A 288,358-nucleotide genomic window follows, 5' to 3' on the forward strand; every position below is an offset into this window, starting at 1 on the left:
CGAATGTCATGCCTAAGGCTGGAATGCAGGGTATGAAGCAAGAGCAACAGGAACAGAGATCTAGAGTCAGAGAGTAGTTTCCAGTGGAGGAGCAAGGGCCTGGAAGCAGCTGTTATATAACTCCAGGAGTCAATGTCACTTGATTAAGGAAGTTGCTGCCCTCTCATTCAAGGAGATCTGATCACTTTTGCTGAGCCCTTTGTAGCTGTTGGCACAAGCTTCTGGGCCAGAATCTGGCCCCTCATTACCTGAATCAGGTCTCACTTTTTCAGACACATTGTCCCCTGGACCAATGACACGTGTGTAATTGCCTTCAGGTAGCTGCTCTGTCAGGTCTCCATTTCAGCCTCTGACTTAAAAGATTGAGATGAGAATATCTCCTCCTCCTCCTCCTCCTCCTCCTCCTCCTCCTCCTCCTCCTCCTCCTCCTCCTCCTCCTCCTCCTCCTCCTCCTCCTCCTCCCCGGAATCTTTTCATTTCATTGGCATATGACCTAAAGCTTTCTCTTGGAATTTTTTTTTATTTGATTAATATTCTCATGCAAATTAAATCATGCAGTTAGTGTTTACTCTATCACACTTGACTGTGGAATGGACTGCAACCATGTTTAACTGAATATAATCACAAATCCTTTTTCGATCTTCTGATTTAGTGCTGGAAATGGAAGAGTTGGAGACAGTACATGGCTCCCCATGTCCCTCACAAGATGAAACTTAAATGCTAGATAGTAACCTTAAAAAAAAAAGAAATAATACAGTTTGCAGAATGAAAAATAATTCTGATGAAAAGTTTAACTTAAAATAATATGTTTCATGACAAGGGAGCACGTTCACAATCCTGGCACTGTCAAAAACTCTCTGGGTTGACTTCAGCTTGCTGAAGAAGGATACACATGTCTATAAACTGAACAATTTAAATACACTGTTTCGAATTAATTCTATGTTTTTATTAGGGTTATTGTGTAAGGTTGTTACTTGTCTTAAGTATATAATTTAGTTTACACCTAATGAAACAACAACAATCCCAAAATATTGAGTATGAATAGTTCTATGTGTGTGGGGGTTTTTTTGGATGTCTGTGAGATTTAAGTTCTCAGGATATGAGATCTGTACACAGTACTCAAGACTAATATAACCAGCATTTTGAGATGGAAAATACTAAATTTCGGTTTCTGAAGCTGACAGATGCCTATAATTGTATGATACTAATAAATTTTATAGCTATGTAAACAAGATATGGGCAATTAAAATTCATGCTTCAAGGGACCTTTAGGGATCCATACAAGAGGGCTTTCAATCTTCCTTCCCCTAAATAGGTGGATATTCAAAAATAAATGGATATTTCAACCCTAATCACATGTGCAATAAATTCAGTAGCAGAGAGAGAAAGAGAGAGGAAGGAAGGAAGGTAGGTAGATAGACAGAGGAGACAATGCTGTAGAGGTTGCATTGGGATAAATTCAATATGCCTAAAAAGGAATTGAAAGAGGAAGAGGGCACCATTTAACAACAACAATAATAATATTAGAAGCTTAGAAAGAAGTTGACTGAATTGAGAAAACAAAGCTCAGTTAATTAATAAATATTAGATCTTCAGAAAAGGAAAATTCAAGCAAATTAAGGGGAGGATATGAAACATTACATATTTACATGTACATTTACATTAAAAAGAATCATATCCCACCCTCATCTTACTTGGTTGGGCATATTTGCCTAGTTGATAGGTACATTCTGAATTGAAAGGAACTTGTCCATCATTAAAATCCAGCCAATACTCTTTCTCTTTCTTTTCTCCCAACCAGTTCTTCAGAAAAGGTAGCTTGTCTAAGTGTGCAGTTGTGACACACCAAAGCTCCAGAGATAGAGTTCAGAACAAGAGTTTTATGAAGGTCGAGATAAGGATTGGGAATCCGTGGCTTCCATCACCTTGAGACTAGGATTCATCCTATAAATGTATGTCTGCAAAATGGCTGAATTCAGGTGGCATGATTTAAAAAAAAAGGGGGGGGGAAGCAATGACAGCTCATTCCTATTTTTATCTTTAATATAATTTCAAAGTCCTTATACAAATCAAAATCATGACGCTGAAATTTGGCAGCAATATAGCCAAATTTCAGCAATGCAATTTTTTTCTTTCTTTCTCCCTACCCCCCCCCCCCATAATAAAGGTGGGAATTGGAATCTTAAAGCCCATCTTAAAACTGAATACCAGGAATAAAACCAAAAGAATAGAACAAATCCCCACATTTTTAGCCCTATCATATGACACATGATGGCTTCCTGCAGGTCTCTAGAAGGTCAAGAGGTCAAATTGTGGCCAATGATTCTTTAGAAGTTGCCAACCCCACTCTTGGTCCAGATTGGACTGGCCCTGCTTTACCCCATGGGCCAGAAAGATCTGTCTTTCCATCTGCCTTTAGAATCTGTCCAAATGCATTTTCTATACCAGATATAAAGGCAGAAATAAATCAATGGATAAAAATATATTTTAAAGCTCAGACAAAACTCAAAGTGCAGCAGTTTAGGATGAACATCATGGATTCTTATTACCTATATTTGAGGACAGCTACTGTGGCTGGAAACAGATGCTTCTTATTTATACTCATCCTTTAAACAAAGTACAATTACTAAGGAAACCCTAAGGGCTATTTTGCACATATATTACAAATATATACTAATTTGCCTTGAAATATAAAATATAACTATGGTAAATATATTTATAAAGTCAGTTATGTTCCTTAGGGAGCTCTAAACCTTTCTTGATTTAGAGTGAGCATCATTTATGCTTGGGGGCATGTTTTCCAGGGAATAACCTGCAGATCGATGTTGGGTTGGGATTAAACAATGAGAACAGCCAGAGCCAAATGTGTATGCACAAGGACCCATTCTCTCTTTTTCAGGCACCCTCATTTCTGTCTTTATCTGCTTCCCCAGAATACTACAGATATTTTTTTCCTGTAAATGTGAATTGGTGATTTGTGGAAGGCTTTGGAAATTAGGCTTCAACTAAGAACTCATTCGCCCACCCCTGCCAATGAGTTCAGTTAAAACTCAGTTAAAAACTGTATCTTAATATCTATAATAATTTACACATATACTATACCTAAAACTTGATGTCTAATAGTAAGTGTGGAATGACCATGTTTTTTTCTCTCTCCAAAGACTGCTTTATGCTGTGTGCTGCTACTAGAAGAAAGCGTGCTTTGAAATGATAAAAACATTTTAAAAATATATACTGTTTTAGTGATTAAATTTTAGGGGTAAATTGATCTCAGTGTGTTGGCAGACTGATGAAATGAATTGGAATAAGCTGTGATGGCAAGTGCATAAATAAAATGGTTTTCACCTAGGAATAGATAATTTTCATATTTTCTCCATAATATAAATTTTTAATGTGAGATTATTTTTGTCCCATTCATGAAGAAATTTGCAGATTTTTGGAAAAAAATCTTATTAAAAGGAAATGAAACAAAATTCCAGTCTGTCCATACTGATCAAAGGTGTGATCACTTTCTCCACAGTTCCTGGCTATTTCTAGCCTGTTTTCAAAGCTAATCTTTCTTTGATTAGCTTTTCCTACCACTTAAAATTTGGTCCCATTCTATTCTGTCTTCAGACAGTTATCTGAACTGATGGACACAGATGAATGGTCAAAGTTCTGAGCCAGTTTACATCATTTTTTTCCAACTTCCCATTGGATTGGAAAGAACAGAAAGAGATGATGCTGTAAGTAAATATCATAAACTTAATTGAATCTACAGGAATTCAGTGTCATCCTTTCAAGAACTAAATTTTCAAAGCCCTGGCTAGACAGTTCTTGATGGATGGTATTTCTGCTTGAGGATAAAAGTAGTGAATATTTGTAAGCATTGTACATGTTACTCTAACTGAATTTTATTTCTTTAATGGTTTTTCTTTAAGAAAGATAAAACACCATCAGAAAATGAACCAGGGGCCTTACTATGTGCAAGGCATATGCTACATTCATTTAGAGTAATTTGTATACATATTCTTTCTGCCACTTATCCTGTTTCTGTGCCACTCCTCTGTTTCCGCTGTTGCCTTGCTATTTGTAATACATCGTTTCTACAAGAGTAGCACAGTCAGTCTTTGGAATAAAAACAAAAACAACGGCTGTAGCACCTTAAAGCACCAGCAGGTTTATTATGATATGCTTTTTTGCAGACAGCTGTCTACATTCAGTGCACAATGTAGTTGTTCTATGTGATATTTCAGAACAGAATGGAACATCTGCTCCTCAGAATATTGTTTTCCCAGACTCCATGAATCAGCCACCTTAGATTCTTCTATCATTTTGCTTAGCGGATAAAATTTCAATTAACTTAATGGAACAAAAAGTGGAATAAAGCCAGGAGACAATTCTGGGACTAGATCCCATTGATCTTAACAGTTCATCCTTCAAACAGAAGTGCTTAGGGTACTAAATAGAACAGATTTCCTTGACTCCAGACAGGGCTACAATGGCAAACTCTTCTATCTAGAACAGTGTTTCTCAACCTTGGCAAGTTTAAGATGTCAGGGCTTCAACTTCCAGAATTCCCCAGCCAGCATGCTGGTTGAGGAATTCTGGGAGTTGAAGTCCAGACATCTTAAAGTTGCTAAGGTTCAGAAACACTGGTCTAGAATATTGATTTATCCTAGCTATATATTCTGTAATAACAACAACAATAGTAATTCCTAATAGTGGACATTTTAAGACTTACATCGTATTTTTAAAATTGGAGAAATACCAGTCAAAACATGATGACTGGCAGAAGGATCCTTCTTTATCCTCCACTGAAGACATCACAAAATATTATGCTGTAAATCCCCCAAACCAGTTGGCCCAATTCTGCCCATATAAGATTTAACCTGGTAGATATTAATAAAATAGTAATGCTTAAGTGTTTATTAGAAAAAGCAAATGAACACACTTTAGTTCTTGCAGTGGGAGTTCCATGTTAGATTAATCAGAAGTCTTGCTGAATCCAGTAGAACTTCCTACAAGGGAAATGGTATGGAATTTCAGCTTTAAGTATTTTTTTTTTAAAGGAAGGTATTGATTAGAAGAGGGCACATGCTTCTCTTTGTGACAGTTGCAATACATAGCATGAATATCAATGTTGCTTGTAGTGAAAGACAACCTTTCTTTTCCCCTTGAAGACTCTCTTTAGAGGATCATCTTGTGTACTGATCTACAAGGCTGCAGAGGGAGAGTCTTGTGCAGGAGGCGAGATTCCTCCTTCCCCCATCAAAATTTTGGGTGATTTCTTCACCTCTCTGCAGCCCATAAGCACAGCAATTCTTCAAGCGCTTTGGAGAGGGAAGAGAGAGGAAAGGTCTATTGTGCAAACTTGCCTTTTGCTTACCCAGTACTGAAATTCACACATTACCATACATATAAACACTTGACCTTGAAAGAAGGTTATAGATTTTTTAATAGTTATAAGCATATAACTGCTATCTCATTTCAGTCTTTCAAGCACCACCTGGAAATATTGCAGTCTCAGATATGCTGGCCAGAGATTTATTTCAGATGTAGAGAAAACATGATGATGATGGTGATGATGATTTTATTCCTTAGGAAATATGTGTTCATGCTTGGATGTTGTATGTGAAACTGGATGGTATTATAGTTAAATCTTCTTGTCCAGTTTTTTTTTAGCCCCCAATAGCTAAAAACAACAACTGGGGAGGGCTGTAGCACTGCTGAGCTCCATAAAAGCAACACATCTCCCTTGTTTATGGCTATTCATGCCAGGAAAGAGAAGCCTATTTTCAATTCATTGCAACAGAGCACATAACCTTTCCTTCTTTAGAATGGCTTGGCAAGACTGTTTTCACCATTCCCATCACAATTAGCTACATTATCACCATCTGTCCCCCCTTTCAGTTACAAATGAGAGCAAAAACCCATTCACAAATTGATTGAAAGATCTTGTACTTTCTTTCTTTCATAGAGTCTCACATGATTGTTTGGTTCTCTTGTGACTCATGCCTGAATTTGGAGAACAGGAGAGAGGGCAGAAGTTCAGTATTCTCCCTGGAAATTCCCTGATAAAACCATTGTATTTTGCAGGAAGGATGGCATTTGCTGTGTACAGGAATACATTCTTTACGACTACTTTCTCTGACAGCAACAAGCCTGCTTCCATCTGTGCTTTAGTCTCCTTTCTGTGCTTGCTTCTCCACTAAATCACAGAACTCACTTTTGAGAAATATGTTCCTAATATAAAAATACCCCATAGGTGTACTGTGATATATTTGCCCAACCAGCTCTAATGGTATGAAATTGCCCTAAAGAATGTAAAATGAGTAATGCTTGATGCACCTTGCTGAGAGGTAAAGATAAATCTCATCTGTTTTTAGGGCCCAGCTTCCCTTGGAGACTTCATTTGAAGATGCAGGTGAAGTAAGACCTCAGCCGATATGCCAAGAAGCCACTCCATCTGAGCCAGCATTCCCATGAATCATTAGACTGGCAATTTCAGCCTTTCTCCAGCTCTCAGAGTTGCTTTCATAATGAGGTCACAGGTTCCCCTTTGTTTTCAGCCTGAAACAATGTGATATCCACTTCTGGCCTATTGCAGCTGGTATGGAAGAAGCTAAGGTTAAGGCGCACAGCCATTTCATTTACTCAGTTGTCAATATTCCTCTACAAATTTGTCAGCCAACTAATGCTGTTTGGTCAGCTGACAACAATTCAACAAAATAAATGTGTCTGTTGCAAAACTCTTATCTGTTTTGATTTCCTCAGTATGGGCAAGAAAACATTATTATTACTTTTAGCTTTATTTCCTTAATTCCCCATCCCTTTTACTGTTCCTTTTGTTTCCAAAGTTAGGTTATGCTTTTTCTGAATTGGATAGGAACTTGTTTATAAGAGCACAATATTTTATTTCAGCCCAGTATGGCTAATGACCAGGCCCCATATGTTATAAAGCTTCGGTATGAAGTAGTAGCCAACCCAGACTCACAAGAAATACAGCCAGCCCTGGAAAGGATGCCAAGGAAGGGAATTTAAGTTCGGCCAGTAAATCTGAATTGCTTTTCTACCTATAATGGCAGGTCCATTTGGGCAATGTTGCAAACATATTGGTGGAACTTGTTCTGTTTGTGGCAGGCTGTGTCTGAGATGTCAGCTGTATATTTTTATTGAGACTGCTTGTCATCTTTCTAGCAAGTGAAAGCATTTTAGAAAGATAGTTTCAGAAATGATCTTTCTGCTTATAAGGTTTATTCCTGTTTATAATGCATGTAGTGTCTTGAAAACCTTGCAGAAAAATCCATCTTCACATTGAATTATGGCATCATTCAAAGTACTGAGGGTGGTCAGCTGGTGAGTCATGACTACATCCAGTAGCCAAAGTAATTTTAAATGTACTCCGAGACCTACCAAAAATTAATCAAAGATTGAACAAAAAGTCTCCTCCCAACTTTACATGGAAAAATTGTAGTTCTTTGAGAAGGAAAGTTCACTCTTTTAGGGGCATCTGTGCATGGTAGAGGGAGCCAAGATGAAGCACTGCCCTTTTGTTACTATTTCATGCATGTACAAAAAGTATGGGGCTTCAACTGCATGGCCATGTCTGCTATTTTGGTTTCTTGCCCCCCTCCCTCCCCCAAAACACTCTAATATTACCATTTCTGGGTGGATTTTGTACACCATATTTGAATGATTGGCTTATACAATTGTGAAGCCCTGGATATTAAACTGGTTAAATTGATTATAAATCACTATACTTTGTTTTGTCTTCAGATCATATACACCTTTCACTTTTTAACTTTTATAAATTCTTACTCATTAGGATTTCAGACTGGATGACAACCCCCCCCCCCCCATATATGGTTCTTGGCCACTACTTTGACTAAGCACACCTATTGTGGAAGACTGAACTATGGGGGGAAAAAAAAGATTTCTGGGTGGTAACCATGATATAATAAATGGTCCATTCTGGATGAAGCCAAATAATCAAAACTGTTCTATGCGGTCAGTGTGAAGATGCTGTGATATAACTGAAGTAAAAGATTAACATCAGCTCCACAAGAGGAAATAACACTTGCTCTCAGATGCGAATATGCTTGGCTTCTGAAAATAGCGTAAGGATTGGTTCACAGAAAGATAAGGGATGCACCAAGAAATATTTCTGTTTACACCTTTCTATTACTTATCTACAAAAGTGGCTAATCAGCTGGTCTCTTGCGAGCATTATACAATGTAGCCCAGCCCCTGAATCAATGTAATTTTTCAATAAAACATGGATAAAAATTCTATATTGGATTCAACAGCATCAATAGATCAGCTGAGGCTACAATCTTGTGCTCATTTACCTGAGATCTTTCTTCTAAATAATCAGGCATAAGGCTGCAGTGTAAAAAACCCAATAACATGCCTGCAAGTATTAACACTGAAAGATCTTCTGAAGCAGATCAACTGGTCTGACACATTTCCGCAAGAAATGCACTATGCACTCTAGACAGTATTGCAAAGTACAACCTCTGAAATCAGTGCTAATTTTTAGGCCAATGTATATGGAAGAAGACGGTGAATAAGTGATCCTGATCGAAGACTCTTAAATTTTATAACAGTATAAAATGCACAGCTGTCATGAGAGCCCTTTGCAAGTAGGTTTAAATAAAATATAATAATAAAATAAAAAGTAATCTAGAGAGTAGAGCTGGTAGAGATGATGATTTGAGATGGCACCTTCTTTTATGCAGTGGAGATATAGATAGATATGTATGTGTGTATATGTATGTGTACATGCACAAGTATGTATATGTATATACATACAATCGTTGTATATGCAAGTACTATAATAACATTTTCAAGGTACCACTAAACCAAAAGGGCTAGAATTCCATGAGATCGCCAAAATCCATGTTGCAAAATCCTGTAATATATCACCTCCAAGATCTTGTGAGATTTCATGGAAGAATGACAAAAACTTACTTAATCTCACACAAGCATGCCCAAATTTTGTGACATTTTGATATTGTTGAGAGATCTCTTGTGAGAACATTGAAATCTTTTAAGATCAGCAGAATTCTGTGGAATCCAGTCTAAATGCTTTGATGCTCACCAGTGCCACATTGCTAGAGTTTGATAGCAAATGTCTGGTGGACTATTGTGGGGAGAAAATTCAGAAAGAGGTATTTTGGTTTATTTTATATTTTGGATACAGCTTTGATATCAGCACCATCATTACAACATTAACATTGACTTTCATACACAATACATTAAATCCACCACAAAGCATTCCTTTCTAGAAAACTATACTCAATGGCGTGGGGGTGGGGAGACTTTATAGCTATCTCTTTCCACAATTGAAAAGGCATATCTTCAATTATTACATGTGTCAACTTAATGTTTTTAATAATCAGAGAAGTATATTTGGACTGAAGTAAGACTGCATGCATTTGGATCCTGAGATGATCAGATTTTAAAAGGTTAAAATGAACTGTCAGAAAGAAATTGGCAGCTGTGACATGGGAAAAGATATCTGCTGTAGATCAATCAATCAAACATTTGAGGTGATCCTTTTAGTATTCAATAAATGAACATCAAAACAAAAATGTTCAGAATTGTTTAAGAAAGCTGCATTCTTAGTTTGGTTTTGAAGATAAGAAACTTTAGATCATAGTTAATGTCTTGGTTATAAAATCATACAGGAACAATGAAATACGTGAAAACTGCATAATATTGTTCTTATTCTAGGGTTTTGTTAGGCATGTTAAACATGGTCTATAAATGACCCCAGACTTCCTAGTACAACAAACAGTAAGGGGGGAAAAAAAACCTTCTCATACAAGGGAAATTAATTACGGACCTGGTTGTTAAAGTTTTGTCTTGATTCAATGGAGCCATCTATCAATTTGGGTGCACAGCAGTCCTCCTTTGACCTTTCTGAAATAATGTTGCCTTCTGGAGGGAGACTCCAAAGTTTAGTGACAAATGAGGAGGAAGTGGGAGGGAATCTTCCGAGGAAATGGTCTGGTTAAAAATAGACTTTAAATCAAAGCAATAATATAACAACTCTACAGATATCAAGTTGCAAAGTCCCTAGAATGAACTGGGGAAACTTTCAAGCACTAACTGCCTATTAAACACAGTCTTGCCAAGATTAGGTTGTCAAAATTTAGCAGTTCATTTTGGGGCATTTTTTTAGAGAACGAAGAAGCAAAATAATCCTTGGTAGGTTGAATATGAAATCTAAAAATGCCAGCTTTACTTCTTTCAGATATGTCCTGTGGTCCTTGGGGGTTTGTTTATTGACTTATTTGTTTGTTTTAAAAAGGGCAACCTCTAACTGCTAAAGTTGCTCAGCTATGTAGTAATAAATTATTAGATGGGTTGTATGAATAAGCATGACTTTGAATGTCTATGCACTAGATCATGCAAGAAACTATATTCTCTGATTTTAACTTGGTGGATGAAGACTTGGAGTGAAACCAAGTGAAACCAGTGAAAATGTTGCTTTTGAGGTATTGTTATTGGAAATGTGGTTTCCACAGCACTGGCTCTTCAGCACCTCGCAACTTACTGCCCCTCAAGGGCAGTGTGATATACATAGTTAAGGATTTACTCTGAGTCCCCTTATGTGCTTCACTCTGCCTGTTCCTAGTCTGTGAGTCTGCTGATCTCAGGGGCTTTCACCCGCCTCTTGTTCTGCAACATACACGCACCAAACACTTGTTCTCTGTCTCTGCCTCATGGGATGTATCTAGCTAAGAGCTAGGCTTTAACAATCTCCAGCATGTATTTCTTTAAATAAACTTTTCTTTCTGTTAAAGTTACAAATCTCCTTCATTAATCCTTGCTCAAGTTAAATTCCTGCTTTCAAGAATGCTATCTCCCTCTCGTATAAATCATGCTACCCTCAACTCATGTGAGGTGATCTAAAAAACCCTATCTGTTATGTTCAATCTCTGAAGGTTTATCCACACATGGAAGCCTCTTTTTACTATGGTGATAGCCATTCTGTGATGGATGTCTCTATTAGTACAGGCCAGATGCCAGATACATTAAAAATTATTCACTTAATGTTGCAATTTGGTCCATTTTTCACCCTTCCTTGTTTTAAAAGATTGAAAACATTAGTTTACCACTGGTGAAAAAATAGACAAAAACTGCTTATCTCAGGATCATGGAATTGCTGCTAGATTACATATTTCAAAAAGAGGGATAGCAAAAGCACATGAATTGATGCACTTGAGCTAGAAGATCTTATTCAACTGCCTCTAATGTTCTCCTATTTACTTTGTTTTAAATCAGCACACTCCATCTATCTAAGAAATTATTTACAACATTCCCACTAATCTGCTACTAAATTTGTAATTTGGAAAATTAAAAAAAAAACTCATAATGTGACTCACATCTGTCCTACAACATTAAAACACATTTCTAAAGAATGTGGGTTATGTATCCCTAGGATTTAGTTCTGGATCTCATCAGAACCTCCACATATGTAGCTGTACATGCAAAAGCTTCTCTGCAGTGGAAATCTATCATAGTCTTTACATCAGATTAATGCCATTGGGGTGGACCTATGTTTTCACATGTTGAAGTGAACCACTCTGAATTTGTGAAAACAGTGTCTGTAATTTATACATCTTGTTTTCAGGTAAATCCTTTCAGATTTTTTTGAAACTAAACATATGGTTCCTCATTAAGCATAGTAATATTTGGAGAATACTTTAAAAAAATGGATTGGAGTGAGTTATAAATACTGTTAATAAACAAACAAGCACCACTGTTCTACTAGCATCAGAATCCTCTCCCAGACCTAAACCCCTCTAGCAGAACTGGGCTACTATGATGGGAATTTGCTATTATGGAAAGCTGAGGCTGGACATTGGAAGGGAACTAAGCTTGACACAGGAAGCTAAATGGGAAAGGCATTCCACAGATGTGATGTCATTTGTCTGATTATGATAAAGCGTCCTCAAAGGAAAATTTTCACTAATGAGTGTAAGGGATAGGAAAGCTTGTGTGGAAGTGATTGGATCCTGATGCCACTTTAGATGACATAGCAGGCAGCTCTAGCATATCTATGTCATAGTCAAGTGTCATCTTGGGCCTGGAATGAGATGAGCACCTATTGGTTACTTAGACTATCTTATTGGTTTGGATTTGCTACTTCTTCTGATCTCTGGGTATTGACCTCCAAAGCCATTCTGTCTAGGGCAGTGGGAGAATCCAGAACTTTCAAACCAGCCTACCTCCATATTAGTAAGGATAGCCCACTTTTAAAACCAGGTCAGAGACCAACCAGGGTTAGGCCCTGGGGAACAGCATGGTAGAGAGAATTAGGCAACCCTTCCCTTTTCAGTCAGGACTCAGGCCAGGTTATGATACCAAAATGGCATTGGTTGCAGTTGTGGATGAACTCAGGAAGGCTCAGGATGGAAGTGGTGTGTCCATCCTAGCCCTCTTGGATGGTATCCTTCTTGAAAAACTGCAGGAGTTAGGAGGGGCCACTGTTTTCCAGTTGTTCTCCTCCTTCCTCTGTGGTTGGTTCTAGTTGATATTGGTAAGGGAGGAGAGGTCCAGGTCTAGGGTTGGATCTCTTGCCTTTCCCATTTAACATCTACATAAAGCCACTGGGTGAGGTCATTCATTGGCATGTAGTGCTGTATCATCAGTGTGTGGACAATGCTCAGCTATACATCTCTACCCCATGTTGGGCAAGTGATGCCATTCAGGTGCTTATCCAGTGCTTGGAGTTTGTGAGGGTCTGGATGGGAGGAACCAGCTGCAACTCAAACCTAGCAAGATGGAGTAAGTTGGGGGGGTTGGCCCCCTGGGGCCCAATGAGTTGCCATCCTTGACTCTGGACAGCATGCACTTCCCTGGACACAGTTGGTGCACAATTTGGGGAATAGGTGGCAGCCATGGTGCTTGTCATTTCCAAGAAACTTATAAATGGGTCCATGTAGGGTGGCTTTGCTGTACCTTAAGGAGGCATTTCATATCACAGTGAAATGAGACAGCTTATATTGCCTTGAAGTCTCAGGAAGCAATTCTATGCATGTTTCACATACATGCAGAACCTCTTCTGCTTATTGGAATTGCTGGAAGAGGCCTACAAGTGAACAAATACAGTGGTACCTCAGGTCACGAACTTAATACGTTCTGCGACTCTGGTCGCGACCCAAATTGGTCACGACCCGAATCAAATTTTCCCATAAGGTTCAATGTAAATACGATTAATCCGTTCTGATCCCTACAAATTTGGTCGCCAACCGATTTTGGTCGCCAGCCAAATCAAATTTTCCCATAAGGTTCGATGTAAATATGGTTAATCCGTTCTGAACCATATGTATTTTTTTTTAAAACCACAAAATATGAAACAGAGTACAGTACAGTACAGTACAGTACGAGGAGAGAGAACACTAACCTTGCTTGAGGCGACTTCTGGCGTGGAGGACAGGAAGGCGGGTGGGGAGGCGGTTACTGTTTGGAGGGAGAGTCCACCTCCCTACAGGAAGCCACGACCACATGTCACAGCAGGGAAAATGGCCGTGGATCCTGTTCGTCACCCAATGCGGAGTTCGCGAACAGAAGCAAAATTTTGCAAATGGTGCTGTTCGTGAACTGAATTGTTCGTGAACAGAAGCATTCGTGACCCGAGGTACCACTGTATAGCTATTACCTAGTGCCATCCAGCCCAAAGGTAGGGCTATATTTTTTCTGGACTGGAAAAAGATAGAAGACCAGTAGAGGGAGCCAGTCTGGTGTGGAGGTTAAGGCACCAGGCTAGAAACCAGGGGACTATAGGTTCTAGTGTTAGGCATGAAGCCAACTGGGTGACTTAGGGCCAATCACTCCCTCTCAGCTCTAGGAAGCAGGCAATGGCAAGCTACTTCTGAAATCTTGCCAAGAAAACTGCAGGAACTTGTCCAGGCAGTCACCAGGAGTCAAGACCAACTTGAAGGCACACATACACAGAGGGCAGCAAAGAGAAAATGGAAACAAATGAAAATTATTTGCTGCCATTTAGGGGTTGTTTTGATTTTCGTGGGTCAAATATGGTAGCCCTACAAAAGGCAAGTCTCAATTTTTCCTCCCTGGAATATAGACTTGCGCTGCTAGAGGAGAGATAATAGAGCTGCCACAGAGTATTTTAAGCCTTTTATTTCTGTATTCTGAATCCCAGATTGTAACTATGTTTCTCATTAATTCTCTTGGCTAGGCTATAGCTCAACCTTTCCAAACTGCAATTGTTCATATACTTAAAAAAAGAAAAGAAAAACATAGTACTGCAGTTTCTTGCTCTCGCCAACAATTTTTTCCCCCTCTGATTACAGGTAGGTTATATACTAATATTTTTATATATAATTATAAACCAAAATACATTAGAATGTTCTTTACTGAAAGGCTGTTAGCAACAACTACAACAATAATCTATTTTCAGACTCTAAAACTAAGTGCATCAAGAAGGCTAAGAAAGAAAGTGGAGAGTGCTCCTTTGCTTGTTCTGTCCAGTGTTCATTTGTGATTCTCCATTATGAAATGCTGATGCCTTCTGAAACATAAATTAAGGTTATTTGCTGAAAGCATCTACCATGTTGTTCATTCATATAGTAATAGTACTGCTCATCTGTAAAAATAAGAATACAGATAAATAATGGAGAAATCTGGCTATAGATGAATGTGTTTACACAGGATTAGCTAGATACAGCATATCAGAAATTCAAAGGTAGACTTCTGGGGGAGTAATGGTGGATTGAGGATGACTCCATTTTCATGGAGCTGATGACTGCAGTGGTTAAGAGGAGACAGCAAAAAGTCCGGCTCTTCGGAACCATCTCTGGACAAAGGAGATGACTGGATCACCCACAAGCACTCCTTACAGAGGCTCCCTGTGAAGAGAATTTGACCTCCAGTGGGTTGAGCACTCTGGGAGTCATGGGAAACATTGAGCCCAAGCTGCAGTTCGGAGCCTGTAAAGAGACACTAGATTTGCTCTCCCTTCCTTTTTTAATTAACATCAGAAATTACTTATTAGCAATTTACTTGGAAATTAAAAACCTTCTCAAAGACAAGTTGCTGCACACTGGGATAATTTCCTTCTATCCTGGGAGAAAGAAGATTTAAGTAAGTTTAAAGATTAAAAAGAAAAAAATTAACTTTTGGAAAACAGTGAAAGGGAGTTAAGAATGTCGGCTGTGGACATTCTTAAGGGGCCAGATGGATCTGAAAGAATAGTTTTTTTTTATGGACTGTTTTAAATTTTATAAAAATACAACAGATGATTTGGAATTAACTGTAAGAAAACTTATTATGGAAAAGTTTTGGCTCTGAAAATAACAAAAGATAAGATTGGGCTTTGAAGGTTAACTAGAGGGAACCAGAGAGCAATTAAAGAAAAAGTTACTTCCTAGCATAACAAAGGAACATTGTTTTACTATAGAAGAATTAAATTTGTTTGGGAACAATGTGTTCAGGACTTATTTTTAAAATTGCATCTAACAGAGGGTATAGAAGAAGAAAAGATTCTACTAGATAAAACAGAAACTGAGGATGATTTGAATAGGGATTTTAAAATGGACTGTAGAGAATTGCCAGACTATAAAAGAGACATGAAAGATATGGAAAAGGATGTTTTGGATCTGAAATGGACTTAAAAATATTTACCACAAGAGTGACATGGAGAAAGAAATTATAATGGATATACAAACTATACTGACTGATGTTTTAACAATTAAAAGGGATATGCTGATTATAAATTAGAAGAGTGACTTGGAGAGTTATCTTATTTTGGATCCACAGAAGGGAGGTACTAAATCTCTGAAGTTGCTACTGAAAACAGACAGGGAAAAAATGGTAAGAAATCATTATGTGAGACTTTAGTTGGAGAAGCGACTGAAGAAAAAGGAGTTCAAAGTGGACTTATATGACCAGGGTTAAATTGTATACATTTTGATTTTGGGTTGTTATTATTGAAATCTTTTGTTGTTGTTGTTGTTTGTTTTAACCAGGATTACAAGATGATGTAAATATTTTTTCATATGGGGATAAATCTTTTACCTCCCACTTGTTAGAGAAAGTTATGGGTTAGAATGTAAAAGGAACCTATTGGATCTAGTTTAAAATATACAGTATACAGTATGTTACTATTACTGATATTCTTTATACCTATGAGGATAAACCTTTTATGTCTTACATTAGAGAAAGTTATAAGTCAAAATGCAAGACAGATTTATTTGTCTAAGCTTAAAACATATAGGTTACTGCTACTGGTACCCTTAATGCTTTTGCTGAGTGAGACTGATTGTTAAATCTTTCTATAATTTGGTTATTGTTTAGTGATGAGAAATGGGAAGAAGAGTTTTTTTTTTAAATTTCTGTAATATTAGAGAAGGTGTTCAGTTACTGTAAATGCTTATGCTTGTGTGGAGGGAGGAACTTTTTTTAGTAACTATAAAAAGTTACTATATAACTATACTTTTTATAGTAACTTTTCTTTTTCTTTTTCTTTCTCTTGTTTTCTTTTTTGTTTATATATCTTTTCTAATTCTGTTAAACTAGCTTTTAACTGTGTAAAACTTTAATAAAAATATTATATTAAAAAAAGTTCAAAGAAAGCTGAGTCAAAACTGCCAAATTGTCCAGACAAAGATAAAATGTGCAAATAAAATACCTTTGAGAGATGTATTGTATCAAAGCAATATAGTACTTACACAGATTATATCAATATGTTATTATTAGCTGTGAGTCAATTGCATGCAATTCCTAGCCATGGGCAATTACAGAATTATAGGGAGAACTAATTGCTTTAGTCATTCCTACATTATCTTAGAGTGAAGTGGTGGCCATGCTAATTGTATGGGGACTTATCCAAGTAATCAAACCTTTATCACATGGTGGTTTAACTCAGCTGCAGCCCCTAGACACATATGGTTGATTAATGGACAAATAACAGGACTCCTGCAATAAGAAACTTTGTATATTTTAAAGAAGGTGGATAGGCAAGAAGATACTGTATTATCTACCCAAGAAACAAAGACAAATGAGTGAGCATGCAACAACACTGAGACCCCCAGTATGTTGACCAAAGAGCAAGATATTACTAAACCAACAAGTATCAGGTAGACGGAAGAAGCGGATTTGCTTTACAGCACAAGATTACCAGACAGAATTAGTAGAGGGATTTGCTTTATACACAGCCATGAAAATTGATTTTCCATTCTTGAGTGGTCCATTATTTTTAGACTGAGATTGATTCATGTATATAATTTTTCTACACTGTCACATCACTTCCATACTGATGCTAAGAAAACTGCATGGAGAGGTCCATGAAGTCAGCAAGAGTCAAGCTCAATTCAAGGGAATATTATCTTTTTTATTTTGCCAATTAGATTAAGCTTTTTATATTTGAAAATAATAATAATAATAATAATAATTATTATTATTATTATTATTATTATTATTATTATATGGTTGGTCGCACAGTCAGCCAGATGTTTAGACTGGATTTGGCATTTTTATCCACCTATCAAGTCCTTCCCAAAGACCTGGGATAGGCAGATGTTGTTTTTATTAGTTGAAAACATAAGAATCTGTTATTACTATTATTATTATTAAGATAGTCTTTTTCATTATTATGAATATAATAATATAGTGATAAAAAATGGTCAGCTCAAGTCAACGATTCTTCCTGAACCTTTTAAACATTTCCATCGATAGAAGGGTTTTGTCTGTGTATCATAGCATCTATCAAACCCCATACCACATACTGTAGTAGATAACTTATCATACTTGGATTGGTACAACATGGGTTGAAATCGTCACTTTGCAATTAACTTTATTTGGAAACTATGTTATATCTCAGCCTAACCAACTTTGCATGTATGTTGTGAGATGCAGTACGTATTCCTTAGGCACCTTAAAGCCAAGGCAGGGTTTTGTGTTTGTTTGTTTTTGTTTAGTTTTTTATCTAAGTCCAAATACGTTTTAGTGGCATGTTGGGAGAGAAATTGCAAAAGTAGGCAGAACCAGGACAAAGTGGGTGGAACCATAATAATAATAACAACAGAGGCACAACCCCCATAAGAATTTAATTTATACTTAAACCTGATTTAAATTAAATGGAATTGATATGATTATTACCTTTTTATTTAAAATTTACTCCCTTCATGTTTTAGAAGGCCTCTGGAGGTGACATTCAAGACTTCTGGGACTTTAGGGCCTCAGAATGTGTGGTTCTGTCTTCAAGTAATGGAAGGATACAAATGTGCTAAATTAAAAGAACTGTGGCTCACAAGTTCCACATTTAATATAAAACATTGATGTTTTCTATTGTTTTATTTCAAGATAAAACAGGACTCTCCATCTGTTGTTTACTGAATGTATCTACAGTAAGTGTGACTATAGCCGAGTTTACATCTCAGGCAAAGCAGCCTTCTCTTCATTCATAGAGTTCTATGAATAAGACATTGTTTATTTCAGAGCCATAAACTAGTCTGGAACCAGATTTTGTTTGTTTGTTTTGCTTGCCTCAGTTGCCAGACATCTGCCATGTGGAAACCCTCCCTTCCAGTTACACTCAGGCTTTGCTCTGCTGTACCAGTGAGTGTTCTGCTGCCATTGTTGCTTTGAACCTGTTTTATAGTGTGCACATGAGTGAATGGTGGATGATATGCATATAGTAGACCTATTTGTATAAGGCAGGATTGGGAAAGCTTTTGTTCACTTGTTCCCTGATGGAGCATCTTCTCCTCCTCCTTCTCCTTCTCCTTCTCCTTCTCCTTCTCCTTCTCCTTCTCCTTCTCCTTCTCCTTCTCCTTCTCCTTCTCCTTCTCCTTCTCCTTCTCCTTCTCCTTCTCCTTCTCCTTCTCCTCCACCTTCTCTTTCTTCTCCTCAATTGGCCTTGAGGTTTAAGGGAATAAAGGGGTTATGTTCCTCTGCCGGGGGAGAATTACTTGGATCATAACAGCATGATGCACCAGACATACTGATATTGCCATGCTTTCCAACAGGTGCCTCTGGTTTCTGTATTATTTTATTAAAAATAACTATCCCATTATCATTACAGAAATTGCAAGACATGAATGACGAGGAGAAAGGAAACTGAAACTTGATAAAAACAAATATTAAAAAGGGCACTTGATGCTAATTATAATATTAAGCATAACTTTAGCTACTTCAGTTGCTATAATGACTTGAGTCATATTTCTGATCTTTTGAAGCCAGGCAGTAAACCTGATGAATTTCTAGCCATGATCTCATCATGGCTTCCTTATGTCGACCATTTTCAAAAGACTAAAAATTAAATATTCAAATCAAGTTGTGAAAAAATGTGTACCATAGATTATTGTTAAAGCTCACGAAACAGAAATGAACTTGACAGATAAAGGAAACTGCAGATGAAGGTATCTTTCACTGTTTGCAAAGGCTCAGTGACATTTTACTGTAACTTTTTGTGATATACATCAACATCAGGACACTATATCTGTGGGGAAAGAATGAATTAGAAGCCATCTTTGCTAGGCTGTAAAAAATCTCCAAAAGGTCAGGGGCTTTGCTCAGGCTGGCACAGAGCCTAATGAAAGTCTGGCTGAGTAAAATGTGGTTTGGTAATTTATAGCAAAAATTAGCTGAACTCGATGAAATTGACATTTTACTTGCTTCAGTCCCTGGCATGGAATGGTAACTCATAAAAACTGATGAGGAATACATAAAGACCAAGGGGGAAAAAATGGTTCATGAAAGCTGGCTGGGTGACTTTGGGCCAGTCACTCTCTCTCAGCCCAACCTACCTCACAGGGCCATTGTTGTGGGGAAAATAGGAGGAGGAAGGAGTATTATGAATATTCACCGCCTTGAGTTACTTATAAAGTAATAAAGGTGGGATAAAAAATCTAAAAGAAATGTGGTTGTAGAAAGGAAACCTTATGAGAGTAGTCTGTCACCATCACCATCTGACACCATCACATGATATAGAAATTTACCTGTAGGACCAAGTTAGATTCTCAACTTCTTCATGATTAAAAGAGACTAGTAATCATGGTTTCACTGTAATTTTGTAAAGCAGATCAACTGGAGTGGTTCATATTCAAAAAGAGATGATGATCATAAAACCAAAAGTGGGCAGAAGTTCACAAACTACTCCATTTATCATGTGTTGCTCATTCCTATGCCTATTTACTCGAAAACAGTTCCCATCTCTGTATCTACAGTTCAGATTAATTTTTACCACTAAACATAAGACTTGCTTCCAGGTCAGCTGAATGGAATTACCATCTATCTAAAAATAATGCATATGACTTCAGCTGTGTTGATAAGAAGGAAAATAGATTTTGAAAGAATAAAATGTTATGGAAAAAGTAAGTGCCACGTTTTGTCTGTTCCATCCTAACTGATCCTGTTAATCCTACCTTCCTGCCTTCGTTCTGATGAATTGATTTAGTATAATCTTTAGTAATTTGGGTTCGATAGGGTTCTAAATGGGATTATAGGTAATGCTATATTATTGATTTGGGTCTTAATAGATATCAGACTGTAAGGTTTATATTTATCTGTACATTAATGATTCCATGTGTTAGATGCATAAATTAAAGGTGAGGGTATTTTTAATTAATTTTTTATTACAAAAAAAGGAAAAATTATATAAAAGTGCTTTAACATAAAAGTGAAAAAATACAACAAAAAAGTTAATATATCATTATAATAGTAGACAGTTCCAATTCTACATATGCTTATCTAATACAAATGTTATTCAAGTACGTATATATTTCTAATAGAGTTATATGACTATCCTGTTTTTTATTAACCCAATGTATTTTGTATAAATGAGTCCCATATTTCATTATACTTGTCCATACAAAGTCTACATCTATAGGCAATCCGCTCATAAGTAGCAAGTGTAATCAGGTCTTCAGTTCATTAACTAAATAGGCCCATATATTTATCTTTCCAATGCTGCAGTATCAGTCTTTTGGCCATAATAAGGGCATGGAGAATCCATTTACATTGTCCAGTTGTCAAGTTCCATGTACTAGGTATATAGTTCAAAAGAATATTGTCCTCTGAAAATTTTAGCTTTTGTTGCACAATCATATTTATATAGTCCAGTACTTTCTCCCAAAACTTAGTAAGTATAGGACATTGTAAAAATGTATGTTTTAAAGAAGCATTATCCTTATTACACCTCCAAAAAAATGCTGTTTTTGACAATCCTGTTCTATACAGATGCAGTGGAGTCCAATAAATTCTAAATATTATTTTTTGTTGTATAAGTCATAATTTAAGGTCCATTGACACTCTTGGTATAGACGTTGACACTCTCCCATTGTCTAGGCAATATGGAAACCTCTAATTCTTTATTCCACTCATCCCTTAGCATCTGCATATCAAACTGATTTATTAATAAATATCTATACAAACTAATAGAAGGTTTTTTAGTTTTAAAAGATTTTAACAAGTTGTTCTAATATCTCAGGTGTCTCAAAAACTGAAAATGTTGCTGGTCCAAACAATGTTGTTAACGAATGTTGTAACTGTAAATATTGCCATTGGGTTACATCTGGTAGATGATATTTATCTCTCAACACAGTTAAATGCTCATCTTCATCATCTATCAGTTGGTCCAAAGGTGAGGGTTGTTTTTGTTTTTTTTAAATACAAAGTTTACTAAGTATTAACACAGGAACAATGAATTTCCATGTGGTTTGTGAAAGTGGACAGACATTCACAACACAAATTGAAGATAAGCACCCTAAGACAAAATAAATAGGTTTTCCTCTAGATTGTCATCTATATTTATATATATATATATATATATATATATATATATATATATATAGTATAACCTACTGGATTTAAAAATGGAAAAGGTCAAGAAGTCTGAAAGGTGGATTATAAAAGGACTCTGGGGGAAAAAAAAAAAGATCCTAATGAAAAACAGACATTCAGAATGAACTAGAACTTGAATGGTAAATTTTGTCCTTGGCTGTCTGGATCTATATGAGATTAAGCTTTTATTGATTTAGCAAGCATACATTTCTATTCAGACTCAGACAAATGTTTGAGGAACAGGCTCCATTTCTAAATCCGGCATTTAGTTACATCACCTAACCCTTCTTTCATCAATCTTCTAATGCAGATCAAACTTCTGAGATAGGACCAGGGTTCATTTATTTTCCTTTTCTGTTAATAGTATAGGACTGGATAAATTACAAGACAGCTGATAAAATCTTATTCAGAATCTTAAAATAAAGTTTAATTAACAGGAAAAAACACTTCAAAGGCTAAGGCAGAAAACAAGGAAAGATTAAATCTCTCATAGATTTGTATTATTGTTTGCCTTTAGATGTCTCTAAATTACTCCTTTAAATTGTCTTTAGATGTCTCCAAATTACTTCTTGCAAGAAACCTTTTTTCCCCCTGGATTTTGAGCTCAACATTCCCTGATGTTCCTTCCAAAAGGGAATTTATTTTTCTAAAATACTCCTTTATTCCATTTTTGCTGGTTTCCAAATATGAGGCTCAACACTAGGATACATGTTCTGTACTGATGTAGTCACGTTATTTAGTTCATATCTGAATATCTATAATAATTATGATCATGTATATGCAAATAATATAATAATATCTCACAATTATTTGATCATTGAACATTTGGGTGCCCCAATGAAGCATAATAAACCTTAATGCAATTAAACATACAATTTTATAAGATTTTTATTAATGTGCTAGAATATGTATGCACAGTATTTGATTCCGTCATATCTATGATCATCTCTTGATTGCTTTCTTCACAGTGTTTTATCAGCCTGGTACCAATGCACGACAGTACTGGGGAAGGCAATTGGGGAAGAGATACCAAATGAATTGAAGCAGCCAAAAGCCAGTCAAGATCGAATATTGGAATTATTTATTCCAAGTTTCTTGGTTAGAGAAAAGCAGGTTAACTACCTGATCAGAATCCAGAAGGAGTAAGATCTGGGGAAAGGCCAAGACTAGAGAAAAAATAGTTGTGTTAATCCAATATTTCCCAGCCTAATGGCCACCAGTGTCTCTGTGCTGATAGGGACCATGAAGTTGAAAAACTCAGATATTGTACTATGATATGATGCTGGCTGGCGGCAAGAAGGTTGACCTGATATGATTAAATTTGAAAATTTAAACAGGTTCAGACCTGGTTAGTACTTGGATGGGAGACAATTTGGAAATACTAGGGCTGTGGGTGAGATTCAGAAGTAAACATTAAAAACAAAAAAAAAGTCCCAGAAGACATCATACTTGTTGTCAGGAAAAGCAGGTGGAAAATTCACCTTTGCCTTCACTAAATCAGAGAAGAGTGCCTGTGCTATTTAATAGACTGTATTCTTGGATCAGGCACAGCTGCTAATTGGCAGGTGTGTTTCTCTCATGATGTACCATCAAAGAATAGCTGCTACCCTTCCATCAGCCAGGAGTTCATATCATTTGATAATAAGTGGAGAATTTCAGGCAGAGGAAAAGGAAATCAACAGCCTATGGCACAATATGGTCTCAATTTGAAACCCAAAATTTGGATATAACAATAAAAGTTATCTTGGGATATACTGGCTTGATTTAATCACAGGTTGCTTGTTAAAGATTTGCACTTAAAAAACAAAAACTGTGAACAGTGGATGACAGGAACAGATAATCTGAATTCATCACAAGTTCACCTTTACTTATTTGAAGCAATTTTTAGACCATGTTCCATTTTTTTAAAATATCAAAGCAATTTGCAATAATTTTAATACATATATGTAAAAATACAAGTATAAACAAAAAATACTAAAAAAAAAACACCAACCATTTAAAAGCAAATAACAATTAGGGGAGTTGATAAAATCCAGGAGAAGACCTTAGTGAATGAATGCAGTTTCAGTTTTCAGTAAAAAAAATTAGGGAGGGCACTCCTAATTCACAGGTGGGCACTTTGCTGAAAAATGCTATCAGCCCTTTGAGGTAGGCCATGGTCAGGAAACAGATAACACAAGGATTATAGGAATCCTGCTTTATTGCTATAGGGCAGTTTTCTCAAATATACAATTGAAATCAGAGACTTTTCTTTTGGAACTGATGGATAAATAGTTGAAAAAAAAATGGAACTTTGTTCTTGTATATGGCAACTGCAGCAAGATTTTTATGTACACAAAGGTGGAAAGATTTGACTTTACCCACAATGGAGGAATGGATGGTAAAGATGATGGAACTTGCCAAGACGGCCAAATTGACAGCTTTAATTAGAGATAAGACATCTAAGTTTAATGCTGATTGGAATCCTTATTGACTCTTTGTGGGACACACACAAAAAATGAAATTATGACGTATGAATTTGATGATTAGAAAAAAGAAAAAAATAGACTCTAGAAAAAATGTAAGTAATGGTGCAACCATAGAGTAAGAGGTGAATTTATATTTTTACTTACAACTGCTGAAAAGGAAAATCAGAAGTCATTTCTTTATATTTCTTTTCTGTATTTCTTTTCTCTCTCTTTATTTTTTTTTCTGCACTTTTAGCTCTCTTCTTTTCCTACTTCCTTCTTTTTGCTTCTCTCTTTATTCTAAATATTAGTTCTTGTTAGTTTTTTTAATCTTTCTTTTTAAAATCTCACTAAAGTTATTTGGGGAAAAAAAAAATCACTCTCAAAGCAGGCTCACCCAGAGTACATGACAGTAACCCAGAATGTGAGACTGCTATTTCATCAGATACCGTGGAAAAGTTGTTTCTACCTGATAAACTATAATACTTTCAGTTTTCATTTCAGTTTCTATCTTGGATTCTTTTCCCAATTATCCCCAACATGGAATTTAGCACAGCAGCTGCATATTGGGTCCACGTTTTCATTAAGCTATTTACTTGAATCTCAAGACCCTTTTTCTGATCCAGCACCCCTTTTCTGATCTAGCACAGCCACATTTTTTTATACTGGTTTTGAGTCTACTGTACCTAGAGAGAATAAGCACATTGTATCATGTTTCAGAGCAGGTCTTCTATCAAGGGAGATATTTAATTTCAAAAAGCTCACAGTTTTATTCATGAACGTTGATAGGCATTGGTCAAACATGCTTGTCAAGCCTACTTATTTTCTCTTGTGTTCTGGAATAATCTGAATATTTAATAATACTCTTGGACTTTATCTCTGGAAATAAATACATACAGAAGTAATAAATGAATTTTGGAATGAGTCCAATGAATCAGAAATGTGAAACTTACATTTCTAAGAGAGAACAGAAGTTGGAGAATGCTCATTATGGAGATACGATGTATTCCATTTTATGTCCAGTAGCACATGAAATATATTCAAATGACACAAGCATGAGGCTTAGCCTGGAAGACAAAATATTCTGATTGCTTATGCAGCATTTTTGCAGATGGCAATATTGTGTCCATGCAGTGTGTTTTATGCTGCATCCTAGATCCTCTATGGGATGGATCTCACTCTGCAAAATTTGATGCTAGTCTCATTCAGATATATCGTTTCGCTGACTGACCTCCTTTCTTTCATTAAATCAGTACACTGGGTAAGTTCACACATATGTAAAGGTCACAGTGGTTTACTCAAGAAACCATGGTGTTACAACTGTAGCCTGGCATTCCACAGTATGCAAATGCAGCTTCTATCAATATCAATAAGAAAAAACAGTTGCAAAGTATCATATTTCTGGGGATGATGGCTTTCTCTCTCTTATTCCCTCATACTAGATATGTATTGGTATTCATGAAGAAAGAAGCAGATGCAGTCTCAGAAGCAAAGTGTACATCCTTTTTTTTTTTTTTTTTTTTTGCCCACTGACCAATTAGTGAGAGAAGCAATAGCAGGATGCCTCAGTTATTATGATCCCCAAGATGGTGAGAAACGATTGGATCATTTGTGCCCTGACTGATGTACCTGAAGCTAATTTTCTTCAACTTGCTGCCGTTCTGATGTTTTGGTAACAGAATTGACCTATTTCCTGTCATCAGAATGGGTGTCAATCCTAGAAATGTTGGTCACAGCATATTCCAAGTGTGTATCAATACACTACATGTACCTCCTAGTGGGTGGGATATTGGTTTGCAAGATAATTTCTAGGTTAGGATGAGTATGCTTTGGTTGTGCTTACTGACCAAAATGTGCCAGAATGCTACATGTGGCAAGGGGGGTGACTAAGGCTGGTAACCTAATCAACTTACAAAAAAGTATTATAGAAAAACTGCAAGTGAGGAAAGCCATGATGGACAGTGGGCCCCTCTGGTGATAGGCTATGGAAAACTGTGACTTGGAATGTTGCAGAATTAAATAGTAAAGAACATGAGTTAACAAATGAAATAGAATAAAGAAAAATAGATACTTTATTGAAATCTTTATGAAACTAAGATAAGGGAGAAGGATGTAATAGAGCTGAAGGTGGAATTGGTGAATACATGCAGGAAAGTGAAGGGATAGGCTTAATTATAAATGCAAGGACTAAAATGTATGTCAGAATGTATGAACTGGTGTTAGGTAGGCTGTTGAGAGTGCATAGGAAAGTAGGAATCCATAGACTGATGACAATTGCAGGTTGCAATACAAAAAAGATTATTGTACAGTTAAGAGAGCCACAAAAGAATGAGAATGGTGATGGGTGAGTATCTGCTTTTTTAGAATATATGATTTATCTCAAGTCATTGTACTAGGTTCAGTTATAAAACTCTGTCTCTCAGCTCCACATTCCCAAGCAGAACCAAGAGAGTTTGGAAGTATTTTTATTACAGATAATTTATTACAGAAGACTTTGGAACATAGCACCACAGAAGAAACTTGCCCCATATATATATCAGTCCCATGGTTTAAAGTCTGAACCTCTTCCTCCTGCCTTTTCAGGTTAATAGACTTTTGGCTGCTTATTTCTCAGCCTTGAATATCTCTGCCGTCTCTCCCTTGTTTACCAAAAGACTCTTTATGGTATGAGAATCAGGGCCCTTGCCTCACCAGTTTACATCATCTCTGTATCTTCACCTCCCCCTCTGCTGGTGATTTGGAGGTGCCAGAAGCATTTCCTTTCCCCTCCCTCTGGTCATGTGAAACTGGAAGATATTGTGCCCCTTCTTCCATTTGCACTGCTTCATTGTTTGGAGCTGACAAAGTCTCTCCCTCCACCCCAACTGTTTCAACCCTAACTCTTTTCCTGGCTGGGGAACTCAGGAAAAGTGGAGATCCCATTTCTTCTTCAGCTGGTGTTGGAAGATTCCTACTGTCCCTCTCTTTCAGCATTCCTAACCCTATCCTCTTCCTGGCTAATTCTCAGGGAACAGAAGAACATCTCTTCTTCTTTGGCTGGAGTTGGAGAGGTTTTCCTCTTTCAATTTTTTCTATCTCCACCCTGCTTCCTCCTGACACCAGATAGCAGGAAGTAAGAAATTCCCAATTTCATCTATCCCCTCTTTATTCCAAAACACTCCTCCTGTACTTTGGGTGGAGTAGTTATTGTGATGTCTCCCTCCCCTTTCCCAAACCAATCCCCTTCTCCCTTACAATCAGAACTGGCAGCATAGCCAAGGTAGGAAAGCATGGGCAGTCAGGTGGTTTGGGCTTGTGAGGGCATTGCAAATCAAATAGTTGACAAAGGAAGGGGGCATGTATATCATCTGTTTCTTCCCAGAATATTTCTATTTCTGGATAGCCCTCCCCATGAATTAAATATTCCACTTTGCTTCTCCTATGTGAGAAATCCAAAATACACTCCACTTCATACTGTATCTACAGTTCAGATTATTTTTTAGTGAAGTATTTTCAATACCATGGGAGGTGCAGATGAAAGAATTGATCTGTGCAAGTACAGAAAACACTCCAATAAACTTGGCATCCAGCTTTTTAGATGGTAGGGTGAAGGGCAGGAATCTGACTGAAAGCCAAACATGGTCTCCAACAGCAATGGGATGGCTTCCCTAGTGATGACACGTAGCAGACCATTGTAGGAAGCTTTGGTATGATCCAGCTGATCCTTGAGGAGGGACTGAACAGCCTGTAGTTTCTGGAGATGGGAGACGTCTGGCCAGGAAATATTTGCAGAAGGCATGGCTTAAAACTGTAACATCTGAGTAGAGCCACAAACTGTGTTATTATAAGCAAATTCAACCACAGATAAAAGATCAGGCCAATTATCTTCCTGGGAAGGGAGAACAGAACAATTATGCTTGAAAGTCATCTATCTGAGTTCAGAATGGATGTGGCATGAAGAACATACCCCCCCCCCAAAAAAAAATCTGATGTGACATTACTCTGCTTCTTCTGTGAGCTTGGAATGTAAGAGATACAGAATTTAAAACAGGAGGGAAAATGTATCCACCTAACTCAGCCCTATATGAATCTGAAAAGTTTTGTGTTGCAAATCCTCATGATCAGTAGGGGGTTCTGTACCTTTGAGGACTTGGAACCAAAGCTGAAAATCTTCTTTGGTGGCCAAAGCCTCCTTGCTAAAAAAATAATTTTGTTTGATTGACAGAAGCTGCCAGGAAAAGAATGTGCTGAGGAACAAGCTGTCATCAATGTCAGGAGCAGATTGTGAAAGCAAAGTGAAATCTGATCATCTTCCAGATACCACTCTCCCATTTATCAGTGGCAGTAGAGTCTACAACAGGTTGCAGTCATATTTCTGAACCTATCTGGGTATGTAATGCAACAGAAATAATTAACTGATGATGCTTCAAACTGCATGTATGGGTTCCATTTAATTTCTGGGTGCTTCAACCACTGAGGCCTTGGGAACTGGGGCCCATCTATTTCTCAACAAGCCAGATTTGGAGTATTTAGGACATTTGATTTCAAAACATCCCCCTTTATCACAAGTATAATACTTAGCTGTTCCTTTAGACAGAAGGTTCCTAGCAAGATATTCAAGTGCAAAGTGGCCTGGTTCTCCACAATATAAATATATCCCCCCCTCCGTGTGTGTGTTTGTATGCACAACTTTTATTGAGCAGAAGGTAGAATCCTACTAGTTCTTAGTTGCATACCTTACAACTTCTGAGTTCTCTGAAATCAAAAAGTGTGATTACATTGTTTATGATTAAATATTGAAAAAATTAGTGAAGGATACAGAAGTGATAAGTTGTTCTCAGTGTGAAACAGAACGTTTTGGGGATTGTCAAGAGTGTATCCTGGGAAAAATGGACATGAAAGAAAATAAAAGAAGTGAAAGAAGCCAAAATGAAAATACAATGACTGTAGAAAGAGAAAACATGAGCCTTGTATGAAAAAGATACCAGAAGGTAGATTTATCTCCCATTAGAATGAAAGGAATGTAGATGTAAAGAAACATGATGTGGAAGCCACTTGGACCAGAGTATAAAGCATTATGTTATATTGTAAAGTGTATACAGTTAGATAATGGGAAGCATGAAAAAGCATATTTGGTGGAATGATGAGGTGAAAGATGCTATATACCTGTATGTATGAGAATGATGGTTACACGGATTAGGATGAGAAAGATATTGTATATACAGACAAAGATGCAAAGAATGTAGTCAAAAAGAACAAGGAATGTGTAAGATTAAAAGAGGCAGAGAAAATGCAGAGTGATTTTTGACTGAAATAAAATGCCATTTTGGAAGTGGGTAAAAAGAGCAAAAAAAAAAAAAAACACCTTCAGCAAAGTGAATGGAAATAAAAATAAAAGTGATGAAAGGTGAAATGATTTTGGGTGAAACTGAAGTAAGGGAATGTTAGAAGGCATATTCTAGAGATCTGCATGGGAATGACTGTGATATGTTGAAGTGCAGAGCTGAAACAAATGCTACAAATATTAGTGCCTGAGAGGAAAACAAATCATGAAAAGGAAGTCATACATGTGATAATATTGAAAACTGGAAAGTTACAGGGGTAGAAGGAGTAACCAGACAAATGTTAACTCATAGGTGTGGTTTATGGAATGGCAACATGACTTGTTTAACATGTGTGTGAGGGCTGTGTCTGTGCCTGACAATTGGAAGAATGGTGTTATTGTTCCCCTATCGAAAGGGCATGGTGGCAAGAGTGAATTCAAAAACTACAGAGGGGTTAGTTTTTCAAGTGTGCCTGGGAAATTGTTTGGTAGAATTCTAACTGAAAGGGTATGAGTAAAGTTTGAGATGTGCAGTGTGGATCTAGAGTTTTGCTGTCCAGCAGATCCCTGAGAAATGTGAGAAATAAAGCTTACTGTTCATTTGTTATTTTAGGGGAAACATATGATGAAGTAAATAGGCTTAAATTATGGATTTTTTTTTTTTTGGGGCATGAATATGGAATTGAAGTGTGACCGCTGAATGCAATAAAAATGGTAAACTGTGGAAGTAAAATATAACAATATGTTTTATTCCATTTATGACAATAAATGAAATGTTTAATGAATGGGTCTGCACTGAGAGGGGAGTAAAACAAGCCTGTGTGATGTCCTTTGGTTGTTTAATCCATTTATGGATAATTTCAAAAGACATACTTTTATTGCTATCAGAGGGGTGTTCACTGGGGGTGTGGATATGTCTGTATTTTTGTATGTGAGCTGTGGTTGGCTTTAAATCCCAATAATTTACAGCAAACATTAGATTGTATGATGCAGTGAAGCGTACGAATGTGAAAATCAGTGTATCAAAGAGCAAGGTAGTCTTGATAGGGAAAATGGTATGAATAATTGCAAGTGTAATGTTGAAAAATTAGAGCAAATAGATGAATTTGTGCACCTAGGTTGAAGGCCTTCTAAGGATGGGAAAATGGATAGAGGAATGTTATGAAGTACAAATGGGTAGAAAGATAAAAGAAGAATGAGGTCAGTTGTGAGGAAAGAATGGTTGCTGAAAGATTTGAAAATGGCCATGTATGAGAATGTGCTTGTATCCACTTTGTCATACAGAAGTGAGTTGTATACATCCAGAGAAACATACTGTACAAATAGATTGGAAACACCTAAGAAGCGTGTGTGGTAAAGTAAGAAGAGATTGTGTCACTAATAAATGGCTGCGGAATGAATGTGGATTAAATACTAAAGTAAGTAAGCAGTACATAATAATACACCCCAGGGGAGAAGTCATATAGCAAAAATGAATAAGGACTGAATCACAAAACAAATAATGCATATGAAGGAGGAAAGTAGTCCAGAGGAAGGGAAGACCAAGAAAATTGGGATTGTATGGAATTGATGAGATCTTGAAAAAAGGAAGATGAGAAATTTAAAAAGCAAACGGTAACGTAGGAAGCAGTTTGTTGACGTAGTAGAAGCAAGTGTGGTTTTCAAGGATAGAAGAATAAAGGGAGATATAGTGACTTGTGGTAGTGTAAGCTACATTTAGCTTATTTCCTTCCTTTTTCTTATTTCACACCTTAATTTTTTTGGCTTACTATTTCTTCCAATACTAATGATGACTCTAAAAGGGAATTGAGTAATGAGAACATATATATTTACAGCATGTGGTTCCAACATTTAGAAGGTACTACAGAAAAGGATAGTTAACACTGTAAAATTATTCATACTTGTCTGGGAATCAGTTTCATTATGCACATTGTGCATAGGACTGCAATATTGTTGTGTTTTCAATCTCCCTGCTTTTTAGATTTATTTAATGTATTCTTACGATGTGATACTGTATACAGCAGTTTTCATACTTCTTTTAACATTGCGGATGCTGTTTTGATATGTTTCAGTAATTCCGAAATCCGCTTTGAACTTATTTCTAATTTGAAAAATAGGATACAAACCTTTAAACACTAGAAATACAGTTGTATCATAAGATAGGGGTGCAAAAAATGTGGCCCATGGGCTGCATTGAATTGAATTGCATTGAATCTCAGAGATTTTTCAGAATGGGTAGAAGTCAAATATTGGATGTTTTTGCATTTGGTTGAGTTGGGGTGATTTTAGGGGCAAAACAAGTGCTTTAAGAACGACAGATGCCTAAAAAGCACATCTCATGCCTTACAATTATTCTATGCCTGAAATTCAATTTTCCATGTGCATCATCTTTGTGTTCCTATGCAAATTATTATTGATGCTTATCAACTGCCAATTTAATCAAGTGTTGCAGTTTTAGTCGATAAAATCCACAGCTCCTGCTTCACACGGAGCATAGACAACCAGCACCAAATACTAAAGCAATTACCATTTTCCCCATCTCTGTTTTTTTTTTTCTTCTTTAAATATGTTTCCATTGCAAATTTGAAAGAAGAAGGTGACTGCCTTTCACTTGCAGAGAAAAATAAGTCATGCATCAGATTAATGTATATTCATGAGTGATATTCTGGTGGAACATGAAAGCCATACAGTAGTAATTGGTAATCAACTTCTACTTTATTTTCTGAAAGTTAGCATAGTTGCTAATCAAAGATAATTACAACACTATCATTTACACTGCTGATCACTTATTCTTTGGGGAAAAGAACAGCTTCATGTATACTTTAAGGCAAGTGTACCCTTCAAGACCTGAACCAAGATATAACTATGGTTGCAGTATTCTGTGTTGTAATGTGTTGCCAATACAGTTTCATAAAATAATACTTCAATATAAGAAGCATTTTATTTCCAGGACTGAGCTCTCTTACCACATGTTGCTGTCCTAATTTTATCACTTTATAGGTGGGATATAATGCAATGAGTAACTGGCATCATCTGGAGAAAAGGTATGAAGGAAAAAAGATGCCGTTATTTTGTGAAGATACAAAAAGGAAAGTCAGAGTGGCAACACCTTTTAGAACAATATATGAGAATGTTCTGAACGTACTAAAATCTCCAAAGAACATTTAAAAACTGGTTTCTTCAAAAGCAGTTGCACATAATTCTCACATTTTTGTGTGATATTCCTCTCACAAATCAAAAATGAATTTCTATCAAAACAAAAAGCAGCAGTCCGAAAATGTATCCCATTCTTTCTCCTTCCTCTTATCAGCCAAAGAAGGACTTTGATGGATGAATCATACAACTCTTTGAGAATTCTTCTCAGGGATCATTATTATTTTAATAATAAACATTTTACTAGAGTTTCTTCCAGGGTCCTGGCCCTTCCAACTGAAGTCAATTAGCCAGCAATTTTTTAAAAAAAATTAAATCTGGCAAGGAAGGTTGTAGTTGTAAAATGAAGTCCAAATGCAAGTCAGCATTCTCACAGGTCACCAAAGTCTGTACGAATAAGCAGAGAGTGCCATCAAGGCCAGACAAAATCAAAATTTATGAGAAGACTATACAGCAACAAACTAGACATAAGGTATATAAGACTGGGTTATAACAAAGCATTGTCTCATCCCATTAAATTGTAGTTTTGTGATTCTATAGTACCCTGTACCCCTAACATTTGACCCCCACCACCAAAAACAGTGAAAGAGCATTTTGATAGACCTCCTGCTTTGCCTGCACAAGCCTGATCAAGTTTTTTAAAAAATATGACTCCCATGTTGCTCATGATCCCCTGATGGAGGATCCTTGAGAACCAATACCATAAGGTCCCCAGGCAATTCTTTAAATGCAGGAGCATGGGGATCCACAGGGGGAAAAGAGGTGGGGCAAGTGACATTGTGCACATTCTGACATCATTATACAATTTACATCAGTCACCTCATGATGGGATTGACCCCAATTAACATCATTTACATGATGTCACAACATACATGACGTAATTACAGTCTGCACTGGATGCCTCCGCTGAACCCAGCTAGCACTGATCTGTCCTGATTCCACAGATGTCCACAGGGAGAGGGATGAAAAAAGTCAAGATGATGGCCCCAACTATGTAATCAAAGCCTCATCTGTTTTAAGTGTGTGTCATGACACACTTAAAAAAAGGAGTGAGGCTCTGATTGCATGTTTGTGGTTGCCATCTTGACTTTGTTTACTTTCTCCCTGCAGACACCCTGCCTTCCCAGTGTCAGACTACTCCTGAGTAGACCAGTCTATGCCAAATGCTCAGTGGCATATGTTGGGGGGCGGGGAAGAAGTTAAAATCTGCCAGATGGCAATCATAATATTAGGTATCGAACCCAGTTTCATTTCATGGTTGCTTCCTAATCTGTCCAAATGCAGATACTTAAAGAAATAAATAAAGTTTGATGGTTTTCATTCATCTTGGGGAAAAAAAAGCCTAAAAGAGCAAAATGGAAGTTGTAGGGCATGCAGCAGTAGAGTGAAAAAATTAGATGGACTTAAGGAAGTAGAAAAAACAGGATTAAAATATCAGATAACTTTAAAAAGTTTTAGCCATCCTCCCTTTTCAAGTGTTATGCATATCAAAATGTGATGGGTTTTTTTTACCAGCATCCATGTGCTTTAAAGCTTCCACCGGTTTAATTTACAAGCAAAGAAGGCAACATTATGAACTGTAAGTCACTTTAATATGCCAAAAATTAATGACATACAAAATGCGTGCTATAAAATCTTTAAATTTAAATCTCACATTTAAATGAGTCTGAAAAATAAATGTTATTATCCATTGTCATCTGCAGCAATTCTAATTCTAAAATATTTTTTGATATTTTAGCTGATCTTAATTTATCTCCAAAATGGGCTGTACAGTATGGGGCTGATGTTCCCAGATACTAAACAGCCATAACTCCAGTTAGGATAAGGAAGGAACAGTGCATCCAAATGATACATTTTCCCTGTGCAGAACAATCAATTGCCAGAATTCACATAATAAATAGAAAATAGATCCTGCCCATTACAAACTACCCTTTAGAATGACCAAAGCACCACGCATTTCCAGACATTTATTCTGAGCTTCCAGCAATCCAATACTCAAAGCAGATTGCACTCTATACTCTTATTAAATATCCTTATATTAATGGTAGCCTTTCTAAAAGAAAAACATAATTTTGTAACAACTGCATGCACTTTAATACCTATAAATTCAGGGGTGTCCATAGATGAAGTTAAAAAAAAGTCAAGATGGTGGCCATGACTGCATGATTAAAATCCTATCACCTTTTTATGTGGATTGATGCATGAAAAAGAGGGGAGGGGTTTATTTTATTTTATTTATTTATTTATTTATTAATAAATTCCCCAATGGGGGAGCTCTGGGCAATTCACAACAAACATTAAAAACATAAAATATATGAATACATAAAACCTTAATTAAAAACATTACTAAAAAGAAGAAGGAGAGACCAAGAGGATGAAAAATCTGAGGCTGAAGGCAGAAGGCCACTCTGGGGCTAGCCATCCCCATGCTTGAGGTATTCCCACCCCACCCCAGGCCAGGTGGCAGAACCAGGTCTTCAAAGCCTTATGGAAGGCCAGGAGTGTGGGGGCCAATCGCACCTCCGGGGGCAGAATGTTCCAAAGAGTGGGGCTACCATAGAGAAGGCTCACCTTCTGGACCCTGCCAGTCGAAGTTCTTTCACCGAGGGGGTCCGAAGCATGCCCTCTCTGTGTGATTGGGTGGGATGGGTTGAAGTCATAGGGGAGAGGCGGTCCCTCAGGTAACCTGGTCCCATGCCATGTAGGGCTTTAAAGGGGATAACCAACACCTTGAATTGGACCCAGAAGCAAATTGGCACCCAATGCAGCTTGCCGAGCAGAGGCGTTACATGGGCCCTCCCGGCTGCATTATCACATGGCAACAGCTGCCATGTTAACTTTTTTGACACCCCACCCCTTCCAATGTGTGAAGAGTATAATTGATATAAACTATACAAGGGTACAATTGATTCTATGAAAGAATCTTTGTTCGGGATTTACTTTTGCAAAAGAGTGGCCTGTTTGGCAGAGAAGCTTTCAGATATCTAAAAATGATCATATGATATCCTAGTGGTTTAAGAAAAGGGTCTCCCTCCCCCCCCCAGCTTCAAAAAATGTTTTGCTTTTCACAGCTTACTTACAGTGAGAAGAATGGTAGCTGTACTAATATACAAAAAAGAATTCCAGCTTATTGGGAATGAGATGTGTGCTAACCCATGGATTCTATGAGCTTCATTTTCTGTCCTTCCACCAATACAAGAGATGAAACAAAACAGATTTTGTTTGCTTATCATGCTGTGCTAACTAGGGATCTTGGTTTGTTGTTTCCAAACACATCAGGGTCTCCAGCTCAGATAACACACTAAATAAATGATTTCCACTCAAAATAGTGGAAGGAGTCGAGCAGAAGCAACCAAGAGATCCACATTAGCACACTAGTTTACAATACTTATCACTGCAGGAGAATATAGCTATGAAGTATCCTGTTATAACTTAAATACATAATCAAATGGCTGTTGACAACCACCCATATTGTAAAGTACTAAAAAGTCATAATCTCATTAAACATGAAACAAAAGAATGTGAAACAAAGGAGCATGTCCATTATGGTGAACTACTTTAATGCAGCAAATATGGGGAAGATTGATTTTGGAGCCATTCTGGGATTTGCCAGTAAAATATAAACTAAACTCATTTACAAAATGCTAATGCAGCTGCTGGTGCCAAAAAGGCAACAATGACATACACCTGGGATTTGATTTCTCTGTCTGGAACTGCACTGAGTGAGCTGGCTGACAAGTTGCTGTGCAGTGGTATTAGGCTATGGAGAACAGTTACATGTCACCATGCAACTGACACTTTCCCCCTCTTAATGAATAATGAAGCAACAGCAAAGCATGTTTGTGGGAATGGCAATGAACCGAGATTGTGTATGCCTTAACAGCAAGGGGTGAGAAACGGAACTATATCACCACCGTTTATAGAGAATGAGCCCAATCTTCAGGCATTTCTATTGCTTCACCTGGAAAATAGCATTTCAATCGCCTCATTTGGCATTTTGCTGAATGAAAAGAAGCAACAAAGGAATGAGATGAAAAGAACAGTCACATTTGGTCACAGATTGCACACTAACGGTTCCAGATATTTCAAAAGCTTTACTGTCAAACTTCTATCCGCTATGGGTGCACGGAATGTTCCAGGCTGAAATGCTCTGAGCTTAAAACTTCTCAAATTTGAAACAAAATAGTCATGTTCTGGGCAATCTGTGCAGGAAAGAGTCATTGGCTCATTTGAGTACTAGTGTTTGCAGTGTTCTAGATTGTTCCAGGTGCTGTAATTGGACTTCTGTTTCTGAGATTGTGAATGGATTATTTTTTAAAAAAATCCCCCACCTATTCAGTATTGCAGGTGGGAATCAATCCTGTCTCGGTTGCCCTTGGTTTAGGCTGGATGGGAGAGATGGGAGGGGGGAGTAGTGCGATGGAGCAAAGCACCTCCATTCTGAACTGTGCTGAAGAGAGAAGATCAAGATTGCTGTGACCGATGGACCAACCAAGTGACTGTGACTAGAGTGTGCTGCTATTGCAGCTCAGTTTGCCGGTGAAGATTGATGGTTCTCTCAGGCATTTCCCACTGCTATTCCACTAGAGAGTTTGAGTTTCAAAGTACTGCAAAGAGTGGGAGATTAGAAGGGGGAGCATGATTCTGCTTTCCTTTTCCTGGTTTCCAATTCTTCCTCCTCTAAAATTGAAAGTACTTCTCTCCATTACATCTCCAAAAGGCTAACTTATTAATTTGTCCATCTAGGTTTTGTTTATGTGCTAGTACTGTTATTTGCTAGGTGGTACACACACAATTAGCAGAACCCTTTCATTTTTTTTTTTAAACTCATGATACAATTGCTGATGGAGGAACCAACAAATATACCTTCATTGAATTGTACACCACCTGATGGAATTTTGTTTTACTTATTTTTATTTAAAAGTTTTATAAAGACATTTCTCTCACAATTTGTGACTCTGGGCAGTTACAAAAGAGAAAAATTAAGAAGAGGAAGAGGAAGAGGAAGAGGAAGAGGAAGAGGAAGAAGAAGAAGAAGAAGAAGAAGAAGAAGAAGAAGAAGAAGAAGAAGAAGAAGAAGAAGAAGAAGAAGAAGAAGAAGAAGATACCCCCCCCCAAAAAAGAAACTCAAAAACATAATCAATGCAATTGAGGCTGGTGATAAAACATGCACACACATCACAGAATGGGCTCATCTATCATCCCAGCCCAATGCACAGAAGAAGAGCCAGGTTTATGGCTCTACAGAAGGCCAATAAGATCTGGTCCATCTGAACCTGGGAGTGGGAGGAGGCTAAAGAGCAGGTGCAGCAACAGAGAAGGCACACCTGCTTGGTGGCCTTGTTTCAAAGAGGAAATCTGAAGCATTTACGACCTTGAGGGATGGGCAAAGATGACCATATTGTAGCATAGGAGCACTTAAAACCTGAGTTTAAAGATCCATGCTATGCTGCCTGCTCCCCCTACAAGGAGAGATCAGCAGAGGCAAGGACACTAAATGTCTTTTTTGTGTTAGAGATGCTTAAGTACCTTGCTACTTCTGGGTGCCAGAGGGCAAATGACAGGATGGTCCCAAGGCAAAAGAGCAATTGCTCAGAAGATGGCTTTAGATGGATAGCTGTTCAGTTATGGTAGACAAAACTGTCTTCCTGTGCTTCTTTCTAGTTCTTTCTTATGTCTCACCTTCAGCAGGCAGGTGATGCCCTTAGTTATGCAGAGAGGATGTGTTGGAACTACTGAGATTAGCTAGTCCAGACCCATGTATGCATTTCACCTTGGGCATTTGGTCCAGTTCAACTGCAGTCTGCATGTCATGTTTCACTTTGCTCATTAATGGGAATGGGGCAAGATTGGGGGTTAGGGTTCTTCTGCCTCTGGATGCCAGGAATTCCCATAATGCATGGCCCAGAGAAAGGAAGGTGCTGGCTCAGGAAGAAGTATTGCTCTTGGTTGAGAATTAGTTTCATGACTTCCATACTTCAAGAGTGGTTTCATTGTTACAGACAGTGGGGCTGCCAATATAAAGATGACAGCTCCTCAGGCATAATTCATCAGCATCTGCTGCACTGACCACAAACTGTATCTAATCATGATGGCTCTAGGCTAGACAGGGCTAGCAGCAAGCTTATCCAGCTGGCACCATGATTGCCACAGACAAGTGACATAAGATTGCTGGATATTTCCATTGGAATGCAAAGAAAGGTAGATGCTTGAACATCATCAGGTGTAGCTCAGCCTATTCTATAAGTAATCCCTCAGGTTATGTCCACCAGATGGAACTGCATCCACCTGCTGCTCAAAAGTAGCAGTTGGCCATGCAAGACCTGACAAGGAACAGATAGTAGAAGAAGACTTACAGCTTAAAGCAATTGCCTGCCTTCCTGGTAGATAAATTACTCCTGTTTTAAATGCTTCTCTGCACTGAGCTTTCTTTTCCTATCAAAAGAAAGCAGAAAGATGCAGAAAGAAGGCAAATAAATGAACAGTGTTATTACCTACTGTGCTTCATAGACAAATGTTGCTAAATCCATTGAGGTGATGTAAGTTGTAAATGCAAAGAGTATTAGTACAGTATTATTTATGCTGAAATAATCTGATTTGAGATGTAATGTTTGCATACTATGACATGCTTGTATGTCCTGTTGAGGCAAACCTTCAGATCTATCAAAGAAGGGGAAAACGTATGTTGACTTAGTAGTTTCATGAATTTTGTGTTTGCATACACTTAATTCTGATGACATTGGTACAAATGAGGGCAATTTACTAAGAACCTAATTAGCCCAGTTGACTTTGACTGATAATTGAAAAACTAAGCAGGATCAGAGTTAGTGTTTAAATGGGAGATTATCAGAAAATACCAGTACTGTATGCTAGACTGGAATATGTGAGAAGGCAATAGCACTTCTTGTATTGTTGCCAAGAAAATGTCATAGATGTGTCCATAAAATCATTAGAAATTAAGTTAGACTTGAAGTAGGCTTTATCTTTGAACTTTTAGGAAAAAAAATATTAATATATCTAGCTAAACAAGGATTAAATTGGACCAACTCTGTCATTCATTGTATTGTTTGTCAAAGATCTTCATTGTGTTAATTTTTAACCAAGGCAATTTCTCATGATTTTACATACCACTGATCACATGAGATATGTGATTTAGTTTTCCATGTTTTACAGTAATAAATCTAGTAGCTAACAATAAGAACTGAATCCATTGGTTCTTCTGCATCAATTTATATATGTTAGTAAATATAGCCATAATCCAGTTGCAGGATTCATTGTGAAACACTGATGGATGATTTTTCTAACTTCTTCAAAAATCTTTGATCAAAAGCACTGGCTAATAGGGCATTGCCACCAAAGATGATAATATGTACCAATTTTACCCCAATATAATCTAGAAAGTTTGGAATTCATGTAACATTATTTTAGCAGAAGATGAAGCTGCTAGTGGATATATAATGGACTTTGCAATTCCAATGAGATTTATCAAGTTCTGAACCCATTTAATCCTTCCAGTTTTTTTAAGGTTTTCAAGATATTGCTGTACACAGTATAAAAGTTTTATGTAACATTAATTAGATTTCCTGTGATTAAATGAAGTAGATATATTTAATTTAATTTGTACCTTCAAGTCAGTTTTTGACTCCTGGCAACTGCAGTTTTCTTGGCAAGGTTTTTCAGAGGTGGTTTGCAATTGCCTCCTTCCTAGGATTGAGAGAGAGTGACTGGCCCAAGGTGACCCAGCTGGCTTTGTGCCTAAGGTAGGACTAGAACTCATGGTCTCCCAGTTTCTGGCCTGATGCCCTAACCACGACACCAAACTGTCTCTCAAGTTAAATAGATACATACCCTTCTTCAAATACTATTAGTTATCTTGACTGATACAACCTTACTATTTCATGAAGCCCACAGCTGAATTTGATTCATTTGAAACCAGGTTGATACTTGTGTCCATTCCTTTTGCAATATATATTTGCAGGAGTGATAGGATTGCCATCTATAATTAAATCTCTAATTCTATAAAATGCACTATCTTTGTTGCACTGAATGAATTTATCCTCTTGCTTAAAAAATAAATGATGAAGATAAGAAAAGATGTTCAAGAGCCAAAATTTGTTTCTGTCTTTTCTATACTTCTAAAAATAGTTTAAAATATGGATTTGAGAAAGCACCTATTAATTTCTTACTGTCAGGAAGAAATGGTATAGATATAAGGAATGTAATGTTAATTCAGATCGTACTAATTTATTTAGGCAATTCATATGGCTGCCCAACTTGCAACTTGCAACTCGGCAGCATACTTAAGGTTAAAAATAGGTAAACAAGAAATAGTAAAAACAAACATAAAAACATAGTTCATCCAAGGCCAACCTCAATCATTCTTCTACCCCTTACAGTACAGGCACATCTACCCCTTTGGATCAAAGCCAGACTTTCAAAGCCTTGCAGAAGGCCACCAGGGTCAAGGCCATCAGAATCTCAGGGAATAAGTGGTTCCATAGAGCAGGCACTGTGGCAGAGAAGTCATGCCTCCTGAGTGCCATCAGATGCCATTGTTTCATAGAGGGGACTTGCAGCATGCTCACCCTGTGGATCTTGTGGGCTGGGCAGAAATTACTGGAAATAAAGGTCCCATAAATAACTTGGCTCTGTGTCATGAGGGAATTTTTAGGTGGTATCTAGCACCTGAAATTGTACCTGCAAGCCTACTGGGAGGCAGCACAGCTTGAGAATTAGTGCTGCACACATGCCAGTATACCTATGCCACTATGTTCTGGACCAGTTGTAGTTTCCAAATGGTCCTCAAGGACAGTCCTGGAGAGGTGATTAAACATGAGTGACTGTGAGTAGGGCTTCCTGATCCACAGATAGGGAGAATTAGCATGCAAAATGGATTTGTGCAAAAGCCCTCCTGGACATGGCTACCACTTGCTCTTTCAGTGGGAGTTGAGAATCCAAGACTCCCCTCACCCAACTAGTTCTACGTGGGAGAGTGCTACCCCATCCAGAACCAAAAACGGAAGGTTCCCACATGTAGAGACCCCTAGAATCCACAGCTACTTAGTCTTGCTAGGATTAAACTGAAGTCTGTTCTTCCTTATCCAGATCCCCAAAGCCTCCAGCTGCCGGGAAAGAACCTTGACAGCATTACTTGGTTGGCCCAGCGTAGAGATATATAACTGAGTATCATCAGCATGTCATTGATATTGAAACCCATGCCAATGGATGACCTTACCTGGTAGCTTCATGTAGATGTTAAGTAAGGAAAGAATTAGCCCCAAGGAAATCCACAACCAGGAATTTAGGGCATGACTTCCCCCCACTACCAACCCTGACTGGAAATGATCATGAGGAAGGAGAAGAACCAATACTATGTCCCCACTCCCAACCCCCTAAGGTCCAGAAGGATATTATTATCAATGGTATCACAGATTGCTTAAAGATCAAAGAGGGCCAGGATGGCTGCAACAAGTGTGATTAATGCCATCTCAGGGCTATCTCCAGTTCTGAAACCCAGCTGAAAATTGCAAGTTCCTCTTCAACCTCCACAGACTAACTGGTTTATCCTGTACAATGAGTGTCCTCGGATAACCAATTGATTAGTAGCATGGGTAGCTAATGAAGCAATTCTTTATTATCTGAGAGCTTCTGTCTTTCTTATGTCTTTGAACCAAGTTAAACTTCCTAATTCTTTCATAAATCTACATTGTTCCAAAGCTGGAATTAAAATAAAATACTACTATTAGGCAAGTGCAGTAGTGTGGTCTGATTCAGATGACAGCTTTAGAAATATTGCCAGTTATTTCATCTATTCTTCTAACTGTAAATATGGATTTTCAGTTGAAATCAGTGAACTACTCTAAGCCAAACCTGCCTTTGTCTCTTGCCTCTTATTTCTTAACTCATTGTGATTACTCATGGATAAGTTGTCAGTGTCCTGTGTAAAGCACACTATTGGTAGGTCTTCATATCAAATTGTACCTTTCAAAGTGCAGTCAATTGTGCATTTTTTAAAATTATGCCAGGCTGGAAGTAGTTTTATGAGATGTCTTACAAAAAGATGTTTTAGTTCCTAAATATACAGCAACTGAAATATCCAGTAAAGAAAATGGGATTCAGAAAAAGGGCAAAATAAATATATCTGTATCTCTTATTTGTATGCACCATGCCAAACAAGGTTGAGATCAACAATTATTCACTCAGAATGATGCCTTATACTTCCAGGACTGGATTAATCACATTTCTAAATATTTAAATGTACAAGAATCTGTCTAGAGTAAGATTGCTATTGTAGAGTTCTATGGATTACAGAATATGCTGAATTGGCTACCTGTCTTATGTCCTGCAGCAATTGCAGATGTCAATAGAATACCATGAGAATGAGAAGGATTGAGTTCCTTTTACTAGACAGTGAAAAAAAAAGGATGTCACTTAGTTCACATTTAGACATAAACTTAGTACATTTGCACTGTGTGAACTGAAGGCAGTTTTCCTTTGATACTCACAATTTTAGGACTGTTTTTGCAGTATACGTCTTGCCAAATCCACTTTATGGTCAAAAATATTTAGACTAGGAAAATGGGTGACACAGAAAATACCAAACCGCTTTAAATAAAGGCAAAATGGTGGCAAAGGAATTAGGTAAAATTGGTGTGTGTGTGTGTGTGTGTGTGTGTGTGTGTGTATGGGTTGGAATGTATTAAGTTTTAAAAAAACGGGAAAATGGTAGCAAGTAGAATTGACTGATTTATCTCTACTTTAATGAGAAGCCAATTTCCCCACCTTCTAATATTTTATCTATTGTTTATTTATTTATTAAATCTATACGGGCACCCATTTCAGGTACATGATTTTGGGCAACTTACAATGAAAAACAGAATAAAAACAAAACAAAATTATCAACAGCATAAACAGTAGCCAAGAAACCAACCCAAAATGACACTAATAATCATCCCAGTTAGCATAACCAAGAAATGGGCTCACTCACATCAGCAGGACCCCAGGCTCAACAGCAAAACCAGGTCTTTAAGGTCTTGTGAAAACCCAGCAAGGTCAGGGAGAGTCTGATCTCTGAGGGGATGATGATATATTATTACTTATTTGCATGAACAGTAGCCAAAGATAGATAGATAGATAGATAGATAGACAGACAGACAGACAGACAGACAGACAGACAGACAGACAGACAGATAGATAGATAGATAGATAGATAGATAGATAGATAGATAGAGGATACTCCTGAGAAGGCATACAAGTTCTAATGTTCTAGCTATCCCATTTATGTACACTTTGCAGCTGGATAATAACTTTGGATTTTTAAAATTTACATTTGTTTTGTTTCTGGTAGAGACACATGGTTACAAGTATTTTATACTTGAGATGGCCTGTCCATATTTTGTACTTGAGTATGAGTACTTAGGTATGAAAAAGGGAAAAATAACCTTGGATTGATAGCATCTACTGTACTGTTTTTCTTTCAGATAGGACGATCTTTTACCGTTATAATCTCAAAAGATGCTGGGTGTTTGTTAACGCTGCTATTGCCTAAATTATCATATCTGCTGTTGACTTTCAAATTAAAATCCTGTTTAAAGGATGAGATATTTTCTTCCTTCCAAAGATAGTTCTACACACCTGGCCTTCCTAAGTCAACATGGGATGAGGTCTGAATAATCATTAAAGCAATATGAATAATGTAAAGTCATTTCCCAGAGACATCAGTATTTGAAAGCTATGTATTATGAAAATGAACAACTCTAAATGCTAAATGATGTATTTGAAAGATGTAGATGTTATGAAATATTACCTGCATTATATGAACCACATCTCAGAAATGCCTCATTACCCAAATCTGTCTTCTGTCTTCCATGTAATTAGTCTGTGTAAATAGCATTGCTATATAAACTTCTACTTATTAAGTTATTTCTTCTTCCAGAGCCTCTCAGATAAATTAGGTTGTTTTCTAAAACCAACACACATCTAATCTGAAGTTTCTTGAAGGTTCCAGCAGATTCAGTCTCTGAAGCAAAATATAATCCAACTTTTAATGATGGAATGTTCCCATTTTTGAAAATCAACTAATCAAAACTCAGAAGCATATATTATAATTAAGAATAAAACTGTTCCACATTATAATCTATCTTCCTCCTCCTCCTCCAGAACGTATTTCCTCAAGCAAGAATCAGGTGTATTAGGGTGTGCTGTTTGTATGTCTGGGGGTGGGGGCAAAATGATTTAGATTGTGACCCTGCTGGGCTAGCAAACGCATCAGCTTCTTGGCCATAAGGAATTAAATAGGAACTGAATTACCACTGATTTTCATTGGCAAATGAGAGTCTCAAGGCACCACATCAAAACTTCAGAGAGCCATAGCTGCATCCTTTGAATTGTCCATTCATGCTCTAACTAATGTAGTAAATAAAGTCACCTTTGAATGAAGGTCAAATTCTGGTGACTTACATGAACATATCCATGCAGTGTCTTGACAGGAGTGGTTTGCCATTAACTTCTGAGATGTATTTTCTACTTCATGGATTCAGCAACACTCTTGAATCCCCCATATGAATCCTTATCCTGATTCTAATCAGGGCCAAACCTGCTTAGCATTCTAGATCAGTCAAGGCTGGTTAGGTACTGCCATCTGCTGAGGCCCTAGCTCAAACCAGCACATTTTAGCCCTATCCAAACAGACATATTTCCAATTATTCCAATACAGTAACAATTCAAGTATTCTGCAACAGGAGGCCTATGTAGAAACAGGACCAGGATCATCCTTCAACTATGTTTCAAAGCTAATAAGATTGCTTCTCAGAAACCAGTTTATGTTTGGTTTTTAAGGCCGATGGCACCTTGAAGTTCTTATCTCCTTTACAGCCTTCTGATTTGGGGAAATTCCACTGAAACATTCCTAAAGGAAGCATAGCAAGGGCCATGATAGGAAAGGATTGAGAGGTGACGGATATTAAGCCTACCAACCATTCTGCATCACCTTTTCTACCAGCTGATCTAATATATTCCCTCCCATCAACAGAGGAAGATTTTAAAAGGAGGAACCAAGAAACAGATAGTTGTAAGCTTCTTTCAAGGTTCATTTCTACCCAGGCTATCTGCAGCTAGCAAGAGTTAGTGGTGTTTCAGATCCCAATACCAATAAACTACTAGCTGGTATTTTACACTGAATAGTTCACCCTGAAATAAAAGCACTGGGGGTAGGCTACTTTAACTCTTTAATTATTGCTAAAATAAATTTTCAAGCCAGAAAACAATAGCGCACTTCCTTCCTTTTTTCTTTTTCATTTAATGGCCCAGAAGCCCCAAAGAAAAATGAACCAAATGGTATATTCCATCACAAGAACGTGTTTCCATAAGCAGCTGCCACGCTAATCGGTTCTCTGGCACTGACCTTTCTGGAATGGCCTTCTTGTGCTACTGCATTTATCACTGGGCCAAAATGTCAGCAAAGAACAGAGCAGCAGCACTTACAGCAGTTTGCATATATTTCCAGAAAGATTGTTGACTGCTGATGCCACCATAAAGACTTTGTAGGACAGCAACAAATAGTCTAAAATAGCTGATTTCTCCACTATTGTTTCCCCTGCATAAAAACAGACAACCTGATTAGAAAATGTCAAGGAAAACAGATTGCAAAATATATTATCTGCAGAGACAAAAAGAGAGTAATAGAAGAGGCAAAAGCAAGTTCTTATTTAAGCACATACAAGAGTCTGCAAATAGGGTTTGTGTGTGTGTGTGTGTGTGTATGTGTATTCTTTGTTCCTCATCTGCCAATGAACTGAGCTAGTTGAACTATTATAAACACTTGAATAACTGTGTAATTGTGCTCCTTTAAAATAGCACCCCTGGCATTCAGGGCCCTTTCCACAGATAAATGTTCAATTTTAAAGACTTTTATTTAAAAGTATATGCTCCATGAAACCTACATCAAGATACAGGTCAGGAAAGAAGAAATGCAAACAGGCAACTTGTAGACAGTTGTATCATGTTTATATCACATTTCATGTTCTGCTGAAGAAAATAAAGTGACAATGCAGACCATTGGGACTAACACATAACAACACTTTGTCAAGATGGTCCCAAAGGCTCAGCTTGGATGGCCCCATTCTTATGAAAGGTTTCCTTCCTGTCTTTTACATCAGGGTTCCTCAACCTGGGGAATTCTGGGAGTTGAAGTCCACCCGTCTTAAAGTTGCCAAGGTTGAGGAATCCTGTTCTACATCAGCATAATATGTAGAAATCAGGTGGATTAATATAAGCGATGCACTTCTTGGTGCAATAAAAAAGGAACTGAAAACACTTGCATGTGGAACAGCTAGTGACGACCAGGATACCAAAGGGAGGAAAGAGGCAGAAACTGCATTAACCAAGACAAAGCCAAGGATCTTCAGAGATATATCCTATTTGATTGAACAAGAAGAAGAATCTGTGGTGCCATGAAGTTCTCTAACATCTACTTTACTTTAGCAGCATGAAGCGCCATCTTCGGTTTTGTAACAAGAAGAATAATAAACTGGAAATGAGTGGGCGTGAAATACCAAATGCAAAAAATTCAATTTCTAAAAGTATTAAAAAAGTTTGAAGTAAGCAAAGTAGATATCCATAATTGGAGACAGAATAAACGCTTGCATTGTATCAGGTAGACCAAGTCAAGAAACAGACATTACAAATTCCAGGAATGTTTTTTATTGTAGTAAACTAGAATAACAGAATACTGAAAGTTTCTCTTTATCCCACTTTATACTAAACAAAATCAAGGCAAAATTATTTTGAATTTCTTTTTCATGTTTTCCTCTTTCTTAAGGACCATGTAATCTTTTCTGCAACATACCCTCTCCCCACTTTAATGGCTCAGTTTATTCTTTCCCCATTCCCAAGGTCAGATGTACATTCCTTTACCTCCCCCATCAAAATCACTCCACACTCCTGTGAGAAAAGACAGGTCAGGCAATTTGTCAAGGGCAGTGGGCACACAAGCACTCCATCCTTCCTTGCTTGCAGCTGGGCTTGGCATTTTGACAGGATCAACAGGTAAATGTGGCAGGAAGGATTCAGATGGAGCTGGAAAATGCCCCTCCCCTTCTATTACATAGCAACTATCACTGGAAAGGAAAGAAGCAAAGAAGACTCCCTCATCCTGGGGGTCATTATCTATAGATGTGGGGGGAGGTGGTGGGGGCAGGGTTTCTGCAGGAATTTCAGTTGGACAAGTTATGGTAAACAAGTTATGGTGCATAAACATCTGTTGTCCTCTCCTGTGACTTCTCTGAGAATAGCCCTTCCGAGGAATAATATATTCCAGGCTTCTCATCCTGTGTCTAGTGTCCAAAATACACTCCACTCTGTCTTCATCCATAAGAACTGGGGTGGGGAGAGGAGAAAGAGTACTGAATACAAAGGATAGGGTGACCCCTCACAAACAAGGAGTGACTGGTGGAATATTGGATGAATCATCACTGAAGCAGACAACTATAGATAGAAGCCACTGAATTAACCAGATGTATAAATGGGAAGGGCCAATAAACTTTGAACCCATCTTTTTGGACAATTGGGAGGAATGTAAACATTTAGTGGAAAGCCACAGCAAATTGTCCAGCTCAGTTTTGACACCATTTTGTTTATTCCTATCTGCAACATGCTTGTATGCAGCCTTGGCCAAATATAACTCTTCCTCTAAGAGGAGCTGAGCCACCTGTGTATTGTTGAGAAAGTTTGAAGTTCGGGGAATAGTGGAAGCAGAAGATCTGGAGGGCAAGATGGGCATGGTAGTCATAGTCTGCTTCAAAGGGAGACATGCCAATAGAGGAATGCAGTGAGTTATATGCGCATTCTGCAAGAGGCAGTACTACAGTCCAATTTTCCTGCTGGTAAGAGACTACCAGTATTAAGTACTGCTCAAGTAATATCCTTTGGTATATACATACCTAAATTTTTAATCGATTTAATGCAAATATGGAATTGATATTCCTTAAATGAATGGTAACCAAATTTTCACTTATTGGCATCAATTCTGATTTGGACCAGTTAATAGAGTATCCTGCTATTTTACTAAAGGCATCTGTCCTTTGCATCAACACTGGAATAATAGTGTGAGGTTTAGAAATAAACAAAAGAATGTTTTCTGCAAATAAAACCAATCTGTGTTCAACTGAGTTGTGTATTATTCTGTAGATTTCTCTATGTTGTCTAATAGCACAAGCCAAGGGTTCCATGCAAATATCAAAAAGCAAGGGTGAAAGTGGACATCTTTGTCTAGTTCCTTTAAATAGTGGAAAAGTAGGAGAAAACATACCATTAATCTTTATTTTAGGTGTGGGCAACTCATATAATATCTTAACCCTTTTATAAATTCCAAAGGAAATCCAAATCTATTTAGTACAGAAAACATATACTGTTCATGTATTTTGTCAAAGGCTTTTTCAGCATCTAATGATAAAATTACAAATTGATCTTTGTTTTTATTCAAGTCTATTAAATCTACAACTAACCTAAAGTTTACTGCTGCTTGCCTAGTTTTTATAAACTCTGCTTGATCATTTTTAATAACGAACAATATCACTTGTTGTAATCTATTTGCTAATACTACTGTTAAAATTTTTGTGTCAGCATTAATCAATGAGATTGGATGATAATTAACACACTGAGTATGATCGTTACCTGCTTTTGGTATAACTATAATATAAGCCTAATTAAATGCCAGTGATAAAATTCCCTTATCAAATACCTCTTCATATACTTGACCAAGTTTTGGTACCGAAAGATCTATAAATGTTTTGTGACACTCAATAGGGAATCCATCTAATCCTGGTGTTTTATCACTTGCTATTTTTAAAATTATTTGTTTAATCTCTAGCTCAGATAGTGGAGCAAATAAGAGCTGTTTTTTTTGTATCATCTAAATGTGGTATGTTAATTTTATTTTTAAAAAACTCGGTATCTTTATTCGATACATTCTCTGGTTTACTATATAAGTCTGAATAAAATTTTAAAAATTGACAATTAATATCCATTGAAGTTTTATACATTATATCTCTTTCACCTCTAATGATTGAAGTCATTGCCCTGTTTGTTTGTTTGTTTGTTTGTTTCTTGAAACGATTAGCCAAGATCTTATCAGGTCTTTCACCACTCTCCTAGTATCTCTGTCATAAACATGTTAGCATAATTTCTGTGTGCTGTGATATTATAGTAGTTAATTCATATTTCTTTTTCTGTATTCCTCTGTACAAAACTGTAGATGGGCATCTAACCATCTATGTTCATAAATGTTTCAATTCATCTTTCAAATTATTTTCCCTTTTATTTTTAATCTTATTTTTGTGTGATGCATAAGCAATAATTCTACTTCGAATATATGTTTTATATGGTTCCCATTCAAAAATTCAGGCACTTGATGTTTATGAATTCAGATCAAAATATTATAAGATCTCAACCTGCGTTCATTGTACAAATTCTTTATCATTCAATAAGGAAACATTAAGATACCAATTTTTCGATACCTTAACCAATTTCTGAAACACACATTTCAAGGTGGTTGCACTATGATCAGATATGAATCATGAATTTGATTATATAAAGTCAACAATATTAAGAAATCAAGCCTTAAAAAATTCTGATGCACATTTGAATAAAATATATATTCTCTTTTTGTTGGATACATCAAATGCCAAGGGTCTACTAAATTCAATTCTTCCATATAAGTCTTAATTGTTTCCCTCACTAATGTTTGTTTTTTCCTTGCCAATGTATTTCTATCAAGCTCAGGATCCAATATTTCATTAAAATTTCCTCCTATTATCAATTTATCATAAATACACTCATTCAAGTGTTGAAAACATTCATAAAACATAGTAGGAGAATCTAAATTTGGCCCATAAACATTAACCATAGCTACCTCAGTCTCTGCTATTTTGGAACACAAACTTAAATATACATCACTGATAACTTGTACATCAACTGGGAATCCTTTTCAAACCAAAATGGTCACACCTTAGGCTTTTGTCAAAGTATCTGTGAGGTAAACCTATCCCTCCCAATCTTTCATTGATACAGATTTATCCTGTTCCATTAGATGAGTCTCTTGTAAATAAGCAATATCTGCCCTTAATGATTTTAAATATGCTAAGATTACATTTTGTTTCTTGGATTCTCATAACTCTTTTACATTTAAACTACCTTCATCCATAAATTTTATTTTGGCCCACTTATCAATATTCTCCAAATACCAATTCATTTTATGACCTGTACCATTTAACAAATATCTAATAATAAACTTTTCTATATTTAAATATTTAACATATTTTCTAGTATTGCTCACAGATGTAGAACCTCCATAAACATTCAATTTAACGTTCAAATACCATTCTATTACATGGATATAGAATCTATACTTAAAGGAAAAAAATGTGATTATGTGCATAAAAATAAAAAAAAACAAGTGACATTATAAAAAGATTAAAAGGGATCTTAAAGAAGAAGAAAAAATATGTAAAGAAAAAAGAAAAGAAAAATCACAGAATTTGATGACTTCCCAAAGGGGATGGCACAGTGATTTCATCTCTCTTCTTACACTGAAAATTACAAAACAGTTTCAAACATTACTAACTGAAGAAAAAAAAAAGTCTTGTGTGTTAAAAATAAGCAGTAGAATTGGTGGTATGCCCAGACCCTCTATCTTGAAATAAGCAAAACAAACACAAATAGGAGTACTGAAAAAAAATATACTGGCATGTAGACTTAAACTGAGGCTTTTACTGTAGGCAGACTTTGGCTTCTCCCATGGCAGATTCTATAGAATGAAACACAATCAAGCTTGTCCATCAGAGATTTTAAAGATAGGATAAAGGCCTCTGCATTCACGGGATTATCAAATTTGTGAACCTGAACTTGATTTACAAGCCATTTACAGAAGTGATTCAGAAAGGAAGTGGGTGAACCCAGTGTCTCTTTGAAAGCTCTGAACCACGGCTTGGGCAAGCTGACTCTCCCAGCTCCCAGAGCTCTGAAACCCACCAGAGATCACTGTTTTATGATCTCATCAAGGGGAGCCTCCGTAAGGAGCCCTCGGGGTGATCCCAAGTCCTCCCCTTTGTCCGGGTAGGAATTTCAAGGTGCTGATCCCTTCATTGGCTCCTCATTCTGCTGCAGTTGTCAGCTTTGCTGAAAGTGAAGCCATCTTCAGTTCGCCATTGCTTCCCTGGAAGACACATAGTGCTTAACATCTGCTCTCACCCTTGCCTAACAGAACTCTTTGAGCATCAGTTGCAGTCTTTTAAACAGGCCACCATGCCCTACACTCTTACTGTCATGTCAAAGTTGCAAAACTTTTTATTTTTTCTGAGGGGAAGGAAAACATATAAACACCCATTGTGAAGTAATTGTCCTTTAATCATAGAGAAAGGGCAGTCTTTTTGCAGGTCTATCTGGTGGTTATCCATATGAGCCCTGACAAAGGCCAAGGTGTTTGTTTGCACAACAGAAAGATGGCAGAGAATGGAAGGAAAAAGGAAATTTGAAGTCCTGAAAAGCTGCTTGCTCTTGAGTAGACTATTTGAACATATGCCCTTTTTTCAGAAGCTGAATAAATAGTCTTGTGCATTCTGCCAAATTAGGAACAAATTTTCTATAAAAATTGGTAAATGACCAGAAGCCTTTGGACAACCTTCCCATTTCTAGATGCCTGCCATGTGAGAATGAACTGTACTTTTGCAGGATTCATTTGTATTCTGCCCATAGATATTCAATAGCTGTAATAGTTCAACTGGGGAAGATGAAATGCATGTTTTCCAACTTGGCAAAAAGCTTGTGATTACAGAGTCACTCTAAGTTATTTCTCATGTGAGTTTTGTGCAAAGATCCATCTCCTGAAAAAATCATGTCATCTAAGTATGCCACTTATACATTTGTCCAAAGTACCAGATTAAAAAAAAATTATGAATCTGAAGAAGATTGCAAGACAATGAAGGGTTCTGTAGGTCATTACTGTACATTCAAATTTGCCATACCTGATGTCAAAAGCTATTAAATATTCATAGTCCTCTTTCATGCTGATCAAACTGTAATTTTCTCTCAAGTCCAATTTACTATAAATGTGTACTTTCTCAAGGAGATCTAGCAGATTGGACATAAGAAGCAGTAGATAGTGATCCCTAGTGATTACAGAGTTAAGAAACCTATAATCATGTTCAGCTCTCAAGGAATGATCTTTTGTTGATACACAAACATTGTTGCAGATGCTGAAGATGTAGAAGAGTGAATAAAACATTTCTTCAGATTGTTGTCCAGAAACTCTTTTAAAAATGATTAATTCTTGAGTAGATATGATTGCCTCTTAGCTGGGATCTGCATTCCAGACTTCAAGTTGATGGTACAGTCACATGCTCAGATAAGGAGGCAAGGTATCTGATCCTGGTCCTGAAATACTCCCCTCCCCCACAAATCCTCTGATAGATTTCAAGGAGAACAGAGCAATATACTCAATGCTTCTCTGATATGAGAATAGTAAGGCTTTCAAGATTGATGTCAGCCCTTCAAGTTAGGGGACCAGGCATAGCAGGGATTCCAGAAATGCTCCTTATTGCTGTAAAGTAGACCAACAGAATCTTGAAAGATTAAGTTTCTCTTTTTATATTAACAAAATTAAGGCAGGGTTACTTTGAGTTTCTTTCTCACACTTTCCTCTTTCCCAAGACTATGTAATCTTTTCTGCAAGTCTTCCCATTAATGGCTTGCGCACGCCTGCACTATTCTCAAGGTTTTACATTTCTTCACACATTGCTAGGAATATTTGTAGTTGGATAAGAAACTATTATTATGACTGAAGCTTAAACTTTATTTCTAATCCTCAATTTTATGCTAACTCTATAAACTAGCAGAAATGTCCAGAGAGGTTTAGATAATCTCACACTGGTTTATCCATTGTACAGTTTTTGATATCAGATTTGTGTCTATTTGCTTAGAGAGTTTCCTGGTGGTATTGTCATATTGCAAGGTGACACACTCCTTTAGCTCTGATTTTGATAGGTACTCCCATCTGGTATAACATAAAGGAGATAAAAAGGTTCTTGTAGATCTAAGTACAATTTCACTTTGGAAGTTTTTTGTAAACCATTTTGTGGGCTATAAAGCATCATCTAAATATTCAGGCAGAAAATTCTATGGTGGCAGAAAAAGAAAAATCCATGACATTTCTTATGCCCTGCGGGCTTGGGGTAGAAAGTGGAGTGTTTCTCCCACTCTGCCTGCTATAACATATATCTCTACATACTTCCTAGGGGGCATAAGATTGCACCCTAGAGAATCAATTAATGAAAGGCTATAACATTAAAAACTATTTCTTGATACTGAACTAGGGACCTTCTTCCATCAGTACAATCCATTGCTACCACTCTTATAGGGAGTGCCCAAATAAAAAGATGGGTCTTCATAAGATACCTGAACAATCATATATAAAAACAATAATAAATTGAGATTGTTGAAACAGGCAATACAAAACAGGTACAGTACAAATTGATGGGGGGGGGGGGTAAAATCTAACTCTATCATTCATTCAAGGAAGTCCCAGGTGAAAAAAAATGGATCTTCAGTAGGCATCTAGGTTATGCACTGTCAGGATGGAGAGCATTTCAAACAATCAATGCCAGTGCCAAGGAGGGCCTTGGGAAAGTGACTAGCTTTCTGCACAGAATGAGTACGGTGGCAATATCTGACCCCAAATGTAAATTAGATTTAAAGATATGGTATTACCCACCTGATTAAAATGCTGAAATTGAAATGATGGAAATCAGGAAGGCAGGCAAAAGAATTTTTGTAATAATGTGAGATTTGAATTACTCTAACATAGACTGGGTAAATTCATGCTCTGGCCACAACAAAGAAACTAAATTTCAGATGATTCACCATAGAATGAAACAAAATGTAACTATTAGCATTTTTTTCCTGCCAGCTGTTTTTCTGCTAAGCATTACTGTGCCTTGTTTTCCTACAAAATAAACAGAGGAGGCTCTGCATATCGTAACAACTGCTAGGATACTCTGTGCTTCTTATTGGAAATTACATATAATTCATTCCTTAGAAGAATGACAGACTAAGCTATAGGAGTATGCACCGACGTCAAAAATAACTTTGTATTAAACAAAAAAAATTCTGATACAGAATTTAACTTAACCTGGAAACAATTTATGGACTATAAATCTGCACATGGATTTATATCACATCCAAAGTTTGGGTTTTTATCAACATAAGGCTTTAAAATACTAGATTTTGTCTGATTCATTATAATAAGGATAGACATTCTTAAATAAGATAAAAACTCCTATTAATTGTTTATATTGGTTGATGACTCTTACATTAGTTGCCTCTGCTAATTATCAATTTGATTTTAATAATAGTTAAAATTGATATAACATTATTATTATATGTAGTACTAATTTGATGTTACTTTGGAAATTGTCGTTCACACAGCTTGTACAATTCTTTTTTATTTCTTTTTTGTGCCTTCCTTTCTTTTTCTCCTTTTTCTTGGTTGTATTTTTAAATACCTGTTAAAATAAAATTAAAAGAAAAAATTAAATATTTTCTTAAATGATGTCCCTTAGAGTAATTGGTACAAACATGGCAGTCCTGAAATTCATTTGATCCAAATGTTTGCACTATAAAACATAGGTGTCATGATAAGGTAAATCTAAGTGGTCTTAAATATATACATTTTCTTTGGGAAATATATAAGATAAAACAGCACATAACAATGACAGAAAAGATAAATATGCTTATATGACTACCTTTGTTTGAAAGTCTTCAAAGAAAAGGTATCCTTTAATCTATAATACGCCATAAAAGAAGACAATTTCTCAATCAATATATCCTTTCATTTTATACTGCCATTGATCCCGTGCAGTTAGAGAACAATCACAAATGGCATTTCACATGATTAAACCATTATTAATCCCAAATTAGTGAAATGCTGGGCTTTCTTTCTTGCAAAATGAGATCTGCACAACTTATTATAAGGGCACCATGAGAAATTTGATTCCAACTCTGTAAAATATTTGAAAGACATTTATACATTCATTGGAGTGAGATATGCCCTTTAGTGAAATAATTAGCATGGTGGCAGTAATGCCAGCAGCAGAGATACATACACTTTAGCAGATATATTTATCCACATTTCACTGATCTTGCAGAACTAGCATGCCTGCGCTAAAATTTCCCCTGTGCTCAATGTTGTCATTGCCATAATTGGGCATAGCACAGCACCAGGGCACAGCATAGCAGTGGAAATTCTGGAACTGATGATGCTCCAGGGAGTCCTGAACACTGGTGTGCAGAATTTTAATTATTTTAATTATTGGACTAATTTGTTTATAATTTATTTATATCACACGTTTTGATAGAGGCTTCACTGGAAATGTACAAGAGATGAAAATATACCATAATATGGTATATGTAGTCCACCAGAATGAGAGCCACACCTTTCTCTCTTTTCTACAGGATCTGTTTGTGAAAAAGTTATTCTCATGGGTGTCATTATTGGCATCAGAGAAAATGTTAATCCAGATGAAGGTTTCATGAAAACTCATTTCCTGGAGCTCAAGCTACTCCATATTTGAGAAGAAAGCTTTTCACAGAATGCTGAAATGTGCCCTATAGAAAAGTATTTTAAATGTCAGACTTTTTTTAAAAAAAAACTCTGCTTAAGATTTTTTTTAATGAAATACACTGCACTTACTTATGCCACCCTGACTGAATTATGTTTTACTATTACTGAATTTATTTTCATCACCATCCGATGAAATGGGTTAGTGAGAGTTACTTATTTACAGGGTAAGCAGGTAAGTTTTTAGGTTTGGCAATGGATCTCAGACAAATTTCTCTCACCCACATGTATACAGTCCACCTTCTTTATGCCAGCTGTGGGGCTTCCCCACACATACACCCACCATATTTTTTTCAGCTCACTTTCCTTGCTAAACCATTTAGTCAGGAATGGAACTTCTAAATGGTAACTTTTACAGATAAAGAAAGAAAAACAAGTAATTTGTTAGAAGCAATTTGTCAGAAGAAAGACAAGGAATTTGTTAAACATGGAACATTTCCAGGAATTTTGAAGCAATGGAAAAATCATTTTAAGGGAGGGAGGAGAAAAACATGGAGAAAAATTGAAATAAAATATGTTATGCGTAATTTGGTTTGATATATTAGATAAGAAAGTTATCAGGCAAAGATTATAAGTGAAACTTCTTTAAAGTATTTTTATTTATTTATTTTTTATTGCAATGGAGCTAGAGATATCCAGTTTGGTGCAGTGGTTAAGGCACTAGGCTAGAAACCAGGAGAACGTGACTTCTAGTCCCACCTAGGCACAAAGCCAGTTGGGTGACCTTGGGTCAGTCATTCTTGCTCAGCTTTAGGAAAGAGGCAATGGCAAACCACTTCCAAAAAACCTTGCCAAGAAAACTACAGAGACTTGCCCAAGCAGCTGCAGGAAGTCAGCACTGACTTGAAGGCTCCTCCTCGTCCTTTTTTTTTTTTTTTAGAAAGAGCTACAAGTTTCTGAACTCTAAGGAAAATAATATCTTTTCATTTTTGTCTGTTTAGGAAAAGCAGTTAGGCAAAAAACAAAGAGAAACAATCTTCTGAAAACAGTAAGTATCAGGACTGGATATATACTGTGTGTGTGTCTGTGTGTGTCAGGTTTGTGTATGTGTGTATATGCGTGTTTTGGATTTTCAAAGAATTGCAATTTTATGGGGGAAATAATGGGAAAAGATTCAGTCTACATATGTGACAGGACTGCCCAGATTCATTTCCTAGCTCTTCTGCTTCTTATCATTTTATTGTTTTCTTATTTTATGGACCTTTAAAAATTAGATTTTGCTTGTTTTCCTACTCTTTCAAATATGAATTTATTTCTTGAGTTGGCATATTTCCAAATATAGCACATTTATTTATATGCTTACTGATTCCATTTTAATCATTTTGAGTAACTCAAAAGAAACTGATACTGGGAAATATTCCATAATTCATTTTCTCAATTTCTTTTCTTTTCTTCTTTTCCACGCCTTTGCATCTCTAGTACAGAGCTAAAGAACAGTAGAGCTATTCATCAGTATGCATAGCTGAAAAGACGGGCAATATGTTCCATCCATGCACATATGTAACCCCACACCTCTTCATATGTACACTGGAGGTTTTCAGAAGTACAATGTGCAAATTTATGCACTGTGATTTCACTCATTTGGAGAAATAGATACTTCTAATTTCTAAGTAAGAAATAATTAGTTCAAACAAGCACTCAAATTCTCAAGTGATGCAGAATAATTAACTTAGACACTCATCTGACTTCAAAAGGTACACATACATTTATTTTGCATATACATGCAGAGAAAAGCAATAACTCATGTGATAAAATGCACCTCTCTGCATATGTATTAGTAAACCAACATTCTTATCTTTAAAACAGAGAAGTCAGAGACTTGGAAATAGTGGCTGCCAAAGATGGTGTGAAATGAGGAAATGGCAGGCTATGACTGGTATAAGACCACAACATCAATCTGTCTTTTCAGAAGAAGATCTAAAGTTTTTTTAGGTTTGCTAATTCTGATTCTGAAAAGGAAGGTAAGCTCCTGCCAGTCCAAGCAAGCACCACTTTCAGGGAGTGCAGATTCAGAGCATATCCAGATTTAAAGGTGCTCCTATTCTGTGCCATGTCAGCTTGATTCTAAAATGGCTCAAGAAGATCCGGTCTGGACTGAGACACTTTGGCAACAGCATACAAATTGTTCAGTCTGGACAGCAGGCTAGCATGTCCTTCTATTGGACCATCCCTCAGCTGTGCCTTTCTTTTTCTCTGTTCCAGGAAAGCAATGGCCGATCGCTTTCCTTCCTCTGGACAGGTCTTCATGGACATATATATGTATACATACTGTATGCACACGCCCACACGCACACATACGCACAGATTCTTTCTCTCTCTTTCTCTGCCCCCCAAAGATAAAGTGAATTTAAGTTAAAACACCATAATTAGTTTTTTTGTAAAAAAAAATTCTTACTAGCCTTTTGTTTTCTAATGTGTTTTAGAACTAATTTTGCTATGAATGTTTTAATGCAATAATGATTATGACATTTATCTTATAAATAGAAAGTAGCCGGTTTGAAACAGACCACAATGGTTTCTTTTTAATATTATTTTTATTTCCCTAAGCTTCCTTCTTTTTCCTTTTTTTTTTTAAAAATAAGTTCAGTAGTACATCATTTCATTATTTTTCACCCTCAGCTCTAAAACAGTCCAAATAGCTTATGGACTATTTGGGAGTTGGGGATAAAACTCTTCTAACTCAGGTCACTGGCAAAATCATGAAATTGTGCACTGCTGGGTTTTTAAGGGGGGAAAAAACAAACAAACAAAAAAAGGAAAAGTAGGAATTCAGGGAAATAAAAATAATAAGTTTTAAAAACCCAGATTTCTGCCAGGTTTCAAAATAGCAACCTTCTACTTACAGAGCAAGTGCTACAACAGAAAATATGGATTACTGAAACATTGTTTAGCAGCCTCACATTTTCTAGCCTTTTATTTTTATTTATTTATTAAACCATTAATCTTTTAAGAGATGCTTATTGTACCAATAGAAGAGAATATGTGTAGCTCAGGGTTGAATAGGCTATGTGGAGTCCTTGGGGTTCTCCGAGCTTGGCTATTTTCTTGCAAACGTTTCATTACCCAGCTAGGTAACATCTTCAGTGCTAGAAGGGAGTGGGGTTTGCTCTCTGTTTATATACAGTGACATGCCCTGCCAGTGTTGGTGGGGGTGTGGTTTTGTTTTGTTTTATTTTTTCCCTCTGATAGTTCCTTGATTAGGGTATTGTTTACTGCTGATTGTATGTCTGGTGATAATCTTGGTGTTAATCTCTGCTTATCTGGGTGATGATTGCTGGTGAGGAGATGTTCTGGTCTTTTGTTTTCCTTTTTATTGTCTCTTTTGAATAGTGTGTAGATGTTGTTTGTCTCTATGTGCCTGTTGATGGCTGCCTTGTCTGAATACCAAGCTTCCAGAAATTCCCTTGCATTTTTGGATTTAGCTTGGTCTAAGATGCTGACAGCTTCCCAGTTGAAACTATGTGTCATGGACAGACTTAACCAGGAAGAAAAAATGCATCAGTTATGACTCTCCTAGCATAGCAGCAGTTCCTGCTTTATGTCTGCTAGTATGGTTCTTGTTCCAAGCAGTTCTTCAAGCCTTTAGCTTGGCTGCTCATTCTGGAACATAATACACACTTTTAGTCAAGTTATTTGGCTATCTTCATTAAACATAAGGGACAGATACAGTAGAAAGAGAAGGAACTGGAGGGAAGTCCAAAGAGTCAAGGTGAAGATTATGGCACCATGACTGTAGCCCCATTCCTTTTGAATATGCATCAAAGTTACATGCACATACAAAGGGGCAGGTCATGCTGAACGGTTGCCATCTTGACTTTTTTTACTCCCTCACCCCACAGATATTACTGAACATGTTTTACTCTATAAATTTGCAGAGCTAAATTAAGCGGGGGTGTGTGTGTGCTTAAATGTATACAAAAGAAGAGGAAAAAGAACTAAGAAAGAACAAATAACATAAAAACAAACAGGAATAAAATTTTAAAAGCCCAACATATATTATATTAGATTAAGAGAAAACAATTCAGCCCATTTTTTAAACACACAATTAAACCTTGACCACGCAACATTTTATTGCATTGCTAGACAGCCAGACATAAACAGAAAGCAAACATGTGTTGTTGTTTTCCTCCAGTGCTCCCAAAGAAACATCTCTGGGTAAAGCAAATATGCTATGTCCATATGGGTTTCCCAGGAAAGAGGAGCTGAAAGCCAGTGTGAACAGTACAAGCTTTATTAAAGGTAAATACAGTGGAACCTTGAGTTACGAATTTAATCCGTTCCGTGACTCTGGTTGCAACTCGAATTGGTCGCAACACGAGGCAAATTTTCCCATAAGGTTCAATGTAATTACCGTTAATCTGTTCCGGCGTCCACGGACCACGCGGCAGAGTGGAAAAACGGCCGCGGACCTCGCGGCAGGGTGGAAAAACGGCCGCGGATCATGCGGCAGGGCAGAAAAACGGCTGCGGATCACGCGACAGGGTGGAAAAATGGCCGCGGACCACGCGGCAAGGTGGAAAAATGGCCACGGACCACGTGGCAGGGCAGAAAAATGGCCGCGGACCACGTGGAATGGGCGGAAAATGGCCGCGGACCACGTGTCACAGGAGAGAAAATGGCCACGGATCTGGTTCGTAACTCGAGGTAGTTCGCAACACGAGGTAAATTTTTGGGGCCGGAGCTGGTCGTATCTCGAAAAATTCGTAAGGAGGGGCGTTCGTAACTAGAGGTACCACTGTACTTACAGAAGTAGACACACCATGCTTCTTTTGATGGACAACAGGTATATATGCTGTGTTCTGCCATGGCATGTCAATGCCAAGGGGCTGGTTTGTAAAGTTCTATAACCATCATGCTCAGCATTCATTAATCTTGTGTGCAAAATAAGTTGTCTGAGAAACTAGCTTATCAGCCTGTGAACTTCTTAGTATCTCTGCACCTGGTATTACCTCAGTGTGCATTCCCAGATACAACCTGTGCATCTTACTATTTTTTATACTAAAGATCATGCAGTAGTTAAACATGGTGTTAGCTTGGTTCAGCATATACAGCTGTTGATCCAAGACTGTAAATCTAAGGTTGCACTGTTTGTCCAGGCACTGAAGTATAACACTGTTGCTTTGTACCATGTTTGGTAAATCCATAATTCTTGATATAGTGGTAGGTTTCAAATGTTTGGTATATAATTCAATAGTACATTTACATCTCAAATAAACATATTGATCTTTATAAAACTATATTAACCAGTTTAAGGATATTAAACCAACATGAGGCAATAGTGAGACAAGCCATATCATATGAGTGTGACCTAACCCTCTTTTTACTTCCAACATTTTACTGTTGCTTGTAGAGTTCCATCTGCAAGTCTTAGTAAGTTTAAAGAGTATTTTGAGCACATATCCCTTGAATTGAGAAACTAACTGTTGTTTAGGATCAAAACATACAGACTAAAAGAATCCTGGAGACTATAACAAAATGGAGGCCAAAGGCTCCAGAAAGCACGAGCAAACTTATTTATAAAAAAGAATGTAGAGCATAACTTCTAATATATGCGTACAAACCAGAAACTGTAAAAATTACAGTTCAGTATAATATTCTTATGTAAACTTGAAACTGGGAAAGATACTGAAGAGAAATTATTTCTGCAACCCAGGAAAATTCTACTGATTTAAACTAAAGAATTAAAAATAATTATAATTTCTTCTTCGGGTTCCAAGATGAGTACATGAAATCATATGTACTTATATGTTTTCAATGATACCTCTATTAAATTATTGCAAGTCCAGGTGGGGAGCCTTAATTTAAAATTTCTATGATACTTGCACAAGTTGTATAACTTAGACATTTTTTAATTCTAAACCATAGCTCTTTCTAGTAGCTATAAATCAAGATTTTTATTAACTTTATAGATGTTGTGTATACTACAAGTGTATGATTTCCTTATTATGGGTTTCTTCATAGGGGCAATATAACCCCACCTTGTAAATTGCAAATAGATAAAAAAAAAAAATTAAGGATAGGCATAACAAATAAATGTTGGTGTAATTAATGTTCTTTTACATAAATGTGGAATATTTCAAGGAAAACCATTTCAAACAATTACATATTGCATGCAATTATATACAGTGAATTCACTGTATTTACCTTGAGTTGTTTGAGATAGGACTATATAGAAATGTTGTGATTAAGTAATGAAAAGTTATTTGTTTGCCAATCACAAAAGCCCTGTTACAATTTGCCTAAATATGTGGTTTGTTCAAAAGAGAAGAGATAATGGGGTCATGCCTTTAGCCCCACCTTACCCCTCTCCAGGCTTCTTGCATTGGGGTGGCAGATGTGAAGCAAAGCTAAGCTACCATTTACTTGAACATTACTATAGCTGTCCACCTGATCTGGGACCCAAAACAAACAACATCCAGGACTGCACTGGCAACCACACTCATTCAAGTACATGTGTGTCACAATTGTTCTTCACACCTCCTACTGAACAAATAGAAAATGGAGTCTTCCTGAAGTTCCCAATTTCACAGAGAATTCTGTTCTCTGTGTTTATAAAAAAAAAAAAATCAATAGTAAATATTAAATTATAAAATTGTCCAGGCAAGTGCCACAAATGTTCTATAATTTTATTGTTTCAGACTTTGATCCTTTTTCTTTTTTTGCAGCACAGAAAACTTGGAGAGCTGTCACTCTTCTGCTACAGTTTTCTTTCACACCTTGAATCTTGCTGATTTTTTCCTGTAACACAAAGACTTATCATAAGGCCTCAATCAAACTATTCCTTGGAGTCTTCCTGAAGTGAGGTTTTTGCCTCAGGCCTCTCCAGATTCCCAGAGAATTGTGTTTTCCGTGTTTATACAAAGGCAATTGTATAGTAAACATTAAATTATAAAAATATTGAAATGCTTTTTAGTTATATAACCTCACCATAAATAACAATCAAGTGGTACTCTTTAAGGCTGTTTTGTCTTTGCCTTCAATCAAGTTATTCCTTGGAGTCCTCTTGAAGTGAATCTTTTGCCTCAGGCACATCTGAATTCACAGAGAATTGTGTTTGTCCCCCTTCTTCTTTCTTTATGATACTATAATGCATACCTTGTTTCATGGCCAACTAGTGGACAAGTTCAGAAACTCCTTAGATTCTAATTCTCAAAAGAAATAGAGATTATTACAAATGTGCATGTAAAAATCATCAGGTTGAATCCAAGGATTCTTCCAAGGAAAGAACAACTTCTTCAGAAGACAATCTCTTTTAATTAAAGAGAGGGAAAACTATGAATTTGCCTATCATGTACTTCTTTGTGTGTGAGTGTGTGCAAAACTAAATGTGATGCCTGAAATAGTCCAGAAAGTGGTATTTACCTTTATAAACTACATCAATTGCTATTACTCTCTATAGAAAGCACAAACTGGAGAAAAAGCTAGACTGCCAATGCTGGACTATGCCTCATGCTTATATGTACACCATGCTCTCCATAAATTGGGAAACTTGTCTGCAGAAGGGGAGGCTGCTAAATGCATAAAGTTTGTACATGGGAAGAAAACCTAAAGAATATAAAAGTCATAATGCTGTGTAAGCAGAGTTCCTTTTTATAGACCCAGTCAACATGTATTCAATGTGTTTTCCTCCATGGCTAGCTCTTTAGCACACAGCCAATATGGAGGCAGAAGCCCCATCAGAAGGGACAGCCCATGTAACATTCATAAGGTGGATACTAAGAAATGAAAGAGGTGAGCTATAAGTACAGTGATACCTCGGCCCATGAACACTTCTGTTCACGATCAATTCGGTTTGCAAACAGCAGTGTTCGTAAAATTTTGCTTCTGTTTGCGAACTCCGCATTGGGTGACGAACACGACCCGCGGCCATCTTCCCTGCTCTGACACGTGGTCATGGCTTCCTCTAGGTGAGATCATGGTCACGGACAGACACTTGCTGTGAAGCTTTTTGGTGTCACCTCAAGCAAGGTTAGTGTTCTCTCTCTTCATACTGTACTGTACTTTGTTTCATATTTTTGTGGTTAAAAAAAAAATACATATGATTCAGAACGGATTAACCTTATTTACATTGAACCTTATGGGGAAATTTGATTCGGTTCGTGACCAATTTGGCTCGTGACCAGACTCATGGAACGAATTAAGTTTGTGAACCGAGGTACCACTGTACTTTCTGTTCTGGGTTCCACATAAAACCTTCCTGCTTACTTCCTCAGCTGCCTCTAAGCATATCTAGTTTTGTGGTCATTTCAGGTTGAAGCAGAGACTTGCAGCAATGTGAGTCATCATAAAAGAAAGGTGAAAATGTTTGAAATGCATAATCATGGCTTTTTACTTAGTTTAACAAATAACAATGTATTCCTCACATTAACTGATGGGTGGCTATAATCATATTATTTTGCTTTTGACTGTAGGTTATATTTGTAGCTAGAGCAGATTGTTTATGAAATTGGAACTCAGATTTACCTCATCAGATTGTATACTTCCATGTTTTGTGCCACACCTTAAGTACGTTACATTAAAAAAGTTTGAAGCAGTTGTTCCTCTGACTGGATCCTCTCTCCCTTGCCCCCTCTCATGTTCAATGATAGTATATGATGTGTTTTTAAATGTCACAAAGACTTAACGAGGGGACAGTTCTGAAGAGCAGGAAATGAAGTTCAGTTTCAAAAGTTAATGTTTCCAATCATGCATAGTAATGACTCTTAGTAAATTGATATGTTGTTATTGCTTAATTTTAGTAAACATTCTTTCTGAAAAGTATTCTCTCCATCAAAGCCTGTCTAAAATAAGCTCATTTATGCTAATATCTTTCTCCTTGACATTCGGTAAATTCTTCCTAATGCATTAATTATGACTCCGGATAGACCAATGATTATTTCATATATGCTAATTAGGAACCATTTCATTCAGTCTGCCACACACATCAGTAAACAAGTGGAATCAATTCCCCACAGAGAAGATAAAAAGACAATGATTTCCTTTCTCCAGAAGCTAAGAAAATTTACCCCACAATCAAGAAGTAATTAGAGAAGAAAATGAGGAGTTGGAAAATACTCTTACAGGTGTGAGAGCCAGTTCATACAGAGTTTAACCAAAAGGATAAAAAGTGGCAGTTAATGAATTTTACCACAAATAATTACAAGCCATCATCTCTGTTCAAAAGTAAATAACAATAGCAACCAAATTATTTCTATTCCTAGCAGAACAAACTAGAAAAACAGGCTTTACTGTTTTTCATCTTGAAAAAGATGTGATATTTAAAATGGCCAAGATAGCCACTTTCCTGTTTTTTGAACTCTAAAACTAAAGCCTAACATTCAAGTTATAACGAATTGAATTTTTTTGCTTGTGCTTTCAAAACCTTTATTAAAAGATGAGATTATAGAGAAGTTGGGAACCTCAACAAAGAAACTGATTTTCCTCCCTAAAATTAAAGGATGAATTGCTGATGGTATTAGTGGATCACAAAATGTCTACATGTGTATTTCTTGAACTGTGTTAATGTTACCATAGGGGTGAGAGACTGGGATACAGGCAGAATTCAGTTTGTGTGAGAAGCGGTAGCTGTGGGAAGTAAATGTTGCAGAGATTCTGTATTAACTGAATTACTTTAAGTCTGTTTGGAAAGTTACTGTTATTATGTTTTTATCCTGACTAACATTAAAGATGCCTTTCTGAAATCGGTGTGGTTTTGCTTTGGGTTTTCCACCCAGATGGGTTTGACAGCTATATGGGGTTTGACAATATGCAAATATGCATAACCTCTGTTTTCTTAACTATTGCATACTCACAGAAGTCCTTTTTTTAAAAATACTAATTTATGGAAAGGATTTCAGGACTCCATACACTAAATTAAAATGAAATTAGCAGAGTCACCTGCATGCTTCCAAATTAATGTTATTGTGCTTTGAGTATTAGTTCAACTTAAATGAGAATACACGTGTTTTGAACACCAAACTAATTACATATCAGCCTAGCTGCACAATATCAGGTATCTCTATTCTAAGAAAAACAAACTCTGGAAGTTAAATTTTCGTGTTTGCCTTCATGACTCTGTTACCTAACTTGCTGGGGAAAATGGGCTGAACGGGACAACCTGCCCAAGGCTACACTGAAAGTTGAGTGCAAGGATTTCAATCGAGATGTTTCAGATATGAGGACAATACATATTGGCTGATAGAAATGTCCAGGAAATCTGTAATCCAAAGCAAAGTCATTGTATCCATCTCTCCTGAGCTGATAGCCAACTTTCAAAAAGAAATGCTTAAAAAGCCAAACAGACTAATAATAACAAGAATGACCCAAGACTATGTTCTGCCTGAGGTAAAAAAGATGGTAACGCTTTCCTTCCATTCCATAAATCGAAGTCAGTTGGACTGACGGTTTCTTGAACATTGGCCCCAGAATAGCGTAGTATCCTCTACCCCAACTAAAGGCAACTGGATAATTTGGAGGTGCAGGAAAATCTTTGTGGTGCAGAAAGTTATGAGAGCCATCATTGCTGCCCCCAGATATTACGGTTACTTTACCATAGTATCTGCCCAATACTGCAGATGTCTCTGGATAACTGCTGCTCCAAAAGACTAGAATTTACAAGAGGAAATTTACAACAGAACATGCAGGTTGGGGCCTCTGGACCATATACTGTCAAGCCCTTCAGATATGGACAATGAATTGTAATCCTGCATGTGATAGGAGTAAAATTATGAAATGCCCAATAAAATACTATTAGTTGTACGTGTTTAAGTGAATGACACAAAATGAAAGAAATATGGGTTCAGTCCCAGCCTCAAGCCCTTTTGAGAATTTGATGCCCAGATTCCTGCACATAAACTACTAATAGTCCTCAGTCCCAAAAAGTTGCCATCCCTGGTTTATGGCTGTTTCTGAGCACATTGCAAATTACCCCTAAAAGAATGAACGTATGGGGCAGCCACTTTTTTCCATGCAGAAGAAAACATATCGGCGTCCCATTACTCCCAGAACTATCTGAGTTACAGTTGAATTATATCCAAAGCATATTTCCTTAGTGGTTAATATATTTGGTTAAAAAATTTAAAGATTATCCCAAAGCATCTGAAATGGATCCTATATTGCCTAACCTTAATGCTCTCCCTGCTGGTTGATGACTCGTACTTGATTGGACAAATTACATTTTTTATTAGTTTTCCTTTGCAAGTGGCAGCAGTTCTGTGTCCCAGGCCATAATGTCAAGTGCTTACCAGATGGATTGCATTGATATCCTTAGCATATGTATCAAAGGACACTAAAAATATAAATAATTTTTATGGGAGCCATCATTTGATCAGCTTATTGCTTGTTCCATCCAGTAAGCCATTTACAAATATTCAGTTCTTTCACATGGAAGTGGTTTAATGAAAGATTAGTGAGAAGATTTTCTAACACCAGCTCTCAATTTAAATAGCTTTCTTCCAACTGGTATCCTCCAGATGTGGACCAACTCAATTATCCTTGGCTAATTAAGATGGGGAAGGCTGTTTTAGAGCAGGAATACTATTGTTAGCAATTGCACAGTTTTTAACTGGTCATTATGACATAGGTAAAGCAAACAGGAAGATATCAGCAAGAAATGAAGCTTTATTATATATTCCTTATAGTGATTTCTATATAGATTTTGAGAGCGAAAGATACATACAGTAATAACTCACAAGATAACCTGGATTTCTCTAAAATTCAGTGGTAGCCCAAGGAAACAAAGGAAAAAATTGGTTTAAATAAAAGGAAACAAAAGAGGTATTATGTTCACAGAAACTAAAATCAATATTTAAAATATTTTATATTTCCTCATGGTTTTTACATACTAGTTTTTCCATTAAAAATCATAGTTCCGTGTTTTGTCTAATATTCTTATCATGTTGAGCAGGCACAAACTGTTATTCCTGTAGGGAGAATATCAAGATGAATCTTCTAACTACTCTGTGAAATCAGACATTAAGTCAATAACTGTCCACTTATATTGTGCAGTCATCCAGCTTGCCAAGGAATAAATCTTATATCCAAATCCATCTCTGCCATATCTGTAATAGTTAAAGTGGGAAATTCTGCAAACACCTTGAGAAGTGAATTACAAAAGTCAAGAGTTGTGTTAATTCATTTCTTCTTTTTTTTTAGCTTCAAAGAACAGTAATTCTCTGTGACTAGGTACTCCTCAAAATAAACAGAAAAATGTTGTTTAAGAGTATTAACACAGTGATAATAATTGTTTCATTTCAAATAAAAGACGAATGAGGTTGATGCTAGAACGTGAGACTGATTCCATTAATTGTCAGGGAAAGTACTATGCTTAAATCTCACTATCTGGAACTGAAAAATAGGGTTCAAACAACTTAGCTCATTTTGTAGTCTTTTTCCCTGACTATCAGAGCTAAAGGCAAAGTCTCTTCCAAATCAAGCTCAGCTTCTGATGAAATTATGGACGTGATCCTGCGGCTTTTTTTGGCAACAGTATGGAAGTGGTGAGCAGTTTGCCATTGTCCTCTTCAGAAGTTTGTTTGTTTTCTAACTAGGTAGTAAATCCTGTTTAATTCATAGCTTTCTGACATCAGAAAGAAATCTAGTTGCTACCACCTCTTATTACTGACATTTTTCCAAACACATTCCTGTTATTTCATTACTATTTTTATTCCCTTTTTGAAATGTTCTCCCTTCTTCCTTCAATCTTAATACTATTTGGTGCCACTTATTCACATTACTAGTTCTACTAGCATGTGAAGTTGCTTTTGTTGTTGATGTCATAACACTGCAACAGTTGTGACCATCTTGCAAATGCTCAGGAGCAAAATCATATAGATTGTCACAAAATAATTGGGCTAAATGGCAGTGTTGGCAAATTAGAATAAAAGAAAATGAAGCAATAAAGGGGGAGAACTAGCACTGAATAGAAGAATGTACGTAGCTCTGATTAGAGGAAGAAAACAAGTATCATGGAAACTTCATAAGATTTCTGGTCTTTGATTTAAAAATTGCAAATACTAAATTGTTAGCAAAAGATTGAAGGCAAAAGGAGAAGGGGATGGCAGAGGATGAGATGGTTAGATAGCATCACTGAAGCAATGAGCATGAAACTGAGCAAACTCAGGCAGGCAGTGAAGGACCGGAAGGCCTGGTGTGATATGGTTCATGAGGTCACGAAGAGTCGGACACGGCTTAACAACTGAACAACAACAACAACAATTGTTAGCATTCAGCACAAATGCTCTCAAGACTAGTTTACCCTGATCAGATATGCCTCATGCTTTTATGATTCAATTCTTCTGCACTGGGGCAACTAAAAGCTGTTGTTATTATTGATCATGATTCACTTTTTCTGCAAGTTTAGGTGGGGATCCACAGAAGACTTAATAGAGCTTTTAATTCTATTGCCTTTCTTCCACCAGGCTTCAGTTAGGTTTCAGTAATAGCAAACACATATCATGCCTAGCCTTCAAATCCTAATTGTGTGCTTCTGAGAAAATCATATGGCATAGAAACTATGCCATAATGTTTTTAAAAGTTGTAAGGAGAATTCTTTCCTTATATTTAAATTTTCAATAGCTAAACTGAGTTAGCAAAAGGATAACAAAGAGAATAATCTAGTAAAACCTCCATTACAATTCTTTTTGGGTGACAAAAAGTGGTGAGATAAACAGCTATATAAATTGGTTTACTAAATAAATAAATAAAAATGCTTTTCAGCAATGCTTACTTTAAGTATGCATTTTTAAAAATGTGTAATGAGACCATGTGGAATTTGAAAATGCCTGGTCATTTGCATTTACATCCTTTATTAACATTAAATAGATCTTTTACTAACATTAAAAACATGCATGAATACAATATCATTAAAAAAAATATGTACTTTTATATATAAAGTCCAGATTCACTGTTATTCACTAGTATTTTGAATGAGAAATCTCAGTTGAAGAAAAAAACTATTAACAAAAGAGTCAATGTATTATTTATCACATATATCAATGCAGGGGATTTCATATGAAAATATTTATTCTGTGTACCCCAAGATAAGACTTTAGATAAGTATAAAATATTACACTACAGGTAATCCTTGACTTATAACCATTCATTTAATGACAATTTGAAGTTATGACAGTGCTGAAAAAAGTGACTTATGACACGTCCTTGCACTTACAATTGTTGCAGAGTCCCCATGGTCACATGATCAAAATTTGGGTGCTGGCAACTGACATGTATTTATGACAGTTGCAGTGTTCCAGGGTCACATGATCACCATTTGCGACCTTCCCAGACGGCTTCCAACAAGCAAAGTCAATGAGGGAAGCTGGATTCGCTTAACAACCACAGCAAAAAAGATTGTAAAATCAGGTGTGACTCACTTAACAACTGCATCGCTTAGGGATGGAAGTTCCAATCCCAGCTGTGGTCGTCAAAGACTACCTGTATCTGTTCAAGGTAGTGATTGCTCCATAGCATTTTGCACAATGTAAGAACATATAGTCTAGAGCCCCTGATGCATTAGCAGATAAATATCTGAACTCCAACTTGATATGGTGTTCCTGAGTAGATGGTTCTGCCTCAATCCTTGTACACTGAAGTCTGCTGGCTGTGAAAATGCTGTTTCAAGTTTGAAAAGATTTGTCATGACCTTCTGAACAAACAAAATTACTTATCTAGCCAATAGTAAAGTCTGAACTGCTCAGTAACATTTAATTAGCTTTGGTTTTATACAGATGAAACGTTGCTTCAGAATATTTAAGGATGAAGAACAGTCAGCGAAACCTTGCCTCTTTTACTCCTGGAAAAAGATTGTTATATGGATACAGATGTTCATCTGCTTTCCTTTTTAATCTTGATTAAATTTTCTTTTTTATTTTGAATCTATATCTATCTATCTCAGAGGCATGGGTGGAGGGGCTGGAGGGGCAAATGAGGAAATCAGCAGTGCGCTAATGTGATGCAGGCTCCCCCCTCTTTTGTGTGACATTGCATACACACATGAAAGAGATGGAATTTGTAGCACAACAGTTGTTTTCATCATTCTGAAGAAAGCATCAGATTCTTAGACTCTTCTGTATCTATCTGTCTAGTCCAATAAAATCTAGGCTGCTAATTTTCATAGAGATAACAAACAACTGCCATGAACTACCAGTTCATATCAGGCATGAACTGAAGACATGGCAACTCAACACTCATAATTTCATTTCTGTTAATAATAAAGTATCATTTCAAAAGTTCTGGGCCCTAAAGCCACAATGTGTAAGCCATCAATGGTATCAAACTAGACATCTGATTTATAAACTCTCAGTTGTATTTACAATCCACAAACTTGTATTGAAGCATTGAATGGATGTGACTAATGCTGAATACTTTTGTGCCGATGTTGTATTCTGAGTGAAAGCTAGCCAAGAAGAAATGAATTTCTAGTCATTTATATTTATTGTCTTTCTATTTATGGTTTGATACTCAAACAAGAAGCTTGGCTTATTTCTGTGTTTTTTATTCTTTATTGCCTTTCTATTCTTAAAAGTTCAGCATATGTATTTCAAAGGCAATCTTTTATATACTTCTCTGGAAATAATTTGGGAAAGGTATTACAAGATTTGTAGGCAGCTGATTGCATAATAAATCCATTAATACACACACACACAAACACACACTCCCTAACAAACTATGGCTGGCTCACTGGTCACTTTTAAAAGCATTATTTATACATTTTATTCCATATTTCACTATTAAAAATAATATCTTTTTAGGAATGCAACTCAGTAAAATTAAAAGTACAATATATAATTAAAAATTTGCAGTACTAATTTTTTAAATTACTCTAAAAACGTCTAAATATACCTTATCTTTAAAATAATAAAACAACTTACAAACTTTGTGACACAGGTTATTCATAACAAAATGAAAAAGAAATGACAGCAGTATATAGATTAGACCAAAAGCCTAGGCAAACAGATCAGCTTTATCTGGCTCCCAAACAGACAAGGCTTGCTTGCCTCCTGTGTAAAGGAACAGGGAGGGGATATCACAACTAAGACACTTGTGTGGAAATGCCCTCTTTCAAATTACTGCAGAGCAAATCCCTGACAATAATGCATAACTCTTAGAAGAACATCCCCACTAGATCTTAGGTGAGGTACAGGATAGATAAAGGAGAAAGTTGTCTCTACCAAATCTGGGCAGCAAAAATCTGGATAACCATTAGAAGGCAGCAAAAAGAAGCAGAAAATGCTAACTCTTTGCTGCCATCTAGATTTGGGAGCTTTGTTTTCTGTTAGTTAAGAATGAGGGACTCAAATCAAGTATTCTGGAAAGTATTAATGAACCCTTCAGCAAATATCCATCCCACATTTTCCCAGGAAGGCAACATTGCTCATTTCCAACCTTAACAAGTCACATTGGAAAGAAATTAGGAGAGAGATTCTGATGTGGAAGAACCTTTGATGTAGATAGTGGACCTGGCCTGTTGTGGCAGGTTGATATTCTGTAATGTTATGGTATTATCTTATTCTGTATTTTCCTTGTTTGCTTCCCTGAGTCAATGAAAGTGATCATTATGCAAGACATTGTACAAATGAATAAATACATATTTTTCATTTGTACTGTTATTGCTATTTTCCATGGCATTCCAGTCTTCCCATTAAAACTTTCTCAACAAGCCATATTTGTCAAAGTTGATAAATACTTTTTATATACTATTGGTTCCCTGGCCAGCAGAATTCAGTTTGGGGGACAGTAAAACTATGTATCTCAGTAAAGCAAATTAAAGGAGTGCGAGACAGATTTAGATCAAAGTTCCTTTATTGTTCCAGTAAATGCTTGTGAAATCAAGAAGTTATGCTCTTCAGAACATAAACATATAAATTCTAGTAGCCCTTTTCCATATGTGTAGATCTAGCCAGCATAGCCACAGAGAGTTTCTCAACAAAGTTAGGAGTTCCTGTCCCTGAAATTGTACATTAAAGGTTTGAAGCTAAACACAAGCCTCCATATTTTATAGATCAATAAGGAAGTAAAAGTTAATGAAGTGCTGCAGAGGTAGAATACATGTTATACAGGCATTAAAAACAGGAAGCCAATATACTGGGTAACATTCTGATCTGAAGTCAAGCTTCACTTGACACAATTAGGTGAAGAAATGACAGTAACGGATTGACTGTAAGTAACTATCTCCTTGAGAGGGCAGCTTCCAACAATAGAACATCATGTTTATGGCTGTGCTTTGTGATCAGCTGACATCCTTCTTTCAATGTCACCTCAACAATCCACTTTTCCTTCATTGGTGCAAACATTTGTGTTTCTCAGTCATTGGGCTTCATCAACTCCTGGCATCTCCACTCTACATATAACTGAGTTTTGCAACTATAGCAAAGAATTAGATGAGACCAGTAGGTTAAAGTGCTCCCTGATTCTGATGTATAAATAGATACATAGGTCACCCTTCAACCAAGAATGCCAATTCCATTAAAAATGCAATTTAAAAGATAAACATACATAATTCTACAAACCAATTGTCTCAGCACAATCTATAATAGAAACAGATAAATCCAAATGCTCAAGGGACCAGAAAAATTAACCCCAAATTAAAGGGAGACTACTCTACAATTGATGTTTTGCTTCATAGGAAAGAAGAAAAATATTCTGCAATGTGCTTCAGCCTTGCACTCCCCATTATGCACATGTTCATATGCACTCACATCAACATAATTTTCAGTACAACCCTATCATATCTATTATATTAATTCTGTGCATAGAATCTTATCAAGATAAAATGGGTAACATGTTGAGAAAATTAATTAAGGGACAGATTACAAATATTTCAGAGTGTCTAGCATAAGCTGACATTTTCCGAGCAACCTATACTACTTAGCCATGTGAATGTAGTATTAAATTAGTTCATTAATCTATAGAGAAAGATTATGAGCCATCAAGTCAATGTCGAGTAACCACATAAATAGATTTTCTCCAAAATGATCTGTCCCCAGTTTGGTTCTTCAGATTTTCCAATGGAGGAAAATGAACATCTGGGTCATGTTTAATTAATACATATTTCAAATGTATATATTGTCAAGCAAATATTTTTGGTAAGTCATACTCAGTACATGATCTCTCAAAGTCTTTAAAAGATGGCTGGCTAACCTCTCTCAGAAAGTAGGCATTAAGGCTTTAAGTTAGAGAGCAGTTGCCAGTTGGATCCTGCAGAAATCTTTCTTGGGACCAATATCATTCTACATTTTTAGAAGTGATCTGCAGGCTGCTTATCAAATACAAAATTGGGAAGTCTGGCAAGCATCCAGAATGACAGAACAAGATTTCAGTCTAATCTGAACAGATTGAAAGACTACATTAAGAAGGAACAAGATATCCTTCAGTAGAGAAAAATATATTTCCTCTCAATATTATATTTTGGGAAGAAAATTAGGTTACACTTAAAAGATGACTTCATGGTACCCATGGCTTAGAAGCACTACACTGGAGAAGGACATGGGTGTGATCATTGAAAACAACTTGAACATGAACCAAGAGCTGCTAGAAAGGCCAACATAATTCTGTATTGTATTAAAAGCAACATTGTGGCAAAGATGAGTGAAGTCTTTATTCCCCTCTACTCTGCACTGGAAGGACCACACCTGGAGTGCTATGATTATATGTGGTTCCACTAGAACAGAATATACAGCTCACAGTATTGAACTGTGGAGTTCCTCTTGCTTTCTGAGCTTGGTTGAAGACATCAGAAGACATGATGAAAACTCCTTAATCTCACAACACATGGACAGATTCAATCACAGTTTCAACTGGGAAACTATCAGCATATTAGACCAAGCCAAATCCAAAAATGCTGGAGAATCCCTGCAAGCTTGGCATTCAGACAAATCAGCCATTAATAGACACAAAGAGATAAACCATTTACACACTATTCAAGAGGGATAATAATAACAACACTATCAGCATTGACAAAATCACCATCAGTCAATTGCAAAAGGCAGCTTTACTTGGAACAGTTTATATCCTGCGACAATACCTTTAACACCATCAAACAACATCTGCCTATCCCAGGTCCTTGGAAAGGACTTGATAGGTGGATAAAAATTCCAAATCCAGTCTAAATATCTGGCTAACTATGTGACAAACAATATTAAAAGGAAGTAAACAAAAAGATTGTAGCCCACATTCAGATAAGCAGAGATTAGCACCTGTAATGGGCTATGAGAATAACCTTTGAGACTTGCAAGACTGATGTCAGCCCTTCAAGGTAGCCCAGACAGGAAACCAAAGCCATGAGTACTAATACTATCCTTATTGTAGGGTTACAGTAACAAAATCTTGCAAATCTGAAAGCACTTTCCCTCTCCCTTGCCTTTACTTTCTGGAGAAGTAGGGAGGGTCCCTTCTGAAACACTTTCTCCACCCTCATTCCTGCTGTGGACTGAGATACAGTATCTCCTATCTGGTCATTGCCCTGGCTGCTGCTCTTCCTCCTGTCACCCAAGATTGTTCCCACAGCCCATTACAGCACCAGACAAACAATCAGGCAGAAAAACAATATTCTAATCAAGGAAACACCAAGGAGGAAACCGCACCCCCACCAAACCTGGCAGAGCAAACTAGAGCATATAAACAGGCAGAAAACCTGACACTCACTTGCACTGATGATGTCACCTATAATTAACATTTATAGGCAAACAACCAAGCTGAGAGAAGACCAGGAACTCTACAGGATATTAACAAATTAGAAAAGGTTCTGAGGAGGGTGACAAAAATGATACCAGAAGTTCAGGAATGTCCTATGAGGACAGGACAGGAACTTGGGATGTTCACTCTGGAGAAAAGAAAACTGGGGGCCGGGGGGGGGGGGATATGAATTTCATGTACATAACAAGGTGACCCAGGGAAGATGGTCAGAAACTATTTTTAATTGCCCCAGAAGATAGCATTAGAAATAACAGTATACAGGTATACTACAAAGATTTCATTTAAACATAAGAAAAAAAAATTCTTGATGGTAAGATCTGTACAACAGTGTAACTGTTGTGGGTTCTCCATTTCTGGAGGTTTTTAATAAGAGCTTAAATATCTATCTTTCAAGGATGGTTTAATTGGTTTTTCCACACATTGATGAAGATTGGAGTAGAATATTCTTGTAGTCCATTCCAATTCCACAATTTTATTATTGCAGTTGGAATCATTATATACTTTACCCAGCTGCAAAATCCACAAGCCAAAATAAAAAAAATCCACCCTAAAAGATATCCCATTCTGAGATGTCACCAATAACATTTTCCTCTCCTTGCATGGGCAAAGACAATTCTCATTGCAAACATTGGTTTTAACAGCAATTATAGATTTGGAATAGAACATCTGATCTGATTCATATGGTGATTAGCCAATAATTACTTTTAATTCATTGCTAATGGTATTAAAAATATAAGTGATGGTGGACCTTTTATCTTTTCAAGTGTGGTTTTTAGAAAAGCCTGATCATTTATGAAGACACAGCCTATATTTCTGGTTACATTATACTCTGTTCAGAGAGCATAAATCTTTCACGGGTAGTCTAGTATATTTCTAATGAAAGTCTTAAACCTTAGAATAAGCACTCAGCTGAGCTGCTTTAGAAACAGTATCTCATTCCAACTGTGTCAGAGGCTTGCTAAGTACCTCACTATCCAAATGACTGAGGGAAATTAATGGACCAAATTAAAGTGAAAATCTTTTTTTACTGCAATATCAGGACAAGTAAAATGTAGAAAATTGTCAGAAAGATTATATAAGCAATCAACTGCTAAAAATGCTGTCTTAAATGAGCTAATATATCAACATTATACATAATTTCTTCATTGAAATCACAGTTGAAACAGTTGAAGGGAGTTTAGACACTTTAAGGAGTCAAGAACTTTGGTTTTGTTAATTGTATCATCATCATCAACAACTAAGAACCACTGTCATAATGCAACTGAATTTTGTAGCTGGAAATACTATCACTTTGGAGAGATGCATAAATTAACTCAGATACCTTTTCTTTCTGTACTGATGCAATTTATGGGAGTGTACTTAGTTGTAAGTGTCTAGAATTGTAGTTCTGATCAGGAAGGAGATAAATAATTCAAGAACATAATGAATTAAGTACCATAGCTATCCAAAAGGAAGACAACTCAGAATTTAAGATCACTCCAAGAAATTTTAGGCAGGAACACTCCCCAGCACCCCACTGTCTTACATGCATCTTTGCTGTACTCTCAGCAAATCTAAGATGACCTTCCCATGTTAAATTATTTATGGGGGAAAAAACTAGCATTGTTTTCAGATAAATGCAGTATCCATTACTTATTTATGAACTACATATGACTCAAAGTATATATAATCTAATTCAGGAATTGAGCACTGATTTCATCCCACAAAAGAGACATCAGAGGCTACATGGCAGGTGTACTTCACTTCTTGTTACATACACATTTTTCATACCAGCACACATATGTGACACAACTGCATTGAAATATACACATCCATTCAACCTGCCGTCTTGCAAACAACCTGAGAATGACAATGAGAAAAGGAGGAAAATGCCATCTATCTAGCTTGTTATTCAGCCACGGAACTGCCATTTCAAGGTCCTCCCACTGACCCAACTTTGCTTGTCCTTCAGCTTTCCCAGCAAGTGACTAGGCAATAAAGTGCTCAGCAACTCTCCTATGAGCAGGGTTTGCTCAGCTTTGTCTTTCTGAATGAAGAATACATAGGCAGTTCAGTATCCTCAGGAGTGGATCATCCAAAATGAACCCTTCTAGATTCAAACCATAAAATGGCTTCATGGAAGGGGAGCTCTGCAGTGCTCAACATGAGTCCTTCCCTCCCTCTGTTATAAAAGGAAGATGCCATTAGCCCTTGTGTAGGTGTTGGAAGGAGATTGTTGTTGTTTGGAAGAGCAGGAGAGGAAGAAACTGCAGGTGAGAGAAGGGAGCAGATGCCAGAATAAAGTACAACACAGCAGATGACTGAGGGTGATAGATGAACTGGCATGAATTTCAACAAGCCAAGAGTGGAGGAGCTGAAAGGGGAAGTGAAGCCCAGCAGCCACTTCCGTGTAGCAGAGACGCTGAAAGCCAGCCAGCAATGGTAGCATGCCTTCCTCCCCCACCCCCAAGCACAACACAAATGAAAGACTTTGAAAAGCCAATTGATTCAGTAGCAATTCAGAACGGCAACAGAAATGAACTGGTGGCTAAATTGTGTCTGAAGAATTAGATATAGCTCAGGCAAGCTTACAGTATGTGTAAGACAAAAGAGAAAAGAACTGTATATAGGAATCTTTAGGATTTAGGTATATAATGCACATAAAATAGGCATATAGATATATAGAATAGTATATAACATACGTAGGTGTAGTTTTCATAGTTAAGTGAGAAGTTAAGAAATAAGTGAAAACCATTAAGTTTGTTCAGGTGATTTGTATGATAAAAGCTCTTAGAAAACACAGGGAAGATAAGGCTATTCTCCTTGTTGGTGGTTTGTACCATTTACCAAAAGAACCCCTTACAGGCTTCCTGTTGCAGCTGAGACCTGTTTAAAGAACACAGTCCTTCTTACATCTGAGATGTTCCCATGTTCTTTGGGCATGGTACATACCCTGTTCTTTGATTCTGTCTTCTGAGCTGTACATGACTCTTGGCTCACCTCAGGCTCTTTCTTATAGCTCATCCTTGATTGTAAATGAAATTTTGTCACAGATTGATATGGGTATACTGTATATTTTAAAGATGAATATACAGTTGAAACCAGAGGATTTTCTTTTGGGTCTGATTGATAAACAGTTGGAAAAAAGTCATGGAACTTTCTTTTTATACATGGTAACCACAGCAAGATTATTATATGCACAGAGGTGGGAAGATTTGACATTACCCACAATGGAGGAATGGATGGTGATGATGATGGAACTTGCAGAGATGGCCAAATTGACATCTTTGATTAGAGAAAAGGCATTAGCTAAGTCTATGGTTGATTAGAAACCCTTTATAGATTTTTTGCATGAAACAGAAAAAGATGAACTTATAACTTATGGTTTTGATGATTAAAAAAATAAATTATAGAAAAACAGATTGATATGGGTGTGTATTTGCAAATCCAAATTAATGGACTCCAGAACAGCACAAATAGCCATACCTATGGGTGTCCCATAATGCCAATCTTTCTCCAGCAAAATTCTCCCCTCCCCCTTCCAAAAAAGGAACAGTTAGTGACAGATGCATCTGAAAAAGAATATTTCCTAAAGATGCATAATGTAGTTGCTTTAAAAAAAGAGTTCAAATCAGGGAACTTAAAAAAAAAATACGTTGAGGAAATTTTTGTAACAAAGAACGACATCAGGAAATGTTGCATATAAAAATTTCTCATGGAATATATGTTCAACAACTGTGGTTAAGGCTTTACTTTGTTAGGGGGTTTGCTAACTGAGAGGCAGATGTTACTCTTGGAAGAGCAGATACATCGCTGAAGCATTCTCTTACAGTACAACCATTATTTCTGGAAGCCCAAGTGGTCACATTGCCAAAGAACACCCTTTTCTAGCCTCGGTTGCTATGCCAGCCATGGTCATTCTGGACAGGGACTATTTAACTATAACAATTCAGCCACTGGTAATGTCACATTTTATTTGCTATAAAATGGTTCCCATGGGGCAGCCATGTATAATCCAGAAGCTGCAGCTTGTACAAAATGGAGTGGCAAACTTATGGTGTGACATTTGTAGCCCCTCTCACACTGTTGTTAATTGAACTGATTACTTGCCGGCTACAGTTAGACTTAAAAACTTGGATTAATGAATTTACAAGGCCCTAAACAACTTGAGAGGAAGACATTTGAACAATTGAATATGTATTTTCTCATACAGATTGCCTGTCTGTACAATAATTGTCAGAAGGTCTTTTGAATGACATCCTATAAATACTCTCTTGGTATCAATCAGAAAGAAGGTTCTTTTTGTCATGGTGTCCACCTTCTGGAATACCTTTGGTCTTAAATGCCAACAAAATTCATATGCGTTCTGAAAGCATTCCTATACATATTGACATATGACATCCCATGATGGTATTTCCAGAAATCACTGCAAACCACTATATTTTATCATTCTGAATATTTTGTGTGTGTATGATGTTATATATTCTGCATATATTGCCTATAGTGGAATGCATCTTCATATAAAATAATATATACTAACATCAATTAATTATCTTAACAATGTATACTAGAATTAGTTGCATCCTAAAACACCATATGATTAAAAAAAGTTCAGAGGGACCTTGCTATTTTACCTTGCTATTTTACTAACAGTCCCTTAACTACTTCAATATATCAGCATTGCTCTTTATAACTTACAAGGTTTGCGAACAAGAAAGAAATAGAATGAAAATACACGAAGAGCAGGTCTGCTTTTGAGAAGGCAGGAATTCTGGGGGGAAGGTTTTGAAGATATTTGGAAAACCTGCTAGGAACTTTAATAATCAGGCATAAGGCATTCCATCAGTAAAATGGTGGATCTGGAATCAGTCAATAAAACTGCCTTGTATCAAACATTTTGCAAGTTAATCCAGGCAGCTGTGGAGAAATCTGTCAAAGGAGATATTACCAACCATGAATCCCTTGATAACCATTTAAAGCAATTAAGCTTTATTGGGAATTTAAATCCGCCAGTTGCAAGAAGTCACTGCTGTAAGGAGCATAAGGAACCAATCCAAATGACAAGCCAAAGAAGGCACGATTATTGGAAAGAGAATTTAAGAAAACTTAATTAATTCTGTCTGTGTTGGTTGCTTGTGTGTGTGTGGGGGGGGGGGGGCGGGTACATAATACAGAGAAAGAATAATAACTGCTTTAGTCATACTCATACCACATGCAGCAGTCCTTTGCTAACAGTAAAGATGATACCAGACAGTTTTGGCACAACTTGACCAGCATGCCACAAGTGCAACCAAAACATGTTCAACACTATTCTGTACAAGCTGAGTAGAATAATGTGTAGAAGCTATGACCAGGAGGGTTGGCCCAGCCTTACCTGGAGCAAGATGCTCTGGGGATGGTCATTCTTGCCCTTGTCATCTGCCATCTAGATTACTGTAATTCACTCTTCATAGGCTACCTTTGAAGACCATCCAGAAACTTCAGCTGGTCCAAAATGCAATATCCTGTATACTTAGTGATTACTTGTGGTACTGTTGTGTTCCACCACTACTGTAGAAGCTGCATTCATTATCAGTGTGTTTCTGAATGCAGTTCAAGATGCTGGTCACTAATCTTAAAAACCTGAATATCAGGCCTGGATATCTATGAGGTCCTTCAGATAGTCATCATGCCCTGGTCACCTCACAGCTTGTCTACTGCAATGTGCTCTACATGGGGCTGCCTTTGAAGACCACCTGGAAGCTTCAGCTGATCCAGAATGCAGCAGCATGGGTAGTGATGAGCCTGGCCTCAGTATGCCCATGTAATACCTCTGCTTTGCAAGCTGCACTGGTTGCCAGTTTGCTTCCAGGTGCGATTCAAGGTGCTGGTTGCTATCTATAAAGCTCTACATAGTATAGGGCCTGGTTACTTGGGGGCGTGAGGAAGTAAAGTTGGGGTTGGGAAAAGTAGCTATGGCCAAGCAGAATGCTTCTCACCCCATTTCCCTCATACATTCATTCATTAACCCAAGCTTTACTCACAAGCATTCAAGCCAGCATTCAGCTGCCTGTGATAATTGAGCCACACCCTGGCATTTTCAAGGATGTGCAGATGTCCAGAAGCAGCCTCACCCCACCCAGGCTCTTAGTTTAGAAAAGCAAATGCTAAGACAGAGTGGGGAGGTGTGTGTGTAGGAGGAAAGGTGATAAGCGAATGGCATACAGACAGGGAAGCAGAAGCGACATCTGGAGATTGACAGCTATTACAAGCAAGCAAAGACTATCATTCAGCTGCCAGGACCACAAGTTATGATGAGCAGCATTTCTTGGTGGGAGTCTTGCCTGGAGCTTGGACCTTTGCCAGAAGCTCAGTAGCAACTAGAAGAACAACAACCACACTGAAGTAACACCTCATTCCAACTAGAGTAAGAAGGTTTGGAAATAGGCAAAGATTGTATGTCACTTTACAGGCTTATAGACTTTTGCTTGAATTAAGTATTAAAGGGCTGAGTATTAAAGACATATTTACATGGCAACATCACCTTGCAAGTTCTAGATGAGTGGAGAACAATAGTTTGTTGTTGGGGAAGTTATGCGCTGCAATAAAGCATTTTGTACAGATTTGCTATGCTGTGATGTGTCCAGTCCTTGGAAAATAAAGAATCTCACAGGGGAATTGCCTGTCTCCCATAGTATCTGCCTAGCCAGTTCAGTCTTGCAGGGTTGGCACGTTCCAGGTTCCATTGATTAAACAATGCCACCTATCATGACCCCGGAAGCACACCTTCTCTGTGGCAGCACCTGTCCTCTGGAATGAGGTTCCTCTTGAGATTTGAACAGCCCCCACCTATTGGTATTCTGAAGGGCCCTGAAGACATGGCTCTTCACCCAGGTCTTTGGCAAGGATGATTGATGCTTTTGTCCTTCCTTTTCCTTGTTCTCTTCTGGGTTTGTTTTCTTTGCTATCATTGTTCTTTTGTCTTGTGCTGTTTTTCTGTTTTTATATTGTTCTTTGTTTTTAAATGTTTTTAGCAATTGTAAACCCACCCAGAGTCACTGGGAGTTGGGTGGCATATAAATTATAATGGTTGGTCACATAGTCAGCCAGATGTTTAGACTGGATTTGGCATTTTTATCCACCTATCAAGTCCTTCCCAAGGGCCTGGGATAGGCAGATGTTGTTGTTTGATGGTGTTAAAGGTATAATCATAAGATGTAAGCTGTTCCAAGTAAAGCTGCCTTTTGCAATTGACTGGTGGTGATTTTGTCAATGCTGATGGTGTTCAAGTGGTGTTCCAGATGCTTTGCGATTGCACCCAAAGATACTATTGGCACTATCTTTGCTTTCTTTTGCCACAGTCATTTTACTTCTATTTGTAGGTCTTTATATTTTGTGATTTTCTCCAATTCTTTCTCTTCTATTCTTCTGTCTCCAGGTATTGCACTGTCCACTATCCAGACTTTTTTGTCTTTCTTATCAACAGTTGTTAAGTCTGGAGTATTGTGTGCAGCTGCTTGTCTGTTTGAATTCTAAAGTCCTAGAGCATTTTAGTTTCTTCATTTCTATTACTTTGTCTATTTTGTGGTCCTACCAGATGATGATGATGATGATGATGATGATGATGATGATGATGGTGATGATGATGAATCTAAGAGACTGTCTTTCATATACAGATTATGCTTGTCTATTCTGGACAGCCAGAAAACACCTGCTAAGGGTGCTCACCTATCAGGAGATATGATAGGAATTGGCACCCATAGATTTTTCTCTGTTCCACCTCAGGAACAGACTGCCTCCCCCACCACCTGGCAAGGAAGGCCCCTATTCTTATGGACAGCTTTTCTGGAAGGCCTTTGGGAATTGATTCAGGAGCCTTGGTATTATTACTGATATTAATGTATTGCATTAGTTGTGTTCTAATTACTATTATTGTGTTTTATTATAATACTATTAGTAATGTATTGTCTCTACACCACTTAGAATACATCTGGACTGAGACAGTAGATAAATCAGAAAAACTAACTAACAAGCAAATTATTTTCTTGAAGGACGCAAAGGTCATATGGATAGGATCCAATGCCATCTGCGTCTTAAGGATGAATTTACCACCATTGGGATACTGGCACACGTCATATCCCAGGAAGCCTTAGATATCGAGTAGGGACATGGATCTAATGTAATGTGGCTGAGCTCACAGCCCTGAGAACCCTGTCCACTTCTTCAGAAATAACAGATTAAACAGCCCCGATAGAACAGTGTGACCATCCCTCCATCAACTCCATAGAACTTGCCATACTGCCAGAGTCCAGTGTGGAGTGAATCTGAGTGATTTTATCCAATAGATGCCTAGCATATTCCTAACAACAGCCTTGCAGCTGCATATTAAGTTCCATCCTAACAAGGACAGACTGAGTCATCCTAAACAGGTCTGTCAGTCAGCTATCTACAGATGCAAAAAGAGTAGGAAAAATGCCATATGATAGTCCTGAATAAAGGCTCTAACCCATGTCTGGTCAGAACTGCTCCTTGTCCTCCAGCAGTGCTTTAGGCATCTCTTCTGCTGCTTCATCATCTGGAGCTCCACAGTAAACAAAGTGGAACTCCTGGGCTCTGTGAGCATCAAAAGGTTGCAGGGGTGCAATCCAATCCAAACCCATAGCCACCCTCCCATTCCAAGTGGTGACTGTGAATGAGATTAGACTTCAGGAACAACCCCAAACTCCCTCTGGAACTCAACTGGGTCCATCAAGCATGTGGAGCAGACTGATCAAATAACTCCTTTCTCTGCAATAGAGAAAAGTACCAGAACACTCCAAGACAATCAGAAAATGACCTGTCCATTACAATGAAGTAATGGTAGTTTCCCTCAAAACCAAATGATGTCACCACTGCCCCAAGACAAAACCTAGATCCACTGGGTTCTGAGCTGTTGATAAACTGTGTCGGATCCAGGTTGCCATGGTGGCCATGAACTCCTGAGCCACATGAGAATCCACACCCAAAGAAGTCAGACTGAAATCCCTAGGACCATAAGCCTGGGGAACTCCACTGTCAACCTGGCCATAGAATTTAGGAGCTCAGACAGGGAGTTGCTATGCAGCATTGAGGCTGGTACAGATGCAACAATTCCACATGGTCTTTAGAGCTCAATTTTACAACAGGGTTTCACATCTGGTAACCTGTGGGGCAGCACCTTTGAAAGCCATCAGAGTATCTCAGCTAATCATAGCTACTCCACCACCCTGGCCAGGGGTCTCAACTGATGGTACACTTGAAATCCAGATGGACAACCCTTCCAACGTGAAGCCCAGGCCTCAATAATACATGCCAGGTCAGCCATCTCATCCCCAATTAAGTCATGGATAAAGGATGGGAGAGGCTTTATTACAGTCTGATCTGGCATTCAGCAGCAGCAGTCAAAATCCTGGGCCTCTGAAAATCCAATGACATTAGGAAAGAGAATGGGAGGCTAAAAAGCGAAACCAGTATAAGAGACACCAACACCACATCCCCCAAGTGCAGCCCACTCCATCTCCATCGTCTCCATCATCTCCATCATCTCCCATAGCCACACTCTTGCCTGCCCCAACCATCCTAGTATTTCTTTCTGTGTAGCCTTACACACGTACCTTATTTTAGGTATAGTATGCATGTAAAAAAATTAAGCAAACTTTCAGGAACTTTCTATTTTCCTTTAATAGCAGCTTTTTACTGTTAGGATTTTATAGTAACAGTATCTTAGATGCTTTTAAAATTGCATTATATTGAAAAAAATGCTGCACTTATTGATGTCCTTTACTTGATCTTTTTACTGAACATATCCTGTACAGTTCCTTCCAGCTTCATGTTATCTCTTGAAAATAACTACCACTAAAATGATTTTTTTTTAAAAAATCAAAGTATCCATAACATGTGGTCTATATTTCTATTTGCTGTACAACTGAGATATGATTTGTTGTTTATGTGTATAATGAGGTAGATTTCTTCATTTTCAAGTGTGGAAAGCTCAGCAAAATTCTTAAGAATTGATTTATAAGTTATATGAAGAATATTCAAAAGAGGGAATGGGTGTTCATGTTGATAAGCACTGGATGTTTGATAATGGACAGGAAGAATTTTGGTTCGAGTTGGAGGTAGGTGGGTAGACATTAACCAGTGTGGCACCACTTGTTTTTCCCAGGGTGAGAGCTGGTGGTAACTGGGATGTAATTGCAAAGACATATGACCTATTTAATCAGTCTGCCCTAGGCACCTGATGGACCGAAATGGGTTTCAGAGAGAGTTTGGGGTTGTTCCTGGAGCTCTGGTACAGAGGCCTCAGTCACCACTTGGAAGGAGAGGGCAACATCAGCCTTGAATTGAATCATATCTTTGTGGACTGTCTATGTACATGGATCCTGGAGAACTCTCTGGTTTTCAGAGGAACTCTGGGTAATGATAAGAGGCACTTAGTCACCTCCCAGTTAGAGTACAGTAATACATCATACATGGAGTTCCATTTTTTTGCAAGTCATTAAAGACCTAGATGTTGCTTAGGGTGGGAGGTTAAACCAGTCCCATTGGTGGATCTGTGTTGTTCTTGACTTTATTGACTGAAAATTGAGTGATTTTAAGACTTCCAGATATATGTGATGTTATTATTACTATTTTGGATTATTATTTGTGATGTCTATTTTGTAAATTATGCTGTTGTTTCTTGTTTGTAATACTTTGTGCACTGTCTAGAGTCACTGTTGTGAGATAGGTGGTTATAGAAATTGTTTAAATAAATAAACAAATAAGATTTCCAAATTTGCCTTAAAAAATGGTGATAATTTCCTCCAGATTCTAATAAAAACTCAAGGATCTTCTCTCTCAAGGGACACTTGGGTATCATCATTGATTTTAGTTTTTAAAAGGTTGCATGCTCAAAATTTCTGGTGGAATCCTTTTCCCATTTTGAGCATGCAAAGCCTTTTTTGATGTTTCTTCTTCACTATTTCTAGAAAGGCAGAAAGAAATTGTAGCCATGCCAAAAAAAAAAAAAAGTTCAGACGGGGGAAAAATGGAATGACATGACCTACCCTTGAAGACATTTGGGGACTAGAGATTCTTCAGCTGTTAGCATCACATGAACCACTTCATGCAGCCACACAGACAGTGAGGTGGGACTAGCTGGCAGGAGACACTGGTCTTGTTCAAATAAGCAGCACTTATCTCAATTCAATTTACAGCCATTTGAGCAGTAGTAGCTGTGTATCTGAGCAACCTTGCTCTGTATGATCATTCTATCCTTGTAATGAACATTTTAGTAACGCTGCTTTTCTTTTTAAAATTTACTACCTGAGAATAATAGGAGGATTTTGTGTGCCATGCACAGTACCGGTTTCTCTTAGCCTAAGTATAAATTTCTCAAGTTCATTGTGCCATACAATTAGAAGGAAATGGTGTGAGTCTGTCATGTAATTTCAGGATAGTAAAATTTCACGTAAAAGGACTGAGATGGGAAAGTGGTAACGATCGAGGCAATATGTAATATTCTTATAATCAGCACTTTCAGAACTGGATGCAAACAGAACAAACAAAACCCCAAACCTTCATTACCTTTACTATCAATACCTTGATTCTGTCCTTGAACAAACTAAATATCCATTTACCATAAATTGTGCTGAAAATTTGCTAGGGCAGGTGGTATATTATTTAGAATCAAATCTACTCATTAACATATATTCTACTGTATTGAATGGGGAAGTATGCTGATTCAACAGTTCACATTAGATTGGTAGTTGTTTGGCAAATAACCCAAAATTCTCCCAGATGTTCTTTCCCACCTAATAATATATCAGAAAAATGTGCTTTGAGCATCTGCCTCTGCCTACCTTCTGATCACCACCAGGGCTCTATACCTCTCTCCATCAGTTCTTTTACAAATTAGGAGAATTTAGTAAAACTTACGTAATATTCTCCCCCTTCCCATGATAAAATCTTCTTTATACTTGCTTTTAATTCAAAATGGATAGCATTCCATGTGCAGCAAAGTTGGTCTTGCAAATAGATCTGGTCTTAGAGGTTAGGGTTAGGGTTAGGGTTAGAAGCTAAGCAGAGTCAGGCCTGGTTAATAGTTGGGTGGGAAACCACCAGGAAGTCATGCACTGCAGGCCAGAGTGACCAGATGCACTGGAAGTCAACCCCCACCATCTGCAGCCAGGATGATAGAAGGCACTGCCTGATACATATAAGAAAGCCAGGGGTCTTCAGCTGTGCAGTCATGACTGCCATCTTGACTTTTTTGAACCCCACCCACCATGGATGCCCCTGAATCTTGGTTCCCCCTTAGATTGGCATTGCTTGATGGCTAGGCCTTTGAGCATTGGCTTCTGCATGGGTGAACTCCGAAAAGTCATGGCATCTGAGGTGGGAAAGATGAAGTTGGCCCTGGATGTCAGTCCTGTTGCTGTTCTGCAGCTGAGCTCTGAATAAGCCCTATATAATAAATATAATAAAATTAATTAGTGTAGTGTTCTACTCATATATTTATTATAAAATGTCTATACTTACAGTATATAATCAAAATTCCGTATGTTCATAGAGCTACTCTTAAAAGCCTGAGAGAGCAAAGAATGCAAATTATTTCTAGCATTTTCATTTTAAAAATCATGGGGATTTATTTTCTCCCTGATCATCCTCCCCCCACCCCCATAACATTCTCCCAATGTTCCTTCCAGGTAATATTTCCTGCCAGCCAGAAATGAACAGACATTTCTAGATTGGGCCGTGCATACCAGCAGTCTAAGGTGTGCCAGAAGTCATAGGACAAGTCAGTAGTTAAAACCAAAGAGTGAGTTAGAACCTAGGAGAAAGTGACAAGAAGTGTATCTATCAAAGAGCAACCAGAAACACACTAGAGTTCAGGAAAACGTTATTATCAAGCTAAGCTCAACAGCAATTAGAAATCCACTTATTAATTCTGGCCCAACAGGTTCTGATGACCAGCTTGAATGGGTACTGTGAATGGAAGACCTACGAAGCTGTTATTGGCAGTTTTGTGACTGACCACTGAAAGGAGCTGCCTGATGATTCTAGCAATCCCTGGCAATGTACTCAATTTATGGATGTATTATTTAATATCCTAAAAAGAAGGGTTGATTTCCTTTTTTTCCTGGATTTGACTGTAGATTCGGGTCGACATTTCTTGAAATATATATATATATATATATATATATATATATATATATATATGGAATATATACTATATATTTCACACACACACACACACACACACACACTCATAGAGAAAATCTATCTATCTATGTGGTCACTAAGAGTTGGCAATGTGTTGATGGCACATAATCAATCAATACACCCACACACATGCCAGTGTGGTGTAGTGGCTAAGGCGCTGGACTAGAAACTAAGAGACCATGAGTTTTAGTCCTTCCTTAGTGGCCATTGTGACTTTGGGCTAGTTGCTTTCTCACAGGGTTGTTGGAGGGAAATAGGGTGTGGGAGCATTATGTACTCTGCCTTGAATAATGAAAAATTAGGAGATACTAGCAATATATTAATAAATGCCTTATTTGAATGTCAGAGATCAATGTTGGGAAAACACAGTCTTATTCTCATCTATGAGATTCTTGTTTTTTCAGATGTAAAAAAAGAGACAGAAAATAAAAGTGACATGCTGAAAACTCAGAGCAGATACAAAAGGTAACAGCAGGTTTACTCAGTTATCTATTGCACATTCTTGGTTAGCTTGACAGCACATTACATTTAGTGGCACTGTACTGAAGTAAATGTCGCTAGAATTTCACATTTAATAGAAGCTAATATCAGTCGCTTCAGTGGAAACATTTAATAGTGCATGGCAAAAACAGAGCATTCCATTTCTTATTATTGATTAAATGATCTCAAGTCCAGACATAACATAGGCATTATTCACCCAAAGTCAAGCACTTTTTAGTTCTATTGATTTTAATGGAAGAGTTAAGAGCACCTTACATTTTTCCCACTAATTCTAATACAGTTTTAAAAGGCTTAATTTTGGCTAGCCAGTTCACTTTCTTTTAGGATGCATACCTGAAAACCTTAACAGCTAATGATCTTTTTCATCTTTATTAGGTACTAGACATCAGCAAATTTTGTGCCTTCATTTGATCAAGTGCATGTTAGGTGAGAATACAGGGTAACTGTGTCTATTAATAGTAAGGAAAGGTCACTAGTTTTACTGAGGAACTGAAACAGCAATAATCTTAAGTGGTAACAAATCTTGTATACTTCTTAAGAAAAAAATGCCATTCTGGCAGTGAAGGAAAGACCATGACTACCTCTTTCAAAACAAAAAGTAGGAAGTGTGTGTGTGTGTGTGTGGGGGTGTCATCTAGTATATTTTAGGGACAGTTAAGTATGGATTGAAGTTAGAAGATCAATCATTTTGGGGATTGCAACAGCTTCAAGAGGCATAAATTGTGCAGAAATGGCTCTTTAGGCACAGGCAATAGTCACCAGCCATTTGTTCTGTTAAGAATGTTGCCTCTCCCATACCTTGCAACCCTAACCCTTTATGAGGTAGACAAGGGAGAAAGGAAGTTGCTGTGTTCATTCACCTGAGAGATTCACAATGCCTGGTTCCTTTCATCGTTGAATTGTATCCATTCTAGCTGTTTGAGTCAAACAGCAACAACAATGTTGGAGTTTGCATTGTTAATCTGCACTTGGTGTCCCCCCCCCCCCCCCACAATTTCCTTTTCATGTCTCCATGTCAAGATCTTAATTCTTTAAAGGCAGGAACCAGCCCATTATTCACCTTTCTATGAACATGTTTATTTACTCTGAAGCATTAAACAAATTCTTCAGTTCCTAGGGATGTCCTTGAATGCCTAGGGATAATACATTGGGGGGCAGGGAGAAGAGACAAAAGTGACTTAAAACAAGGACTAGGTGAATAAGTACAGAAGAGTGTCTCAGGAAATAAACATCATGTAGTTTGCCCCAAAATGACAAATAAGAAGAGAAAGGTAAAGGGGAAAAAAATCAATGATATGGAAAACAAATATTTTAGAAGTGAAAATAACAGGCTTTGGACTCTTTCCTTCTCCTAGAGATAGACCTTGGCAGAAAAATTGGTGAGATTATTATAGTTCAAAAACAAAAGTTTTTCAAGCAATTTGGTCAAATGCTCTTGAGGTCTTCTCCCAGCAATTATGTATTTCATTTCAATTTCATTGCTTTTTATTTTTATTAACTAATGAATACCATCTGACTCACAACAACTCTGGCAGTTCACAAGTCAACGGCATTTAAAGGAATAAAGCAATATAATAATAAACAAGAACAAGGGATAAAAGATGACAAACGGGACAGGAGCAAAAACAAACCTGCAATACCTATAGGGGCCTTCAAAATTAAGTATCATATGCTGTGTTTATACCAGTTAATTTGGTTAATTTGTCCAGTGGTATTTTGTTACAAGATGGTTCTTGTACAAAGATGGTTCTTTGTCATTTTTCTTTCTTTGGCTCTAATAAGGTGGAAAGACTATTGGTAAGAGAAAAAGGTAGCTTGGTTCACACATGCTAGCCCTCACCCAATGAGAATCAGGAAAGAGTACAGCTCAGTGATTGTTACCCTCCATGGCCTCCTGGCTGCCTGGCCCCACCACCTGACACACACTGGAGTACAACAGTCAACAAAGTGGGAAGTCTCAGGTACACAAGTGAGTTTCTCACATGATTTAGAATCTGGCAATTCTCAGTTGCAGAGAAGTCTTTTCATGCAAATTCAAGGGAAAGGAAAGGGCCATATCTAGCAAATAGCTGAACAGCATGGTCCGCACAACAGATTCAGGAAAGGAGGAAAATTAAGTGCATAGCAGTGATGAAGCAATCAAACAATAACATGAGAAGGGAAAGAGTAGACTCTGAGGGCAGATCTTTGGAGGTACTATAGCTACAGTATCTAAGCACTTCATATTGCATATAATGGCTCACACAAATGAATACTTCTTACGGTGAATAAATCCAAATAAGAAACTAGCATGATTAGTAAAAAGTACAAAACTGAACAAGAGGAACATTGCAGTTTGGGGCAGAGAGACACAGTCTGGGTCCTTAGATTGCTCTAAGCCATAATGTCAATTATGGTTTTGTTTTAGCAAGTTTTATAAGCCCAGCCAGTGTGATTTATAAACCATGACTTTTGGCTTACCTTACTTTATGAACTCCAACTGTGGTTTCTTCAGCAAATTGTGTTTAAATACAGTGGCTCGGAGTTCAGAATATGTGAATGGAAAACTGAGTTAGGGGGCTCTGTAACGTAATGACATTTTATTGTATTGGCTGTGGGGATCAAAACTGGGGCACTTAATATGGCTATCTATTGTAAGGTCTAAACAGTGCCTCCATTTATAACAGTGTAAGTTCAAATACATTGAATCAAATACTGTTACTGGTATGAGGACAGGTCAAGACAATGTGACAGGATCTCTTCCCAGTCTCTAATTCTCAACTTTAAGATTCCTCTGACTAACACTATCCATGCAGCTGTCATGAGGCAGTACCTCATTCTGATAATAAGAAATGGATAACCAGTAAAGTTTCACTAATGTATTCACTAGGATATCCCAAGATGGCACAGAGGATGGGCAGAAATCACTCATTTTTCTTTTCCCCTCTTCACAAGAACGTGAGTAGATGAGTGTAGTTTATATGGGCAGCAGGAAGTTTGAACCCCAGAGAAGGGGTAGAACTTTTGAAATTCCCAACCATTTGAAAGGGGAAAGCACTCCTGTCCAAAGTCTAAGTGCATAAATGCTATGCCCTTGGAACTCTTTGATACTCAAAGAAGGTGATAGAATTTAACAACCCAAAATCTATGCTAAACATGAACAAGATAAATTTTTGTAGGAAAAAAAAAAGTCTTATTTTCCAACTTAAAGAATTTGATCAGAACAAAATTCAATTAATGTTTACATAAACCTCTGTTCAAATAGATGCACTTTCAGGTTGTTTAATATAGCAGTGCTTTACAGATTCTTGCCACTCTTATTACTATCAAGTTAATATCAGTGTCAGAAATTTTACTGAGAAAAATTCCATAGATACAGGCTGCTGAGCCCTCGGTGAAAATTAATGGGAGTTTTGCCATGGTATTCAAATTACTGTTTTCATTCATTTGCTGCCTTTTAAAGCAACAAATAACTAAACCATAATCACATTTTTATTGATTCACATTTTAATTACCCTCACAGAAGAAAATATTAATCTATAGATTATTATCCATTTAGTAAATATTTATGGCATTTAAAAGATGCGATACATTTAGATAGCTACTGTATTCAGAAACCAATCTGTAATTTAAAGATGGTATCATGTTAGCATTTTAAGAATATTTCCACTTGAAATTTGTTGCAGCCTCTTAGATGGTTTTTGCCAGGACTCACAGAGATTTATTATTATTATTATTATTATTATTATTATTATTATTATTATTTCTATGCTTTTATAGGGCTATTATTAACTTGGCTTGGGAAACGTTCCCAGGGCTGAAGCTAACTATTCCAGTTTCTGTGGAATACAAACACTCTTTCATTGTTATTATTGTCTATTTAAAAAAAAATGCAAGCAATGTGGCTAGCAATTTCATAAGGGGAGAAGGTAGCTAACCCTTCTTATAGCCCCATTCACTTCTCTACTGTCCTCCACATTTAGTCTGAAGTGGGAAACCTCTGCATCAGTTGCAGCTTCCACTCCCACGGGTTCTAATTTCATGAGTTTAAGAAAGTGGGAGAGAGACAGAGCTGGCAGAAATGTGAAGAAGGGATGGGGACCACTAGCCGGATTAGAAGCTACATGGGGATCATGTATGCACTTACAGTGGATTGGGTCGGATGTGTTGTTCATTTCTTTTTAAAGTGTATGAGAGAGAAATAAAAGTCAAGAGAAAAATGTAGGATATAGTTTCTTTCTCTTGATACTTGTCAGAAAAAGTGAGGCTTTTTCAACCTGGCTGGCAAAATCCAGTTTGGGAGAGGGGGAAGACATGTGTTAGAAGCATCTTGCCTTCCTTTGGATGTGCTAATCCTAAACAGGATTGATAAGGCTTAAAAGAGAAAAAAGGAAATGTGTGGTGGGGCCCATGTGGATTTTAGAGTTAAAGGTTCTTAGGAAATTGCCATAATTAGGTACAATGCTATATAAAAGTGGGGTTTGATAGATTCCTTACCTGCCTAGGAAGATAGTGATCAATTGGCCCATCTTCTTTCTTTTCAGCTGCTGGTGGCTGCCTATTATTCACTCTAGCAGCCCATGAAGCTTTCCAGCACAGGAGTCTGTTCCTAACCACAATAATGACAAAATGTCAAAAGTTCATCACAGCTTCATGGCCCAAGCTCTCTCCCATCATAATTTCATCACAATGTCATATGCAGGTATGGAAAGAGCAGAATTTGCTTTGCAACATCACAAAGCATGTTTCATCATTTGCTCCCATGGCCCTTCCTGGGGCCCTCCCACCCTCTGTGGCTTTTTTTTATCCTGAATCAAGCTAATTGCAGAAGTTTAGGAAAGTTTAGGACACTGTTATCAAATCTCCCTTCAGTCGTCTCTTCTGCAGGCTAAGCATACTTGGATATTTTAACATTCCTCATAAGGTTTAGTTTCTAGACTCCTCACAATCTTGCTAGCCCTGCTCTGAATGTGCTTCAATTTGTTCCTGTCCTTTTAAAACTGTCGTGAGCAGAGTGAAACAGTTACTCCCCTGACCTGGACACTGTTCCTATTAATGCACCCCAAGACAACATTTGTCTTTTTAAGCAGCTGCCTCATCCAAAAGGACAGTCTAGAGAAGAACCCTAGAAGAATCTATCAGCCAATATCTTTACTGAATAATGACTATAAGTTTTTTTACAACAATTTTGGCTGAGACATTGAAAATAATTTGGCAAGAATCTATTCATGAGGAACAATGTGAGTTTTTACCTAAAAGACAGTTAAAGGATAACATAAGAAATATATTGGACATTTTGGAATATTTGGAGCAACATAATGAAACTATTGATTTTATTAGACGCAGAGGTCTTTGACAATTTGAACTGGGCCTTCCTCTTTAAAGTTTTGGTAGATATGAATTTTGAGAGAATTTTATGAAATCAGTAAGATCGATTTACACTTCACAGAAAGCATAAATAATTGTGAGTCAAGATCTAACAAAACTCTGAGATATAAAAAGGGACAAGACAAGGATGCTTGTTGTCTCCTCTCCTGTTTATTTTAGTTCTTGAAATACTGAATAGAGATATAAGACAAGATGAGAGAATTGTGGGGGTAAAGATTTAAAAAGAAACTTATAAGTTAAGGGCATTTCCTAATGACTTCAGGTTGGTTTTGGAGGATCCACTAAAGGAAATAGAATAATTAATGGGAAAATTAAAAGAATTTAGTACACTAGCAGGATTTAAGATTAATAAACAGAAGACAGAGATGTTAACAAAAAACATGAAAATAGAGGATCAAACAGAATTGATGTAGAAAATGGGTTTTAAAATTGAGAAAAAAGTAAAATATCTGGGTATCACCATGATGAATATGAATTGTATGTTATTTCAAAATAATTATATTAAGACATGGAATAAAGTTTAAAAAGATATGTTAAAATGGGAGAAATTACAATTGTCATTGTTGGGGTGAATTTCTGTGATAAAAATGAATGTTTTGCCTAGAATGATGTTTTTGTTTCAGACAATACTGGTTTTAGCAACTGATGGACCATTTAAACAGTGGTAAAAGGATGTATCTAAGTTTGTATGACAGAGGAAAAAAACCCACAATATAAGGTGTTATAAGATGCAAAGAAAAGGGGAGGATTGGGGTTATTTGATTTGAAATTGTATTTTGTAGCTTGCTGTTTGGTTTGGATGAAAGAGCGGGTATTGCTGAGAAATAGAAGGACATGACCTGAGATTTGGGTGGCATGGATATTTGTGGTACTATAAAGTCAAGATTAATGTATATTTTAAAAATCATAAGTTAGACATGTCATATTGAGAATATGTAATAGATACAAATCCAGGTTGTGCCCAAAAACACTTTCATGGCTCTCAGCACAATATGCATTTTATCAATGAGAAATAATAGGCAAACATAAATGATTAACATACAGTGAGATACTAGAATTCTGTCAAAGGGAATACAAAATAAAATCAAGAGTACAACTGATGGCAGAGGGACATAGTTGTCAATGGTTTTCCTATTTACAGTTATAAGAAATATTCAAAGTAGACAAAAGAATTTATGGTATTGAATACTCTAAGACTAACTTTAAAATGGAATTGTGTACAAATGAACATGTTATTGCTAAAATTATACACTTTTATTGAAATTTGAGACAAGTAAAGTAAACAAGTAAAAGAATGTATGATAAAGTGAGCTAAAACTTTTGGGTATAATATACAGATGGAACAGTGGGGAAATATGTGGTTGAAAGGATTGAAATTTACAATATGTTATAATCTTAAAGAGAACTTTTATAAAATGATGTATCATTGGTATATGACACCAGAAAAATTATCTAGAATGTATAAAGGTACTTCAAATCTCTGTTGGAAATGTAAACAAGAAGAAGTATCATTTTATCATGCTTGGTGGACGTGCAAAAAAGCTAGAAGATTTTGGGTTCAAATGCATACACTGATTAGAGTAATCCACTGATTCAGAGGATTTTAAAGATTAATATACAACTGAAACCAGAACTTTTCCTCTTGGGAATGATGGATAAGCAGGTGGAAAAAAGTCATGGAACTTTGTTTTTATATATGGTAACTGCAGCAAGATTATTGTATGCACAAAGATGGAAAGATTTGGCAATACCTACAATGGAGGAATGGTTGGTGAAGATGACAGAACTTGCTGAGACGGCCAAATTGACTTGTTTGATTAGAGAAAAAACAGTATCTACATTTATTGGTGACTGGAAATCCCTTATGGACTTTTTGCATAAAACAGAAAAAAATGAACTTATGATCTATGGTTTTGATGAATAGATAGGATATATTATAGTGCTAGAATATGTTTACAATAAGGAAAGATTGTATAGGATAGATAGTAATGCTGGTTCCTATCAGTAGCTGGTTCCTGTCAGAATAAACAAGTGAATATATCATGTAGCAAAGAAAAACACATGTATAGGAAAGATAAAATGCCCATTGTTTAGCTGCAGATAAAGAGGCTTCTGCTTAACCATAAATAAGGAAATTTGCTGTAACTTTAAGATAAAGAAACATCTGTTTTAACAGAATGTGAAAGGAAGATGTTCACGCTAGGAGGAAGATGTTCATGCTGATAGAACAGAAACTATTGTAATAAGCTGACACATTTCATTCTATTAATAACATTTAACTAAATTGTGGGCTAAAAGACCTATAAAAAGGATGGAAAAGCCATCCCTTGAGCAGCCACCCACTCAAAGCAATTTGACAACTTTGGGTGAATAAACATATTTTGACTCTCTGCCGATTGGTGTTTTCTATTAAATTCCTGGCTTGGGACTGAACAGAGAAAACAAAGGAGTCTCATCCTTCTGACAATTTAAAGAAGAGAGTCACAATGTAACTTTAGAAAAGAGGTAAATCTACAATTGTATTTATAACTGCTGTAAAGGACATCAGAAGCCACTTCTTTATTTTTTTTCTTTTCTATTTCTCTTCTACCTTTTTTCTTTTTTTTCTTTTTGCACTTTAGCTTTCTCTTTTATTTCTTCGTTTTTTCTTTTTTCCTTCTTACTCTATTTTAGTTTGTATTCATTTTTACTCCTGTTTTTAAAACTTTCTATGAAATTGTATTTTAAAAAAAGCAAAAGCACAAGGTCTAGAGAAGTGTGATGTGTTCTTTTCTGAAAAGGGGAGAGGGGAAGCAAGACTGAGGTAGATTTCAGAGGAAAGCCTAACCACAAGTCTTCAAAGCTTTTCTATCTACTCGGAGAGGCAGTTTGTGAAGGTCTGCTTCTGCTCTTATTAGCGAATAGCAAAAGAACCAGAACTTTGTTGTCCAGGACCCAGCTCTTTTCCTCTCAATATCAGTTTTGACTCCCTTTCTCTGTTTCTCACAGACAACTCAATTCAGCTAGGCTCTTCATAGCAATTTTATTTTCTGCCAAGGACCCACAAAACTCTTCTCCCAGGGACCAGCAAGCTAAATAATGGTGGAAGTGTCTGCCTCATAAAAAAAATGGACTGCACAGCTTCCTCCTCTTTGTGGGAGCATTCTGGGAATGAGTAAAAGAGTGGCAAAGATAAGCAATCTGGGAAATCTATAGGGGTGACAATAGCTACTCCCCCTTGACAGGATTTCTAATACTAGATTATGAGTCTAAATGTAGAACATTTATTCCTCTTGCTTAGTGATGATGAACCTACTCACCCTGTGGAAGACTTACCAGGAGTACTGTTGTTGTTGTTAATTCAAATGAATTATGCATGTGCAGAAGGCTTGATATAGATCAGGGCTGTGTTGGAAGTAGGGAAGGATTGTAGCAGAATATTACAAACCTTTAATAGGTTAAAAACCAGTTACCTTCAGCTTCTTCAATTGTTATAACTATATTGAATTAAACAGAAAGTTGTATCTAAAGTACCACATCTTTAGAAGTCACTTTGCAATAAAAACAACATCTCCAAATATTAGCAGCAAATTATTCTTATTTTTTATTTTATCAGGTGTAAAATATTTCCAGTTTTCTTCTCAGAAGAGTTGAATGTACACATCTTTGAAAAAGCCAGTCATAAAATAACCACTGCTTCTCTTTTATGTTTCTCTCAAAACCTTTCAGAAAAATACAAATTCTTTAACATAATCCCATTCAAGTTCTCTCACATTTTAATCTCTTTTAGTAAAATCAATTATATCATATATTTTATAAAACCAATTATGTGGTAATGCTGTGGAGCTTGTCCCCCTTTGCTTCTAAAACAATTTAAACTTTGTTTAATCACTCCTATGATTTCTGAAACAAATTACTGAGTTTAATTAATTTTTCCTCTTCCTTTTTCTCCCTATCTCTCATTCAGCAGATTTAATAAAAGGGGCAAATGCCAAGATACAAACCTATATAAAACATTCAAGGAAATATTTGGCTTTATAGGACAAGATCAATAAGAACCAGAAGAATGTGATTGGCTAAACATACTAGAAATCCAGTTAAAGTTGGTGAGATTATCTACATTTAAAGTTCTTAAGACTGCAATTAAACAGAATTTCTCTTTCAAGTATAGGTTAATTATAGTGTGTATGTGTGATGTATGCAGGATTTATTTATGTAACACAGGCACTCACTGACTAGATGCAAGTAAGATTCCAGATGTATTCATGTCTTCTCTTGCAATTTAGTGGAATGTTTCCACATTTTTTCCTGGGGCAGCCAAAATGCTTTTGATACCAAGGAAAACTAAATAATGATAATTAATGCCCATATTTTGGGAGGAAAGCTCATACAATCATAGACATGGAACGGATCTTTGAGGGATTGCCATGAATTTTGGGGAAATATGGCAGCATAACTATATAGTAAAACAAATAATAAACCATTCGTCCAACACCCTGCTCGGTATATTGTTATCAATGACCACCCAATCAGTTTGAAGGCCTCCAGTGATGGTGAGCTTACCACTTCATGGGACAGCCTGTTTCATTGACTGACAACTCACACAGTAAAGAAATTTTGGATTCACTGGTTTCTACCAATGAATCCACAAGAGCTGGTCCATTAACATCATTGTTTTTATATATCCACCTAGTGTAAAGGAATTTAGAGATGACCTTGAGAAAGGTATGAACTGTTAAAAAGTGATTTTCCGTAAAGATTTCAGTCCAGAGACTGAAGTAAGCATTAGAAAGAAACACAAAATAACCCAACCTTGATTTTGTTTAGTATAGGATGGGAACAGAAAGAAACTTGGACAGACTTTAAAGATTCTGTTATTATTCCCTACAACAATAAAGTAGCGCTCCTGAAATTCTTGCAGGGTCTGTTGCTTGACCTGACCTGCTGCAAAAGGCTGTCACCTTGTAGCCTATACCTTGTTATGTTACAAGCTTGAAAAACTGTGCACTCTCACAAATGCCAGAGATGAATAAACAAGAAATGAATGTTTCAGGGGGTTGGACCTGACTGTAGCTTCTAGATCCAATTAGCCAAAAGTGTACATTTTCATGAAAACAATGTTTCTTAAAATATTGTTTTGCTCTTCCCAATGAAACCACTGGTACCTCAAGACAGAAATTTGGGGCAGGAGTCCAGGAGAAAAGACCCTACATGCACTCAAGGGACTGAGGAAATGACAAAATGGTACACTGATGCATTCATTAAGAAGAAAAAAAGTCCAGCAGAAAAAGTAGGCAGTGAAAGGGGAAAAAAATAGTAATCCTGACCCTGTTTCTGTTAGGTTTCTGCCAGGTTTCTGCCAGGAATGGGAGCATTCTCCTCATCAGGCAAACTTTGGAACTACTAGGCTAGTGAAAAAGACTTGCTATAACAGTGCTGCAGCAGACTATATTGACTAAAAATGTTTGTTTGTTTAAGTATATTGGGTGCCCAACTCCAGGGGACTCCAGTGGAATAATGGAAAATGCAGTAATCATTTTAAAGCTGATTGTTGTGCCTCCAAATATGTGCATTTTCATGCTTTAACGTGTATATAAATTTAATCTTATCTGTATACACATTTTTTATATATGCCCAATAAGACCAACCACAGAAAGGAGAGTGACTGGCAATTGCTTTCCTGGAATGGAAAATTGAGAGGACAAAGCGGCAGAGGAATTTTTCCCTAGGAAGATGTGGTAGCCGGAAGTTCGGACTAATTAAGCTGCAAGCTTCTGCCAAGGCAACTCAGTGCAGGACTGAGGATTTTTTAAAAGCTGGTTTAGGGTCAAGCCATGAGCTCAGAAGCAGTTTAAGGGTGGAATACAGATATGCCCTCAGTCTATTAGGATACTTTAAAATATTTGGATCTGGTGCACTTTATCTTCCTTGGTTCTGTTTAGACTACTTGGATTTTCAGCCACCTCATTTATGTTGTGTATATATGTATCTTTCAAAGGAGAAGATAATTTCAGTGAATTTTTCATTAATACTGTATGTGTATGCATTAATCTTTTGGCTTTCATTATACAACAATCTTTTCAGCAGCTGCACATTAAATTCCTAGGGAATACATAATAGAATCACAGAATTACAGAATATATGCATTGGAAGGGACATTATAACTCATTTACTCCAACCCCCTACTCAGAGCAGAAACCCACTACTTCCCCATCTTCCCTGCATTCATTCACTTTTCTTTTCTGTCAGTCATATCTCCCAAACCACTTATTATTATATTGTATTTTTAATTCCTTGCCAACCTCACCTTATCCACAGCTTTAGCCTTCCTAGCCCCATAATCGCTACTGTCTCTACCTACTTGCTTGTATTCCTTCATAATTAGTAGGTCTTGCTTCTATTTCATATACATCTCCTTTTTTGCTTCTCAGCTTGTCAGTGAGCTTGCTATTTATCCATAAGGCTTTCCACATTTTTTCTTCCATTTGTATTTGTACTTTCAACATCACATTTTTCCAGAATTTCCATTCCTTTTGCCGCCTAGTGTATGTTTCAATAAAACCTGTCTTCCTGAAGTTGAAACCTTTTACCTCCTCCTATAGTATAAGCTGCCATGATCCTCATCAGAACAGAAGGCCTTCAGATGGAGAAGTACCCACCAGGCAGGTGGGAACTTTAGTACAATGGCAAGTGACATGCAACAAACAACAACCCTGTGATCCCAGTAATAAAACATGCTGAAAAGCAAGCCCAAATGCACTGCAGCAACCCAGAACAGCAGAAAAAGGAACCAGACCACCTATACAACATCTTCCAACAAAATGGATATCCACGCAACTTTATCAAAAAGTGCCTGGCTGCTCAACCTACTACAACACAACCAACACAAGTTATGAAAAGGATAACACTATGATACATCAGAAATGTCTCAGAAACTACCAAAAGACTATTACAACCACATGGCATCTCTGTAGCACACAAACCAACTAAAGCCCTCCAAAACATCTTAAGCAAACCAAAAGACCCAGTAGCCCAAGAAGAAAAAAACAGGAGTCATCTACAACATACAGTGTAAGGACCGTAACAAACACTATGTAGGACAGACAGGCAGAAGACTAGCAGCGTGCATCCATGAACACCAGCTAGCAGTCAGAAGACATGATGGAAACTCCTTAAACTCACAACACATGGACAGACTTAACCATAGTTTCAACTGGGAAACTGTTAGCATCTTAGACCAAGCTAAATCCAAAAATGTGAGGGAATTCCTGGAAGCCTGGTATTCAGGCAAGGCAGTCATCAACAGGCAGATAGAGATAAACAACATCTACACACTATTCAAAAGAGACAATAAAAAGGAAAACAAAAGACCAGAACATCTCCTCACCAGCAATCATCACCCAGGTAAGCACAGATTAACACCAAGATTATCACCAGACATACAATCAGCAATAAACAATACCCTAATCAAGGAACTACCAGAAGGAAAAAATAAAACAAAACAAAACAAAACCCACACCCTCACCAACACTGGCAGGGCATGCCACTGTATATAAACAGAGAGCAAACCCCATTCCATTCTAGCACTGAAGATGTTACCTAGCCAGGTAACAAAACGTTTGCAAGAAAACAGCCAAGCTCAGAGAACCCCAAGGACACCACAAGAGATATTTGAAAGAAATTCTCTAGTATTCTAAAACTAAACTACAAAAGTAGGCATCTCTTTAGAGGAGAAGAAAACTTTTGAGAAATTACAACATTTGGACACAGGATTGTTTAATGTAATTATTTTTATGGATGTTGTCAGGGCTGATCAATTAGGGACTGTTTTTGAAGAAATATGGTCCCCCAAAACATGAATATTCTTCTCTGCTAGGGGCAGCATTTGAACTATGGTTTGAACTTTGCTGTCACCAGCATGAAAAACATTTTTAATCGTATGCTCCATGAATCTTGTTGACCAGAAACTGCTTTGTCCTGGTTAAGCTTTACACCTTTCCAACATGTTCTGCTGAGAATTTCTTTCAGAAATGTGACTAACTTCAAGTCATCTGTTCTTATCTGCATTTTCAGTGTAGTGCACAGCTTTCTGCTGAAAAACCTCACCTGCCAATTGGATGTTGAAGGGCAATCTACTGAAGTGGTAATAAGGGGGAAGGGGGAGAGAGATAGACACTACTGATTTTTTCCTACCGTATTGCCAGTCTAGAAAACAAACTCAGTGAAAGTTAGTTGGTTGAACACGTTTGAGATTCCCATGTTTGCAGAAGCTTTTCTTTTAGTTTAATTAGAATCCTTTATCATAACATCCTCTGAAAGCCCATCCTGAGCTTTCTACATTAGCTATATAACAAATCTACCAGTTCTGTTTCTTTAACTGAATTTAAGAAGCCCAGGTGAACAGCAATAAAACCAGGATTTTTTTTTTCTATGTTCATAGCAATCTTTGAAAGCCTTGATGGCTTTTGCCAAGATTTTTTTTTTTGGGGGGGGGCAGAATCTGCATCCACATTCTGTATGTTGTGGTTCTGCTCCTGTTGCTTTTGCCACTGATCCATGATGCTGAATTTTTAACCCTTTATTTTCCAATGTGCTCTTTGTGTTGGTTGCAGGAAGGTCATCTAAGTTCTTTATTCCAAATTCTCCTCCATACTGCCAGGTAACTAAGAGTTAAGAGTTCAAGAGAAAGCTGGAACAACAGCATCATGCAAGTTCTGGCAGAATTTTTTTTTGGGGGGGGGGGACTTTGCCACGTAGCCTTCTCTAGAAAATTCACATTGTGCCACATCCAAGGATTAATGGAAAATAGGACTGCAATGACTTGAATGTACTTAATCGTCCTGTTCCATTTTTCCAACTCCATAATGAACCTAACTGTATGATTTCCATGCTTCAGTTTAGAGCAATATAACAATAGATAACACAACTCTGTGGTTTAGTTTGTTGTTAATCATATTACAGATTAGGTTAAGGGCTATAAATACTATACTTTATTCTGAGTTCCATATTTTAGGTTGTCAATTTAATCAATAGCAGCTTACAAGAATTCAATCAAGGTTTTAGGAATAGTGCTCTTTTTTATCTTTACTTACAGAATATAGATTTTAAATCTAAAGGTCTGTACTTCAGAACTGCACAAAATGTACATGCAGATCCTCCACAAAACATCAGTGGGAATCAGGTTCTTCCACCACTGCCATGAGACTCCAAGGGACCACAACAGGAGTATCCACATGGCAGTACTGGGAGTCAGGAGTTTGTCTGTTTTGGCAACTGACTACTAATCTACAGCAACAAGAAGAAACTTTATTGATTAGTTGTCTGACCATATAAAAAAGGACAATACAAAGAAAACAATAGGATATATTCACAATAAATCCTCACCTCTACAGTTAACCCCAATCTGTTCTAGGTAGTCTGTCCTCTTTGAAATGGCCTTTGATATAAAAATTGCAGTCTTGCTAATGTTATGCAGGTTCACTCTCTGCAAGAAGTAAAACAGTTTCTCCTGGGTGCCCCAATATTTTTTAGTTTTTAAATAAGGATCTAAGTAAATGGTCCTTTCTGCAGAATATAATCTGCAGTCAAACAAGATATATGCAATATCTTCAACAGCTGGTGCCCCACAGATACACAGTCTTTCTTAAAATGGAACTCCATGGAACCTCCCATATCTTACCATAGAATATAGTTGTTCAAAACATGCTCTAAAGAAAGCTCTTCTAACATGTTGAGGCATATAAGTTGTTTAAAAAAATTCTATCTGGGTGGCTGATTTATGTTGAGCCAACCACTTCAAGGACTTAACACATTTAAGGGGTGCAGTATCATCTTGAGCAGCCATGTCCAAGAGCCTTTCTTTAAAGTTTGTCTTTGCCTTCAGATCTGATGAAGTGGATGGAACTGGATGAAGAATCCATATTGTGAGATGGCATTTGAAATTTGAGCAGACCAAATGTGGGAAAGCATGTTAAGCATCTGCTCTTTGAGACACAGCTTGGGTAATCTATCTGGGTCCATAAATAAGATCTTCAGCCAATAGCTGAATGCTTTAATTGCCAGATGACTTTGTATAGGGGATATACCCAACTCTGCCCTTACGACTGGAGTTGGTGTGGATTTATCCACCCCCAAGATGCATTTCAAAAAAGTGGACTGTGTCTATTCCTATAAGGGAGCATTTATACATGCCCACAGTTCTGCAGCATATGTAATCATTGGGACTCTTTTGCTGTTGTATATTTTTATGATTGAAATTAGGGAACCTGGGTAGCTATGGTTGGTAAGCTGCTTTATGGCATTGGCACAAGCTGTCGACCTTAAAGAACTCCTCTTGAAATATGGGAGCCCAGAACCCATTTCTGTAAAAACGATTCCTAAGTATAGACAGGACTTAACATGATCTATATGTTCCTTGTCTAGGCTCTAGTTATACCTAGTCCATCTCTTCCCAAAAATAATTACCTTGTTCTTGGACTTATTAATGTTCAGATAGTTGAATACACAGTATGAACTGAACCTGTGCAGCAATCTTCTCATCCCTACCTGGATGTATGACATCAATACCATATCATCTGCATAAAGCAGAATGTTTACATGTTTGTTTTTTAACTTTAGACATATGCATGTCAGTTGATTGAATGAACTTTGGAACATCATTAATGTACAGATTGAACAAAATTGGAGCCAGTATGCATTCTTGTCTGACTCCTTTATTGCTGTTAATTATCCCTGCTAGGGAACCAGGTGCTCCTGTGTGTACCTTCAAGCATGAATCTGAATATAATGCCTTGGTTAAAGTTAGGAGTCTGGGTTCTATGTTCAGGGCAATAAGTTTCTTCCAAAGAAGGTCCCTATTATTGAGTCAAATGCTGCACTGGGTCTATAAAAGTTGTAAACAGTTCACTCCCTTTAGCTGTGTATTTTTCTATTAGGTGATATAAAATGAAACAATTATCAGTAGTAGAGTGACCAGGCCTAAATCCAGATTGCTCTTTGGCTAACAAGCCTTTTTCAATTACCCAATCTTCAATTTTATATAAAAGATATTTGGCATACAATTTTGCTATGATGTCAATTAGACTAATTGGTCGTTTTATTCATAGACAACATTCTTTTGTTTATTTCTAAACCTCATACTACTATCACAGTGTTGATGCAAAGGATAGATGCCTTTAGTAAAATGGCAGGATACTCTATTAAGTGGTCCAAATTGGAATTGATGCCAATAGGTGAAAATTTGGTTACCCATCCATTTAAGGAATATCAATACCATATTTGTACCAAATCATTAAGTATCTAGGTATGTGTATACCAAAGGATATAACTCAGTAACATGTATTATAAATAAAATTGAGGTTTCTTCAGATATCGATAGAAGGGAGTCACTAAACCTCACCCTTTGGGGAAAGGTGAATGCTCTCAAAAAGAATTCCCAAATTAATGTATATTCTGATAGGAATTCCAGTTTACATATCTGGAAAATATTTTCAGAAAATAAATTCTTTGTTTAGAAAATTTGTATGGGGTGCTTCGATTCCTAGAATATCTTCACAGAAAATGCAATTACCAATTAATGAGGTAATTGCATTTTAGGTTTTCTGAATCTGGAGCTATATCATCATGCTTACCAATTGTCAAGTATTAAATACTGGAAGCCAACAAGTGGTCTTAATTTTCCGGTTTGGGCAACTTTGGAATATACATATATAGCACCTTTGGTTGGATGGACAGTATCAAGATCTAAGTACAATAGAACTCTAGTATCTCTGGAAACAACTATGTCAGTTAGAAAGCTATGGGATATAATGTCTAATAAAAAAAGATTTGATCCTTTTTCCTGGGCCAGACTGACTTTATGGAGAAACCCAACTTTAAAATTTGGGAAAAAGATGCTGACTTGGAAAATTTGGATGGAAGAAGGGATATTGACTTTGGACCAACTGACAGATGATGAAGATGAAAGTTTAATATACTCTTTGTTAAGAGATAAATATCATCTATCAGATACAACCCAATGGCAATATTTAGTTACAAGATTTGTTGACAACATTGTTTGGATCAACAGCATTTTCAGCTTCTGAGACACCTGATATAACAAGAACAACTTGTTAAATCCTTTAAAATTAAAAGCCTACTATTAATTTTTATAGATATTTGTTATCAATAAATCAGTTTGATCTGCAAATGTTAAAAATGAGTGGAATAAAGAATTAGAGATTCCTATGTTGTCTAGACAATGGGAAAGTTTCTTAAGTTCTATAGCAAGAGTGTTAATGGACCTCAAACTATGACTTACACAACAAAAAATAATATTTAGAATTTATTGGACTCTATTACATTTGTATAGAAAAGGGCTGTCACAAACAGAATTTTGTTGGAGATATAGTAAGACCACTAAGGTAATAGGGAGTAGAATTCTTTGGGGATGTTAATGTTACTGATATGATCTTGTATAGAAGGCCCCAGCCTCGCATTGAAATCACCTAAAATGATTACAGATAGTCCTCATTTAACAATGGTATTTGAGACCGGAATTTCCATCACCAAGTGATGTGGCTGTAAAGTGTGGCATCATGTGACTGCATCACTTAGCAATGGCAATCCCAGTACTCCCTGCTGCCATTGTTAAGATAGGACTATATCAGTCATTAAGCGAGGACCTCTTTGTAACTTCCTGCTGGCTTTCAACAAGCAAAGTCAGTGGGGAAGCTGGCAGGAAATTACAAGTCCCAGGCGGCTCACAAGCAGGATGGTTGGCAGGTAAGTGGCTGCTGCCAGGTATGTGAGGGTGCAGGAAGGTATGTGAGGGGCTGGCGCAAGTGCTGTGGGACTTAGAATGGCTGAGTGCAGCAGGGCTGAGGGAGGCTGCTGCAGGTGGGGGAGACTTACCCATTGACTTTGCTTGTGGGAAGTTGGCAGGGAAGGTTACAAATGGTGATCACATGACCATGGGAAGCTGCAACCATCATAAATGCAAGCCAGTTGCCAAGCGCCCAGATCATGATCATGTGATCACAGGAGTGCTGAGATAGCTGGAACTTTGAGGACCAGTCATCAGTACCACTCAGTCAGTGCTGTCATAACTTCAAAAGGTTGCTGAACAAGTGGTTGTTATCCAAGGACTATATGTATAATTGTTTTAGGAATTTTTGAAGTTAACTCTGTCATGGTTTGTTCTAAATTCACACATATATCAGGAGTATAAAAAGTAGACATTTGCAGGGGTATATAAACATTCAACATCACAATCATAGAGGTCTTATATTGGAAATTGACAATTAAGCAAAAACGTGAAGGAGCACTTATAATCAATTCTGTGCTCTTTTATCCTAGCTCTTCCCTGATTAATTTGGTCAATCCCCCTATTGCCCAGCCTTTCTCTTTTACTTTCCATGCCTGGGTGACCCAGGACTTAGAGCCAAGTATCAAAATCTGTTCATCTCCAGATGTTAACCAGGTCTACTGTACTGTAATCAGACCTACTAATCTTGATAACACCCTTTCATCAAGTTAACCCAAAGACAACATTTAAAAGTGGCTATTGCAAGTATGAGTTAGTCTACACTGGAACTTCCTTGAGGCCATTAAATGACCATTTTGGAGGCTTCTCAACTGCCAAAAGGCCTTTCCTTGGAAATATGCGGAAAATAACACCATCAAGAATTAATTTTACAAGAAGAATTCAGAAGACCAGCAGATAATCAAACTACAATCTGAGGTACAAAACTAGAAAGACTACACAAAAATATGGCAGTGCGCTTTTTGTGACACTGGGGCTGTTGTGATAGATTGTCTATCAAACTCCAAGAATTTGGAGGTAGAAAAAAGACGTTGTAAAAGAGATGCCTCAGCCCAGGGCAGGGGGAAGAGAGAAAGACTTGCTCCAACAGGCTTTTAAGAATCTGTTACATTACCACACTCAATAAAGATCTTTCCAGAAATCCAAGTGGTTCTTGTCTCTTGAGTTTGCCAGTCTTGCAGGGCTTGACATTAATCTTGAAAGCCTGTCAAAGCAATTCTGTACTCAACTTATACCTCATGTAATTAAGGAAGAGTTGCTCTGAGTCTTTTTCTCATGCTTCCACCATTTGCCCAATCAAGATGCAAGCCAGGAATATTAATAAATCAGAATAAAAATCCAGGGTGCTATAGAGTGACCCTTGATCATGCATTTTGATTTTAAAAATTTATAGTGGAAATGAGAAAAAAGACCAGTGCTTAGAACTCCTCCCTCCCATTGGGAGGTACACTCAGTCACCATCAGGAATTCTAGCTTGAATGTTATTGTAGTGCTAAATATACAGAGCAAGCACAGGAATACTTCACCCACATGAGATAAAACTGACGTATAATTGAGGAACATCTGCCAAATTATTGCAAGTTATTTGAAGACCACTAATATAATTATATATTGTCAGAGCAGTGGCAGTGTGATCTGGTGGCGGATTTGATATTATCCCCTCTGTCATGGTCAGACCACTCCCTGGTGGCCTTGAGTTTTTCTTATGCTGCCCCCCTCCACAGGGAGGTGGGACCTATTTGAACGGTCTGCTCCTGGTGACTGATGGACCCGCAAGGGTTCCAAAGGGAGCTGGGGGTTGTTCCTGAGGCCTTGCTGCAGGGTCCAGCAGAAGCTGTAGCCACAGCCTGGAATAAGGAGGCAGCTGGAGCCTTGGACAGGATCGCATCTGTGCGGCCTCTCTTGGCCCATTGCCCCCGGCACTCCCCGTGGTTTACAGAGGAGTTAAGGGAGCTGAAAAGGGCCAAGAGACGTCTTGAGTGACGCTGGTGGAAAACTAAAGACGAGTCCGACCAAACACAGGTTAGAGCCGCTATTAAGGCCTACCTCATGGCGGTAAGGGTGGCAAAACGCCATTATTTCTCTACTCTTATTGCATCCTCAGATTGTCACCCAGCAACCCTATTCAGGGTCATTTGGTCCCTCCTGGGTAGGAAGGGCTCAGAAGACTATCTACAGGGACACGCAGAGGAATTTGCTGAACACCTGATGGATAAAATCGCTCAGATCCATTCTCAGTTGGAGGCCAAGCATGAGGTGGGTCCAGTGGAGATGCCCGAGGAGCAGTCTTACCCAGTTATCTGGGAACAGTTTGATCCTGTTGGCCCTGAGGAAGTGGACAGGGTCTTCAGGGCTGCTAGTGCAGCTACCTGTATTTTAGATTCCTGTCCCTTCTGGTTGGTCAAAGCCATCAAGGAGGTGACTTTAGGGTGGGTACTGGTGGTGGTCAATTCATTCTTGCAGGAGGGGATGTTCCTGAAGCCTTTTAAGGAGGCTTTGGTCTGGCCCCTCCTCAAGAAACCATCGGTAGATCCCACCCTTCTGGACAATTTTCGTCCAGTCTCCCACCTTCCCTTTCTAGGAAAGGTGGTGGAAAAGGTGGTCGTGTGACAGCTTCAGAGGATCCTGGAGGAAACGGATCCTCTGAAGAACCTATCAGTCAGGTTTCAGGCCTGGTTATGGGACAGAAACAGCATTGGTCGCAATTTTAGATGGTCTCTGGTGAGAGCGGGATGGGGGTGGTGCATCCATCCTTGCTCTTCTTGACCTCTCGGTGGCTTTTGATACCATCAACCATGGTATTCTTTTGGGTTGGTTGCAGGAGTTGGGGCTGGGTGGCACAGTTCTGTGCTGGTTCAGCTCCTTTCTCTAAGGCCGAACCCAATCGGTGTTGATAGGGAGTGAGAGGTCCAACCCACGGCCCCTACTTTGTGGGGTGCCTCAGGGTTTGGTGCTCTCACCACTCCTATTTAACATCTACATGTGTGATGGAATGGAATTATGAAGGCCACACACAGGGAGGGAAACATCCTCTTTCGTCTCCTGAGGGGCGAGGAAGAGTTAAGAGGATGAGGCTGGCACCTCCCTGAGGAATTCACTGTTTTCACTGGCTGACTGTGGGAACTAAGTTTCAGTCTGGGAAGATTCTTGCTAGAAGTCGTAGCTAATAAACATTGCTGAACTGAATCTGCATGGTCTCCTGGAGTTCCTTGGGCTAGGCCTGACAACATGAAACCATTGGGTAAGATCATCTAGCACCATGGGATGGGTATCATCAGTATGCTGATGATACTCAATTATATACCTCCATCCTGGGTGACCTAAGTGATGCTGTGGCTTCCCTTTCGTGGTGCCTGGAGGCTGTAGGGGCCTGGATGGGGGACAACAGGCTTCAACTGAACCCTGGTAAGAAGAGTGGCTATGGGTTCGGGGAGCCTCAAGATCTAGGAGTTTATCTTTGGTTCTTGACAGGGTCGCACTACCCCAGACAGACCTGGTGCATAATCTGAGGGTCCTCCTGGACTCACGACTCCTGTTCAAAGAGCAGGTGGCAGTTGTGGCTAGGAGGGCCTTTGCACAACTTCATGTTGTGCATCAGTTACGCCCCTTCCTCGATCAGGAGGCCCTCCGCACAGTCACCTCCCAGTTGGATTACTGCAATGAGCTCTACCCTTGCACATTGGGCTTACTGCAAGGGTACCCTTGAAGAGTATCCGGAAGCTACAGCTGGCACAGAATGCAGCAGTGTGGACAGTTTTCAATGCCCCTGGGGGGCCCATATAACACCACTGTTACACGAGGTGAGTTGGTTGCCGGTTTGCTTTTGGGTCCAATTCAAGGTGTTGGTTATCACCTTCAAAGCCCTTCATGGCACAGGACCAGGTTATCTGAGAAGCCATCTCACCCCAGTAATATCAGCCTGCCCCACTTGATCTAGCAGTAGGGGCATGTCGCAGACTTCACCAGTCAAGGAATTTCGACTGGTGGTATCTAGGGAGAGGGCCTTTTCTGCTGTGGCCCCCGCTCTGTGGAACAACCTACCACCCGAGGTGCAGTGTGCCCCCACTCTCATGGCCTTCAGGAAGAGCATGAAAACGTGGCTATGCCATATGGCCTGGGAGCCGCATGGGGGCTCACACCAGTGGAAGTGGCTTATGGGGTAATTGATTTTACTTCCCCGTCATCTTGAATGTTTTTAATTTTTATGTATAGGGCTTGTTTTTGTAGTTTGACTTTTTAATCAGTTTTAATTAATGAATGGGGGTATTTGTTTTTTAACTGTTTGTGGGTTTCACTTTCATTGTGAGCTGATAGTCACCCGCTGGGGGAGATGAGCAGCATACAAATTTAATAAATAAACAAACAAACAAACAAATAATCCCATTGGATTGTCCAGACATGCAGAGAATTGCCACCAGTCAGAACGAGAGAAAAAAAGCAACCGGAGGTTGGTAGACGTTCTCTATAGAACTATAAAATGGAGTGGAGGAATTTGAGTTCACATAAATGTTTTCTTACAGCAAAGGAAGCATTTAATACCAGACTGACTTCTGCCAGAGAGGAACAATAATAAACATGACTATGAAACCTTGCAGAGGATGGCATGGGTATTAATGTAAAAGAGTAGCTCCCTCTTGAAGCAGGGAAAGAATGGTTATTTGAAAGGCCCTACATTATCTTTCACTCAAGTTGACAGGTTGAGAGCAATCAGGACTGTTCCACTGGATCAGAGGTCTGCAGCTGTGACAGGAGGCAGACTATGTTATAAATTTTTTTAGAGCCAGACTTTTCCATACCACAAGACTCTGCCATGCCCAGTAGTGGAAAGAAAGATAACTTGGTGAACGGACCTGAGAAGACCAGATTCCATGAAAACTGATTCTGTAATAAGCTGACTGCATTTGTAAGTTGCCACCTTTTTTCTTAAAAGTAACATAAGATAGCAGACTGAGATTTTTAAGAGAGTCAGTTTGGTGTAGTAAAGGCACCAGGCTATAAATTGGGAAACTGTGACTTTTAATTCTGCCTTAGTGATGAAACCAGTTGGATGACTTTGGGCCAGTCATTCTCTCTCAGCCCTAGGAAGAGGCAATGGCAACCCACTTTTGAAAGTGCTGCCAAGAGAACGACATGTGCTTACCCAGGCACGCGAGACCGCCTCAAAAGCATGCGCGCGCGCACACACACACACACACACACACACACAGACAAAAAGAATTTCTAAGCAGGTTTGTATTCCAATATGACATAAGCAGGCTTATCTTGGTCGAACTGAGAAGTTTAGAGAAAAAAATTCAAAAAGATAATGACACATAATAAAATTATGGAATAAAACTGTGTGCAGATATCCAACAGGTATCAAGCTAAACTTGAGGGTGTCTTTACCTACTTTTATATTCCACAACATTTTGAGATGCAAAATGGATTGGAACAAAATATGGAGGATATTTAACTAGCTGGCAGCTGAGTCTCTGGAATAGAAATTGCCTAGAGAATGCTGAGTATGAAAAGAAAATACATCTGAAATGAATAAATATTTTTCAGCAGCATCTAGGTTGCTTATTTGCACATCCTCCATACTCAAATAAATTTGTTTGCAAATTCCCTCTAGAGGTGTAAAGAGAGGTGCATTTCGTTTGCTTTAAAATACCATGAACTCTAATGGATTCCAATGGACAACATGGATCACAGTAGTGGAGAATGTGCATTGATGCTTATCCTTCTGCAGTAGAATTCATACAACTAGCTTATCTCTGCAAAATATGAATTCAAAGTGGCATTTGCAAGAAAAAGGAGTAAAAGAAAAGCATGTTAGACTTCTGCACACATAAAAATTGATGTAATAAAAACATGTGAATTGAAGAGAAGATGTATACAGAATCCAGCTACTGTGAATTTTCAAAGGATTTTTTTTTTTTAAAAAATCACTAATAAATTAAGTGGAGTTGAATAAGTGAGAACATTCAGCCGTTGAAAGAGAATGAATTTCACTGATTCACACCTTCTTGGTCCCATAGGAGGAATGCTGGTAAAAAAACTTACTGCTTATTAGTATATCCTATAGTGTTTTTTTTTAAGTATATTGGGCCTGTTACAGCTATTTATAAAGAATGAAGTAATCTCATTAATGAATTATTTTACTTTCACACAGAGAGCTGTTAATTTTAAGAGGTTTTTTAAAAAAGGTATAATAATTTGAATATCTCCCAGTTCATTTTTAATAAGGCATGATTTAATAAGTGGTATGATTGCTATACCTACTAATAGATTTTGAGCTGCTGCACAGAAAGTGACATACTAGCAGACTGATTTAACTAAATTGCCTTTGATTTGTATAAGTTGCAGGTATAATGCTGATATGCTGAATATAAATTAAGGGAAGATAGATTGGAAGAAGATGAGCATGGTTTTAAATCTGGAGAAAGAAACTTCAGTAACTGTGCTATGCTGATGACACTACCCTGATAGTTGAAAATGCAAGGGATCTGTAAGCTCCAGTAATAAAAGGCAAGGAGCACAGTGGAAAAATGGGACTAAAATTAAATATATATATACAAACCAAACTAATGACAACAGGTAGAATAACCAGCCTTAGAATTAGTAATGAAGATTGACACTTTTGAACTTTGGTGTTGGAGAGGACTCCTGAGAATACTGTGGACAGCCAAGAAAATGAAGAAATTGAATAAATCAGCCCAGAGTTCTCAATTGAGGCACAAATGACCAGGCTCAAAATATCCTACTTTGAACACATTATGTGAAGGCCCAGCTCTCTGGAGAAGGCTCTAATGCTGGGAAAGGCAGAAGGAAAGAAAAGGAGGAGACAACCAGCAGCAAGGAGGAACTCAGTTCCAGTAATGATAAGTACACCATTGGAAGACCTGAAAGACCAGGTTAGGGATACATTGTCATGGAAAAGACCCATGTGGTTGCTAGGAGTCAAAAATGACTTGATGGCACATAATCAAATAAGGCAGATATAAAGAAATTCATAAGTATAAGATAAGGGGTAAGCACTTTTCATAGCCTCATGCTTAAGTGCAACTGAGAACCTTTGATTATCTGTGTTGCTTCTTAGTTTTGAAATAATGTTCAGGTTGCAATTATATGCACACTTACTAGAGAGTAGGCCTCATTGAATTATGCATGCAAACAAGCACAGGACAGTATGAATGAATTTGTAATCAGCATACACATATACACACATGGGACATGGTGGACTGGCCCTCTGGCTCCCATGAGGAATCTTTAAAACCCTCCACCCACGACTGTACTGCACCTTGGAAGTCTTGGAAGAACCTATTCAGTATTGCTGTCATCAGTTATTTTACTGCAGATAAATCCCTTTTTCCATGGTTTACCCAGGAAGAGGGAAGTGTCAATCCTCCAGTCTTTTCTTCAGTAGTTTAACCACGAGAGAGAGAAGATGTGCTAAAAGGTTGGTTCTTTTTCCTCAAATGAGAGTTACTGAGTCATTGAGAGTTTAAGTGTTCATAATGCATATCCAAGTTAAAGAACTAGAAGCAAGTTGAAAGGCAACAGGAAAAAAGAAGAAAAAGAAAGAAGCAATTGCTATTGAAGAGGCTGTATTTAGTTAGCCATTCCCACAATACATACAAAGAAAAACCATAACAGTTCAAATCACAGAGTAGGAACTAAAATAAAATGTATACTGTATCAAGCTTCACTGGTTTCTAGATAGTTGTATAATGAAATTCCATATTTCATAGTATGGGCCTTCTCTTCTTACTTGGCATTTCAACTGATCCCAGAAAAAAAAAAAAAACTCTAACAGGAACACAGGGCAACAGCTAAAAGCTAAAATGCAGTTCTTCCCTCCTCTTTTCAAATGGTACCTTTTGAAGAAAATCTTCCTATATTTGATTGGTTGCTTAGGGTTTGATTTTACTGGGCATTGTTTCTCCCTATATGCTGGACTGACTGGTCAGGATTGATTGAAAGGTCATGTTTATATTTTCGTTCAAGTCTGTCAGTGTCTGAATCTCTTGGGATAGGATTTGTCCCCTTTCACTTCAGAGCAACATTCAAGCTTTTGGCTGCATGCATAGATGATTCAGAGTGGGGAGGTAATGAATTGTGTGTGCAATCCTACCCCTGTGTAATGGCCTGTAAGAATGTCCTTGAGAGGAGGAGGAGGAGGAGCCCCAGACTAGGCAATCATCAGATAAGAGGCAGCTGAGCCCACAGAAGGAATGGGCGTGTGGCAAACATCTCAGAAGAAACCTCCTCCCTAGTTTCTTGGACTGTAAAGCAAAGGGGGAGAGATATACTTTCAGACTTGCAAGAGTGATGTCAGCCCTTTGAGGTAGTCTAGACAAGAAGCACCAACCACGAGTACTAACACTACCTTTATTTTAAGGTTTCAGTAACAGAATCTTGTAACTCTACTCTCTACTTTAAAGTGTTAAAAACAGGCTTTTCCCCAAGAAGCTGAGTTTATTTTAAAAGGGTATTGATAATGCAGATGTGTGCTGCCCCGGGTGTGATGTGTTGTAGTTTTTCTTGATGTTTTTCTTGTTGCTTTAACTTGCTGTTCACCTCCCTGTGTTGCATGTTGAGTGGGCAGTCATACGAATTGAATGAATGAATGACTAAACAAGACAGAAGAATAGAAAATGTATGCAAATGTACACAATGATTAGGATTTCAATTACATTATGTTTAGTTTAAACAGCAAAATGTACTCTGAGAGTCATCTTGTAGCCATCCACAGTCTGTTTGTAAATTGAGGACGCCCAGACATGAGGGGCTTATTAATTGTGTTTATTAAGCTCTGACAACAGGATTTAGATAACTCCATGCTGATATGCTTCACTACTAGATGAACGCTAAACTGTATTTTTAAAATGCTTATGTAATTGAAAAGACTGTTCTGCCAACCTTCAACTTGTGGACACTTTACAATCTGTTGCTGTGAGCACATTTCTCATCCTTACTAAAAACTGCTCAAGCCATTGGAAATGGCAAGCTATTCCAACCTCATTTTGCTACCTGTTGTGTTCTGAATAATCATCTGTCTTTCGAAAATACATTTTGTCCAAATAAAGAGTACTGTAGATATTGATAGGTGTGAGGAATAAAGAAAATACAGCCACCAGTTTGAAGACTGGAAGATTTTTTGTATTGTGTTCTTTTATTGTCATCTGTTTATATCCCATTTTTCTCTCTAAGATCTCAAAGTGGCATACACAGTAATGTGGGTCCTTCAGGTTTCATGTCAAAGAGAAGTCTTATTCGATTGAATAAATTATATATAAATTATGCAAGGGAAAATAAGCATGAGCATGCTAAGTCCACTATAATCACTATTTTCATCCTGCTCCAGATATTGAAGGCAGTGAAGAACCTTCTCTACGCATAGAAGCTTTCCAGGCTGGGTAGAACACTTGCTGGGCATCAGTGGCTTTCCAAATTCTCCACTCAGTTTGTGGATAAAGAAGGATGAATTCCTCAGCCGTGTCCCTAAAGTAAGTTACATCTTTATCGCCACAACTTTAAAAGCCAGTGGGAAGATTTCTGTCATAGAATCTTCCCTTCAACTTTAATAGAAGCATAGATCTTTGCACAATAAAAGATGGCATGCTCAGACACCTTGACTACCTCATCAAACTGAATGAAAACTAGTAGAAAAAAGCAGAGGTAATTTCAGGGAGGCAGGTAGTGTAAGGCATCTACTGCTGACCACGATGATACAAAAGTAATGTAACATGTATCATGATACCACAAGACAAACCCCACCCTTTTGTACTTAAGTCCTGAGGTTTGTTAAGTCACAAGGCTTATGACATCGTTATATATGTTTCATCCTATGCTTCCCCCATGGACAGTTATGGGAGGTATAACTTTGGAAAAATAGAATTCTTAATATTCTGTGAACCAATGCAAATAGTGTAGCTTGTCATATTCTCTGCATCTCTTACAGAGACAGAAAGATGGGGATAGTAGTAGAAGGGAAGAGACTAACACACTCATTCCAACTGTGCTGTGTGAATAGTGCTAAATACATTCACTTAATTCAGAGATACAAAATCTCAAATGTATTAAAGGCATTAGCATAAGCCTAAACAGCTATCTAGGCCCATAGATAGCTGTTTAGGCTTATGTTTAATGGAACCTAAAATGCTAATAAAATCTTTCTTCCCCTTGATATGTTTTTTTCCCCTGCTTTCTTAAGTAGAATCCCTTTTTTCTGTTTTGCATGGCCCATTCTTTCCATAGTATTGTATACAGAGGACTTTTGGGGAAATAAAGCTCCCTGAATGGTTCTATTGCCATGTGTTTCTTTCCATGCAACTGATTCATTTGTAGAACTGAATGAAAAAATGGCCCCTTGAAAAGGTTTATCTCAGTGTTTCTCAAACCTGGGACCTTTAAGATGTGTGGACTTCAACTTCTAGAATTCCAACAAAATATTTTTTAAAACATTTTTCTTACATCAGCTGATATGAAGTCAGAAAGGAAATTATACCTCCTCTGTCCCTTTTTATTATTGGCTTAGACATTTCAAATTAAACATAATTATTTTAAATAATTATGGTAATAAAATGATTCTTTTGGTATTTTATCGTCTTCTTTTTAGCCTTGGCTTATGGGAAGATGGGATAAAAATCTAAATAATAACAATAATAACAATAATAGCAATTAAGAAAAGAGAACAAGAGAGAGTAACCAGAGAAAGAGTTAATTCTGGGGGGAAGAGGAAGCAATTAAGCTATAAATAATTACCTTTCCATGGAAAAGAAAGGCTCCTTATATCACTGAGTTAGACTAATTTGTAAGATGTTGTACACAGAACAATGGATTAGCTGCACATCAAACTGTCAGTGGACAAGATGAGTTATTTATCTGTTCTACAACTATATCAATAGTTTATGTTAGGTAAAACATAGCAAATTTATCTGAGTAGAACTTCACTCAACTTGTTCCAAAATGTTCTCATATCAGTATCTCTAGACAGAACTCAGCATACTGAAAGACAATCTCAACCTCAATAACATGATTTTCTCAAGTAGAAAACAAGTGTTTCCCACCTGAAATTGTAGATAAGCCATTATTATTTCACTGGTTGTATTTAAACTTCCTTTCCAAAAGAGAATTAAGTTGGTTGCCTCTATTCTTCTTTCACCAGTGATCAACAGGTAGATTCCTACAAGAATCAAATCTGAAAGATCTTCATTCTGGAAATGAAAAATCTGTGATTAAATATGAAAAATCTTAATCACACAACCAAGCAAAATAAGGGAAACAGATGAAATATGAAATACATATTTAAAAGAATGACTATTATTAATTGTTTGTGATTGTAGTGTTGGTGGTTTTACCAAAAGATTGGCGAGGAGGAATTGAATAGCGTTGTGTATCTTTTCCCTTATATGCATGGTGCATAGCACTTTATATTCTGATGTAGTAATTGTATATGTAATACAGAATTAAGCAGGCATTTATTTTCATCATTAAAGGGTTATATCTGGGTTTTCAATGAGACCATCAAAAACAGGTGTGAGTAATGGTAGTTCAGAACCTATATAATTTAGTCAAAAACTCTTGTGGGATGGAATTTCAACCCTAACTGGGAGGGTGCTGCATGTTTGCTGGCTTTAAAGGCTGTAATCTCCTTGGGGTTTCCTGACTAGCAGAAGGGGTGTAAGTTCTTTCTTTCTTTGTCTTATTGTTTTATTGTATTCTTGAATATTCTTTGATTGCTGTCTTGTGTTATATTTTCCAGTATTCTTGAATGTTCTTTGATTGCTGTCTTAAATTATATTTTCCAGTATTCTTGAATGTTCTTTGATTGCTGTCTCATATTATGGTATTATATTATTTTCTTATACTGCCTTGGAATAGGCCTTAAGTATTCATACTGTGTGATCATTGCTTCCCAATCCAAAAGAACCTGTGACTCAAACTTGCTGGGCTGGGACAGAGCAATACAGTGATCGTGGCTAGCTTACAATCCCACTTATTGCAAGATGCTGATTAGCCAGTGATTCCTCTGCAGTTTTTTACATATGGTCTGAGCTTCTCATTTAATACAGTAACGTGGAGTAACCTAAATTACAGACTATGCAACCATAAAGTAGAGTCTGACATTTAATCTCAATCTAGACTTTTCACAATCTAGGCTTTCCTTCCTCCCCACTCAATGATTAAACTGCACACCTTTTTTCTTCATGGCACATACATAACTATTCTGAGCTGACACTATAGTACAGGGGCAACAAGCAGAAGGAAGCAAATGGAAAAAAGGAAATTGTCCCCTTCCTTTTATAAAGGCAGCCAAACCAAAGGAGTGTAAGAATAGCTAATGGTTTCATTTTTTGGTGCTAAGAATGGAAACTTGGGCCCAGAGAAGAAAGCAATTAGTAAACACAAATCCACTGATTCCAGTTACCCTCAGTGTATGCTGCTCTGAGTCCTCTGTCGTTTTAGGTACAGCACAAAAATGCTCCCTTTAAGTGAGTTCTAGCTAGAACCCCAAAGTTATAGAGGGTGATGATAATGATAATGGCGATGATGGTGTCAAGAAATCTTCCAAATTTGTTGCTATTAATTTTGACTTGCAATCATTCAAAATCTTAACCTGCAATTAGTATCAATAATGTCAGTCCCTTAAAAGACATAAAGATCATATAAGTTTGGCCCTACATTGAAGGATTATGTTAGTTAAACAGAATGCTATATTGTTATTTTGGGGAATTATAACAGCCAATTCTAAATGATCAATTTTATCTAGCATTTTAAAAGTTGCATTTAGGATTCAGACTTCTTAATCAGTATCATTTTCTAATGTACTTCAAGGGATATTGAATAAACTGACTAATCTTTGGATAAGGAAAAGATTTATCAAGAGTTTAGTCAATTCTAATGGTCTCCCAGTTGGATTACTCCCTGTGGAGCTAATCAAATTGCAGAGAAAGTTCACAGAAATCCTATCTTTTAAATTGATAAATGTACAAGTCTATTTTGCCTTTTTATTTGGTGACCCACATTTCCTTGGAGTTTCCTTTATCTTGCAGCTACTGTCTCTCCCTCTCTCCTTCGCCTTTCCTTTCAGCCCTTTTCTTCCACAAAGATGGTTGTTTCTAGTTTTCATGTTGCTTCAGAATCTTCTATAATATTAACTGCAACCTCAAGGCCCTAAGAGAGCTTAAAATGCTAATAGGAAATATCAGTTTCCTCTAAATTGCACACAGACACTTTTTCCCCCCAGAGAAATTAAAAAGGGGGTCATAGATAAATGACCAAGAACTTCATGCATACATACCCAGTACATTCATACTTTTTGGGTAAAACAATGTTATGCAAAATGCTGAAATGGAATAAGGAACCGAATTCCAAAGAAATTAAAGAAGTGAGATAAGAAAAGGAAATAAACTATAATATTGGCATCAACACAATTTGATATGCCTCTCCACACCTTTCTATCCTTGCAAACCATACTTGCTTCCACAATGATCATACCCAAATTCATATATTCATATATTTCTGTTTTTCCTTAGATTTTTCATCATGCTTTTCACGATCTCAGGAACTATAACTTTGGTGGTCTTCCTTTCCTCTTAGTCCATTCACTCTTCCTTCATATGCTTGATTTGCAGTTCTCTCTACATGAAAAAAAAAAAAAAATCCCAATGTATTTTCTTCATACTAATCTCTGACTTTGGTATTTCCTCTATATACATTCACCACCCATTCATTTTTTGACCTATCTCTTCTTATTTTACCACACATACTTCTTAAATACCTCATTCAAATAATTTATATATTCTTCTGACATACCCAACTCTCACTTCCATATAATAAAGAAGGCAGAAGGTTAGTGTTATGCACAGTAATTCTCACATTTTTGATAACCATTACTTCCTCACAACAGATTGACTAATCATCAATTCATGTCATTTAAAATTTAAAATGAGGTTTCTGTCTGGGATAAGCAAAGGATGCCAAACTCTGCATGACAGGATTGTCTTGTTGGCCAGTTCTGCCATTTGTTATTGTTATATGCTTGCATGTGTGTGTGTGTGTGTGTGTGTGTGTGTGTAGATGTATCTACATCTAGATCTTGCCTTTTGGTAGCTCCCAACATTATATCTCGATCTAATGTTATATAGATATAATGTTGGGAGCTAACAAAAGTTGATTGGAGTCAGGTGGTGCCTAAGTTGAACAAGATTATTGTTAATAATAATAACCTAGAAACCCTAACCCTAAAGTCTTCAATCCTGCTAGATGCCTCCCCCTGCCCCAATCCTGATTCTGGATCACATCCTGATTTCATTTTAATCTCTAATCTCTATGCATAAACTTTGTCTTCTATTTGTCTTGGTACTAGGTGAAGTTTTCTTTATTTAGCCCTGACTGTTTGATTCAATTTAACAACTCCTGTTATCCTGTCTAAACTTTGGCTTTTGATATTTGTATCTTATATTCAGTTGTTCCAAAAACACTCCTTTAAACAGCTGAACTGGACACTGGGATTCTTATCCATTTTTAGTTTTAGAAAGTGTTCTGTTTGAAGAATAGTATAGAAATGTATAAAATACATTACTATTTGCAACTATTTGTGTCTTTACATATACAGTGTACAAAACAATTGCATCAGATCAAGAAAGCATAGCATGGCAGTCCTGATACCATTAAGAAAATGGGTAATTCCAAATCCAGACAACTTTCTCTTTAGCATCTTATATTTGCATATGTAGCGATCCATTTCAGATAGAACCATCAAACACTAGGAGGCTAATTTGGTTTGCAAAATGTTATAATCAACTATATCAAATGCACTGCAAGATTCTTAAGGACTGCAGGAGGCACCCTACCCCCCACCCCAAAAAAGTGTTAATACTTTTTAAATTGAAAGCTTTCTGCATCTTTGCAGAGCAACTTCTAAAAGTCTGCTTATGCAAGACATACAGAGATTGCAAAGCCTTTAGCTAGGCCTGGGTTTTACATAGCCTGGCATCTCACTTTTGTTTTAAATTAAATTGTCTTAGGGCTCAGCCTCATATCTCTACAATCAGGGCACAAACATGACCAGTCCTCATGATGCAAATTTCATTTCTTCCTGTCAGCTCCACCAGGTAGACTAAATTAGAAAATCAACTCCACAGGAAGACTAGAACTACACTTTATTGAGATTGGCTATAAAAGTAGAATCTTGCAAGTTGGATTGTGTTGTACCTTCCCTCCTTATACCTCTGTGAATCAGGGAGACATGTCCCTCAGCTGCTTCTGAATATTATCTTCTGAATATTATTTCTGGCAAGGTCACCTCCCTACACCTCCCAAGCCCAGATCAGAGCAGCTTGTAGTCATCATCTGGTTTTAAACTAGTGTTTTTCCTTTTCTTCCAAGAGTGTTCTTACCATGTGAACATTTTATGACACCTCACTGATTAAGTTGCTGATGATGAGGTCAGGTACTGGGAACCTACCCAGCTCCTACTGATCACTTTAGGCTGCTATGAGCACATCTCCTCCCATCCTCTCATTGGACACTGCCCGCCATGGCTGCTCTGGCTTGGGCTGCAGGAGAAACCAAGCTCCTGGTTCCTGCGAGTTACCTACCTGTGTAATGCCTGGCCAGTGCTTGGAAAAGTGCCACTTCAGCATTATACAGGCTCTTTGTATATACAGATCTAGTGTTCCTCTGAAAGACTTAGGAATGCTAAGAACCAAAGTAGAGTAGCCACATCTATCACAATGGGTTGGTTGTGGATGCCTACATACATCTGTGTTTGTTGTTTAATGTCATTGCTTTATTATTCCAAAGTTGTCTGTGTATGCCTGTGACAAAAGAAATAAATACATGTCTCACAGTTGTTAATGTACTTTACAGTACATAAATGAATGAAGAGCAGCCAACAGTATTATAGAGGGAGACTATATAGTACCACTGAAATGGACATTGGCCTCTTCACTTAATAGAACAAAACCACAATTACTGATACTGCCAATAACTCTACAAATTAGGTTCTAGTAAACAAATGAAAGTTGGCAACGTAAAGTAGAAATGCTTCATTTGCAGCATCATTGAGCAAATTGCAGAAGTTTTGTTTTTTTGCTTTTTTCCCCCTGTCCACTAGTGAGCTCATTTATATTGTTGCTATTTAAACAACACTGTGTCTCCTGGCACATCTGCCTGCTGTCTGGTAATAAAGGTTCATGTAAATGTGTATATAAGGGCATAACATGATATTTAAAAGCATAAGAAACAAGCTTATTGAAATGTTATTCAGGCATAGTGAATGTGATCTAAAGCCCTTTAGTCCTTGTTCAGTATCCTCTTCAGTTCCCCCAGATCAAATTTAAAGCTTACAGCTCTAAATCTATGCTTCTAATAATAGTTGGCATTTTGTGTGTGTGTGTGTGTGTGTGTGTGTGTGTGTGTGCAGCAGTGATGATAGTGGGAAGTTTGCTGTACACTACCTTTTTGTGTGTATCTTTTTGAAAAATAAAACAAGTGTGAGTGATCAGTTACATAATTCAGGGAAACTTGCAGCTTTCAAAAAATTACATATTTTGAAATAAAAAGGACTCACTGATTGAAATTAAAAAAAAACATAAATAAAAACATACCTCAACCCCTGTGATCAAACCTCACTGGTAGAACACTGAGATTTGATTGCAGGAAGTGAGGTATGTTTTTTACAAAGCATTTACAATGCAGTGCCTACCTTTGACGTACTAAAACAATGTTATAACGAAGCAGAACATTATGACTGTCTGGTGATAATGCCAATGTCATTATTTTGAAGGGATCGAAGACATTTATATAGTCAGTAATCAAAGTGCAAGTTGGGGAATATTCATTGTTTCTCAGGGGCAAAACATTTCTGTGCTGAGTACAAGGAGACTGTGAAAAACTTGCAGCAGATCGCTAGTGGAATGGATGAAATCTCTATGTCTAGATTCCATTCATTCAATTTAAATAATTCCACCTCTGATGCAAAAACACTTTGGCCAAGATCCTCCCTGAACAAAAGTGCTAGAAAGTTTCTTAAAAAAAATATGGAATGGCACATTCATGGACATGTCCCCATATATTTATCTATGAAATGCCATAAAAGGAATATTTATCTAGTCACACTTACTATGAATGCTAAGAGTGGATGTAATCAATATGAAGGCAATGAGCAACCTGAGCCAACCTAAAGAAAAATAACTTACAGCTATGTCCTTCTTTGCAAATAATGATTCAACAGTTGTGAAAAATCAGTTTCCATGCAGCTTGGCTACTGAAAGGAAGCACCTGATCTATTTGCACTCTGTGATATATCTATATCTATCTATCTATCTATCTATCTATCTATCTATCTATCTATCTATCTATCTATCTATCTATCTATATCTTATACATTATTGTGTTCAATATTCAGGCTAATCAACATTTTATAAAAATCCTTTCAAGGTAAGGTTTTACTTCATATTTGGAAACCTATTGAAATAGACACCTTTGAAGCCTTTTCCCCTATACTACATTTTAAATGCATAAGTGGATATATTATGCAGTCTCCAAAACTGCATAATTCTGGGGGAAATAGAAATTCTGGTGTTTTATTGGAAGACAGATCTGTTTCAGTAAGCACATTCTTCTTGTGAGCCATTTATTTGGTGTACTTATTCCCAAAGATAAAGTCTGCTAAGTATTCAGGCTGAGAGAAGATTCTCAATATCTAGTGTATAGCACCTTTTTTTTTTTTTTTAAGGAATATAATCAATGGTTATGAGTAGCTTATTCAATGAATCTGACCTTTCATTCTTCTAAGTGGCAGGTAAATTGAACATATTTGCCATTATTTTCCAGTCACAGAACTTATTCTGGAAAGTATATAAACTGCTTTTCAATTTTAAAACATTCCCAAAGTGGCAAGCTGCCATAGGATGCAACATAGCTGAGCATGAGGAAAAGCCAAACAGGAACAATTTAATTGCATTGCTGCAGAGCTAGACTAAATAAATGAATGGCTTCTTAATGGAACTGAGTCAATGAAATGATCACAGTTTTAACTGCCAGCTTCAGTGCTTAACTCTCCATGACTTGGTCCTGAGGCTGATAAGGCCATAATACAGCATACATTTACCCCAGTAAATATAACAATAAAGATGAATAAGAATGCACTGCATAGTCAAAGCCTTAAGACTTCTCAAGCGTGTATGTGTATACCATGGGGAAGAGAGAAGATCATTCTGGATAAACTTGGAAAACATTAATTCTCATTCAACCAACAGTATATTGGAGAGGGACACTCCAGCATAGTGGCTAAGGTGCTGGATCAGGAGCAGGGAGACCCAGGGTCCACTCCTCTACTAACCATGGAAACCAGCTGAGATGACATTGGCACAGTCTCTCCCCCTCAGCTCTAATTAGTGTCAGGTTGTTTGACAAGCTGGCCAAGAAACAAAACCCCTTGTTGTATCATGTAGTGATAGCTTTGCTGTAAGAACTAGGCAAGTACAATTCAAAAACAAATGGGCCCTGAAACCATGTAGAACAAACATTATGAAAAGCAACAATAACCAGCAGTATATAAGTCATACTGAATATCATGAGATAAACATGAAGGGCCATTCCACAGGAGAGAGGACATAGATTTCACTAGCTGGTGTTCTTTGTCTGTGTTATGGTTGGCGCTGAGGAGCACATCCCACACTGCAGAGGACATTTCTCTCCATTATCTTTAGGTTGAGTTTTGTTCCTTATTGACTACAAGTTTGGTTTGGCCTTCCTGTTCAGACATTTGGAAGAAAACGTTCATATAAAAATTGCTACATGTTATATAAATGTGATAAATAAAAATAAATAAATAAATAGATAGATAGATAAATAGATAAATAAATATGCACTATTGATTTACCCACATTTGTAAGCCACTATCCATACAACTCCAGGTGGTTTATTCTAGTGCATAATTTTTTCAGTTTTGTACCCCTTTGGAAGAATGCATTTTGGGATGCTCTGTCCTCAGGTATTATACTTTTTTCTCTCAAATCTATGTGCTGAAGAGTTCTGGGATTTTTGAATTATGATTTAAATCTCAAAATGCTGAAAAATTTAGATTATAGGATGCAGGTGCATTCTAGCTTTTCCAATGCATTTGTCAGCCCCAACATGAATAAATGTCAATGTTACCAATTAGGAGCTATGATCCAAGGTGTAGTGTGAAGAAGCTGGGACAGCAGAAGCACTGTCATTGATCGGGTGGTGTTGACTTGAGCCCTGGGGCTACTCAGACAGTTTGCCCTCAGAACCCTTGCCCTGGCTTCCATTCTCTGGAGTCAGCCTGCTGGACCTTTCTAGTGCAGAAACTGAGAAGCTCAGCAGCTTGGTTATCCATAATGGGATTTGTGACCCATCTCAGACTGTTCACTGAGGACCGGGGAACGGTGATGACAAAGGTGGGTCCCAAGAAATGAGACTTCTCTGTTGCGGCATCTGCCCACTGGAACAGCATCCTCCTAGTGATTTGCATGGCCCTGACTCTGCTTTTGTGCAAACAGTCCTCAAAAACATGGCTATTCCCCAAAAAGCCTTGGGCTATGGTAGTGGTAGGCCTCTTAGGTGAATAGGTATGTTAGGGTGTTTTTTTAATTGCTCTGGCTGGACATTACTGTTCTGCTTTATTATATTGTCAACAATTTTTAGTGTTGTACAATGCCCAGTGTTATTATGGAGTTGGGCAGCCTTATACATTTGGTCAATAAATAAATAAGTAAATACATTTTCAAAAAAAGCCTATATTTCTCTTCTACTCCTGATTGCAAAACCAAACAGTTAAGATCTGTCTCTTTCTCTGGCACAGCTTCAGAGACACCATCCTAAAAATGCATTGCAAAAAAAAAAAGTCTTAGCCTTACAGAACTAGAGTTTCTACCAAGGCTTATGAAGTGACAATTATGCTAATTTAAGCCAGCACTTCAAATAGGATAGGCTATTAGCAAAGGATTCATGAGTCTCAATAGATGTGGCGATATTCAAGTTCTTGCTGCTACATATTTCAGCTACCATGGCTACATGACAGAATCAGAGCCAATGTTTCATGCTTAAACATCTTTTTAATCCTACTATGGTTATAGACTTTCCATTGCCACATAAACTAGCTCTGGAAAATCTCCAAGGCTGAAGGCACAGGCCATGTTAGAACATAGCTACATGCCAGTTTTTGTCATTTTCCAAGCATAGCTTCAGATTCCTAAATGAATTATTTTTGTTTTATGCACTGGACCTCTGTTATTAGCCATCTTTGAATACACAGCAGGTCCATTCACATCAAGAGTAGAGAGCAGGCATTAATACTTGTTAATTAATACAAGTAGTCTTTCTTACAAATTCTATAGTAATCTTTCTTTCTTTTCCATAAGCTTTCTTCAGGTAAGTACTTCCTTTACTATCTCTTCCAGGTTCAAGGGAGTTTTGATTTAACTAATGGCTACTTTGGGAATACTTGTAAATGGTTGTATTTTTCTGAGAGCAAGTTAGAATAGGCTCTGAATAGAAGAATGTCCTGGTAGAACTTCGAAGAAGCCTACTGCAAGCCTACCACCTTAACTGCTACCACAAAATAAGCATTATATGTTAACAAGGCTAATGAATGTCACCTCCTTTAATTAATTGGCTAAATTTGACGATAAACGGGCACTAAAAGTATTCTGAATGCAGAACCCTGTACCCTAAGAAGAGAGACCACAGAATGGCTACTTACAGCTTACCTATTCTTCTTTGTCCTTTTAGTTTGGACCTTTCCACTTGGTCATATTAACTTCCTTTTTTGTTATGGAAGGCGAACTCAGTTCTCCAGAGATCTGTGTAGCTGGATAGAAATAACTACTGCAGCAATTATGATCACATCAACAATCTCTCAAATCCATTTTCTAGCCAACAGTCAAGACTGCAGTCTTTTCTTGCACACACACACACACACACAAATTTCAATGTATGAAACAATCATGAAAGCAACAAGCCTGGGATTTAAAATGGTCTAGATTAAATTACAACTAGATTAGGTTTATTCATATTCTATTGATATTACTGTGAACATTAATTATGATTCAAATCATCTGTTGCTATTGGCACTAAAGACTGCCACTTCTATATAAATCCAGTTTAACAACAATAATGCTGGTAGTGTCCCAAAAGCATTGAAGACCTGGCGGTTCTCCCAGACTTTGGGCTAGGGTGGTTGGAGCCCCTTGCAAGTTTTGTTGATACATGTACCTTGTGTTGTTGGCTGGATTCACCATCTTGTTCTCTATCTTGTTCATGTCCTATTTGTTTTTGTTTTGGGGTCTTTTAAAAATTGTATTGTATTTAGTTTTATAATAATAGTTATAATAATAGTATAATAGTATAATAGTTTTATATTTACAAAGTTTGTCACATTGTGAGCTGCCCAGAGTCATTCTGGAGTTGGGTGTAGCCTAAATCAAGTACATTAAATTAAATCAACTTAAATTAAATCACAATAATCCTAACACTATAATTTCATGCACTTAATACATAGTAAAGCTCTTGTACGCAATGGGATTTGCCTTTAAGTCAACATGGACTTCTGGTTTAAGATGGTGATGTGAGAAATTGAGCCTTGTGATAGCTCCTCTAAGTGAACATGCTTGGGGTTATGCTACAGGAGAGCACTTAGAATTGACTTGGGGTTATATGCCAAAATCAGAAATACGATCTCCCTTTAAGTGCAAAATCTAAATAAAGTATGCATGAGAGAAGTAAAAGTTGTTCTTTCTGAAGTTAAAAGTTTTATATCTTATGTATGCATTAAACAAACTGTATTGGCTTTGCTTATTGCTCCATGCAAACCCTTAACACAGATTTCCTGAATGTAATCTAAATTATAATAAATAAAAAACCTTTCAGAGTTCATTTATTTCCATCAAAATGAAGATTTACTGATGCAATTTCCATCTACCTCTGTTGCACAGCCACAATCCAGATATATTTAATAAAACTTGCATCTTGTAGTTTTTTGCTTCTGTTACTTGCTATTTTGCAACTCAATAGCTAGTGGCAGCAGGATTTAAAGAGCAATTGGTTGAGCCCTTATATCAATCTATCTTTTTAAAGGAGAGCATACCACTGGCAGTTTCATTTTTAAGCATTGGTGCTTGGCTGGCATCTTTAATTAACACAGTTAAGCACCTTCCACACAAGTTTGTGCCTGCAGGATAGAATTAAGAGGAATGAAAAACAAGACTGACAGATACATTAAGACCTGCTTCCAAGATGTTGCATTAGAGGAAAGGCAGTGATTATATCCATTGTGATGGTTTGTTAGAATTTTTTCAGATCACTTAAAAGAAAAAAAAGACATTTGTACTAAGTTTTCAGAAGGAAATGGATTCTTCAAAAGCTATCCCCTACACGTATTGTTGTAGTAATCCTACTGTGGATTCTTCTTCTGTATCTTGTACAGCACCTGAATCATGAGATTTTGGTGGGTTATAAATTCAGTCAATCAATTAATCAATAGTGGGAAATAGGTAATATATCAACCATTGTTTAAGGTCTGAGAGTGCACACATAATCCTATCATACATTTACAACATTGTTTGTATCTGCTGAATATTTTTCATGACCCCCATTTGTTTATCTGTAGAGAGATACAACTATCTTTCATCAGAACTTTCATCAAACTGGGAAATTAATTTCACAGAAATAAAACAACAACAACAACAAAAACCCAACAACCTACTTCTTGTCTAGATTAGCTTTGGGCTATTTCTACCAGCAGAACTTCTGTTCAGCCACGATCATGATTCTTGTTTTATTTTCCCTTTTCATGGGAGGGATGACATTTGGAGACTCAGCTTTTCTTTTCTTCATAAAGAAGGAGCCTGAGACACAGACAGAGAAATTTGTGTTTCTTCCCCTGCCTCAAACATAAGTAATTTCTATCAATAATGTTGTAAAAGAAAATATGTATTCTCCAACTGTATATCTTTCTTAAATTGGGTGTTAATAAGGAATTCCCAGCATAAAACACAGCAATCTATTGAAGAACTGAGAAAAGGTGAATGTTAGAAATGAGGTACATTGAACAGATACAAACTATTAAGGAAAAGCTGTGATAATCATTCCACGACTTTCAACTGAGCTAATTTGGCTTACTTTGATGGAAAGCAAGCCTGAACAAGGATGAAGACAGGAACTGAGGGAGAGAGAACTTTTCTGGAAAAAGCTTTTAGAGAAAAAAGACAAAAGGTGGAAAGACCATGCAGCTGTTATTAGTCATGCAGATTACAGTCATGTACATATAGCAAACAGAAAATATTAATTTGTTTCTAATAATGTGATGGGGGAAAGGGAAAGCAGCATACTTTTGGCTGATGGTGGAGTAGCTGTACAAGCCTTATTATCTAGGCTTGTGTGATGGAATGGAATTATGAAGGCCAGGCTCAGGGAGATAAACATTTTCTTAGCTCCCCAGAAGAGCGTAGGAGGAACAAGAGGATGAGACTGGCACCTCCCTGAGGAATTCACACTGTTGTGGCTGGCTGACTTTGGGAGATGGGGTTTCAGTCTGGGAAGATTCTTGCTAGAGGTTGTAGCTAATAAACATAGCTGGACTGAATTTGCATTGTCTCTTGGAGTTCCTTGGGCTAGGCCTGACATCAATCTTCCCAGACTGAAACCCCATCTCCCAAAGTCAGCCAGCCACAACAGTGTGAATTCCTCAGGGAGGTGCCAGTCTCATCCTCTTGTTCCTCTTACGCTCTTCTGGGGAGCTAAGAAAATGTTTATCTCCCTGAGCCTGGCCTTCATAATTCCATTCCATCACAGCTTGCATGCTGGTCTATGACCATAATAAAGATTTGATTTGATATCTAGGCTTGACTGATTATGAAAGCTACACAGCATTGCCCTGCTGTGTAATATTTGGATGGGAGACCATCTGGGAAGTCCAGAACAATAGCAATTGAGGGGGGAAATGTTTTTTGGAAGAAAGCAGTGGCAAATCACTGCCATAACATGCCAAAAGAACTTCATGTATTGCCTTAAATTATACTTGATTTGAAGCAAATGTCCCACCTATACAACCTTGGCTAATATAGAAAGCTACTGGTCCTTGTTAGTACTTAAATCTGGAGTCACCTAGGAAATCTATGGCTGTAGACTATATAGAAAGGTTTAAGAAATATTCTAGGAAAAGAAAATGCCAAACCAGTTCTTTATCATGCTTTGAAGACTATATCAATGTGTCTATGTAATTCAATAGAAGTTGACTTACATGTGAAGACAACTTTATAACAATTGACCTATTTGCTGCTCCTTCTGATGATGACATGTTATCCATAGATGGCACTATAGTAGTCCTATTAGCTATAACTTATAAGGCTTTTGTTGTTGTTGGCTGCTGTTACAACAATTAGATCATCAAATACGAAATACAAATCTTTTCCCTGATACGAAGTGCCTCCCATTCTCTCTCTCTCTCTCTCTCTCACACACACACAAACATACCATGTCTTGGTTCTGAATTTTTAGAGGAAAGGCTTTAAAAAAAGATCTGATGTACTATTTCTTGAGGGTTATTTGTTATTGCTTATTAATTAGAGTGTTGCTCAGCAGATTGATTCTTTTACAGGTCTTCTTGAGGTATCTGAGAAAGTTTATCCCTAAAGGTGGTCTAGGAATCAAGAAAAGAAAAGAAAAGATAATCCCAGCTTCTGACTTTGCAGAAGCAATGGTGGATTGAAGATAGCTCAGTGCAAGCGGAGCTGATGGCCACGGCAGAAAGAGGAGCCAATGAAAGGATCGGCTCCTTGGAACCCCTCTCTGGATCAAGAAGAGGATTAGATCACCCACAAGTTTGCTCCATACAGAAGCTCACCTGTGAAAAGATTGCAAAATAATGATCTGTGCTGGGTTTGAGAACTCTGGGAGCCAGGGGAAAAACCATCTTGCCTAAACTGTGGTTCAGTGCCTTCAAACAAACACTAGGTTTGCCCACTTCCTCTCTTAACTACTTTAGGAAATTACTTATTATTGGCCTTTTGGATGTTAAAAACCTTCTGAAGGGCAAGTTTCATGACATCAGGACAGCTTACTTCTATCCTGAATGAAAGAAGTTTTATGTACGTTTAAAAATTAAATAGAAATTTTTTAATTTTGGGGAAACAGCAAAACAGTGTCTAGAATGTTGATTTTGGAAAGTTAAGGGGCCAGATGGAGTTGAAAGAATATTTCCTCTGGTTGATTAAAATTTTATAAAAACATATATGAAGATTTTGAAATTAACTGTAAGAAATCTTCCCATGGGAAAGTTTTGCTGACTGGAGAATAAACATATGATAAGAGGTTACTCTGAAGATTGACAAGAAGAAACCAGAGAGGACTAAAGATTACAGTTAAAGGAGAAGAGACCTATTAATACAATGGAGCAATATTATTTGACTATAGAAGAAATTAAAGCTGTCTGGGAATGGTGTACTCAGAAATTACTTTCAAGATTGTCTGCCACTATAGAAATAGTTATAACAGAGGTTACAGAAGAGGAACAGACTTTACAGGATAAAATAGAGTCTGAGACCGATTTAAATGTGGATTTGAAAACAGATTTTTAAAAAATGCCAGACTACAAGAGTGATATGGAAGAAGATGATGTGGATTTGAAAATGGATTTAAAAATGACAGACTATAAGAGTGACACGGAAAAAGATGCCACAGTAGATTTACAAAGGAAATTGGCTGATGTTTTAATTACTAAAGGTGTCATACAGATAATAAATCAGGAGAATGACTTGCACAGCTTTTTCATTTTGGACTTACAAAATGGACCTGTTAAACTACTGAAGCTGTTCCTGAGAGGAGACAAAGAGAAAAAAAATAAGAAAACAACTTGTGGGACACTATTTGTCAGGATTAAAAATGAAGCTTTTTAAGGTAAACAAAGGGACTGCAAAGTGAATTTATTTGATCAGGATTAAATTATATACATATATATTGTGGTTTATGGTAGCTGTTAATGGAATTTCTTTATGACCAAGACTGAATGATGATGCTTTAAAGATTTGTTTATAATTGGGAAAAATTTCTTTTGCTTTATCTCTTAGAGGAAGTGATAAGATGGAACACAAAATGGATTTATTTCATTAAGGATAATATAAATAATGGATAATATTAATAATGGATAATAAAGGATAATATAAATACTGTGTGTGTGTGTATAATTATTTCTGGTAACTCTTAATGGAGTTTTGCTGAATAGAACTGAATGATGAGTTTTTATAATTTGTTTATTGATAAGAGATGAGTTATGGGAAGAAGAGATCTTTTTTTATTATTGAAATACTAGAGAAGGGGTTAAGTTACGGGAGTTGTTTATACTTGGCTGGAAGGAGGGGGGAGTCACTTTTATTTTTCTTCTTTTTTTCTTTTTTCTTTTTTTCTTTTTTCTTTCTCTTTGCACTTTTTCTTTTCCTCACTCTTTATAGTTCTCTTCGTTTATATTACTCTTTTATCACTGTATTTGTAAACTTTAATAAAATTATTACAAAGAAAGATGATCCCAGCTTTCATTAACTCTATTCTTAGTCCAGAAAACCTTTCCCATTGTTATTTGCACCTTGCTTGACTTCTTTCTTCTACATTTAGTTACTGACATTTTGCTGAGTGCAGGTTTATCCAATCCAAAATTCAAGTCAAGGAGAACTGAAAAAAAAGCATAAATCAGTGATAAAAGCAAGGATCCTGCAGATAAATTCATCTTGCAAATGCCAGATCACACCAGAAAGTTGAGTGATGGTTTCACAATTTGAAATCATGAAGGGAAAGCAGGGTCAGATTTCATATAGTCATGGACAATAATTTGGCTTTATTGCTCAAAGCATAGGATATGAGCCAAATAAATGGACAATGGCTTTATTATAATTAAGATCATAATTGCATCATACACCTATTGTGTTCCCAGATTCTAAATGGGAGTGTGTATATATGTCATACATAATAGCTTGAACAACTCAGGTTAGTCACTACTCCTATAGCCCACAGGCTAAATGACACTTTTAATCACTAAATCTTTAAAAAACAAGAATTCTATAAACTTGAAATGTAGCTCTGTGACTTTTAAGCAGGATTCTAAGAACTACTGAAATGCAACTCAAGTTTTTGTTCAATAATCAAGGTCATTAATAATTTTATCTGTGGAACAGTTTATCTAAAGCCTTGGATTATTATTCAATTTGTTATAGCTGCCCACTTCAAAAGACTCTGGGCAGCTTACAACATCCAAATATTCAATTAAAACAGTTCAAAACATGATGGCAAAACATGACAGCTCAGACTAAAAACAACCATAACAATCAAAATAAAGTTGTTATGAAAATGGGTTAAATATAATCATTATGCCTTCTTAAATGGATCCTAGATTGTGCCGCTATCTATTATAAATACTGCTTTATAGCATGAACTATTTTCCTGTTCAGAATTCTCACATGTGTTTTAGCAATAAATAAATTCATTGCAATAGGTTGAGGACTTGTCACGCTGGGTATAGTTTTAGCTCCATAATTTAAAGTATAGCATGTCAACTGCAGCTTTATGATCAGCTATTCTGTCAGTTGTTTTTCAATTTTTAGTGCATTATTGTTGTATAATTTTTTTTGTGTGTTAATCTATTGTATAAAAAATCCATCCAAACTCATCGCTGGAACTGATCAAAAGGTGTGAGAGCTTTTTGATTCTTCAGAACTTTTTTCAGGCTTCATGTTATTAAAACAAGAAATAGAGAAGGAAGATATTTTAAAGACTCATGAGGGTTGGTTGCTGATAAGATAAGGGTGGTATATGATGGAAGTAACCATCATGAAATCAATGAAATATTTAGCCAATAGTTCAAAACTGAGCAGGGAGTAAGACAAAGTTATATGATGTCCCATTGGCTGACTATTGAATTTATAGATAAATGTATAAGGAACCCTTGTGGTGACATTAAAAGCATGTTGGTTGGGAGCCTGAATATGTGCTTAATTTTGTATGCAGAGGATGCCGCTTTATTGGCTTTGAATCCAAATAATTTGCAGAAAATATTAGATAGATTGTATGCAGTTAAGAGTATCAAAGATCAAGGTAGTTGCTTCTGTCACTGAAAATGGAGTGAATAATTCCAAGTCATACATCAATGGTACAAAATTAGAGTAAGATGATGAATTTGTGCATCTAGCTAGAATTTTTGCTAAAGATGGGAAAATGAATGGACAAATGTTAAGATGCACAATTATTTGCAGAAATATAATAGAAGTATGTTGGTCTGTTGTGAGGAATGATTGATTTTGAAAATGGCTATGTATAGGAATGTGCTCCTGCCCACTTCATTATATAGAAGTGAGAGTTGGGAGTAAGTTGAATGCAATGGAGTATGTAAGACGTGTCTGTGGTTCAACAAGAAGAGATTGGGTCAAAAATGAATGGGTGCTGAAAGAATGTGGTTTAAATGCAAAACTGAGTGTTCTCCATGAAATATTAAGGTGGTTTGGTCATGTAGAGAGAATAAATGAGCATGAGCTTCAAAACAATTATAAGAAGGAAAAGTGAATGGATTGAAAGGAAGAGGACAACCCAGAAAGTCATGTTTGGACCAAGTTGATGAGATACTCAGAAGAGGTTACAAGTTTAATGAACAAAAAGCAATGTATGAATTGATACATAGATGTGATAAACACCTGGATGATTTGTAAGGGTAGAAAAGTAAAAAGAGGGATAGTAAATAGAGTTGTAAACTAGATTTAGTTAGATTTCCTTTCTTCTCTTATCACTTGCCTTTAATGTATTTTGTTTATTCTTTTTCTACATTTTGCATAAATTTGCTTATTCTTAAAGAGAATAGTGGGATGTGTCTGTATGTATGCATGTGTGTGTGTGTGTGTGTGTATAAAATCTCTCTTTGTGTTATGTGTATATGTAATGTGTACCAGTACTTACCAGTAGCACAAGAAGAAAAAACAGGAGTCATCTATAACATACAGTGTAAGGACTGTAACAAACACTATGTAGGACAGATAGGAAGAAGACTAGCAGAGCACATCTACGAGCACAAACTAGCAGTCAGAAGACATGATGAGAACTCCTTAATCTCACAACACATGGACAGACTGAACCATAGTTTTAACTGGGAAACTGTCAGCATTTTAGACCAAGCTAAATCCAAAAATGTAAGAATTCTTGGAAGCTTGGTATTCAGACAAGGCAGCAATTAACAGACAAGGCAGCAATTAACATAGAGATAAACAGCATCTACATATTATTCAAAAGAGACAAAAGATCAGAAGATCGCCTCACCAGCAATCATCACCCAGATAAGCAGAGGTTACCACCAGGCAAACAATCAAGCAGTAGACATACAGTGGGGCAAAAAAGTATTTAGTCAGCCACCAATTGTGCAAGTTCTCCCACTTAAAAAGATGAGAGAGGCCTGTAATTTTCATCATAGGTATACCTCAACTATGAGAGACAAAATGGGGAAAAAAATCCAGAAAATCACATTGTCTGATTTTTAAAGAATTTATTTGTAAATCATGGTGGAAAATAAGTATTTGGTCAATATCAAAAGTTCATCTCAATACTTTGTTATATATCCTTTGTTGGCAATGACAGAGGTCAAACGTTTTCTGTAAGTCTTCACAAGGTTTTCACATACTGTTGCTGGTATTTTGGCCCATTCCTCCATGCAGATCTCCTCTAGAGCAGTGATGTTTTGGGGCTGTCGCTGGGCAACACGGACTTTCAACTCCCTCCAAAGGTTTTCCATGGGGTTGAGATCTGGAGACTGGCTAGGCCACTCCAGGACCTTGAAATGCTTATTACGAAGCCACTCCTTTGTTGCCTGGGCGGTGTGTTTGGGATCATTGTCATGCTGAAAGACCCAGCCATGTTTCATCTTCAATGCCCTTGCTGATGGAAGGAGGTGTTCACTCAAAATCTCACGATACATGGCCCCATTCATTCTTTCCTTTACACGGATCAGTCGTCCTAGTCCCTTTGCAGAAAAACAGCCCCAAAGCATGATGTTTCCACTCCCATGCTTCACAGTAGATATGGTGTTCTTTGGATGCAACTCATCATTCTCTCTCCTCCAAACACGATGAGTTGAGTTTAGACCAAAACGTTCTACTTTGGTTTCATCTGACCATATGACATTCTCCCAATCCTCTTCTGGATCATCCAAATGCTCTCTAGCAAACTTCAGACGGGCCCAGACATGTACTGGCTTAAGCAGGGGGACACGTCTGGCACTGCAGGATTTGAGTTCCTGGTGGCGTAGTGTGTTACTGATGGTAGCCTTTGTTACTTTGGTCCCAGCTCTCTACAGGTCATTCACTAGGTCCCCCCGTGTGGTTCTGGGATTTTTGCTCACCGTTCTTGTGATCATTTTGATCCCACGGGGTGAGATCTTGCATGGAGCCCCAGATCGAGGGAGATTATCAGTGGTCTTGTATGTCTTCCATTTTCTAATTATTGCTCCCACAGTTGATTTCTTCACACCAAGCTGCTTGCCTATTGCAGATTCAGTCTTCCCAGCCTGGTGCAGGTCTACAATTTTGTTTCTGGTGTCCTTCGACAGCTCTTTGGTCTTGGCCATAGTGGAGTTCGGAGTGTGACTGTTTGAGGTTGTGGACAGGTGTCTTTTATACTGATAACAAGGTCAAACATGTGCCATTACTACAGGCAACAAGTGGAGGACAGAGGAGCCTCTTAAAGAAGTAGTTACAGGTCTGTGAGAGCCAGACATCTTGCTTGTTTGTAGGTGACCAAATACTTATTTTCCACCATGATTTGCAAATAAATTCTTTAAAAATCAGACAATGTGATTTTCTGGATTTTTTTCCCCATTTTGTCTCTCATAGTTGAGGTATACCTATGATGAGAATTACAGGCCTCTCTCATCTTTTTAAGTGGGAGAACTTGCACAATTGGTGGCTGACTAAATACTTTTTTGCCCCACTGTATGCTAATCAAGGAACTACCAGAGGAGCAAAACAACCCCCCCCACCCCCACCAGCACTGGCAGGGCATGCCACAGTATATAAATAGAGAGCAAACCCCATCCCATTTTAGCACTGAAGATGTTACCTAGCCGTGTAATGAAACGTTTGCAAGAAAACAACCAAATTCAGAGAACCCCAAGGACTCCACAGTTCAACCCTGAGCTACACATATTCGCCTCTATTGCTATTACATTACATGGTTTCCATTCAGAAACAGTGGAGTGAATATAAAATCAGTGCAGGTGATGTTGGTACCAAATGTTCATATAAAAAAATTAAAATATGCAACCACCGTATCTGCCTAAGAGAGAGGAAAGAATTGGGGGTGGAGAGGAGAGAGAAGTGTTATTTCCCTGCTGGTACCGCAAGCCGCAAGCTCAGATCTGAGGGGAGAAGCAATCTTGAAGCTGAACGTCAAGTCACATTTTCCTTAGAAAACCCTTTTTGTTGTCAAGGCTCCTGGGTATCTGAGAGAGGCTTTTCTTTTCCTTAGCTCTATTTGTCATTGGTTTAGTAAGAACACAAGGACAAGCATCCGCTCTAACAATCAAGTTAATAACATTTTGCCCGTGACAGCTCCATCATGTGCAGAATCTATTTCATTCACATTTCACTGATGATTAAACTTTTCATTCTATTGAATTTCCCTTGTAATCTGCCAACGCTTTTCTCAATGTTAATACTTGAGCATTGCACAGGTGCTGTAATTAAGGGCATTTGGGCTAAACTGGTACAGTTGCATTAGTTGGGAAGCCATAGTGAGAAAAGCAATTTATTCTTCTGATGGTGCGCGCATCTTATGAGCGTGCTGCCTTTCTGCATAACATTATGCAAACATGGTTTATTGTTGTTAGCGGTAATTTTCTGTGTTGCTATTATATTAGCATACAGTGCAATTAATTTTCCTGTTTCAAAGCATGTGTGTGTGTGTGTGTCTCCATATACAGGGCTTTGCCACTGGGGCTACAACCATCACATTCAGAGTAAATCAAGGCTGGATGATATTTGGTGAGTTATTCGTTAGCAATCAAGAAGAAGTGTAGAGTAGATTTATGTTAGCTGCAGACAAATGAGCTCACCACACGTGTTGATGAAGAATCTTGTTTGCTTTACTGGGGATGTTAATATACTATTCTTGAGCCGCAGACTGCTAATTCTAATACACAACTGACCCAGAAGATTGTGGCATCATAATTTACTCAGAGTTTCCCAAATTAATATTTTCATCTGCAGGCATTTTACCCTCCAAAAGCTAGCAGTTTAGCTGTAACTTATGCGCAGTCATTTCAGAAACAAATCCTATTATGGTTAGAGTTGCCTGTCAGTAATTATATGCATTTTGTTTATTCTCGTGTCCAACCTTGCATCGCCAGCAGAAATAGCTTGTGCACCAGCAAGCAATGCTGTTGTATTTTTCATTATGGTTTGCCATCATCCAGCCCATTAGAATATTTATCAGGCAGAATTATACAACAGGAATTTGCTTACTGAATCGAGTATTGCTTTTCTCTCTGGATCAAAATGTAATAAAGCAGGTATAGAAAAAAATCAATCAAGAAACATGTTTGGGGGGGAAATCAGTGCAAAGTTCATCCTTATGGATGATTAAGGAGGATCACACACACACATACACACCATTATAATTTATTTGTTAGGGAAGGTAAATCAATGGATATTAAGAAAGAGAGCTGAATGAAATCCACCCACCACACTGAGAAGCATCATGGCCACAATTAGAAAGAAACATGGGGTTGGTCTCCTGCTTGTCAATCACACTCTCTCAGCCTGGCCCCTTGAAGATGTGTTGGGACTACAAATTCCACAGTTCCCAGCCAGACCCATTGTAGTCCCAATGTATTTAGAGGGTATAACATTGGGCAAGTTTCAGAAAGCATTTTGGCTGGTTAATCAGTGCAGGAAAATGAGTAATTGGTTTAGAAATCATCTTGTTCGAATGGATCAGAGCTCTTTTTGATTATTTATCTGATTAATATATTGTTTTTCATCCAGGAGTTTAAGGCAGTGTACGTAACCCTTCTGCCATCAATATTTCTCACAAGAAGAATCTTGGGAAGTAAGCTGGGCTGAGAGAAAGAGATAGGCTGGCCAAAAGTCTCTTAGTAAACTTTGCTGGATTAACTTCCATGGACCTGAAACTGGGTCTCCTCTGTCCTGGTTCAGCCCCTTAACTATTACTCTTTTAATATTATTTTACCCTTTTTCTCCCCTTTAAGAACCCAACCCCCTGTAGGAATCCAGCACTGCAGCATCCCTGACGGATGGCCATCCAAACTCTGTTTAAACACCTCTAACAAAGGAGAGTCCAATCCCAGCAAATCCAGATAAATTCTTCCCAGTTTTCTTAAAGTGCAACCATCTCTATCGAGGATTTCTCATCTTAGAAATGACTTCCTTTGTCAAAGTGCCAAAATTGTTATCATTGGCAGCATCTGTATTGCTTTCACTTTCAGGATTCTTTCTTTTCTTGGCCTCCCTCTTTTGACAGGAAACATCCACCTGTACCCCCACTCCCAGCAATTCTGCTCTCCTGCCCAGTGCTTATAGTCCCTTACAGTATCTTCAAGGCAGTGTTTGGCTGTGTGATATCTTCCCATGTGAATTACTATAAAGCAATATTTTTCAGTGTGCTTAAAGTGCCTTGAAAGTCTGCAAGAGGACAATGCCTGACTCTCACAAAGGTCATTAGCCAGTTGTGATAATCCCTCATCAGAGAAGCATGACCAGCTGGACATAGACAATCACCTTCTAGTGTGGAGGGCTGATAATACGTACATGGCATAGAAACAGAAAAAGGAGCAAGCAACCACCTGATGACCCAGGAAGGAGAGGAAACAGGTAAGAGAAATCAGGCTGTGGTCTTTTCTCTGTGGCATATGGGCACAACAGAAAGTCATTGTTTATGGTACATTGTTTATGCTAGCGTCGGTGGGGGAGGAAAGTGTGGAGTCTCCTTTATAGACTGGAATTCAGAAGTGCTTGGGCAGCCCACTGTGTTATGAGATGCTACATTCTAGCTGTAAAGGTCACTACATGATTTACACTGCTTTCTTCATCGTTCCTATATAACGTTTCTGAGGATATATAACCTATAACCTCGTTTTCATCAGGGCTCTTTTGCATTCTTTTGGCTGGGAGCCCAGGGATCACTAGTTGTGCATGCCAATAACAGATACTTTGTTGCATCTATCTCCAAACACTTTGGATCCTTATCTAAGTGGGCATTTTCCCCACAACACTAGAAATTGAGGGATAGAACTGGTAGTTTTTAAAAAAAGAAAAGAAAAAAAGATATGGGATGGTTAGGAGGGACTGTTTGTGAGAGCATAAGACCAGCTTGCTGGTGGCAAAAGATTCCAACAGCCATGCAAAATTGGGTCTCCCCTGAATGAAGAACACCAGACTTAGAAGGACTAACAGAAATCTATCTCTGCATAAAAAAGGAGAGGTGATGTGAGGGGAGTGGGTCAGAAGAGTTGTTTGGAGTATAAAAGGGATAGCAAGATGGATATGAACTCAAAGAGAAAAATGGATCTGTCTGGGGGGGGGGGTGCAGTCATGCTGAAAACTGAAAATCAGGGATCAGCACTTTGGCAACCTACATACCAAAGTGTCTTGGCACATTAACCTGGAGAGAAGAAAGTTGGAGATGAAGGGCTTTTTTTCTTTTCTTTTTCTTTTCCCCTACCTCTTTGTTATGCAAAGTCAAGAGTTACCAGGGCTTGAAAAGAGAACTAAAATCAGAGCAGTGGGCCAGGGAAAGAAGAAAAAAATAGAAAATCCCATGTTCACCTTCTGATTATGCTGAAAGTGTTGGAAAATAGCAGGCACCTGAAATGGAGAATTCCCACAAAGTCTTTTCAAGAGAAGTGTGAAGGCTAAAGCCATACTTACACAACTACTTTGCTGTGCTTTCCAGGAGCTAGCAGAAACTCATACTACCCTAAATCTTGCTGCCCCCATAGCAAATCCTTACCACATATATGTAGTCCCCAACTTTCAACCACAATTGGGACCAGAACTTCTATCACTAAGCAGTATGGTCATTATGTGAGTTGTGCCTAATTTTACAATCTTTTTTGCCATGGTTGTTAAGCAAATCACATGGTCATTAAGCAAATCCAACTTCCCACATTGACTTTGCTTGTCAGAATCCCCCAGGAAGGTCACAAATGGCAATAATGTGACCCTGGGATGCTGCAACCTTTGTAAATACATGCCAGTTGCCAAGTGCCTGAATTTTGGTCATGTGACCATGGGACACTGCGATGGTTATAAGTGTGAAGACTGGTCATAAGTCATTTTTTTCTAGTGCCATTGTAACTTTGAATGGTTGTTAAACAAATGGTAGTAAGTCAAGGACTACAGATACATGGAACAGGTCTGTGTGCCACTGCTGTCCATACAGCTTTAATGTGCAGCATTCTAAGGACTGTGATTGGTGGTTTGCTTGCTGAAATTCCAGCCCAGCCCAACATCATGCACCACATGAAAAGCTTTCTCCGTGCACCACATGAAAAGCTTTCTCCATTTGGCATGCACAACACTCTGGCTTCCATGAAACTATGGGTCAGCTGTTTGGTTGTTTGACCTATCAACTACTAGGTGGCAGCAAAAGGAGGTTTTCTAAAAAAAAAAAAAACCTCAACTACCATCTAGTAGTCATCTGGATTTATGTAGCTGTTGGATAAAAGCTGTTGAAAAGCTGCAGGTTGAGAAATTAGTTCTGAGGACTGCAGTGGGAGCTGGAAGCTATTGTAAGAAATTTACATGAGGAGGGGAAGAGAGGAGCCAGGACTCCTGGGAGAAGTGCCCACTGGGAAGGGAATTCACTGCCAGGCAGTTTACAGAAGTATAAGAGAGGAGTCCTTTCAATCACACTTCCCATTACATGCATTAAGTCAGGGTCATGCTAGTCAATTGCAGGATTTGGCACTGGCTGTAGAAGCTAAGGTTCTGGTCTCTTACACAGCCAAAGGAGGATTGAAGGGCTTAGAGAACAGGTCAGCAACTGAATGAAATGAGGCAATCCTGTAAAATACCAGCAGAACCGACTGAAGCATTACATTTGCTGACATAGGACCCATTATTTCAAGCTGCCTCATCCTCACCCATCAACATGCCCTCCGCTGCCAGCCTGCATCCTGTCAGGAGGTAACGCAAACAAACAAACAAGCAAACAGTCAAAAGACCCCTTTCAGAGCACAGCACCTAAAGCCATCCCTGGACTGCCTCAGCTATGGATGAACAGTGAGACAGAGGCAGCTGCTTGGGGACATATCCTTTGGAAATGGTTAATGGGCTATCCTCATGCTGGAACAAGGAGGTTGTTCAGAGTTGTCCTTTGAAGGAGAAATGGTGCTATGAGAAGGTGACAGCTGTCCTTTTGAGAGTAACCAACCTCATTACCCAGACACTTGCAAGAAGATGCTGAGGGAAGCAGGTATGCAGCCTAAGGGAGAGAGGGAGGAGGGTAGTACAACACTGAAGAGAGAGAATCAGGGAAGCAGAAAGCTATCAGGGCACTGAGAATTAACTAACAGGCTAACTAAGAGAGGACAACTGATAAAGTAGAAGATAAAGTTCCCAGTTTCCAAGTAGATAAATATGTTAATGAGGACTTCAGAAAACAGAGGTTTGAGGCTGACTAGAGAAATAAAGTGTTAGTAATGGAGATAGTATAGAGATATATGAAAAAGTGCAAGGCAAGGCAGGCTCCAGAGAATGAAAGCTTTGCGTCACATCCCTCCATTTTTCTGTCTCCTTTGTTGAGCTTTCTTCTCTTTTGTAGAAGGCCCCTTGGTGCTGCTGTTCTGCAAGTGTCCTATATATAAGTCAAATGGAAGAATGTTCCATCTGCCCTTGTAATATGGGGTAGGGAAAGAGATAGTTTTGCCTCTGGCCTCTTTACATTCACTCACAGAAGGACAACCAGCCTGTCCTTGAGACATGTGTGGTTTGTCTTCATGGATAAAAACAAACATGGCACATTCCCTGCAAGTTGTGAGGATAGTTTCCTCCATCTCCATATTCCTCTGATAAACAGTAAAAAAAAAAAAAAAATCTGAGCATGTGAAAAAATTAAAGCTATTAACATGCATGTTAGTATTACATTTAATACCATTCTTTGCAAACAGATACAGTTAAGGCACAATGGTGTGTGTATTGCTAGAGAAGTGTAACAATTGATATAGCCAGAGATAACAACTGTGATTCAGTAAGACAAATACCTTAAAGGAAAGGTAGTATATCAGATGCTGTTATTATGATTAAACTTGAGACTCATAAGATCTTCTCTTTTACAGTAATGAGCATCAGGAAGTGATTCACTCACTGAATGGGAACCATTCAAACTGGAAAGATCATTAATTAATCAAAACGATGCGTTTCTGAGTGAGCAAGATATGGGAATGTAAATGAGATCTCAGAAAAGAATTGTCAGATTTAGGAAAAGTGAGTGGACAAAATGGCCATGAGGCAGTGAACTTTACTGTAGCAATTGATAGAAAGCCTTGACTTGGTACATATATTTCCACAGCTCAGGGGCAGCATAGGGAAGAACAGAGAGCTAGATACCAGAAGAAGGCAAGGGAAAGGCTATGCAATAGGCAGGGGAATAAATGTGTTTGGAGAAAACAGTCAGCTTGGAAATTGGCGAGCTAGGACTGAATGAATCTCAATGGGAAACTTGCTTCATTTTCTCTTGAGGCTATAAGACAACCCTGGTATGGGATGTCACTCGGAGAAAGCCAGATAGAAATGGTAGATGGAGACCACAGATCAGCAAGAGTTAACAAGTCACTGTCAAACTGAATAACTCTGGATTCCCAAGTGACTGCATCATTGGAATATATTTACCAGGGCAACAAAATACTTGCTTACACTCTCTTTGTCTTAATGGTGCTCTGCTTGCACCACTGAGCTGTCAATGAAGACTAGGGGCTCTCCGCAGGCTCTGGCTTACTGGAACTCGGATGACCTGGCTGACTCTCTTGGAAATGGCATTGTTTGCTTTTTGTTTTGTCTCTGCATGTCTTTTCAATCTGTACTGAGTTGTATGTAACAAGATAACATATAAGTTCCAGTGCTAGCTTGTGGATGGATTTGTAACAATACCTAATTGTAAGATGTTCATTTGCCAGTCCTACTGCAGAATGCTAATGTCCACAGAGGGTATGCTTTTATACACAAATGGCGTGTGAGAAACCTGCTGAAATGAAAATTACAGATTTCATATCATAATACATACATAATTTTGTTACTTTAGAAGATTCAGAAAATACTTTACACTGCTATGAGCCTTTGCCAAAACACAAATCCAGTATACCCTAGTCAAGTGTGATGACTTTGTTTTAAGTCTAGAAATTTTGTCTCTTCCTTTATATTCTCAGCATGCAATGCTTTTGGTGTTAAATCCATATCATCTACTGCCTTTTTATGGTCCAAAATAACTGAGATTTTAACATAAGATTTTACTTAGGAAACTCATGTTTCATAATTAAAATTCTTGTATGTAGAATACATAAAAAGGGTTAAGAAAAGGTACTTCAGAGCTAATGCCAGCACAGCAGTTGTTTGCTATTCATTAAAACAGCCTGACTACTTTCAGATTTTCATGAGCCTGGAGAGAAAGATGTTGCTGTTTTAGGAGTTCCATGACTTCACTTTTTAAAGGAGCACCATCTTTTTTTTTAGGCTCACACAAGTTCCAAAATTTTAACGAAGAACTGAGAAGTGCTCTACTTGTATGAGTTCTAAAGCCCTTCTCCATTTCTGAAGCACATTCAAGCCTTGTAGGTACATCCATGAAAACTATCATGCTTTAAAGGCAAAGGGCCTTGCAAATGTTGTCAGTGAAATGAATAAGTAGAAGCTACTCAGACAATGAAGCTAAGCTTTAAAATGTGTATGTTCTGACAACTATCAGGGAAGTTCCCTGAAGATTAAATATTATATATGAAAATAATGAATTTGAGGGAAGAACCGAATATAAGTTCCAAGGAAATATATCAAGGCTCTGTCAGGGCCAAGTACTGATATCTTTTGCTCTGACTTGAACTCCCAGTGCAAGTGACAGCTCATCTGTCTATCATGATGCTCTTGACAGTCCTTGGCTTAACACTGTTCACTAAATTCTGCTGGCTTTCTAGCACTTTTTCCACAGGCTAGGATTGAATGAGGAAGGAGGTGGGAGAATAAAATAAAAAAGACAGTTGGGCTATCTCAGTTGTAGAATACTTGTCAGCCTTGTGAACACTTATATTCCCCACAGGTGGGAACAAAATGGAAAGAAAATATCTTAGCTGCCAGAATATATTGCTGGAACAATAGAGCAAATTATCACAATTCTACTGCAGGTAAAATTTGGAAGGGTGTCAACAATCTTATTTTCTGAAGTAAGAAGTAGAATATAAGGAAAAAGATGTAAAATGAAAGCAACTAATTCCCAACACCTTTGGAATGTGGCTCTGAACTTAATGTGGCGTCAAGGACTAAGTTTCACAAATTTTATAAAAAAAATAGAAAACATCTTGAGCATTTAGTCATAATTCCCTGGGTCAAGATGTCCCTATTTTTTTTGAATATGACCACATCTTTTTTTCTTTTATTCTTCACTAACAACTATATATTCCTTACTCAAAAGGAGTGTTATATATTGTTATATATTGTTTTCTTTTAGTGACTGCCTCCTTTAGCAACCATCTGCAGTTACAATGGTGATGAAAAAGTAACTTTGTGACCAATCCTTGCATTTATGATCTTTGCAGGTCTGTAAAGCAAAGAAAAGCTGAAGTAAGATCATAAGCACGGTCATGGTTTCACTTAGTGACCACTTCACTTAAAGACCAAGTTGCCAGTGCCAATTGTGGTTGCTAAATGAGGATTACCTGTATATAATTTTTTTAAAAGCAATAATCCTCCTATGATGCCTACAGGCTCCAATTAGTAACTTTGCACAACTTCATTGATTATAGTTGTATCCCTCCTTCCAAGGTGCTCAGGACAATGGATACTGCTTTTCTGCTCTCTACTCTATCCTCACAGTAGCCAGAGAGGAAAGCTAGATTACTGGGGCAAAGGTGATGGCAGAATGGGCATTGGAACCTGATTTCCCAGATCAACAGTGTATTCCTGTGTAATGTACCACTCCCCTCTGCCAGTGTATTCCTGATGCTATTGGAAATTCATGTGCTCTGTTCCTCTCTACACTGATAGGATTCAGGGTAGAAGCCTTCATGTGGAGGGGAAGAAAAGATGGTCTTTTCAGTCCTCAGAGCCTTTTAGTTTTGTCTGTTTTGTCACAAAGCGTATGATCTTACATCCTATTTCCTAATTTCAGGCAAGAATGCCAGCCATAATCTAGCTAAAGTGACAGCAAGATACCATACAGAGATATGAAGATACTAATATACTTAAATAATGAAGTGAGGTGTGTGTTTGTCCTTTTTCAATAAATGCGAAAATGAGACCCTCTAAAATGAGACCCATAAAAAGAACTCACGTAATAACTCAACACTGAAACTCTAAGATGGCGTCAGAGAAACAGTATGGAATATCTGGAAAGAAAGGACAGAGGATGAGACATACAGAAATTATCCACATCTCAACAAGTCACCTTCTAGCTCAGTGTTATCCAAACTTGGCCACTTTAAGATGAGTGGACTTCAACTCCCAGAATTCCCAGCATGGCTGGGAACTCCCAGCATGGCTGGCTGGGGAATTCTGGGAGTTGAAGTCCACTCATCTTAAAGTGGCCAAGTTTGGACAACACTGTTCTAGCTCATACTTTTTTAAAATTCCTTTGAGTTGAAATGAGCTGCAAATACATATAAGGAGAGAAATCTTATACTCGGGTGCATTTGGGTACATTGGAAATTGGATGGAACTACAATCCCCATCTGATTCCTCCATCTGCAACAACGTCCAAATAGTCTAAGGACGAGTAAACATGCTCAGTGGTTACAGAATGCCGGATAATCATTGGAAGAGGTGGAGTGGACTAAAATGGAGTTCCTGGGACCCTATAGAGAAGCAAATGCAACTTTTCATTACAGAGTCCCTCTTCTTCTGTAGCTGAATATATCTGACTTCTTGCATAGTGGAATACATGTTATTGTGAATGTTGTGCACAAATTAAACAAAGTATAATGTACCGATTCTGCTTAGCTTGCTTAATGTCTTTAAATTGCTTGGCAAGCAATTTGATTTTTCACGTACCATTCTGGAAATGGCTAATAGTCACCAACAGAACATAAAATGTCTATAAACTTATTTTAAAAACTGTTGAATTACCATTTTGTGTCTCTATGATCAGAGGTGTCTTCAGTAGAGGGCAAAAAAGTCAAGATGGCAGCAACAAGCACATGAGTGAAGCCCTGCCTCTTTTTTAAGTGTGTCACTTCAATCATGCAATCATGGATGCCATCCTGACATTTTTGATGCCCCTTAAGATGCCCCATCTGTGATATTGGCCATTATCCCTTCACCCTAGAGGAGTTCCACACAGAGTCTTTGCACTATTCCAGAATTAGCTCTAGAGCCAATTTATCTCTGGCTCAGGTATGGTGTATTTGAAATCATAATAAAGCTTGTTTTATTTTGTTTTTGGAAACATTGAGGTTTTAATGGAACTGGTGGACAAGCCGTGTGCAGAACTCTTTTTTCACAACACCTTCTGGTTTCTGGTCTTCAGCTTCCTAGCAAGTCTTTCAAGGGGAAAGGCAGGGGGAGAGAGTTATGACTTTTATGCTCCCCTTGAATTTACACAGATTGTTCTTTATCTATTTTACATTCAGCTATTTTGTGTGAAGTAGGGATGGCAGGATTTATGATCCTCCAGAATTTGTGCCACATCAAGGTAGAGCAATGATTAAATGACATATTTGCTCCTTGTTCTCAATGTTTAGAAAGCAAAAAAGAAGGCAGTTGTGAAGAGGCTTCAGATTGCTTTATGAGGAATTTGAAAGTGCTCTTAATTACACTAATATCCTATTTTACCTATTTATTTATCTGTCCCCCACCCCATCCTGAGCCTGCTTTACTGTTTTTCAGATAGCAAGCTGATTTGGGCAGGCGCTATTTATTTTATTTTTCTTGCCATATGCTTAGACTTTTCTGCAGATCTTGCTTATGTCTTTGTATGCATTAGTTATAATGAGTGAAGTTATTGCAATATTGGGGACTGGGTTACTATCATTTTATTTTATTATTTTATTTTATTTGGCATTAGCACAACTATGGCAGGTGACAATGTTTGTCTGAGGTCTGAGGTTTTCCTTTCCCATTCCCCATGCAAGACTTTTCATTGCAAAATCAAAGGAGCTGACTGTGATATTTTCTCCCCTCCAAGTTACTCCTGAATTCTCTAATGATTGACATAGAGCTTGTATTTATAAGAAAGAATTGATGTGTGTTGTCCTGAGCACTGACATGTTAAGGCCAGCAAATGGAATTATGGATAGCAGTGTTCATCTAGGATTTGGAAAGTAGGGCAATGTTGATCCAGTTAATCTTACCTGAGGCTAGTAAGATCCAGCACTGCTTTGTGTCTTTTCATCATCAGAAATATATCTCAAAGTCTGTACACAGAGCAGCAAACCACAGGATGTGGGCTTCTGGGTAAATCTAAAGACTTTTGTTTCGTGTGGTAAGGAGAACAGTAGACATTATTTCAGCTCCTTGGTAATTCTGAGTACCGTCTCAAAGCTTGGAAAACAAAAACTAGCTTCGGACGCTAGCTGTTGTTCTCAATTTTGTAAGCACCTACCTTTAAGAACAGGGTAATTTTAAAGTTCATAAAGAGGAGGTATTTGTGTGTGTGTGCGTGTGTGTCTTTTAAGAAACAAGCAGAAGAGACAATAAAATAGACTAGTGACAATGACTTGTAAAGTCAACCATGAGAAGAAATAATGAAAATTAATAAAAGGAAGTATTGCACGGAAATAAGTCATTTGCTGCTTAAAATGTAAGAACAGAATATTACTGGACCACCAGATATAAAAACAGTTGAAGAATTCAGCCATAATTTGGGAAGAGGTTGGTCCTCGTCTTAAGTTTACCTATTGGAAAGACTTTCTTCTCTCTTAAGTAGATGGTAGCAATAGGTGAGGCTTTTTAGAAGCCTCATTCTTTAGTTGCCTTGTTCTGTTTTTCTTGTTCAAGAGCATCACAAATTCCACCACCCAGCTGTCTTTCCTTTACCTAGGAAAAGACTAGTGGAGTTTTATTAAGCCAGGGAGCTGTAAATTGTGAATCTCCGTTTTCAACCTGTTTGCTTCACGCTAAGTTTTCATGCTGTTTATTATTTAACATTACATATTACTTTCACAAAGCAGCTTATTATACCATGTCTATAATAATAGACTGCATGTATTGTCTAAAATAGTATTAATTCATTATAAAGTAATGCATATTTTGAAGATTAATTGTGCAGAAAATATTAATTGTATTTGCTAACACAATAAAGGCTACAGTAAAACATACTCTCATCATTAAAACATTGGAATTACTTCCAAGTAAACCTATACTGGATTGTGCACTACATCATTGCAGCCATCATGGGGCTCTTATATGAATGTACTTTTCATTTGAAATCATAAAATTGGTTATTCACCAATTTAGAACATACTTGAACAGTGGAATAAAGCACTGATTTGTGTTATGGATACACACATAGATTATGCATATGAATAGAAAGCTTTCTAAATTGTCAAACTTATTTTGAAGCATACAGTTCAATTCACCCGGAGCCACTGATTCAAACTGAAAAGTTGATTTGATTATTTGATCGAACTGGCTTCAAATAAAGTTCCTGAACTGAATCTTTATACAGCATTAATTTGCATACATATCCATCTGCTGCAAATCCTGATGGTGAGGGCAAAAAAACTGTGGCCCTTGATATGTAATTTGACTCCAGCTTCCATCATACTTGAGCATTAATCATTATGGTTGGCGTCAGATTTCCCAACTCAGCAGTGAAACACAGATATTCTGAAGCAGTAAAACGCAGATATTCTGATACGTCTCAGCTTAGCTCAGTTTCTAGGTTAAATCTCACAACAGTCTCACAGATTTGGTAGAGGGGAATCTTTACTGCAAAAAAGAATGAAGCCATTCAAAATAGTTGATTGCCTACTGCCAACAATAAGGTGCAAATGACTCTTATACCCATGATAGTTTAAACTAATTATTTCTTTCTGCCACCCTTCCCATAAATTAACAGATTCTTGATGCCATGCTTCACAGCCTTGAAGCCATTTCTAATGTGAAGTTGGTTTTGTGTTACAACTTAGATTAAGACTGTGATGCAGTGATGTAATTACCATGCGCATGGAGCAGCTGAACAAGCATTCAGAAAAGATTCACACATTTTCTGAGACTTATCTTCCAGTACATGTGTAGCCCATGTTGCTTTGGAGTTTATTGGATTCAATAGTTCCTTGATTTAAGCAGGAGAGCAGAAATATATGTGTATATACTACTATATTGTTCTGTAAGGACTGTAGCTGAATTTCACTTCTGTCTATACAGTATCCCATAGTCTTAGTTATGGAGGATGGGCACTTAGAAATGAAACAGCATTGTCCATTCCGAGAAAAGAAAAAAAAATCTAAACATCTGGGAACAAGAGAGGCTTCTTGATTTTGATTTATGACGTAACAGACAGTCACATGATGAGTGGGCAGCCATATAAATTGACTGACTGACTGACTGACTGACTGACTGACTGACTGACTGACTGACTGACTGAAACATGCAGCGTATCCAGGATAATTGACCCAAATACAACAGATGCCCACTAAGCAAAAGACTGTTAGGTCAGAGATATTAGTGGTTGCATCTGTACATAATTCACAGAATTCATTTAACTTCCAGAGCTGGAATTAAATTGTGGAGAAAATAATGTTTGATAGATAATACAACCAAGCATTACGAGCTGGAAAACTTCACTTACTAAATGAGGTAATTATAGATTTCATTGTTATCACTAATTACACCCAATAAAGCTATATAATAAAAGACATCCCTTATCATGAAGCACCTTGGGATTTTTACTGAAGGTACAGCAGTGGAATGAAAATAGAAGGAAGAAAATGGGGATGATAATGTTGCAGCGCTGGTACCCATATATAGTAGGTACAAAGTAAATTATATGTTGCCCAATGAAGACAAATAAGCCTATAGTTTGCCATTTCCACTTATCTAACTTGGCATTATGCAAACAGTTGCCCCCCCCCATTCTACTATATGTAACATCAGATAAAATCATTAACTTTTTAAATCATCTCTAAAGTTCATTATGGTTTGAACATTAAAATGAATCAGATTCTAGGACATCAACAATTTATACATTAGCTGTCACTCAGGGGTAGAAGATATGTTCTACATCCAGAAAGTCTTAAGATCAGTTGCTAGCCTTTCTGATAGAACAAGAAAAAAAAAAAAACCTTAGAAAAAGCTGCAGATTGGCACTGGCAATAGATGAATGGATAATGCAGTGTTATATATGATAGCTTTAAGTAAATAAACACATTCCCTCCCATTGTGGGCAATGTGATTTTTTTCCATAGGAAAAGATGCCTGGATAGAGTCCAAATTAAAGTAGAGATACAAAGGCAAAGAGATGCTTTGGAGCATGCAAAGACTTTTATGTAGCAACTGTCTTAAACTTCTTAAATCTAAGTCATTTTTTCTTGAGGCTGTAGCAGCAGAAGTAGGCAGCCACCTGATCTCAGGGGGAAAAAAAACACACAGTGTCTTTAAAGAGTTGCAGGCAGTTGCTACATGAGCACCTTAGCAAACACTGCTGTTTCTCTACGTTGCCCTGCCAGTGTTTTGAGCTGGCATATTTGACTTCTACACCATAACCCCATGCTGAAGCCATAGATTTATGTATTTCACCACTAAGTTTCATTCTTCTCTTTGTAATTGTATCAACTTGCTTAATTTTCTTAATTTTGAAAATGACATGTGATATAAAATCAATAGAACTGAAACTAACATGAAGGCAAATCTATGAGAATTGAAAAATCTGAACTGGCTGTTCAAAACAGCTTCCTCCATCTAGCACCTCCCAGTTGTGTTGGGACTTCAGCTCTCAGAATTGCTCTTGCACGCCCAACACATCTGGAAAGTGTTACATCTAGGCAGGAAAGGTGGTTTAAAATCTCAGATCCCTAGAGTAGGAAGCTGGCTTTGGAACTTAACACTCAACACTATTCATACAATAATCACTAGCTCCAAAGATGACAGCATCACAAGAATGTTTCAGTTACTTAGTGGTCATTGACTACTAGCTGCTGTTAGTATACCTCTTCCCTTTTCCTGCTACTTTTCTGATTGCACCTTCATTTCATTTCTAAGGAGAGACACTGTATCCATGCATTTAGCAGCATCCACAATAAATTGCAGTCATGCCAAAATGGCATGCAGTGATGTCATCAGATAAATGCCACTCCCACGGACTTGCATCCTAACATCTACAACAAGTATGTCAGTTGTGGTGTCTGTGTGCTGATGTCATGAACATGTTGTTATTGGATCCCCCCATAGATGACCAAGCATGCATCGCTGAGGCAGGCAGCTAGGCAGGCAGAAAGCTTGCATCAGTGAAAAAGAAAATGTGTCCATAGTTTCCTGCTTTAGACAACCTCTCTGCATGCAAGGAAGGGAGGGAGGGGTTGTGTTCCTATGCTGTAGTTCCATCACTGAGAGAATGACCAGCCTCTTCCTGGTTGATGTTGCCTGAATGACTGCTAGACTGCGTGCTAATGTTACCTGTCAAAAGACTGGCTGACCAATGTGCACTCCTGTTCAAAACCTTAAAAGAAAAATTGGCCACTGAAGGAAGGGAGGGAGGGAGGGAGGGAGGGAGGGAGGGAAGGAAGGAAGGAGAGAGAAAGATAACCTTTGAACCCTATAATATGCAAGAGCATCTCAGTTTGCTTTTTTATTCTCACATTTGCTGAAATACAAGTTTCAATCAAGGAATTTTGGATATAGAAGCTCAGAGGGATATAGCTACCCTCACACTGAAATGGATGAGCAATAAGCACACATTCCAGATTGCAAAATGCTTAAACACAGAAATGCCCAGGCATCATAGGGGGGTATTTACTCAAGCAAGATTTGAGCAGCCAGACACCATGGTTTAATATGGAAGTTTTAAGCAAGTTCTTTATGATGAGTATGTTTGTATTTGTGGAGCCCCAGAGATAGAGGACAGAGTGCATATTTTATTTGAATGTCAACTTTATAAGAAGGAGAGGGATCAATATCTTGCATTGCACATTACACAAATGGCCTATTGGGATTCTTACATTAAAACAACATATCTCATGTGAAGTCAGAATCCAAATATGATGTATAATGCAGCCCTTTATTTGGGGGGGGGGGGAATCCCAGTACAACTGAGAACTTCATACATGGATCTGATTGGGTAAATTGTAGGGGTGACACAAATATTATTTTCATTTCTCTTTAGTTCTGCCTTTTATTCTGTTTTGCAACACATGGTCTTATTGTGTTCTGTCATTATTCTTAGTCAGTTTGTGAGATCTTGCATGAGCTGAGTATATGATCTACTGTTTCTTCTGCTTCTTTGCACAGTCTGCACTTTGAATCAACTTTATTAAATTTCAACAATGAGTAAAACATAGAAAAATAGGGGAAAAAAAGAAAAAAGAAAAAGAGAAAAGATCAGTGAAAAAGTACAAAAGAAAAAAAGTGAGAAGAGAAAAAGGAGATCTTCTGACTTTCTTTGCATAGATATAAAATACAAATACCTCTTACTCTAATATTTAAAATAATACAAAATAAATCTATATTAATAAAGAACACAACAAAAACTAATATAGAGTATTTCTATAATTATAAAATACATCAGTCATCAAACCCCCAAATTAAGATTTCATTCCTTTCAGTCTTAAGCAAAAGTCCAAGAGCAGTTTCCAAATAGAAAGGAAGCCAGTCAAAGTCTTTTCTTTAATCAAAGTAGTCAATTTCACCATCTCCCCCAATTCCATTAATTTCACTATCCATTCTTCAGCTGTAGGTATTTGTAATTCTTTCCATTTCTGTGCATATAAAAGTCTTGCTGCTGTTATCATATAAAGAAATAATTCCCCATGTTTTCCTTCCATCTGTTTGTCCATCATACCTAGAAGGAAAACTTCTGACTTCAACTGTACATCCGTTTTTAAAATTTTTTGAATCAAAGTACATGCCATATCCCAATACTTCGTAGCCTTCTTACAAGTCCACCAAAGACGATAAAAAGTATCTTCACGTTGGTTGTGTTTCCAACATATATTTGAAATTCCTTTATACATCTTAGATAATTTATCCAGTGTTAAATACCAATGGTACATCATTTTATCAAAACATTCTTTCAAGTTGAAGTTAAGTGTAAACTTCAAACTTTTAGTTCACATATTTTCCCACTGATCCAGCATTATATTATACCCAACATTTTTGCCCACTTATGCATACAATTCTTAACATATTCATTTTCCATATTCATTTTCAACAGAAGTTTATACATCTTAGCAATAACATGTTCTTCACCTAGTACATAAAGCAAATTCAAAGTCAGTTTTCCCATAAGTAAAATCATAACTCTTATCCAATTTAAATCTTTCCAACAACTGTGCATAAGTAAACCATTGAGAAGTATAACATTCCGATTCTAATTCTTCCCTCTTCTTCAGTTTAGGTTCTCCTTCAGAAAAGGTCAATAAATTCGCACATGTTAACTATACTTGTTTAACTGTCATTTCTCTTCTGTAAAAAGCTTCTTGAGGTGACAACCATAAAGGGATTTTAGGAGACAATCTTGCTTTATATCTGGTCCAAACTCTCAGTATGGCACGTCTAATGAAATGATTCTTAAAATCAATATTAACTTTCACTTTATCACACCATAAGTACCATCCAAATCTTAAATCATGTCCTTCTAGTTCCAATAACCTCCTGTTTTTTAAAGTCACCCAATCTTTCACCCATACCAAATAACAAGCATCAAAGTATAACTTTAAGTCAGGAAGACCTAACCCACCTCTTCCTTTAGCATCCTTTAAAAGTTTATATTTTATTCTTGTTTTTTTTTTTTTACCTTGCCATACAAACTTAGAAATGTCTTTTTGCCATTGTTAAATGGTACATCAGTTGTCAATATTGGTATTGTCTGAAATAGAAATAACATTCTTGGTAAAACATTAATTTTAACTACTGAAATTCTACCTAACAATGACAGTCGTAGTTTATCCCATCACAGTAAACCTTTTTTAATATAATTCCAAATTTTAACATAGTTATTCTGAAACAACATACAGTTCATATTAGTCAATGTGACCCCCAAGTATTTAACCTTTTCCTCAATTTTAAAACCAGTCTTTCTCATCAACATTTCTTGATCTTGTATAGTCATATTTTTAACCAACATCTTTGTTTTTTTGTTTATTTACTTTAAATCCAGCTAGTGCACCGAAGTCTTTCAATTTCTTCATTAAGTATTCTATACTATTTTGGGGTTCCTGTAAAGTCAATACTAAGTCATCAGCAAAAGCTCTCAATTTATAAACCTCTTTTTAAATTTTCAAACTCTTTATATTCTCATCTTGTCTAATATCTCTATTCAACACTTCCAAAAGTAAGATAAAAAGTAAAGGGGACAAAGGACACCCTTCTCTTGTTCCCTTCTGTATCTCACAGGGTTTTGTTAACTCGTCATTGACAATAATATTTGCCTTCTGGGAATGTATATTGATTTATTCCCTTGAAGAAAATATTCACCAAAATCCATATCTTCCAAGACTTTAAACAGGAATGGCCAGTTCAAATGGTCAAAGGCTTTCTCCACATCCAGAATTCTGGCCTTGATTGCATTAGTTCGAATAGCTTGCTCCTGAGCAGCCATATTCAAGCCTTCAGTTTCTTTTTTTAATGTTCCAATTGTAAGCTGTTGTCAGATTTTATATTTATCCATTTTCCCCTTGATCTTTTGTAGAAATTGGCCATGTAATGCTTTTCCTTGCCAGCATTCTTTTCTTGTTTTTAATACATTATTTCGACATTCATGTTTGTTTCCTGTACATTCAGTAAGTTCCAATTCTTAACTTGCATCAGCGCTTTTTCTTGGCTGTCTTTTACATAATCAGCTAATGTATGCTTTTCTTCTTTGACAAGTTTGGTTGACTTGAAATTATTATTATTATAGTTGGTCACGTAGCCAGCCTGATGCTTAGACTGGATTTGGCATTTTTATTCACCTATCGAGTCCTTCCCAACAACCTGGGATAGGCAGATGTTGCTGTTTGATGCTGTTAAATGTATTGTTGCAGGAGATAAGCTGTTTCAAGTAAAGCTGCCTTTTGCAATTGACTGATGGTGATTTTGTCAAGCCAATGGTCTTCTAGTGGTGCTCCAGATGTTCTGGCATTGTACCCAAGGTGCCTATAACTATTGGTACTATCTTTGCTTTCTTTTGCCACAGTCGTTCTACTTCTATTTGCAGGTCTTTATATTTTGTGATTTTCTCCAGTTCTTTCTCTTCTATTCTGCTGTCTCCAGGTATTGCAGTGTCCACTATCTAGACTTTTTTTGTCTTTCTTATCAACTTATTAAGTCTGGGGTGTTGTGTGGCAGGTGCTTATCTGTTTGAATTCTAAAGTCTCAGAGCACTTTAGCTTCTTCATTTTCTATTACTTTGTCTGTTTTGTGGCCCCGGAGATCTTGCTTGCAGGCAAATGGTATTATTATTTTCACTTTGCAAGAGCCAAGGCAAGGCATCATTGTTCACCCAGACATTTAGGAGATGAGAACTGTCTAACCATGCTGGCTTCCTGTAGTAACTTTTCCACCTCCACCTTAGCGTAGCATACACATGATAAGCAGCCTCTAACCTCTATTCACTTCTTCCTTGTACACTTGGCTTGCTTAGATCATGAACACCTCTCTCCTCTCTCCTCTCTGACCCACATTGCATTTTTTTAAAAAAGATCTATCATTGTTTACAACTTGTTCAATTTGATTTAAAGAAGCTTCAGATTGATTTTGTTATACTAGGAAGGAAGAGAACATGAAAGTTGAATATGGCAGCCATTAGGGAATAAGGTTGAAATATAACTCAGAGATACAAGACCTCTAGGTCACTGAGGGTGAAAAACTCACAAGAATCTATTCACAGGGTGAAAATAGCATCATTGGTATAGTAAGAAGTTTATTCGTTTGAAACAGGAGACAGAAAATACAGTTAAATAAAAAGTCAAAAACAAAAAAATAGGGGAAACTATTAGTCATAGATATAATATTTACTTAAAAAATAGTCATTAACAGATTAGATGTCTGAGTTACATAAGATAATAACTGTTGCTAATACATTAAATAAAACAATATTTCTATAATGCTTTAGAAGGTTTGAGGACTTTCAGATACGTTATTTCCAGTTATTACAAGAAAATTGTTTGCTGGATCAATATTATTTTTCCTACCATGAGAATGAGTAAGTGCAAAAGATATATGGCTTTGGTATACACCATACTTCCATTTTTAGCAATATAAAGGGCTACACAAATTTGCCTACAGAATTAATTAAAGAGGAGAAGCTGTATGCTATTAGATATTGCTGAACTACATCCTCCAGCATTCTTCATCACTGCCCAAGCTGACAAAGGTTGCTGGGAATTACAGCTCTGGAGGGCCACTGTTTCCCTACCCTGAAGTTGTCTAAACTAGTTATAGGGTTGAAATTAATGTATTTCTGATTTTATTTCTTTTGCTATGTAGCAACTTCAACCCTTCCTTTTCCAGTCCAAAACACTATGTTGGCTGGATTGCTTCTCCTACCAGTTGCCTTTTCAAACTTCATCATACATCCAGTCACTCCACCGCAGGTGAAAGTTCTTGCCCAGTAAACAAATACGTGACCATGTAAACAGGTGACCCCTGTTGCTGCACAATGATCATTTTGGCAGCTCTCAATGAGTAGTAAGTTCCTAATAGGATATTGATATCAGACTGTGTTAATCACTAATCGTGCACTGAATAACATAATACTGATTAATTTTGTCTGGCTATCTGCTTCATGGGCTGTACCCCGGAACATGGATACTCATATTAAGCGATGAGATCAAGTAATCTGATTTGTTCCCAATGGTACTTGTAATGGAGTAATTAGAATTCAAACTGTCCCACCACCCAGGTTAGTCTGACACAATAGGATCCTTCAACTTGTGCTAACTTGTAATTCTGAAAACTGCAATCTGGCAGATATGGAGGAAACCAAAAAAGGGAAGGCTTGCCTGTATTGGAGGCAAGCCTTCAGTATTGGTTGACAGGCACCAAGTAAATGCTAATCCTCACAGCCTTCATTAATGCTGTCATATTTCCTAACCTCATCGCTGCACATCCAATTATTGCAATTATCTTAGAATAAAATTGGTTGGACAATTATAGTACAGCTTTAAGAATTCAAATAAATTTAAACAGAAGCAGAAGGCAGATACAGTTAATTAAAAAGAGTAGTTTGCCATTTTTGTCAAAGAACATTAAGAAGAATGAAATGGACAAAGGAAACATCCTATGATTTTATGGAATTTTCTTCTGCAGTATGATACAGCCTTTATTAATTTATTAGAATGTATATGAAAAGAACCAGCATTCTGTTGTCCATGATCACTGTTTTAATACACATAGTGTCCCCACCCCCACCCCGAGGAATAAAGGAGCCAGAATATAAAGGAGCAGAAAGAAATGTAACGTAGGAGATTTCCAATATACGTAGCTTGTTGTGTCGGTAGTTTTGACCAGTTCAGAATATTTGCTGATGCATGTGGTTTGCCTGACACTGCAAGAGTAAAGAGACAGTGCTGGATGAAGCTGCATTAAATCATACATTACCTAGAATACTGATAGATTGGTGCACAGATTGGTGACAAAAAGCACATGTGTGTCTAAGATGTGATTGAAAGGCTGAGAACAAGGTGTTTGAAAGAGGATTAGGAGACTAGACAACTGATATGGCATGGCTTTCTCTTCTTTACAAGAGGATGAATTCTCTCTAATCTATTTTTAGCTTTATACCAGCCTTCTTCTATTGTTTATTATGTATGATATAAAACCTGGGTTCTTTAAAAAAATAAGGTGTGCTACATTAAATTCATTTTCAACCCTCCAAGGCACAAACTGTGTCCATAGCTACAATTGCACAATACATTTCAAAGCTTTTCCTAAAGTTTAGAATTTTCTTCCCCATTCCTATATCCATGGTTTCTAGTACAACATTTTTATTGCTATAGGAGAAATTAGAGCAGTTGATTTGTATGAGTCCTCCATTTCTCTGAGATACCACCACGGTAGGAGTAAAATTCTTCTTGCCATTGGTAATTCCAATAACTAAGAATCAAGTACCTCTTGTCACATATTCTCTTGTAGATAAACAACGGGATAGATTCATAATGGAAGAGATGTCCCCTTAGATAAGTGTGACCTAAGTCACATGCACACATGCATAGCACACCGTTTTTCACTTCCTCCCTCCTCTCCAGTGCTGCTACAGCCTAACTGCTGTTTTCCTCATGCTAAGGATAGCAAGAAACCAGTGATCATAAACAGAGTTGTTGGAAGGAATCAGAAATCAAATGGTTTGTTAAGCCATTTGCAGATCTATGTTATCTGGCAAGAACATATACCTGAAACCTCTATGTGCCAATATCTTGAATATAATTTTTATTAAGAACTTTAATTTCAATAGTAAAAACAAATGCAAACTAAACTTAAAGAAAGAGAAGAGAATGGGGGGAAAAGTGCAGGAAAAAAGAAAAAGACAGAAGAAAAAGACAAAAAATATAATAAAGAAAAAGAAAAGGGATATCTAAAGAAGTTACTTCCAACCTTCATCATAACAAGCATAAACGAATTTAATAACTCTTCACCCCCTATAAGGTTACACAGATATCTCTTCATCCCATATCCCATTCCTTATCTATGAGCAAATCCATAAAAGATCAACTTTTCAATCCTGGTGTCAGCAAAAAAGGGTTGCCAAAACTTTGCAAAAAAAAAAAAAAAAAAAAGTCTTTTTACCTTGATCAAATAAACCAACTTTATATTCCTTCCTTTTACTTCTAACAGTCTTAATCTTTAATTCAATCAAATATTGTCATAGGATTTGATTTCTCTTCAATTCTTCTTTATCCCATCACACAGATTTCAAGGCTTTAACAAGCCTTCTTTGTAGATCCAATCAGAAAACATTTTCCAAGTCATTCTCTTGCTGTATCATTTGTATTTCCCTTTTAATTTTTAAAACTTCAGCCAATTTCTTTTGTATATCCAGTAAAGTATCCTTTTCCAATTTATTCTCTTGGCCTATCATTTGCAGTTCCACTTTCAGCACTTTCTCTGTCTTGTCAGATAAAATTCGTTCTACATGTGTCATTCCTTCATTAACATTTTTTAGACATAATTTACCCATAGAAGCAGACATCATTACTGATGGTGTTGATACTGTAGTTACTAATTTCTAGCTCCATTCTTCAAAGATCTCCTTTAATATTTCCAATGTTATAACATATTGCGTTATTTTTTAAGTCCCAGTATTTACTGACATCAGGAACAAGCTTGTATTTTTTTCCTTCTGCTTAGAATCTTTAATCCCCTCTTGTGTCCAGTTTCTAAAATCATCACTTTTCTTTGTTATGACCCAGTACAGGCAAAATAAGTCTGTTTCTCACAATAAGATGTTAATTTTTTATAGTTAATTCCAAAATCATATAGTAAAAGCTAATATTCCAAATTGATCTGGAACCTTAATTCATGTATAACTTTCTTAGATCAAAAACTTATTTAGCTTTTTGCTGTTTCTTTCAAATTATTTAAGTTCTTAAGCTTATAATTAATTTTTCTTTTGTTCAGAGTTGAGGATAAACTCACTTGATAAAGACTTTTCAAACTTGTCCCAAAGATCTCTAATAGCTTTAATATGGTTATAGGCAATTTCCAGAAGTGATTACAATATGAGTTTTGTGAACTTAATGTCCTTTAAAAGGCTTCATCATGGTTGCAAGCAAGATGGTTGATTCTGCCATGTCCTGGTGCTCAATTCCACAGAAAATTGCTGTCCTGCGGTCTCCTCACAAGGAGCAGCCATCCACAGCATACTGTATGTGAGCAATCTCCCATCCTCTCCTTACCCAGAGAGGTTCCAAGGAACTGGTCTACTTGCCAGTTCCTTGGTCTTTGCTGTGGTGCTTTTGCAGAGCCGTCTTCAAGTCACCATACCTACCCTGGAAGTCCTACAATGTGGCAATATCTTCATGGCTGACCTAGAACAACACTTTCTCAATTCTTATGCTCTGAAATCCCTCCTTTTCTTACTGTCAGATTCATTGATGACATTTTCATCATCTGGACCCATGGATAATAGAGAAATAAGCTCAAAACAGAAACAAAGTAAATACATAGAATTTTAATCTCCCAGTATACCCTATTACAGATCTCAACAAAGGAGCTTTACCAAGTTGATTGAGCAAGAGACTGCCGAACTCACATGCATGGGAAGATTTCAGGCTATCTCAAGAAGGTTTCGACAAACATAATGGGTTTTTAACATACAGTATTATATTGTTACTTGACAAAATATTTCCAATCTGTCTCACAAGTAATCTGTATCTGCATAACCACCCTGTCTTGCCCACTCCCCCCTCATCTGAGTTGTAATCACAAAAGCTTATGCCTTTTAATAACATTTGTTAGTCTGAAAAGATGCTTTCAGACTTCTGATTTTTTTACTATCATAGACTAACAAGGCTTTTCTCCTGCATTGGTAGAAAGCAGCAATACTTTCTTCTTTTTCCCAATAACACTGTTCAAGTTTGGTATTTCTCTAATTATCTTGGCAACCAGGATGATTAACAGACAGCAGGGGAAAATGTATGAGGCTCTCCAAGATTTACTGTAAGTCCAATACTGATTAGACTCTCTTATATTAACAATAATCTAGTGCAGTGTTTCTCAATCTTAGCAACACTAAGTTGTGTGGATTTCAACTCCCAGAATCCCTCACCCAGCATGCTGCATGGGGAATTCTGGGAGTTGAAATCCACACATTTTACAGTTGCCAAGGTTGAGAAATGTTGATCCAGAGATTGCTGAATATGGCAGGATCAGTATATACATGATGTTGGTTTATTTTTGTATGCATATGGTTTGTAAATATTCCTATACCAGAAACAGGAAACATTAGGCATTCTAATTCTTATAAACCACAAATAATTTGACTTTATCCAAGTTAATTTCCAAACTTTCTGACAATTAAGCCCCAGGACAACATTAACTTTGCAGCATTCATTTGGTATTGTTACTCTTTTAATTATTATGCAGATTTTTTGCCCTAGTGGAACAAAGACATTTGTCTCACAGACAACTCCAGCACTGGAATTAAGGCACCCATCAATTTATCTGTATGTGCATTGAAATCTCTTGTACCTGAAGAAATTTAGGCAGGTATTTATATATGTATGCCAGTATGAACCGTGACTGGGGAAGAATGTCTCCACATGCTGCTGCTCTGTATGAATGACTGAAGCCATTGTGAATGAATTGAGTGTATATTAAAATTGGAAGCTTATATGGAATGGAAAACTAAAGATTTTCTAATTTAGTTAGTGTACATAATTTATGAAGTAATTGACCAGCAAGTGTTATGTGCAACTCTGCTTAACACAGTTCCTGAACTCATTTATAAAGTGAGAATATAGCTCCTGCCAAAAGAATTATAAATAGTAATTAAGAGCAACTAAATGTTTGCCTACTTTCCTATCACCTATGGCTCTTTAGGTTCTTATGAACTGAGTGGGTTTGAATTAGATTGGCATCAAAGGGTCTTGAAATCAAAGTAATTTCAAAGTACATGGCATATTTTGGAGGATATACAACTTTAGAGCATCACAATCAAGAGGCAGTCTTCCAATTCTAATGGGTTGTGCAAGTTCTAAGAAAGACCATTTCCTCTTGGGTCAAACAAAGCAACCAGAAAGTATAGGAGCTATGAAGATAGAAAGTAACTGAGAAAATAACAGAGAAAGGGGAGGTTTAGTGAATAAGAAACAGGCTAAAAGTTTGAGTCAGGGAGATGCATGCAAGAGGGAAAGCCAATGAAGGGGCTCAGAAGAAAAGAAGTGCAGATCTAGTTGGCCATTTATTTTTATCCAGAACATCCAACAAGTAATTGCAAAACCACATTATGTAAATTTTAAGGAAAGTGATTCAGTGAGGTCGAGATAAAATGGGTCTCATAGTTCAGTTGCACGGACTAACCCAGGATAAATTTACTGTGGAATGTTCATCACATTCACATGATTTCTTCTTACTTTGGAGGGCCTTAGACAGCAGCACATATGCTCAGTAAGCAGAAGGTTTCAGATACATTCTTAGGCATCTCCTGGTAAAAGGAGAACTTTGCTTAGCAGGACTAGAAACCTTAGTGCTGAAACTGGAGTTTCTGGCACTGCTTAAATAGATTGGTAGTCCAACTTAAGGTTATGGGGGGGAAATAGACTAAAAGATATTTTCCAGCAGTGTGATTCTTCATTGTAAAAGTGAACATGATAAATTGCTCACATCAATAGGATTATTGGATTATTGTACTGATGTCCCTACCTAAGTGACCAAGTTAGGAATATGCCAGCTTTAACCATGGCCCAGCTGTTCTAGAAGGGGGAGGGGTTCCCTTCACTGCCATCTTCTTTGCCATTACCTAAACTGTGATAATCTACATTTCCTGGATTGTATTTTTTCCAGAATTTCCAATCATTATGACCATTGCAGTCCAATTCATCTGAGAAAAAGCAAACCAGCAATAGATAGTTTGAATTTATTCTTCCAGAGAGAGTCCCAGCACTATTAAACTACTCCAGTTCTAGACAATTCCACTCAAGTACTCTTTATTAAAATATACTGGTTATGTCACCTCTTGTATTTCAGTCACATATTCAGAAACAGAAAAAGACTCACAGTGATGATGAGAATGATGATTCATTTGCTCTTTATCTTCTCTCTTCTGTGGCTGTTTTTTCCCCCCCCTTATTTTTTGTAATAATGATTCATGCAACAATTATGCGAAAGCTTCACTTTGTTGCTCCAATTGACTCAAATGCAAATGAGGCAAGATATCAGGAAAGATTTATTTTATTTTCTCTGGATCTCAGTTCAGAGTCATAGTCTGTGAAACAAGGTTTATCTACTTGTCTAGATCTTACTTATCAGCCAGGCAGCTGGGATCTACATATCTTCATGAAAAGTATGAGAACTTTGCAGGAATTGGGAAGAGGTCAGGACCAAGTTTTCCTTTATTTTACATTGGACCAGCAATTAAATATATTTATTTATTTACTTTATCTTTTCTATCACCATAATCCCAAAGACTCACGGTAGTATAGTTAAAATCAAACTCCAATAAGTTATAATCAACAAAATAAATGTTAAAAACCCGCTAAAATCACCTTACAACATTAGATATTCAACCATTTATTTATAATAGGGTTTACTCTTTGTGAATTTATAATAGGATTATTTATTTATTAGAATAAACAATGACAACTTTGCACACTAAATACTTGGAGCAAGAGAAGAGGGATGGGTGTTTTCATTTTTAAGGCAATAGCTTCCTGAAGCTTTGCTGTCCAGTATTTTATTAACTTATAAAGAACCATACACATATACATGCATAATCCCTGAAGCAGATTGCTGTATTACAAGAATCTAACCTGGGATAAATCATTTGCAAGTCATTTACAGGAAATGTGTCAGCTTGGTAAATAAGAGCCACTTCCAGCATCTTTTCAGGAACTATCATTGGCAGAGAAGAAATAATACACACTTGAATCTGTTATATTTTCTCACATCAGCACAGTTTCTAATCTCCATGGGGGAAGAGACATAGACAAGGTTTCAGCAAGCACAGGCCACCTATAACTGTGGCTTCCACATTAGATCTGACAACAGGGCACACAATTATTACCTTGGTTAATGTGAAAGTGAGCTTTGTAAGTCGTTTTTTATTCTCTCTATCCCAACAAAATTTAAAAGCCACCCAATATTTTTTGGACTGGGGTGGCTATAACAAATCTAAATTATAACAACGACGACAAAAATAATAACAGAATGTTGGAAAGAAATTATATAAAGAGGCTCAGGTCTCTGTCCCTCTGATAGTCAGCAGAATACGTATCTCTGAAAAGTGAATAGAACAGGACTACATTTGGTGAAAGAAACCAACAAAAGAAAAATCAAGTTCAAAGTGGGCTGGATCTAGGTTAGGACTGTGGAGAAAAGCATTCCAGAAAAACACGTCTCAATGGAAATATGAGGGGACGGCAAATAGGCTGTCTATGTTTCCATGTCTCTGAGTCAGTTTTCACTCCTGATGACAGCCGGGGCAAATCCATTCAGTTTTTTTGGTGTCATCTTTCAGAAGTGGCTTGCCACTGCCACCTTCCTAGGGCTGAGAGAGAGTGACTGACCCAAGGTCACCCAGCTGGCTTCATGCCTAAGGCAGGACTAGAACCCAAGGTCTCCCACTTTCTATTCCAGTGCCTTTAACCTCTACACTAATCTGGATCTCTCTGTTGTGTCATTACACGGAATTAAATACAGATACCTTCTATGGCCACAGCTTATAAACAGGTTGGAAAGAATTCCAGATGCCATGTTCTGCATGCTTTCCCTAACTTGTGTAATAGGTTCAGCTAGTTTTATTTCTTTTATGCTATTATTTCATCCTTCTGGAAGTCACTTCCATAGTAGACCATTTCCCTGGAATTGACTTTCTTTGTTAATTTACATTTCTTGGAACATCCAAATGATGAAGTACTTTAGTACTGCCAGAGTACCCTGTGCTATTTTTCCATAATTTGTTTTCCTAATTCTGACATTTTACTTGTAGTAAATTGTGATTGCAATGAACACTTCAGATTGCAGATTGAACAGCTGCAGATTCACCCCATTATTGCTTCCTATTGATTTTGCCTGAGGGATTTAAAATGGATCATCTGTCATTCCTTACATAGCCGGTTTGAGTTACACCAATGTTACTTTCTTTTCCAAGAAGTTTACTCAGCAGAAAGTCCTGTTGAATTCAGTGTGGGTGTCCCAAATAAGTGGTTACCGAATTGCAAGGAATACATAGGAAAGAAAAAAGAAAGAGAAAAGCTTTACAATTTCATACAAATATTCACACTTTTGTGAAACGTGTGGGACAATTTTCCATCTGGAAATACATATGTTAAAAAAAAAATGTACACAAGCCTGTATATATTCAGGAGCATTATCACAACAAATACTTGGTTTTAAGGAAAAGTGCATGGAAAAACTAATATAATAGGGAAAATAGGTACAAACATCTTCATAAAACACAATAATTTTTGTGCTGACTTTTAAAAAGTAATCACAATTTTCAGTTGGGAAAATGTGAAGCTGCTTGAAACCCAACTTGACAGAGTTAATAGCCTTTAAAATTTGTGGGTTTTAACCCATACGATTTAGGCTACACATTCTTCCTCCTTTAGCACATTTTCCAGTGACAGGAAAGATAAGTGGGCACCTGTGATTAATGTAGGAAGTTCCTTTTCCCTCCCACAAAATCCAGAGACTGCATTGGCCAGAGCATTTGGAGGAAACAAAGTGGAACTGGGACAAAAATAGTTTCCCGGACGCTGTTTGTTATAATTCTTTTCTTGAAATGCCACGGAACAAAGCAGCCTTTTGGACCTTACAGGAAAATCAAAGTATTGGTTGCCTGGCGTGGTTGCACAAGCTGTTAGCTAATGCAGCTAAACAACAGCGACAGATTATCCTTGTCACTGTTGCTGTGGTTGCTTGAAGGAGGGAGGAAAGGAAGCAGTCGATGGCACTTGCTGCTGGTGAGGAAGATAGATACTTCCCATTTACAAGGACTTCCATTTATATCCACTCATGCCACTTCCACCCGTCTTCTGGGGAAAACCAGAAGTTAAGCCAGATAAAAGGCATTTGCTTTGGATCTCTTTTTTTCTCAAAAGTTACATACATCTCTATCACAGCTGGTATATTTCAACAATACCATGTATTCACAGAACTTAATTTAGAAGCCCCAGAGGAAATTTCTGGAAACTTCCAACTCTGACAAGATCAGCAGTAGGCAGCTTCCAATTGTTCTTCACCTCTACCTTCCCTTGTTAATGGACCTGCTAAGATTAATGGGAGTTGGGGTCCAGTGTCTGGAGTATCACACATTATTGAGTCTTGTTCTAGATGGTAAATAAATAACGGAGTTTACTGTGCCAAACATGAAAATGTCTCTGAAGACTCTCGAGTTTAACTGTTCATAGCTCTGTGACAGCTTGAGGTGCTTAGATGAAAAGCCATTTCTCTCTGTGTGTCAAATCCTGCAATTTTAGCTGGCATTTGTGAAGGTTAGGTATGTCCTATTTGATGTGACCCTTTCTATGTAGCAATAAATGAGGAGGCTTTTTTTGCAGTGCAGAAGCTCTGTTTATTGGAGCCCTGCATGCTCCTTTATTAGTAGACACTGTCAATGGACAGAGTGCTCCTTAGGGAGCCGTGGTGATATAGTTACTTCCCTGCAGAAAGGAAGCATTTCAATACCATAACCTGCAGTGTCAATTCATCTTTCTGTCTTTTCAAGTATTATTATGAGAAATGCCTTTGGAACATGGACACAATTATAATTTGGTTCAGACGTAGGACTGTGTGTTTATTTAGATCACATGCTATGAGCAAAAAAGGCTTCCAGCTCTTTGAAAAGCATGTTATGTTTAGAAAAAGACTCACACCCAGAAAACCCCAAAGAAATATCTTAATGGGATAATTTCCGACCTTCTCAGTGATATATACTTGTTCCTATTTTGCACAAGGTGGTTTTGTTAGAAACCAAACCAAGGTAACTGGGGAAAAAAGCAATTCTAATGTAGAAAGGAAAAACATGTTTTCATAGTTAATATTTGCCTGTGTTTCTTCTCAACATCATCCAACCATGATTTTCTTGGTCTTCCTTTTGTCTCGGCACATTCATTTTTGTTTCATATATCTGTTTTAGAATTTGATCTTCATTCATTTTCACTACATGACCAAACCAGCCCAATGTATCTATTTTGTACTGGTCACTCACTTATGTATTCAGCATCTTTTCTTTCATGATCTCATCTCTTCTTGTTTTGCCATACAATACATCCTTCTTAAGTACTCTATTCTCTCTGCAGTCAACTTATTTTTGTGTTTCTCCTCATGTACTTAATTCTTCCTTCACCATAACAATGGGGGCAAATCATACTCTTATACCGAGCCATTTTCTCCTCTTTTGACATTCATTCCTTGCTACAGACCACCGACTGGCAATACTTTTCTGTCAGCATTTGTACCTTTTAAAATTTCTCCATACATTTAACTTTCTTTAGGAAACTTTCTTGCATTGCTTTATTTTTCCATCACTTATTTTAACTTGCTATCATCCATTCCTTTTTTCCTGTGAAACACAACTGCCTTGCTGTTTGATACATTAATGCTAAGATCCAGACTCTTCAGTGCATTTACAATCTATCTAACATTTCCTGCAAGTTCTTCAAGTTCTCAGTGTAATGCACAGCATTGCTTGCACACACAAAAAAGACACATTCACATCCCCAACAAAAACAGCTCTAACTTTACCACAAACATTTCTTATACATTGATACATAAATATATTAAACAACCAAGTTGAAGTAACACATCCTTCTCTTGCTCCCTGCTCAGTGTTGAACCATTTGCCATGCATTTCATTTATTCTCCCCAGTGCTTTACTTCCATCAGATCCCTTTCTTTCTGCATTCAGCAATCAACATAAACTGTGGATTCACAGAAAACATTTTCCTTTTTATTGTGTTGCTATAAATCTTGATATATTATGTTGTTTCAATACAATGTGTATTTTTGTTTGTTTATTTGTTTTTTGTGTCTTCGAGTTAGTGTTGACTCCTAGCAACTGACTGGACTAGTCCCTGCAATTTTCTTGGCAAAGTTTTTCAGAAGTAGCTTGCTATTGCTTTCTTCCTAGGGTTGAGAGAGGGTGACTGGCCCAAGGTCACCCAGCTGGTTTTGTGCCTAAGGTGCGACAAGAACGCAGTCTCCAGGTTTCCAGATTGATGCCTTAACCACTACAGCAAACTGGCTCTCAACAATGTTATTTATATGATATAATTTCAAATTCTTGACATTCTATTATTTAAATGACTTAGAGTATTAGAAATAAAGAAAAGAAAAAAGTAGATATTCTATCAATATTATTTACAATTTAGGATATCAATATTATGGGAATTAAAACTATAGGCCTTTTCATTCAAAGTATAACACTGAAATGAAAAAATAAAAAAGAACATGCTGTGACTTGCATCAAGATATATGTTATATACAAAAGGCTTCAGTCTTAAGTGAAATTGCTTAATATTAAAATCTCCATTGCATTGTTACTTGGTATATATATACAGTGTGTGTGTGTGTGTGTATGAAATTTGCTTTGTTCATCTATTTTTTCCTTACAATTACACACACATATACTGTATATCTATATGTAATTGAAAGGAAAAAATAGATGAACAAAGCAAAGTTCACAAAAATTGAAATACTCAAAAGTTAAAAAAAGAGAGAGAAAACAAAATAAAAGAGAATATTTTTAAAAAAAACTTCCCCTTTTTATACATCAGCTAATTTACAATATTTGTACACATTTAGGCCACCTTAGAAGCCAAACTGTAGGTTATTATGTTTGCCGTGCTGCATAATGTGTTGTACGTATGGGAACTATTCTTGCTTAAATTTAGTTAAACTTCTATTAGGTATACATACTGTTATTTTTGCCATTGCTGCATATTCTCCAAATTAAGTTCCCAATCACATATTGTCAGGTTTATGTCTTTCTTCCAATGTTGGGAAAAATTTATTCTCACTGTTGAAAATACAAATTATAAAGAAAAGGAAAAGAAAAAGTGAGATAAAGTAAAAGAAAAAGAAAAAAGATACAAAAAATAGATAACTTCCAATCTATCTCTGGTCTTAGGAATAATAAGAGTATCATAAGTGCTAGCTTTTAATGCATTAAGTAGGAATAATTCTTTGTCAAAACATATCCCATTACATTTATAATCTAATCTTCAAATCCCCATCTAAGCTTCGCCCCGCCTGCATTTTGCAAATAGTCCATCAATGGTTTCCATTCTTTAAGGTAATAATTATTTGAGTTTTCTTTTAATAAGCAAGTCAGTTTATAATTTTCTGCCATTTCCATCAGTTTTAACAACCATTCTTGTATTGTTGGTAGTGTCTGGGTTTTCCAAAATTGTGCACAGAGAAGTCTTGCTGCGATAATCATGTATTGAAAAACTGTGATGTTTCTTGTTGATTTTTTTCTGAGATTATACCTGGTAAAATAAAATGTGTTTTCATTTCAAATTTAAATTCCAGGTTTTTTGTTTTTTGTTTTTGTACTATGTATGTCTTTCCAATACTTTTGGTTTTTTTACAAGTCCACCACATGTTATAAAATGTTCCTTCTGTTTCATGGCATTTCCAACATCTATTACTGTATGATTTATCTATCTTAAATATTATTGGTGGGGTTGTATACCATTTGTAGAACATTTTGTACCAATTTATAACCAAGATTTACTTGGTGTAAAACTTAGAGATTTAGTTCATCATTCTTCCCATTGTTGTGTTGTAAATGTTTATTTAAAATTTTGTATCCTTTGTACCATACAGTTTTTTGTTTGTTCTGTCTCTGTATCATATCTAAGTAAAAGATTATACATACATCCTAATAGGTGGTGTTGGTTTTGTGTCAGTGCTTCAAATTTAGTTTTTGTTTTTGTTTTTTTAATGTCCCTCCTTCCTTCTTGAGATCTGATTTTATCCTTTCAACTATTTGTAAATACATCAGCCATGGTATATTCCAGCCTTCACTAACAGTACTTGCTGGATTTTTACTCTATTTGTAGAAACTGAGTGAACCATATCTGCATATGTAATTACATTTCTTTTACTGTAATTATGTCCAATTATGTTCAATTATGTTCAATTATGTTGAAGGTGAATCTACAGGTGGAATTGTTGGGCTTATTATTCCCTTTGTGGAATTCCATACTTTTATCAATCTTTGTTTATTAATATGTCCTTTTATTTTTTTTTATCTCCCTTATGGTACCTTGAGTACCTGTGGTACCTGTACCATAGATAAGTATCTATGAAGTCCATTGGCTAAACTGGCTCCTTCCAAAATTACGATTCTCTATTTTGAGATTTTATCCACTCTGTTATCCATGACAGGCAACTTGCTTTACTATATGGTTTAAAATATGAAAGGACAAGGCCACCTCTCTCTTGGAATCTTGTAGAGTTTTTTGTCTGACTCTAGATCTTTCCCTGCTCCATATAAATTTACTGACAGTTTCTTGCTGTTCATGTAAAGTTCTCTCTGAAATTCTAATTGGTGCCATTTGAAATAAATAGCTTATCTTGGATAGTATGTTCATTTTAATAATTGCAATTTATCCTAACCTAGATAATTTTAGGTTCCTCTACCTTTCAAGGTCTCTTTTAATTTCTTGCCATAATTTAACATAATTGTTTTGATATATTACTTGGTTGTTTCTTGCCAAGTACAAACCAAGATATTTCACTGAATGGGCTATCTGACAACTAGATTCTTCTTGCAAGAAATTAATTTCTTCTTGTGTTAAAAATCTAGTAATTATTTTTGTTTTCTGAGCATTAATTTTATATCCAGAATATTCTCCATAGTTATTAATTGTTTTCATTAATTGTTTTCCTGCTTTTTGTGGTTTTATGATAGTTAATACTACACCATCTGCATAGCATTTAAGCTTATATTCCTCTCCACGAATCTTAAGACCTGTTATTTGTTTGTCACCTTGGACTTTTTCTAACAATATTTCTAATGCAATGATGAGGAGTAAGGGAGAGAGTGGACATCCTTGCCTTGTTCCTTTACTAATTTTAAAATCTGCAGAAAGTGCTTCATTAGCCATCTTTTTTTTTCCCCACTGGTATATGCTTTTAACTAAGCTTGAAACTCTTCTGCAGGATTCATTTTATTCACTACTGCCAGTAAGAATTGCCACTGCCAATTGTCAAAAGCCTTTTCTGCATCCAAAAAGATTAGTCTTTCTTTCTTTCTTTCTTTCTTTCTTTCTTTCTTTCTTTCTTTCTTTCTTTCTTTCTTTCTTTCTTTCTTCTATTATATTGATTATACACCTACTGTTGTCCTTTATATTTCTCTTTGGGATAAAGCCAGTTTGGTCAATATATATGATATCTGAAACACATTTCTTCAGTTTGTCAGCTAGCCTTGTTGTGGAAGTCTTGTAGTCTACATTCAGCAAGTAAATTGGTCTACATGACTGTGGTTTCTCTCAGTTGTTCCCTTCTTTATTTACTGTCTGCTTCTAATTGGATGGGGCTTACTTGTTTTCCCCTATAATTATTTGTATTCAATTTGTTTTGTGATATCTGGTTCTCCTTATTCCCCTTGTATTTGTACTTTTACTCCCTGAGCTATTCAGAGACTTTTCAGGTTCTTTTTCCTTTTTGCATTCTGTTTCTATGATATGCCATAGCTTGTTCAGCTTGAATTTCTTTATTGATCTGCGAGACTCCAGATTTGTAATGTTTTTACTTTTCTTGGCTTGATTTCCCTTATCAGCCTTCTTTCTTAGTTTAACACCTTCCTTGGGTGTTTTTATTTTTTGTTTCCCAGTTATCATTTCTATCTCCTCTCCTTCAAGGTTGGGAATATGGCCTACTGTAGCTGGTGGATATTCCACTGGGGTGTCTTCTGGGTTATGCTCTTTTCCATTTATTGTTTTAGTGTCAATTCTGTCAATGTTTGTAGTAGGTCTTTACATTCTGCTAAAAAGGATTTCATCATGGAGATATTCTGCACCCAAGTGTAGGCCAGGCTATTTAGATCCTGTCTGTTAACATTATGTCTATCTGTTAACATTAATATGTCTGTAAACATTAGCAAACCTAATCTTGATGATTTCATTGGAATTTCCAACTGTTAAGCCTGGAGTTGGAGGGTCATTTACAGTATATCCTCAGTCTCCTCACCTCCCAGCATAGTCCAATTCCTCTCTATGGGAGTGTCATTTGTTGTCAATGTGTAAGATTGTTGATCCATGACAGCAAATTCTTTGGCCAGGTTTACTCCAGTTTCAGCCGGCTCTGTTGTAGGCATACAGTGAGGCCCTAATAACCACTCATGAAATGACTTCACTATAGACCTTCATTTGGGGTATTTGAGTAGAAGAGGTAGGTAAGGGTCTTGTTGGAGGGGGAAAAAAAAATCTGTGATCTTGGCTTGGCTTCCTGCCTCTTTATAATCTTCTGCTACTCCAGTCTCTGGTTCTAATCCTAGTCAACGATAGCCACCACTTGTGAGGGCCATTTTAAATATTTAAATAATAATAACAGCCCTCCTTCTCATTATGTTCCCAATCATTCTTCCATCCTCCTGCTATAAGCATTCTCAGCTTTACTAACTGGCTGCCTGAATTATAGTTGGGAAAGCTAAAATAAGTTTTGTGAGATAAAACGCTTTGAGTTCCACCTTTAGTTTACATTCTTTGTTATCAGCATACCACATTTGTGCAATAACTTAGCTTGTCACAGTCAAACCACAGCTGATACTGATGCTGCATGCTTCAATTAAAAAAAAAAACTCCTACCCAATGTTTATGGTATAAAATTTAAAATTATGAGATGGTGTTCACATATGTGCAGCCTCCTGAGTCACCATCTCACTGGAAGTCAAATCCAGTTTTTAAAAATCAAACAAGACCTGCCCCATACTCACCAAGTAGCATTAACAGAAGTCTTAAACCTCAAACTTGATCCTCTCTTGCAATGCTGTGATAGTCATACTGGGCTACCTCAGTAGACTTTTGTAAGAAAAGAACCCAAGTGCCTGGGTTCATACAGCAGCCTGAATCAAAAACAAATTGCACTGGGCAGACTTCAAAAATGATGGGGAAGAAATGCTTCTGTCCTAATGCAAGCACATTGTCTCTCTCTGCTAAAGAAGACCAGCTTGGTTTAGGCTTCTGCAGGAACCTGGCTTCCCTTCTTTATAAATCATAGTTAAATATGCATTTCCCCATATTAGTGGTATTACCTTTGTTTCTTTAATTTCATTCATCATATTTGTTAATGGTTCTGATCATTCAAATTCTTTGTAATATTAAGCTATCAGCTCAATTCATCTCCTAAAACAAGTATTTCCCCTTCTTCAAATTCTGTTAATTTTTGAAAAAATCTATTATAAAATTGTTCTTTGTTTTTATTTGGAGAATATATAGAAGCTAAAATGATTGTCTTATCTTCTTTTTGTATTTAAACTGATCCAGAACTTCCCAGGGAGGTGATTTGATATAAATTACATTTCAAACCTATTCTATTATTATATGCTTTCTCTGAATCAACAACCATGCTGTACATTTTCTTACTCATACCTGCTGAAGCCCAATTATCTGGCTTGCACATTCCTTGCCTGACATAAACCTGCTGTGCACTTCTCAAATGTTACTCACTGCCATTCTTGTACCCTTTCAGTCAGAATGTTGCCAATGATCTTCCCAAAACACTTAACCAATGAATCCTTGTGCAGTTTTTGCATTCACTCTTGCTACCTTCCCTTTGTATACAAGGTCAGTGGTAGCATTCTTGTGATTGTAAAACACAAGCGCAGTCTTTAAAGGAATGTTAAAGAAATTGTATGGCTGCTCCTTAAGCAAATCACGTCCATAATTTAACATTTCTCCTGTTATACTATCTAAACCTGTAGCTTTACCATTTTTCAACATTATCATAGGGTTTATGACACCTTTTTCATCATTGTTTTCCCCTGGATGCTAACATTTGTTTTAATTCCATTCTTCAGTATAACATTCCCACACAAATTCCTAAAATACACTTTCTAGCATTCCTTCACTTGCCAGTTTCATTCCAAATTATTTATGATTTTTAATTCCATTTATTCTTCTCCTTGTTCAACCCTCATTTGTTTCTTCCAAAACAACTTTTATTTATATCAATATCACTCTTCATTTTCTATGCTTCTTTTAATTCCAGCTGTTCCTTGATTCCTTTGAAAAATTATTTGCAACTATATTTTTCCATATGTACACATGTGTGATGGAATGGTTTGGTGAAGGCCGTGCTCAGGGAGATAAGCATTTCCTTAGCCCCCAGCAGGAGCATGGGAAGGTAAAGAAGGTGAGACTGGCAGCACCCTAAGGAATTCACGGTGTTTTGGCTGGCTGGCTTGGGAAGTGTAGATTCAGTCCGGAGAGATTCTGTCTGAGAGGCTGAAGCTAATAAATGCAACAGAACTGTATCTGTACTGTCTTGTGGAGTTCTTTGGGCTGAACCTGACAACATGTTGCAATACCTTCCATTCTTATGTTCTACAGCAATCATGCTTTTATATTTATTTTCCAATCATAGTCTATTTCACTTTATTCTATCCAAGTATCCTTCTTCGGCATACCTCACACACCTCTGGGTCTGGACTCAATTACAGTAGCAATGGGTCCACCACTGGAAGCTTTGAAATACCTGGTTGAAAACAGAGCACCCTAGAGAAGGTCTATTTATGTCCCTTCTGGCAGAGCTATGCAGTGTTTTGGTCCAATATGCACATAGGTGCTTCAGCTCTGGCATAGGCAACCTTGCTGTTCAGCCGCTGTGTCTTTTAATGCTTTTTAAATTCAAGTATACATCTTCATGGCTGCCACACAAGGCAGAAAAAGATGCAGTTCCTTTAAGGAGCTGTCAGTCAGGACAGTGAGGCTGCTCACACCAGATCTGAAGCAGGTTTAGCCATTTTGGATTTGAACACTGCACATGCCTAAAGATTAGGCTCTACTGGGGAAACATTATAATATCCACAATTGCTTTACTTTCTGGCAGCATGGGAAGAAAATGGTAGGGACAATAGACTCTTTAGAGGACATCAGTCCTGCTTCATTTCAGCACAATATTCTCAAGAATTTCATCTCATGGTTTTTTGAAATATTCCTTCAGAACCTTTTTAAAATCAGAGATGGCAGGGATGAAGAAAGGACAAGATAGCATTCTCCAAGGTGTCCAGCAAAAAGCCTAGGTTTTGCTGAACCCGTGGAGAAATAACTTAATAACTTTAACTTAAAAATAAAACATTAGAAAGAGTTTTAAAAGTAGCTTCTTACTTTTTCCTCTCCTTTACTGGGATACCAGGCTTGGTGTGACTCTGAAGGATGCCCATGTGGTGGGGTGCTGTGTTTGGTTGCCTCTGATTGCTGGTTTTTCTGGGTGCTGGCAGGGTTAGCAAAGCTGGTTATGACGCTTGGCCCCTTCTGGGCAGGACAACTGCCAAATTGCTAATTGTTTCATGATTGTGGCTTGCTGACACTACTTGGTTTTAGTAGAGGTATCAGAAACAGGCTGTTACAGTGATTATATATACAAAAACAGATTACAGACAAGGAAGCTGGCACAGATGAAGTGGCATTCATAGCTTGCTATCCTCTATTCTTAAAGCAATAACAGTTGATGTTAAGCCAGTGCTTGTCAGTGTTAGCATGACATCTATTTATTCATTCCTGAGGGACTTAAACCTGCCCCATCCATATATTGTATAAAAGTAAGGTCTGACTCAAGATGCGTACTCGATTGGTCAACCCTGAGCTGATACGGAGAGTGCGGAAAGTTGCACTGAACTCCTAGTTGTGTTGACAGGACCATCACAGGAGCACAACCTTCTATTAGCACAGTAAGGAACAAAGTTATGGCTTGTGTCTGGACACAGTAAAAAGAAATGTGAGCTGAGAAAATGAATAAACCCAAAGCAATGTTAGTCTTGCCACCCCAAGGGAGTCAGAGAATTTAATGAGGTGCTAAAGCTCACTCGTCAGCTACTTAGTCAATATCAGAGAACCCACCCATCATGCCATTCAACCTTCTCAGCATTCTCCAGATATGGAGGTTAAGATGCAATGTTGTATATTGCTTGTAATAACGCCATAAGCTGAAAAAGGTCACTGCGAAGTGAAGCGCTTTGAAAAGCTATGAAGCATTTAAAAGCATCTTCATTTGATTTGCTGCTTCCAAGCAGATGCCTACTCTGATGTGATTCAATGGGATGATTTGATCAAAACTTCCTCAAGTCAAAGCAGCTTAAAGGCCCTTAACTCCTCTGCATTTCTTTTTCTTGTTCTCCTGTTGAACTGAGTCCAACTTGTAATTCCTTCTTCCCCTACACACTGTGTTCCTATGAGCTTTTAAAATGATTATTAGCCCTAGTGAACTGGGCTTGAACCAGACACAGCCTCAATACAAGGCCAGCCACCTAAGATAAACGAACAGTTTGCTTCTATTACAAGGTTAAACAAAGTAATTCCATTTGAAGAATTACTTTGTACTCAGCATGGCAGCATGTGCTAACTTGATTCTAAAAATGTTATTTATCTTTGCTTTGTTCAAGAAATGTGAATGGCACCCAGGCATTGCTCTTGTTTGGCAGGGCATATCCCTCAAAAAGCAATATTTTAAAGTGAAATGTGAATGTCAATTCAGCTGTAAAGGAAGGAGAACACTGCAACACATAAGGGGCTCTTGGGATGATAAAGGCGTATGGATCCATTTCTCAATCACAAATTCATTATATCAAATCATCACATCATCCTGCATTTTTAAATACACATATTTATATATGCTTTTTTCTCTAATAGATTTACTTATTGAATTCATACTATTTCTGCCTGTAAGCTGCCAAAATGTGCACTACAGAACAGACCATTTTCGCCTCTGAAGATGCCAGCCACAGTTGCTGGCGAATTGTCAGGATACCAAATAATTAGACCATAGCCTATAAGCCTGAAGCTCAACACCATTGGATTAATGCTGGCCATGAAAGCGTGCATCAATCTTCCAAGAATCCTTTCTGTAAAAAGATTGGCCTTCTCACTGCTAAAAAGGATCCTTTGATCTTGGGACCCAGACTAAAGACGTTAGAATCAGGCTGCTATTTCCAATCAGTCTAATTCTCGACCCTAGTTGAATTTTGTATACAGATTTACCTGTGTGGTGCTGAGTTCTGGATTTAGTCTTCCAATACCTGTTTATCTTGAGGTATTGAGGGAATCTCAGTTTTTATTTAGAACCTCTCTATTGTTCTTTCCAACAGCTGGTGGCAGAACCTAGCCAACTTTGGCTGATTTTAAAAAGCTAAGTAGGATCAGACCTAGTTAGTACTTGGATGGGATATCATCAGGCAATCCCAGAGCTGGGAGACTTCCTGTGAGTGCCATGGTGAGGTAACATCCTGCTCATTAGCAGGACAACTTTGTGAGAAGAATCACAGCTGGATGCTGTATCCAGACCAGCAAAATTTCTCCAGAAGAAGGAGAAATTGTTGAGATTAACCACATGACTCCAGACAGCCGCTATTCATAAGTAGACCATAGAAACTGCCATTTTGCAGTTGGAGAGGCTAGGAGTCAGGATTTCATCAAGCTCAAAGCAGCCTTTTACAGACTTTAACTCGACCAAACCTTATTTCTTAATCATTTTTTTGGATTTGGGTTATTAATTTTTGTTTGTTTACTGGAGAGATTAAGACCCTTCAGATTGGTGAGATTTTACTGTATTAATCAGGTGAGTTTCCTTCTTCTTAGAGGACAATGGTGTAAATTTGATTTTAAAACTTTGGAAAATCTATTGTTTCTTGGACTATACAGCAAAAGAATGCTTAGTCTTTGGATTTTGGAAAGTTAACAATGGATTAAGGGGCCAAAGCAATTTGGAATTATAGCTTTGAATTAATTAGAAGATATTTTCTCATGAGAAAATGGTGCTGTTGTGGCTTTTTTACAATAAGAATGTTTTGGCTGTTTTTAGGATGAGGAGACCTTGAAGATTGGACACTAGAGGGACCTAGAGGATTAAGAATATGGAGCAGAAATCTATATTGCAAACTTTTGAATATCTCTCTATTAAGCTTCTTAATAGAATGGATCAATTGCTTGACAAGATGGACAGAACATGTTGTAATGAAGTTATAAAACAAGAACAAATTGCAGTGGATATTTATGAAATTCTTGAAAGGGGGACCTAAATGTAACACAAATGGATCTGATGTATGACTTATTCCCTAAAGGACATGTACATATATTAAACTAAGAAATTGATTTGGATATTTTTTTTTCTTACTGGATATACAAAAGAGCTCTGTTAAGGTTTTGAAGGACTTTATTACAAGTGACAAACAAAAAGATAAACTTTACTTATTGGATATACAAAAAAAAAATTGTTAAAGATCTGAAAGATTTTTGCCTTGAAACACAGATGACTGGCAAACTACCTCTGGGACTCTCTTTGAAGGTGCTAAATAATATTTTTTAAAACTCTGAGAAGGAATACAAGATTGGTTTGTTCGATCAGGGCTAAAAGAGGAAAATAGTTCTATCTGGTTGCTTTTACTGGACTTTTGCTGACAAAGAACGATTGACAAAGCATTTGGATTTTTTTTTTTTAACTTACGAGATGAGCTATAGGGAGAAGAGAGATTATGTTGCATTTAGAGATGGTTATAGGCTATTAAATTTGTGTTTACTTGCTGGGATGAAGGAGGAAGTTACTTCTTTTTTCTTTTCCTTTTTTCTCTTTTCTTTCTTTTTTCCTTTCCATAACCTTCCCTTCTTCTCCCCCCCTTTTCTTTTTTGTATTTTTCTGTTTTTTTGTTTTTTTTGTTTTGTATTTTGTATTGGCTTTTATTCTTTCCTTGTTAATTCTTAATAAAATTATTTGGGGCGGGGGAAGGAAATTCCAGAGCTGAAACCTAGACTGGGAAGTAAAACAAAAACAAAAAAAAAATGAAACCCACCCTCTGGGAGAAGGCAATGGTAAACTGCTTCCACATTGTTGTTAAGAAAGCCATATGGCCACTTCCATAAAGTTACCAGACTCAAGCTTAACTCAAAGGGGACTTTACTATACATGCTCTTTAGGCTTTATAGTTGAGTACAATCAGCATGGACAGTCTGCAAATTGAAATACAAATGTTTAGACTGAGTTAAACTGGCAAGGGAGTTGTTCTCTTTTTCTTCAAGCTCCAATACAAGTATACTGTGCTTTTTTTTTTTAGCATAAAATATAGAAATGGGCAAGTCAAAAGAATCATTAAGGCTGAAAAATTGAAGGGATGAATTTGCAAGATTGATTTAAGCATGCAAATAGCATTTATCTTAATATATGTCACATCTATAAAAGTAAGAGCGGAAGAAATAGAAGTATATATGCAGTTGTACACACCTACACCCCCCCCCCACACACACACACACATACCAAGTATCAAAACGGCTTGCTCATTAGAAGGTGACAGCTGAATTTTTTTGGCTTAACACGATGGTTTGCTCAGAAAAAACTGCATTGCCCTTGACATTGAACAGTGGTGGAGGTTGAGCTCCTGACTATCCAGCAAGGATTTAGAAAGTACAAATGACAGAGCTTCTGCCATGAATATTCATTTGAAGCCATGTTCAATTTGAGCAAAAATGATAAGGCTGTGCCTTGATAACATGGTTTTAATAATATTTCTTATGAAACCAATTTCAAAATACTAATTAAAAATGGAAAATGACTCAATTCAGGAACAAAGTTACCATTTTCCTAAGCTTGGTTTCTATTGAAGAAAGAAAACTAACATATCTTCATTTATTTTCTTGGGTGCCCTATTTATGTGAGAATCTGTACTTATGAGATTTTCTTTTCATCCTGTTGTGACCTTTTAGTTGGAGGGAGAAAACCTTCTTAATTGTTCTATCCACAGTATATTTAAGTGGTAAGCCAGGGATGTATTTTAAGAGCCATCCCTTGGTTACAAAGCTCTTTTCTATTTAGTAGAACTATGAAGAAATTAATGGTATCCAAAGGTCAACAAATATACTGTGGGGTTAATTGTTGTGCTCATATGTGAGATGCATGAAGTTACCAATTAAATCAGTAGATAATTTCTAAACAGGAAAGTATATAAGTGTTTTGTTTTTTGCAAAGAGTAGACGAATCAACATGATGTTACAGTTATGTCACAGTGGTGCAAATTATTATTAATCCTTTAAATAAATATGTGTGCTTCTTCCCTGCAGACCTCCACCCTCAGCTTTCTCATACTGATGGGAAAAGCTGCACTGGATCTGTGATCGCATTTGGCTGAATGGAATTTACAGTGCTTGTGTGAGCAGGAATCCTACTCAGTCGGAGTTCTTGTTATTATGCTTGAGGATCACACACTATATTTCAACCTGGCTTCAGAGTGGCCTGCAGCACTGAAGCCGCTTTGATCCCTTGTGTCAGGCTTGGACTGAGGGTCAGCCAAGGGAGCATTACTTGGGAGGTCTTCTCAATCGCTCAGGTATCACTGATTTTAGTTTCTTCTCCATTTCTCGAGAGAGATCAGAATAGAAGCCTTGTTATTCAGAGAATCTTCACAGACAGATTTCAGATGGTGTCATTAGTAAGCAAGACTCAGTTCTGAAAATGCTTTTAATGTCAACATGAATCTGCTGGGAAAGACAATTGGGAGAATTGGAGTTTGGTGCTATGTCTCTCTCTGTATCTTATTCGGGGAACAGTATCGTTCTTTTGAAAGTCTGCCTGTTATTCCATAATAAATTGAATAAAGAATAAACTCAAATTTAATCTAGACATGGTGAAAGTAACAGATGGTTTTACACTCCTCAGGAAAGAGCAGATATGCACCGGAGGGGTACTTCACAATCCAGAACCCTTCCCGATATTGTAGACTGAGGCAATAGTCAGAACACCTCTTAGAATTATGTCTGTGTTAAGAGCATTGCACTGCTTGCCAGTAACATTGTTCAACTGATGGCAGTTGCAAGAAGTCTTCTCAGTAGCCACTCCTGATCCTTAGACTATCTCCCTGTTGAAATGAAGAAACTGACCTTCATGTAGAATTTAAAACATTATTTACACAAAGCAGTCAAATAAACAACCCTCCCCCCCGGGTTTTAATTATTTACGCTTTTAACTTTAATGATCTGCCACCCGCTGCTCCCAAGTCCAGTAACTTCTCTTGCAACCAATACTGATTCAAAAGAAAGTTCATTTATTGAGAACAAGTGTACAGTTCCAAAGCATTGCTAAGACTAAGCCGGTGCACGCCAAAAGTTGTTTTTTTACTTTTTCCCTCCTTCACCCCCCGTGCCTCCTTAGTCTCCTGATTCTCCCACTGGTACGGCCTTGAGCATTCCAGCGCCTGTGATAAGGAGCCATCTGCCTCTAACGGTGTTTCATCCATTTCCCCCCATCCCCCCCCACCTTTTACAATGGCAGAACTGCAGCATGTAAAGAGCAAATATCAACTAGCCAACACTAAAATCTACTATTAAATCTTGCGAGGATTCTGACATTAACAATTTTATGAATATTTCACTGTAATTATTATGTTAATACTTTTTTTTAACTGTGAACTTTTATGTAGCTATGTTAGTTGGTCTTGTACAACTTGAATAATAAATAGCATAAGAGTAATTATGATTTACAAATACAACAGTTGGTCTGGGGCAAGCCAAAAGCAAATAAACACATTATGGATTAGTTCAATGTGTATGCCCAGCCAAATACATTACATGGTATATGTGCAACTTTTGAGTGAGCTGTGTGTGGCAGTGTATCAGTTGTGTGTGTGAACACATGTGTGCATATGAACAAATTGCATCAGGGAATAATTCTGTGTGTGTGTGTCAAGAAAAGGGAGTGACACTCCCTACTCCTGACCTTTAACCCAGGAGACCATTCTAGAATTAGACCATTCTATATAATATAGTGATAAGGCTTAAATAAAGTATAAGCCTTTAGAAGACTTTGAAACTCTAACATATACTTTATACTTTTACCCATCTTTTATTTTAGATTTTTAATGTGATTTTTCTAAAGTTAGTGACCTGTTCTGGCCCCAAGGGACTAATGCTGGAAGAAGTTCCAAACAAGGATCAAGTTAATCAACAACTCAGACATGAGTTAGATTAAGCCATTTCAGGTGTGTGGATTTTATTGCTTCTATTGGCAAATCATAAATAATTCACACCATCATATCATTCCAGTATTAGACAAATGCTTTTGGCTTGGTATTTCCTATGCATAGGCAATGCTCAAAGATGTTCCTTAAAATTCATTTATTTATGAGAAAACAAACAGAACTGGAACATCAGGATTTATGTCTGAGGTAGATTTTCAAAATCTTTTATTTAAAAAGCATTTATTTCTGACAGGAGCACTTTGATCAAAATAAGAGGAACAGAAAATGGGAACGCTTCTTTTTTTAAAAAACAGTTTTTAATTAAAGGATTTTACATATATAGTAAGTACATTCAAAGAAAAAGATATAGTTAATATGAAAGAGAAAAAAAGAAAGGAAAGGAAAGGAAAAAAGAGACAAAGAAAAAAGAGATAGAGAAAAGAGAAAAGAAAAGAAAACATGAAGAAATATAAAGAAATGGTTTCTGATCTTCCTCGCAGCAGTTATACATACATTTCTAACCAAACCTCTCTCTCTCAGATTACATCATAATTCTCTTCTTTCTATAACCTATTCTTTCTAATTATCAAAACCGTAAGTCACAAAATCATTTTCTTTTTTATGCAAAAGTCCAATCAAAGAAGTTAGTGTGGCCATCTCAGCAAGTTCTGTCAATTTCACCAACTATTCCTCCATGATGGGTAATGCTGAATCTTTCCATCTTTGTGCATATAATAATCTCGCCACAGTAATCATATATTGAAATAATCTTCCATGACTCTTTTCTAACTGTGTATCCATCAGTCCTAAAAGGAAGTTCTGGCTTCAATTGAATATTAATCTTCAAAATCTTCCAAAATGTATCAATGTGTGCATTTGAATCAATTTTTTTAGCTTTTTTACATGTCTACTAAGCATGATAGAATGTCCCTTCATGTTGTTCACATTTCCAACATACATTTGGAATGCCTTTATATATTCTAGATAGTTTCTCTGGCATCATGTACCAACAATACATCCTTTTATAAACATTTTACAAGATCATGTAATTTCAACCCTTTTAATCACATATTTTCCCATTGATCCATCTGCATATTATAACCAAAATTCTAAGCCCACTTTCTCATACATTCTTTAACCTGTTCTTCTTCCATTTCAAATTTCAACAAAAGTTACATGTTCATCATCTGTACACAATTGTACTTCAAATTCTTTCTTTGCTCCATATCATAAGTCTTTTTATCCATTTTAAATCTTTCTGATAGCTATAAATGGAAAAACCATTGACAACTATATCCTTCTGCCATTAGTTGCTCTCTTAATTTAATTGTATATTCCCCTTGGTGATTCCCCAATAATTCCTGGTATGTTAACTATTTGTCTTTGCCTGTTGTTTCTCTTCTGTAAAATCTTCTTATGCGGAGATCCATAGAGCTGTTTTTGGGCACAGCCGGGGTTTATATCTATTCCATATTCTCAGCATGGAACATCTAATAAAGTGGTTTTTAAAATCCACATTAACTTTAATTTTATTGTACCATAAATAAAGCCTCAGGTCATGCTCTTCTAACTCTGAAAGTCCTTTGTTTCTCAGCAACACCCATTCTATCATCCAAACCAAACAACAAACTGCAAAATACAATTTCAAATCTGGTAAACCCAGTCCTCCTCTTTCCTTTGCATCTTGTAACACTTTGTATTTAATTCATGATTTTTTCCCTTGCCATACAAATTTATATATCTTTTTGCCATTGCTTGAATGGTATATCAGTTGTCAAAACCAGTATTGTCTGAAACAAAAACATCATTCTAGGCAAAACATTCATTTTTATCACAGAAATTCTCCCCAACAGTAACAATTTTAATTTCTCCCATTTTAACATGTCCTTCTTAATTTTGTTCCATGTTTTAACATAATTATTTTGAAATTACATAAAATTCATATTTGTCATAGTAATACCCAAATATTTTACTTTTTTCTCCATCTTAAAACCAGTTTTCTCTGTCAGTTCCATTTGATCTTCTATTTAGAAAATGGAAATGTTTTTTAACAGAGAGGATAAAAAGGCATTTGCTGGTGGATTTTACTTTAAGTTGAATAAACAATACTTGTATTCTAGGTTGCTAGGTATGGAACATTGTTGTCTTTATTAAAGTCTAGTGTACAAAAAACACTGGCTCCTTGTTTCATTGCCTTCCTGGGCTAAGACCCTTATTTGCAGAAACTCATCTTGTGTGCAGATTTTTTTGCACCATACTATCACAAACTAAAACAAGAAGAAAATAAAGAGTTTGAGGATTTAAATAAAAATGTGGCAAGATAAAATGCCTGCCCAATTTGGCTTGTTTCTTTCTAATATGCATTAGTGGTGTGAAGAAATCCAAGGTCCTGAAATATTTGAGATGTCCAAGCCTTAGGTCTACTGCTAAAGAGTAATATGCTAAATGCAGCACTAATAAGGATCCTAAAATTCTTCCTGCTTCTCACAGAAAACACATGGAGCTGTCCAAGTGTTCCAGATGAAGGGCCAGCCATTTTTAGACCAGCAGTAGAAACACCAGACAAAAGGAATTCAATTCTCGTCTGTTTGCCCTGTAGTTCCTTCTTTGTGGAGGCCAGAATTTTACCTCCAGATACCAAAGGCCAAAAAGTCCTCTCCTTCATTGTAAATCTGAGGGCTGAAGTTTTCTTTTCTGCTTTGGGCAAGACTGTCACTCCCAGCCTCATTTCTAATTGTCAGCAGGAAATGAAATACCAGTTGACATATTTACAGCTAAGGAGAAATGATCTGTCCGGAAGTGATCTTTCCATCTTTCCCAAGGTACTTTTTATTTATGGATTAACTCTATTTATTTACTTTCTTACTTTTAGCTTAGAGAGGGTTAGGGGAGAGACCACTGATATCCTAGGTGTGATTGAAGAGGCAAGGAGCAAGATACCCTGAAGCCATGTCCAATTTGAAAGACGTGGACTCAAAATGAGGCCAGCCATTTTCAGTAGTGAGGTCACCTTATCTCATTTGAAATCTGGTGCAATCTCTAATCATTAATAACAAATTTAGCAATATGGTCTGCAGCTGCAGGTATCCTGTTGCTAGACATTTTCTTGGCTGTCATTTTTCTTTGTGTGCTTTCTTATACTTGTGGCTTATCATGCCAACATTGTGCTGTTGTTTTAAGCAGCTCTGGGGAACTGATTGAGAAAAATGTAGAACCATGGGTGTTCATGAGGGAGGCAAGGGGACAAATGATACAACTTGCATGATGATGTTATCACGTAAACACGATGACTTTTTGTAATGGTATGTGGGAATGACCTTGGGAAACAGGAGGAAGAGCCGCAGACTAGACAACCATCGTGCAAAAGGTATCTCAGCCCACAGAAGGAAAAGAGGTGTGGGAAGCATCTCAGAGGGGACCCTCCCTAGTTTTCTGGAAAGTGAAAGTAAAGGGAGAAATGCTTTCAGACTTGCAAGATTCTGTTATTGTAAGCTTACAGTAAAGGTAGTGTTTATTTTTATCTATTGATCAAATTTATATAGCTGCCCATCTCACAAATGTGACTCTGGGTGGCATACAATAAACCCGTTAAAACAATTAAAACAACAGTTAAAACAGTTAAGTGTTAGTATGCTAAGTGTTAGTTAACAAAAGTGTTAGTACTCAAGGTTTGTGCTTCTTGTCTGGGCAGCCTCAAGGGGCTGACTCTTATGTTCTTGCATCAGATATTGGAATGTAAATACATAAACACAACCCTGGCATGAGGACATAATCACATGCATGACATTATTTGACATGTGTTTTCATCCCTGTGTTTTCCAGAGGCCTCTGGGTGGAAAAGCTTCAAAATGCTGTTCTGAAATATAAATTCCATTATGCCTTGAGATCTGGACATATCACAAATCAGCTTCTCTTTTACATACTTGCTCTCTTGACAATGCCAGAAATTTGCTGTATGGCAACCTGAGAGAGGACCTTCTCATTATAGTAACTTCTCAGACTAAGTCAATATATGTTATGGAGAATATTTTGATCCAAGCTTTTAACCTCAGTGAAGATTTGGCTGTTCACCCAGGCATTTGGCTGAATTTAGGTTGCTCTGCCATTTGGTACATGATTTTAACTTTGGTATTTTTATAAAGCTATCTAGATTTTATTGCACTTTTATTGCAAAGCCAGCTGAACAATTTTGTAGATAAGCAAAGAAACAGATTTTTTTTAAGAAGAATAAAAATGCTTTCACTCAGAGTAATGATAGCGATGAAGATATTAGTAGGACTGAATATTATGTGACTTGTGGTCTTTGGTACCTCAAAAAGGAACATACATCCAGTTGTCAATAGCTTTCTGGGCACAGATCTACAGATTAAGATGTAGATGTGAACCTTTAAAGGCTGGGACCTCTTAGGGGTATCTAAATGGCTGCTTCTCCATTATGATGAATAAATAAATAAATAAAATGACCCTGAATGGGCCTTAAGATCTGCAGAAGAGCTCCATTTGAAGAAGCTCTCACTTTTGGAACTCCATCAGTCAGGTACATGGGAGAGGACCATCTCCTGGGACACTCCCAGAACAGCTTTCTTTTTACGTGCTTGTCAGAAATGGCGGGGGGCAGGTGGGGACTCGTATGGGGATGTCTCAACCAGCTCCTGCCTCCTCCTGCTGTCCTAGCTCGCTTCCGTGCCTGGAGAGAAGATTGCTTCCCAATTCTCTTGTATTTGAAATAGAGATGATTCCTTTGACAGCTTCAAAACAGGTTGAGCAAAAAGCACTGGAACATATCATGTTATTTCATCACCGTGCAGACATTGGCAAAGCACAGAGAGGCTGAGTTGTAAGAAGTCACATTTCTGAGGAAAGCAGTTTGAAGAGTTTTTAAGAGCATTCAGAGCATAAGCTTTAAAAAAAAAAATAATAATAAATGTATGTTTTAGAGAAAACTTTGAAAACAGGGGTGTGAATATTTTGTCCTTAAGCTTTCTTATAAAGAGGTAATCGGCAGATATGTATTTATGTATTTATTTTCTGTTGCAACAGGCTAGGTTTTCCCTGTCAATAACTAAGATACCCACTTTTCTGTCATTGCTTTTGGATTAGTTTTCATTAGCTTGGAATGTGCCTCTCTCATTTCATCCCCTAGAAAAGGAGACACATTATCAGTCCAGTGGGGGCATGGCTGTGTCAGATGTACTTGCAACCCAGGGAACTTCAGAAAAGTGGAGGGAATGGCTAGAGTTGGTGCAAACTGGGACAGGGTTGTCATGAAAAGCTAGAAAATGGTTTGGGTGCCCTGAATCTAAGCTTTGTAATTAGCAGAAGGCAGAACAGAGGAAAGAGGATATTAAGGTAAAGAGGTAATACAGATAAAAAATTACAGGATACTATGAAGAGATTTCACCAGACGGAGTGCAGTCTGCAAGGAAAGCACAATTGGGAATCTTCTGAAAAGGGTGGAGAGGTCACTCTAAAGAACTGAAAACATGAAAAGTTTGAACAAGCTATAAAAGTTGTGGATCTGTAAGGTGCAAATGACAGACTAGGGGCAAGAACAGACCATGGACTCCACTTGATGCAGACAGGCTTGACCCAAAAACACCCATCTGAAAGCAGTGGATGCCTTAGTGAGGCAAGCTGAGGAGCAACCAGGAGTCAGAGACAGAACATGTATTCAAGAGGAAGGCGCACTACAGTTGGTAGTTTCCCCCAAGGGATAGTTTCTCAAACTCAGGGCTAGTCCTGGTGGAAAAGAGAGGGCTCCCCGCAGAAAGCTCCATATTGAAAAGCAACAGGGATCAGACCAAGGTGAGAATGGCTTAAACACAGCTCCCCCAGATGAGGCTTTCACACTGTCACGCACTTTGCCCTCCATTCCATTTTGCCACAATATCCTCTGTTGCAGCTTTAATCTTATTCCAAAAAGAAAACTCTGCCATCAGTTGCTGAAGGAAAGTTCTCCCTCCCTCCCTCCCTCCCTCCCTCCCTCTTTTATCCCCTGCTTTTAGCAGGTGGCAAAGTAAAAACCATTCTGCCAAATGAAATGGCATGAATAAGTTTGTTTTTCCAAAACAAAAGAGATGGATATAAGTAAACTTCAGCAAGCTTCTTTATAGCAAAGCATTGGCTGTGAACCAGGAGGGTGACCTATTATACTTAAAATACTTTTAGGATCACACTGCACATTATTGTTCCTGCAGGATTGTTGAAATTTGCTGATGGCTTCAGGGAAGGCCAGACCTCAAATAGTATGCAAATACTGTTACTTTGCCTCCTCTTTGTTTATGTTTATTTATGTATATTTAATTATTCATTCAACAGGACTGCCAGGGTGATTTGGGAAAAAAAGATGCTAGCAAATAACAAAAAATATAGATAAGGAAAGAGTGTCGGAGGATCAAAAGAGCAAAGTTAGTAACCTAGGTAATGTGAGCAGACTTTTTACAACAAATGTTTCTCTGCTTTCTTCCCTGCTACACCTCTTATATGCCCTCTAAATGTGCTGCAGCTCTTTGAGGTTGCCCAAAGGGATGCTAATGGAGAGAAACTTAGTTCTGCCAGAAATGTCATCTTCTGGCAAAAGGGCATACTGTGGTTGGATACAAGTAATGCTTATTAAAGTTTTTTTTTGGGGGGGGCACACATTTAGCAAATGCCTTTCTTAAAGTTTGTGAGCAAGATTCCCAGTGAGCATTTTCTTGAGTCAGCCATCACAAAGAAGCTATTGCTAAGTTTGATAATGAAAGGCAATCATTGGTTTTTTTTCTAACAGTTACCCATCTGCAGAACTTTGTAAATGTAGGGCCTACGTAGTCAAGCAGGTGAACTTCTGGGTACACAACAAAGTTTGTTTAAAAGGAAACCTGAGTTGCTGGTTCACTTTTGAAAATGTAGCAAAATCTTTACGGTGGGTAACTAAGTTTGGGTAAGGTACAATTTTCTGGAAATGGATGTTATTTTTCTTAGGTTATAACAGTTCCAAAGTCAATAATTTATGGTTTTCTTTTGGGGCTAAACACCCACTCCTTAAAAATCAGTATTAGAAACAGTATAATCACATTATCCAAGGACAAATTGTCTATCATTTGATTATTTGGCATGCCTCCTAAATAGAAGTTTTAAACTGGGCTTTTACATTATTTACTGGATAAGAAGTTGAGGGTTTCCCTGCAAAGAATCCCTATCCCTATTCATAGATATCTTACATTCAATAAGAACAATATAAAAATTTCCCACTTTCTTCAGTTTCAACTAAGGCCCAGAGGGGAATGTGTGAGTCTGACTATCTGTTTCTCTGTGCATGGGCAGTTTATACATATACTGTAATAGAATCGTTGGGGAATCAAATTTAGAAATGCAGTGTGTTGTTTTGCAAGCAATTAGTTGTAATAATAATACAATCATATATAATTGTAATATTGCAATTGTAATTGTATAATAACAATATTTTTTGTTGTTGTTCAGTTGTTAAGTCATGTCCAGCTCTCTGTGACCCCATGAACCATATCACGCCAGGCTTTCCTGTCCTTCACTGCCTCATGGAGTTTGCTCAATTTCATGTTCATTGCTTCAGTGATGCTATCTAACCATCTCATCCTCTGCCATCCCCTTCTCCTTTTGCCTTCCATCTTTCCCAGCATCAGGGTCTTTTCCAAAGAGTCCTCTCTTTGCATTAGGTGGCCAAAGTATCTGAGCTTGAGCTTCAGTATCAATCTTTCCAATGAGCAGTCAGGGTTGATTTCCTTTAGGACTGACTGGTTTGAAATTCTAGCAGTCCAAGGGACTCCTAAGAGTCTTCTCCAGCACAACAATGCAAAGGCATCAGTTCTTTGGCGCTCACCCTTCCTTATGGTCCAGCTCTCACAGCCATACATTGCTACTGGAAAAACCATAGCTTTGATTATGCAGATCTTTCTCAGCAAGGTGATGTCTCTGCTTTTTAATATGCTGTCTAGGTTTGCCATAGCTTTCCTCCCAAGAAGCAAGCCTCTTTTAATTTCATAGCTGCAGTCTCTGTCTGCGGTGATCTTGGACCCCAAATAAATGAAGTCTGTTACTGCTTCCATTTCTACCCCTTCTATTTGCCAGGAATTGATGGGTCCAGATGCCACATTCTTAGTTTTTTTAATGTTGAGTTTCAAGCCAGCTTTTGCACTCTTCTCTTACACCCTCATCAAGAGGCTCTTAGTTCTTCTTCACTTTCTGCCATTAGGGTGGTATCGTCTGCATATCTGAGGTTGCTGATATTTCTCCCAGCAATCTTAATTCCGGCTTGTGATTCTTCCAGCCTGGCATTTCTCATGATGTACCCTGCATATAGGTTAAATAAGCAGGGTGACAGTATACAGCCTTGTTGTACTCCTTTCCCTATTTTGAACCAATCGGTTGTTCCGTGACTGGTTGTAACTGTTGCTTCTTGGCCCGCATACAGATTTCTCAGGAGACAGGTAAGGTGGTCTGGTACCTCCATCTCATTAAGAATTTGCCACAGTTTCTTGTGATCCACACAATCAAAGGCTTTTGCATAGTCAATGAAGCAAAAGTAGATGTTTTTCTGGAACTCTCTTGCTTTCTCCATGATCCAGCGAATGTTGGCAATTTGATCTCTAGTTCCTCTGCCTCTTTGAAACCCATCTTGTACATCTGGTAGTTCTCGGTTCACATACTGCTGAAGCCTAGCTTGTAGGATTTTGACCATAACCTTGCTAGCATGTGAAATGAGCGCAATTGTGCGGTAGTTTGAGCATTCTTTGGCATTGCCCTTCTTTGGAATTGGAACATAAACTGACCTTTTCCAATCCCATGGCCTTTGTTGAGTTTTCCAAACTTGTTGGCATATTGAGTGCAGCACTTTAGCAGCAGCATCTTTTAGTATTTTAAATAGCTCAGCTGGAATACTGTCATCTCCACTAGCTTTGTTGTTAGTAACACTTCCTAAGGCCCACTTGATTTCGCTCTCTAGGATGTCCGGCTCAAGGTCAGTGACCACACCAGCGTGGACATCAGAGACATTAAGATCTTTCTTGTATAGTTCTTCTGTGTATTCTTGCCACCTCTTCTTAATCTCTTCTGCTTCTGTTAGATCCCTGCCTTTTTTGTCCTTTATCATGACCATCTTTGCACAGAACGTTCCCTTGATATCTCCAATTTTCTTGAAGAGATCTCTAGTCTTCCTCATTTTATTGTTTTCCTCGATTTCTTCGCATTGTTCATTTAAGAAGGCCTTCTTATCTCTCCTTGCTATTCTCTGGAAATCTGTATTCACTTGGTTACATCTTTCCCTTTCACCCTTGTTTTTTTCATTCCTTCTTTCCACAGCTATTTGTAAAGCCTCATCAGACAGCCACTTTGCTTTCTTGCATTTCTTTTTCTTTGGGATAGTTTTAGTTGCTGCCTCCTGTACAATGTTACGGATCTCTGTCCATAGTTCTTCAGGCACTCTGTCTACCAAATCTAATCCTCTAAATCTATTCATCACCTTCGCTGTGTACGAGGTGATGGTGGTACAAGGAATATGACTTAAGTCATACCTGAGTGGTCTAGTGGTTTTCCCTACATTCCTCAATTTAAGCCTAAATTTTGCAATAAGAAGCTCATGATCTGAGCCACAGATGCTCCTGGTCTTGTTTTTGCTGTCTGTATAGAGCTTCTCCATCTTTGGCTGCAAAGTATGTAATCAATCTGGTTTTGGTATTGACCATCTGGTGATGTCCATGTGTAGAGTCATCTCTTGTGTTGTTGGAAAAGAATGTTTGCTATGACCAGCTTGTTCTTTTGACAAAACTCTATTAGCTTTTGCCCTGCTTCATTTTGTACTCCAAGGCCAAACTTGCCTGTTATTCCGATTACTCCTTGACTTCCTACTTTAGCATTCCAATCCCCTATGATGAAAAGGACATCTTTTTTTGGTGCTAGTTCTAGAAGGTGTTGTAGGTCTTCATAGAACCGGTCAACTTCAGCTTCTTCGGCATCAGTGGTTGGGGCATAGACTTGGATTACTGTGATGTTGAATGGTTTGCCTTGGATACGCACTGAGATCATTCTGTCGTTTTTGAGGTTGTACCCCATTACTGCCTTTCCCACTCTCTTATTCACTATGAGTGCAACTCCATTTCTTCTAAGGGTTTCTTGGCCACAGTAGTAGATATAATGGTTACCTGAATTAAATTCACCCATTCCTGTCCATTTCAATTCGCTGATTCCCAAGATGTTGATGTTCAATCTTGTCATCTCATGTTTGACCACATCCAGCTTGCCTTGGTTCATAGATCTTACATTCCAGGTACCTATACAATATTGTTCTTTACAGCATCGGACCTTCTTTTCGCTTCCAGATACACCCACAGCTGAACGTCCTTTCGGCTTTGGCCCAGCCGCTTCACTCTTTCTGGAGCTACTTGGAATTGCCCTCCGCTCTTCCCCAGTAGCATATTGGACACCTTCCGACCTGAGGGGCTCATCTTCTGGCGTCATATCTTTTAGCCTTTTAACATTGTCCATGGGGTTTTCTTGGCAAGGATACTGGAGTGGGTTGCCATTTCCTTCTCCAGTGGACCATGTTTTGTCAGAACTCTCTGCCATGACCTGTCCATCTTGGGTGGCCCTGCACAGCATAGCTCATGGCTTCATTAAGTTATACAAGCCCCTTCACCACAACACCACAGTGATCCATGAAGGGGAACAATATTATGACTTTATTATTAATTATAATAACAATGTGATATTATTACAATGTAATAATTGTAATACTAATCATTAATGCTAGTTCATGTTTTATTCTGGCAAGTATATATACACACATGGACATAGGGGTGAAAAACAATGGTGGGTGTGAATAAACTCACTCTTTTTATGTTTGTGTGATGTGTACAATGCACATTTGAAAGGGGCTTTCATTAGATGGTTGCACCTTCCATTTTGACTTTTTGGAGCCTGTTCCCCCTCCCCCCATGCCCTGTGGATGCCTCTCTACACACACACACACACACACACACACACACACAAAGTCTGTGTGTTCACCTCATTTAGAGTATGTTACGTGCATACTGTTGCATGTATATGTAGTATATGTATGTGTATAATTTGGCTGAAAAGCTCTTTGAGACCATTCATGGTGCTAATCCAAAATACTGCCTATCTGGTAAAGAACAATTCTATATGATCTCAAAAATGCCATTATTTCAGTTTCAGACTTTTTAGATGCTACTGAATTCTAGTCTATACTGCTTTCCAGTCACTTTCTACCCTGTTTTCATTTCCTCTCCTGCTGTGCTGACTCACTTCAATTCTAGATTGCCTGACTCTATAAACAGCTCTCTTTTCTCACTGTGGTGGTAAGGAATTAAGGCTGAAAAAAGCAAGTCCTTGTGTAGCACCAAGGTTTCTTTTGCAGGTATAGCCTTTTGTTTGGGAAATATTTTTTTTAAAAAAACCAAAAATACTAATGGAAAGAGAAAAAAAAATCAGCAAAAAAATGGATGATTCTTCCTATGGAACATAGCAGATACTTTCCTTGCTGGACATTTTGTACATTACAGAATGTATAGAACAATTCTGAATCACTGAAAAGTTCCAGCAGGTCAGTTTTTGTAAAAAATAACAGCACCAGCTGGGGTGATTTATACTATATCAATGAATTAATTGTACATTGATTTGTTAGAAATGTTGGACTAAGTCAACCCATGAAGCTGCTTCTGCCTTAGTTACATCTGCTTCAGAAAGCAAATTCGATAGAGCAAATTCTGCTTTCCATTATATTGATAGCAACTTGGAATAACTCTGTTTGTGCTACACAGATCTTTTCCTTGTAAAGTCACCAAGTAATACAAAGCATCCATAATTTGCAAGGGAAAACTGAAGGCAGAACACAATGAGTGCCAGCTTCTACTAAAAATCAGCTTCTATTTAATAGAATTTTCCTCTTCCTGTCATTGATAGAGGTTATATAAATTCAGGAAGGGATGGGAGGATTCAAGAATGGTTTGCATTTAAATAAGAAATAACTGAATGCCATATTTTTCAACGAGTATATAAACCAACGTTCAGTTGTTCTTTCAGTTGTTCAATTCTGTGAATTTTCTGCCTGCCTGCCTGCCTGCCTGCCTGCCTGCCTGCCTGCCTGCCTGCCTGCCTGCCTGCCTGCCTGCCTCCCTCCCTTCCTTCCTTCCTTCCTTCCTTCCTTCCTTCCTTCCTTCCTTCCTTCCTTCCTTCCTTCCTTCCTTCCTTCCTTCCTTCCTTCCATGATAGTGGAGGTGAAAGAGGCATAAATGACCAATTCTTTCACCCTTAGGATTCACAAACAAGGGAAAGGAATGATATAGTAATAAAATAATGTATTTCATATACAGCTATTTTCTATTTACTGCAGAGATGAAATGGATAGCAGAATAGATAGCAGAGGCCCCATAGAGCAAGGCCATGTGGTAGTTCAGATTCAGTTCCAAAATCCCTTTTCCTGGGATGATGCAGCAGTTACAGAGCACAAGAATTTCATTGTTCACTCATAGACGAAAAGCATTGACCATACCTTGCTTCCCCCCCCCCCATTTTCATTTTATAAGGAATGTTGTGAAATATAGTTAGTGAGTTATACTATAACAGCTTACATAACTGTATAACTCAAAGCTGGGCACCATTTCAGAGGTCAGCTGAGCCTCCCAACTTTCTGGAGGGCTTCAGGAAATCATCTGATGATACTTTGATGCTGTGTCTAAAATATGTTTTTGGCTTTTGGGGAAGGTGGTAATAGGACCAAAATTTATCCCAGAGATCAATCTGTCCCATCCTGACCCTTAAATCATGCTAACATTTGGAAAATAGACCGATATTGTATCATCAATACACAGTTATTTTATTGCCAAATTTCAGTGACACAATCTCAGAATGCCAGGATGGGTCTATGGGTTGTAATAGGATATTGATGGCCAACTCCTGGTACAATAATTCATTCTGGGATTTATGCATTGTAAAAAAAAAAATTGATTTATATGTTGCCAATGTAGTATGTGAGTGGAAGACAAGTGGAATTTTTTAAAGGCCGAAAAGAGGATGGAAAAATTATAGCGAATAAAAGGAGGAGGCAGAGTCTCTGTATGAGAGGCAGAGAAAGCAAGATGATTACCAAGGTCACACAAAGAATGTAATAAAGCTTGGGAAATAACTAAGTGGAATGTGAATACACCTTTGCCTTAGCAGGTGAGAAAAAAAGTAAGATAGCAAGAAAAGAAGCTCAAGGATCAGCTGAGATGCTATGCTCACTGAAACAAACATTGGTTCCTGAAAATGCGTTGACCAGTCTGTGAACAAGCAAAGGGAACCAATTAGAAATAAAAGGACTTACCTGGACTTAGCATGAACATAAAGTACTTAAAGAGGGAGATTCCTTCAAGAAGAATCTGTAAAAGTTTTAGCCTTATCAAAAGAGATTGTTTGGGTTATAAAAAATACTGCTTTTATTTCTCACTTATCTCTCTCACTTATGCCTCTGTCTATACCTTACATGTTTAGCAATGAAAATATATAAATGTTGAAGAACCATAGATTGGTTCCTAGTATTTGGATTTCTCAGCATCTCTTCCAATCACTACTGCAGTGCTGACTTGATCCCTCTGTCCTGCTGGGAGGTAGAATCAAGTTAAGTTATAAGTATATGTAACAAAAATGTCATCAGCTGATCAAAATGATATTGCTATGTGAACATGTAGCTGTCCAGAATATAGCAAGGAATAACATTTGTCATTTGTTTTCTCTAATTCATGGAAAGCTGAAGTAATGAAATATTCTTCTGATCCCGCAGCTCCATATTTATTTTGTCTGTTTCAAATTTAGCAACCACACTAAAATAAAAGAAAGATGGGCCTTTAACTGTTATATGTTCTTACAGTAAAAACCCCTTGTCCTCCGATGGCTCTTGATTTACTTTCATGTCTATTTCCCTTCTTGTCTATGTCATAATTTCCTCCCACAGTAGTGTTCTGCATTTCATTCATTTGACCTGAAGACAGTTTCTTACCTGTGGATTCAACTAGCATGATCACTCCACTTTGATGATTCACAGCACAGCACCTTGCTGCCTGGACAAGGTGCTTTAAGGAGGCTGTTTTGTCAGTGAATCTTCCCCTTAAACTTGTGCACAGTCCTAATAAAGAGCTGTGACAGTGACAGAGATAGTGATGGTTGGTAACCGTATTTACTTCCAGGATTTCATGTTATATACCTAGTAGCCCATCCACCAAAACATTGGCTGAAAAAGAGTGACAGGCCTAATGTCACCTAGTGTGGTCAGTGCTTGAGGGTGCACTTGAACATGGTAGTCCTCAGTAGTCTAAGACCCTTAATCACTCCAATACAGTGATTACTATATGTAGCAGCAACTGTCATACATCCAAAAGTAAACATGGACAGTGCTTATTGATTTGTGATGCCCTTCATCATGCTGAGACAGTTGATACACAGAATCAGGGAGTCATCAATACCTTTCTCTCATTTTGAATATATACAGTCTCCCTCCCTCCCTCCCTCCCTCCCTCACACACACACACACACACACACACACACACACACACACTGCATCTTTTTTTTTTTACTTTAGGTCAGTCTTTCTCAGCCTTTTGATCCTGGAGGAACCCTTGAAATATTTTTCAGACCTTGGGGATCCCCTGTGCATTCAGGCTTAAATATAGGTCAGAAGTTACAAAATTTATTATACAGTATATGTTTCTTGTGTAGGCCGGTATATGTGCATTAACAGTGTTCTTAAAGTAAAAATAAAGAATGAAACTTACCTCTTTAATATGAAACCTGTGCTTGTTTTTTGCTGCCCAAATACTCAATCCTGGCCAAACTTGAGATAAGCAGACACAGATTTCATCTTCAGCTGAAATAAGACAATTTCTGTCTTTCTTTTTGATACTTGTTAAATAAGAAAAAGCTTGCTCACACATGTAAGAAGTTGAAAACTGCAGCAAAATGTTCAATGACTTGCTATGAATGGCAGGACACTCTTCTTTCACAGAAGTCCAGAACTTGTCCATGGGCAAATCAATGAATCTCATCTTGAGTGTACAATCAGACTGCAGCTTACAAAGTTCTTCCTCTTCCTTCCAAGTGAAGTTCTCAGGCTGAGCAGAAAATGCAGAGAAAGGATCAGCCAGTCATACATTTGTGTTGAAAGAGAGGGAAAGTACTGATCAGTTTTGTTCTGCAGTACTTCCAGGTGGTTTTCAATTAGATTTGAGACTTTTTGGTATCCCTCCTCACTCTCAATTCCAAGCAGCAGTGGAAACATTTCAATATTTCCTTTTGCAATGTGATGTTTCCAGACATTCAGTTTTCTTTTAAATCCAAGAATCTTGTCACTTGAAGTCAAAACATTTTCTCCAGTGCCTTGCAGAGGCTTGTTCAGTTGGTTCATGAGATGAAAGATGTCCACTAAGTATGCTAGTTTCTGCAACCATTCTCCATCTTCAAAGCACTCAGGAAAATGCGGAATACTATTTTCTTAAAAATACTCTTGCAATTCTGCCTTCAGCTCAAACACCTTGTTGAGAACTCTTCCTCTGCTGAGCCATTGTATTTCTGTGTGTAACAGGAGACTTATGTGTTCTTTGTCCAGATTTTCACATAGTTTTTTAAACATTCTTGAGTAAACTGGTCTTTGTTTAATATAGTTAACCATTTTGTAGCATCATCCAGAACTTTTTTCATTTCATCTCCAAGAGTTTTTGATACCAACCTCTCTCTGTGAAAAAATCAGTGTGTTTTGATATCAGGATTTGCTTTTCTTACAAGAGAAACAAAACCTCTCATGGAGCCAACCATTGATGGAGCACCATCAGTACAGATGCCAACACAGTTCCTCCAAGACAGACTTTTTGTTTCCAGATATGAAGACAAAACATCAAATACATCTTGGCCTTTGCCTGTTGCATGTCATTCTTTGCAGCAGAACAGGCTTTCTTGAATGTCACCATCATTTACAAATCTTACAAATGCCATAACATGACATATATTGGTGAAATCTGTTGACTCATCAGTTTGGATAGAAAAGCTGCTGTTCTTCAGTTTATCACACAAAACCTCTTCAGCATCATGTGACATGTCATCAATACGCTGACGTCTTGTACTGTTTGACAGTGGAACCTTTTCAATTTCTTGTACTACATCTGGTGCTAGCATTTTTCCCACTATTATTTAACATGCTGACATGATTACATTCCCGCCCAAAGTGTGACTTTTCCTTTACTGTGTAATAACTTCTGGTACTAAATAACTTGCTTCTTGGGCTTTTTTACTGACTGTCATTATATTAACAAAAGCTTTACTCTGTTTGTTCTGTGATTCCAATAGCCATTTAAAATAATCAGAACTTTTACTTGTCACATGGCTTGATTTGTAGTTAAGTGACTTTTTAATTTTGCTGGAGCCATTGCTGCATTTGTAAGTTGTTTGCCACAGATGAGGCACAATGGAATAGGACAACATGGATCACCAGTCCATGTAAAACCCATTGATAAATAGCTTTCATTGTAAAGACGGACTTTTTGTTTTTGAGTCTGTCAATGTACCAGTGCAGGGAAATGCCTGAGATTTAAATTCTTCATTATCATTATCATCATTAAACTTATCAGTATTGTCCATTCTAGAATCCTCCTCTTCTCTCTCACATCTCCTCTTCAAAAATCACTACATTGGGCCCTCGGAAATGACTGAATAAGCATGTACAAAATTTATTTAAAATAAAATAAATAGAGGAAAGCCACAGGGAAAAGACATGGGAGGGAGTTGGATGAGTCCATTAATTTCTTGAAAAATGCACTTCTCCCTCCCCTTCCTTCAATATATTCCTCCCTTCCTGCAATATAACATTCACCTGTTATCAACAGTCTCCCTATCTCACATCAAAAATTAGGAATGGATTCAACCAAATAAACATAGTCCTACAGTGAGGGGGACAGTAATTTTTTTTAATTAAATCATGATCTCCCAGGGAACCCCTAGTGACTTCTCATGAAACCCTAGGACCCTGGCTGAGAAACCCTGCTCTAGGTAAATATCCCAGAATGATACCGATTTATTTATTGACAGAACTGCTTCAGACACCTGTCTTTATGGAAATTCTTTTTTCTCTCACTTGTAAATAGTTCAGAATTGTTAGCACTGATATATTATTAGGCCTGCCTTGTGGGATGTTTTTGCAAAAATTGCTAGCCCTTGGAGAACTCTCAGGACATAGCCCTAGGTCATGACCCAATCTTAATCTTAATCCCAAACCATTAGTATGGTTGCCTTTGATTTACACATCATACCCAAATGGAAATAGAGATATTGTTTATGACTGCAAAAAAGGAGATTTACCTCTCAGAGGCAAATACAGCTCTTTATTATGGAGACAGGGTTAGTATAGATTTCACATCTAGCACTTATTTGAGAGATCGCTTCTTAAAGAAGCTTGGAAAAAATGTTTGGAGCACTACAGAGCTGCTTCTTACAACATTAGTGATTTGTTTTGGAGTGCTGTTCTGAATAGTGGGTGATGGCCAATGCAGATTTCACTATCACAATTTTTCTTGGAGTGTCTCATTCAGATTAGATAAGCTTGCCCAAGAGAAGGAGATATAAAATGGATTCTTTTATATTAGATATGTTATCACTGAAGCCAACAGTTATGTGCAACTTTTAAAACATTCAGTAGCTTCACTTTGGCATGTATTTTAATGAAGAGTTTAATGGGTTTAGGCTTCTTTAATCAAATACTTAGCACTTCTGAATATTCTCGCTTTCATCAGAAGGCTAGATCTGACAAATGATTCTAGCCTGGGTAAACTGAATTGCCCTATACAAATTTAATCAGATGTAAGTCCCACTAAATCTATTACTTCCATGTATGCAAAACTGTTTACTATACTTGACAAAAAGTGAATGAACTCATTGAAAGGATCTAAAAGGTATGTGTACATGCATACATATGTGTATGTATGGCAAAGATGCATGATGTAGAGACCACCTGCTCTAGGGTTTTTTTGTTTTGTTTTGTTTTGTTTTGTGTGTGTGTGTGTTTTGTTGTGTTTTTTGGGGGGTAGGCTGCCAGTACAACCAGTATGCAAAGGCCAAAAAATCTATAGATAGTTGACTTGCTATATCTGACTATCATAACATTTTTGGCCCTTCATATCAAACACAAATGGGATAGTAGCAAATTTTACTTAGTGGATAAAAATAGAATGTCACATTAGAGACTCACAGTCTGGCATATGTGACAGATGTTTCTGGATGAGAAGCAATTACATGCATAACCTTAGCAATTAGATATGTACACACATGGAGATATTGCAGCAACAGAAATAATGTCATCAGTGCAGAGAACCAGAAGTCATGTTGTATTTCTGAGAAAGGTCCAAATGCATGCAAGATAAGAACAGAGAGACACAGTCATAGCAATAGTCACTGATGGTCGCACTAGCTAGTGTTTTATTGACAGCCAAAGGACAATTCTCTTCCATAAGAGAATGATAGCATCAGTTCTGTCTGAGTCCAAATTATCGATCCATTTAGAAGTTGGTTGATCTATTACTTAGGCCTACATTTCACTTTTTTATTTAAAAAAAACCCAGAGAAAGTAGGATTTGAGACAAGAATGTATAACTAGCTTATAATGCCAACAGTGTTCTGCCCTATGGCAGCTTTTAACAACCTGACATTCTCCAGATTGGTGAGATCATGCTAGAGGGGACTTCCAACACATGTGGGCAGAATCAGGTTGGGGGAGGTTGCCCTACTTACATGATGCTGTCTGTAATCACACATCTTACATTTTCTTAGTTGTTCATATTGGCTCTTTTAGGACGAAGAATGATAGGATGACAGTGGCAATGAAGAAAATGGTAATTAAACACTGACATAATTGATGGAGATGCTAAGTTCTTAGATACTGCATTAAGTCTATATTGCAGCAGGTTTTCATTTCTGAGCCATATGTTTATGAAGATTCTCAGTCATCCAGGTGGAAGTGTCTGGAGGTTGAGTCATGGCAACTGGACTTCTTTTCTTTTTTGGTAGAGATGTTTCGCTACTTGTCCAAGCAGCTTCTTTAGTCTGAAAAAGTTGGTTAGCGGGACCCCATAAAAGTCTTCCAGACTCTGCTGATCACATCTCCTATTGTCCTTCAACAAGCCTATTGTGCTAGTAAGAAACACAGCCATCCTGGAAGACTTTTATGGGGTCCGCCTAACCAACTTTTTCAGACTGAAGAAGCTGCATGGACAAGTAGCGAAACATCTCTACCAAAAAAGAAAAGAAGTCCAGTTGCCATGACTCAACCTCCAGATTTCTGAGCTCAGTTTTAAATTTCATGTAGAATCAGGAAATAGATAAAAGAATAATTCAAGGCAAATATGTACAAACACTATGACTACTATAGTATGTTAGAAGCTATATTTGGTTTTTTGTTTTTGTTTTTTAAAAACTGATCTAGGAAAAATGACTCTATATTTCCAATATATGTATCTTATCATATTTTCTGTATAATTCTACATGCATTGGGTACTGTAGAAAGTCACACTAAATTCAGTAGGGCTGTCTCTATGTTTAGAATTTGACTGTAAAACATTTGATTGTTCTCACTAGTTTGGTATATTTAGGTTTAGTTCTTTCAGTTGTCCACAAATATTTCTTTACTATTTTGTTTGTACTGGCTTCCTATTCACACAGTCTGGATTATCTAGATGTTTTGCCTTCCTCTGTCATTTCACCGTCCATCAACGTGCTGCTGTAGATCTCATTGATGTGAGTTCTGCATTCATGTGGAAGAGGCCTTGTCCCAGGAACAATTTAAAATGATCTCCTCTCAAAGGTCTGGTCCATTCCTTGTCATGTTTGGGGTTAACTCAGTTGGGGGAGGGGGAATTGTATCTGAATTCCATTACTAAATTGAAAAAACAAAACCTATGACATTCTCCTCTGGCTTAAAGAGCAATTAGATACTACCAAGAAAGAGAAAAACATGTAAATTACAAATGTTCTAAAAATCAATATCACTAACTACAGGCACTGTGGAGTCTCTCAACTGCACATATACTGAAATCAGAAGAGAAAAGGAGAGAGAGGGGGGTCTTTTAACAACTGGGTGATAGCAAGACTAATATTTGAGGTGCAGTTACTGGAGAGTAAGCTTCCTTAACTTCTAAATAAACTGCAGAACCACTGCACTTTGTTCACCAAGTGGTTAATGTGGCACAAGGTAGTGTGAGGATACTATGACTTAAAATAAGCTGGAAACTAACATTTGTCAGATTTCCCTCCTTGCTGTCTGCACTGGAAAAAGTTAATCCAAAGAATGCATTGTGGTAGAGATGGGTCATATAATACCCAGCTGGTGGACCTTCAACTCCCCAAGACCTTGCCAAAGAGATCAGAGGTCAAAATGACCAAATTTTAGCAGCACATATCTTTATTCAAAATTAAGAAGCAGGAGCCTCCCCAACTGTCAACCCTAAAAATAGACCAAACCAAGAAACCAATGTCATATACTGTAGGTCAGGACTACTTTTATTTTAACAGCTAGAGTAACAGAATCTTGCAAGTCTGAATGTGCTTCCCTCCATCCCTTACTTTATCTTTGTGAGAACTAGGGAGGGGCTTGTCTGAGCCTTTTTCTCAAATTAGTTTCTGGCTCTGGGCTCAAATCCCGCTTATTTGACCTTTGCCTTGGTAGTGGCTCTTCTTCCTGTCCTTCAAGGCCATTGAAGGATACACCAGGGGTCCCCAAACTCTTCAGCTCATCGATCCCTTTATGAAGTTTCAGATTGTTCATCGACCCCCAAGCATTTATTATTTGAAAATAATTTAATAAATACTATTTAACTAGCAAGAAGAAGAAGGAGGAGGAGGAGGAGGAGGAGGAGGAGGAGGAGGAGGAGGAGGAGGAGGAGGAGGAGGAGGATAGTCTCGTCAACCCTTGGGGGTCAATATTGACCACTTTGGAGAACCCTGCTCTTCAAAATGACTTTTTTTCTAGCCAGTTTCTGCCCATTCTCTGGGTTTTTTTTAAGAGTGAGCATGAGAGGAGAAATCTACGCATAGTCTCAGGCAAATCCCCTTCAGTGTTAGCGGTGAAGCAGGGTTGGCCAATATTATTAGCTCCGCACCACCATGTTGACTTTGCAGCTTTGACCTTAAAGACAGGCATGCTATAGCAATAACATATTTCTCCCCTTCAGCCTAAAAAGCAATATATTAAATTCAGACTTGCATTCAGTATCAAATCTTAGAGTTAATATCTTACAAATACTATTTATCATGCTCCTGACTTTTATTTATAAGTAATATATGCAATTAATGTTTGTTGTTGCATGGTTTTTTTTCCCCTTTAGATACTTTTTATCTCTTTTTTCTTAAGTTATGCTTCATTTCCTCCTGCTCATGAACTTACACATTATAGTCCATTTTCTTTATAGTGTACAGTTTTATGTCAGAACAGACAATGCAGTAAATCACTGCTGTCTTGCTCGATACATCACCTATGCAATTACTCATCTGCATTTGAAGCTTGCTAGTTCTCACACTAATCTTTACTGTTCTGCAATTATTTCTAAGAATTGAAGCAGGAATAACACTTTTTAAAAGGGAAGTGATAAAATAAAATGGCAGATTTCAGTGATTACAATTTTGTCATCAGCCTGAATTCTGTAGGAATACCAGATAAAAAAATCTAATAATTACATGTTGAAAAATTGTGATAAATTCAATTGTGTTATTAAAGGACATGAAATAAAAATAACTAGATCATTGTACCAGGCCATCTCTAGTCAGGTAGAGCTGTGGATATTTTTCCTAGAACCTGGATGGGATCCATAGCACTTCTAAATATATTTCCTGGTATGCAACTTGGTCAAAGCAGAACTATACAGATGAATGATATTCACTTTGAATGTGCAGTGATGTGTGCCTGGGGTCTTCAACATAGTACCCATCGATATTGGTATATCCCAGGAAAAATAGAAGTGCACAAGCTACAATTATTACCCATAGGTAGCAAAAAATGGAAGACTAGTGATCCAGTCTCATGTCTCCAGTAAGTTATGCATCATTTTACCTTATGCTTTTTCTCCCACCATGTAGATTTCCATATCTAAGGGGGTGAAATGCCATTCTCTCACACTTTAACAAGATATGGGACCTCCTCCCTAAAAATAGATGTCTAGCTGTGAAAGGTATTATATCTGTGCCTTTCCAATTTCCCACTTCATTTTGCATTTTCTTCTCAGGCATCTTTGGATAATATAATATAAATACAAATATAAATATAAATATAAATGTGAGATATAAATAAATAAACAGACTAGGAGTAGTAATGTTGCAATTTGTTTCAAATACAGAACATTGTCTTTTGCAGTTGTACAATCATATGCATACATGATCAATTTTTTATCCCAAGATTTCTTAGCTGATTTGTTTTAATTAGGGAATGACAGAATTAAAAATTAATCAATTGGAACTTGTTTTAATGCTATATTAAACACGCACCTGAACATTGAGAATGCATTAATGTTTAGCATATTGCTGTCAACATATGGTGTCAGTGTTTACTCCATCTCGTGCTAGGTTAGATTTTGTACTGTCAGGCTTGGTAGTCTCCCATTGCCAATGCAGCAAACCAACATATTGTTCAAGGATTGTTATATAATATCATTACTGTTTTCTTTCTTTTGAGTGTGTGTGTGTGTGTGTGTGTGTGTTTGTGTGTGTTCCAAGAACTGGAATAAATTTGCAAAAAGGGTAAAGCAGGCAATAGCAGAATTCATAGCTTAGAAGAGAATTTGGCCCAAATATTTGATTTAAAAAAACAAAAACAAAACAGGTTTGGTCCAATGACTATAACATTCCCAGCTGCCAAATGTAAAACAGAGTAATGATTATACGTAATGAAGCATGCCCCTAACAAGCAAACAATATCTTTATTCCTTTGAGGGATCCTTTCTTTTGGGAAGGCTGGATTAAAATGATGCTCTGAATGGACTTAATTGCCTTATTAACCTGATCCACATTCCCATTAAGCCCCAAAGCTTGCATTTAAGTCAATTTAGTCTCATTTGCTCCAATCCAGAGATCTGCAATTATGTGGTATAGATTTTTGCACTTGGGAAGAATTGTTGAATCAAATTGAAATCATACCTGTATGGATGCACTAGTCATGTTGGTTACCAGGATATCTTTTATAAGCTAACTTTGTTGAAGAGCTAGGTGTCTGGCTCCCTTCCTTGAAGTGGACCTGCTGTTTTAGCTCTCTGTAATCTACTCTGGAAGGCAGCAGCTTTACAAGACAGCCCCAGTACCCTCTTTTGAAAACTGCCAGGGCATTGGTAGACCCTACCAAGGATACCTGCCCAAGATAGCTGGCCCCACTTTAAAAATACAAATGCACATTTCTCAATTATTGGCCCTTTTTGCATTGTACTTCCATTTTCACTTCCTGTAATGAAGAAGCAATGCTATTACCAGGCTGTTTAGAAAGCTAGCCTCACTGCCTGCCTGCTGGCCTCTGCAGCAGCACATCAGCTTGGAAAGCTGGTGCTACTGTTACCCATCCAACACCATCAGATGACTAACACCTGCTGCAAGGATGATGTTGTGGGGAAAGAAAGAAGCAGAGATAGGTCCACTTAGAAGGACTGGGCTAAATAGTCTTCAGAACCTTTCCAGTTAAAACCCCCTACGTAGATTTGTTTAATCTAAGACCTCATGGATCTGAAGTGAGTATTCTATCATCATCCATTTTCTATCATGCCTAAGGTATGTCAAAAGGCTACCAGTCAGACCTGTATAACCAAATTGCTGCCCTCATAAATGGCTGCACTGGACCACAGTTGTATTCCAAGAAGGTAACTTTGTCAGTCGATCTTCAGAAAGAGTGTTGAATATGAATTCATGTTCTGTGCAACCTGCTGTTCAACACCTTACTGGCTTATTTCACACTGGGTCCCAGGTCCCATTCACCAGCATTTTTCTAAATATTGTCAGCTAAAAAAACATCCATATCATTGTTGCCTATTGTGTTATTATTCTGGTAGTGTAAATGGGTAATGAATTTCAAGAGAAGCAGTAATATTTGCATTGTTTAAAAAAATGAATTGTTTCATGGAAGTATTTAAGTGTGGGGACAATTATTTACAGAAATTACTTATTATTCATATTAATGCTGTATTTGTCCCATGGTCACCCTGAGTAAATATAGAATCCTCACAATGTATGAGATACATTGTCTAACATAAATACATTATTTATATTTAATCATATATAGTGATATTAAGTTATTAAGTATGAACATGTTTATGATGAATAAGCAATCATTTGCTATTAGGAAATATACAGCACAATTCAATGAATAAATTATTCAGCTGATATTGTTCAGCTATAAAGCTAGACAAATACAAGGGATATTATTCATAAAATAAAATTGTTTTGCCTTAAACCTCAGTAAAAGAAATTTGTGAAAGGATTTACATGATAAAATAACGCTCATTGTATTTTCTTGGGGTTAGAGCAGAAATAATTAGGAATTTTTAAAAACTATTGAACCATATTTGTATTCTTAGTACCATTGTTCAGTTGATTTGTATTCCAATAGAATTTCTAGATCTGTCCTTGAACCATCATTCCATTTTGCCTTTATTTGTTTCTAATAAATTAGATGTAGGTGTCATAGGACCATGTTGTAATAGCAAACAATAAGACTTGCTATACCATCAGCAGAATTAATATGTGATGGAAAACAGAGACACACTGTGGATAAAAACCACATTAGAGTTTCTCAAAGCCAATGTTTCTCAATCTTAGCAACTTGAAGATATGTGGACTTCAGTTCAATTCTCAGAGCATCCATAAGATATTTGGGGTACTTGTGGAGATTTTTACAAAGTCCACACATAGACTCTAAGTATGCCTCAAAATTGTTTGAAGGAAGGGAATATAGACTCAGTCAGGAAAAACAAGGAATGTTTGAACTAAGTCTCCAAAGAAAGGAAGCGTCTATGAACAGGACCGTCAGGCCAATAGCTGGAACTATGTGGGAGGGTAGGACAGAGGCAGGTGATAAAAGGTGTGAGAAGACAAGATTGCCAAGCATCTTTAAGAATGGAGCAGTAACACCAGTATATATAGATGTGTGTGTATATTTACATGGATATAATCAGTCCTATTCATGTTAGTTTTATTAACCTTTAGTATGTAAATTTCCAGTTGCAAAGCTTACCTTAATTTCTAATTCATCTGTAATTTGCATTGCACAAGGACTGGTCCTTCAAATGTAGTAAGACACAGCTGCTATGAATGTATATGAATACACACATGTTCTAGGTCTTGCATTTTACATAACCAGCAAAGAAATCTGAGGAGGAAATCAGGGTTTCAGTGGACCAGCTATTTTGTACTTAGCAATGTAATATTTCCTGTATTCATATGTACCCTGTCTATATATCCAGTTATTGTTTGGGGTGGAATATACTACTTATGAAGAATCAGTTATTAGGTGACTTTCATAAATGTTCATATAAATGAGATCCTAAATATGATCCTTTTGAGATCCTAAATATGATAAGGTCTAATAAGGAGGTTTATGTTCATAGGGTTTTCTCTGCCCTAAAACATGGCCATTCATACTAGGAGAAACCCTAGGGACCTGAGGCAAAACTAGGAAACAAATACCATTCATTTGTATGCAAAACACATTAAAAACCTATTTTATTATTTGTTTGTCATCTGAAAATTACACAGGGCTGCAAAAATCCAGACAACTATTAGAGATATAGCAAAGAGATACAGAAGATGCTTATTCTTTGCTGCCATTTGGTGTTCATCTGGAGTTCTTCAGCCCATATCTAGTAGCCCTGCTACAGGTTTTCTGACCTTTGACTATCCACTGCTAGAAAGTAACAAAGGAGAGAGAGAAATCCATACGTTCTGAGATGAATTTGCTTGACTTGCAATGGGACTTTATTAACATGGAGACTTGTTCCACAGAGAAATGTCATCTGGTAGTCACTGCTGTTAAATATCAGTTACATACTTTTCTATGTTCCAGATATACTGTAATGCATAGTGATGGCTATCATGAAACATTTTTATCAACTATCTACAGAAATGATAGCAAGAAGCTGTGAGTAGCCTTAAAATACAAATTGTGTTCTGGCAGAGTCTTTTGATGACAATTGTGTCAAACTATTTTTCATGGAACTGAAGCTGAGAAATGAAGTAACAAAATGCAGGCAGAATCCACCTCTTGGGGATTTTTTGCCTGGTAAGCCTGGGTTGTGTTCAGGAATCTTGAATTTAACTGAAATCAAGATTTGGCAAGTTAGGCTCAGAGTCTGATTAAGGAAAAGCTTTTCATCATCAGGAGTTTAACAAATCAACAATATTGGTATGTGGTTGGTGGCAAAGCAAAGGTATGGCAACTTTAGCAATAGTCTGTCAATGGTGGGGGACTCCTACAATGGCTGTAGTGAGCTGATGTAGAATGAAGTCTGCTGCTGATTGTGATTTTGTGTTTTTAAATTGAACAGTTTTTATATGTTTGTATATTAGTTTTCAACATATTTTTACCTGTTGTGAGCTGCCCAGAGCCACTTAGATGAGATGGGCAGCAATACAAATTGAAATAATGATAATTCACTTCACTTGTGAATGTATGCAGCTCTGGTTAAGCGGAAGCATGATCAAAGTAGCTGGAATATCTGACTGGTGATTGTATTTAATGGGCATCCATGGAGTAGCCATGCTGGGAGCAGTTATATCATACATGGCATGTTAAGCTTTTTTGGGTAAAACAGGGAAAGGTAATTTAGTTGCCTCTAGAAATTTTTAACTTCAGCTTCTATCATTTGAGACTGCAAGGCTAATAGTAAAAGATTGACCCCACAGAATTTACCTTTGTGTTAAAAGTTAGTGTGTAGAACTGTAGCTCTCTAAAATGATATTGAAAAAGCCAAACTTCCATTAGAAATTGCAAAGAACCTCCAGCTTTCCCTGCTTTGCTGTTTTTTAATGTGCAATTTCCTTAAAGCCTAGAGCGGAGAAGTCTAGTAGAGGTCAGCATAGAAGCTTTTTAATGGTTCCTCTTTTTAGGGGGTATTTTACTGTTTCTTATCGGAAGTAATAGAATTCTTAGAATTTAAAAAAGAATTTGTCTCTAGAATATTGAATGTCATTTTGATTAATGATTAATTTTGATTTGAAAAGCTAATACCTATGCATAAGCTCTTTTTTTTTTTCTTCTGATCTTATTTGACTGCTCAGATCTGACAATGATCTATCGGCAATAACGGAGAAGTTTAACACAGCAGGCTGTTTCAGTAATAGATTGATTGGCTACACTTGACTAAGCCAGCAGCAGGAACAACAAGAAACTACAAGAAAACTTATTTTGTGTAGATGATTCATTTTTTGAAAAAAATAAAGCATTCATAAGGACCTTGATTTCATTAAAGATTTAAATGCAACAGGAGTACAGCTGCCTACTGAGCACGCCTGCCTCAATGCACGTAACAGTCACATGATGTTTGCCTAGCACAGTGTTGTCCAAACCTGGCCACTTTAAGATGAGTGGACTTCAACTTCCAGAATTGAGGTGGATTCTGCCTGCATTTTGTTACTTCATTTCTCAGCTTCAGTTCCATGAAAAATAGTTTGACACAATTGTCATCAAAAGACTCTGCCAGAACACAATTTGTATTTTAAGGCTACTCACAGCTTCTTGCTATCATTTCTGTAGATAGTTGATAAAAATGTTTCATGATAGCCATCACTATGCATTACAGTATATCTGGAATTCTGGGAGTTGAAGTCCACTCATCTTAAAGTGGCCAAGTTTGGACAACACTGGCCTAGCACCTTGGCTCAGTATATGAAGTATGTATGAAACACAATTCATACTAATGTATGAAAAATCCAAGGGAAAAATGGCTTGGGCCTATCATTTAAGGTGATACATACTTAGAGGTGTGCAGTATTCAGATCTGAAGTGGGGAATATGTTTCAGATGCAGTGTGAGTTCACTTTGCTGCACTTCGCAGCACTCATAATATTGGAATGCCATTGAACTGGTGCTATTTTTCATCTCCTTTGATGGCAGCAAGTTGCACAATGAACTTCTCAGTAAGTTTTGAATTTTGCTTATCTCCTGTCCTTTAAAACTCCTCTGTATTTCTTGTCTTGGCAAGTTATGCCAATCTTTCTTTTTGTCTGCTATTCTCCTAATTCCCATCTGTGATCTCCTGCTCAGATATATTTTGTAGCCTCATGTTCCTTTAATTGCTCTCCTTCAAAAACCTATGTACATATATCTGACAATTTCCTTCAAGATCTGGCATACTGTGTTATGTATATCCTGCTGAGAAACACAAATATGTTTTTAGGATGTGAACTAGCATCTCACCTAAGCTGTAAATATAAAATGCAAGAGGGCTGTTCTAAGCAAATACTTTTTCTCTTGCAAAGAATCTGCAGTAAAAAGTTACTCTCCAGGAGATAACACAAAACAATCAAACAAAAGTTTCCAATCATATTGTTGTACATTCATGCCATGTGCAAAGGAAAAGCAGAGTGTAAGATACTTATAGGGACTTATTGTTCTTCATGCTCTGAGTTGCTAAGTAATCTAATTATTATTTAATTATTTTCATGAACCAGAAAGAACTGGTAGGGTGAATTGTGGGCTGCTCTCATCTTCTAAATGAAAGACACCCTTCTTTGTCTCTGTTTTGTTCTCATATTTACCATTGCATTTTCTTCTGAAGCCACAGAATACAATTGTACAAGTTATTGTCTTTTTAGCATGATTTAGTTTTAATTCAGCACCCAATATATGGTTCAGCAGTAAATCCGCTTCACTACATACAATTACTATAAGCTAATTTGGTGGCTTTCACCGAGCCACCTTTTTTCAAAGCTCCCATTTCTAGTATGCAATTATAAGGTTGTATCTGATGTAAATAGGACAGAAATCTATATTATAAGAAAAATGAGATCAAACTCAGAATCAGTGTTGGAACAATTCACACTTGTCCTGAGTCAACTCCCTTCCTTCATGTTGTTATTTATCCTCCAGAACTGCTGCATCCAACTCTTTGTACCCACTAGCTTAAATGTGTCTCTTAAACAAGTTTTTTTATACTGTCTAAAGCAGAAGTGAACAATTTGTGGGCAGGTGGAAAGACCACACTTAACAATTTTTGGGTGACCACAATCCACAGTGCTTAGATGGGACTGTCTCAAGGTTTTCAGATGTTTTCTTGAGTTTTATTTTTGGATTGAGAGAAGATTCTTTGTTTCCTTTTTGTTGTTTTTACTGCGTTAAGCCTAAATCACAAAATGGAAGGAAATCACTGATTTTCAACAGTTCTGATCAGGAGAGATCTGAAATCTATAAAAAAGATTTGGGGATAACTAGCAATTCTGGGGCCTCAGATTGCCCACCCTTGGTCTAAAGGCTTTTTCACACTTGTCTTCATTATCTGCAGGGGCTAGCGAATCCTTCATTCACTTTAACCCATGACATCTACACTGCTCATGGAAGTGAAATGAGGGCAGCATTGTTATCAAGGTACACAATACAGCCATCAGGAGGTCAGTTCTTCACTTTCCTAGTGAAAGTGGGTGTAATCCAATCCAAGTGTAGAACTCAAAAGCAAACTCACTGAAAGAACAGAATTTGAAGAAGTGAACAAAGCTGGGAGACAAGCTGAATCAAATATCACAGATAGCTAGCAGCCTTTGGAACCAGGAATTCCAAAGACCTTTATGGATTCACATTGTTCCAGCTAGCTTTACCATGCCTATGTTGCTCTCTGCAAATTAGGAACTCTGACCCTGCCCAAACATAGCAGGTCATGGTCAGATTACTTCTGCATAGCCCTGCCTGATTCACCTGTTCCTTGGTGCAAGCAAGCACTCCTACACATCTCCAACTTCTGACTTTTGCCTAAGATCAAGAGAAGGCTCCTGGTCTAGGTCAAAGTCTGCTAGGTTATGGGAAGGGACAGTGAGATCTGTCTTTCCTTCCCTCTCCCCTGTAATCTGCACATTAGAATACTACAATGACATTAGCATTTTCTCATTATAGAAATTTAATTCTATTTATTTGATTTAATCTTTTAATGATAGCACAATGCAAAGTAGTCTTTGCTTATGGAGGACCAATATCTGTTCTTCCATTTGGCCTGAGTGGTACAGAATGCTGATGGGATATGATAGGACAGAAAATTGCTGTTAATAGAAAAGTACTTTTGTTTTACAGAGAGGTGTGGTATTCTGCAGGATTGTAAAAGGTTTTCCTGTCTTTCTGTTACATGGAACCATTGTATATCTTGGGGTTTTTTAAAATAAATATATAGGGCCAGTAAATTAAATAGCTCACTGCTAGCTATACAGAAGTCCTACAAAGTACAGATGCTTTTAAGAGATTGCACGTTGATGATTTACTTTGGCATTATTTCATTCCCACCATCATTTATTACTTTAGAGAAACACAGAAGACAGAATATCATATGGTGACAGAGACTGTGGTTTTAGCTAAAATAAATGCATTAAATGAGACAGATTCTTTATTAACAAGTCAGAAGGCAAATGATTAAACAGCTTTTCCCCATTGGAATATCAAACAGAAATCAATGTACATTATATAATATTGGCAGTTGAGATTGCCAAAGTCCCAAAGCAGCAGAAAGTTGTTGATTGATTGATTTATTTGTGTGTGTGTACGTACACATGCACACACACACACACACATATTTCAGATCTCAACTACTACTGGGATGAGAAGTTCTACATTGTTCCAACTATTCTTCTTCAATATGATGGAAAATAAATTGCTTTTGCACTTTTTCCCCCTAGAGGAGAAAAATATTTTGGAAGAAATCTCATGGGCAGAATGTGGGAGTTTATATTTAGTTTAATTATAAGGTTGTTGCAGGAAGGTATTAGCATTCTGTCTTTCATGTAGAATCATTTCTCCAGCAGTCCACATCTTCCCTGGCTTTCTGTGCTTCAGGTCAATCTCATGGATTCTCCTATGGGCTTTTTCAAAGGGACTAGTAAGCAGCTAGGGTGGGTGGAAAGTGACAGGGAGATAACTGCAGTAACTACATATTCTGCTACCTTGCAATAATAAAGGAAGCTCAGAAATGGTGGCACAGAAATACAATAAATAGAAGTGCAAAATTGCCCTGATAACGAAGTATACAAACATAGAAGAAAATGCTTCAGAGACTGGAAGATGGATTTCAGCACAGTAGTAGTCTTGGCTCTAGTATTACATGCAGTACACTCACATAATTTCTGATGAGTTTCTTCATTAATACAATTAATCAGCCACATATATGCACTATATAAATATAGGCCATAATCCATCTCTCTATCAGGCAGAGGTCTCAGTAACTGTGTGTTTCTTGCTAAGTGAAGCCAATAGACAAGGAGTACTTCTGAATGTGTTAAGGGGCAGTATAGATAGTTCAGCTTGTGGGAATCATTACATTGATAATACATTGATAAACTCAGATGTATTCATTAGGATTCATGTTGTTGGGAAAAGCAGAATAAAGGCTTTCATTATGCTCTGGATGGGTCATTTTCCAACGGTTCCCAGGATCACTTCTTGATTTGACAGTATTTGCCAATCAAAGCCAAAAAACTTCAACAGCCAATCATTGTATATCAACAGTTTCAGCACAGGAGGAATTTGTTTCTTTTTCTGTTAGGAGAAAGCTAAGGAAAATTATGGAAAATTGCAAGCAGTAAAATAGATTAACAAATTAACTGTGCTCTTACCATGGTTCCCCCAAAAAGAGAACTGAATGCAGTGCAGTATATTTCCTATCATCTTCTCTCAGTGTTCCAGTTCTTGACTGAGAGAATTACTAGCAATGACTACTTAGAGCTTTAACAGCACTGCCTAAAAGTTGAGAAGAAAATCCTTTCTTCTGAAGAATGGAGCTAATGTCTGAAGTATAGCAGGATTTCCACAGTATTTGTTAGCTGGAGTTTGAAACACATAGTACAATTTTGGTGGTATTTGACACAGAGAGAATGCAAAAGTCTGTATACAGCAGTGGGTCATATCTTCATATTTATGTTAAAAATGAAATGCCCTGGAGAGGGCAATACTTGTTTTTTTCCCAAAGGTACTTTGAGCTCCTTTGAAAATAACTGATGCAAATAAGGTATATGTAAATAACCAGTTCTTAAGTAGGTAAGGTGTGGGGCAAGCTGAGCTGTAGAGACAGGGCTGGGGGGACCCCCAGGCCCAGAGATGGTTTCCCACAGAGGGTAGTTGCCCCAGAGGGTAGTCAGCTCTCTAGGTAGTATAGCATCCTACCTCATGCTTAATCTTAGCGCTTTGGGGCTCACATCATCAGATGCCTTGAACAGGGTTGTATCACTGCCCCTTTACCTCTCTAAGTCTGTTACATCCCACTCAAAGGGTTAGCAGATTCCCCCTTTGTGGAGAATCTGAATGGATAAGGCTGGTTCCTACTCATAGACAGTACATCCTTGCCTTCCTCTGCTTCGAACTTAGGGAAAAAATGTAGCAATCAGTTTGCAAGGACCAGAAAGAATCAGTTAGATAGACAGTTTTTGTACAGGTGCGAAATATATTGATCCATATTTGCAGTGTCACCATTGGTTGTAGAATCTAAATTCTGAGACAAATGAAAACTACATGAAATTAAACCATGTCAATGGTAGTACACTGGGGTTTTTTAGTGCTCAACACAGTCAAGTTGTATAAGTGCTCAGTGAAACTTATTACCTGTAGATCAAAACAGCTGAGCATTGTCATTAGGTATGAATAGACAGCTGTTACTGTTATTCAGTACTGTTAGAAAGAAACATACAAACAACATAATTATCTTACTACTAAGTTTTGGATTCTGGATGTCACAAGGTTCTCACTGGTTCTTACTGTATTCAACAACTTCATGAAACCCTGGGAAATTTTCATTCAATGGTTTGGGTTGTGGTATATATGTATAATGGTGATACATAGCTTTATCTCTCATTTATTCTGATCAAAGGAAGATAATAGTCATTTTTAGGTCTGCTTAGAGACTGTAAATGTAAAAAGATGGCAGGGTTGTTCATGCTGGTCTGTCCACTAGCCCCACTCTCTGTTCATTGTTAAGTTCTGATATGACAATGAAACCCACATTCAGCAGAATGCAGTTAACATTCTGTGACTCGGAATCCTGATTGTGTAGATTCTGAACTATACAAAGCATGGTGACTATATTGAACTGAATGTAAAGAAAGTCAGTCACTTCAGATCTGACATGGGGAGGTTGGGATGGATGGGTAGGGCTGAACATAGTTCTTGTCTATTGCTCATACTCACAACTATGTAATGTTTATATAGATCTAGTGAAAATCCTAAATCAGTGCTTGGCATCAGTTCCATGATGAATTTGGGGAAACAGAAGCATAATTTAGATAAAATGACTGTATGGTTGCTCAGGAGCTTAACTGATATGGGACCAGAGAATAAACTTACTTTCTCCAAAATAATATATATATATAAACTTGGCACTTTTTTCTTGGTAGTACAGAGAACACTGGAAATCATATCAGACCTGGGCTTGGCTACTATGCCCTTTTTACATATAGATTAGATCATTGGAATGCTCTTTTATCAATTGAGATATCTACAATTGTCTCAAACTGTAGGCTGCCTACTTGATTCCAAGGCCTTTTCATTGGTGGCCATGGAACATAAGAGAGGTCATCAGACTCTTTATCTGAATGCATTTAGGCAGCTGCTTAAAATTAGACAGGTTTTCAACTTTTTGTGACCTACTGTTGAAGGTTAATACTTCCTAATACTGCTGTTTTACATTTTATATTGTATTATAGATTGCTGGTACTGTTAGCTTCAAATCTGTAAGGTGTTTTAATATAGAGAGAAAAACTGGCTATACATATGGTAGTCCTTTGGGTTCAAAGAAGACACGCTGTTGTGCAGTACATCTGTGGACACAGAGGTGGCTCTGCAGTCCCAGGCTGGAAGCACAGAGTCTAGAACAATGAAAGCACTGGAAGTCCATTGTTGTAGTAACTGTGGATGTTATTCTGTGACACTACTCACAGTTTTCTATCAGTTTTTGGGAGTGCCGGTCTTCAAAGCCAGCGGAAGCATCATAGCACAGGGCTCACCAGTGGGTTCTGTCAGCAGCCACAGCTTCTAGTTTCCTTGGCTGGATGTCACAGTGGAGTAGAGTTTCTTTCACAGCATCTTTGTAGTGCTTGCATGGTCGACCTCAAGGTCTCTTCCCAGACTCCAGCTACTTGCAAGGCATACAGTGTTCATCCATTCTGATAATGTGTCCCACCCACTGAATCTGGGCTCTGATAATCAGGGACTCAATGCTGGTGGACTCTACGCAATCCAAGACCTGGAGGTTGGAGACATGTTCTGCCCAATGAATGCCGAGGATGGAGCAGAAAGCATGCATGTGAACTTTCTCCAGTTGTCTGATGTGCCTTCAGTACAGAGTCCAGGACTCACATCCATATAGGAGAGAAGGGATAACCACAGCTCTGTAGACTTTCAGCTTTGCAGAGATATGGATGTTGTATTGATTGAGCACTCTAGTATGGAGCCGCCCCATTGCCTGGCTGGCTTTGCTGATCCTGGAGTCAATTTCTTTGTCCAAAGACCCATCACTCAAGATGATGCTTCCCAAGTATTTGAAGCTGTTTACATTTGTCAGCTGAGTGTCATCAACAGTGATTTTTGGTTCTACAGGTTTGGTATTTGGCAAGGGCTGGTAAAGTATTTCAGTCTTGTTCAGGCTGATAGTCAGGCCAAAGATCATAGCAGCATCTGAGAATTTGTTCAGCATCAACTGTAGATCACTGTCTTTGTGCAAGGAGTGCACAGTCATCAGCAAAAAGGGTTTCTTGGATGACTGTATGGAGGCATTTCATCCGTGCGTTCAAGTGGCGAAGGTCAAAGAGACAGCCATCCAATTGCAATCATTTATGTACTTTAGTTTTCAAAATTATCATCATCATCATCATCACCATCCTCTTCCTCATCATCATCATCAATTTTATCATATGAATAGATGACCTTAAGGCTAAATTGCTTGAAAAATCCAAGTGTCCATATTGGATCACATCTATAACCTAATTAACACAAAGTTCCATGGCCAACACATCAGGGTACAAAGAGAAGTAAAACGTTCTGTAGAACGTTATAATATTCTGGGTAGTTTTTGTTGCTACAATGGATCCTAAATACATAGAATAATCTTTGACAAAAGTAAAAATAGTACAGCATAATTAGGCTTAACCATAGTCATACTCTGTAGCAAAGAGATAAAATGGCTAATCATACTGGGTGTGAAACAAAAGATCACTGGACATTTTTGAATCTCTTAGCCTTTATCTTCATTGGTTAACTTTTATTTTCAAAAAGCAAGCTGTCGTATACTATTTCCAACAAGTCCCCTATGTGGGAACTCCTGATGCCATGATATTGGGACCAGACCTAGATACATTTAACTGTATCTTATTTTTATTTCAAAATTGGAATTCTTAATGCACTTAAGAACTGTTTCATACCCTCCACAAATACCTAGGCTTGATCACTGCTGCCATACAATTCTTACTATCATATTGTGAAGGTATATCTTTATTGTGATTACTGAATATTTTACACAGAAAAGTGGCATTGAAATATGTTTAATCATTGAAATAACAGCAGGAGATAGATCTACAATAGTTGTCAGAATGAGGAGGTTGTCCAAATTCCACATTTCCCATGCCATTTATCTTCCAGAATAAGCACCCTTTTACTATTGGTCTAAATGTAATTGGCACTTTATGACAACAGGACAATTCCAAGCTGGCCAGATAATAAATGCATATGTCATTGGAACAATAAGTAATTGAGATTTGGTACTGGAGCCCTGGTCTGCAATGACTGATATCACAGTGTCAGAAATTCTTTCACTGCCAGTTACATGTCATGTTTACAGATCCAGGGCTGCCACAAAGCTTCATGACAAAGTATCACCTTCGGGGTAAGTGGAGGATGAAGAGTTGCAGTGATTTACCACTCCTTTATTTTACCATTTTTCTAATCATTTGGGCATCTCCACATAAAAGATATATGGCAGGTTCCTTACCGCCAAATGTTTCTTTTTTCTGTCTCTAAATATTGTTATTTGCCAAAGGCAGATCCTTCTGAAAGTTTATAAATTTACTGTATTTTTCAATGTCAAGAAGAAAGTCATGTTTGGCTGACAACATATTCCTCATACTTGTGATTCCAGCTGGATAAAGCATCTCCTCAACCAGCAATAAGCCAGACTCTCCTGTAGTGATAGGCAACCCATTGCCTGGGTGTTTCATTGAGCCTACTGACACCCCACCCCACCCGCTCCCCAGCTTGAAATGATCAAGTAAGTACTGTCCGGTGTCTAAATCAGCAATGGCTGAGGAATCCTCCAATTGCATTTCTTCACATGTCATGCCTTAAAACTGAAGGACAGCACCATTCCCAGCCTTGTTCCTGAGGGCTTGACTGCCAGGGCAGCAGCAAATATTAGGTTGGCATAATTTCCTGTGGGTTCAAGGTCTGTGCATTGCACTTAAATGTGAACATCTGGCAGTACCCTCTTGTCTGCCCCTTTCTGACTGGAAATTCCTGACACTGGAAAAACTCTAAAGAGGCATCATTTGGGCAAAGAAAGGGCAAGCTTGGAGTGATTGACGATCTAAAATATTTCCTGCAATGGGATGGAGAGGAAAGTATCAGGACAGGATCAATAAAAATGTCTCTGAATGGCCACCTATTCCCAGCATGGATTTTAATTTATCAGACTGCTCCAAAGGATCAATATAGTTCCTCTGTTACTGTCTTTCATTTTAATGCTACTTTGGCAAAGTAATCATGCTTATATTTGAAATTTAAAGGAAGACTTGGAGAGTGGCTTTTGAAGCCTGGACTTTAGAATGGAAACAAGATTGCAAAACATATTCTACCTGTCATTGCACATTAATTACTTCACTTTTCAAGATCTCTAGGTCACAAGAAGTAGTGTTATTGACTGATTATTAGGATAGGAGGGAAGAGACATATCTGGCTGTGATCTATTAGGAAAACAATTTCAAAAGTTCAAAAAAGGACGTTAATTTTATTAATATAAAGTAAAATGTAAAATCAAACTTTTGCATGCAGTAGAATTCTTCTTCAGGGTCAATATTAAACAGGGTGGGGGGACTGAGTTATGATGAAGGAGTCAGAAACTCAGCAGTTCACAAATCTTAAGTCAGGTTTAAGAAGCTTGATTAACTAAGAACATTCCAAGTATAAAATAGACTTCACGCTGTATTACCACAAGCAGCAACAATGGAAATTTCTCTATTCTTTTGAAGGTGGACTAATAGTTACCCAATTCTGTCTACAGCACTAACCATCACATATGTTACTTCTAGAGATAGGGAACAGAAACAGAAAAAGAAATGCAGTAGACTTTGTGTTAGCAAACCTGCCCATTAATTTTAGGTGTTGCTTGAAGCGAAGAGTCAGTAGATCTAAAATCGATATTAATTATTATGTAGTGGTTGGAAAGCATGTTATATCTTGCCGTGCTGGCTAAGACCCACCTTCTGGTGGAAAAAGTTACTTTCTCCCATGTTTAGGATACCTTATAACTATACACTGCATATATCCTCCAAAAGAAATCCAAATACAGCCATTCTGAAAATAATTAAACGAATACAAAAACTATGGGAAGATAATACATGGATCAGGCACCCCATATTTTAGATAAAAGTGGAATAGAAGAGTGGGTTATGAGTGGGTTAAAACACAAATATGTGCAATGAAGAGTTTACTAAATATGTCTCATGGTTCATCTTCTTTTCTATCCCATGTAATTATTCATTATTTAAAGTTAATTGCTGAGCCTCAGGACAGTATGAGTCTGTAAAGAAAGGTTATGTAATGATTGACTGTTATGAGCAAGGGGAAAAAAGTTAATTTGCTTTTGGACAAAAATAATGTTTTAGGTAGATTTTATATCTCTACCTTCTTAGGTGAAACTTGGGTTAAGTGTTTCTACCAGGAATGCAAAAATGTTTTCTCCATTGTTGCAATCTATATCTATATCCAGAATACCCCCTGCTGCTATTCTAATAGGCAAGTGATTTGATGTTAAGGGAGGAAAAGGCCCATTACCATTAGTCATCTGTCCAAACAATTTTCATCACTTACACAAATTCTTTACATTAAAGAGAAAAACATAATTTAAAATACTCAAAATGGGTTTATAGGTTATCAGTCATTGTATGATTGTCATGATTATTCTGCCAGCTTCATTAAATAATATAGATATGAACTTGATTTACTTTTACTACCCAAACATTGTGAATGCATCAGAAATTTGCTGATGGAAACCAGCTAGAAAAGCAGATCTTCTACCCAGCTTCAGTTAATTCTGTGCATTTGAATATTGCATGCAGTTTCACATAATCGACTTCACAGAGTGCTTGGAAGTTTAGGGGCATCATTTAACAAGGTTGATTTTGCACTGGAGATTTCAGAAGCCTGTTTTAATTTCTCTTTATTTACAAATATAACTATTGTGCAGATGGTGAGCAGACCAGCACTTACAGCTTGTACTTAGTCTATGTCTAGATGTTACTGAGCAATAAGCCTGAGATATTAAGGGTATACACCAACAAATTTCACACAGCCCAGACTCAGTACTAAACTTGGTTGATTCATTAAGATTTGGGAGCTATCCAGATTAAAACAAGAGGGAATGGACAGAATCAACCCATTTAGAAAGACTTACCAGATGTTACTTTGTTTTTCCTGTATATTATAAATGCCTGGTTATAGCTGTATGGCTGGAAACAAAAACAGCAGCAGTTCCAGTTTTCAGGAATGGTTTGCCTAACTGGGATATGTCTTTTCCCATCACCCATATTAACTGCTTCCTATTCAATCAGAGGCACCTGCTAATACAGTGTTTCCAGGCAAGGAATGTGAGATTCTACAAAATGCTCCCAACTTTGGTCAAGCTATCCTAGCTATTCTTCTCTGGCTGACATTATAGGAAATCATTGGGCACTACCTTCGTCTGAAAAAAGGCAATATACCAGAGTGGGGTGGGGACTAACTCTTGCCATTACTGCTTTCTATCCCACTACCTGCTCTACAACTTAATGATGTGAGTAGCTGTTTCATTCAAAGAATAAAAAGGGCATTCTCTCTCTGCCAAAAGGAATACAGGAAAAAGGCAAGGCTCCTTTTGTGTTCTTGCCCAAAAACCAATGCATTATCTTCCTGAATTTTGTCCTCCTTCATCCTTTCTGAATACTTAACTATGACAGCAACTTTGCAAAATTTAAAGTCACAGATATGTGAAAGTTTTCATCTCCCTGGCAGGCTAAGTGGCCCTTGCAGTTCAATCCAGTTCTATCAAAAAATGAATCAAACTACACCCTCCTCCCACCAAGACTTAGAGCTATCGCTTGATCACAGGGACAATCATTGCAAGAGAAAGCTTTGGCTTTCCAAATCAAATTTCTTGTCCGAACTGCTGATCAAGTTCAATCAGTGCAGATCCCTAAATAGAAGAAGCTTGTAATGGAGCAGGGAGGAATATACTTGAATGTATATACACTTATCAGGGTAGTGAAAGCATGATGTGGGTGGAACTTCACAGATTTATATAAGTCCTAAAGACCAATTGTAAAATCAGTTAAGCTTGATGAAGAACTCAGAATAATTATTTAATTAATTGAACCAATCTACATAGCAACCTTTTCACAACAATTCATGGTGGTGTACAATTAAAAGCAAACAACAACAAAAATGAACGATAATAAAACCTATAGAAGAAAATCCACTAACACAATTCAGCAAAACATCAGATGTGAGCACAAATCCTCCAGATCCACAGCATGTGGGGAATACATGTCTTTAAAGCTTTATAAAAGGCAGGCTGGATCAGGGCTTTCTGGATCTCATGGGGAATGCTATTCCATTGGGCAAACACAGCAACAGAAAGGCAGATATCCTGGCCCATAAGATGACATTGTTTAAGGGACAGCACCCATTACTGGATGGGCAAAATTCACTGAAGAGTTTATTGGTTCACAAATAATCTGGTCCTCTGCCATGAAGAATTTTATAGGTTGTAACCAACACATTTAATTGTGCCCAGAAGCCCACTTGCAACCAATGAACCTTGCAAAGTAGTGGTGTTATACTCACACTATTACATTCTGGACCAGCTGCAACTACTAGGTGATCTTTGAGCATAGAGTAATCCAAATAAGAGGTGACCAAGGCATAGGTGACTATGAGCAGGGCCTCCAACTCAGAACAGAGTACAAATGGTGCACAAGATGGATTTGTGCAAGGCCTCTGAGCCACAGCTGTCACCTACTCTTTGGGCAAGGGTTCTGAATCTAGGAAGTCCCCTGGATTGTACACCAGGTCTGTCTAGAGAAACTGCAACCCCATTCAGAACTAAGATGAACAATCTCCAGATCCGGGAGGCCTCAAAATCCACAGCCCCTCTTACTAGGGTTAAGCCTGAAACTGTTCCACCCATACAGAACCCCCAGCCTTCAGACACTGAGAATCTTGATTCTTGAGCAACCACCACTTGGACAACCCAACCATATGTCACTTCCCAGGAAGCCTAGAGCAACCAGAAGAGACATGAATCTAATAAACAGGAACCAACAGTTCCAAGGATTCTGTGCTCTTTCAGGGCCAACAGACTCACGTTCTTCCCTGGTAACCACCCAAGACCATGCCTCACCAAATCAACAGGGCTTCCATAGCTGGAGTGCAGCTCACAGCAAATCTGGGCTATTTCATCTGACAGTTGCCTAAAATAATCTTCAGAGAGATGGCCCTTTAGATGATTTCTGGCCCATCCTTCTCAAGGAGGGAACAGGTTACCTAATCGGGACAAAGGAATAGCAATTTGCAGATGTAATAAGGGCAGAAAAATACCTCCATTTTGCTACTTTTATTGACACAGTGTATTTCTTAATGAACGCTCTTACTGTATCTATGTTCAGATGCAATCCAATCTGAGGTCCTAGCCACCCTTTCTTTCTAAGAGAAAATTAAGACCTCAGTTGTACCAGATCCTCAGAAACACCTGCAAGCACCCTCTGAAATCCAATGCATGAAGCCAGTGTTGAAAGCTCCAAAACAATCAAAGAGCATCCATGACAAGGGCCAATAGACAAATATATCCTCCAACTCCAGATCACATGGCCATTGCTGCAAGACAAAAACCAGATCCATTGTGTTTCAAGTCCACAATGAGTTGGATCAGGTCCATGGCTTCTTTGGTCCATGAACTGAGTCACTTCCAACTCTGGGCTCAGATAGATGAAACCAAAGTCTTCCAGTATAATAAACCTAGGAAACTCCACTGCTAATCTAACCAGCACATCATGAAGCTCAGGCAGGGAAGCCACTACTCAACTGCAAGGCCATCACAATAGGAGAAATCCCATCTGTCTCCTACAGCCCAGCTTCACAAACAGAGTCTTATATCCAGTCATCTGCAGAGCAGTGCCTCTGAAAGCTATAACAGACTAATGAATAACAATAGCCAACCCCTATGCCTGCCTTGAAATCGCAGCTGATGCCACAGCTGAAACCTAGGTGGGCTTCTTTGGTCCATGAACTGAGTCACTTCCAACTCTGGGCTCAGATAGATGAAACCAAAGTCTTCCAGTATAATAAACCTAGGAAACTCCACTGCTAACCACCCCATCATGAAGCTCAGGCAGGGAAGCCACTACTCAACTGCAAGGCCATGGCTTCTTTGGTCCATGAACTGAGTCACTTCCAACTCTGGGCTCAGATAGATGAAACCAAAGTCTTCCAGTATAATGGGAGGGGACACACTTTATGCACACACAAACACCAGTCTGATCCTACTCCTGCTGGAACTAATCATGTGGTAAAAATGACCCACTTCCACCCATCTATAGTCTGGAATGATCTGAGAAGGATATTGATATCCTCTACCATCTCACACCCAGTTCCAGCAAAAGTCTGGATCTAGGTTACAAGAGGGCTGGAGATGCCGAAGTGGAACTGTCTCTCAAGGGCTTGTTGAAGTTCAAGGAGACGGCTTTTTATCCAGTAGAAGCTAATGATTGCCAGTAACATTCTACATTAATGACACATTAGCGCAAAAGAGAATGGATGAGGACTGAATCTTAAAACAAATATACAAAGGTACAGGGGATGGATACAGAGGAAGGAGAAAGGAGTCTATGAGACCTGAAAAAGAGAAAGGTGGGCAATTTAAAGAAAAAATGCAGTACATTGATTAATGTATGGACATGGTAGAAACAAGGATGGTTTGCTAGAATGGGAAGGTATTGAGAGGTACAGTTAATAGAGTAAGCTAAATTTAGCTATAATTCTTTTCCTTTTCTGTTATCTCATGCTGTTAATTTGTTTGTTAAGAAATGTGATTAATTAATTAATTAATTGATTAATGAAGAAATATCTGTTCTTTACTCCTTTTCTGTGCCTAGCATAATGTATAGTAGTTTCCCTGAAAGGGAATAGTGTGATGGTGTAATGGAAGGCATGCGCGAGGAGGATACTGGAATGGAAGATCAAGGTTATCAGGAGGAAGGGGGAGCATTCCAGGAGAGGTTGCAGAGGAAGCACTTTCTCAGCCCACAGCAGGACTGTGAGAAGATTAAGAAGCTGAGACTAGCCCTCCCTAGAGTCTCACAGGGTTTATCCACTAGTTGCTTTAGCATAGGTTTAGTCTGGTGAGATTCGGTCTATAAGGTGCAAGCTAATAAAGGAACTATACTGGACTGGACTGCCTCGTTGCCGTTCTTGGGCTGGGCCTGACCGATGGCCACATATTTGTGTATGCTGTTAACTTCATTCGAAAAAAAGAGTTTTGTTTTGTTTTTAAAGTCATTTAGTTCAATAATAACATACAGAGGTAGTTCAAAGCTTTGATCTACATAAAGAAGACTAATGGTAAAGAGATTATGTTCCCCTCCCCAAATTCTCAACTTTTTGAAACACAGGCAAAATCCTGATTTAGGAGAATACCTTGTGAGTCTCCTGATTTCTGGTTTTATTCTCATCTATCTTAATTTACTAAAGTTGCAATATTTGACATTCCTTTTTTAATTTATGCATGATTTATGCACGCTGGGTTATGCACACCTTTCTTACTGATAACTTAGTTTTGGCATCAGATCATTTCCACTGATATGAGTATATACAATCTATCCCGTTTTAGCTTTCATGCAATGTATTCAAGCCACTGGTAGTGAATTGGTGCAGAACTAAATTGCCAATAAGAGATGGGATGCACAAAACCAAACCTTCCTCAGAGAAATGTCAATTATATTGGTTGTGCCATTCACAAACTATTTAAGCTTCACTGCTTGGATTCGAGCTCTGTTCTAATCAATGGGAGGAGAAACCAGGGAGTATCTTAACTTTTTCTTGGATCAGTCTGTGAGTATTATATAAAATGACAGAAAGTGCATCAAGGTCAAACTGTGCCCAGCATGAGTTGATTCACAGCCTTAGTCCCTTCCATTTTCATTTACCAAGTTTCTGTCTCAGAAATCCCACAGAAAAATGAGACTGTTAAGGGCACAGTGGGAATCACCAGAGTTATCTCCTTCCATATCAATCTACACATTTGCTAGTAAATTGTTCAGTGCAGTCTGCACAGCACACAGTAATGACCTATGTCACATATATTTCATGATATAAAATCTATTAAAATTGTTCAGCATGGTTCCATTCAATACATGTGCTGCAGGTTGCTAAACACTAGTGGTTAACAAAAAAAGAGCACTACCGTGATAAACTCTGAATAGGGAAGAAATTTGCTCAAGCTTTTGGCAGTTGGTTAAATTATTACACACACACACACACACACACACACACATGCAGCAATGAGTCCTCCGCATTTTAAATTATTCAGACATTTTTTTCCCTAATGGAAAACAAGGATATTTTGTATCGGTATGTGCAGTATACTAGCAACTGCTTGATCAAAAAGGATGGATTGGACTAGAAGTGGTTTGTCAATTTAGTTAACATTTTCCCTTCATTTGAAATGGTAACTTGTAAGCAACAGGGATAATATGAGCATGGTCTTTTTCCTGCCATATATTCACCAAGTGTCAGCAATGATTCTAAAGCCACCAAGGAGAGCACTGGTAGGAACTGGCACACCTTCTGAATTCAGGTCCCTTGGAACCAGCGGGCAGGGGGGACAGCACGCGTTGTAACCTATTGTTTTATTGTATATTAATTGATATTTATTCCTTTACTGTAAATCGCCCAGATTTGCTTCTAGGGAGATGGGCGATGACAAATGTGAAATAGAAATAAAAATAAATATTGTTTGACTATGTGTCAGGGAAATTTCATAACCAGCTTGCCTATAGTACATAGATTCACCTGGCTGCAAGGGAAATGTTTTTTATTAACAAAATGAATCCATCTTCTATGACTCTGGTGTCCTACACATATCTGGAAACAATACAACTGATGCTTACATCAGGAGCCGCTTTGGAAAAACTTATAATATGGGCCAGAGAAGTAGGGTGATCTCTGAATGACCTAAAAATAAATAACTTTCAGAAAAGCTATGCCAGTTTTCAGTGTAACATAAGGAGTATACATCTTCTGTTGCCTTGAGGGCTGTACCAGACATCATATGGCAATGTCAAGGGCCTCTCTCCAAAAACAAGTTAGGCAAGGACCTGCCCAGGAGTTGGGGGAGGGGTTGGAAGTTTTAAGGGAGAAAGCAGGTATGTTGCTTTGCAAAGCTTAAGGCACCCTTTTGCTCTTTAAAACCCTGCAAAATTCCCACAGCAGGCAAAATGGTTTCTGAGGGAGTTCTGCAGACCATAAAATGGATCCTGGTGTTGGCCCCTGCACCATATTTTTTATATCTCTGCTTTACACCAATGCCAGGCAGTATTCTGATTACTCTCCATGATGTTTGGGAGTCCATAACATTTTATTTCAATAGTTCAATAGGTTGTACCTGATCCCCTGGAAAATAATAAAGACAGCTTTAAATACCAGATAGGCAGCAATGGTTTTAAGTATCTCTTTAAAGTTATAATCCAGTTGTATGGAAAGCAGGAAAAATTATATTAGTATTGCCCCAGGAAGATATGGTCATTGCCAAAATATTTTTCACATAAGCTGAGAGTTCCCTTTGCTTATCCAAGTTTACATTTTAATGTGCTTTCTTAAAAACCCAGGTGATTTTTTATCCATTGCATAACACAGAATTAAAAGGCCAATTTATATGAATGCTTCAGCCCATGGAATCTTTGATTTTCTTTTCTTTTTTTTTCATATATTTTTTATTAAGAATTTTAATTGCAGTACTAAAAACTAATACAAACTACACTTAGAGAAAGAAAAGAGAATGGAAAAAAAGAATTAAAAAGTGCAGGAAAAAAGAAAAAGAGAAAGAGAAAAGAAAGAATATAATAAAGAAAAAGAAAAGGAATATATAAAGAAGTTACTTCCAACCTTCATCATAACAAGCATAAACAAATTTAGCAACTCTTCACCCCTTATAAGTTTACAAACAGATATCTCTTCATCCCATATCCCATTCCTTATCTATGAGCAAATCCATAAAACATCAACTTTTCAATCCTGGTGTCAACAAAAAGGGTTGGGTTGCCAGAACTTTAGGGGGAAAAAAGTCTTATTTTAACCTTCATCAAATAAACCAACTTTATATTCTTTCCTTTTACTTCTAATAGTCTTAGTCTTTAATTCAATCAAATATTGTCATAGGATTTGATTTCTCTTCAATTCTTCTTTATCCCATCACAAAGATTTTCTCAAGGCTTTAACAAGCCTCTTTTGTGGATCCAATAAGAAAACATTTTCCAGGTCATTCTCTTGGTTTATCATTCATATTTCTGTTTTAATTCTTAAAACTTCAGCCAGTTTCTTTTGTATATCCGGTGAAGTGTCCTTTCCCAGATCATTCTCTTGGCCTGTCATTTGTAGTTCCACTTTCTGTACTTTCTCTGTCTTGTCAGATAAAATTCGTTCCACATGTGTCATTCCTTCATTAACATTTTTTAGACATAATTTACCCATAGAAGCAGACATCATTACTGATGGTGTTGATATTGTAGTTAATAATTTCTGGTTCCATTCTTCAAAGATGTCCTTTAATATTTCCAGTGTTATAACATTTTGTGTTATTTCTTAAGTTCAAGTATTTACTGACATCAGGAACAAGCTTGTATTTTTTTTTCTTCTGCTTAGAATCTTTAATCCTCTCTAGTGTTCAGTTTCTAAAATCATCACTTATCTTTGTTATGGTTTACAATAATCAGGATAGCCAAAATAAGTCTGTTTCCACAAGAAGCTGATTATTTTTTATAGTTAATTACAAAATCTTGTCGGAAAAGTCAATATTTCAAATTTATCTGGACCCTTAATCTGTTTATAACTTTCTTAGATCAAAATCTTATTTAACTATTTGCTGTTTCTTTCAAAATCGTTAAGTTCTTAAGCTTATAAATAGTTTTTATTTTGTTCACAGTTGAAGATAAACTCACCTGATGAAGACTTTTCAAACTTCTCATTCCAAAGGTGTCTAATAGCTTTAAGATGGTTAATAGGCAATTTCCAAAAGTGATTAGAAAGTGAGGTTTGAGAACTAAGTTATTTTCCGCTGTGGTTGCAAGCAAGATGCACGCAAACCAGAGGAAAACTGCTCTCCTGTGGTCTCCTCACAAGGAGCAGCTATCTGGAGCATATGTGAGCAATCTCCCATCCTCTCCTTATCCAGAGAGGTTCTGAGGAACCAGTCTATTCACAGGTTCCTTGGATTTTGCTGCAGTCATCAGCTCTGCTTTTGTGGAGCCATCTTCAGTTCTCCATACCTCCCCCAGAAGTCCGGAATCTAATTTTCAACTGAAGTGGTACATGTCACCTTCACAACATGGTGAATCATTTTTTGAAGGTGGTTTCTAACCCCAGTAATTCACAGCATGTCAAACTGGAAAACATCAAGGCAGATTCTTCAATTTATATAAGCATAATAATGCTTTGAGTGTTGAATTATGACCTGAATTGCTAATGGTAATAAAAACAGAAAACTGAGCATTCTATAGGATTAATGGGAATTGTACCTCAGAGTAAACTACTTTTAAATTAGAATTAGGTTTTCACATCCTTGAGAAGGCTTATGTTTTCTTTGATGACTTATTGAATTTTTGTCAACAAATGTGAGGTTAAAAAATAACTGCTGAAAATGGGAATGTCTGTATTGCTAAACTCTACAAAAGAAAGATATTAACTGTACAGATTATCTGTATTATTATCTGTACTAATTGCAGAAGGTGTCTTTTTAGTATCTGGTGCTAGATGAGTGTTTTCACACCTTTAAGAACATTGCTGAGAAAGTTTACTTAAGACCATGTAATTCTAGGAAAAGCTAAGGGATATTAGGTGCTTGATACAGAACACTGAATTCAAAGGAAATGCAGAAAAGATGACCAAAAAAAACAACAACAACAAAGATGTAGACATGGTGTTTATTGTTGTTTCTGTTATCATAATTTGTGGGATATTTCTATATTCCTGGAATGCCTGTAGTGCTTTGGAAGGATGATGAAATGCGTGTTTTGACTGTATGCATTTACGCGTCGGGCTTTTTTTGGTGAGGGAGGGTAATGTTTTATCTGTGTTTATTGGTTTGTTTAATGGGAAGGGGAAGAGGATGTTTCTATAGGAACCCTAGCTTTCCTTCTAGAAGCGGGCATTTTGTTCTGTTTTGGGGAAACAAATACGTGAGCAATTTTCTTATCTTTCAAGCTCACCAAATTACCTTGAAACTTAGGGCTGAAATTGTCCACCAAAGATTTGAGGGTGGCATGGAGGCATAGAGAGGTGCTCTCATATGGGAGTACTGTATATAAAAACTAATTTGGAACTATTAGTCTGCATCCCTTTGATCCGTCCAACATCATAAATGTCCTGAATCTCTTGTCCTCTGGGCTGTTGACCTGGACTCTACCTGTTGTTTTCTGTCTTTTTCATCTGCCCAGACTGCTTCTAAGATCAGTTAATTCCCAGCTCATTCTCTGAGGCAATTTTGCTTGGAATGCACAAATAATGTAGTGATAATGATTAGATGGGAAGAAATGGATCAAAGCTTCTTATTTGCAGGCAGCTGAATTCTTGTAGCTCATTCTCAAGTGAGCATTTAATTATAGTTCATTCTTAACAGCAACTTGTAAACATTTTGTTCTAATCATTAGCCAGAAACAAGACAATTCAGATAACAATCAGCTCCAGATTAGTTTCTGTTCCTAGAAACTTCAACTCAGAAGTTTCTACTCCTGAGGCTGGACTCACAGACTCTATTCACACACATTCTCTCACATAAATCAAAGAAGAGTTCTGAAATTTCAAAGTAGCTAGCTTGGATCAATGTAGTTTTAGTAAGAAAGGAGTACATTGTATGTACACAAGTATGTACATTGGTAAAACATATGCTTTGCATGCAGAAAATGTTATGGTTCATCCCTAGTAGTGATCTGATATGAGATGATGTGAAGGACTTCTGACCAAACTGCTGAAATTGTCTTGGAGAAAGTAGACTCTTTTGACTACCATTGAGGATGTAATCTGACATGATAAAGTCTGACAGAAATAGTGGAAATTACACAGAACAATGCTATTCCCTTTCTTTACTCATGCATAACAAACTAGTATAGTGCAGCTAGCATATTATGAAATTGAACTATATTCACCTAGTCAGCCTAAGAAGATTAATACCAGTGGAAAGGCACGACAAAACTCTCATAAACGTAGCTCTCCATAAGCATGGGAGCCACTGGTATCATTGCTCATGTGCACTGGTTGTATAAAACTTTTGAATGACTAATGACTTTGAAAAAAAACTAGTGGATGGGTAAAACTATGCTTAAATATAGACCACTTTAGCATTATAGTCAATGGTGGGAATAAAGATACAAAATTAAGGAATCAGTCTGTGCTGGAATGAAGCAGTAGAACCATGAGGTGAAGCACATTCCTTAAGTTGATTGCAAATGGCAACAATGTCTTTGAGTGGCCTACACTACCCCAAATATCCACTTTTATCCATTCCGCTTTGAGAAAGCTCAGGCTTTTTCACCATTTTCAGAAGAAAAAGGTGAGAAAAATTGTGTTATTCCAATCTTTTTTGCTTCCAAAAGATAATAGTGATCCAGTGATGACAACCGTGATGCCTTTATTCATCATAATTAGGATGTGAATCAGGACAGTGTCAGAAAAAGAGCGTAGGCTGACTGAGCCAATCATACACAAATAATTACACCTATACTATACATCCCCATTATTTTATTAAGGGCTTACATGCTTCCCTGGTTAAGGTCTTGGACTAGAACTGGGGAATCCCTGATTCAACTATAAAAGTTCATCGAGTGACTTTATATTCCACCCTCAAGAATGCATAATTGCCACACTCTTACAATTCTTCCCACAAATTACTAACTGAAGAAATAAAACTGCTATAACCCAAAGGGGATATTCTGATCCCAAAGAAAATTAAAAGGATAATAGGCACCTTAACTACTATGAAAAAACAAAACTAAACTAAATTTCAGTCCTCAACTGGAATAGATGGATTAGGATTTACTAGATTTTAGGCCTTTTGTCTATTCATCCATCCGTGACAATTTTTAGCCAAGATTCTTTCAAAGAGACGGTGGCAATTGTAATCCCCACTGTGTAGACCAAACCAAGAAATCAGCCCACAAGAAAGCTTAAACTACTTTAATTAATATTGGCTGTAGTAACAGAATCTTGCATCTCTGACTGTGCTTTACTTCCACCCATCTGGCACACCCCTTTATAGTCATGTGAATTAGTGAATTAGGCTCATGTCTACCTGAGTCACAAGCAAAAGCCTACTTCTTGTTTTTTACTTAACCCATATTTTTCCCTTTGTCACTTTGGTAACAGATATGGCCTATCTTTATCAAGGTCATCTTCCTTGCTCTCTACGGATATACAGTATATGATATTTTCTAGTTTATCTTCACTATACTGCCTGAAAAGGAAAAGTTGATCTAGGACTGCCCACTAAGCATTTTGATCACAAAAAGATTTTTAACCAGCCTCACATTATATGAGTCCAACACATTTTCTATTACATTATTTCTCATATTGGCAGATGAGAACCTTCATATTCTAGCTTTTGGACTGGTTCAAAAGGAAAACCCCTGATGCCTTCTAGATTTGTTGGACTAAATATATCATCATCTTGAGCCATCACTGACATCTAAACATCTGGAGTATAGAGGTTGGAGAACATTGGTAAAAACTATGAGTGTTGTAAGGAGAAGGCATTCCTTGATCTTATTCCCACACAGAATGCAGATGTAAAACATTGAATCTGCTGGAGGAGATAAGCCAGAATTGCCATAACCCTGTCTAAAGCATTTCTTATGAACTGAGCACTTTATAATGCCTAGCTTAATCTTAGAAGTAGGTTTGAGAGACATCATCATCTGCTTTTTTAGATATGCTGCTGCAGACTGACAATTTGATATGCAGCCAGCTTCATAAAATATATATAGAACAGCATTCTCCACAACAGGAGCCAAAGCTAAATGTAGGACATCTCCCCACCCCCACCCCCATCCCCAACACAAAAAGAGTGTTAGCAATGGCTTTTAGATAAACTCAGAAGGAGAATTGGAACACTTTATGGAGGAATTGAATAATGAAGAAAAGAGTATCTGTGCACAGCACAATTAGTCCTGGTGGGAGACACAGAAATGAAAATCCTGAAGCTATATAATGTCTTTATATATTCTTTAAGGAAAGAAATGTAAAAGTTCAATACCTTTTCAGTTTGACACATCAGCACTTGTTCTACCGTAAGTTTGAAGAATCTGTGGCTCTGCAGATTGTAGAATCATAGAATTGAAAAGGGTTATTTAGGTCACTGGGTCCAATCCTCTGTTCAGTGTAGGAACATAGATGAAAACATCCATGACAGATGTTTCTCCAGCCTCTGCTGCATGCTTCCAGTGAAGAGGAACTTTCCTTTTTCCTTAGTAATTGATTCCATTGGTAAACTGTTTTTATTGTCAGGAGGTTTTTTTCTAACATTCAGCAGGAATCTGTCATCCATGACTTGCACTCTAGAATGACAGAGAACAGGATGTTTTCTGTGCAACATCTTTTTGGGTATTTGAAGAATGTTATTGTATCTCCTGACCAACCCATCCAAGATTAAATACTCTCAGTTCCTTCAGTCTGTCTTCATTGGAATTAAGTTCCTAGTTTCCAGTCATCTTTGCTGCCCTTCCTTGTTCCAGTCTATCTTAATGCTTAAAGTGTGGTGTCCATAGCTGACCATAAAATTTGAGGTTCAGTTTGAGTAATGCAGAGCAGAATGGTACTGTTACTTCCTGTTTGGGAACTTTATTTCCATTACTGAAACACAAAACTTCATTTGTCTCTTTTGAGTTCGTATCACACTGTTGACCCATCTTCAGTTTGTAATCAACTACTATTCCACAGTTTTTTCCACAACTGTAATTATCAAGCTAGATATCCCCCATTTTATTTCTGTGTATCTGATTATTATTTCCTAAGTGAAGAATCCAGGATTTGTTAAGTTTTGGCTGGGACTCCCTGGAATTATGTGAGCAACATAAAAGGGTTTACATTTTTCTTTAATCCTGATCAGGATAGGATGGGCAATGTAAAAACTCACTCTGGGCTTTATTTTTCAGTAAGTCTACCCAAGCCCATTGTGGCAGTTGCTATACTGCAAAACCTGAGCACCTCTGTGATATATAGATTAGAATATAATGATTAAAATAATATTTCTTTTCTAACTCTAACACCAGGAAATTAATTAGTTTTACTTACAAGGAAGACACTTTATTTAGTTTATCATTTCAGGGTGTTACAGTGCTGCGGGTTTTGAGAACTACTGCTCTATTCTGTCAAGATCAGTTTGAATTTTTATTTCTGTCTTGTAGGATATTAACCAGACTTAATTTTAGTGTCACCTGAAAATTTGATAGTAACTCTCTCAATTTCTTCATCTAAGAAGTTATTAATTACAGTATTGGAAACTGCAGCACTTGAAACTGATCCTTGTGGTTCACTACTTGATACTTACCACCAGTTTGATGACGAATCATTGATGAGTATACTTTAAGTACAATTTTCATGCCAGCTATGTGTCTAGTTAACTATCAAGTCATCCAGCCATATTTAACAAGCTTGATAATTAGAATGCCACACAGTACCTTGTCAATTTTTTTTTTAAATCAAGATATATTATAATAAATTCCAAAAATCTACTAAGAAAGTTATCCAATTAACATGGAAAATGAAATAAAGCTAGAATGGTTTATTTCTAATAAACTCATGTTGATTTCTAGTAAGCACCACATTGTTTGAAGATGTTTACAAATTACATGTCCTTTGTGAACTGCTCTAGAATCTTCCCAGATATCAATATCAGACTGACTGGTCTGTAATTCCATGGATTCTCTCCTCCTCCCCCCCCCCCCCTTGTGAAGATAGGAACCACATTTGCCCTTCTCTACTCATATAGCATTTCACCCTTTTCCAAGGTTTCTCAAAGATAATATATAAAGTTTGGGCCAGGCCATAGCACATCTATTCTGTGCCCTTGGATGTAATCTAGCCCTGTTGCTTTAAACTCATTCCCTACCATGTTTCTCTCACAGCCTGTATTGTATTTCTAATAATTAAAAGGTACAAATGCAAAGAAGCTAAATAATTTAAGTTGTGCATTCTCCTGGCAGTGTAACATCCAGCTGTGTAACTCATCTCTTCCTTAGGAAATAGACCATACTCATCAAAGACAATTTTTTTTTAAAAAAAAGAAAAATATAAAATATAGCCTTCTTTTAAACTTTAAGTACTAAAAATGCAACCATTCAAAGATGAAGAAGATACATTTCATAGCTGTCCACATTGTGATAGAACAGCTATTTAAAAGATAAGTGTAAAAGAAATGCAGTCCTCCAGACAATGACATATTACTGCTCTGCTAAAAGTGGTTTGTTTTGTCTCCCAAATCTCAGTAACAAAGAAGGTTATTTGACATTTCAGATTAATATTAGAGATTACAAGAACATATAGCACATACAGATATTTTTATGTCTACTAAGTATGTCAGCCATCTTAAAGCTAATTTAGAATCTCACACCAATGTTAACTCACCAAATCACAGGTAGACTTAAACATATCCATCAGCCACAAAGCTAGTTTTACCTGAAGTGTTACACATGAACTGGTTGCATAAATAAATGAAATAAGTACAATAACTATTAATTTGGGGGTTTTGATAGGTTTCCAGTGTAGAACTTAACCAAATGGATGTTGGGGATTTTGTGGACTATTCATTCACATTTATAGAACAAATGGCTGCCACATGGACTCTGAAAAAAATACTCTTCCCCACTGCTGCAAGTAGAAAGAAAAAGAAAAAAAAACTTTGCTCTACTTTATAGTCTACCCTACCTTTGGAGAATTTAGGTGGTCTTCCTTGTTTTCTCTATCTGATTTTAATTTATCTCAGAAATCTTTTATAAGTTAGATAGTAATCATGAGCATTACTTTTTCATCAACAATTCTCTATGAGGTATGTGAACACATGGTAAATGCAAGAAGCTGATCTAGGTAATTTTCAGGTCTCTTGAAGTCCACGGTTCCATGGAGAACCAATTTCATGCCTCATTCTGTGAAAAGTAGCCAGTCATATAATATTCTGAGTCAGAATAAATGTAGCTGAGAAATTGCTTCCTCCAAATTCCTTCCCCTTGGGTTTCCAAATGTCCATGATTTTATTGGTCCAAATCAACCTTTCCCAACACATTGACCTTCATATGTGTTTAGATTACAGATCCTCCATATGTTGGCTGGGAATTTAGGTGCTTATAGTCTAAATATGTCTGGAGAGCAGTAGTGGCATGAAGAATTTTATTTTTTTCTTTAGCATATTTTGGGATCATAGCTGTTTGTAACTGTTGTTGTAGACTCTGCTTGCAACTTCAGGTTTTATGCATCTCAAAAGCAATTTAAATGATTACAACAAGCTCTGTTAATTAAATGCTAGGTTCTGTACTATTTCATCTCAACGTCTTCCAAGAATTGTTCCCCGTTTCATCTCCTTGGAAGAGCAGCTGTTTGAAATTCAGATGGGACAACTCTGCTCTTTCTTCCCCATATTTCTTACTGCAATCTCTAATGTCAACTCTGAATGCTACTTATTATTCATAATCCACACATTTTTTTAATCTGGTATGCATATACAGAGTGTTGATTTTCCAAAATTTGTGTAATGAAATTCATCCAAGATTAAAAGTGAGAATCTTTCAGAAACAGTGTTAAGATACATTTGATGCAAACGGAAGGATGTTTATAGTTTAAAAGCAATTATTCCAAATTTCTGAGTTTAAGAAATACTATTGGCTCCTAAATCTTAAATGAACAAGACAGCTGAGAATGCAAATAAGCAAGAGTTTTATTTATTTTGAAATTGTAACTATGTTTTGATAATTTTCAATCACTCTTGCAAAATTCTAAGAGTGGATCCAATACATCAGTGTTGTCCAAACTTGGCCACTTTAAGATGGCTGGCTGGGGAATTCTGGGAGTTGAAGTCCACTCATCTTAAAGTGGCCAAGTTTGGACAACACTGCAATACATGCCAGTGCTACATAGCTAAGTTTAAAATATCTGGAAGACCACTAAATGCCAGGGATGGGTTAGAGTTTTCTGTCTCTCTTTGCTGTTATCAGGAGGTCATCCGGAGATTTGTAGTAAGATAGGGTAACCCTAACAAAAGGACTTACTTTTATTCAGTGTCACCCTGTCCCCAAGCACTCTCAACATTCTGCTTCAAAGATTTAAGGGACATCTTAGAGCTGTGTTTCCCAGTCTGGACAGCATCCAAATGTGTGGGCTACAAATCCCAGAATTTTCCAGGCTGCATGGTCATTGCTTACAGTTCTGAGAAGTCAATATATCACTGTATCCCTTTAAAGCAGTGTTGTCCAAACTTGGCCACTTTAAGATGAATTCCCCAGCCAGCATGGACAACACTGCTTTAAAGTGTCACCAGTTGTTCTTATTTTGGTGCAAACTCTCTGCAACAAAATAAGTCAGTAGAAATGCTAAGACAAGAATATGCACAGATTTATTTATTCTATTCATTATCTCAATTTACATGGCCATCTCAGTGTCATGACTCTGAGTGGATAACAGTAACTAAAATAGCATTAAAAAGATTTTAAAAAAATAAAATAAAAGCAAGAACACACATGTAATCCATAACTGAGGTAAAAACAAAACCAAACAAAATCAACACAACCGTTGCACAGGCTCTGGTCTCCAGGCCTAGTGACACATTTTTATGACTCTACCATTTCATGAGGTGTTTTTTTTTTTTTTTAATTTCCTTTGAATAATCTTAGTTTACCTTGCTAATATGGTGATGAAAGTATGTTTACCACCTCCACCCATCAAGCCTGATTTAGGTATTTATTTTCTAACACTGCTGCATATTTAGATCGATTGTCTGTGATTCTTGCACAGACTATGCTGCAATGAAGGAATTAATGCAAACATAGTCTAGAAAGAAAAGATGGTGGATGACAGTAGTGCCTTATCCTTATTTCCTTCCCTGGCAGCTGGTGAGGAGCCATTTCAAACAGAAAAATAAGATCAGCTGGCAACTATACAGAAGTTTTGTCTGCTCAATTTCTTAATAAGAAATTGCATAAAGAATCAATTGTATTAATTACTGAGGGAAAGAATTTTCTGTGCTATGTAAGTGTATTGACAAAGTTAATCTAAGGCTTATGCCTGCTCTCTCTGAAATTGGAATGGAAAGCACCAGATATTATGGCTCTAATCATGATAAATTCTTAACCTTAGTTGAGTGAATGTAAGAGTCAAAAGCAGTATTTCTCAACCTCAGCAACTTTAAGATGTGTGGATTTCAACTTCATGCTGGCTGGGAAATTCTGGGAGTTGAAGGTGACACATCCTAAACTGCTGAGGTTGAGAAACACTGGTCAAGAGGCTAGATATAAACACTGGAATTTTTGGACACAAAGAATAAATGCATTACAACTTTTATTGAAGAAGTTTTCAACAGAATAAACAACAATAAAAATTTTGAACTGAAGAGAAGAAAAATAGGGAAAAGTAATTAAGTGAAAAAGAAATAAAGAAAAAGAAATAGAAAAGAAAGGAAAAGGAAAAAAAGGAAAAAGTAATAAAGAAGTGGCTTTCGATTTTCTTAACAGCAATTATAAGTACATTTATATTTTACCCTCTCTCTCTAAGGTTACATCATAATTTCCTCCTTTCCATAATCTACCCTTTCTAATCATCAAATCCATAAATCAACAGTTCATTTTTTTTTCTTTTTTCAGCAAAAAGTCCATCAAGGGTTTCCAGTCACTAATAAATGTAGTCATTGATCTTTCTTTAAGCAAACAAGTTAATTTTGCCATCTCTGCCTATTCCATCATCTTCACCAACCATTCTTCCATTGTGGGCATTTCAGAGTCTTTCCATTTTTGCGTATATAGTAGTCTCACAGTGGTGATCATATATAAAAATAATCTTCCATGGCTCTTTTCTAATTGTCTGTCCATTAGTCCCAGCAAAAAAAAAATGTTCTGGTTTCAGTTGAATATTAGGCTTTAAAATTCTTTGTATCATTGTATATATTTGAACCCAACATTTTCTGGCTTTTTTACAAGCCCACCAGGCATGATAAAATGACCCTTCATGTTGTCCACATATCCAACATAAATTTGAAGTACCTTTATACATTCTAGATAGTTTTTCTGGAGTCTTATACTAACAGTGCAACATTTAATATACCTTCTCTTTTAGATTATAACATAATGTGAATTTCAATCCCTTCAACCACATGTTTTCCACTGTTCCAACAATATGTTATGTTCAAAATTCTTAGCCCATTTTATCATACACTCTTTCACTTGTTCATCCTCCATTTTAATTTTTTTTTATTTATAGAGTTTATACATTTTGGCAATTGCATGTTGATCAATTGTACATAATTCAGCTACAAATTCTGTCTTCTGTTGCTCAATTCCAAATGTCCTCTTATCTACCTTGAATTTTTCTCTTAACTCTGTGTATGAAAACCATTGAAATTAAATCCCTCTGCAGTCAGCTGTTCTCTTGATTTCATCTTATATTCTCCATGCTCTTGTTCTAACAACTCTTGATAGATTAACCATTTCTCTTTACCTGCTGTTTCTTTCCTATAAAATACTTCTGGTGCTGAGACACATGAACGCATTTTTGAGCACAGTCTGAGTTTATATCTAATCCATATTCTCAATATGGCATTTCTAACATAATGATTTTTGAAATCTACATTAACCTTAACTTGATTGTAGATAGAAAATCATGCCATCCAAACCTCAGATTGAGCGCTTCTATTTCTAAAATTCCTTTATTTCTCAATGCACCCACTCTTTCATCCAAACCAAATAGCAGGCTGCAAAATTTATTTATTTATTTATGCAATTTATATGGCTGCCCAACTCACTCATAGTGACTCCAGACAGCTTACATAAATAAAACCCCAAATACAAGCCCACTACATCCCCACCCCCAAAATACAACTTCAAATCAGGCAACCCCAATCTTCATAATTCCTTTGCATCTTGGAGGGCTTTGTATTTAACCCATAGCTTTTTCTTTTGCTATACGAACCTAGATATATCTTTTTGCCATCGTTTAAATAGTGCATCGGCTGTCAAAATACAGTAAGTATTGTTTGAAACAAAAACATCATTCTAGGCAACACATTCATGAGAATAAATCCATTACATAAAAGGATGCTAAACAAGGATTCTCAATTGTTTCTGAGTTATTCAAATTGAAACCCATTTATGATCTTCACTTTGTGGTGATGGATAGGTGTGTTTTGTTTTGTTTTGTTTTTAACCTGAACATAAAAGCAAACATTTTGATCACATGTTTAAATAATGAAACCACATTATCTAAGATCTGGAGCCCAGTTGCCAAAGAACTTGCAGAGCTGTTTATAGTATGTAAATTCTAGCTTCTCTTCGGCTATTTCTTAGATTTTGTTTTTCAGATTATAATTTATAAAGCCAGTAGATATCATAAGTAGCAAAATTCCTCTATCAGATTCCACACTCAAGAACTAACAGCCATTTTTTCCCATTTCCCACTCTAGCAATAGCCCCTGACTCCCATCTCAATCACTGTGAAATCCCTTCTGAGCTAGTCTATAATCTATTGTTGCCTTAACTCCTTAATTCTTCTACTTCATGTTTTGGAGCAGTTTGCTTGATTCATTCATTCCATGTTTTATATCCAGCTTTACACCATGCTCCCCACCTCACTCCTTCCTGTCCTTTCACTTTTATTTACCCCAGGTTGCTTTGTCTAAATTTCAACTGTCTTTATGCAATTTTTTTTTTATTTTGAAGCAAGCTGATAACTTTCCTTTTCAATTGTTTCCCAGAATCTAGGGTGCCAGATATTTAGTTTCTCAGGCAATTGAACATATTATAAATATAATAAATAAATTGTATACTACCAAAGATTGCACTAAGGCATGATGTGGCTTGTTGGGTCTTGTCTTAGTGTCTTATTAAGCCAGTGCAAAGCTTTGAAGGGGAACTTTGCTTTGAAGATTTGTGAGAACCCATTCCTCCTTCAGAGCTGCAACATACCTTCCCCACTTCTAAAACTGAGGTAGTCTCATTACTTTGCTTTGCCTTGCTTTTGAAGCCTCCTCCAACTGTTCCAATAGCCAGGAAAGACAATCATGCCTGGGCAGAAACCTCATTGATGCTATTCAAGGTGCTAGAAAAGGCATCTGAACATTTGCAGTGCATTCACAGAAGTCCTTTTGGCTGAAGGAACTGATGAATGAGGCTTTGAGGCACTATGGAAGGTCATTATGAGCCAATTGAGAAGTACAGTGCTTCTGTACTTCTACAAGGGGAATCATTTCATCTCTGTGGCATGAACCTTGCTGAAGCAAACTCTAGCTGTATCTCATGTCTCTATATGTTATCCAGGCCCAACTATTTTGAGCTGTAAACTCTGTTGACAAAACAGCCAATTGTGACCTATTTGATAAACTATGGTTAATTAAGCCATAAGACACAAACCTGGGTAATCAATTACAGGTAGTCCCTGGGTTAAGAACACCTAGTTTAAGGATGACCCATAGTTAAGAACAGAGCCTATTGTAGCAAAATTTTTGTTAAATACACAATGAGTTCAGTTAAATACACAGTGGTCCGAGTTCATTACACAATACCACTTATACAGTATTATACAATAATACTGTTCCAGCTTACATACAAATTCAACTTAAGGACAGACCTTGGGAATGGAACTCATTCTTAAACTGGGGACTACCTGTATAGATACCACACTGACATAAGCTCAGTAGAAATAAAAAGGTGACTTTTATCTTAGGTTAATCTGCAGCCCAATTTCTTAACACAAAAAGCCCTGAATTATTTCATACTCTCCACATCACAGTAAGCCACTGCTTCCATCACTTTCTCTTACATTCATGCTCTGTTTCTAGCAAGGTCAAACGTTTGCACGCTTGCTAGTTGTAGAAATGCTGAACAGAAAAGCAATATGTCATAAAAATTCATCATATACGTACATTGCAATTCTGTTAGTAGTTCAGACCAAAAATGGGACAGAGGAAAAAGTTAAACAATTAAAAACATTAAAAAAAAAAGAATTTCAAATTACTAAGCTATTGTTGTGTTGTTATGCATAATATCCTACAGAATAGTTCATCACTTGTCATCTATTAATGCATAAAAGGTACACTCTGACACTCATTCATAAAGGATAAATGTCAAAAAACAGTAATTGCTATAAAGTATTATTAATATAACTTTGAAGAATGAAGACAGCCTAAATGATGCCTTTGCTGACCTTTTAGATGTTAGACTGTATTAAGGGTGCCACTTATCTCCTGATAAAAGTTGGATTAAAATCCCAAGCAATAGAAAAAACCTGGAGTGTTTCTTGCCTTTACAGAAAAAATACATTTGCATTTTTTTTAAAGACTACAGAGTTCTAGAGATGTTTAAGAGTTCATCATTTGTAGTAATGTCTAGTTCACCATAGAATCATGACTATTGTGGTGCAAGCATTTCATTAAGTTGTAATGAGGGTAATTTAAGTAGATGTAACTGGAGAAAAAATTGGGAATGTGGCACCTTAGGCCCAGGACATCCATATTAGTACCAATCCACTCCTAGGTAGGATGGAAACTAAAAAAGCGAGAGCTTTAGTGTCCTCCTCTCTGATCAGTGCCAATCACAGTACAGGATTTTTTGTTATAAGAATGGATTTATTTTAGCTGAACTGTTTATTTTCTTTTTTGTAGCTTTAAAATCTGTAATGTTTTGGTGTTGTTCTCTGCCAACAGAGTCTGGCCGAGTTAAAAGATTGTTCAGAAAATAAATATCAAGGATATTTTTTTTATGGTTATATTAAAATTTTGCCTCCTTTCCTAGCTGCAGTTCCCAGTCTGCTGTCCAATTATATTTCAGGATAATGATTAGATCTTCTGCACCGAGGTCTGTAAAGTTCATTAGATAGCAAAATACTCTCCATGGTATGGACTTTTAAAGAATGTAGAAAGTCATTATGGGAATAATGTGATTTCACCATTGTATGTCAGATGGATGTAATTTTGTTCTCCCAACAGACATACATTTCTTAGAAACAGGAGAACAGTAATGATGAAGAATTTCCTATTTGAATTAACTTCCTATAGTGCTATTATGAGGCAGCACGTTGACATCCATCTAATACCACTGTTGTTATGCAATACTGAGAAAGAAATGTAGATTTACATACAGAATCTTTCTTCACTAGGTATCCAGCTTTCAAGGACAGAGAGTAATAACCCTTAAAGTTGACAGTTATCCATTACTTTGAAACAATCACAACATTTCAGCTTAATTGATTAGTCTTCATCTAAGTAATTAATAGTGGGCTATTTATTTAGTTTTCTATAGTAATAGAGGCCTGATTCAGTAATATGCATTCATCTTAAGGGGTTTTATGCTATGCCATTATGTTTTATATGCAAATGTTATGGCCTGTCCCATTATTCCAAGTGGATGCAGAAGACCTTGTAATACTCATTATGATGTGGTAGATTTTTAAATGAGAGCTTTTACTAGTTGCTTCTTAGCTGTTTAAATTGCACTGCTCTTAGAAACTGGAAGTCTATTATTAAAAGCTCAATGTGATATAGTATGTAGGTTAGTGTGTCCTTTTGAAATGAATCTTCCTGCATGGGAAAAAGTGGCTTGGACTCCATTTTGTAACAATCTCTTTATAAAGAAAATAGGACAATGAGAAGAAGCAACACAACCTGTCCTCATAACAAAGCTGCACAGATGACAGTTAGAAAGAATCAGTGACAGGAAGGTCCACATAAATTGTGAAGACCCCAGAATTACAACTTGTATGTGGTAATATCCTCACACAAATGCCACAGTTACATGGCTCTTGCAATGTACATTTCAAGACGTAGACAAGAACAGAAGAGATACCTGAGTTTGAGATAAACCTGGTTGTTTTGAAGATATATGGTATCAGTCTCATGGATCTTAAGTTGCAAAATTATTTATATTGATTTCGATTATTATTTTGATATATTTGATAATTTGTTAATTATTATAATGTTGGGTATTGTATAGTGTTACTGTAAGTCACTTAGAGTCGGATTACTGAAGTAGCATAAAAGCATTTGTACTAAATACATACATGCATATACATACATCCTGACATTTGATGCAAAAAATATGTTTTGTCATTTGGGTAATTACACTGTTACACACATTTCATCATTTGACTCTTTGCAGATGCTCAAGTTCAATGCATAAAGGAGAGGGAAATGTCAAATAGGACCTGTAGGCTCCATCCATAGCATTTATAACTCTAAAAATTCTGGGAATCTGATATGTCAGAATTATATCAGATGCACATAAGGTTGAAGGAATCTGATTTAAATGTGTGTAAATCCTTCTTGTTTTAATACTCTTCATGTAGTAGAAGAACTTGCATCCCTTCACTATTCTATCTCTCATACACATGCATCAGTGTGCATAGCTTCAAAAGTATCTGGTCTTAACTCATGTCTGATATGTATAATTGGTCCTCCTTGGGAAAAAAATGTGGTTGGATATGAAAGAAACCACATGACTTTGATGCAAGTGCAGAATGCTGTCTTATATTGACCAGTTTCACATTGGGCCAGATTATTGTTTTTTCACCAATCACCAAGCACTTTTGCACAACAAACTGGTTTACAAACTATGGCTTATAAAGAATAGCTGGATTTATATGACACTTAGTAAAAACCAAACAAGCTGCACTGTGATCCAGGTCCTTATATTTTCAGCCAGTCCTCCAACACACTACTGGGAATATTGATTTGGTAGGTTTATGAACTGGGTACTCAATACAGGAATTTCCCTATAACACATATGTGATACACAGAATGAAATATGACCAAACCATGAAATGTTACAAGAATTAGGGTATTAGATTAGTAATGATTTTGAATATCCCATGTTTATTTCGGGATGTGAAAATTCATTTTCTTACCCAGGCTGCTTGTACAGTTTTAAGTTGAATAAGAAAAGAAAAAAGAAAAAAACTTGACCCTCATGCTGAATGTGGGTATGGGAAATGGTTCCTACTCAGCTGAAAAGCTCATGCTGGACCGAGTTTATTCACTATCTTCTTATCTAACTATTTGGATTATGGTGAAATGAATGTCTGTTCTGAGCCTCTCAGAAAAAGGATAAGGTGGAATAGAGATTGCAACTGTTCTGAAAACTACCTGCATTTTCTTTCTTTCTTTCCACAGCTTCCTCCAGAGTTCAGCTCCAGCTTGACTCAAAAATCTTGCTCAATTTCCTAGAGCTTTCTTGTTTAGCCTTTAAATCTCCTGCTGTCACTTTTTACTTTTTCAGTACTCATATTTCCTGTTTTTTCCCTAGCTAGATAAGAAAGTCAAATCTTAATTGCTCAGTCACAAATGTCACAGATGTGAGATGGGTGGCTATATAAAATGAATGAATGAATGAATGAATGAATGAATGAATGAATGAATGAATGAATGAAACTGGAATGACAAAACATACACACACACACACACATACACACATGCACATACCTAAACACATATGCATATACTATGTGTTCACATATATAAGAAAAAGTATTCTAACTTTTTTGTTCAAAAGTTTTTGGATTTTCCAAAAAGCATTCAGTTCTTTCTTTTTTTGCATATATTTGCCACTGAATTTTAGCAGTTTCACACATGTCCTAGTGATATGGGTGAGCAAATAGCACCAGAAATTGGTGTTTCTTTCATTTACCTCATAAATAAAGTCATCCAATATGCAATGTGCCTGTGTGAAAAAGTGATCACCTCCTTAGACTCAGTAACTGGTTGCCCCATCTTTAGCTGCAATAACTGTAACCAAATGCTCCTGCAATTGGGGATCAGTCTCTCCTGTGAATCTTGGCCCATTATTTTCATGAGGAACTGCTACAACTCAGTAACACTGGATGGTTTTCTAGCATGAACTGCTTGTTTCAGGTCCTACCACAACTTTTCCGTGGAACATAGTTTTGGACTTTGTCCTGGCCATTCCCAAAGATTGACTTTATCCATTCTCCTGTAAACTGCCTTGTACAGTATGTCTGGGATTATTCTATTGCTACATGAGTCATGTGTGCATCACCTTCAGATCACAGATGGATGGCCTGATGCTCTCCTGTAGAGTTCTTCGTTCCAAAAAAGATTCATGCTTCCTTTAATGATGGCAAATCCTGGGGTCCTGAGACAGCAAACTTTGATGCTATTACTAGTGTTCTTTGACTTTATCCGTTCTCTTGTAAACTGCCTTGTACAGTATGTTTGAGATTAGTGTATTGTTTGTTGATATGTATATAGGGCAGAGCTGGCACAGATCAGCCCTGATTATCTAATGAATTCATTTGAAAATTAGGGAGAGAAAATGCTGTGAAAATTATTTCCCAACTGAGTTCTAATTCTATCACTTCAAAATCTCTTTAAGATGGTAATTGTTATATTATCTTTGGTTCCATGAAAAGGATAGCAATGAAACAACCCTGATAAGGAATCTTCTCAAAGCATTAACAATCTGTCACGGTGCTAGTCTTGATATTGTTGGGCTAGTAACTGAAGTCAGACCTTTATGCAAACATAAGATATTGCTTTATATCAGATCAAACAGATACTCCCTTATATCAAATTAAACATAAGCTATTGCTTTTGTCAGACTTTAAAAACCAAATGCAATCCTCGACTGCATCAATAGAAGTATCAGGTAAAGTCCATTTTCTCTGTATCTGCATTGGTCAGATTGCACCCATAATATTGCATTAAATTCTGGACATTGCATTTTAGAAGGGACATTGACAAATTGGAGCAGGTCCAAAGGGGAGCAACCAAGATGATAAAGGATCTGGAAAGAAAAATGTATGAGGAACAGTTGGAGAAGAGCAGATAGTGGGAAGATGTGATATCTGTATCTGAAGGGATACAAATATCTGGAGGCATGCTATGTAGAAGGTGGGGCAGAATTGTTCAGAATTGTTCCAGCAGACAGGACAGGAAACATTGTGTTTAAGTGATAAAAAAATAGATTTTAGTTGGACATATGAATTTTTTCCAAATACTGGTAGTCCTCACTTACCATTGGTAATTGGGACCGAGAACTCTGTCGCTAAGCAACACAGTTGTAAAGTGGGACATCACGCTACCACATCAATTTATGATGGCAGTTCCAGTAGTCCCAGTTTCTATCGTTAGGTGAATCCCATGTGATTGCAGCATCCCATGGTCACATAATCACCCTTTGCAACCATCCCACCCACTTCGCCATTTACTTTGCTTGTCAGAAGCCAGCAGTGAAGGCGCAAATAGTGATCATGTGACTGCAGGACACGCAACATCATAATTATGAGCCAGTTGCCAACTGCCCAAATCACAATCACATGACCACAGAGACATTATGATGACTGCATCTAGTCATAAGTCCCCATCGTTCAGCACTGTCATAACTTTGAATAGTCACTGAATGAGCGGTTATTCAATGAGGATTACCTGTAGTACAAGCCACTCAGCAATGGAACAGGCATTTAAACAGAAGTTCAGGATGCTGCAGTAGTGGCTTCCTGCATTAAGTTGGGGTTTAACTAGATAAAATCCCTTCCAACTTTTCAGTCTTATAATTCTATGAATGATTTATTGTCTACTCTGACTGGCAACAGTTCTCCAGTGTGTCTCAAGCATAAGTTTTATTCTTTTTAGCATTACGCAGAATTATATCTAGAACAACAGACATGCCAACCATATGCTCCATCACTGTTTGGTCACCTCTTGACAATGAGCAACATGAATACAATTTTCCAAATATTTTAGTTAATGGGGTTTTAACACCTATGCATGCATTTTTGTGAAACACAAGCCAAGTACATCTGACCAATATTGAGGCTGTTCAGATTCAAATAAAAGATTAGAGACCTACTGGAGAGGGCAAGTCCATCATTCTGGAGGTTCCAGAGATGATAGAGAGCTATCTCAATCTTTCTTTCCCTTCTCAGGGTCTCTGTTTTTAAGGAGCATATTCAACAATAACAGCTGGCATAGATAGTACACTAGTTTGAGGAATTGTTAAGGGACGCAGTTTTGGATATTGAGATTGCAGTACATGATCAAGAGGGCATGCTGATGTCTGAAAAGATTCCCCAATATTCCTCCAGGTGCAGTCATTTCCTTGTAAAGGAAGTTCAAATGGCAGTTTTCTTCTTCAGGCAAATTGCAGTTGGGGAAGGGAAGATTTTCATGAAGACTGCAGAGTAGTAGAAGCACAACCTTTTCTTCTCTGAGCACTATAAATTGCAATCCCAGGAACTGCTATTCTTAAGGGGTATAATGCACGTGGAATGGCACTGAATGCAGCTTGTTAAGTAAATAGAAGCAATCCAGTTTCCTACAACAACAGCTTTGTGCATTGGCTGTGCAATATTACTGCATGTTGACTTCAATCAAAATATTTAATATCAAGGGTGCCTTTGAGCAGGGACAAATGACAAAGTGAGCATTGCAACATTGCAACACTATTCTGATAAAACCATCATATTCTGCAGATGCTTCTTTCTAATACTATGATTTTTATTATTAGTGTTAGGGAAGACCTTGATCCCAGAGAATGAAATACTCCATCTGCCTCAACTTATGGGAAAATAACAGTTCAATGCGCTGTCTGAGGAACTTCCATATTACAGTTTGGATCCAGCAATTGTGAGTGGAATTCCATGTGTCTAATACAATTTATCTAACCCTCCTTTACTGGAGCTTTCTATACACACACTCACAGACCTACACACACAAACTAGGTTATGATATGAATAGTCAATATAGTAAGATACATATAATTAGGGCTACTTTATGGAGACTGCATAAATCTGGATAACCATTGATTGATTGATTGATTGATTGATTGATTGATTGATTGATTATGTGCCTTCAGCAACCACATCAATAGATTTCTCCATGATGATCTATCCCTAACCTGGTCCTTCATGTCTTCCAATGGTGCATTCATCACTGTAACTGAGTCCATCCATCTTTCTGTTGGTTGTCCTATTCTTCTTTTTCCTTCCTTTTTCCCAAGCATTAGAGTTTTCTCTAGAGAGCTAGGTATTTCCATAATGTACCCGAAGTATGATAATTTGAGTCTGGTTATTTGTGCCTCAAATAAGAACACGGATAACCACTAGATCCCAGCAAAGATATAAACACTCTGACTCTTTCCTGCTGTTTAGCCATCATCCAAGCTTTTATAGTTCAGATATGATAGCCCTAGTTAAGTACTTACCAGCTGCTGCAGTCTTTTACTTGAATATATTCTGCTGATTTTTCTACAGTAGTAAAAGAAATAATCTATTTCTAGTTCTCTAGAGCTATCTATGTCAACTCAGAGGTGAATCCAGCTGGGAATTGCCCATTATTAAAGCCTGCTTAAAAGTGCTATCCTAAAACGTGATGGGGAAAGGTTACAAATGTTTATATGAACTTTCTAAAACAAAGCTGAGGGGAATACTAGCCAAATTACTCAATCTTCTGTGGTGTTCAGTATCAAATAGTAGCAACAGTTTCAAAGATTCATACATATTCTTGCATATCAGTTGTGCTCTAAGAATTCCACAAACAACATAGGTCTAGTAGAATGTAAAATGCAGACTTTGAAGTGTGTCTATATGCAGAAATGTGATATTATCAAGTAAGGGTGTAAAGACTTCCATTCTGATGCTTCCTCAATGGCTGCATCTCAAGCTGGCAGAACTAGGAAGACAAGTATACACGCACAGTCTTTTATTAAATGCTATACTCACTTATATCCTACAAGATGTAATCAACCTGTAGGATATAAAAGCCAGGCTCTAAGGCTTTTTTTTTTTTTCTCCATTTCTGCCATCACTGGCAGACACACAAGCATGCATACACAAGCAGAATGGAATGCTGTAACAGAAGTTTGAAGAAGACTCTCATATTGCTGTTGTGAGAAATCCAAGTTTGGACAGGTTGATACAATTCACTGGATTTTTTTTTTCTGTTCCTACAAATTCTAAGCTATAACTTATGCAGAGAATGGAATGCTGCTTCAAAGATTACTTTTTTTTTTTTAAAATTTCAGAATTTTTAAAGTATATACTTCAGTATATAAAATGAGTACAGTAAATTGATTCTGGGAAAGAGCATCATGCATGCAAGCTTGTCTGAAATCTAGAAATAGCTACAGTGCTCAGATGAATTTATGTTCACTAGCTTATGTTGTGCAATGTATAGAACAGCTCTGAGTAACTGAACCTAAGAATTGCTCTAATAATCAAGTCCTTGTGAGGCATATATCTGGCAATGAAGTTCTGTGTGGTAAGTAAGCAAGCTAAGCAGGGTTGGTAGAAGTTTAAGGAATTCTTGTTGGAGACACAGGGGTGTGAGAAGGTCTGTGCGTTTTATGTAGAGCTCCACGAAACCTCAGTAGTGGCATACATTGCTTTTCTATTTGGAGTTATAGTTGTTTCTTATATTTCTCCTCTTTAAAAATCATCCCTTTCATTGGGAGCACCAGATCTATTGATAAATAGCAGGGTTATTTACAGACAACTGACTTTTCCCCATTGAAAGTCTTGATTTAAATCAGATATCTATTGTCATTCAAATAAGTGAATTACTGTGTTCTAGGCATACCTAGAACAAAGTTTCAACTTACAAAGTTTGGCATTAAATTATTTTTTTTATATATTTAAGTCATTGGGTTCTATAATTTGTACGATGATGATGATGATGATGATGATGATGATGATGATGATGATGATTTAAGTCCATATTGCTCCTGAGTAACAATGATATAATACTTTTCCTTTGGGAGTAAATGTATTGAAATCATGAAAATAATAGTACTGCCCAAGGAAATGTAGATGGTTATAAACTTGGATATATTTTTTTTTCCAAATTAGCTCTGTTTCTGACATGCCAGTTTAAACTTCATTCTTTGCTCTGTGAAACACTGTGCAAATTAAAGTCCAATAAAATTAAGACAATTTACTTTCAAATGCATTACCCCAACATAGAGGTATGTTAATTTGACTTACCATACTATACATAGGTGTACATACAGTACATAGATGTAGTCAGAATTGAACTCAGGAGGATAATGGGGACATCAGTGGACTTTTAATCTTATGTGCTGATTTCTTCTATGGGATGGGCTACTTTAATAGGAATTCAGTTCTCTGTATCAAGGCCAGTATAACCAAAGTAGACTTTTCAAAACTACCAGAGTTTTATAAATCAAGACGAATCTTGTGTCTCAAGTTTTGCCTGTGTAATTATTAATGGAATCTCATATTTTAAACTAATGAACCAAGAGATTCCCTATTTATTGCAGTAGAAAAAATTCAAAAAGCTATTTATAAAATGTTTATATTATCAACAGAAGTGTTACCTTAGTGGGACAATCAGAGTTGTAGACATGTGGTTGGAAAAATTCTGATTACTTAAGCACATGCTAATCAATTCAGATCTCAAATACTGCTGATGGGCCCAATATGAAGGGCTTTCAAACCCTTTATAGTGCAGCACCAAGGTTTGTCAGACAATGACTTGCCAGAGTTCAGAAGGAGTCTGGTAACATCTTCTCTAACACATTTTATGAAAAGTCATATACAGCTCCCCTCTTACAATGCCTTGCCAGAGTTGAATCTCCCATATAGTCCAGTTGTCTAGAGTGGGCTTTTTTAGAGTATACCCCTCCCCAGAGGATCATGGGGTGTGGACAGATAGCACCCTTTGTAACATGTTTGTGCTGCAGGTTTTCTTAGCCCCAACCTTACTCAAATCAAATCAATTTTTTATTCAGTCATAGACCAGCAAATAGAACAAGAAAATCACAATTAATTAGGATAAAAAAATTAATTATTCTAAAATATCTAAGAAAATTAGAAGAGATACTATGGCATACTGTACAAACTATAGAACCGCACTTACCTGTGGTCAATGAAAGAAAATCACATTGATCTGATAGCAACAACTTAAGATAAAACTTAAGATAAGCAGCAACTTAAGATAAGTCAGAACAACCAGGATATTTAGTAAATAATGGAGATGATAATTCCTGGCGAGCCTCTGGGTAAAGGGGACAATACAGAATAGCATGTTCCATCATTTTGATTCTTCCTCCACCACATGGACACAGTCTCTGTTCAGAAGGGTTATTTTGGCATTTCCCTTCAGTAACAGCTGTTGGGAGGGCAGACCCAACCTTTCTTGCTTTCTGCAAGCAAATAAATGAGTACTATTCCAACGTACTTTTAGCCTAGTTGATTGTGAGTGGGCATCATAGGAAATCTGGATATTGCTGGGTTTTATGTCTTTCTATTATAAATTTAATTGAATTGACTTTATCGAATTTGTAGGCTGTCCCCATTCTAGTGGATATTGCTTATTTAATTTTTGTTTATGTTGTTTGTCACTCAGAATCTGACAGGATGTAAATACTGCGAAACAAACAAATGTCTATAGCAATCTATAGGACCTCCATCTCACTGATCAGAACTCTACCTGATACTTTGCCAATTTTAAGTGTTTGCTACCAGGTCAGTTTGCTAATTTTGAGTGGGGCCAGGACAGAGTAGAGATATTATTAATATACTACCCACCTCACTGGATAACAATCTCTCTAGTTGAACTAGCCAGGTCATCTGTGGCGGGGCAGTGGACTGCCCTAGAGTTCTTCCCTGGAGAACTTCAGTGTCCATACCAGTCAGAAGTGGCTCAATACGTCATGCTTGTCATGATAATTGGAATCTGTCCCAACTGGTGTTTGCCGCATGCATAAAGCAAGACACATGCTGGATTTGGTAACCTGCTTAACTGGAGTCAGTAATCTGAACATGGAGGAACTTTTTGTAAACTGTTGGCATGGACAGATCACCACTAGTCAGTTTCAGATTGGAGACTGCCATAAACCTCTGCAAGGTGAAGAACTGGTTATAAAAGTCTGACCCAGGTGCTTGATGGATATGGGTGGTTTCTTGAATGTGATTAGGAATTTTCCACCTTGTCTGTCAGTGATAATTGAAGCTCTGGACAATCTGTGGAACACAATGATAGCCCAGATGGTTGACAATATTATTCCTAAGCTAATGCTGACAGAAATGAAATGGATAACTAGAAGGCTGCACTACAATTGGAAAATCAGATTAAACATGAAGAGGAACTCTTTTAGAGATCCATATGGTAATAGATAAAGAGAAGAGAGCTTGTGTCTCCATTGCATCTGTACTTGTGCTGTGTGGCATCTCCACTATCAAGAAGGTGGGGGAAAGGAGCCAAAACAGTCAAAGGCTTTTTGTCAGCAATTTTCATCTTCTTTTTCTTTTTTTTTTTCCCCCTCCTGAAAAAAACCTATTGGATTTGCCTTGCCTTGCACTTGAACTTCAGTCTTGGGTCAGTTCAAAGACAGGTAACCTTGGCAATATGGATTCATTTCAGTATGGAGATGTTAAAGGATAGGGTAAGAGGGCCACTACCTGTTGCTTGCCCCTTGAATCTCATTAAATCATCTAGACTGAGATGGTTATGGAAGGTAATCAATGCCTTTTTGAGTATTAATATTTCTGTTGGAGGCAGTTATAAATCCATGTCTTCATCTAGAAAATATTTCTAATTATAGTCCCAAAAATTACATTCTGAGGAAATGTGATCAAGAAAGTGATAGCCTTGAAAATTCAGATACATTTGGATGAAACTAACTATCTAGATCCAAATAAACAAAACAGAACAGAACCAATCCTTCCTTACCCCAGAATTAAGGGGAAAATGATTTTAAGAGAAAATAATAAAAACTGAACATGATTTTATTATGTAAGCTAATACCATTATATGAGTAACTAATGATAATAGGACTATGATTATAAATGATACTTCAGCATAAAGCAAACATTGTTTCCATTCAAAAACCTTCTAAAAAGGACACCTACAGTATTGCTTACCAACCACCACACAGCAGGTCATAAAATTTGAAAAGAAGGAACTGTGATATAGTAGTCATCTGAAAGTATTAGTTTCAGAGGGTGACTTCTGAGGAAGAAATGGCAAACTGAAGACAGTTCCACAAAAAGCAAAACCAACAACCACGGCAGAATGAAAAGCCAGTGGGTAGACCGGCTCTTCGTAATTCCTCTCCAGACAAGGAGAGGACCTGAGATCACCAACAAATGCTCCAGAGAGCTGCTCCTCATGAGAAGACCACAAGACAGTGGTCTTCTGTAGGTTTAGAGCTCTGGGAGACAAGGGAATAGCCATCTTGCTCAAACCATGGTCGGCACCTTTAAAAGGACACTGGGTCCGCATACTTTCTTTTCTAATCACTTTTGGAAATTGCTTATTAACTGCTTTTCAGCTGTTAGGAACCTTTGGATGGACAAGCTTTACAGCACCGGGTGAGTTTCCTTCAATCCTCAGCGAAAGAAGTTTTAACTACAAGTTTAAGGGCTTTTTTCTTTTTTCTTTTTCTGGAATAAACAGCAAAAGGGTGATTGATTAAAACTTTGATTTTAGAACGTTACAAATGGACTAAGGGTCCAGATAAATTTGAAATAAGATTTTGTAATTAATTATAAAGAAAGTATTAGTTTCAGGAAACACCAAACTGAGTTTGACCTTCTTATCACCCCTTTACAAATGTTTACTCAGAAGTGATTACTTGGAACTTTCTGCAGTGAAACTGCATTGTAAAAGGATGCTTGTTGATTGGTTATACTTAGTGATATCAGGATGAAATCTGTAGAAGTTGCTTCACAGAGCCAAAGAGGAGAAAACGGACAGTCTGGATTAAAAGAGAAAAAGCCAGTGCCAAGTCATCCAGTGCCAGCAACCGAGACACACCATATGCTGAAGCAATAAGGGAAGAGCTAAAGATCCATAATGGGAATTATCAGTTAACAGGTGGAATCTCAGGGAAGGAAGGCCCAGAAGAGAAACCAGGTGTGACTAATTAAAGTTCAGCTGAATTGATAATTCTCATCGTTCATTCCAATCCTATAGAAGCATTCCAAATTCCAGCCCCATTCAGGAGATCGTTATGTTCTCCCTGGCCTTGCTGAAACTAAATTTAAACACAGGCCACGTTAGGCTTCTGTTTTGAACTTATTTTAAAGGGTAGAAGCTTCAGTCCAAAACCCTGTCGGATTTGGCGGGCAGGATAGAAATTAATGGGAAAATAATATTTGCTTTTTTCAGCTCCCTTGCTATTTTTTTAAAAATAATATTTCTGCCTTAATGGTTTCTGATATTACTTACTGTTTACTACTTCCTGAATCTTAGGCAGCATACCTCATTGACTATTAATTTTGCAGTATGCCTGAGAAGAACTTGTGGGTTCATGGCTTTTCTAGTATACCCACAGAATGCCCTTTTTACCTCTCGCAGCATTGTAGTTCCCAGGAGAGGAAGACCTAGTACAGTTTCCACAGAGACTGGGCATGGTTTTTACGGTTGGACTGTCACTATGAATTTTATTTTTCTTCTCTGTCCTTGAAGGGAAGGCAAAAGATCCTATGGTTTTGGAGACATTTCTGCAGGAACCATAGGTATAGATATAAGAGACTATGTAGAAGATACAATAGAAACACCAAAATTATCAAGGAAGATCCATTTGAAATGCCATTTATTGGACATGCAGGTGAAGATCTTCTCCTGCATTGCTCTCAAATGATGGAATGTGTTCTCTCTGAAGCTGAGTTTGTTGCCCATCCTCTCTACTTTTTATAGCAGCATTTAAGACATATCTCTTTTGCCAGACATTTCAATATAAAATATTTCATTATGAGTGTATTATTCACAGTTTACGCTTTACATATTTTGAAGCCAACCTGGTGTTTTCAACTGAATGGAAAGCTTTTATTTTGGTGGGGGGAAGGGGTATCAGTGGAGGAATTAATAATTCCTTAATTAAAAGTCACATAAAGTAAAGTGTGTCTTTTATGCATATATTCAAAATATGTATAGGCTTCTGTTGTCCTTTGCATCTGGTCACTTTGCTGAAGTTAATACTTCTGGAGAGATCAATCTGCCTAATATGCCTAGTGGAAGCCATCATCTGAAGCAAGGAAGTTGTGAAAATAGCATAAAAGGAACCCATCTGATTATCTTAAATGCTATGTTGTCTTACACTGATGGCTAGAATTCAATAGAGCTTTGCAAGTAATCAAATAGTGAATATAGGAACCAAAGCTGACATCTTTTGCACACATAAAGGCATTGGCTTTGTCATGGGGCTATTCTTTTTCACCCTTAGATAAGCTAACATGAAGAACAAGATAGATGGAGAACATGGAGGGCACGTTTCCCCAGTTTTTCTGGTTTTTGCCAAACTTCAACCTTCTTCAGATCACTTTAGGATGTCAAAACTAAGATTAGGTAATGGACTTAATTGCCAAATGTTCTGTAGGAACCTTGGTTTAAGATGTGCCATGTTAAACTTTAAGTGGACTATTAAGAGTTCATGTTCATATCTCAGATTGGCCAAATAGCAATTCATCTACCTTTCTTTCATTTGTATCCAACAAACTTTCAAAACAATCAGTTATATTATGGCAAGCTAGCATGCTGTCAGTTGGTAGACAGAAGTGAAATATGAACTAAAGTTAATTTTAAGTGCATTTAAGAGTAGAGCAGCATATTTGTTTGGCAGAATTATTCAAACAGCCAATAATTTCTCCAAATCAAAGAAGCATCTTTTGACATATTCTACATATACAATGTTACTTCTTGTCCTGTATCTGCTGCAAGCTGATCAGCTATGTCAGTTGGTAGATGCTAGCAAGCAACTGGCTTTGTGAGAAAATTCTTAGAAGAGTATGTTGCTGTCAATGAATTCCTTCGGCATAGTACATTTCTTCTTTAAAATCCTTCCTCAGAACAATCCCATCATTTTAATTGGAAAAATATCTCCCCTCTCCCCCACTTCACTGGTAGAAATTGATAACGGTAGGCCCAGAATGCTCCGCTTTCAGGTTTAAAATGAGTAGTGTTGACTTTTTTGGTTTCCCATGTGCTGTTCTACTTACTACAGGCTGTTCTACTTGTTTGCTGTGATGTGTAGAGTTGACAGGAACAGCATGGTTACCTGTGACAAATGTGAATGTGTCTGATGGGGAAAAGATTCTTACAGACATATTCCCCACATTCAAGGTCAGTCTTCCCAAAGCCTTCCAGATGTCTCCAAAATTCATAATTCAAACCTAGCAGTGGGTATGTATTTATGTATGTATGTATTTCCAATTTATATGATCCCCATCAATCCAAGAATCTTTGGGTGAAGGACCAGAAAAAAAAAACCAGGCAATTCTATGGAACCAAACACAAAAAACTGTACTGAGACTCAGTAAAACCACAAAGCTACTAACAATGTACACCCATTCCAGAATGCCATTAACACAACTTCTGATGTCTAATTTTTCAAAGTTTAAAAGCAACCAATGATGAGTGATTAATGGACCCACTGAAGGTAACAGACTGGTATCATAACAGATTTCTTAATGGATCATATCAGAGAAAAAATGGATGTACTGATCTTCACTTAATATTTATTTCCAACATTTTTTAATTAAAAAGAACCAAATAAATACCCAATGGACATTCCATAATGCTCTGTGGTGCTCATTTTAAGGATGCAGAACATGACAGTATTCTTTAGGTTTGTTTGTTTGATTGTTTATTGTGCCTTTGAGTCAGTTTTTGACTCCTGGTGACTGCCTGGACTAGTCCCTGCAGTTTTCTTGGCAAGGTTTTTCAGAAGTGGTTTGTCATTGCCTGCTTCCTAGGGCTGAGAAAAAGTGACTGACCCAAGGTCACCCAGCTGGCTTTGGGCCTAAGGCAGGACTAGAACTCACAGTCTCCAAGTTTCTAACCTGGTGCCTTGGCCCCTTCACCAAACTGGCTCATTCTTTGAATACTTAAGAAAAATATATTGTAAGTAAGAATAAAATTGCATGGGACAAATAATAAGGCTTTGCTGAACATATCATAGCAGGACATATAACAACTCTAAGCTTTGGGGTGGGGGAGGTGGAGTTAGTCTAGCACATAGATTTACAACACATAAAGAAGGAAATAACTGAAGATAAGTTAATAAAGTGCATAAAATAAAACTACCTAAAAGCAGAGGATATGAATAGCTCTTGGGGTGAAAGAAAGTAGCCGTGCTGAAATTGTTGGCTTTACAAATGGAGAGAAAGGAGATTAAATTGACTGCTGAGCCTATGATAAGAGCAGTCAATATAAAGCAGGAAGACAATCAAATTTGGAATGACTTGAATTGACTTGGAGTATGGGTAGATGAAGCAATTCAGAGCAGAGAAGTGCAAGGTAATGAGCCTCGGGATTAAAGCAAGATTAGGAAATATATCTTTAATGGCCATATGCTTCAAGACATTGAGCAGGAGTGGGATCTGGCAGAAGACTTAGAGACAATACTAAATGCTCTTGCTGCAGTATCCATGAGAAGTTAAAATGCAAATAGAAGCAAAACAGTGGGAGGCATAAAAAGATACGGGACCAAATAAAACCTTAGCATAAACAGTAACAGCTCTGTCACAAAACTCATTGGCTGCAACACAATGAAACTTGAGTTCAACTGGAATATGTTGGCTCTGGACTGGCATGCCTATTTTTACACTAACTGGAAACAACATTCCTACCATAAATGCTGGGATTCACTGTTTTGCTGGGAAACATGTTTATGTCAATGACATATCAGATCGATGTTATCTGCATTTCAAAAGATACGAAGAGTTTATGCATAAAGCCTAAAGCCCTATTTGTGACTTGCTTTTGTAAACCGATAGGATCAATAGCATTTCTGGGATTATATTTTCATTAGCAATGCTCAGGTAATAAGGACTTCAGAACTGTTTTACACATGGCCCTTCAGCTAGTAGAGGGACATCTATAGCCCACCATGAAGGCCACATCTTGCACAAATGAGTCTGTTTTCTTTTTCTCCAATAGTTCCTTTCAGGATCAGAACAAAATGTGGCAAACATGCAGAATTGCCACTGAAAACAAGAGTCCAAATGTCATGTTCTGCTCTCTCTTCTAGTACAACACGTTCGGTGACATGATGTCTCTCTCCACATCAGTGCTTGGTGAGATTGAGAAAAAGCACAGTACAGTTAGAGAGCAGAGCAAATTGTATCAAATATTACAGAGTGGGAGCTTCAAATTTAATCTAGGGCTGCCAGTTTTGGCAGTAGTCCATGTTTCTTAGGATGCTTAGTTTCATTCTAAGGATATTTAACATTCTGAATTCTGAGATTTCAGAGGTTTAAGGAAGAATTACAGTTGCATCAGGATTTATTACAGACTAGGTTCTAAGGAAAAATTAAGAAGGGGGAGATTCAATAGCATCAATCCCCACTTCTGTTTGTCATTTGAAATGCTATTGCCTGAAACCATTTTGCTGCATTATTACTTATACAGAGACAATCTTATTTAAGATTTTGTCCAACACAAATACCTCTTGATGCTGGGGAGAAAATAATTTCTCCCTCTCCTCAAGTTCTTTGAGCTAGGCTCAGGGCAAGGGTACGCAATCTGGTGCCCTCCTATTATTTTGGATAATAACTCAAAGAAATCCTTGCCACTGGCTACGCTGCTGAAAGTTAATGAGTGTTTGAAGTTCAAAACATATGGAAAACATCAGGGTGTCTACCTCTGACACAGAAGCAGGAAGGATGTGTTCCTATTTGTGCTGAGGATAGAAAAGGTAAATAGAAGACTAAATGTATTTATTTCTATGTCAGTTTTGTATATCACCACAGTCATATAGTAGACTCCAAGATCTGATTCCTGGCAGTTAACATAGGGAGATATTAAAAAATAATAAAACACTATATTAAGCATAAAAACTAGTTATATAATAAAAACCTGACCAGCAAAATCAAAAGGCACCCACTACATCCTTCTTGAAAAGCTCTCTGAGAGAAATTAGTTTTAACCAGCTTTCAGAATACCATCAAGGTCAGTGTCAATCCAGCATCTCAGGGAATACTATTTCATAAGGAAAGTGACATCAGCAAAAAACACTAGTTTGGGAACCTGCTTCTCTCACCTTCCCAAAATGAGGAACTACTAACAGCTTTTCACATGAGGAACATAATGGATGGATCAATTCCATTTGGAAGAGGTAGTTCTGGAGAAACACAACATCTGCCCAGCCATGCAATATATAAGAAGTGTCTTATAATGGCTTAAAGCCAGGAGTAAACACTTATGAGAAACTAATTACAAAGTGGTTAATTTAGGGACATACAGACAACAAAACACTAATTACAAAGTTAGGTACTGAAAAGTCAGAAAAGCAGTAAGGTCCATTTCTTCAAGCCATACAAGCAGTACCCAGAAATAGTCCAAAATATCAATCAGGAAAATTCCAAAAATTAAGAAATGAGATTTCAAACCGAGATGGGATTTAAGGAACCGAGCCAAAGCATTGGTTGTCTGCAACACATGAGAACTGTAAACTCAACTCTTCGTATAATGAGACCAGGAAAGCACCCTTACCAGCTCAGATGTAATCTGCAAGGAGGTTCCTGTCCTACAAGGGGTCTGAATAAAGTGATTTCTGTATCTCATAGTCTGTAAAGCTTTTCTTAATCTGTGTGAATCAGCTGTTCATTCTTCTTAACACTGTTTGGCCTAGGTTCCTTTTTCTTTGGAAGTTATAAGACTGCAAATGCCTCCCAAACCTGAGACCTTGTTCTCCTTCTATTCTCTGAGAAACCTGACACTTAGTGGGGAAACAGTAAAATCTTCTCATGCTACTAAGGGATCATCCATGTGTCCTGCTGGCTGTGATGTGAAGATATGCCCCACCCATCATTTCTTATAGACTTATCCTCACAACATAATCTCAGTGTCATTGTCATCCTTCTGCTGAGGCACACTGAAGCCAGACTAAGGTGTCCCAGCAAGAAAGTAATGCTTTTCTTGGTATCACAGAAAAAAACCCTCTCGTGGAAATTCTAAAGTACCTAGAGGAAGTGCACCAGAATCAGTGATCATCTGGGCTGCAATTGGCAGGTCTGCTCTGGGAATATTCCTCTCATCTGGTTGTTGGGGTCTGCATCTCCACAGGCATTTCAGCTGTGGCTGCCAAAAAGACTGGATCCCATGCAAGCATAAGCATGCAAGGAAGGCAAAATGCCTATGGAAAAATGAAAATAATTGTTCAAACTCTGAACCTTGTCCATGTAGCAGTTTGTTCTTGGTTTTCCTGCTGGGTAGGAAGGAAAAAGACAGCCAGAAATCCACTAGTTGCTGCCCTGAACTTTATCTACATATTCTATGAAGGTAGCAACATACCAGCCTCACTGCTGAGAGAGATTAAAGATCAGTTGTGGAATAACACTTTTCATAGTGATATACTTTCTTCTTTTCACAAAAATGAGTGAAAAGCACATTTATCATGGCTGTGTAGATGAGTTCTAACATAGGAAGAAGCTGCAAAATGGGATATTCTTCCAATGCTGTATTTGATCTCCTTCCAGCCTCATCACAGTGCAAGATTAGACCATTTACCAAGTTCACTTCCACTTTCTAAAAAAACAGACTTTTTTTTCTCATGGGCTATTGGAAGGAATAGTGATGGACAGACTCCTTGCAAATGCCATCTCAATGGTTTTGACACTCCCCACCCCATGGATGCTACCTTACTTAAAATCCTGGATGGGAGACATATTTACGCTATGTTGGGAAGATGATCAAAAGGATTCTGTATGGTGAGGGTTTAAATTGTTGTTTTTAATATTGGAGTTCTATTATACATTTAATTTAATATGTATTCCTTTTTTTTTACTTTAAATTTCTTGGTTTTTTTCTTTGTGTTTTATGTCATTTATTTTATCTTGGTTTTTATAATACCATTTATTGTTGTACCTGGTTATTGTTTTATTGTTGCTTGTTGCCCTGTGGTAGAATAAAAAGCAATGAATTATTTTTAAAAAGAACAACTAGCAATTTGGTTTTTATGTATTTCCATACCTTATTCTTAATATCACAAATTATAAGAATAAAGTTAGGTATGGAAATATGTAGATACTTCTAAACTGACATTAGTGTTTTGTCACAGAAACAGTTAAAGTTCTTGGCTAGTTTTACAAGCTTTCCTGCATTTAAGTAGTAACAAATAGGGCATGTTAGCACAATAGATCATACTCCAGGCACTTCAAATGTCCCATGGCAATAAACGTTGTTATCAATTCCCAAGAGAAATAGCTTGCACAAGGATGATAATGTAATAAGTTTTATTAAACTTATCAATAAATCAGAATGCACATGCTTTCAGGCCAAAGAGGTTCCTTGGATGCACTGGATAATGTGAAGTGAGCTATTTTACTGAAATCACACTGAGTTCAAAGCAGCATCAGATTTTGTCTGTTTTCAGTGGAATTACTGCCATTTCTAAAACTGAGCTTGCAATGTTTTCAAAATGTAAATGTGTTTGACTTGGGAGGTCAGAAACTATGTAAAAATGCACTTTGGAAATTTCCAAACCAAGAACCATATTTCAGAACAAACATAATCAATTCTATAAAAGCTTTTCTTTTTTCTTTTCTTTTCTTTTCTTTTCTTTTTTCTTTTCCTTTTTTTTTTTTTTTTTTGAGAAATGGCATAACAGAATGTTTTTAGCTTCGCAGGCAGTGTACTGAAAGTCTCCCATAGAAAACTGTTATTTTCCAGGTGGCCATTTTGTTATCTTTAGGATATACAGAGAAATGTACTGGTGCATTCTTGTGGATGTAGAGTTGGTAAATAAACAGGAGACCATTAGGAGACCATCTCAGAAGACATAGCATGCTGCACATTCCTTGACCTTGCAGAAATCAGCAAACTGGGGCCCTCCAGACTTTTCAGACTAAAATTTACAGAATTCAGTTACCTTTAGTCATGGCAACAAGGGCTTCTGGGAATAGTAGTCCAAAGCATCTGGAGGTATGATGTTGTTGTGGCATATGGTTCCAGTGGTCTGGAATGGCTGCTGTTGGGATGGCATGAGTTAGCTAATGAAGAGGGAGAAAGGGGAGAAGAAGTTCAATTCTAGTCTTGAAGTGCAGGTACACTGTCACTAGGGCTGATGAGCAAACTTGGCTGCTAGTCAGGGCTCCTGTGGGAAGAGGTAGACCGCATTCCCATTGGTCCGGCCTTGGGGACTAGAGTTCTGGGGGGAGGACACCCACCTTCTCATTTGCTGGGGGACAGTTGATCTAATCCAAAATTGGGGAGAGAGAGAGAGAGAGAGAGGAGAGAAAGCGAGAGGAAAAATGAGGAGAAAGAATGAGGAGAGAAAACTACAAAGACTATTGAAGTAAGGAGTAGCTAGAAAGAAAAGTTGGAGAGTAAAGTTGGGGTGAATGTACAGAACACTTATCAGTTGCCAGGTTGGAGAGGGAGAAGAAAAGTCCATGGGTGGCTTCCTTGGAGGAAGAGGAGCAAAGTCCCAGAGAGATTGTATCTTCAGACAAGACCCAAGATGGGAAGGAGGGAGACAGCTTGGCAAAGGAGAAGATGACTCAGAAAACTCTACTTTCACCCCTGGATGGAACTTTATGTTCCAAGCCATTTTATGAGAAGAGATAAGTGAATGAAGTCTACACATAGCCTTATATTCTTACAGAGCCTAATGTCAATCTACAATTCAGATGTTCAGTCTAGTGCTCAAGAAAATACCCACTTATACTGTACCATCTTGCTACAGACAGAGGGCCAGAGTCTTTGGTGAAGACCTAGTCTGTAGGGAAGGACTGCACAGAAGACTCCTGAGAGAAGTTTTTTCTCCAACAGAAGAGACATAGATGAGGATCAGCTGAGCAGGTCCAAGGAAAGGAGATGAGTGGTGCTGAGCACAATCATTCATTAATCCAGCACATTCCTTCCTTTTACTCTCTCTTGATAAGCACGTAACTAGGAGAAGGAGACTGGGTGAAAGGGGAAGAAGTTAAGCACTTAGGAGGAGAATAGTCTCTGGTAGGGAGTCCTAAGAAGAAACCCAAGACCAGGTAAAACCCGGGATCTTCTTGTAAATGCCTATTTTAAATACCTATTGTAAATAGTTTTGCTGTATATTGTAAAGAAACATAAAAGCCTCCACTGTCTTGGTTTCTCTGTGTCAATTGCCATCCTTCTAACCCTGAGTACACATCCAGTCCTAAAAGAACCCAGTCACACTGTGACATATAAATGACACCCAAACAGAGGCTGGTTGTGTATTAAGGTGACAGTTGTATATACAGGGCATGAATAAGAGGAAGAAGGTTCTTACCAAGCTACTGAATCCAAACAGAACAGTTACTAGAAGTGTGCTAAGGCATTTTGTAATTGCGGGGGTGGGGAGATTGAAGATCAAATGCAAAGTATCCAGGAAATGGTAGATGTCATACATGCCATGGTAACATCTCAAAAGGGAGAAAGTCATGAGTGATTAATGGTCATTATACTCTTGATGTGTTGCAGGGCCAGATCCATAGTTACACAGTTACCCTCTACGGTTGTTCTTTTTGCTCCTAATAAATCAAACAAAACGTTATGCTTTTATTTAAGTTATGACAGGAAGGGAAGTGGTTCCACTTACCTATTACATGAAAACTGTTACTGCCTGGATATGTGTTTGAACCAGAGGAATGTAATTTTTGTTAGAAAATATGGGGTTTCAACCAAGCCTGTCTCACATGAGCACAAAGGGAGGGGTGGCTTTGCTCTGGCCTAGCTTTGCTGCTTTATGTGGGAGGGGCTTGGAGCCCGCCTTTTTTCCAGTTTCCCTCACTTTCTTCTCTTCTCCTCATGGCTCTCCACGAGGTAGGAATGAATCCTCTTTCCTCCTCAGGGTTTTTGTATTAACATTTCACAACCCCAACAATTTTATCTGTGTATAACAAACTATTCATGCTGAATAACTATTTTAGGAAGGAAGGTCAAAAATCCCAACTCTGATTTTCCAAAATAGTCTACCAAGAAGTCCCTGTAATGCAGTTGGCATTTCTTTCATTTTTTCTTTCTTCAATGGTTATGATTTTGAGGGATAGGCATTTTTTCAAGGATGGCCTAGGGAACTACATTATCTATCTGAAGATTTACAGCTTGGGCAAAGGAGAAGATTACTCAGAAAACTCTACTTACACCCTTGGGTGGAACCTTATGTTCTAAGCTATTTTATGAGAAGAGCTAAGTGAATGAAGTCCATGCATAGCCTGATATTCTTAGAGTCTAACGTCAATCTACAATTCAGATGTTCAATCTAGTACTCAGGAAAATACCCACTTATACTATTGCAAGTCTCTGTCACTTACTTTGCATCTATTTTGCTGAGATTTTCATTTCCACATCTGAATGTTGCCACAAGTCACATAAGTGTTTAGCCAATAAATGCTCTATACTTCCACCTTGTCTAATAAAGATTAATTTAAATACATAAATAAGACAGAAAATCTCCTGTCTCCGGATATCTGCATTTCAAAACGGTTTTCATAAAAGTTGATGTCCACATAGATGGGATTTGCTGAGTATCGCCAGCAGTCAGCAGATAGCATAGTTGCACAAACTCTTTATAGCATGGCAACATATTTTTACTATTCTACAGTTTATGACAGGCATAAACATTGAATAATTGCTCTAAACATAGGTGAATATAGCAGGAAAGCTGTAACTAAAGACTTAGGCATCTCATATTACTCATGTGTACAGGAAAATTGCTTCCTATGGGTAAATGGCCTTGTGACAGACAGCCAAATTTTGAAGAAATCTCAGCTTAAAACTTTGCTCACCCATAGTACTCTGAGGATGAGTTGAAACAGATCAATGTATCTCTCAGCCTAATCAACTTCACATGGTTGTTGTAAGAAAATACAAGAAAACATTATACATGGTTCTGATTCGGCTTCTGATTCCCTGTATAATGAATGAAGATTAGTAATGACATTTCATATGAGCTGTTCATCTACTATGTTTATACCAACTGTTTACAATGTTATGAATGACTTGATTCTCACAATCCTTATTAGTAAGTTAAATGTCCAAATTTATATTAGCACATTACCTTTAATAGACCAGTTTAAAGGTCCCAAATACGGTGCAAGATTCAAGATCTCCAAATCTGTTTATCAACCAAGCTCTTCTGCAAAGTAGGAGAAGCAACAGAGAAAACAAAAAAGTTGGTTAGGGGTGAAATCTGTATGGTCAACTCCTTAAAATGTAACATATATTAGATTGACTCTGCTACGTACTGAAAGAGTTTCAGATTACTCTACAGCTCCTTTAAGCCTGGGTTACGTTATACTTAGCCACAATATGCCTTGTTTTGCTTTGATTTAATGTGTTATATGGATCAAACCATTGTGGTTTATAAACCATAATTTATAGATCAATGCACTATATGAGCCCAGCCAACTGTGGCTTATTCCACAATTAAGTAAATAATGATTTAGCGCAATATGTGACTCTAGTCTATGCCTGCTGGCCTGTAATTTGAAACAGTCTCAACTGAAAGTTCTCCAATCACATTTCCTCTTAAAAAGTTGGCCATGTAAACTTCAATATCCACTGTTTCCTAGCCTGTCTGTTTGTTTTGACTATTGAGAAAATTTGGAGGTTTCACAAGCTGGATTTAAAAAAACAAAAGAATAACCTTTCAGTTGGCCTAATTAAGATATGGCCTCTATATAAACTTTGTAAATTTTCTTATGGGCAAAAAATAGACTTATTTATTAAAAGTAGTATAAAATTTCATCAACTAAAAATTAAAAGGTTTTCATGTCCTTTAATTAACAAAGATAATTACATGTAGTTATTGTGCACCTGAAATAACAGCAAGGTAGATTTTGGTTATGGATTAGCATAAGAAGCTCCATTTCTTTTAAGCAATTGATAATGTTCTTTGCTTTTTGTTTTTTAATATATAATTATATAATATATATAATTTAATATATAATATATAATATATAATTAGTGGGAATGTGAAGGAGGTTTCAGATTTTCAATGAATTACATATCTCCAGTGTTATACAACTGTATGTATAACTGCTGTCATACCGTGAGTTTGTCTATAAAATTGTTTTGATATAATTTCATTATAGGTGAGGATTAGAGTTAATAGTAAATTATTATTTTTCATTTAAGAAATGAATATTCATCAGCATTGATAATGAATCAGAAACCTACTGAATATATTAGTAGTCTCCATTTTATTAATGAACTTATTGTCACAGGGAGAGATGGAAAGCAAAAGTCTCACGATCAACTGAGTGATTTCCAAATAGAAAAATATTGTTTATGAGATGGGTGGCTATATAAATTAAACAAATAAATATATAAAATAAAATAAAAGACTCATACAAGCACATTTTGATGCTGATCTGCCAGCTTTCAAAAACAAAGTCTTGGGACTTTGTACTGAAATAAGGTTTTTGTTTTGTTTTAATTGTAATTTAATAGACTGCATGTAATTCCTGTGCTGATGAAAAATGTTAATTACATTATTACTAAAAGTAACTTTGAGCTGATTTTTATCACCATTTTATTGGCAGATTTTCCTTGAAGATTGGAGCTTGGAGTTCATATCCACTATTTTTTTTTTTTTTCAAATAGTATTCATTCCTCCTGGTCTTCAGCAAAGAATCATGTGAGATCCCAAAGTGCAAAGATGAAATTCATCTCCATGCAGAAAAACAGAATATGAATAATTTCCCCAATTTGAGCTTTGCAGGAATGCATTTCAGTATAATGATTCAGCACTTCTAGTCTCTGGGAATCAGGTGATATACAAATTATTATTATTAGTAGTAGTAGTAGTAGTAGCAGTAGCACTAGCAGCAGTAGTACTTCTGAGGAGTAGATTTTGTTCTAACTCAAAATGTTGTTTTTTTCTTTTTAGACCTCTCACAATGACTTGTGGTATAACTTCCTTCTGTTCAGAAAAAGTGCAGTGATACCACATTTTTAATCTGGTATATTTGTATAGTTCAGGTGCTTACTAAGATGAGGAATTATGTTGAAGACAAGGCTACAGAGACTATTCATCTGAAACAGAGTACAGTGGTACCTCTAGTTACGAACTTAATCTGTTCCGTGACTCTGGTTGCAACTCGAGTTGGTCTCAAGTCGAGATAAAGTTTCCCATAAGGTTCAATGTAAATACGGTTAATCTGTTCCGCCCTCCGAATTTGGTCGCACCACGAGGCAAATTTCCCCATAAATTTCAATGTAAATTCGGCTAATCCGCCCTCCGAATTTGGTCACACCCTGAGGTAAATTTCCCCCATAAGGTTCAATGTAAATACGGCTAAACAGTTCTGAAACATATGCATTTTATTTTTAAACCTCAAAAACCTTCCAAACGCCACAAAAACCTTCCAAACGCCACAAAACACACCACAAGCCTCACCAAACATCTCCTTGCTACCGCGATCTCACCCACAGGAAGCCATGACCGCATGGCAGGAGGGAAAATGGCCGCGGATCCGGTTCATAAGTAGAGGCGGAGTTCGCAAGTAGAGGTAAATTTTGGGGGTCGGAGCTGGTCGTATCTTGAAAAATTCGTAAGGAGGGGCGTTTGTAACTAGAGGTACCACTGTATTTCATACAAGGGATACCACACTGAAATTGGCTGCAAAATAAAGCAATATAGCCTTCATTATTAATTATTCAGATTTAGTTCTCAGTACCTGAGCTCTTTCTTGAGTTAGTTCTTTTACTGGCTTTGTCTGTGTAAGCTAGTCTCTCATTACAGTATGTTTCTTCCAAAGGACTAGCAGGGATGCATAGAATCTGAAGAAATGTTATCCTTTATCAAGCATCTCTTTTGCTACAGAAAGAGCTCTTGAGAATTCATGATTTCTCAAGCTTGACCTTGACGGAGATTAATGTTACTCAATTTTCTTCTCTACTGTTTTTATATATGAGATGCTAGAAAATATGAAAACATTTCATTATTTGTGTGTAAATGTAGGTCCTGCTTTAAGAAGTTATTAATTTCACTTTCTTCTAGTTAGTATGCAGCTCCAACAGAAGACTGAAGTTCCTAATACAGTGCTTGTATTTTTTTTCCCTTCCAAATCTGTACAATTTTAGCTTTTCAATAACTTGAACCAGGTTCATGGTAAGATGTAGGAAGCTGCTGTTAAGAAACAGATTAGGTAGCTAATAAAAAGCATAGTCTAATATGATATTCTGGAATGAAGACTAATCACATGAAAATTATAATTTTGAGATCTGTATTTTATCCATTTATCATTGCTAACTCACTTTTCATTCTTGAAAACTAATTCCTAAAGTGGGAACAATTAAAACTAAAGCATTAATTTAATTTGTCTTAAAGAGTCAACTTTCTCTAGAAGGATTGCTCACTACTTATAATCTAAGCAAGTTTATCTACTTCCAAGTTATTCTTTGTTTGGTGGGCTTAAAGACCATAGATGTCCTTTCATGCATTTATGCTTTATTCATGTTGATGCATCAGAAGGCTTTATTCTGGAGTGTCTGAAATTGGCACAGATGCTTTTATGCAATATTATTTAACACTCCTAGTTTATTTACAGCATTTAACGGTGTCCATTGCAATACTCTGGGCGTTGTATAGCAAGGTAAAAATCAAGAACAAAAATCATACAAAATATGCCTGCATGCAAAATATGTGCAAACAAATATACAAACAGAATCCCACGAGCAAATGGAGCCAAAAGTCTAGTGGAAAGGTTTAGTGGTCTTCTGGAATGTAAGAAAGGAGGAGCCTTTCTTAAGCTGCAGGGAAACAGATTCCACAGTTCACAGTCCAGGGCCCATCACAGAAGAGACCTCTTTAAGAATAACCAAGCCATGATGAACTACACCTGTTCCTTTTCAACATTTTCTTGGATATGTAATTGTGCAGTGGCAGCACAAATCATTTTGATCCCAGAGAGGTGGTTTCTGATGTAAAGAAAATGGCTGGAGGCCATAGCAGGAGATTGGTGACAAAAGGTTTCTTTGCTTTTGGTCCATCTAAGCTTTCAAATATTCCGGATGAAGGCTGAACTTTTCCCAATATTCTTGGGGAAAAAAAAGTTCAGAAAGATCTATTCCACTAAGTTGGACCATTTATTTCCAACATTACTTAAGTATCTACTCTGATGTTCTGACATGTGATAATTAAACAAAGTGATTGCCTATAAGCTTTATAGTTTAAAATAAAAGTGATGGATAGCTTCAGAAGCAGGAGTGAAGTGCAGTCATCAAAATACTAAAATCCTTACTCACAAGGTCTCTTTCTACCCTACAAAGTCTGAATAGCAAATCATTATATCTCACTAAATTTTGGTTCAATGCTGTCTAGAATCTTTAATCAAAAAGCAGACTAAGCATGGAAACTAAATTAAGTACAATGTTATTCAGGTTTACATTCTGCTATATAGTGTGTTTGTGTGTTTGTTTGTTTTACAAGTCCTGTATCAATGGAAAGAGGTGTTAAACAAGCCTGTTTAGTCACTGCCTTTTTATTTATTACACTAATGGTACTGCAATGACCAAGGAATTACAAAGGTTTTTCTTCCCTTCACTCAACAGATGCAAGATCTCAGTTCTAATGTATGCTAATGACATGGCTTTTCCAGCAAGATTGGCCTGAGAAGAATGCTGGCCATATTGGCTGATTATTGTGAAGAGGAAAAACTGAGGATAAGCCATGACACAACAAAAGTAGTGATCTTTGGCATAAGTAACATTAAACACAGGCAATTCAATTAATGCCCCCAAAATAGAGCAATCTTCCTCCTTTAAATTGTATAAGTCCCTTGCACAGAGGACATTTCTACCCACTGTTTTAGTAACTGCCCAATGTACAGTGGGGGCTATCTTGAAGGTTTTTGTTTTTTTTTTACTTGAAAGGAAGGCAGTTAGTAGTTCTGGACTTAATATATTTCAGGGCAAGGTGATAGGCCAGAAGTTGAATGGGGCTGAGATCTGGGAATGGGATGTGAAGACTACAAGTAGTCCTCGTTGAACAACCACTCGTTCAACGACCATTCGAAATTATGATGATGCTAAACGAGGGGGACTTATGATGGATCCTCATAGTTGCAGCTGTCGCAGTGTTCCCTCGGTCACATGATCGTGATCACAGTGAGCTGCAGTCATATGATCACTATTTGTGACCTTCCCTGCCAGCTTCTGACAACTAGCAAAGTCAATGGGGAGGCCAGCAGGAAGTTGCAAATGGTGATCACGTCACCACAGGATCCTGCGACCACATGGGATTCACCTAACAATGGCAACTGGGACTGCTGCAACTGCTGTCATGACTGGTGTCATAAATCAGTGTGGTCACGTGACATTGTACTTTATGACCACATCACTTTCAAAGGAGTTGCTGGTCCCAATTACTATTTTTAAGCAAGGACTACCTATAGAAAAATTTTCTAAGGAAGCCTCTGGGTCTTCCCCAGAGCACTTCTGCTGCCTATCTAAGGAGGGAAGAAGGGAGGGGCTATTCTCAGTCTCTGTTAGAAGCCATTTTACATTGCTATAAGAAATGAAAAAGCTTTCAAGAACTCCACCTAGTTCAGTTTTGTTACTTATATTTTATTGATCGGAATCAATTTACCAAACATTTGCCTCATATAATTGTCCTCCTTAGCTCCTGGAGCTAAAAAAAAAATATTAGACATTGGCTCCACAGATGGGATGCCAATAGAGATGCCATGGTGATACAGTCATCAACATGTTCATTCTGGTACCACCATTATCAGAAACAGAGAACCCTCCCCCACTCTCTGATTAACATTACCAGTGTTCCACTAAGGAAGGATTTTACATCCCTCTGCTTACACATTATGCCTTCAGCAGATGACAAAGGGAGATTTTGCAAATGCCTACAAGAAGCAACTTGCCTCTGTCACGCTGGTCAAGTGAAGGACATTATTCATTAGGTCTTTCAGTGCCCTATCTATCATGCGATTAGGAAAAAAACTGATGACAGGCAGACTTAAGGGGCTGTATGCTGAACAGTTGAACTACCTTCTTATGGACATGATTCCATTTATTAGCACTCAAGTTGCCACATTTCCTATGCTCTTTTAAACTCAGAAAGAAAGTGTTAAATTCTAAAATATAGCACTGGTTTTAGTTCAACTTAATTTCATATATGTTTTTTATGCATGTCGCATTCCTTTTTATTACTATTATTTTATTCTTTTTATGTCATGCTATGTTGTTATGAACTGTGTTCACACAAAACCTATTACGATATTAGATTTTGTTTTTGTTTTTTACAAATAGAGATATTTATCTTTATCAAAAGCATCTATGTATTTTCTTATACAAATATTCTTCCTCCTATTCTGTGTCAGCTGTCCGGTCATTTCAGTAAAGAGATTGGCTTTTTAAAAAATGCGCGTAACAACTTGTCCTTTCTGTTGCAATGGAGATTTGGGGACAGATTACAGTATAATATCCTTAAAACCCACAGTGATAAAAATCAGTTTGATTTGTGGCGGGGGGCAGTTGAAAGGATACCATAAATACTTTTACTCTCTGCAATCCTTAAGGCAACCATTTTCCCTGTTAAAATTAATTCACCCATCCCTCCAATAAACAAAAATAGATTCAAAAATGTCAGTTCCACTTGTCATGGCTGTCTTGGACAGATTGTCCTTGAAGGGTAGCTACAGAAACTAGTGTATCCAAAGACGAAAGATCAGGGAAGAACCAGCTTCAGGTTAAATCCTGTTCCATAACCTCTGAACCCATGGAAGTGTCAGCAGTCCAGAACAAAACCCCCAAATGGAAAAGTAGGAGAGTGCAAAGTTGCAGGGAAGAATTCCACAGCCAAATTTGTCACTCAGAATTACTGTTACTCTTGCATAATCCTGTGTCTGAGCAAGGCTCATGGATGTCTGCTGAGCTTAGGTGGAGATTCTAGACTGCTAGTATAAAAAGCTCTCCAGTGAAAAGTTTAGTTCTTGAAAAAAAACTTTTGCAGCCTTGTCTTATTGCTGTGTGCTTAGGACTTTGTCCTAACTTGCTCATCTAGATTTTAAATCTTGGCCTGATCCTTCAGTATGGTCTGTGAACTAAAGGGTTAAGTTTAAAGCTACTGCCACTGCAATTTTGAACTTTGGATTGTAATTTGATTATTCTAACTGTTATAGAATGCAATTATCTCCTTTGCTGTAATTACCTCTTCTGGCCTTGATTTTGGTTCATGTTTTGCTGAGTTTTCTTGGAGTATTCTGGGGGCCACAAATGAACTGCTAGAGTATGCATGGAGCCCAATGGGCTTTCTCTCCCTGTGCTGGAATTTCTATGCAAAGGACAGTTAGAGACTTTCAACAATTAAACATTGCACCAGTAAAAAGGTGCCTATCTTAATTTGCCTACTGAATGTCAATGTCATTAACTTTGTGGTCTATAGGTAGGACATTGCTAGTCACCCCTCTGTTGCTGCTCCCTGCTTGTGTTCCAAGCAGTAAACAGTGTAACTGCTAACCTGCTAATTATCTCAGGTTTGGAACTATACTTTATTCAGCATATAGCAATATATTAATGGATAAGGGATTGAACACAAAGTATATTTTCTATGAGGTAGAGGATATTTCCACTAAATGTGTACCTGAGACTTTTTCCTATTAGCTAGGAAAAATTCCCCCCATCCATTCCAACTTTATATGCAAATGACTTTTCAGTATTGGTGGAACAGTTGTACAAATAACAGATAAGAAGCAATGAAAATGGAAAAGTTGCCTCTTCCTATGCCTTTCTGATTTGTACTTTCAAGGTTTCTCCCTGCTTCTCCCTCCTTTAGGGGATGGGCTGGTTTTTTGGTTTTTAGTTTTTTGCCTTTCCTTGAAAAATGCCCCTTTCTTTCCTATTGCTTTGTTTATTTCTCCTTCAGCAATTTTCTGGAAATTGGCAAAGGTCTTCTTTTTTTGCAAAACCTCCAGTCTTGCTGTTTTGATCAAATTGCTTTTTCAATATTTTCCATACTTTTATTCCTGCTGCTATGTTTCTTTATTGCTGATTTGTTGTTTCATGCTTCCAGGTTTTTACCATTGTTATGAGCCATATAGAACTCTGGAGAGCAGTGATGGAATATAAATATTTTAAGTAAATAAATAATAAATACCTAAAGAACACAGCTCCAGAGCAGGCAATTTTTTATTCTGGTGTAGGTATGAGGAATGCTAGTAGGGTCAGCAAAAATAAAGCAATCAGTAGTCAGGACTGTTCCAACCCATTTCACTAAATTGAAGAAGTTCAAAACAAATCAGCACTAAGGAAAGGCTTGAATGAACAATGGCTCTCTTGGTTTCTCAGAGTCAAAAGTTAAGCATTTAGTAATACAGTTCAGAAAGCTAACAGGCAAGGTCTTTTCACTAGTTTAGAACAAAATCTCAACAGACAGAAGAGAGTATCAAGTCAGAAAATGGGAGAAATGAAGTATAATATGTATCATAGGCACGTGAAGTTGCCATATAGCACTTGTACGTAATTAAGTGCCTCCACAAATCAGTTCCCTCAAACCATTTTGCAAACTCCATAAACATCTTAACCCTTTGGTGACAGTTATGATTACCTTGCACTTACGGAACCAATTATCATCAAAAGTGATTGAAATCACTCCAGATGCAATATGGCATGGTACAAATCCCAGTGTCACATTAGATACTTCAGCTATCCCAAGTGAAAAAAAGATAAATTGAAAGGTTCACCAAGTGCTCACACAGGACAGAGGTGTATTAAGTAGGGCTGACCTTGCTGGTACTCCAGAGAAGCAGAAAGGGCAGATGGGTTTACCTCCTAATCTTCACGGATGATATTATTGCCTGTTGTGAACAAGAACAAGCCAATTATGTGCACAAGAATAAGGCAATTATAAGTTTGCAAACACATCCAAAACTTTAAAGCTACATCCTTGGGCAATATCACATCTTATTTCAGTATTGAGGCTATAGAGAAGCTTTCTTGATAAAAAAAAAAATTGAATACCACGAACTGTAGAATACTTAGGATTGGAAGAAGTAAAGCAAATGAAATACTTATCATCAAAGACCATTAAAAGATCTAGAACCCAGATCCATTACCCAGCAATGACCAATGTCAGAATTGGGAATCTTCAGCAATTGGGAAGCTGTAAAGTAAGCAGACCAGACATTATACCACAGCTATCGACCTATTTTGCAGAAAAGTTGCAACATCTACTCAGACTGGATGGGATGATGTGATACCTAAGCAGAATGTTCTATTGGAAATTAAAGCTGCTAAAGGTGGCTTCACACTTAGAGTTAGCCAGGCAGGCATCTGCCAACTGTACTCCATCACTGGTTGTCTTTTCCTCCGGGATGATCCTGTTAACTGGGCCAGCAGAAAGCAAATAACCATTCCACTTTCATCCACTGAGGCACAATTTGTGGCAGCAGCCCATGCATGCCTAGAAGCAGTTACTTCTCATTCATTGCATACAAACCAGGCTTACTAATAAAGAATCAGCATTGCTTGAAATTGTGGGATACTGAGAAAATAAATCCTTGCACCAAGCACATTGATGTGAAACACCACCTATGATTGACCTACAAAAGGAAGGAAATGCTGATCTATATTATTGCCCAATGGAAGATATTCTTGTGGACACATTCATCAAGATGCCAACTAGCAAGCATTGCCAGAGTTTTTTTAAGAACATGAATCTTGTAGTGAACCACTTACCATTAAGAAGGGGTCTTGGAGCAACAGACCATATATTCACAAGCTCATTTGTATAAAACTCAGACAGACCTTTTTTTTCCTCCCCTCTGATATCAGAAGTCTAATGCCACATATCGCGGCTTGCAGAACTTTTCATAGCCATAGGAAGACAACTTGTACAGATGGATATTCCTTTCCAGGAATAAAAAAGGGAGATCCCAACAGTCAAATAGCCTCTAGGACATCCTCCTTAATATCACAGGATAGCACCTTAAGCTATTTTTCCTGTGATCCTTTTGTATCAGTCTAAGGCATTAAGGATTCCACAGAATATTCCTACCACTTGTGTCTTCTTTTCCCCAAATGGCCAACAAATGCCACCTGCAAGGGCCTCTGTGATACATAAAACCAAACAGAATGTCAAAAAGGAGGCGGAAGTGGAACTGCCGTTTAAAATTAGCAGCTAGGAAACAAAACTATTTCAAACAGGAAAATATGTTTTCACTCTTATATACAATCTGAAGCAGAGATTGTTACCATGGTACCAAAATAATTTTTGTGCTTGCAGATAACAGAAGCACATGTAAGTATTTCCTTAAAAACAACAAACAAGCTAGCAAGCAAACCTCTTCTATTTTCAGGAAACTATTTTGTAGCTAAACTTTTGGCCATGCTGCTTTATGGCAGTGTTTGTTTTAGGGAACTTTTCATTTTTTTATGTTTTTGGTACTGCATTAATGTGCGGGAGAATGAAGAAGCATTTGTTCATGCTTTCATTTCAGTAGATGAAATAAAGCCATGCATATTACGGTGGGATGGAATAAGAACTCAGGTTTAATCAATGTTGCAACCTATGTTCACGTACATTAATGGAGTGTTTTAATGTGTGTGTGTTTCTTCATATATCCTTTGTTGTATCACTCTTATAACACTCTTAAGAATAGAGAGTGTTTATTTATTATTGCGCCAATCTATGCCTACTAACAGATTACTGAGTTACGCCTTGAGAGGAGGCAGTAGATTCAAAGCACTTCCTTATCTCACTTCTGCAGTAAAATATAGGGAATGCTTGTTAGAATAGCAATTAGAGCCTTGAGTAAGTTGTATATCAAAGCTGCTATGTTGCATTTCAAGGAATGCATCTATAATGTTTTCACTCCATGAAAGACATCCATGCCTCCCTTTGTAGTTATCCTCTTATCAGCTATAAGGCAATCATTTCTGTATCTGGGATCTTTTGTAGTCGGTACGCACTCTCAAACTATATAATATTTGATCAATATATAACCTTCTGACCTGTTTGAGTCCAAGAGACCTGTGACTCAGCATAACCACCTAGCTTTGAAGTAATAAACAATCATTGGGCTGTCTCCAATCTGCTGGTCTCCTTGGCAAGTTATCTTGCTATGACCATATTTATAGTTTAAGGTTAGTGTGATTGGTCCATCCATTGTAACTGTAAGCAACAAGATGAGAAGGCACTACAGTAAGCTTTTTCTCTAACTTTTATTTTCCTCCAACCAACTAAACCTTCATAAGAAGCTTAGAAATGTTAGAAGAGCTTGTGATGGAATGAATCTACAAAGAGGAGGGTGATGTGAGAGATCAAGGCTATCAGGAAGGAGGGGGTGCATTCCAGAAGGGGAAAGGAGACAAGAGACAATATAGTCCACAAAGGAAGTGTGGGAAGGGAAAGAGGTTCAGGGTAGCCACTCCCTAGAATCTCCCAGGGTATATCCACTTGTTGCAGTATTATAGATTTAATCTGGCAAGATTCTGTCTTTAAGGTGTCAACAAATAAAGGAACTTTACGCAACTGGACTGTTTCATCATTGTTCTTGGGCTGGGCCTGAGAGAGCTCTTCCCCACACTTTACTAGTTGGGTATTAGAATGCAACTCCCATCATCCATAGATAGCAAGACCAGGATGATGCAAGTTCTAATCTAACAACATTTGGGCCCCTAGCAGGCCTAGACCAAAGGTCCTCCAAAACTAGCCTCCTGCCTCTACATTGGCTAAAAGAGGCTTCTAAAAATATTACATGGAATTCATGAAAGCAATGTCTCTGACTTGTTGCATGTCTTGAGAAATCTTTTAGGTAGCTGTTTGCCCACCTGTCTTCCATGAATCTGACTATATTAGATGAGTGCAAACCTTTATATTCATAGTAATGGATATTATGCCACTGTATTAAGCCAAAAATTTAGCAAATGATTGACAGTAAATAACAACATATGCTTCAGGAACATAGTTCTAGTTAAATTTTGGTTGAAGTGTGATTTAAGTTTATTATTTATTTATTTATTATGCCTCCTGGCTCCTAGTGACTCAGATGTGTAACAGAATATTTTCCTGTTTTAATTCATAGGCTGTCAGGCCTAGCCCAAAGAACTCCTGGAGACCATGCAGGTTCAATCAGCAAGGTTTATTTGCCAGCACCTATTTACAGAAATCTTCTCAGACTGACCAGCAGTTCCCAGGCACAAGTCTCTACTATCTTCTGGAATGTTTAGGGATGCGCCAGCTTTCTCCACTTATCTCCAGAGCATTGCTCTGGAGATGAGAGCACTGTTTTCACCCCCCTTCCTCCATTCCAGTCCATCACATAGGCCCAACTCTATTTTATTATATGAGGATATTGTAGCCGTTCCTTCTGGGTCCTAAGTCAGCCTTCACAGTGCCTCAGTATGCTAGTATTTTTCTACCTTAGAGAAAAATTAACATCAACTGCTCTAAACACAAAAACTATTATTTTTTTATTTTTAAAAGACCATTAACTATTCTGAACACTGGAAAATTGAAGACAGAGCTATCAAGCTAGCTAAGGACTTCAAACATTTAAATATTTACTTCTAACTTTCTATCTCTTGGATTAACCAAATTAGCAAAATCACAACATGAGTGCAAATATTTTCATTAGATTTGCAAGCCATAAGGGCAACAATTATGTTCCTGTTTAAAATATTTAAACCAATGGTTTAAGTTTCCCAAACCTGTGAATATTTACCTTGAAAGCCATTAAATTTAAATTTCTGAGACTCATCTTTCTTGTCCCTCAATCAACAGCAAATGCATTTTTCCAGTTGATTTTTGATTATACCAGTCCAAGACTGCCAATTTAAACACTGGTTGAAGTAAACATCTAGGGAGATAAGTCTTTGGTCACTTTCACTTTCTCTGGCAATTATACCTTTTCACTAAAAAAAAAAAAAACAATCAGACCTCGACCTGATCCATTGTGAGCTATCTCCCTCATCTAAACTTTCACTGGGCCCAGGGAAAACTATAATATACCTTAAATGAAGAGTTCTGCATCTAGATGTCTAAGATTACAAATTCAAAACTTCACACCTCTGTTATGAAATTCTCACAAGTGTCTGCTTCGTCTTAACTAGATACTTTTATTATGCTTTCCATGTTTTGCCCAGAAGGGCATTTTTATTAATGCAAATCAATGCTTTGTTCTTGATAGCGATGATAGGAAGATAGGGTAATATTCCTTAACAAGACTGCCTCTGTGTCTGTTCAAATATTACAGTTGAGTTTGTGACTGATCTGTTATTAAACTACCTTTACATCATGCTATCTCAAGCTCATTGCATGGGTGGTTAGTAAATTCTAAAACCAACTACAATAAGTGATTATAGATAAACTATTGAGAGATCAATCTACTGAATGCTTTAGAAAGAACACAATGTATCTATTTCCATTAGAAACTATTGGGTATGTCCAATAATGAATTTCATTTGGATTCTGTTTTGTAGGAAGCCTGTTTTTGCCTTTTTTGTTTGCTTGTTTTTAAATTTTGTTTTATCAAAATATGTATCTATTGTTTGTCTTGCTAAGGCAATCTTCACTAGAAGATCTAGATTGAACCTGTTTATATGTATGACTGTTTCAAGCTAAATAGGTTAGTCATGCTGTCTGAATGTAATTTTTCTGGTCTTTGATCATTAGCAATAAATACATATATCTATATCCACAATATTGGGTAATATGGCACTGTAATTTATTACTTAATCCAAAAACTAAAAGATAAATAGCAATATTATTTGCAGGAGTATAACTGTAGCCTCAAGTGTTAAACTGAGGCTGCAGAGTCATTCAGAAGTCATGTGTTTTAAGATTACAAAGAGGATAATACTATACACGTCTGCTCAAATCAAATTCCATTGAGTTCAATGGGCTTAATCTTAGGAAAACAGACATATGATTGCAACACAAAAATAAGGAGGGAAAATGCTGAAAAACAAATTGTTATGTGACCCCTGAATCTCTTTAGGGATTGTTCTGAGATCCATTTTAGTACAGTATTTAAAACTAGGTTACTATATACAATGATTCAGATGTGGAGATATTATAAGAACAGATAAGTACAGAAAAAATGCAAGCTAAACCACATGAGTTATAAAAACAGGATTCACTGAATATATCATCATACCCTTAGGAATCAATAATCCCTTGGGTCTTTGTTTAAATTCATCATCTCAGAATCACTAAGAAAGAAAGTTAATTATCAACCATAGCATTCTTATAAGCAACAAATATGGATGCAGAAAAGCCAACATACACTAACATGATGCAAGTGTTAGATGAACTAAGTGTGCCAGATAGCTGTGATAAAGTACTTTGTGCTACATATGTGCTGTTGAAGACATTGCACATATCTTCTTTGAGCAAACTATATTCCACAGAAAGGACAGTTTGCTTAGATTCATATTTAAAAACTAAAAAATACAGGGGTACCCAGGAGAAATTGTCTTACTTTTTGCAGGGGACCAACTGCATGTCACTATGAAGACTGCAATCTTTATATCAAAGACAATTTTGAAGAAGACAGACTATTTAGATCAGATTGGGGTTAACTGTAGGGGTGATGACCTATTATGAACTTATTTTATTGTTTTCTTTGTATTTACTTGTATACTCGTATTGGTTTTATACATTTGATATTGTCAGATGACTAAATCAATAAAGTTTCTGTTCCTGCCAAAAGGAGTTTCTAGTTCTAGAAGCTATGGGAAAAGCAGTTCTGTTCAGCAGAATACATCAAAACAAGTCTGAAAATCTGTCAAGAAAAGGCTGATGCAAAGGACACGAAGAGAGGAGGTGAACAAATGTTGGTTTAGACAGTAATTGCTAAGAAATGGAAGGAAGTGGATGAGGTGACAACTGAAGAAAAAAAGGCAAAGCTAAAAGGATATTTTAAGGAAGGTGTATAGGGATGAAAGGAGAATAAAGCTATTAATGAAAAAAGGACGAGGAAGAGAAACATGGACAGGAGGGGAAGGTAAAACTCAATAGTAGAAAACATCAGAAGGTTCTAAGTTCATTCTCAGCATCAGCTGTTAAAAGACTTGAAGGCCAAAGGGCTAAGTCAGGTCTCTGCTGCCTCAAACCTAAATAGCTCTTGTCAGTCGAAGTGAATAGCACTGGGCTAAGTGGACTGATGGCCCGCCTGACTCGCTGTAAGGCAACTTTATCTTCATAAAGTCAGATTGTGCTATTGGCATTGGAGAAAAGGGAACCCTGGACTTTGTTAGAGCTTGAGGTAGTGTGCAATCCTAACCTAAGAAAGGAAAACAAAAGAGATGAAAGGGCAAGAGGAAATATTGTTGGGTGATAGATGAAAGCCCATATTAAATCCCATCTATTTTCTTCTTGAAGAACCTGAAGGTACAACTAAAAGTTAGGAAGGGGGGTTTTGTCTCAGTTTTACTGTTCTGTTCTATCAAAGCCCATAGATGTATGCAGTTTCTCTCTGGAAAACATAAAGAGGAGAACTTAATTCACTTGTAATCTCTGGCACATTCAACCAGAACTACAGACATCCTGAGAAAGTATAATGAGACAAGCAGACCTTACAGCAACTACAGATTTTTAACTTGATCAATACACATACGCATTCTCACTGGCATATAGATACACACTGCAAGGCCATTCAACTTTCGTGTTACAAACATTATCCCCTTGGGATTTCTGAACTATGTTACAACTCAGCCAGACACTTTTATTTTCACACTGAAGTGTGCTGATACCGTTTCCCTTACATATCTTCGCTTGCCCTCTTGGTTCTCATTATCTGAGGATTGCTGCAAGCAAAGCGAAACAAAAATGTGCCCAATGACGTCTGCTGCTTACTTTATATCCAGGATGTATATTATATGCTGGGAAGATTAAAAATGGAGCAGAGTTTCTTTCTCATTAAAATGATGGTAATGAAAATGATGAATGGATTCCAATAAACCCAATTCAGGCTACAAGTGATAAGATAGCTATCACTTTGAATGCTTTATCTAACCTGGTGGTGTGGATTACATGATGTCATTATCTTTTGTAGACTGTAATGAAATTCATGGTGTTTTTTAAAAAAACATCCAATTTAGATTTCCCTGTGATGGTGTGATATTCTTAACCCAACCTCATCTGAAATTCAAAAGCTCAGAACTTGCTAGTAGATTTACTGGTCTGGCTTTGTGTATTCCAGGCTCAGACTATGGGTCACAGAGAACCGTGGGCAGCAGAGCTCCTAATAAATGCATGTATTCACTAGTTTAAAATTATGGCACGCAAATAAATATGAATAAGCTGACTGTCAAGTAAGCAGGTTGTGCAAATATGGGGATGTTAAAATGATAGTGTGGCAGAAAAGTGCCAGAACGGTCAAGATGTCTGAGGGACCGCCTCTCCCCAATTATTCCAACCATCCCATCAGGTCAGGCAGGAGGGACATGTTTCGGGTCCTGTCTGCTAAGGAGCTCCATCTGATGGGACTCAGGAGATGTGTCTTTTTTGCCATGGCATCTGCCCTCTGCAACATCATCCCCCCCGAGGTGAGATTAGCCCTGGCCCTACTGAAATCTCTCAAAATGTGGTTTTTCCAGCAGGCCTGGGGATCGCTTGAAACAGGGATCCCACAAAATGGCTGTTTTACACATAAGTCTTTGAAACGCTTTCCCGTGGTCTTATTTATATCTAAGTTTAATTGTTTTTAACGGTTATTGAAGATGTGGTTTTATTGTTTTGTTTTACTGTATGCTGCCCAGAGTCACACTCATGAGATGGGCGGCTATATAAATTTGATAAATAAATATAATAAATAAAAATAGCAAATTGTTGATTCTTTGTTTGACTTATATAGTCACCCGTATTGCAGACACAGCCCTGGGCAACTCACAAAGCAGTAAAAACAGCCAAAAAAACCCCAAAAACATCAGACTGAAAATTCAATTAAAACACATGGCACCCAGGGGCAACACCCTGCCACACATCACATCCACATAATAAAATGTTTAATACTTTAATACTAAATGCTTAATTTAATGCTAAAATGTTCTCATTTTGCAGCTGTAGAGACCTCTGCATTTCATTCTCATACATTAGTACTAAGGGTCTGTTTATACCAGATTTGAGCTGAAATTTAAATTTGTGTCATTCACTTAACATTTTAACATGTTCTCCAACATGTTTATTGATTTTGGTGATGTTCATATTTTGGTGATATTCATATATCACATTTGATGATATGGGGGTGGTTGGTAGCTTCAGGATCCTCTCTCTGCCATTTTAGTTTGCACTGTAGTTTTAACATTTAGTTTTCATTTTAAACCTTTATAGTTTTTAACTTGTATATTTTTTCTAAGATTTTATGGTTTTTTACTTGTAACACCACCTAGAGTCACTTGTACAGCGAGATGGGTGGCATCTATAAATTTGATAAATAAATAAATATTTGCCACCAAGGGGCAGTACACAAACTCGTTTCATCCTTATTAAGAATTGTCAGACATACAGAGCCAGGTCTTATCCTGGGGGTTTCAAACCCTCTACCTGGAATTGAACTCACAGATGCTTACAAAATAGAAAAATCCCCCCCCCCCCCCAATTTCAAGAGAGATGGTAGAAGTCATGGAAAACCTTGTATACAGGGGCATGACAAAATGTAACTTGTATAACTCTCTCTCTGAGACCTTAAAGAAAGAGGGACTATTATACCACTCCAATAGATTGATTTTAGTGCTAGAGGCCATTTCTTCCCCTTCTCCACACAATTATATTTTGGAACAATTCTAGGACCCAGGCGTTGTCAAAATGGCAAAACAAAAAAACCAAAAAACCTAAGCTCTCAATGCAGGTATGTTGTTGATTTGGAAATAGTAAGTCATGCTCCCAAGATTCTGTTGGAAAATGACTGAAAATGGCTGACGGAAGAGTATCGTGCAATGAATGATTTACAAAAGAAATGAATTATCTTGCCTTCAACCAACACAATTCTTGCCCTTTGATAACTGGCATATGTTTGTGATTGATCTTGCTGCAAGGATAGGAGTACACTATATATCTGGGTTTCAAGTATGTCTGTATGAATAAATCAATATTGCTCTACTTTAACATTTGTGTAATAAGGTGTTAAAGGGTAGAAGGTTCCCTTGCAGGATTACAATTCTATAGCAACACATTTTTTTCTTTCAGGCCAGTCCATTCAATTGCTCTGCTATACCTTGGTTCTCCATTTCCCCGACCAACAGGCTATAAACATTCTATATCCAGTATGCATCTTCTACTGGGGTTTGGGGCTCTGCTGACCTACAGGATATTTTCCTGAACTGTTTGGTAAATATGCAGACTTGGAATATGCATTTTGCACATGGATTTTCTTATTTAAATTTTTAAGGAATAGCAGACAGAATGAGTTCACTGTTAGCATATATACAAGTAGATCTGCAACAGAATGTGACAATGTGGCACGATGCTGTTTAAGATGGCAAGCATTTCCTCATTATTATCCCTTCCTAAATAATTAGCCACTGTTCTGGATTCTGTTTTCACTGATGATGATCATCTCTCAGTAAGCTGCTTTTGGAAACTCTTCATTTTTTTTTTTAAATGAAAGTTCTGTATGTGTGTGCTTGTTTATATGTAAGTATATATAAATATGTATGAGGACTGGGTAGACACATTTTCAAGTCCACCTTCAGCCATCACTCACTGGGTGATTTTGGGCCTTTCTTTCTTTCTTTTTCTCTCTGAGGCTCATAGAATTACTGTTGGGATAATTACCCCCCCACCCCCCGCCGCCACCAAAGACATATTGTACACACAGAGAGCTGCAAATCTTGGGTTTCCCTAGGCATATTGATATATTCTATTTTGTATGGCTCCTTCATGGATCACTGCCTTGTCGTGGCGAAGGGGCTTGCGTAACTCAGTGAAGCCATGAGCTATACCGTGTAGGGCCACCCAAGACGGACAGGTCATGACAGAGAGTTCTGACAAAATGTGGTCCTCTGGAGAAGGAAATGGCAACCCACTCCAGTATCCTTGCCAAGAAAACCCCATGGACAATGCTAGAAGGCTAAAAGATATGACATCGGAAGATGAGCCCCTCAGGTCGGAAGGTGTCCAATATGCTACTGGGGAAGAGCGGAGGGCAATTCCAAGTAGCTCCAGAAAGAGTGAAGCGGCTGGGCCAAAGCCGAAAGGACGTTCAGCTGTGGATGTATCTGGAAGCGAAAAGAAGGTCCGATGCTGTAAAGAACAATATTGTATAGGTACCTGGAATGTAAGATCTATGAACCAAGGCAAGCTGGATGTGGTCAAACATGAGATGACAAGATTGAACATCAACATCTTGGGAATCAGCGAATTGAAATGGACAGGAATGGGTGAATTTAATTCAGGTAACCATTATATCTACTACTGTGGCCAAGAAACCCTTAGAAGAAATGGAGTTGCACTCATAGTGAATAAGAGAGTGGGAAAGGCAGTAATGGGGTACAACCTCAAAAACGACAGAATGATCTCAGTGCGTATCCAAGGCAAACCATTCAACATCACAGTAATCCAAGTCT

At 37.3% G+C, this 288,358-nt stretch overlaps 1 long non-coding RNA gene across 2 annotated transcripts; it reads left to right on the forward strand.

The window, feature by feature from the left end:
• Positions 1 to 57,254: 57,254 nt before the first annotated feature.
• Positions 57,255 to 183,731, forward strand: LOC148214971 (uncharacterized). 2 transcript variants are annotated; one of them, XR_015796897.1, is made up of 3 exons: positions 57,255 to 57,356; positions 117,217 to 117,358; positions 183,133 to 183,731. It is a non-coding gene; the product is annotated as an uncharacterized LOC148214971 (long non-coding RNA). The 2 variants fall into 2 exon arrangements; XR_015796896.1 differs by lacking the exon at positions 57,255 to 57,356 and adding an exon at positions 110,010 to 110,126.
• The last annotated feature ends 104,627 nt before the right edge of the window (positions 183,732 to 288,358 follow it).

This window comes from Python bivittatus, unplaced genomic scaffold (assembly GCF_059951505.1).
Source record: "Python bivittatus isolate LINGU-HERP-01145 unplaced genomic scaffold, Pbiv_v1 ctg000480_np1212, whole genome shotgun sequence".
In the NCBI taxonomy this organism is placed as follows: Eukaryota; Metazoa; Chordata; class Lepidosauria; order Squamata; family Pythonidae; genus Python; species Python bivittatus.